Source organism: Aquarana catesbeiana, linkage group LG04, assembly GCF_042186555.1.
Source record: "Aquarana catesbeiana isolate 2022-GZ linkage group LG04, ASM4218655v1, whole genome shotgun sequence".
Classification (NCBI taxonomy): domain Eukaryota; kingdom Metazoa; phylum Chordata; class Amphibia; order Anura; family Ranidae; genus Aquarana; species Aquarana catesbeiana.
This window is the reverse complement of record NC_133327.1, coordinates 583,552,830-583,841,187: the sequence shown is the minus strand read 5'-3', so window position 1 is coordinate 583,841,187 and position 288,358 is coordinate 583,552,830. Positions and strand designations below refer to the sequence as shown.

Sequence of the window (288,358 nt, the reverse complement as noted above, 5' to 3'; positions counted from 1 at the left end):
CCCTCAGAGAGCAGTCCAGCCGGAGAGAGCGTCGTGTCAACATCTGGAGAAGAGAAGAGGGAAGAAGACAAGAAGACAAGAAGCCCAGAAGTCCGGACCTCCGCTGGCAAGAGAGCGGCCTGAAGACAGCGGAGGAGCCGGCCGAAGAACTGGAACACCGGGAGAAGAGGAACCGGAGGGACCCCCGAAGCTGGAAGAGGACCCCCCCGGAGCTGTTTAATAAATTATTTTAAAAACCTGTGTAGTGTGTTTTATTGACACTTTTTCCCTAGGTGAATGGGTTGGGATACCATGTACCCCATACTCATTCACATAGGGTGGGGAGCCGGGATCTGGGGGCCCTCTTATAGGGGGCTCCCGGATTCCGAAAAGCCCCCGCCTGCAGACCCCAACAACCAACGGCCAGGGTTGTCGGGAAGAGGCCCTTGTCCTCATCAACATGGGGACAAGCTGCTTTGGGGTGGGGGGGCCCCGCAGGGCCCCCCTCCCCCAAGGCACCCCCCCATGTTGAGGGTATGTGGCCTGGTACGGTTCAGGAGGGGGGGCGCTCGCTCATCCCCACCCCCCTTCCTGACCGGCCGGGCTGCATGCTCGGATCGGGGTCTGATATGGATTTTAGGGGGGACCCCACGCCGTTTTTTCGGCGTAGGGGCTTCCCTTTATAATCCATACCAGACCTAAGGGCCTGGTATGCCCCGCGCTTGCCGAAATAGGAAAATTTGTTTTTCCTATTGCAGCGAGCGCGAAATGCAATACCCTGCCCTCGCATCGTATCTGGTCCGCTGGACCAGCATACACACGAGCGGGCTTTCCGTCGAACCAGCACACAGACGAGCGGACTTTCCACCAGAAACTGAGTCCGACGGAAAGAATTGAAACTTATTTCAAATCTAGGTCCGCCTGAGCCTACACACGGTCGGATTGTTCGGCGGACTCTGATCCGCCGGACCAAGTCTGCTGTAAAGTCCGCTCGTGTGTACGCGGCATAAGTCTGTTTGTTTGTTAAAGGAATTGAAAAATTAAGTTTTCCAGCAATAATGGTGGTTATAGGGTTGAGACAAACCATTTAGCACTAACAGGTTTTATTCCTTTAGTTAAAGCCTTTAACCCAAAAGGAAAAAAATATATATTTCTGTAACTGCTTAAAAAATGCTATTCAGAATTAGGTTTTTAATTTTTTTAGTTACATACAGTATCTCACAAAAGTGAGTACACCCCTCACATTTTTGTAAACATTTTATTATATCTTTTCATGTGACAACACTGAAGAAATTACACTTTGCTACAATGTAAAGTAGGGAGTGTACAGCTTGTATAGCAGTGTACATTTGCTGTCCCCTCAAAATAACTCAACACACAGCCATTAATGTCTAAACCGCTGGCAACAAAAGTGAGTACACCCCTAAATAAAAATATCCAAATTGGGCCCAATTAGCCATTTTCCCTCCCCAGTGTCATGTGACTCGTTAGTGTTACAAGTTCTCAGGTGTGAATGGGGAGCAGGTGTGTTAAATTTGGTGTTATCACTCTCACTCTCTCATACTGGTCTCTGGAAGTTCAACATGGCACCTCATTGCAAAGAACTCTCTGAGGATCTGAAAAAAAATATTGTTGCTCTACATAAAGATGGCCTAGGCTATAAGAAGATTGCCAAGACCCTGAAACTGAGCTGCAGCACGGTGGCCAAGACCATACAGCGGTTTACCAGGATAGGTTCTACTCAGAACAGGCCTCGCCATGGTCGATCAATAAAGTTGAGTGCACGTGCTCAGCATCATAAACAGAGGTTGTCTTTGGGAAGTAGACATATGAGTGCTGCCAGCATTGCTGCAGAGGTTGAAGGGGTGGGGGGTCAGCCTTTCAGTGCTCAGACCATATGCGGTACACTGCATGAAATTGGTCTGCATCCATCCCAGAAGGAAGCTTCTTCTAAAGATGATGCACAAGAAAGCCCGCAAACAGTTTGCTGAAGACAAGCAGACTAAGGACATGGATTACTGGAACCATGTCCTGTGGTCTGATGAGACCAAGATAAACGTATTTGGCTCAGATGGTGTCAAGAGTGTGTGGCGGCAACCAGTTGAGGAGTACAAAGACAAGTGTGTCTTGCCTACAGTCAAGCATGGTGGTGGGACTGTCATGGTCTGGGGCTGCATGAGTGCTGCCGGCACTGGAGCAGCTACAGTTCATTCAGGGAACCATGAATACCAACATGTACTGTGACATACTGAAGCAGAGCATGATCCCCTCCCTTCGGAGACTGGGCCGCAGGGAAATATTCCAACATGATAACCACCCCAAACATACCTCCAAGACGACCACTGCTTTGCTAAAGAAGCTGAGGTTAAAGGCGATGGACTGACCAAGCATGTCTCCAGACCTAAGCTCTATTGAGCATCTGTGGGGCATCCTCAAACAGAAGGTGGAGTAGCGTAAGGTATCTAACATCCACCGGCACCATGATGTCGTCACGGAGGAGTGGAAGAGCACTCCAGTGGCAACCTGTGAAGCTCTGGTAAACTCCATGCTCAAGAGGGTTAAGGCAGTGCTGGAAAATAATGATGGTCACAGAAAATATTGACACTTTGGGCCCAATTTGGACATTTTCACTTAGGGGTGTACTCACTTTTCTTGCCAGCAATTTAGACATTAATGGGTGTGTGTTGAGTTATTTTGAGGGGACAGCAAATCTACACTGTTACAACAGCTGTACACTCACTACTTTACATTGTAGCAAAGTATAATTTCTTCAGTGTTGTCACATGAAAAGATATAATAAAATATTTACAAAAATGTGAGGGGTGTACTCAATTTTGTGAGATACTGTATATAAAGTCCATCTAAATCTACAAGTCTATCTAACGCTAACCTCTCCACAGGTTTACAATGCGTCTGTCTAAGGGTGGCTACGTTGCTCCTTCATAGAAAGGGTGGAGGAATGAGTGTAGCCACTTAAATACAGGAAATGTGTTACTGACTGGATCACCAGGTGAAATTAAAGGAAAAAGCTTAAAATAAGAAAACAAATACAACCGCCCCATCTAAGGATTGTTTAGCTACAATATATTAAATTTTAGTTTTTTGGGTTTAGATACATTTTGAGGTCAGTTGTAATAACGAAATTGCATATTCAGTGACACAGGATATAAAACAACTTAAATTAGTTATGCTACAGTGTGTCTTTACTTTCCTCTTATAGTGGTTGAACACTGAGTATAAATATAACTATACAGTCTGGTAGGCACCTGAGTGTGACTGCAATGCCCTATATGTTTTACAACTGCTCTCCCTCTTCCTCCACACCACAATTCTGTGTGAGGATGCTTGGGTGGAGATGTGTCGCCATTAGACATTTATTTCAGCATAGAGCACTGAAGTGAAAAATTCTGAGAGAGAGAAATGCCGCGTACACACGATTGGACTTTATGGCATACTTGGTCCGGAGTACCGGATTTCGTCGGACAATTCGATCGTGTGTGGGCTCCAGTGGGCCTTGTTTTTTCAAAAGTTTGACGGATGTTTCAAATCTATCCGATGGACTCGAGTCCGGTCGAAAAGTCCGCTCGTCTGTATGCTAGTCCAACAGACAAAAACCGATGCTAGGGCAGCTATTGGCTACTGGCTATGAACTTCCTTGTTTTTGTCTGGTCGTACGTCATCACGTACGAATCCGTCGGACTTTGGTTGATTGCGTGTAGGCAAGTCCGTTCATTCGGAAAGTCCGTCGTAAAGTCCGTCGAAAAGTCCGCTGGGCAAAGTATGCCGTAAAGTTCGGTCGTGTGTACGCGGCAAAAAAGGTATTTGAAGGAATTCGCAAATGCAACGTACAGTAGTTAACAATCATAACATACGAAAGTACAGGATTTTAAATGTAAGGTAAGGTGGACTATGAAAGAAAAAGAAGGCATGAGACTTTAGTTAAAAAACAATGACAGCACACCAACAGGTAGTTTTCAAGAAACAAATAGTTTTACATGATAGGCAGAGCACAAATGATAGTTTTACATGATAGGCAGAGCACAAATGATATGTTAATACATCACACAAGTTACTTGTACCCTAACTATTGATGTTTGCATTTATTCTTACTTGGATCTGTGGCGCATCCGTTGCCATGGACCACCCTCAACAACTAGACCTGTAGTGTATTATATTGTGTGAGATGGGTCTTTCTTACGCAGACTTCAGTTGAGGTCCTCATTCCAACTATCTACTGTTTAAAAATCCGAGCCTAAGCCACATATAGGCAGGTGCCAAAAGGGGAAAATGTTTTTCTGCTGTGATCTTGGTCGCAAGCACCCCTCCTTTTCAATACTGACCAAAGAGGAAAAGGAGGGTTCAACCACACAGCAGGCAGGAGACATCAGGCAGGCAGCAGCAGCAAAAGGCAATGATGCTCCAGCAGCTGGCGATTACTATAAAGTGGTCTCCAGCGATGAGGAAGGGGTGGATGATGAGGTGGATGATGAGGTGGCAGATCATCCATGGGTACTCCTGATTGGACAGGTGGAAAGTTCTAAGGGAAAGACAGAACAGCAGCGACAGAGAATCTTCTACAGGATCATGCATCTTAGTGAATAGGGATGAGCTTCGAGTTCGAGTCGAACTCATGTTCGACTCGAACATTGGCTGTTCGCAAGTTCACCGAACAGCGAACAATTTGGGGTGTTCGCGGCAAATTCGAATGCCGCGGAACACCCTTTAAAAGTCTATGGGAGAAATCAAAAGTGCTAATTTTAAAGGCTAATATGCAAGTTATTGTCATAAAAAGTGTTTGGGGACCTGGGTCCTGCCCCAGGGGACATGGATCAATGCAAAAAAAAGTTTTAAAAAAGGCCGTTTTTTCAGGAGCAGTGATTTTAATAATGCTTAAAGTCAATCAATAAAAGTGTAATATCCCTTTAAATTTCGTACCTGGGGGGTGTCTATAGTGTGTCTGTAAAGGGGCGCATGTTTCCTGTGTTTAGAACAGTCTGACAGCAAAATGACATTTTGAAGGAAAAAACTCATTTAAAACTACCCGCGGCTATTGCATTGCCGACAATACACATAGAAGTTCATTGATAAAAACGGCATGGGAATTCCCCAAAGGGGAACCCCGAACCAAAATTAAAAAAAAAAAATGACGTGGGAGTCCCCCTAAATTCCATACCAGGCCCTTCAGGTCTGGTATGGATATTAAGGGGAACCCCGGCCAAAATTTAAAAAAAAAAATGACGTGGGGTTCCCCCTAAATTCCATACCAGACCCTTCAGGTCTGGTATGGATTTTAAGGGGAACCCCGCGCCAAAAAAAAAAAAAAAAACGGCGTGGGGTCCCCCCAAAAATCCATACCAGACCCTTATCCGAGCACGCAACCTGGCAGGCCGCAGGAAAAGAGGGGGGGACGAGAGTGCGGCCCCCCCTCCCTCCTGAACCGTACCAGGCCACATGCCCTCAACATTGGGAGGGTGCTTTGGGGTAGCCCCCCAAAACACCTTGTCCCCATGTTGATGAGGACAAGGGCCTCATCCCCACAACCCTGGCCGGTGGTTGTGGGGGTCTGCGGGTGGGGGGCTTATCGGAATCTGGAAGCCCCCTTTAACAAGGTGACCCCCAGATCCCGGCCCCCCCCTGTGTGAAATGGTAAGGGGGTACATAAGTACCCCTACCATTTCACGAAAAAAGTGTCAAAAATGTTAAAAATGACAAGAGACAGTTTTTGACAATTCCTTTATTTAAATGCTTCTTCTTTCTTCTATCTTCCTTCATCTTCTGGTTCTTCTGGTTCTTCTGGCTCTTCTGGTTCTTCCTCCGGCGTTCTCGTCCAGCATCTCCTCCGCGGCGTCTTCTATCTTCTTCTCCTCGGGCCGCTCCGCACCCATGGCATAGGGGGGAGGCTCCCGCTCTTCTCTTCTTCTTTTCTTCTCTTCTGTTCTTCTTCATTTTCTTCTCCGGGCCGCTCCGCAATCCATGCTGGCATGGAGGGAGGCTCCCGCTGTGTGACGGCGCTCCTCGTCTGTCAGTTCTTAAATAACGGGGGACGGGGCCACCCGGTGACCCCGCCCCCCTCTGACGCACGGTGACTTGACGGGACTTCCCTGTGGCATTCCCCGTGACGTCACAGGGAAGTCCCGTCAAGTCACCGTGCGTCAGAGGGGGGCGGGGTTCACCGGGTGGCCCCGCCCACCCAGTTATTTAAGAACTGTCAGACGAGGAGCGCCGTCACACAGCGGGAGCCTCCCTCCATGCCAGCATGGATTGCGGAGCGGCCGGAGAAGAAAATGAAGAAGAACAGAAGAGAAGAAAAGAAGAAGAGAAGAGCGGGAGCCTCCCCCCTATGCCATGGGTGCGGAGCGGCCCGAGGAGAAGAAGATAGAAGACGCCGCGGAGGAGATGCTGGACGAGAACGCCGGAGGAAGAACCAGAAGAGCCAGAAGAACCAGAAGAACCAGAAGATGAAGGAAGATAGAAGAAAGAAGAAGCATTTAAATAAAGGAATTGTCAAAAACTGTCTCTTGTCATTTTTAACATTTTTGACACTTTTTTCGTGAAATGGTAGGGGTACTTATGTACCCCCTTACCATTTCACACAGGGGGGGGCCGGGATCTGGGGGTCACCTTGTTAAAGGGGGCTTCCAGATTCCGATAAGCCCCCCGCCCGCAGACCCCCACAACCACCGGCCAGGGTTGTGGGGATGAGGCCCTTGTCCTCATCAACATGGGGACAAGGTGTTTTGGGGGGCTACCCCAAAGCACCCTCCCAATGTTGAGGGCATGTGGCCTGGTACGGTTCAGGAGGGAGGGGGGGCCGCACTCTCGTCCCCCCCTCTTTTCCTGCGGCCTGCCAGGTTGCGTGCTCGGATAAGGGTCTGGTATGGATTTTTGGGGGGACCCCACGCCGTTTTTTTTTTTTTTTGGCGCGGGGTTCCCCTTAAAATCCATACCAGTCCTGAAGGGTCTGGTATGGAATTTAGGGGGAACCCCACGTCATTTTTTTTTTTTAATTTTGGCCGGGGTTCCCCTTAATATCCATACCAGACCTGAAGGGCCTGGTATGGAATTTAGGAGGACTCCAACGTCATATTTTTTTTTTAATTTTGGTTCGGGGTTCCCCTTTGGGGAATTCCCATGCCGTTTTTATCAATGAACTTCTATGTGTATTGTCGGCAATGCAATAGCCGCGGGTAGTTTTAAATGAGTTTTTTCCTTCAAAATGTCATTTTGCTGTCAGACTGTTCTAAACACAGGAAACATGCGCCCCTTTACAGGCACACTATAGACACCCCCCAGGTACGAAATTTAAAGGGATATTACACTTTTATTGTTTGACTTTAAGCATTATTAAAATCACTGCTCCTGAAAAAACGGCCGTTTTTAAAACTTTTTTTTGCATTGATCCATGTCCCCTGGGGCAGGACCCAGGTCCCCAAACACTTTTTATGACAATAACTTGCATATAAGCCTTTAAAATTAGCACTTTTGATTATTCATGTTCGTGTCCCATAGACTTTAACGGTGTTCGCATGTTCGAACGAACTTTTTTCCTGTTCGCATGTTCTGGTGCGAACCGAACAGGGGGGTGTTCGGCTCATCCCTATTAGTGAACACAACATACAGGGTTATGGGAAATGATTATCGACACTGACACACATGACACTGACACACGGACACCTACACAGCTTAACTGGATGGACTATTGTCTTTGTTCAACCTTACCTACTATGTAACTATGTAACCTGTCCAGGGATCCAGCACTGTCCTCACTGTCCTCACCCGGGCTGGTTCTTTGCCGGTCATTAGGTTCCTGGCGCTGTCATGTTTACTGTGGAAAGGCGGCTGTGACTCCTTGCAGCTTCACAGTCGGCTCCTCACTGCACATGTGTGAGTCATGCTGTGCTTTGTTAATGGACCTGAAGTCTCCTGGAACCTGTGACATGTCCCCTGTGAAATAATGAGAGAGGAGGAGATAAAGCAGAACAATAAAGTTCCACTTTAAAGACAAACCCTACCTCATCTCTCCTCTCCCCTATTATATTGCGGACTAACCAAGCTGCTTACATACTGTCCAGCCACTGTATAGTGTTTGAAATGCTTCTGAAATTATTCTGAGCTCATTACAGGTGCATTTAACTTGCAGTTGACTTGCTGGCCTGCAATTGACTTGTTTTAAGCTGCCTTTGCATTCCTTTAGATTTGTATTTAGAGAAGAAGCACTGAAGTGAAAATATAAAACTGTTGACACCGGTTCTACTTTGGTACAAAAGGTTCAGTTTTCCTTATTTTGGGCTAAACCCACCTTAGAGTAAAATACCACTAACCTATCATTTCTTGTCCAAAAAACTACCGTATATACTCGAGTATAGGCCGACCGAATATAAGCCGAGGCACTTAATTTTACCACAAAAAACTGGGAAAACGCATGGACTCGAGTATAAGCCGAGGATGGTGGGTAAACAATGCCCATCTGCAGCCTCACTGTGCTCATTTGCAGCTTCACTGTGCCCGATTGCAGCCTCACTGTGCCCATTTGCAGCCTCACTGTGCCCATTTGCAGCCTCACAGTGCCCATTTGCAGCCTCATTGTGCCCATTTGCAGCCTCATTGTGCCCATTTGCAGCCTCATTGTGCCCATTTGCAGCCTCACTGTGCCCATTTGCAGCCTCATTGTGCCCATCTGCAGCCATACCTTTTATTACTAAAACAGCGGGTGTCTCCCACTGTGTTATGCAGTTCGTTTGGTGGTCATCCATTGTAACAAAGCCCCGCCTCCTTCTCGTCCGTGGAGACACCCGCTGTTTTAGTAATCAAAGGTATGGCTGCAGATGGGCACCCTCACTCGAGTATAAGCCAGGGAGGGTTTTCAGCCTAAAAAATGGGCTGAAAAACTCGGCTTATACTTAAGTATACTGAGGAATTATCATTGGGCAGTGTGATGTAGACCCTAGCACTACAACAAAGTCTGTCCAAAAGACTGGAAAGTCCAGCTATAGTAAGAAAGCAAAAGCAGAACCATAGAACACCGATCAACAAATATGTGGAAGGCTTTTTTGATGTGCAGATTTTGAATTAATTTCAAAGTTATCTGAATAAGTGGATACATCTTGACTGTTACCCAGAGGGAGAAATGTAGTGAGTTCAGTTACTACATAAGTAATAAAACACATTCACTTTTTCCCAGATAGTAAAAGAAAAGTACTTCTTTGCAGATATAGAATAACAGAAGAGATATTAATTATTATATTCCTATGCAGTGCTGTCTAAAAATCCTTCCTATACATCACTATGCTGGAATCTAACTTCATTGCCTGAGGCATCCAGGAATTCCTGCACTTTAGATCTTTCCTGGCAATGTAGCAGGAAATCAAACAAAAAAAAAAATGTTTTTCTTTGAAGTTTTGTTTTATGAAAAACGATGATCATCTGTCTTTCCATCCATCAACTACAGCTTCCAGCGAACATAACTTTCCAGGGAAATAGCAGGTCAGTTATAGTTAAAGGTTACATATTCTTGGTAAATAAAAACTGATGTCTGAAATGACTGTTCCATGTTTCAAACACGGGGACTTAAAGTCAGCACAGAATTCTGCCACCCCATATCTGGTGAAGTGACAAGTTCAGGCCAAACCTGGTGATCTCATATTTAAGATATTTATCAAAAGGGTTTGTGTAGCTAAGAAAATGTGTGGGCAGGTTGGAGATCCTGTGAGCTGCTTAGTCTAAACTCTTTTAACAAAACAAAGAAAATTCCCAGGAACTTGTATACATTTTGCTCTTGGCCCAATCATCACCCAATCAATTCTCATCCCCATCATACTATTGAGTCAAAAGTAATATCAGTTTAAAAAAATACTGTTATATTGATCCTGCCACAGATTTGTTCGGCATGTTCGAAGGAATGCTTTAAACTTAAATACTGCTATCAAATTCCCAAATCACCATTGCCTTGGCTTCTTTAGGAAATGTATAGAGGTTTACATTTATTTTTTATTCAGGTAAGGATAAAATATTGCTTATATATTGTGTTTTCATTTTCAGAGAACAGGTGGAGTTCTAATTTTCTTTTCACAGGCTTTGCTGTGGTTTACAGTGATCAATAGCTCAAACTTCAATTCACTTACAGAAATCAATGAGTCAGTGGTGACTCGTTTCCCTTCCTCCTCTCCCTCCCTGCTTGCTTTTATGGCTGTCTGCTGTGCTGTCCAGTAATGCCCTGTGAATCATGGATGCACCCTGTATTAAATATTTTTTTATAACACAAGGATTTTACATGAATAGTAACAAAAAATGATACAAACAGCAATGTAAAAATCTATAACATTTAAACGTAAGGTAAATGTGACTAAAAAGTCAATATACGGTTACCCTTTAATAGTTCGTAATAAACCAATCATTTATTCTGTATGTGCCTGGCAATGAAACCTAGAGTGGTTTGAAGGCTCATGTTTTCAATCTGTTAATGAAGCAATAAAAGTAATAAAAAAGTAATAAAAGTAATACAAGTTATTTCTTTAGCAGCAACATTCTACTTTGATCTATACTTATACTTAATAGTTTAGCTATAGCCGAATAAATGATTGAAATTTACTAGCTATGGTTAAAGTGTAATTTCAGGCTTAAAGTGGTTGTAAACCCCAGTCATGACATCTGAGCAATCTGAGCAAAACACATATATCTGCAGTGTTTACATATCTCTCTCCAAAGCTCTAAGTTTCATTTCTCTCTGGTGCTTCGTTCCTCTGTTGTCAGCATATCCCTCACATTCAGCCGTCATTTCCCACCACATGAGGTCAATTTGTGTCGGGAGGGAGGGGGGGAGCTTGTCTATTCACAACACAGTTCTTCTGCTTTGTGAAGGAGGGTGTGTTCCTTTCCTCCAATCAGCTCTCACACACTGTAACTGCAGTCTTTCTGCCCTCTCCTCTGTACTGACAGACAAATGATTTTTAACACAATCTGCACTTTTAAAAGGGTGTAGAGAGGGGAAGACTGCAGATAAACAAGTAAAACCTATGTAGGAGGATTTGTTTCATCTCTGTGTATCATCTGAGGCTGTTCACTTCACTGGGTATATATGAGGGTTTACAACCACTTTAACCGTGACTACTCTTAAAACTGTCTTCTACCTCCTCCTAACAATTATTCTTACTAACCTATGTACGAAAGATCTATATACGTACCTATTTTCAGTCCGCTCTGGCCTGGCCACATGATCCCGCTCTCCTGTGTCAGTCAGGGGAGAGGAGGGAGCGCCAACAGCGGATGAGCCTTTGAAGCCTATGGGTGACATCACCACTTCAGGCTTGTTGGAGAGCATGTGACTGGAGCATGCTGAAAATAGATAAGATTATAGATTTTTCTTACACAGTTTAGTAGGCATAGGTATTAGGATGGGAAGGGGACATTTTTAGGAGTAACCAGGGTTAGGCCTGGAATTGCACTTTAAAAAACTCTAACTGGACCCTCCAAAACAATAGTATGAGAACATTATTGAACTTAAAAAGACAAAGAATGACAATTCTGCGTTAAAGGGAATTTATGCTTGTTTTGTTTAATCTCATTTTAGAAAATGTAAGTGAAGTGCTTACCCCCGATGGAGCGGCTAAATAATTGTTATATCCGTAATTCATGTTTACCACCCAACCCTCGCAGCCCATAGATTCATAAAACACAGTCCATAATGCTTTTTCTCTTGCTTTATTAATTAACATGAACTGGGATGGGAGAAGGACTTCTTTTGAGATGCTCTTTTGTTACATTATCATCTTTTCACTGTCTCTTACGAGAAAACTAGGATCATTTGCGGATAATTGGGAAATCACTTTGTGTGATTTCTTCAATCAGGAAAGATGTAAGTAGATTTGATAGAGAATAATTGATAAAGAGTCACTCTGAATAACTTCTTCATCTGCATGACTTTTCAAGAACAGACCGTATCTCTATATGTGTGCTTGCAGCTTCACCGCTACCTTTTTACCACTACTTCCCATCTTCATGGTACTTCCAAGTTGAGCCGAGAAAGAGTCACTCTGAATAACTTCTCCCGCCCGACTGATTGGAATCCCCAGGGCACTGCTGAACCCAAAGTCACAGGCCATCACCGCCTGTCTCAATGACTTGCGTACCAACATCCCTCAGCCTCTGGTAGGACCCTTCCCTTGGGCTTTCACTCACGTGATCAATAGTCCATGTGCCACTCATAAACGATCGATCGCCCAGTTTCCTTCCGCTTTGCTGCTACTTCACCCGCAATGATCCTTAGTTCCTTTTTCTCCTTTATGGCCCGCTCCCCTCCCCGCAGGGGAGGCCAACGACACCGGCGATTACATGCTGTAAGATGTCAGGTCTTCCTCCACCTCCACCGGTTCCCCACCCTTCTCGCAAAGGGGGGAGCTCCGTTGGCTCCCCAGAGGGGGAAACCTCTCCCCTCTGGGAACCAGGCTCACTTCTCCTCGCTCCTACAGGACTCGACCCGGAACTGCCATGTGACCCCGCTTTTATATGAGAGTCCCGGGCATTACCAAGCAAATTAATGATTGGCCGAGATCAGCATACAAACTACCCGCCACTCAAATGAGAAATGAACAAAAACAGGCCTGCTGTAATAGCACAAGCCTCTCTAAATTTACCTGACATAGTAAATTACCAGGAAAGGTCACCTACCTAAAAGTAGGTGCCCGCTACATAAGCATTTTATGAACAAAACAGAATAAACATTATTGTTATTGTAAGTCAGCAGCTACAAATACTGCAGCTGCTGACTTTTAATAATTGGGCCGGGCACCCACTGTGCATGCGCGAGCAGTGTGGCACACCATGACTGGCCGGTCAATTATCTGGGACTTGTGACGTGTCCCAGATGATTGCCGAGAGGGAGGGGGGAGAGGTGATCTCCCTTCCGGTGCCGCGGTACGCCGGGAGAAAGAGGGAGCTGGAACCCTCTAAAAAGAGGGTATCCGCTCCCCCCCAAAAAATTGACGTTCCAAATGTGGCATGTCAGGGGGTCACCTTCCCTGAAAGTGGAAGTTCCATTTTTGGGTGGAACTCCGCTTTAAGTATTAACATTTTAAAAGTAAATTAAATGGAAGTGAAGGCTTACAGCAGAAGAAAAAAAAGAGATAAGAATGGAGAAAGAAAGAATCTGCTTCAGTCATGCTTCTTAACAGTATAACATTGCTATATCCTGGCTGGTGCAGTCCCTATATTATAATAATTTTTCTCAAGAAAATCTCTAAGCTTGATAACTCTTTGAGCAAACATGGTACTACACTGTATGCTCCATAGAAAACCGGCATGTTGGGTTGGTTGCCTTGGCTGGTGGGCCTGTAGGAGCTACCCCTGGTCCTTATAGTAAGGTTACCAAAGCTTTTGATTCTAGAGATTTGGAATATCCACTCAATGCTGGAAACACAATAAAGGTGGCTTTGTCCATTTTGTACTTAAGTGTCTTGGACACAGCCAAGATTTTCTCCTTTCAAAGGATATGCAGCAGCAGGCAGGACTGCAGAGTAATGATCATATGGGTGGGAAGAAAAGTAATTATTTTACTGAGGGAACTGAACTAAGGGGTTGTGGGGGATTACTTAAAGGACACGTTTACTAAAAATAAAGTCCCTTAAGCAAGGGCTGGAGTACAGTTATTACAGACAAACAGGAATACTCATTGTAATCAGATGATGGTTGATAGCTCTCACTGAGGTGCAGGGACTGGAAATGCTTGATCCTCTCCTTATAACTGCTGATGGTGAGTTTTGAGTTAGGTAGTATAATAATATTCAATGTGTGGCCCACAGGGTTGCTTTGCTGTCAGGTGAAGGCATAATCAGAAGCAGTAGCATTATTTTCAGAATGTGACAGTAGAGCCAGTGGGTGTTGGAGGAAAGAAATGTAAAGTGTTACTTAACCCAGGACCCTGCATTCACTATATCTGGTCTCCCACAGTACACAGAACATGGAAATGCAATCATTTTAGTAAATATAAACTGCTAAATACCTTTTCTCATCAGCAGTATATAGCAGTCGTGTAACTTCTATGAGTATCCAGCTGAGCATTGGTTAAAGCTTGTAGGAAGAGTTTTCATTCTCCTCTGATTGTCCTATGAGGCTGCAGGACCCCTGACCCTCTATCTGGATAGTGCTGATTAGCCCTGTGTGGATCACATGTATCCTTCCCCCCAAAAAAGAACTCTACAGTAATACACACCAAACTGAGCATGTGCCCCCAAGGTCCTGTTCTATCAGGACATGGATTGGGGACTGTGGAAGAAGGGGAGGATCAGAGGAGACAGGATCAAACAGCCTTTTTACACAATGCTGATGATTAACCCCTTAGGTTCCACTGTGAGTATAACAAGCATGCTTTACTATATTTACAGACTGATTTTACTGTTGTGGGTTTAGTAACACTTTAAATCCATAAATCCTCTGCAGCACCCTCTTGTGTACATCTAGTATAGGTAAATTTATTTTGTAACTCATGTTAGTTATGCGAGTCTGTAATTGGGTCGGGTTACTCTAGGCCAGGCTAGAGGGCTCTAAAGGGCAGGTCTTTGGTACCTTCCCAAGGTTCTGGAAGCTTGGAGAAGCATCTGGAAGCTAGTGGGCAGAGACTAGGAGGTCCTGATCTGCATACTTGAGGGAATCTGGCCAATCCCCAGACAGAATGGCCTAGCAGGGTGGCTGCATCAGCCCTTAAATATTGTGGAGAGTGGCCAGCAAGGGGAGTCGGGTAGAAGATGGAGTGAGGAAGCTGTGTCATGTGGTCTAGGACGGAAACCCGGGTAGAAGGGGCCTCTGTCTCCAGGCTGACAGTAGAGAAAAGAAGACGTACTATGGTCTCGGCTGGGAGACACCTGGCTTGTGCAGAAGAACCTGTGCAGTAGGAGGCCTGACCAGTCATCTCTTCTGGGAAGCAGGATTTCCAGGGACAGTGTGAGTGCTTCTACATCCCCCAGGGATGCACTTAGTTCGGCACTCCTGTCTGCCTGCTGTCAGCTGACGTCACAGAGCCGGTCCAGGCTCTGCATGGATCCAGACAATTATGTCAATATCCATCCAGATGCTTGTTGGGCAGCTGGCTCAGCCTCTTATGCCACGTACACACGGTCAGATTTTCCGATGGAAAATATCCGATCGGAGCGTGTTGTCGGAAATTCCGACCGTGTGTGGGCTACATCGGACATTTTCCATTGGATTTTCCGACACACAAAGTTGGAGAGCAGGAGATAAAATTTTCCGACAACAAAATCCGTTGTCGGAAATTCCGATCGTGTGTACACAAATCCGACGGACAAAGTGCCACGCATGCTCAGAACAAATAAAGAGATGAAAGCTATTGGCCACTGCCCCGTTTATAGTCCCGACGTACATGTTTTACGTCACCGCGTTTAAAACGATCGGAATTTCTGACAACTTTGTGTGACCGTGTGTATGCAAGACAAGTTTGAGCCAACATCCGTCAGAAAAAATCCTAGGATTTTGTTGTCGGAATGTCCGAACAAAGTCCGACCGTGTGTACGCCCTATAAGTGTGCCGCTGAGAGCCCGAGCCAGCTGCTCCAACCCCATTCACAGCCTGGTGCTCCAGTGAGTGCTGAAGAGTCGAGAGCCGGTGACTGACAGTCAGCTCTCTCTGCTCACTGAAGACCAAGAACTGAGTGATCCACTGTTTTGATCACTAAGTTCTTGGTGTAGAGCCGACAGGGGACAGTTGCAGCATCGGATCGATGCTGCAGCCACCTAGGTGAGTATGTACAGTATCTCACAAAAGTGAGTACACCCCTCACATTTTTATAAATATTTTATTCTATCTTTTCATGTGACAACACTGCAGAAATGACACTTTGCTACAGTGTAAAGTAGTGAGTGTACAGCTTGTAATTTGCTGTCCCCTCAAAATAACTCAGCACACAACCATTAATGTCTAAACCGCTGGTAACAAAAGTAAATACACCCCTAAGTGAAAATGTCCAAATTGGGCCTAATTAGCCATTTTCCCTCCCCGGTGTCATGTGACTCGTTAGTGTTATAAGGTCTAAAGTATGAATGGGGAGCAGGTGTGTTAAATTTGGTGTTATTGCTGTCACTCTCTCATACTGGTCACTGGAAGTTCAACATCTCATGGCAAATAACTCTCTGAAAAAAATAATTGTTGCTCCACATAAAGATGGCCTAGGCTATAAGAAGATTGCCAAGACCCTGAAGCTGAGCTGCAGCACAGTGGCCAAGACCATACAGCGGTTTAACAGGACAGGTTCCACTCAGAACAGGCCTCGTCATGGTCAACCAAAGATGTTGAGTGCACGTGCTCAGCGTCATATCCAGAGGTTGTCTTTTGGAAATAGATGTATGAGTACTGCCAGCATTGCTGCAGAGGTTGAAGGGGTGGGGGGGGGGGTCAGCCTGTCAGTGCTCAGTAGGGATGGGCTTTATGTTCGGGTCCAACATGAGTTTGACTCGAACATTGGCTGTTCTCCCGTTCGCCGAATAGCGAACAAATTGGGGTGTTCGCAGCAAATTCGAAAGCCGTAGAACACCCTTTAAAAGTCTATGGGAAAAATCAAAAGCGCTAATTTTAAAGGTTAATATGCAAGTTATTGTCATAAAAAGTGTTTGGGGACCTGGGCCCTGCCCTCGGGGACATGTATCAATGCAAAAAAAAGTTTAAAAAAAACGGACGTTTTTTTAGGAGCAGTGATTTTAATAATGCTTAAAGTAAAAACAATAAAAGTGTAATATTGCTTTAAATTTCGTACCTGGGGGGTGTCTATAGTATACCTGTAAAGTGGCGCATGTTTCCCGTGTTTAGAACAGTCTGACAGCAAAATGACATTTCTAAAGGAAAAAAGTCATTTAAAACTAATACGGCTATAATGAATTGTCGGTCCGGCAATACACATAAAATTGATAAAAATGGCATGGGATTCCCCCACAGGGGAACCCTGCACCAAAATTTTTTTAAAAATGGCGTGGGGTCCCCCCAAAAAATCCGTACCAGACCCTTATCCGAGCAAGCAACCTAGCAGGCCACAGGAAAAGAGGGGGGATGAGAGAGTGCCCCCCCCCTCCTGAACCGTACCAGGCCACATGCCCTCAACATTGGGAGGGTGCTTTGGGGTAGCCCCCCCAAAGCACCTTGTCCCCATGTTGAGGGGGGGAAAGGGCCTCATCCCCACAACCCTTGTCCGGTATTTGTGGGGGTCTGCGAACAGGGGGCTTATCGGAATCTTTAACAAGGGGACCCCCAGATCTCGGACCCCCCTGTGTGAATTGGTAATGGGGTACAAATGTACACCTACCATTTCACAAAAAAAGTGTCAAAAATATTAAAAAAAAGACAATAGACGGTTTTTGACAATTCCTTTATTAATGTCTTCTTCTTTCCCCGCTTCTTCCTCCATCTTCTTCTGGTCTTCCTTCAGTGTTCTTCTTCTTCCTCCATCTTGTTCTTCCTCCGCTTCTTCCTCTATCATCCTCCGCTTTTTCCTCCGGCCTTCTTATCCGGCATCTTCCTCGGAACGATTCGCCTCAATGGGAGTCTCCCGCTGTGTGACGCTTCTGTTCAGGTGACAGCTCTTATATAACGGAGGGTTGCTGTCAGACTGTTCTAAACACGGGAAACATGCGCCACTTTACAGGCATACTATAGACACCCCCCAGATACGAAATTTAAAGGAATATTACACTTTTATTCTTTCACTTTAAGCATTATTAAAATCACTGCTCCCGAAAAAACGTCAGTTTTTAAAACTTTTTTTTGCATTGATACATGTCCCCTTGGGCAGGACCCAGGTCCCAAAACACTTTTTAAGACAATACCATGCATATAAGCCTTTAAAATTAGCACTTTTGATTTTTCATGTTCGTGTCCCATAGACTTTAACAGTGTTCACGTGTTCAAACTAATTTTTTGCCTGTTCGCAAGTTCTGGTGCGAACTGAATGGGGGGTGTTCGGCCCATCCATAGTGCTCAGACCATACGCCGCACACTACATCAAATTGGTCTGCATGGCTGTCGTCCCAGAAGGAAGCCTCTTCTAAAGATGATGCACAAGAAAGTCCGCAAACAGTTTGCTGAAGACAAGCAGACTAAGGACATGGATTACTGGAACCATGTCCTGTGGTCTAATGAGACCAAGATAAACTTATTTGGTTCAGATGGTGTCAAGCGTTTGTGGCGGCAACTACGTGAGGAGTACAAAGACAAGTGTGTCTTGCCTACAGTCAAGCATGGTGGTGATAGTGTCATGGTCTGGGGCTCCATGAGTGCTGTCAGCACTGGGGAGCTACAATTCATTAAGGGAACCATGAATGCAAACATGTACTGTGACAAACTGAAGCAGAGCATGTTCCCCCACCTTCAGAGACTGGGCCGCAGAGCAGTATTCCAACATGATAACTACCCCAAACACACCTCCAAGACAACCACTGCCTTGCTGCAGAAGCTCAGGGTAAAAATGACGGACTGGCCAAGCATGTCTCCAGACCTAAACCCTATTGAGCATCTGCGGGGCATCCTCAAATGGAAGGTAGAGGAGTGCAAGGTCTCTAACATCCACCAGCTCCATGATGTTGTTATGGATTAGTAGAAGAGGACTCCAGTGGCAACCTGTGAAACTCTGGTGAACTCCATGCCCAAGAGAGTTAAGGCAGTGCAGGAAAATAATGGTGGCCATAGTGACACTTTGGGCCCAATTTGGACTTTTTCACTCACTTTTGTTGCCAGCGGTTTAGACATTAATGGCTGTGTGTTGAGTTATTTTGAGAGGACAGCAAATTTACACTGTTATACAAGCTATACACTCACTACTTTGCATTGTAGTAAAGTGACATTTCTTCAGTGTTGTCACATGAAAAGATATAGTAAAATATTTACAAAAATGTGAGGGGTGTACTCACTTTTGTGAGATACTGTATGTCTGTTTTTTTGCAAAACCCTCACTTCTCTTTTAAAAACGTTCTCAGTGCGGTGGCTTGGTACTGGATGGTGGTAAGGGGGCATATCTAATCTCCACACCATAAAGTGATTCAGTGGACAGGGGACTTGACACTTTAAATATTAAAGTTTGCAACAAAATGTAGCTATAGCCAATCGTTTTTTTTTCTTTTTTTTAAAGAAGGACATGATTAAAATACTAGTCAGAGTTTTTCTTTTATCTATCTTTGCAATCTTTGTCTTGTTAGAGAGATTTTACTTAATTTCCTGTTTTGGAAGCACAACAGGAAATTAATTCTTTCCAAAGTGAACTATAATCCTTTCTTTGAAAGCATTCAGAGAAACAGGTGTTTTCATTAAAGATTTGTTATCCAATCCTGTTCTGGTGACAATTGTAAAGTTTTGGGTTTCTCATTACTTTATGTCCCGATTAAAGAGGTCACCAAGATAAAAAGAAACGGTTAATCTCCCCAGTAGGTATAGATACAGCAATAAAAACCTTCTCTACTGGGGGCGTGGCTGGCCACGGAGCAAGATGAAAACTTAACCCATAAGCTCCGCTCAGCCCTAGGACAATAAGCAACCCTCCGCCTGCCACAGCAGCCTTTCTCCCCTTTCTCCTATAGGGGAGCTGGAACATTGAGGATCACATCGGTACGTCAAAGAAGAAATACCGCTGCACATACAAGTCACGCTGCCTCACGGACTTCTATACACAGGGAGGCACAGACACAGGCAAAGGCATGCAGTACAGCCAAAATGGCGCCGGAGCAGCATCTCCCCCTTCTCCCGCACCATCAACAAGAGGCACCACAAGGCCCAGCACACAACTTGGAAGACATGGACAGCACTGAGCCCGACTTTTCACCTCATCAAAGCTCACCTGCATCCAGCACCCTCTCCATTCAAAGTCCCACTGTAGAAAAAACAGCACTGGGATGAACTTGAGGAAAGTGAAAGTACACAGGAATCCCTGGCTGCTCTCCCTGCCAGTGACCAACCTGCCTCAGAACACACCCTGAAACTGATGCTAATGTCCCTGCAAAAGGACTTACGCAATGAGCTCATCCTTATCCTCCCTTCACTCCAGAGTGGATCAGATAGAGGAGCCTACAGACATGCTTGAGAGACAAATTACAGAACATACCACTGCCCACCATGAAGCATATGAGGCATACCACCAGCACTCGCAAGAAATATACGATTTTTACAAGCTAAAGTGGCTGACCTCGAGGATCGCTACAGGAGGAATAATATAAAGCTCAGAGGCATCCCTGAAACTATCAAAAAATACAACAAAAATAGTCTTTGCGCTAAAAATGTCCAATCCAAAGTGATAACACATTGACCAAGGAATCCCTTAATGAGAATGTTTAATGTGAAACAATCTGGCCAACATTATGCTCCTTGCAGCTCAGTGATCAATGGGAAATTGATAGCTGTGAAAACAAAAGGGAATACGAGTGCACAGGCTCATGGTGCAATGACGTCTTTTATTGAATATAAAAGAATAAAATCAATACTCACAAGTGAAGGTAAATAAACAGCGTCAAACAGTTCCTCCAATAGAGAGCCTGAGCAAGGGACACATCCGTGCTTCAGAGTAGATGAGAAGACCGCTGGATGGATGGGCTGGCTCAACAGACACAAGCTCATCAAGCAGCTGCCGACAGGCCGCAAGTGAGCCGCTCACTGACTAAAGAGACAACCAGTCAGGAGAGGGCTGTGGGGCGCCTCCAACACTTGTCTCAGGGAGAGCTCTGGTGAAGCCAACTGACAGAGGACGGTGTAGTTGTCAGGATAACCTGTTTTGGAGGGCGTGGCCTCCTTCCCCAGATCTAGGATGATCTCCACAAATCACCCTCCCACTACATAAAGCCCCTGGACCTGATAGCTTTAGCAATGAATATTATAAACAATTCTCTACATTGCTAAAGCATCTTTATACAAAATCAATTACACCAAATCCTGTATGATTGGAGCCAATATCAATCCTAAGACGTAGCATTGATCAACACACCTCTTTTTCATGGGCCCCAGACTCTTCTCTCTCTTATTTAGGTATATACTTGACTACTCCTACTTCTCGCCTACTTTTCCTTATTTTTTCACATCAAGTAACCAAACTTCAAAAAATTGCACAAGATTTAATAAACGTTCAAGCATCATGGGCCAGACGCATTGCACTCACTAAAATGTACCTCTTGCCTCATGTACTGTACATATTCCAAACTTTAACTATCCCCTTCTTACAATTACATCTTAACAAACTACAGGCTATTCTGACCTCCTTTATATGGAATGGCAAACACCCCAAAATTAAAAGATCTACCCTCTGTTCACCAACGTCTACTGGTGGGATGGGAGCGCCTAATATTTCAGCTTACTTTAAAGCAACCATTCTAGATCAAACCAAATACTGGTGGAAAGCAGATATGCAAAACCCCTGGATACAAATAGAAGCAACAGTCATGGCAACTCACCCTAAACTGAGCACAAAAAGAGCTATCTAACCACAGTCAATGCAACTCTCAAAATATGGCAAGCAAACTTTCAACAATCAGGAGGCATACCCCACCGACTACTACAAGACATACCTCTCAAGGCTCTACAAACAATTCTACCTGATATCCCAATCTCGAACTGGATACATAAGGGCATTAATACAATTGGAGATCTCTACCACGACACCCTGGTCCTGCCCTTCCAGCAACTACAAAAGACTTACCTCAGTCCATCCAGAGACTTATTAAAATACCTCAGAATCCGCTCAGTGCTCTCACGGGTAATGTGGTCTAAAAATCCCTCCTTCTAGCTCCTCCTAAAATTCTACAATACAGACCATCCCCGACTGAAAGGCATCTCCTATATCTACAAGCTTCTCACCCGGTACCGGACATCAAAACTGCTGCTATGCTGCAATGGGAGAACCTCCTCGAGTCTACCTACACACCGCAAAAATTAAAAAGGTTAAGTACAGCGCTGCGCTAAAAGTAAACTAAGACAGCAGCCAATACACCCGTAGACTCAGGATCAAAATAACAACAAAAAATTCAAAGTGTGGCGCTATTTGCTCTGTGAATAAATAAATACGAAAATCCTAAAAATTCTAAAAATTAAGTGACCTCAAAACAAACATTTCAGTGTGAGCAAGAAAGATGCCACGTGAACATGTGTAACAGTGGCTAGTGAACAAGGTAATAATACATATATGTATTCAATTCAAATAAACATCAGAAACGATATTGTATATAAAGTCCATATCATAATGGATGAAATATAAAAAGCAAAAAAGTCTGTGATAACAGTGCATAGGCGATGATAAACAGGTGTTTCTTGAACATGCAGAAGGATTATTTAGACCCAGCAACCTGGCAGATAAATGGACCATGGGAGACCAGAGGTGCACGGAAGGTTGAAATCAGTGCCAGGACCATCACCAGAAACTGTGGAGGCTTACCAGAAGTAGTGGCCTGAAATAGCATATGCCATACAGGTCAAAAAGGCTTGATGACCAACAGGTCTAGATGTTTTATCTGGTCAGATGTCATCACCACACAGAACAGGGGGGGGGGGGGGGAATAGTCAGCACGGCTTCCTCATTAATGGATGTACCACCATAAGCCAAGCGAAAGATTCGTGTTGCATGTGAGGGATGAAAACACTCACATAGCGTGATAACGTTTAAACTTGGATTTATTAAAAATTAACAATAAAAAACAAACTCACATTTTCAGAAGATAGGAATAGCATGTAAATCGTGTAGCGGCAGTCGTGAGGGGTCCACCCAACATGTTTCAACTAAAAAAGTCGTCTTCTGGGGTGTGGAACCCTCTCACCCCACCGCTCTATTTATAGACAGATAGATAATGACCCCCACTGGAAGTGTCCGAAACCGGAAGTGATTCAGATGACCTTTATTTCCGGTTGAAGGGGCATATATTACAAGCACACTTATAAAACCATATAAATTGAAAAGAGCTAAATAATGAGGTTGTATAATTTATTGTGAGACCCAATTAATAAAAATTGTAAGGCAGATACAGCTTGGCATTGGTCCGGTTGGTTAAATCCGGAAACCAAGCCTCACTGTCAATACCTCTATCTAGTGAGTGGGAGCGCAACGGCACCGCTGCGCTCCACACTCAGTACCAAGCCTCGTTTGTAAACAGCGCGATGACGTCACGTGTTACTTAGCCACACGTGTGACGTCATCGCGCTGTTTACAAACGAGGCTTGGTACTGAGTGCACCCCTTATTGAGAAGCAGCCGTTTTCTCCAACTTCATTATATGACATGATCTCCGAGGGTCTCAACCCCATCAGGAAACGACTAGACCGTAACCTGCAGAGACCCTGTGTGCAATTGCTCTGCCAAACCTACCAGAGATATAGAGACACACAATTCCATGGATGCCCCACCAGTACAAGAGGTTCCTGATGAATGGTACCTGTTTTGTCTCCTGCTAGAGCCTCTAGGCCAGTGGTTCTCAACTCCAGTCCTCAGGACCCACCAACAGGCCAGATTTTAAGTATTACCTTGGGGGAGATGCAGACTAGAATACTGCAATCACTGAGCAGCAAATTATATCACCTGTGATGCATTTCAGTTATCTTGCAAACCTGGCCTGTTAGTGGGTCCTGAGGACTGGAGTTGAGAACCACTGCTCTAGGCCTTTACAAACTCGGAAGAAAGAGGCCCCAGCATAGCATCTACAGACAGTCCCGAAGCTCCTACAAGTCCAGTTGACTATCTCAACTCTTTCAAAGAGTCAGCCTTAAGCCTGGGTAGAGGGGGTATTGCTGACCTTGTGGACCTCTGTTTACCCCGTTCTGGAACCTGAAGCTAAAGATGAGTCCAGCGGGGACACTGAAGTCCGATGCCCATGCGGTCTAACTGCAGCCAGCTCTCTTCAATACATGTTGTTTGAACTTTTCTTGTTATGCCTTAATTATGTTTTCATGTTGTTCTTTATAGTGGTATGATGCCGAGCACAGCATCTGTCAAAGAGGGTAGGAATGTAGGCAGGTGCAGTCTATATTCTCCATTGCTGGTGGTGCAGGGGGAGAGGAGGTCAAGATGAACCTTGTGCCTCTATGGTTTCCTGGGTTCCAGGGGGCAGCTATCCAATGGGATTTTGGTGACCATCTTGGGTCAGGCAGAGTCTACTTAAGATCCTGGCTCCTGGGCTTGGCATGCATTTTCAGGTGTGACTAAAGTAGGGACAGGTCTCCCTTCTGTCAAGGACAGTGCTTAATGTCAGGGAAAGGTTCCAGAGGACTAGGGAAATTTCAGAGATATGCCATCCTACCTGGAAGCCTCCCCACTTGGGTACAGACCGGTCAGGCCACATTCCACTCCTCAAGATAGACGCTCTCGACACCTGTGATCTTCTGCTACTGACACACCTCTGTTACATTCTGTGAGTGCTTTCTGTCAGGTTGCCTTCCCATTGGGCTTGTTGTGTATTGCCGAACTTCAATTACAATATATTCCTGTTACCCTGCACTTGGACTCTGAGTGTTCTCTGCCACGCTGCACCAACAACATGAACTTTGGCCTAAAAAATGTAATTTAAATATATTCATCAAAAACCACAAAGGATATATTGCAAATTCACTATGGATCAGCAAATGGTTTTGCAAGCCCAGATACTACCTTGTAAAAATAGTAGTGGCATTATCACTGTGCTGCACATACAGTAGTTTCTACAGGGAGCAGAGTTGTGGAAGGGACCCAGCAGGCCCCTCCCACTACAGACTGCCTTCAGAAAACTACGGGAGGGGCAGAAACAAGACTAGTTATCCTGCACAAGGAGAGAGCAGCAGTAACCAGTCTTTATTAAAGGAGGCTCCTTCAAAGTGACAATATTTCACACTGGATTACTCCACAGATCTAGAAGAAACACACAAAGAGGGCTAAGATTAAATTGTACATACTCATGATTCTTGTATTTAGAGAAGATTTGCTTATTCCAGAGTTCAGTTTTAACCACTTGCCGACCGCCTAATGCATATATACGTGAACAAAATGGCACGGGCAGGCAAAATCACGTACCTGGTACGTGATTGCCTTCCCGCGGGCGGGGGTCCTATCGGACCCCCCCCCGGTGCCAGCGGCGGTCGGCTTTGGTCTGGGAGCGTTGAGAGGCGAGGGGGAGGCCATCCGATCGTGGCCCCCCCCTCGCGATCACTCCCAGCCAATGAGAAACATCCCCTGCCTCTGTATAGTACACAGAGGCAGAGGATGTGATGTCATCTCTCCTCGGCTCGGCAGTTTCCGTTCCGGCGCCGAGGAGAGAAGACATCTGAGTAAGTGTAAAACACACATACACACAGTAGAACATGCCAGGCATACATTACACCCCCGATCCCCCCCCCCCGATCGCCCCCAGATCACCCCCCAATCACCCCCCCCCCCCGTCACACTGACACCAAGCAGGTTTTTTTTTTTTCCTGATTATTGCATGGTGTCAGTTTGTGACAGTTAGAAGTGGTAGGGCAGTTAGTATTAGCCCCCTTTAGGTCTAGGGTACCCCCCTAACCCCCCCTAATAAAGTTTTAACCCCTTGATCACCCCTGTCACCAGTGTCGCTAAGCGATCATTTTTCTGATCGTTGTATTAGTGTCGCTGGTGACGTTAGTTAGGGACGTAAATATTTAGGTTCGCCGTCAGCGTTTTATAGCGACAGGGACCCCCATATACTACCTAATAAATGTTTTAACCCCTTGATTGCCCCCTAGTTAACCCTTTCACCACTGATCACCGTATAACCGTTACGGGTGATGCTGGTTAGTTCGTTTATTTTTTATAGTGTCAGGGCACCCGCCGTTTATTACCGAATAAAGGTTTAGCGCCCTGATCGCCCGGCGGTGATATGCGTCGCCCCAGGCAGCGTCAGATTAGCGCCAGTATCGCTAACACCCACGCACGCAGCATACGCCTCCCTTAGTGGTATAGTATCTGAACGCATCAATATCTGATCCGATCAGATCTATACTAGCGTCCCCAGCAGTTTAGGGCTCCCAAAAACGCAGTGTTAGCGGGATCAGCCCAGATACCTGCTAGCACCTGCATTTTGCCCCTCCGCCCGGCCCAGCCCAGCCCACCCAAGTGCAGTATCGATCGATCACTGACACTTACAAAACACTAAACGCATAACTGCAGCGTTCGCAGAGTAAGACCTGATCCCTGCGATCGCTAACAGTTTTTTTGGTAGCGTTTTGGTGAACTGGCAAGCACCAGCCCCAGGCAGCGCCAGGTTAGTGCCAGTAGCGCTAACACCCACACACGCACCGTACACCTCCCTTAGTGGTATAGTATCTGAACAGATCAATATCTGATCCGATCAGATCTATACTAGCGTCCCCAGCAGTTTAGGGTTCCCAAAAACGCAGTGTTAGCGGGATCAGCCCAGATACCTGCTAGCACCTGCGTTTTGCCCCTTCCACCCGGCCCAGCCCAGCCCACCCAAGTGCAGTATCGATCGATCACTGACACTTACAAAACACTAAACGCATAACTGCAGCGTTCGCAGAGTAAGACCTGATCCCTGCGATCGCTAACAGTTTTTTTGGTAGCGTTTTGGTGAACTGGCAAGCACCAGCCCCAGGCAGCGCCAGGTTAGTGCCAGTAGCGCTAACACCCACACACGCACCGTACACCTCCCTTAGTGGTATAGTATCTGAACAGATCAATATCTGATCCGATCAGATCTATACTAGCGTCCCCAGCAGTTTAGGGCTCCCAAAAACGCAGTGTTAGCGGGATCAGCCCAGATACCTGCTAGCACCTGCATTTTGCCCCTCCGCCCGGCCCAGCCCAGCCCACCCAAGTGCAGTATCGATCGATCACTGACACTTACAAAACACTAAACGCATAACTGCAGCGTTCGCAGAGTAAGACCTGATCCCTGCGATCGCTAACAGTTTTTTTGGTAGCGTTTTGGTGAACTGGCAAGCACCAGCCCCAGGCAGCGCCAGGTTAGTGCCAGTAGCGCTAACACCCACACACGCACCGTACACCTCCCTTAGTGGTATAGTATCTGAACAGATCAATATCTGATCCGATCAGATCTATACTAGCGTCCCCAGCAGTTTAGGGCTCCCAAAAACGCAGTGTTAGCGGGATCAGCCCAGATACCTGCTAGCACCTGCATTTTGCCCCTCCGCCCGGCCCAGCCCAGCCCACCCAAGTGCAGTATCGATCGATCACTGACACTTACAAAACACTAAACGCATAACTGCAGCGTTCGCAGAGTAAGACCTGATCCCTGCGATCGCTAACAGTTTTTTTGGTAGCGTTTTGGTGAACTGGCAAGCACCAGCCCCAGGCAGCGCCAGGTTAGTGCCAGTAGCGCTAACACCCACACACGCACCGTACACCTCCCTTAGTGGTATAGTATCTGAACAGATCAATATCTGATCCGATCAGATCTATACTAGCGTCCCCAGCAGTTTAGGGTTCCCAAAAACGCAGTGTTAGCGGGATCAGCCCAGATACCTGCTAGCACCTGCGTTTTGCCCCTTCCACCCGGCCCAGCCCAGCCCACCCAAGTGCAGTATCGATCGATCACTGACACTTACAAAACACTAAACACATAACTGCAGCATTTGCAGAGTCAGGCCTGATCCCTGCGATCGCTAACAGTTTTTTTGGTAGCGTTTTGGTGAACTGGCAAGCATCAGCGGCCTAGTACACCCCGGTCGTAGTCAAACCAGCACTGCAGTAACACTTGGTGACGTGGCGAGTCCCATAAGTGCAGTTCAAGCTGGTGAGGTAGCAAGCACAAGTAGTGTCCCGCTGGCACCAAGAAAACAAACACAGGCCGTCGTGCCCATAATACCCTTCCTGCTGCATTCGCCAATCCTAATTGGGAACCCACCACTTCTGCAGCGTACTTCCACCATTCACATCCCCAACCAAATGCAGTCGGCTACATGAGAGGCATTTTCTTTATGTCCTCCCGAGTACCCCTACCCAACTAACCCCACCAAAAAAGATGTTGTGTCTGCAGCAAGCGCGGATATAGGCGTGACACCCACTATTATTGTCCCTCCTGTCCTGACAATCCTGGTCTTTGCATTGGTGAATGTTTTGAACGCTACCATACACTAGTTGAGTATTAGCGTAGGGTACAGCATTGCACAAACTAGGCACACTTTCACAGGGTCTCCCAAGATGCCATCGCATTTTGAGAGACCCCAACCTGGAACCGGTTACAGTTATAAAAGTTACAGTTACAAAAAAAAAGTGTAAAAAAAAAAAAAAAAAAAACCACAAACAAAAATATAAAATAAAAAAAAATAGTTGTCGTTTTATTGTTTTCTCTCTCTCTATTCTCTCTATTATTCTGCTCTTTTTTACTGTATTCTATTCTGCAATGTTTTATTGTTATTATGTTTTATCATGTTTGCTTTTCAGGTATGCAATTTTTTATACTTTACCGTTTACTGTGCTTTATTGTTAACCATTTTTTTGTCTTCAGGTACGCCATTCACGACTTTGAGTGGTTATACCAGAATGATGCCTGCAGGTTTAGGTATCATCTTGGTATCATTATTTTCAGCCAGCGGTCGGCTTTCATGTAAAAGCAATCCTAGCAGTTAATTAGCCTCTAGACTGCTTTTACAAGCAGTGGGAGGGAATGCCCCCCCACCGTCTTCCGTGTTTTTCTCTGGCTCTCTTGTCTCAACAGGGAACCTGAGAATGCAGCCGGTGATTCAGCCAGCTGATCATAGAGCTGATCAGAGACCAGAGTGGCTCCAAACATCTCTATGGCCTAAGAAACCGGAAGCTTCGAGCATTTTATGACTTAGATTTCGCCGAATGTAAACAATGCCATTGGGAAATTGGGGAAGCATTTTATCACACCGATCTTGGTGTGGTCAGATGCTTTGAGGGCAGAGGAGAAATCTAGGGTCTAATAGACCCCAATTTTTTCAAAAAGAGTACCTGTCACTACCTATTGCTATCATAGGGGATATTTACATTCCCTGAGATAACAATAAAAATGATTTAAAAAAAAAAAATGAAAGGAACAGTTTAAAAATAAGATAAAAAAAGCAAAAAAATAATAAAGAAAAAAAAAAAAAAGCACCCCTGTCCCCCCTGCTCTCGCGCTAAGGCAAACGCAAGCGTCGGTCTGATGTCAAATGTAAACAGCAATTGCACCATGCATGTGAGGTATCACCGCGAAGGTCAGATAGAGGGCAGTAATTTTAGCAGTAGACCTCCTCTGTAAATCTAAAGTGGTAACCTGTAAAGGCTTTTAAAGGCTGTTAAAAATGTATTAATTTTGTTGCCACTGCACGTTTGTGCGCAATTTTAAAGCATGTCATGTTTGGTATCCATGTACTCGGCCTAAGATCATCTTTTTTATTTCATCAAACATTTGTGTAATATAGTGTGTATTAGTGCATTAAAATTTAAAAAAGTGTGTTTTTTCCCCCAAAAATGCGTTTGAAAAATCGCTGCGCAAATACTGTGTGAAAAAAAAAATGAAACACCCACCATTTTAATCTGTAGGGCATTTGCTTTAAAAAAATATATAATGTTTGGGGGTTCAAAGTAATTTTCTTGCAAAAAAAAATAATTTTTTCATGTAATCAAAAAGTGTCAGAAAGGGCTTTGTCTTCAAGTGGTTAGAAGAGTGGGTGATGTGTGACATAAGCTTCTAAATGTTGTGCATAAAATGCCAGGACAGTTCAAACCCCCCCCCCAAATGACCCCATTTTGGAAAGTAGACACCCCAAGCTATTTGCTGAGAGGCATGTCGAGTCCATGGAATATTTTATATTGTGACACAAGTTGCGGGAAAGAGACAAAATTTTTTATTTTTTTTTGCACAAAGTTGTCACTAAATGATATATTGCTCAAACATGCCATGGGAATATGTGAAATTACACCCCAAAATACATTCTGTTGCTTCTCCTGAGTATGGGAATACCACATGTGTGGGACTTTTTGGGAGCCTAGCCGCGTACGGGACCCCGAAAACCAAGCACCGCCTTCAGGCTTTCTAAGGCCGTAAATTTTTTATTTCACTCTTCACTGCCTATCACAGTTTCGGAGGCCATGGAATGCCCAGGTGGCAAAAAAACCCCCAAAATGACCCCATTTTGGAAAGTAGACACCCCAAGCTATTTGCTGAGAGGTATAGTGAGTATTTTGGAGACCTCACTTTTTGTCACAAAGTTTTGAAAATTGAAAAAAGAAAAAAAAATTGCATAACAAAGGAAGGTGGGACTTCGGTGATTGGCGCAGAGACGCCCCCACATGCACCACGCAGTTGGTGCTCTCAGCGGCAGCGTAATGACGTCGTACCGACGCCAAACGCTGGACGTGAGGACCGTGGCGCCGATGAGCGAAGGGGCGTCCACCCGATCCTCCGGACACAGACTGTGCAGGGAGAAAGGGGAGGACCCACGAGGCGCATCGCAGCTCCCGCGAATGTGGAAAGGAGCCCCCCAAACACCACGAACAAGCCCAAGAACCCCAAACCCACATGCACCGCCAGTGCGGCAAGAACACATGGGTATTAAAATCAGAAGTTGTAAATGTAAACAAAGTAGAAAAAGGTGTTGTTAACCAATTAAATTTGTGCCGGGAATGCCATAATGTTGCTGTCACTGGTAAGGCAAGTGAATACGTACACCAATGTAATTCTTGGCTGACCCAAATGTGCAAATCCCTATACGGGGAATACAACCATCTAAAAATACACCTCACGCGTGGATAGCAGGGGAACACTGCTAATCCAACTTTTCAACCGCTTCCATCCCTGTATATACTGGAGATAAAGAGGGGGAGTGTGGGACTTTGTATGAGGCACAAATGCGTGCCTCCATCCCTATATTTGGATGCATAACAAAGGAAGGTGGGACTTTAAATTGAAGCGGTTGAAATGCTGGGGTGATGGTATATATATGAAGTTTTATTAGTATCAAATTATTACATTTCATTTATTTACATATATGCACAAGATATGGACACAATAATACAGAGGTATAAAACACATAACTAAATAAGATAAATTCAAGACGATCAAGTAGGTAGTATGCGACAGCAAAACGGCCTAAACACGCCAACACAGCATGCCCGGCATCTAAGTAGATGATCACATGATAAAGATCTAAAATAGCTGGGTTCATATAGGTAACATCATGGGCCATAATAATGTGTCTGTAGCATCATGTAGCTCTACGCATTTCGTGGATTCGTTTCCACTCGTCAGGAGCGGATTCGACAGATCCCTGTAAATATAATAATTAAGGTAAACCACACTCTGTTTTGGAGGTGAAAAGTATTAATTAAAAAGGTTTTACCCAGTACACTCACCAACCCCGGTAGTAAGTGCAGCATGGGGCGAGCGAGACATGGCGAATCGGGAGCATGGACCACATCACGGGAGCTGAGGCGGCGCAATAGTACACAACTGGCTTGGGGAGATGTAGAAGTGCCTGTGAGGGTTCCCATGTGCAAGAGTGCTGGCATGTGATTTTACAGTTGAAGATGTCTGGAGGAAAAAAAAAAGAAAATGTGCTGTGAAATGAAAAGTGTATGGAATCAGGTAATAAAAGTGTGAATAAACAATTGGAGTGTGTGTGAAGTGAAGTGGTGAATTGGGTGATATGTGTATACACCCAATATGTCCACATGTGTTAGTAGTGACAAAAAAGGTGATGAGTAAGTGAAAAGAGGTTATGTGTGTAAGAGGTGAGCTGGCCTGAATATAAGTGTAACTGTGAGAAAATGACTCAATGATGCAAACAAAAACCTGGGAGTAAATATAAGTGAAGACAAAGGTGCAATGACATTCAGGGCAAACAAGAGTGGACCTGACTCAAAGGACACTTACCCAAGTTACCGTGCCATGCAACACCAAGCGGTAGAGTAGCTGGTGTGCAGGAGCCCCAGGCGGAAACCAACCAAAGGAATAGCTGGCTCCGACTGAAGGTGCGGGGTATATACGCCGCCAATGCCACGTGCGTGAACATGGGAGGGGCGAGAAACAGCGTCCGCACCCGAGCAGCGTCGGTATGACGTCATTACGCTCCCGCTGAGAGCACCAACTGCGTGGTGCATGTGGGGGCGTCTCTGCGCCAATCACAGAGCGTTCCGGCTTGGGTGCGGACGCTGTTTCTCGCCCCTCCCATGTTCACGCACGTGGCGTTGGCGGCGTATATACCCCGCACCTTCAGTCGGAGCCGGCTATTCCTTTGGTTGGTTTCCGCCTGGGGCTCCTGCACACCAGCTACTCTACCGCTTGGTGTTGCATGGCACGGTAACTTGGGTAAGTGTCCTTTGAGTCAGGTCCACTCTTGTTTGCCCTGAATGTCATTGCACGTTTGTCTTCACTTATATTTACTCCCAGGTTTTTGTTTGCATCATTGAGTCATTTTCTCACAGTTACACTTATATTCAGGCCAGCTCACCTCTTACACACATAACCTCTTTTCACTTACTCATCACATTTTTTGTCACTACTAACACATGTGGACATATTGGGTGTATACACATATCACCCAATTCACCACTTCACTTCACACACACTCCAATTGTTTATTCACACTTTTATTACCTGATTCCATACACTTTTCATTTCACAGCACATTTTTTTTTTTTTTTCCTCCAGACATCTTCAACTGTAAAATCACATGCCAGCACTCTTGCACATGGGAACCCTCACAGGCACTTCTACATCTCCCCAAGCCAGTTGTGTACTACTGCGCCGCCTCAGCTCCCGTGATGTGGTCCATGCTCCCGATTCGCCATGTCTCGCTCGCCCCATGCTGCACTTACTACCGGGGTTGGTGAGTGTACTGGGTAAAACCTTTTTAATTAATACTTTTCACCTCCAAAACAGAGTGTGGTTTACCTTAATTATTATATTTACAGGGATCTGTCGCATCCGCTCCTGACGAGTGGAAACGAATCCACGAAACGCGTAGAGCTACATGATGTTACAGACACATTATTATGGCCCATGATGTTACCTATATGAACCCAGCTATTTTAGATCTCTATCATGTGATCATCTACTTAGATGCCGGGCATGCTGTGTTGGCGTGTTTAGGCCATTTTGCTGTCGCATACTACCTACTTGATTGTCTTGAATTTATCTTATTTAGTTATGTGTTTTATACCTCTGTATTATTGTGCCCATATCTTGTGCATATATGTAAATAAATGAAATGTAATAATTTGATACTAATAAAACATCATATATATACCATCACCCCAGCATTTCAACCGCTGCAATTTAAAGTCCCACCTTCCTTTGTTATGCATCCAAATATAGGGATGGAGGCACGCATTTGTGCCTCATACAAAGTCCCACACTCCCCCTCTTTATCTCCAGTATATACAGGGATGGAAGCGGTTGAAAAGTTGGATTAGCAGTGTTCCCCTGCTATCCACGCGTGAGGTGTATTTTTAGATGGTTGTATTCCCCGTATAGGGATTTGCACATTTGGGTCAGCCAAGAATTACATTGGTGTACGTATTCACTTGCCTTACCAGTGACAGCAACATTATGGCATTCCCGGCACAAATTAAATTGGTTAACAACACCTTTTTCTACTTTGTTTACATTTACAACTTCTGATTTTAATACCCATGTGTTCTTGCCGCACTGGCGGTTTGGGGTTCTTGGGCTTGTTCGTGGTGTTTGGGGGGGCTCCTTTCCACATTCGCGGGAGCTGCGATGCGCCTCGTGGGTCCTCCCCTTTCTCCCTGCACAGTCTGTGTCCGGAGGATCGGGTGGACGCCCCTTCGCGCATCGGCGCCACGGTCCTCACGACCAGCGTTTGGCGTCGGTATGACGTCATTATGCTGCCGCTGAGAGCACCAACTGCGTGGTGCATGTGGGGGCGTCTCTGCGCCAATCACCGAGCGTTCCGGCTCGGGTGCGGACGCTGTTTCTCGCCCCTCCCATGTTCACGCACGTGGCGTTGGCGGCGTATATACCCCGCACCTTCAGTCGGAGCCGGCTATTCCTTTGGTTGGTTTCCGCCTGGGGCTCCTGCACACCAGCTACTCTACCGCTTGGTGTTGCATGGCACGGTAACTTGGGTAAGTGTCCTTTGAGTCAGGTCCACTCTTGTTTGCCCTGAATGTCATTGCACGTTTGTCTTCACTTATATTTACTCCCAGGTTTTTGTTTGCATCATTGAGTCATTTTCTCACAGTTACACTTATATTCAGGCCAGCTCACCTCTTACACACATAACCTCTTTTCACTTACTCATCACATTTTTTGTCACTACTAACACATGTGGACATATTGGGTGTATACACATATCACCCAATTCACCACTTCACTTCACACACACTCCAATTGTTTATTCACACTTTTATTACCTGATTCCATACACTTTTCATTTCACAGCACATTTTTTTTTTTTTCCTCCAGACATCTTCAACTGTAAAATCACATGCCAGCACTCTTGCACATGGGAACCCTCACAGGCACTTCTACATCTCCCCAAGCCAGTTGTGTACTATTGCGCCGCCTCAGCTCCCGTGATGTGGTCCATGCTCCCGATTCGCCATGTCTCGCTCGCCCCATGCTGCACTTACTACCGGGGTTGGTGAGTGTACTGGGTAAAACCTTTTTAATCAATACTTTTCACCTCCAAAACAGAGTGTGGTTTACCTTAATTATTATATTTACAGGGATCTGTCGCATCCGCTCCTGACGAGTGGAAACGAATCCACGAAACGCGTAGAGCTACATGATGCTACAGACACATTATTATGACCCATGATGTTACCTATATGAACCCAGCTATTTTAGATCTCTATCATGTGATCATCTACTTAGATGCCGGGCATGCTGTGTTGGCGTGTTTAGGCCGTTTTGCTGTCGCATACTACCTACTTGATCGTCTTGAATTTATCTTATTTAGTTATGTGTTTTATACCTCTGTATTGTTGTGTCCATATCTTGTGCATATATGTAAATAAATGAAATGTAATAATTTGATACTAATAAAACTTCATATATATACCATCACCCCAGCATTTCAACCGCTGCAATTTAAAGTCCCACCTTCCTTTGTTATGCATCCAAATATAGGGATGGAGGCACGCATTTGTGCCTCATACAAAGTCCCACACTCCCCCTCTTTATCTCCAGAAAAAAAAAAAAATTCTGGTCTTTTTTCATTTTCAAAAACAAATGAGAGCTGCAAAATACTCACCATGCCTCTCAGCAAATAGCTTGGGGTGTCTACTTTACAAAATGGGGTCATTTGGGGGGGGTTTGTGCCACCTGGGCATTCCATGGCCTCCGAAACTGTGATAGGCAGTGAAGAGTGAAATCAAAAATTTACACCCTTAGAAATCCTGAAGGCGGTGATTGGTTTTCGGGCCCCGTACGCGGCTAGGCTCCCAAAAAGTCCCACACATGTGGTATCCCCATACTCAGGAGAAGAAGCTAAATGTATTTTGGGGTGCAATTCCACATATGCCCATGGCCTGTGTGAGCAATATATCATTTAGTTAAAACTTTGTGCAAAAAAAAAAAAAAAATTGTCACATTCCCGCAACTTGTGTCAAAAAATAAAATATTCCATGGACTCAACATGCCTCTCAGCAAATAGCTTGGGGTGTCTACTTTCCAAAATGGGGTCATTTGGGGGGTTTTGTGCCATCTGGGCATTTTATGGCCTTCAAAACTGTGATAGGTAGTGAGGAGTGAAATCAAAAATTTATGCCCTTAGAAATCCTGAAGGCGGTACTTGGTTTTCGGGGCTCCGTACGCGGCTAGGCTCCCAAAAAGTCCCACACATGTGGTATCCTCGTACTCAGGAGAAGCAGCTAAATGTATTTTGGGGTGCAATTCCACATATGCCCATGGCCTGTGTGAGCAATATATCATTTAGTGACAACTTTGTGCAAAAAAAAAAAATGGTCACATTCCCGCAACTTGTGTCAAAAAATAAAATATTCCATGGACTCAACATGCCTCTCAGCAAATAGCTTGGGGTGTCTACTTTCCAAAATGGAGTCATTTGGGGGGTTTTGTGCCATCTGGGCATTTTATGGCCTTCAAAACTGTGATAGGTAGTGAGGAGTGAAATCAAAAATTTATGCCCTTAGAAATCCTGAAGGCGGTGCTTGGTTTTCGGGGCCCCGTACGCGGCTAGGCTCCCAAAAAGTCCCACACATGTGGTATCCCCGTACTCAGGAGAAGCAGCTGAATGTATTTTGGGGTGCAATTCCACATATGCCCATGGCCTGTGTGAGCAATATATCATTTAGTGACAACTTTTTGTAAATTTTTTTTTTTTTGTCATTATTCAATCACTTGGGACGAAAAAAAAAAATTAAATGGACTCAACATGCCTCTCAGCAATTTCCTTGGGGTGTCTACTTTCCAAAATGGGGTCATTTGGGGGGGGGGGTTGTACTGCCCTGCCATTTTAGCACCTCAAGAAATGACATAGGCAGTCATAAACTGAAAGCTGTGTAAATTCCAGAAAATGTACCCTAGTTTGTAGACGCTATAACTTTTGCACAAACCAATAAATATACGCTTATTGACATTTTTTTTACCAAAGACATGTGGCCGAATACATTTTGGCCTACATGTATGACTAAAATTGAGTTTGTTGGATTTTTTTATAACAAAAAGTAGAAAATATCATTTTTTTTCAAAATTTTCGGTCTTTTTCCGTTTATAGCGCAAAAAATAAAAACGGCAGAGGTGATCAAATACCATCAAAAGAAAGCTCTATTTGTGGGAAGAAAAGGACGCAAATTTCGTTTGGGTACAGCATTGCATGACTGTGCAATTAGCAGTTAAAGCGATGCAGTGCCGAATTGTAAAAAGTGCTCTGTTCAGGAAGGGGGTAAATCCTTCCGGGGCTGAAGTGGTTAAGTAACCTACCATGATTTTTTGGTTTGTATACTATCATTATTGTCGTTTTACATTTTAAGTTTATGTATACATTTACATTATTATTTGGCTGAACAGTGAATGGGTCTGCCACAGTTCTCTGATGTTGGTAATGAGAAACACAGATTAGTGACTAGGAACAGTCAGTTGTTCTCACAATTTTGTTTGCATTTGGTTGACTTTTTATGGCAAAAAAACCCCAAGATATTAATAGAAACTGAATCCTTCTGATCTCCTCAAATGCTGAGTCAATTCTCTTGCAATGCTGGACAGAAAACTGAGGAATAAAAATGAAAGTTTGGTTCAGAATGAAAATAGCCAGAAGATACACGGACAGTTTTGTGGCATCTGTCCAAGGTAGTAGATTTGAAAAGCCTGTGCATCTGAGAGCAATCTCTTGGTCGTTCTTGGCACGTTTCAACTTAGTGACTATCTGTATAATTTAGAAACCTTAGAACATAAAGCAGAACATTGGTCTTCTCATTTCTGATATGAACATTAATGTAATAAGTCATAATCAGCCTGGATGATAACATGCTAAATGAGGATTATCATAATAATTGGACATTTGCTTACATTGGTCTCTTGGTTAAAACTCTCCAGAGTGGTGCCTATTGTAAAAATCTTTCCTGGGAGGTCTTGGCATTCAAAGGATTGTTTCATTGTTTTGTAAGTTGAACATCCGTAGTGTGTGACTCTTTAACCTTTTCATGACTGTCTGCAACAGATCTTGAATGAAACACCTATTCCTCTTAAAGGACATATATCTACCTTATGTAGGGGGGGGGGGTTCCAGTTCCAGGTATGTACCTAAAAATTATGATGATAGTGTCACTGCCAAGTACTCTACTCCCCCCACCCCCATGTTTGTTTTCCCACTTAACCCACTTAACTGTACTGCTGTAGTGCTCTTCAAAGCACAGCCACACCCAGGCAGTGAATCCAACACTGTCCCGCTGTGATCCACTGTTCAGGTGACACACATAGCGGGTCCCATGCCGCCATCTTGGTCCTCTTCAGTTGGCTGCCTCTTCCGCGTGTACCAGGTACAAGTCATTCTAGCCTAGCCCAGAATGGAGGTAGGGCTAAAATGAAAGATTTAAAAAACAATAGAATTTCTTTTTTGCCACAATTCTGCTTGCAGAAGGTGTTAAAGCAGAACTAACTCTCTTTTGGGAGTTGTGTTCCACTTTAAAGTGGAAACAGTGAAGAAACTGTTAGAATGGCTGTAAATAGGTAGATATCCCCCTGACAGCAATGGAAAGAAATATATTGGTTTGTGTACAAACTAACTGCTTTACTGCTGGAACCCTTTACTATTGTTATTTGAAGTTTCCAATGATTCACATATGGTACTTGGAGCCCTACTTCTGCTCCATAGCCTAGGAAAGAATCCAACCAGTTAGTGGAAAGATTTTATTAAAAATCACAAAATCTTTTTCTTTTGCTAATGCACAGTTCTATCTGTCTGTGGTGCTTTTTATCACCATCTATTACACCAAAAATAGGCTAACAAACATGTGAAGAGCAGTGCTTGCTTCTATTAGGGTGTTATGTCCACCGTTAAAGGAAAAGTTTGGGGTAGATAGAAAAACAAATATTCATACTCAACTTCATGCTGCAGCATTGGTTTGATACTGCAGCTGTCCCTCACTGGCTCTAAGCCAGAGAACTGAGCTATCACGTGACCGGTGATCAGTTCTTGGTCCGCTTCGAGTAGAGTAGCTGATAGGCTGAGCGAGCTGGATCCCAACATTATGTTGATGCTGATTCTAGGTCACAGTAGAGCAAAAGTAAGTGCATGTCCATGACCCAGAAGAGAACTATGTCCACAAAAACTTTGGCCATACTTCTCTTTTAAAGCGGAACTACACTGCATCCGAGCACCACAAACCACAAACCAAAAACACTATTGAATTCATTTTTACTATTCAAAGCAAACAAACCCATCCATCTATGTCTCCATGCTTTACTCACAGAGTAAAGTGATGAGAGGTCTCAGTCAGGGCAGCCATCAGAAATTGTGGGGCCCCTTACACAGCTTTATGCCTGGGCCCCCCAAGCCTGACAGCCAACATTCCCCAGGGCCACCCACTGGCCGTCCCACCGAATCCACCCACTAGTCACCCCACCACATCCTTCAGTGCCTCAGCCCCCTCACACCTGTACGATCTCAGCCCCCCTCACACATGTATGCTCTCTGCCCCCTCACACCTGTACACTTTCAGCCCCCCTCACACCTGTACGCTCTCAGCCCCCCTCACACCTTTACTCTTTCAGTCCCCCTCACACCTGTACACTCTCAGTCCCCCTCACACCTGTATGCTCTCAACCCCCCTCACACCTTTACTCTCTCAGTCCCCCTCACACCTGTACACTCTCAGTCCCCCTCATACCTGTACGCTCTCAGCCCCCCACACATCTGTATATATGGCACACACAGGCATGTACACACACACAAACAGGCATGTACACACACACACAGGCAGGTACACACGCACAGGCATGTACACACACACAGGCATGTACACACACACACACACACACACAGGCATGTACACACACATACAGGCATGCACACACACACAGGCATGTACACACACACACATACACACAGGCATGTACACATACAGGCCTGTACACACACACAGGCATGTACACACACACACAGGCATGTACACCCACATAGGCATGTACACACACACATACATGTACACACACACAGCCACCCCCCTCACTTGTAAATGGAGAAAACCCTCAAGGGGTGGGACTAAAGTGGTACTGGTAGATTAAAGTCAAAGAGGTAGTAAGAATTAAAAAAATATCAAATTTTATTACAAACTGTACATATACAAAACATCAAGTGAAAATGGTGTACAGCAACCATACATGAATATTGGAAAGATTAGATACAGATACTATCGCGTTTCGGGACTGCTTCTTCAGAGGTGTCCTCAATATACAGTACATATGATTTTCCAAATTTTTGAGTGATAAATCATATTGTGAAGCTTAAAAAAATGCTTCAGTGGGCCATGCGTTGTTATTCCCTGACACCCAGCCCAATGTGAACACTCGGAACAGGCCCACAGAGATTCCCCCAGGATGAGGTCTGGACGGGCGGAGACTGTGTGATAATAGAAGATGGATGTGACCCCAAATGGGAACTTGGATTAGTGGGACCACTGTATAGTGCAGAAAATCACTGCACCGACATAGTCCAGACTGAAGATAGTCTTGAGTCAGTTGTTTGTCACACAGGGTTCTCTGATCGACTGGACGTGTGTCTATCTCTCTGAAGCTCATACAGAGGTTGACTTGCTTTTTGAGCTTGAAAATACTGACCACCTGGCTTCATTACCGAACAACTGACTCAGGACTATCTTCAGTTTGGACCATGTTGGTGCAGTGATTTTCTGCATTATACGGTGGTCCCACTGATCAAAGTTCCCATTTGGGAGTATACCCATCTTCCTACATAACACAGTCCCCGTTTCTTTAGATCGTATCCTGGGGGAATTGCTGCAGGCCTGTCCAGAGTGGACCTATGGTCACATCGGGTTGGGCTGTCGGCTCTCCCTTCCCCTTAAGCATCCAGGTAGTAGCTGTCTGCACACAGGGTTCTTTGATCTGCTGGATGTGTTTCTATCTCTCTGAAGCTCATACAGGTGTGGACTCACTTTTTGAGCTTGGAAAAAATGACGGTGCAGTGATTTTCTGCACTATACAGTGGTCCCACTGAATCAAGTTCCCATTTGGGGTTATATCCATCATCTATCGTTACACAGTCCCCATCTGTTCAGACCGCATCCTGGGGGAATCTCTGCGGGCCTGCTCCGAGTGTTCACATTGGGCTGTGTGTCAGGGAATAAACACGCATGGCCCGCTGATGCATTTTTTTAAGCTTCACAATATGATTTATCACTCAAAATTTTGGAAAGCTGTATGTACTGTATGAGAAGGTGATAATAATAAAAATTGCACGAGTCCAAAACAGGTGCCTATAATTATTATAGCAGCACTACTGTCATAAAGTTTTTGATGAGCTTTGATGTGTAGTAGTAGTTGACAGATGATGTGAAAAAAGTCCCAGAAACCTCAGATGGAAATCTTGCTATGTTATAACTTTAAACATTCCACACCGAAGTCTGTGCATCACACTCCCCTTTCGGGGTTCACACTCACCAGAGGATTGTATATATCAGACATGGATTCAGGGCTTTTTTTCAGCGGGAACGTGGGGGAACGCAGTTCCGGCACCTCCAGGACTGAATGTATGTAATGGCAAGGGGTATTGGGGTGTGCTGCAGGGTCTGTTGATGCTGACTGCTGGGGGATCCATTGTGAGAGGACCTATTTTTGCAGTGGGTCTTTTGTTGCTGGTGAGGTCTATTGTTGCTGGTGTGGTATCTATTGTTGTTGGGAGGTCAGTTGTTTCTAGGAGGGATCTACTGTTGAGGGAGGGGCCTATTGTTGCTGGCTGCTGGAGGGTCTATTGATGCTGGTTGCGGGAAGATTTGTTGTTGCTGGGGGGGGGGTGGGTATATTGTTGCACGCAATCTATTGTTGCTGGGGGGATTTTTTTTGTTAATGAGGGGGTCTATTGTTGCTGCCTGCAGGGGATCTGTTTTACTGCTTTTCTTGTTATCGTTGACAAATTCCATACATAATAGCACCACAAATGTTACTTAGTTCTGTACTCTCTAAAAGGGGTGGTGCTGGGAGGTGGGTAGGAGGCTGGAACCAAGGGACAGTACCTGGGGGGTGGGTAGGGGGCGGAGACAAGGGGTGACTTTGAAAGGGGAGTTCCTGCACCTATTCTCTGAGAAAAAAAAGCCCTGCATGGATTGATAAACCACAGATCTCCTCAGCAACAAGGAAGGTATCACAGTATATCCATCAGTTCATAAGAAGCACACCAGGCGGAGGCAGCCTATCAGAACCAGTCGCTTCGTCATCTTTCCCCGGCAACTCCTGGTATTCTCGCCGGCATCTCCGGGGCTGTGAAGAAAGACGAGCTCAGGCTGCCATACGGCCCTCCAGCATACAAACACTCCTCCACCGCAGTCGTTATCCAGCGAGCGCCTCCAACTACAAGTCCAGCTGAGGTGGAAGGAGACGCGTCATTCGGCTGAGCATTGGCCAACCAGGAACCAATGTGCATGTCCTCCTCTCAGCCTATTGTTTTTTTGTCTCCAATGTGGGCGGCGCCAATGAGCCCTTCACGACAACAGAGCTTGTGTGGTGCTGGCAGGAGGAGGATGCAGAAAGAGGGCCGTCAGGCTGTGACCGTATAGAGGAGTGACTGTTCAGGAACAAACCTCCGGGACCATGGTATTTTGTATTTTGTTTTTTTGTATATTGAAGACACCTCTGAAGAAGGAGTCCGAAACGAAAATGTCTGTATCTAATCTTTCCAAAATTCATGTTTGGTTGCCGTACACCATTTTCACTTGATGTTTTGTATACTGTATGTACAGTTTGTAATAACATTTTATATTTTTATAATTCTTACTACCTCTTTGACTTTAATCTACCAGTGCCTCTATAGTCCCACCCCTTGAGGGATTTCTCCATTTCCATTTATTAGGGATGATGGCACTCATCCACTGCAGCCAAATTCCACATTCCCCTCACTTGTACAACAGCCCTCACTTGTAAGGTGGTCCTCCTAGTCTGAGCTCTTGTTTGCACATGTGTCTGAGACACAAATAGAAGCTGCAGTCCAGCATACAGTACACTGAGTACAGGCAGCTTACACAAGGGGTGCACATGCAGGGTGGCAGCAAAGAGCCCAATGTGAGCTCAATGACACAGAGCAGCAGTTGCCCTCTCGCACACATACAGCAGCATTCACGGAGCTCCTCTGCATCCGCCCCTGCCTTCTCACATCCATCCACATGGATAAGTTTACCTGTGAAAAAAGGACAGGTCCCAGATGCTGTGAAAAGGAATTAAGTAGGGTGTCTGAGGAGTTGCACAGAGAGGTAAGAGTTTCAAGGGGCTAAGCATAAAAAAGAGAGGTGAGCAGCCTCAGCAGCTGCATACTGAGGAGATCACAGAGAGGTCTGAGGAGATGCTCATAAGAGACAGAAGAGCAGAGGTCTAAGTTGCTGTTGCCTGACAAGAAGAGTGAGAGATAGGAACTGAATGGTCAGATCAGGAGCTGCACACGGAAGATGAATGATCTGTGGAGCTGAACACAGATAACGGAGGTAAGAGGTCCGAGAAGCTGCCTATAGAGTAGCATGAGAGTTATCAAGAGCTGTACACACAGAGTGAATCCTTTGTGGAACTGCACACATATAAGATGGACAAAAAATCTAAGGAAAGGGTGGGGTTTGGCCGGTAGAACGTGTTTCTTGAGAAATGTATATTGCATGTGTGCAAGAAGTTTCCACAAACTCCTACAGGAAGTATTCATCTCTTTTTATACTATCCATCCTCAACCAGGGTTCTGTGGAAACTATAGGTTCCTCCATAGGTCGCCATTCCTTGACCTGTGGCTAACTTACCATCCACTTGGTAAAGCCAAAATATGACACCAATGATCTTTTTAGCTGACTGCAAGGATGGCCATACATTATACAATTCTCTTGTACAATTTTCCTTTAGAGTTACCAAATTTATATAATATAAGGTCAAACCTAAACACTTTCAAATTGTATGCAATCAGGCAGGCCCTTGCACTACATAGTTGAAGGAAATTGAATAAGACAATTGTATAATGCATTGCCAGCCTAAGGGTGGTATTCTAACCACCACTGAAGGGGGGAAGTCTACCTGGGGGTGACTGCGGGGAGTATTGATAGTTTTAAGAGACTCTTGGATGTGCATCTTAACCACTTGCCGACCGGCTCACGGCGACATACGTCGGCAAAGTGGCACGGGTGCGCAAAACAACGTACCCGTACATCGCTGCGTCATTCGTGGCTAGCGGATCCGCGGACTCGATGTCCGCCAGTGGCCCGCGATCATGGCACGGAGAGGCAGAATGGGGAGATGCCTATGTAAACAAGGCATTTCCCTGTTCTGCCTAGCAACATGACAGGGATCTACTGCTCCCAGTGATCTCTGTCATGTTCTAGTAAGCCCATCCCCCCTACAGTTAAAAAAAGCTGAGGAAGCACAGTTAACCCCTTGATCGCCCCCTAGTGTTTAACCACTTACCTGCCAGTGACATTTACACAGTAATCAGTGCATTTTTATAGCACTGATCACTGTATAAATGCCAATGGTCCCAAAATAGTGTCAAAAGTGTCCGATCTGTCTGCCGCAATGTCGCAGTCACGATAAAAATCGCAGATCGCCGCCATTACTGATTAAAAAAAAAAAGATGAATAAAAATGCCATAAATCTATCCCCTATTTTGTAGACGCGATAACTTTTGCGCAAACCAATCAATATACGCTTATTGCAATTTTTTTTAATAAAAATATGTTTCAGAATACATATTGGCTTAAACTGTGGAAGAAATTCGTTTTTTTATATATTTTTGGGGAATATTTATTATAGCAAAAAAGTAAAAAATATTGCTTTTTTTTCAAAATTGTTCCTCTTTTTTTGTTTATAGCACAAAAACTAAAAACCGCAGAGGTGATCAAATACCACCAAAAGAAAGCTCTATTTGTGGGGAAAAAAGGACGTCAATTTTGTTTGGGTATAACATCGCAAAACCAAGCAATTGTCAGTTAAACTGACGCAGTGCTGTATCCCAAAAAAGGGTTTGGTCAGGAAGTGGGTAAATCCTTCTGGGGCTGAAGTAGTTAAGGAACAAGACATACAGGGATATGGGAAATAATTAAAGACACTGACACCTACACACGTTGAACTGGATGGACTATTGTCTTTATTCGACCTTACCTACTATGATACCATGATACCTATTGAGTATTGACCACCAGTATAAGGGGCATTTTCTTAATGACCACTAATGGGAAAATCTTAGCAGGAGTTGTGTGAGACCGGAAAACTATTTCAAAGATTCCACTTTGGTAAAAGGGTAGTATAAAGGCTGCTTTGTGCTATGATAAAAAAAGGATATACTGTAGTCCATTTTATTGTGCATCTCTGTATTTAAGTTTTTTTAACATGACATTTATACATTATTACTACTAGCAAAATATGCTGAGTCTTTGAAAAGTTGATGTCCAATGCCGCGTACACACGATTGGACTTTCTGGCATACTTGGTCCGGCACACTTTCCGACGGACTTTGTGCACCGGACTTAAAAATGGACGGACTTGCCCACTAAGTCCGCCCGTCTTTCCGACGGACTTTCGCCGGAGTTACGGCGGACTTTCAGAATGAACGGACTTGCCCACACATGGACAAGTCCATTCATTTTGAACGTGACTCAGGTGCGACGGGACTAGAAAAGGCAGTCAATCTTGCCGCTTTTATCGGCGAGATTGACACCTTGCGAGCCCCGTCGTGGGTCATACCAGGCCCTTAGGTCTAGTATGGATTTTAAAGGGAAGCCCCTACGCCGAAAAAACGGCGTGGGGTCCCCACTAAAATCCATACCAGCCCCGATCCGAGCACGCAGCCCGGCCGGTCAGGAAAGGGGGTGGGGACAAGCGAGCGCCCCCCCTCCTGAACCGTACCAGGCCGCATGCCCTCAACATGGGGGGGTGGGTGCTTTGGGGGAGGGGGGGCCCTGTGGGGCCCCCCTCCCCCAAAGCACCTTGTCCCCATGTTGATGAGGACAAGGGCCTCTTCCAGACAACCCTGGCCGTTGGTTGTCGGGGTCTGCGGGCGGGGGGCTTATCGGAATCCGGGAGCCCCCTATAATAAGAGGGCCTCCAGATCCCGGCCCCCCACCCTATGTGAATGAGTATGGGGTACATGGTACCCCTACCCATTCACCTAGGGAAAAAGTGTCAATAATAAAACACACTACACAGGTTTTTAAAATAATTTCTGGGCTTCTTGGCTTCTTGTCTTCTTCCCTCTTCTCTTCTCCAGATGTTGACACGACGCTCTCTCTGGGTGGACTGCTCTCTGAGGGCTCCGTTGTGACTTATATAGGTGGCGTGGTCACCGGGTGATGTTGACCACGCCCCCTAAAACATCACAGTCCCAGCATGCCCAGGGACTGTGACATCATAAGGGGGCGGGGTCTCCGCCTATATAAGTCACAATGGAGCCCTAAGAGAGCAGTCCAGCCGGAGAGAGCATCGTGTCAACATCTGGAGAAGAGAAGAGACAATTAGCCAAGAAGCCCAGAAGTCCGGACCTCCGCTGGCAAAAGAGCGGCCTGAAGACAGTGGAGGAGCCGGCCGAAGAACTGGAACACCGGGAGAAGAGGCTGGAGAGAGCGGAGAAGAACCAACCGGATGCCGGGAGAAGAGGAACTGGAGGGACTCCCGAAGCCGGAAGAAGACCCCCGATGCCAGAGGAAGACCCCCGAAGCCGGAGGAAGACCCCCCCCGAGCTGTTTAATAAATTATTTTAAAAACCTGTGTAGTGTGTTTTATTATTGACACTTTTTCTCTAGGTAAATGGGTAGGGGTACCATGTACCCCATACTCATTCACATAGGGTGGGGGGCCGGGATCTGGGGGCCCTCTTATTATAGAGGGCTCCCGGATTCCGATAAGCCCCCTGCCCACAGACCCCGACAACCAACGGCCAGGGTTGTCGGAAAGAGGCCCTTGTCCTCATCAACATGGGGACAAGGTGCTTTGGGGGGGGGGCCCCACAGGGCGCCCCTCCCCCAAAGCACCCACCCCCCATGTTGAGGGCATGCGGCCTGGTACGGTTCAGGAGGGGGGGTGCTCACTTGTCCCCACCCCCTTTCCTGACCGGTCGGGCTGTGTGCTCGGATTGGGGAATGGTATGGATTTAAGGGAGGATCCCACGCCGTTTTTTCGGCGTAGGGGCTTCCCTTTAAAATCCATACTAGACCTAAGGGCTTGGTATGCCCCGTGCTCGCCGAAATAGGAAAATTTGTTTTTCCTATTGCAGCGAGTACGAAATGCAATACCCTGCCCTTGCGTCGTATCTGGTCCGTTGGACCAGCATACAGACGAGCGGGCTTTCCGTCGGACCAGCACACAGACGAGTGGATTTTCCGCCAGAGTCCGACGGAAAGATTTAAAACATGTTTCAAATCTAGGTCCAGGGGGCTTTTGGGAAAAAGTCCGCTGGAAAAGTCCGCCGGAGCCTACACACGGTCGGATTGTCCGGCAGACTCTGGTCCGCCGGATCAAGTATGCCGGAAAGTCCGCTCGTGTGTACGCGGCATAATGGTATGTGTCTAATAAAGAGAATGAAGATGCAGTTTTTTTTAATTATGCAGTTGACATGGGCACTATAAAATGTATGAGGAACTTAACCTAGGTTGACAGATAAAAAACAAAAATGTGAAAATCAAAGCAAGGACCTAATTGTTCTAGGGTAGAAATTCTACTGTATTGACCACCATTGGTTTGAAGAGAAGACCACCTAAAATCATGATTGTTTTTCAATGTCCATACTCTAACAAACTGCTTTCTTCACAGTTTATTAATAATTAATATTACGCAATATGATGATAGAAAAGTATTACTGAGGCTTTGTATTACAGTAAAATACTAGTTTTTTGTATTAACCATTTGCCTTTACAAATCACAATAACTAGTAAAAGATAGAGGACTCTCTATAATCTATATTACCGGTATATTACAATCAAATGTTTAGGCACATATATAATCCTGATACTATAGAATAATCCATCATAGCCTAACTCTCTTACCACAAATGATGACATTGTTCCATTGTCCAGAACAGTTTTCATAGGCTCTAGAGAACAGCACTAAACATGCAAGAAATCTGTAAGGAACTGTAGTTTGTGTAAATGTATTTGCTATCCTGAGGCTACCTCTGGTTTCTTGGATATTACTATTCATTTACAAATCAGAATGCCCTTGAGCGGTTTTATACGTTTTTCAGTTATTACTACGCTTCAGCACCCCAAAGGGGAATACAGCACTTGATGGATTGGGATCAGGATCAGAAGGTAACACTGCAGGAGTTCTGCTGAAAGCACATATAGATTTATATTTATATTATAGTGACTAGGAAGTAATCATACTTACATAACACTTGGGCAATTGAACAAATGCTTATAGCTTTATTTGGTCATGCCACGTAAACTCATACTTCACTGCCACAGGTGTGAATGACACCAACATGGTGCTTGTGGTGCTTGTTATTGCTGTTATAAAGCAACTGCAATATATATTATGTATATATATATATATATATATATATATATACACAGTATCTCACAAAAGTGAGTGCACCCCTCACATTTTTGTAAATGTTTTATTATATCTTTTCATGTGACAACACTGAAGAAATGACACTTTGCTACAATGTAAAGTAGAGTGAGGCCCGGAATGGAGAGCTCAAGGGGGCCAGAGGGATATGATTCAAGACAGAGGCAGACAGGCTCGGCCTACCAGGGGCCCCACGCGAGCAGGCCTGCGCAGCAGGGAGATGGTGGGCAGATCCACTGAGAAGGGGGAAGCTGCAGTGAGGCCGGCTTCACCTGGGGGGCTCCTAATGCCAATGCTTCCAGCTAAGGAAGTGTGGTCAGAGGGGGAAATCTCGGGCTCGGAAGAGGAGGATCGTCGGGAGCTTGTGCCACCAGGAGACACAGGAGCAGCGGCTATTGGGAACATGCCCAGTCAGCCCGCTAATTCTACTACTATATCTCCTGTTGATGTGAATGTGGCATTGTGCAGGTTGTTAGGTATGGGGAGTGGGGGCCTACAAGCATAGGCGGGGTTACCCTGGATACCACTGCCGTGGTGGAGTCTGGCCCGTGGGCGGCAGGAAGTCCGCCTGTTACCCCTGGGACAGGGGGGCCAATGCAGGAGTTATTGGGGGGCTGAAGGACTTGATCCAGCACTTTGTGGTCAGACAAGGGGTACCTTCACAGGTAGCACCATGGGTTGGGGGCAATCAGAGAAGACGGGGAGTGGGGGGATCACCACGGCCCTTGCGGAGCCCCCTGCCACGCCAGCGGGAAGAGTGACGGTGAGTACGGCGGTCGGGGAAAAGGGGGAACCGGCAGCTACAGCCAGGGCGGTTGTAGTTAGGATAGCGGATGCGGCAAAATGTGAAGTTTATGTTTGCTATGAGGGGCCGTTGGGAGCTAACTTGAAGCAAGAGGTCAGGGACAAGATCGGCAAGGGTGAGTATGTGGAAATCTTCTCAATTTGGATAGGGTCAAACTGGACGAAAACATAAAAAACAAAGAAATACTGCGCTACCTATAAAAACTAACCCCCCAAGAAGCAGCAGTTAAACAGTGAGATGTGCACCAAAATAACTATTAAAAAAGAAATAACCGCGCTAAATACAAAATGAAACACGTGAAACAATCACAAAAGCTTCTGTTAGGAAGTACATATAAAAATGCAAAAACGTTGAGGAATATGAAAATTATGAAAAATACATGGGTCTACGCATGTGCGCATGAATCAAACATAAGTAACAATATATAATATCTGCGAATCAAAATAAGTGTCCATATATAGTAACAGAAAATAAAATGTGAGGTATTGATCTGAAATCAGTCCAAAAGAGACCCCTTGGGTGAATCCAACTAGAGTCAATGGTGTAAAAATGTGAGTAACACCCCATACAGTATCCGCAAATATCCAATAATTGCGCTTACCGCAAGGCAAGCAAACACCAGCCTGTATCACGTCTTGGTATAGAGAATCCAAATGGTGCTCCTAAACTGTGTTCATCATGGCTGAAGGAATGTAATGAGGACACCAGACTTCCATCTCATAGACATGTAAATAAAAAGAAACTGCTATTTTTTTGCTCACCATCGATCTGACCTCTGTCTGCCACAACCAACGGGGAATGATTCAAGTCCCAGATGCTGCGGTCTCCTCCTGACCGCAGCATCTGGGACTTGAATCATTCCCCGTTGGTTGTGGCAGACAGAGGTCAGATCGATGGTGAGCAAAAAAATAGCAGTTTCTTTTTATTTACATGTCTATGAGATGGAAGTCTGGTGTCCTCATTACATTCCTTCAGCCATGATGAACACAGTTTAGGAGCACCATTTGGATTCTCTATACCAAGACGTGATACAAACTGGACGATTCCAAAAAAGAGGACGAGGAGAAGAAGAGGTTTCGTTTGATCCCTAGAACATTCCTGAATCGGCTGCAGGCATTCGCTACCATGGCCAGTGTAATAGGTGAGAAAAACCCAGAACATTGCTCGGCATTGTTCTGCTATATGGACTCCATAGGTGAGGCTCATAGAGGGTATGGGGGGGAACGCGTGGCTGCGGTATGACGAGCAGTTTAGGCAGCATAGGGCAGTTCATCCGGCTCTCCGGTGGGATCATAAGGATATCAGCCTCTGGATATTAGCCTCTGAATGTGCTTGATGTCTTCGACCCGGGCCCCGAATCAGTTAGTTCAGGGGGGAGGCCAGGGGAACACTGCCTCTGGACTACCGGCTGGAAAGAAATGGGGGGTATGCTGGCAATTTAACGAGGGCTCCTGTAAGTTCGGGGGTTCCTGTCATTTTAAGCACGAGTGCTCCAGATGCGGGGGGAGTTACCCCTTGTCCCATTGCTTCAAAAAAGGGAAGCATGCCCGGGGACTTTGCTCACAAGGGGGACGACTGGAAGGAGGAAAGGATGCAGCCTTTCCTAAATAGGTACCTGGATAGGGAGACGGCCAGGTTGTTGACTGAGGGGTTTTCTGAGGGTTTTAAGATACCTCGGTCCCTTGAGGTAGTAACGCCTATGGCGCAGAATTTGCGGTCCGCACCGGGGGGATGGTTTCGGATAAATTGGCGAAGGAGGTGTCATTGGGACGCATGGGGGGGCCATTTACGGCTAATCCACTGAGGGATTTGTAGTTACACCACTGGGGGTGGTGCCTAAGAAGGAACCGAATAAGTTTTGCCTTATACACTACCTCTCGTTTCCAGGGGGTTCTGTTAATGATTCCATAGACCCCGAGGCTTGTACAGTGTCCTATACGTCGTTCGACGCTGCTGTCAGGTGGGTGAGGCGTTATGGTCAGGGGGCACTCATGGCAAAATCGGACATTGAATCGGCGTTTCGCTTGCTCTCAGTACACCCAGACAGTTTTTGGCTGTTGGGGCTCTGTTGGCAGGAGGAGTTTTATGTGGATCAATGTTTGCCCATGAAAAAAACAGAGATAGAAGAGCGCCTCTCAGTTAAAGTGTTTTATTCAATAATAAAAGAAAGTAGTAAACACTTACATGTAAAAATGTAAAGGAGCTCTACACGGGTTAATCAAAGGCAGGGAGATGTGGCCGTAGTCAAAGGCATGTTTCCAGGAGTTCACAATTCCATGTAGCAGTAGCCGCAAGGAGCCAGGGGGGGAACCCGGCTGTATCCTGCAGAGGAAAGTGGCAATCCGCTCGTGGAGACAGTGTGTGACGTCAGCAAATGGGGAGAAACACAACACGTTTCAGAGCATGCGCGTAGTCCGTGAGGCGCATTTGAGCACCTTTTTCAAGTGTAGGAACAGGGAAGGGGAGGACGGCACTTAAATACTCCATCTACTAGCGGTACACAGCTGAATGCATAATTCATTCTCTACAGCACAAGCAGTACAAGGAAATAAGTGATTAAATGATTGTACTGCATGTAAAATAAAATTAAATAAAAAATAATAAAAAAAGAAATACGATCTAAAAGGAAAAGATAATAATGAAAAAAACTATAGCATGTAACAAATAGATCATGGTCGGCGTGCCTGTGTGCCCAAACGACAGGACGGCAACTGAACCAGAGTGCGCATCCACATCAGCAGGCGCACACGCGGACGCGCCAACCAAAGTAAAATAAACATTAGGCTTTAATGGCTTTAAGAGAATATAGAGATATATATACATACACATACACAATAGTGATTCAAAAATCACTTAAAAATCGCACGAAAGAAATCTTTTTAAATATTTAGTGAAGACATTTAAAAATATTTAAAAACCATGTCTGGACTATGGGACCCATAACTGGATTATATAGATATATATATATGGGAAAAATGTACAAAAAACAATTATAAATAATAAGAAAAAAATATATATGATTAAAATCTGTATTATTGCAGGGAATATATATTAATAATAACTGGGATATATATGTGTATTCCTAGACATGTGGGCACACGCATGCAAAAGCAACTACATGTGTACATATAGATGCACATGCACGTACCAACAACTATTTGTAATAACGTTTGCCCATGGGTTGCTCCATTTCCTGCGCCATGTTTGAATTGTTCAGTTCGTTCTTGGAATGGGTGGTATGGGACGTGTCAGGCCTGGATTCCGTGATCCATTATCTAGACGATTTCCTGGTCGTGGGGCCTCCTTCCTCCAATGTGTGTGCAATTCTCCTGTCTACGTTGCAGTACATTGCGAGTAAGTTTGGTGTCTCGTTAGTGGAGGATAAAACTGAAGGCCCGACGACCGAACTTAGCTTTTTGGGCATCCTGATCGACACAAGAGCCATGGAGTGTCGGTTGCCGAGGGACAAGGTGGAAGCGCTCAAGGGGAAGATTAGTGAGATAATGGGACAGCTCCGGAGGCTACAGTCTTTCCTAGGTAAGTTGAATTTTGTGTGCCGCATTATTCCAATGGGTAGGGTTTTTTGCCGACTATTGACGGCGGCTACTGCCATTTCATTAGACTTACCAAGGAACATAAGGAGGATTTTAAAGTTTGGCATACGTTCCAGGAGATGTACAACGGGCGATCGGTTTGGATGCCGGACTTGGAGTTGGTTACGGACGCGGCGGGGTCTACGGGATATGGGGCCTTCTTCCAAGGGTAATGAAGCTCAGAGGCTTGGCCTGGGTCTTGGGGGAGGTGGGTTTTACTTGTAACCTGGTACTGTTGGAATTGTTTCCGGTGGTCCTGGCTATGAAGTTGTGGGGTACGGCCTTTCAGAACTTGAAGATTAGGTTGAACTGTGACAACATGGGGGTGGTTCAAGTCATCAATTGGATCTCAGCGTCGTTTCAGCCGGTGATATGATTGCTGCGCCACCTGGTGTTGCATTGCTTACAGTTAAACGTTTTTCTTTATGCTGTACATATCCCGGGCATTGACAACACTCCCTGTCTCGGTTTCAGTGGGACAGGTTCCGGGAGCTGGCACCAGCTGCGGAGAAGGAAGAGATTCCTTGCCCAGGTTGGCTTTGGGAGGTTGCCTTGGAGTCGCCGCGGGATGGATCAGGAGGTCGGTAAGTGGGTCAACATGGGCGGCCTACACCAAGATATGGAAGGAGTGGTTGGCTTTGGTAAGGCTGGCGGGAGCTGAGCTGGGGGGGTCCGAGATGAGGTTACTAGTGGTGTAATTTGTTTCTAGGCATATGGAGGGGGGGAGGTCAGTGTCTGCCATTGAGTGGAAGCTGGCGGGTTTGGTGTTTTTGTGTAAGCTTCAGGGCCTGACGGATTTCACAAAAGATTTCTGGGTGAGACAAGGGTATCGTAAGAGTCACTCTAAGAAAGGTGCTAGGAGGCTGGTCTCTTTTTTAGTTTTGCAGGTCATTTGCGAGAAATTAGGTGGTGTGTGTTCCTCAGGTTATGAGGTACTTTTGTTTAACGCAGCGTTTTCTATCGTGTTTTTTGGAGCATTTCGAGTGGAGGAATTGGTGAGCCCGGCAAGGCGAGTAGAAGGGGGTGTAATGATGCAGGATGTGGGTGTCAGGGAAGACAGGGTGGTGTTAAAGTTGCGCTAGTCAAAAACGGATCAGAGGGGGAGAGGGGTGAATGTGCAGCTGTTTACACTACCTGGTTCCTGGGTTTGCCCAGTGAGGGTGGTGAGGGAATTACTAGGGGTTCGTCCTGTAGGTGGTGGGCCATTCTTGTTGCATGAGGATGGGTCTTTTTTATCCAGGTTTCAGTTTGTTTCAGTTTTTGGAAAATTCCTTCGATTGGCGGGGCTGGACTGCACGCAATTCGCCTCACACTCCTTTGGCATCGGGGCAGCAACAGAGGCGGAGGTAAAAAGGATTGGGAGATGGGAATCCAGGAGGTTCCGTTCTTAGGTGTGTCAATTGTTAGTTGATGGGGTTTAAAAGGGGGGGTTGAGAGTTGAGGGGTGTGTTTTTTACTTGTCAGTTTTCATGCTTTGTGGGAGGTTTGATGTGGTTGTATTTATGCTACCTCTCGTTGTTGTTATGTCATTTCAGATGGAGGTCACATACGCCTTGTTTGGATCCCAGGGCAGTCTTATGTCTTTTGGGGGGCCAGGATAGCAGACGTTAGGCCAGACGGCAGGCAATTGGGGATCTTGCAAAGGGTAGCGTAGCATTCGGTGGTTAGGAATCCCTGGCATGGGATGGAGCAGGGTTGTGCCGAAAGTGCAACGGTTGGCTAGAGAGGCCGCCGGATGTGTTGGTTTTACATGTGGGAGGGAACGATTTGGGGGTCAGATCCACCAGGGAACTGATCTCAGCCAAGAAGTCGGATTTTTTGACACTCCACTCGGCTTTCCTGGGGATGGTGCTGGTGTGGTCCGACATAGCTGTGCGGACCACATGGCGTATGGCGAGATCGGTGGCCAGGTTTAATAAGGCACGAATCAAAGTGAACAAGGTGGTGGGGAGATTTGTTTCCCGTAATGGAGGACTGGTAATTAGGCACATGGAGTTGGAGATTAATGTGGGTATGTACCTGCGTGGAGACGGAGTGCACCTTTCAGCTGTTGCCATTGATTTGTGGGCCCTGGGTCTTCAAGACGGGATTCAACGGGCCCTGCGGGTGTGGAGGGGCCCTTAAGGTTAAAGGGTCATCCTTGCGGGCTGTAGCGGTGTCTTTAGTCTTTGATGGTGGCAAAAAACAGATGTGAAGGAACTGGTGGGGGGGGGTTCATCGGTGGTATGTGCCCCTCTGGTATATTCCAGTGGAACGGTATGCTGGAAATAGGGTAATGGTTGCACTGCAGGAAGGGGGTTGTCTCCGAGCTGTTGATGTGGCTGGAGGCCTGGTATGGTCAAATAAGGTCCCGTGGTGTATTGGTGGAAAGTGTTAAGTTTGGGGTGCCGTCAAAGACCAACAGACTGAGAGTTAAAATTGTGGTTACAAAATGTATATATGTTAATTGGAAAGTTATATAATATTGGATTTAATATTTGTTTAATAAAAGGCTGCTATGGCCAGTTATACGCCAAACTCCTGTGTGGTCTATTATTGGTAAAAGGGGGGGTAAGAAAAGGGGATGTGTGGAAGGGGGTTTAGAGGGGTATAGGGGGTGGTCTGAAGAGTTGGGGATATCTTGAATACACTGGTCATGAGTGTACAGTATGTATAACAGTGTAAATGTGCCGATCACAGTGTGTATATATATATATATATATATATATATATATATATATATATATATAGATATATATTTCTTTGCATGAAAATGATGTTTTGATATATATGAGTATCACCGAGCACTGTCACTTTAGTAGTTTTTTTTTTTATTACAACACTCTCATTTACTTTTGCATATGTGCATTGATAGCACTTGCACACACTAGGATTTGCACTAAGCATTTGACACTTTAAACTTTGACTTTATTATTTTTAGTGGGAGTATAATATAGGGATACACAGAGTGTCACACAGAGGCATGCAATTATTGTACCCTAGAACAGCGCCACACCTACCTTTCCTTATTTAACAGTTTTATATATATTGTATGTTGAAGCCTATAGGAATTGCAAGAGCATGATGTGTAGTAGGTAGTAGAAAACAGAAGAAAACAGATCCCTTCCATTATTAGACCCCTTTCACAGTGGGGCGGTTTTCAGGCGCTTTAGCGCTGAAAATAGACTCTGCTAAGTGCCTGAAAACCTTCTCCCATTCATTCAAGTTTGACTTTTCACACGTGGGCGGTGCGCTCACGGGACATTCCGAAAAGCCCTGCAAGCAGCATCTTGGGGGGTTGGGAGCTCTGTATATAGTGCTCCCAAAACACGCGCCACAACACCAAGGCTTTTAACCCCTTATTTGGGGTTAAAAGCACCCTGTTAGTGGCCGAAAAGCGCTGCTTAAACAGCGGTAAAGCGGATCTTTATCGTGATAATGGCTGCGGCCCCAGTGTGAAAGGGGTCTTAATTATATCTTAAACCAAAATCTTTTTTAAAAAACATTTTGGAATGAGAAGTAAAACCCCTGTCAGTTTGCTTCTGGGTCCTGTTGGGGAGATTTCCCTTTTCATCCTGTTCCAGACAGTCAGATAAGAATAAATAAATAAATTATATGGGTGCTATCTCTTTAACCACTTTAAGACTGGGCCTCTTTTTTAGATGTGGTATTTACAAGTTAAAAACTGTTTTTTTTTTTGCTAGAAAATTACTTAGAACCCCCAAACATTATACATTTTTTTCTAACACCCTAGAGAATAAAATGGCGATCGTTGCAATACTTTCTGTCACACTGTATTTGCGCAGCAGTCTTACGAGCGCACTTTTTTTGGAAAAAATACACTTTTTTGAATTAAAAAATAAGACAACAGTAAAGTTAGCCCTTTTTTTTATATTATGAAAGATAATGTTACACCAAGTAAATTGATACCCAACATGTCACGCTTCAAAATTGCGCCTGCTCGTGGAATGGCGACAAACTTTTACCCTTAAAAATCTCCATAGGCGATGTTTAAAAAATTCTACAGGTTGCATGTTTTAAGTTACAGAGGAGGTCTAGGGCTAGAATTATTGTTCTCGCTCTACTGATTACGGTGATACCTCACATGTGTGGTTTGAACACTGTTTTCATATGCGGGCGCTACTCACGTATGCGTTCGCTTCTGCACGCGAGCTCGTCGGGACGGGGTGCATTTAACATTTTTTTTATTATTATTATTATTATTATTATTATTAATTATTTTACTTTTTATTTTTTATTTTTACACTGTTTTTAAAAAATAAAAATTGTCACTTTTATTCCTATTACAAGGAATGTAAACAGAAAAAAAGCATGACAGGACCTCTTAAATATGAGATCTGTGGTCAAAAAGACCTCAGATCTCATAGTTGGACTTAAATGCAATAAAAAATTTTTTTTGTCATTTAGAAAAAATGACAACAAAAAAATGTGCCTTTAAGACGTAGGGGCGGAAGTGATGTTTTGACGTCGCTTCTGCCCAGCAATTGTATGGAGACGGGTGGGGGCCATCTTACCCTCACTCGTCTCCATACACAGTAAGTGAGAGAACGCGATCGCCTCCGCCGCTGCCAACGACTCTGGTAAGCGGCAGAAGGCACCGGATCATGGCGGGGGGGGGGGAACCCTCTCCTGCCACTGATAAAAGTGATCTTGCGGCGAATCCGCTGCAGAGACCACTTCTATCTTGTAGCGGACCACCCGCTGAAAATGAAGATACCAGGGTTATGGCAGCTAGCTGCTGCCATAACAACGATATCCTCGTTCAAACAGCCGCCGTATAACGACGGCGGGCGGTCCGTAAGTGGTTAATTAAAATAAGTCATTACAAACACCCAAGGTGAAAAAAATCATAAGATACAGTACAGGCAGTTCCCGAGTTACGAACATCTGAGTTACGAACGACTCCTACTTACGAATGGAGGTGGCGTGATGTCACTGCCGGCCACTTGCGTTCCACACTGCTCCTGGATACCGCTGAGCAGCCATCTTGCAGCGTCGGACACATCCCACACTGCAGTACTGCATGGCCACAAGAGCCCCAAATAACATGACTGGATGCGCAGAAGCACCCGGAACATCCCACATCACTTACGAACTATTACAAACCATTGGGAGGGTGTGAGGCCGGCCGCCCCGCCTTTCCTGGCCCTGGGACAGCGCTGCCACACTTTAAAAACTTTAGAAACTATTACTGCCAGCCCTTTCTCATAAAACGCTCCTCCTGTGTCACTCTCAATATAAATGGAAGCCTGAAATACCTCAAGTAACACCGCTCGTTCTGGCCGCTCTCCTCCTCCCGCTCCATCTCCTCCTCGAGTGTAGCTTTGATTGGAGGAGGAGAGCGGTCATGTGACCATCAATGAAACAGCAGAGGAGAGTCACATGTCCACGAGGGAACGTGTCCACAAGAGAACGGCGTTAATTGAGGTATATAATAGCTTTGATGTACAATGAGAGTCACAAAGGAGGAGCGGTGTATGAGAAGGGGCTGCCAGTGATGTTTTCTCAACTTTAGAGTATGCTGGCAATGCTGTCCCAGGAGACTGGGGGTCTCCTGGGAGTGCAGGGGGGGACTTTATAATGAAAGGAGGCTGTGTACTGTGCAGGAGTGGGTGTGCGTGCGGGAGGGTCCGTGTGCAGGGGGTCGGTTTTCTGTGCAGGGGGTCCGTATGCTGTGCAGGGGTCTGTGTGCTGTGCAGAGGGTCCGTGTGCTGTGCGGGGGTCTTTGTGCTGTGCGGGGGGGGGTTCGTGTGCTGTGCAGGGGTCTTTGTGCTGTGTGGGGGGTCCGTGTGCTGTGCAGGGGTCCGTGTGCTGTGTGGGGTGTCCGTGTGCTGTGTGGGGGGGTCCGTGTGCTGTGCAGGGGTCTGTGTACTGTACGGGGGGTCCGTGTGCTGTGCGGGGGGGTCCATGTGCTGTGCAGGGGTCTGTGTGCTGTACGGGGGGTCCGTGTGCTGTGCGGGGGGTCCGTGTGCTGTGCAGGGGTCTGTGTGCTGCAGGGGTCTGTGTGCTGTGTGGGGGGTCTGTGTGCTGTGTGGGGGGTCCGTGTGCTGTGCAGGGGTCCGTGTGCTGTGTGGGGTGTCCGTGTGCTGTGCGGGGAGTCCGTGTGCTGTGCAGGGTTCTGTGTGCTGTGTGGGGGGTCCGTGTGCTGTGCAGGGGTCTGTGTGCTGTGCAGGGGTCTGTGTACTGTGTGGGGGGTCCGTGTGCTGTGCGGGGGGTCAGTGTGCTGTGCGGGTGGGTCTGTGTGCTGTGCGGGGTGTCCGTGTGCTGTGCAGGGGTCTGTGTGCTGTGTGGGGGGTCCGTGTGCTGTGCAGGGGTCTGTGTGCTGTGCAGGGGTCTGTGTACTGTGTGGGGGGTCCGTGTGCTGTGCGGGGGGTCAGTGTGCTGTGCGGGTGGGTCTGTGTGCTGTGCGGGGGGTCCGTGTGCTGTGCAGGGGGGTCCGTGTGCTGTGCAGGGGGGTCCGTGTGCTGTGCAGGGGTCTGTGTGCTGTGCAGGGGGTCCGTGCGCTGTGCAGGGGGGTCAGTGTGCTGTGCAGGGGGGTCCGTGTGCTGTGCGGGTGGGTCTGTGTGCTGTGCGGGGGGTCCGTGTGCTGTGCGGGGGGTCCGTGTGCTGTGCAGGGGGGTCCGTGTGCTGTGCAGGGGTCCGTGTGCTGTGCAGGGGGGTCCGTGTGCTGTGCAGGGGTCTGTGTACTGTACGGGGGGTCCGTGTGCTGTGCGGGGGGGTCCATGTGCTGTGCAGGGGTCTGTGTGCTGTACGGGGGGTCCGTGTGCTGTGCGGGGGGTCCGTGTGCTGTGCAGGGGTCTGTGTGCTGCAGGGGTCTGTGTGCTGTGTGGGGGGTCTGTGTGCTGTGTGGGGGGTCCGTGTGCTGTGCAGGGGTCCGTGTGCTGTGTGGGGTGTCCGTGTGCTGTGCGGGGGGTCCGTGTGCTGTGCAGGGGTCTGTGTGCTGTGTGGGGGGTCCGTGTGCTGTGCAGGGGTCTGTGTGCTGTGCAGGGGTCTGTGTACTGTGTGGGGGGTCCGTGTGCTGTGCGGGGGGTCAGTGTGCTGTGCGGGTGGGTCTGTGTGCTGTGCAGGGTGTCCGTGTGCTGTGCAGGGGTCTGTGTGCTGTGTGGGGGGTCCGTGTGCTGTGCAGGGGTCTGTGTGCTGTGCAGGGGTCTGTGTACTGTGTGGGGGGTCCGTGTGCTGTGCGGGGGGTCAGTGTGCTGTGCGGGTGGGTCTGTGTGCTGTGCGGGGGGTCCGTGTGCTGTGCAGGGGGGTCCGTGTGCTGTGCAGGGGGGTCCGTGTGCTGTGCAGGGGTCTGTGTGCTGTGCGGGGGGTCCGTGCGCTGTGCAGGGGGGTCAGTGTGCTGTGCAGGGGGGTCCGTGTGCTGTGCGGGTGGGTCTGTGTGCTGTGCGGGGGGTCCGTGTGCTGTGCGGGGGGTCCGTGTGCTGTGCAGGGGGGTCCGTGTGCTGTGCAGGGGTCTGTGTGCTGTGCAGGGGGGTCCGTGTGCTGTGCGGGTGGGTCTGTGTGCTGTGCGGGGGGTCCGTGTGCTGTGCAGGGGGGTCCGTGTGCTGTGCAGGGGGGTCCGTGTGCTGTGCAGGGGTCTGTGGGCTGTGCGGGGGGTCCGTGTGCTGTGGAAAGATTTTTTTCCTGAAACTTCTCCCTTAAAATTTGGCGGAGTGTTATTTCACCTGTCGTGTTATACGCCAATACATACAGTATTTATCTGATTGTATTTTAATATTAGTCCTCAACGGGTTCAATACTTTCATTCTAAATAATGATTTGTCTTTATACAGTACCTTGAAAAAGTATTCACACCCCTTGAAATTTTCCACATGTTGTCATGTTACAAAAAAAAAACAAAAACGTAAAATATTTTATTGGAATTTTATGTGATATACCAACACAAAGTGGCACATAATAGTGAAGTGGAAGGAAAATGATAAATGGTTTTCAAATGTATTTACAAATAAATATGTGAAAAGTGTGGCGTGTACTTGTATTCAGCCCCCCTGAGTCAATACTTTGCAGAACCACCTTTCGCAGCAATTACAGCTGAAAGTCTTTTTGGGGATGTCTCTACCAGCTTTGCACATCTAGAGAGTGCCATTTTTGCCTATTCTTCTTTGCAAAATAGCCCAAGCTCTGTCAGATTGGATAGAAAGTGTCTGTGAACAGCAATTTTCAAGTCTTGCTACAGATTCTCATTTAGGATTTAGGTCTGCACTTTGACTGGGCCATTCTAACACATGAATATGCTTTGATCTAAATCATTCCATTGTAGCTCTGGCTGTATGTTTAGGGTCGTTGTCCTGCTGGAAGGTGAACCTCCGTCCGTTTCATGTCTTTTGCAGACTCTAATGCCCCGTACACACGGTCGGACTTTGTTCGGACATTCTGACAACAAAATCCTAGGATTTTTTCCGACTGATGTTGGCTCAAACTTGTCTTGCTTACACACGGTCACACAAAGTTGTCGGAAAATCCGATCGTTCTAAACGCGGTGACGTAAAACATGTACGTCGGGACTATGGGGGCAGTGGCCAATAGCTTTCATCTCTTTATTTATTCTGAGCATGCGTGGCACTTTGTCCGTCGGATTTGTGTACACAAGATCGGAATTTCCGACAACCGATTTTGTTGTCGGAAAATTTTATAGCCTGCTCTCAAACTTTGTGTGTCGGAAAATCCGATGGAAAATGTGTGATGGAGCCTACAAACAAGGTCCTATCACACATTTTCCGTCGGAAAATCCGACCGTGTGTATGGGGCATAACAGGTTTTCTTCTAAGATTGCACTGTATTTGGCTCCATCCATCTTCCCATCAACTTTGACCAGCTTCTCTGCCCCTACTGAAGAAAAGCATCCCCACAACATGATTCTGCCATCACCATGTTTCAAGGTGGGGATGGTCTGTTCAGGGTGATGTGCAGTGTTAGTTTTCCGCCATACATAGCTTTTTGCTTTTAGGTCAAAAAGTTCAATTTTGGTCTCATCTGACCAGAGCACCTTCTTCCACATGTTTGCTGTGTCCCCCACATGGCTTCTCGCACACTGCAAACGGGACTTCTTATGGCTTTCTTTCAAAAATGGCTTTCTTCTTGCCAGTCTTCCATAAAGGCCAGATTTGTGGAGTGTATGACTAATAGTTGTCCTGTGGACAGATTCTCCCACCTGAGATGTGGATCACTGTAGCTCCTCCTGAGTTACCATGGTCCTCTTGGCTGCGTCTCTGATTAATGCTCTCCTTGCCGGGACTGTCAGTTTAGGTGGACGGCCATGTCTTGGTAGGTTTGTAGTTGTGCCATACTCTTTCCATTTTCAGATGATGGATTGAACAGTGCTCTGTGAGATGTTCTCCACAACTTTATCCCTGACCTGTCTGGTGCTTTCCTTGGCCTTCATGATGCTGTTTGTTCACTAAGGGGGTTATTTACTAAAGGCAAATCCACTTTGCACTACAAGTGCAAACTAAAAGTAAAAAGTGCACTTGAAATTGCACTGAAAGTGCATTTAGAAGTGCAGTCGCTGTAGATCTGAGGGGGACATGCAAGGAAAATAAAAAAACAGCATTTTAGCTTGCACAATTTGGATAATAAAATCAGCAGAGCTTCCCCTCATTTCAGATCTACCCCTCAGATTTACAGCGACTGCACTTCCAAGTGCACTTTGTAGTGCAAAGTGGATTTGCCTTTCGTAAATAACCTCTGAGGGCTTCACAGAACAGCTGTATTTATACTGAGATTAAATTACACACAGGTGGACTCTATTTACTAATTAGGTGACTTCTGAAGGCAATTGGTTCCACTAGATTTTAGTTAGGGGTATCAGAGTAAAGGGGGCTGAATACAAATGCACACCACACTTTTCAGATATTTGTTTGTAAAATATTTTGAAAAACATTTATCATTTTCCTTCCACTTTACAATTATGTGTCACTTTGTGTTGGTCTATCACATAAAATCTTAATAAAATAAATTTATGTTTTTAGTTGTAACATGACAAAATGTGGTAAATTTCAAGGGGTATGAATAATTTTTCAAGGCACTGTATATACATATTTTTTTGTTTCCCTGTGATATTTGGCGATATTAAAAAAGTATTCAAAAAAATATTTTATCTGATAGGATGGTTTCGGTCTCAGTTCCACTGGTGGAGTGGACGGAGTTTTCTAGTCTTTCTAGTGGTGGATTTGGATTTAACCCCCTATACTAAGCACAAGTGTTATGTATACTGTGCACTACGGATGGCTTTTCTGTGATGCCAACTAACGCCTGGTACACACACTAATGCCCCGTACACACGGTCGGACATTGATCGAACATTCCGACATCAAAATCCTAGGATTTTTTCTGACGGATGTTGGCTCAAACTTGTCTTGCATACACACGGTCACACAAAGTTGTCGTAAAATCCGATCATTCTGAACGCGGTGACGTAAAACACGTACGTCGGGACTATAAACGGGGCAGTGGCCAATAGCTTTCATCTCTTTATTTATTCTGAGCATGCGTGGCACTTTGTCTGTCGGATTTGTGTACACACGATCGGAATTGTCGGAAAATTTTATATCCTGCTCTCAAACTTTGTGTGTCGGAAAATCCAATGGAAAATGTGTGATGGAGCCCACACACGGTCGGAATTTCCGACAACAAGGTCCTATCACATATTTTCCGTCGGAAAATCCGACCGTGTGTACAGGGCATAACTGTCAGCTCCGGTTGGAGTCGCTTTACTAACCATCTGACCTTAGTACTGCGATCTCCCCCACTAAGCTGTCGTGTTCTGATAGGAGGACGGCCCCCCAGCCAGAACCCTCCAATCAGCGTTCTCTGCCATTGAGAGTTGGTCGACTGCTGGTTTTTCCAGGATGCTTATCCGACAGAAGCTGGTCAAACTTCCGGCTTCTGTTGGACAGACTGACATACACACGGGCCAAATGTCGGACTTTTTTTTTTGAACCCGCAAACGTCTCCTGACATTCGGCCCATGTGTACCCATCTTGAGTGCTTCTTTAAATGGCTAACTCACTTGTAGTTTAATTTCAGCTCTTATTTACTTACTTTTGGTCTGTTAAAAATATATACCATTTCAAGCATCAGTTATATCTGACAGATAATGACTAAGAGCTAATTTTAGCGTGAAACGCGTCTACCTGTGTGTCCCCTGCTCCATCTGTGAACCCCTTGTCATTTGGTCTTAAAGAGGATTTTTTGAAAGTGCAGCCATCCGGAATCTTTTTTCCTGTCATTTATTGGTTTTAAACATAAAATATGAAAACAGGCGACAGCCAGCAGGTATATAAGTACAAAGGAGGATAAGGATGCATCCAGTGATAACAATTTGGAAGCTGCAAGCAACAATCAAGGGTGGATGCCTGTGAGTACAAATCAGCTTATTAGTACTTCAGGTCTGGCTCTTCAGACATACACTGAAGAAGCTGGCGTGTGTTATCGCATATGAAACAGACAAAAATCTGGATAGAGAGGAGAGAAAAGGGGAAAAGAAAGAGAGACTAGGGGGAAGTGGAGGCGGGTGTAGAGTGGAAGGGTCATTTGCAGAAAAACTCGAAGATTACCCTGCCTGAAAAAAATAAGTGAAAGAGGGTAAGAAATCAGGTAAGTGTGGGAGAGAAGTCACAAGGAGTCCAGAATCTTTTTATCTCACTCCTTACCACATACTTTTGATCTCACAATACCGAGATCCACTGCACCTGGCTGTCACACACCTATAACATCCTCCAGTTTCCTGGCTGTTCAGCGCTCCACATTAAACTGGTAAATGGTGTAAAAAGGGCATAAGGACAAATCCCTCGTTGCTTTAAACAATTACATTTATTGAAAAATGCCACTCACATAGAGGAATGAAAGACCAGCACATTCATAAAACACAGCACCCCTATGAGTCCCCCCTGGCATGCGTGATGACGTCACGATGGTTTGCATTTACTGCTTTCACTTATGAATATGATATAGATGTTATGACATAACATGATCTTTGTCACGTTGGGTATTTGTAATGATTTGTTCTGTGTAAACAGACATTTTTTATTTACAGGCATACCCCACTTTAAAGTACACAATGGGGTTTATTTACTAAAGCTAGAAAGTGCAAAATCAGGCTCACTTCTGCATAGAAACAAATGAGCTTCCAGGTTTTATTACCAAAGCCTAATTGAACAAGCTGGGGTTAGAAGCTCATAGGTTTCTATGCAGAAGTGAGCCTGATTTTGCACTTTCCAGCTTTAGTAAATAAACCCCATTGTGTACTTAAAAGTGGGGTATGCCTGTATGTGTTTAAAGTCCAGTGTTTGGATGATTAATGTGCTGATGTTTTGATGTAGTTTTGGCACACTGAGCACAAGGATTGTTTCAGTTTTTTACAAATAAGAAGAAATAACTTTAAAATCCTAATAAGCAGTTGTCACTAGAATAAGTGCCCCCATGGTGCCAATTAGGATATCTCCGCACTCCTCTCTCGCACAAACTGCCTGCTATGAATACTTTGGCATTCTATGTCATATGTTAAGCTGCTAACGTATGCCATGTCTTACACCTGACACCAAGAATTAGACAGTAGTTACACAAATAAAAGTGAGGCTCCATATGGCAAAGTGTAATTTTTTCACTGCCTAGGTTCATTTTTGTAAAATGCCAAAATGCAAATGGATATTTATTTCAATTTTCTACTGAGACTTTATGTAGCTTCTTGGCATTATACGGTCACAGGGATTTCACTATAAAATAAATGCTTCTGACTAAATGAGGAAATTGTGTTTCTCAGTTACTCAAGTGACATTTGTTTTTTGGTTTACTGTCCACTGTGCAGTAGTTTTTCATTTCCTTTTTTGCAGCTATCACATATTTTGGCACTCACATATAATATGTAATGCAGATCCTTGTATTAAAAAAACAGCTTATGCTCATATTATATTAAGAGTCAAAACATTGCCAAAAATGTATGAAGAGGTCACAGAATCTTAACTCCAGGTGTCAAGTGAAAGTATGGTAAAATCAAAAAAATATGGAATTGGTCCGGTTGATGGTACAACACCCCTAGGTTAGACACCTCATCCTAACATAGGTAGATACAACAGGAGAGAGTAAGGGGATTTTTACGGTGCCAAGTACAAGGAGACAAGATTAACTTTTATCAGTTAAAATAAACACAGTTTTATTACATAACATAGTTAAAAGAACATGCCGTTTTAAAGCTATGTAAAATTACAGATATTTGGTGGTCATAAATAAAGAAATAAATTGTAGATTGCGAATAGAGATATTGCACACTAGCCCGACATGTTTCGCTATTAGCTTCCTCAGGGGATGTGCAAGACTTTATTGAAACCACCTAATAACTGATAGCACCCGCAAACCACCAGGCTGGACCCCAGACAACACCCCAAAAGACCAGATCCAAGAGAATCAGTCAGGCGCGGCCATAGAGGGCTAATAGGGGGACAAAAAATTATTTGTTAGTCTAATCGTCCATGAAGAAAATACACTTTATTGAGTCTGAAAAGGGGCTCTGTAGACTCGGCTGCAAGAGGCAGACAGTCAAAAGATCGCCACAGTGTAGATGTAACTCCCTCCTGCAGCTGAGTCTACAGAGCCCCTTTTCAGACTCAATAAAGTGTATTTTCTTCATGGATGATTAGACTAACAAATAATTTTTTTCTCTTAGCACAGCATATGTATACCTGTATAGTGCAATGCCGCGTACACACGATTGGACATTCCGACAACGAAATCCTGGATTTATTTCCGACGGATGTTGGTCTTGCATACACACGGTCGCATAAATGTTGTTCGGAAATTCCAAACGTCAAGAATGCGGTGATGTACAAGACGTACGACGAGCCGAGAAAAATGAAGTTCAATAGCCAGTTTGGCTTTTCTGCTTGATTCCGAGCATGCGTGGAATTTTGTGCATCAGAATTATCTACACAGACTCGGAATTTACAACAACTAATTTTGTTGTCGGAAAATTTGAGAACCAGCTCTCAAATGTCCGATGGAGTCTACACACGGTCGGAATTTCCGACAACTAGCTCCTATCGAACATTTGTTGTCGGAATGTCCGATCGCGTGTACACGGCATAAGGGGAGCAGGCCCAACGGGTATTGGCAGTGGCAAACCATGCATGACATATGGATACAAAGGAATAGTCCAAGCAGGTCTTGTGGTTTAATTCAGCAAGCCAGTAAACAAACACAGTTTATCTAACCAGTCATGAATAACAGGGTGCTCCCTAATGGGTTCAACAAAACAAAAAGGCAACACATGTACTAGGGTTCTGCCAGCAGATATCCTTTTCACACAGCTGTAGGCTACTACAGCAGAGAGAGCTATTGAACCCCCCAGCTCATATAAAAAGACCTGCACAGAGATGAGAGTAATAATGAGGTCTGGCTAACAGGTAAGATGTTGACCAAGGAATGGAGGCTTTATCCCTACCAAAGCTCTACAATGTCACTGAGCTTCTGGACCCAGACCAGAAGTTATGAAAATCTGAGAAAACAAATATTGGTTTACTATTTAGCAGACACAAATCCTGGAGGCCATCACATTATGCAAGTAAAGAACCTAGCTGACATGTGTACACAATCCACAATCAGCTAGTGTAGGAGCCACATTAACACCATAGGAAGAACTACAGAACACCTACCCCTTCTTCTCTTCTTCATAGAGGGATGTGTTCTGTAGTCCTCAGGGAACAATGTCAATTTATATGGGCAGCACAGGCAGACAGCATAGGAAATTATCAGCTCACAAGAGTTATGACACAATTAACAAGTATTTTTTGCACTTACAGATCTAATTGATGCTTGAAATGGTATATTTTTAACAAAAGGAAGTAAATAAGAGAAGTATTTTAGGGTATTCTTTGGGTATAAATAAACGTTAACTAAAGGTGGCTTATAATAGTGGTAAGCAGAAACCACTGGCACATGCTAACCACACATTATCACAGGTACTTGTGTAAGTAATGTGGTATATGCTTCCTCCACTTGTACCTTCCACGTACAGACAGTACATCTTTTCACATTATCATCTCTACATGATATACCAGTAGAACAAACCCTTATAAATTGAGTCTATGGATCCATGACTATCCATGAGATTAGTTATTTTTGGAATGATTGGTGAATTTCTATATTTAACCATAACTTGCCAACATGTAGCTATAGCTCTATGGCAGTGCTGCTGCCTTTTATTGTGTTTTGCAACTTCTTTTAATGAGTAAACTCCAGAATACCTGAGATTGAAATAGGCAGGTTGTATACTTCCCAGGCGAATCATTTCATTCTGGTGTTGGGATCTTGGAGCTGAGAGGACTCTGCTCGGGACAATGTGAGCTTCGATAAGGCAAGCCTTAAAAGCTAGGTTGTTTATAATACCGTTTATAATATACTCCATGTGGTTATACCCTGCAGCTGATTTTTATTTTATTTTTTTTAAACAAGGGCACTGAGCATGCTTTTTGGTGTAAACAGAGCCAGCAGAAAGTTTCTCTACAATATATCACAAATTTACAACAGAAAAAAAGGTAAAAACATAAGAGCCCATTTGCTGAAATTATTCTCAGAGAAATAGTTTGCACGTTCTCCCTGTGCCTGCGTAGGTTTCGGCCTCGGGTACTCCGGTTTCCTCCCACAACTCAAAGACATGTTGGTAGGTTTTTTGGACCTAGTACAGTGCCTTGAAAAAGTATTCATACCCCTTGGAATTTTCCACATTTTGTCATGTTACAACCAAAAATGTACATGTATTTTATTGGGATTTTATGTGATAGACCAACACAAAGTGGCACATAATTGTGAAGTGGAAGTAAATGATAAATGGTTTTCAAATTTTTTTTTTACAAATAAATATGTGAAAAGTGTGGCATACATTTGTATTCAGCCCAAGTCAATACTTTGCAGAACCACCTTTCTCTGCAATTAGAGCTGCAAGTCTTTTTTGGGGATGTCTCTACCAGCTTTGCCCATCTAGAGAGTGACATTTTTACCCATTCTTCTTTGCAAAATAGCTCAAGCTCTGTCAAGGATGGAGAGCGTCTGTGAACAGCAATTTTCAAGTCTTGCCACAGATTTTCAATTGGATTTAGGTCTGGACTTTCTAACAAATGAATATGCCTTTATCTAAACCATTCCATTGTAGCTCTGGCTGTATGTTTAGGGTCGTTGTCCTGCTGGAAGGTGAACCTCCACCCCAGTTTTAAGTCTTTTTCAGACTCTAACAGGTTTTCTTGTAAGCTTGTCCTGTATTTGGCTCCATCCATCTTCCCATCAACTCTGACCAGCTTCCCTGTCCCTGCTGAAAAAAAGCATCCCCACAACATAATGCTGCCACCACCATGTTTCACAGTGGGGATGGTGTGTTCAGGGTGATGTGCAGTGTTAATTTTCCGCCACACATAGAATTTTGCTTTTAGGCCAAAAAGTTCAATTTTGGTCTCATCTGACCTGAGCACCTTCTTCCACATGTTTGTTGTGTCCCCCACATGGCTTCTCGCAAACTGAAAATGGGACTTCTTATGGCTTTCTTTCAACAATGACTTTCTTCTTGCCACTCTTTCATAAAGGCCAGATTTGTGGAGTGCACGACTCATAGTTGTCCTGTGGACAGATTCTCCCACCTGTGCTGTGGATCTTTGCAGCTCCTCCAGAGTTACCATGGGCCTCTTGGTTACTTCTTGGATTAATGCTCTCCTTTCCCAACCTGTCAGTCTAGGTGGACGGCCATGTCTTGGTAGGTTTGCAGTTGTGCCATACTCTTTCCATTTTCGGATGATGGATTGAACAGTGCTCCATGAGATGTTCAAAGCTTGGAATGTTTTTTTATAATCTAACTCTGCTTTAAACTTCTCCACAACTGTATCCCTGACCTGTCTGGTGTGTTCCTTGGCCTTCATGATGCTGTTTGTTCACTAAGGTTCTCTAACAAACCTCTGAGGGCTTCACAGAACAGCTGTATTTATACTGAGATTAAATTACACACAGGTGGACTCTATTTACTAATTAGGTGACCTCGGAAGGCAATTGGTTCCACTAGATTTTAGTTAGGGGTATCAGAGTAAAGGGGGCTGAATACAAATGCACGCCACACTTTTCAGATATTTATTTGTAAAAAAAAATTGAAAACCATTTATCATTTTCCTTCCACTTCACAATTATGTGCCACTTTGTGTTGGTCTATCACATAAGATCCCAATAAAATACATTTATATTTTTGGTTGTAACATGACAAAATGTGGACAATTTCAAGGGTTATGAATACTTTTACAAGGCACTGTGTGTATGAATGTGAGTTAGGGACCTTAGATTGTAAGCTCCGTGAGGGCAGGGACTGATGTGAAGGTACAATTTACAGTATATGTAAAGCCCTGCCTGCTGGCTCTATATAAGTAACTGAAATAAATAAAGATAAATACTGTACGAAACGTAAGTTATAAATTAACTCAGCAATCATTTTGTTAGTTTATCATTTATTTCAATAAAAACTTTGGACATTAAAGTAAAAACAGTATCAGATATATCAAAGCTCCTAAAATACATGAATATAAAAAAATGCAATGTAGAATCTTACAAATCTTAATAAAAATATATATCTTTAAAAACATACTAAACAGGTACTTAGATATTAGAATATTTGAGATGAAATAAAATATGTACCTTAAAGCTGATCTCTAGGCAAACAGCTAAATACACAATGAAAGTATATGTAAATACTTAAAGTTATGTAGATTCTGTTTTACCTGTGAAATAATTCCTAATTCTGTCCAGGCAATGCTGAGATCTGCACAGCCTTGTCAGACACCACCGTCAGGTTATTGATCTGACTCTTTTCTGCTCCAGGTAAGCAGTACAGCTAGGTCACCTTCCTGCTCAAGCTTGGTATTGGACAATGAAGAACCGGCAGCAGATTGTTGAGCTCATCCTACTGCTTCCTTCCTCTGTCAGCATATTCCTTGTCATCACATGTACATTACAGTTCACCTAGATATCTTCTAGTGCAACTCATCCCTCTCCCAGTGTGAGTGCTGCTGTACAGGAGATTGCAAGACATTTATATCAAGCCAAGTTCAAGGGCTTACACTATTGGTATTCAAATAGACATTCCATTATTTCTAAGAAATACATAACTGCATTACATGGCGTTTTCTTGTTATCTGCCCAGAGTTTAGCTGTAAGTGTTCTAGACAAGCTTATTCAACTTGTTTGTGTAGTGCAATGCTTTGTTACTCTGTTAATATTGGTAAAAATCTTTGTGATAAGAAGAATCAGTTTATATAATGTAAAGCTTTGGGTTATTTTCAACCATGCACCCCTATGGGTGCGTTATATGTGTCCCACCTCTGACCACTTGTGTAAAGGTGGTGTAAATAGCAGTTCATCATAGCGTACCTGCCACTGATGGGAACTTCATAAAAACTTACAGTTTGTCACTGGCTTAATAATTATACCTGGGATTGGGGTTCCCAGAGGAGTTCAGGAAACAAAGACACACTATATGAATTGCCTGCAGTATAGTCTGGGGACCAGTTATCCATATTTTAAAGTGGTTGTAAACCCCCCTAAACTATTCTTACATATAGGTAAGCCTATAATAAGGCTTACCTATATGTACTGAAAATATCTCCTAAACGTGCGCTGTCGGTGATGTCAATTGGGCAAGCGCAGTGTCTGAAATGGCCCTCCCTGCCGTTTCTTCCCCAGTGTGTGCCGTAACTGCCGGCTCCCACACACATGCACGGGAGTGATGTCTCGCGGCTCCGGCCAGTCACAGAGCCGGTGTCCGCAGCCCCAGAAGGAAGATGGGCGAAGATGGATGCGGCCACCAGCGGGGTCATCGCAGGCTTCCTTTGCAGGTAAGTGCCACCATTATGTCACCATTATGCTTTTACTTTGCAGGTGAATAAAGAGGAAGTAAAACCCATCAGGGTTTACTTCCTCTTTAAGTCATTAGTATACTTTAAAGAATGCCTCTGTCTTCTTGGCAGTAGAAGAAATTTTAAAGTGTACCATAAGAAGGATACAATTACTTTGGTGGAAGACCCAGTTTTAATTTTCCGTACTGAATGAGAGAAATATATTTCAATAAAATGGCTGCAATACATATCTGGTGGTTTGTTTTTTGATCACTTTTGTATTGATTATGATTTTTAGCTTCACTCCAAACTGTTGTTGAAGTTCTAAGTACTAGGGTTTTTAGAAATTAAATTTAAATGGTCAGTCCATCCAATATTGAAATTTTGGTTAGAGGCATTATAAACCTTCCTACCTACACCTTGGGGTTTATTTACAAAAACAGGAGAGTGCAAAATCTGGTGCAGTTTTGCATGGTAGCAATCGTCTTCAAACGCTATCTTGTACAATTAAGCTTTGACAAAAAATACCTGGAAGCTGATTGGTTTCTATGCAGAGCTGCACCAGATTTTGCACTCTCCAGTTTAAAGGATAGCTAAGGGCAACTCTAGTTTTAGCTAGAGTGGGAAGGGATTAGAATGCTTGTCAGTTTTTATTGCTGCCTTCCCCTCATTCAGGAGATTTACTGTGTCTATTTGTCCTGTTTGTCATTATCATTGAAAGTCCCCAGAAAAGTAATAGAAGGGAAATCTTCAAATGAGAAGACTAATTCTAAGGGCCTGGGAGTCCCCAAGGAATCCCCTAATTTTCAGGGATTTACTTTCCCTTCCTGTTTGGCTATTGGACAGGAAGTGAAGGGAAATCTCAGCAATGGGACACAGGTGGCGAAAAAAAAATCTGGCAAGGGTTATAACCCGCCCTTACTCTATCCAATATGAAAAAAAAGTCTTGCCTATAGTTCTACTTTAAGTAAATCAACACCGCGTGTGTATTTCACCTGCATAGGATGTGCATTGATCATATAGTTTCATGGTGTCATGTGTTGCCTTGTGTGCATAGCCTATAGTAGAGTAAATCACCTCATTCAAAAGTGAATGCACGACCAACGTTTGTAGCCTGACACTTCCTGTGAAGAAACTACATATGCCACAGCTTTGCAGGTGAGAGCAATCAACTAAACTGAAAGAAATGTGTTGGTTTTATCATATTAGCATTCACACATTTGTGATATAACACAGAAGAAATGGCAAGGCATGCACTGGATGCTAAGCCACCCAGAACAAGAAGTTCCGTCTGGTGAGTAGGGACAAGCAGGTGAATGAATATATGGACATAGGCGACATAGGGAAATCCATCAGTCATGATAATACTAACTGCAGTCACAAAATGTGAACCTATCATCACAAGATAAGGCAAACAAACAACACAGGGAATATAACTACATTATTACCTAGTTAAAACAATGCCTTAAAGTGCAAGTCCAGGCAAAACTTAACTAATGCTAAACCTGCTCTCTGCTACATTCTAAACCTAATTTATCTAACCTCATAAATCAAAAATCTCTGTACTTACCTATTCTGCAGCTGATCCAGTCTAATTTCCAGCGGCAGAAGCTGTGTGCAGGAGAGAACTGACAATCAGTGTTGCCAACCATCAGTATTTTTACTGGCAGCCAGTAAAAAATGGGCACTTTTCTCCTGCCAGTAAACGCCCGTAAGAGGAGAAGGCTGCCAGTAGGTGCTGGCGGGGGGAGCAGGTCAGGTGGAGGCAGTGTCTGAGCGTGTCGCGTGATTTCATGCTGGAATGGAGCCGAGCAGAGCGGTCGGAGCCTTGTGTGTGGGTCTGCAGGATGGGATTAAGGCAAGCCAGGAGCGGGACTGTCAGTGCTTTGTGGACTGGAGTGGACTGAAGGGACAGCCTGGCATGGAGCGAGAATGTCACTGTGACTCAGAAGGGGGGAATGTCCATGATCTGTGCTGCTGCACACTGCTGTCAGTATCACTGTGAGAGTCAATTTCATGTGTGCATCACCCATTATAATGTATTGACCACCTGAATCCTGTCCCTGAGCTACTTACTATATTAAAAATAAAATAAGAAATATGCATTTTGCCTTAATATCTACCCTAAATCACATTGCTAATTGCATATTGTACTTATTTGTAGCCCAAATACTGTAATTTGCACTTAAAACTGTAATTTTGTAGCTTTTGGAAATGCCAGTAAAAATGTGGCTGTGCCAGTAAATTTGGGGTGTCATGTCAGTAAATTTCAATCTGGTAGGTTGGCAACACTGCTGACAATGGCTGTGAAATAGCTGAGAAGTGACGTCACCCATAGACTTACTATGGAGCTTCCGTTGTCGGCTGCCTCTCCTGCACTCGCTTCCACATTCGCTTCCACACTGAAGCCACTGCTGACAGCTGATGCTGAGACCTGACAGGATTGGCTGCAGAATAGGTAAGTAAAGCGATTTTTGCTTTAGATAGATTAGGTCTACAATGTGACAGAGAGCAGGTTTAGTGTTAGTTAGATTTTACCTGAACTTCCACTTAAATGCCCCGTACACGCGACAGAAAATGTTTGATATGAGCTTGTTGTCGGAAATTCTGACCGTGTGTAGGCTCCATCGGACATTTTCCATTGGAATTTCCATCACACAAAATTTGAGAGCTGGTTTCAAATTTTCCAACAACAAAATCCGTTGTCGGAAATTCTGATCGTGTGTACACAATTCTGACACACAAAGTTACACGCATGCTTGGAATTAAGCAAAAGAGCAGCACTGGCTATTGAACTTCATTTTTCTCGGCTCATTGTACGTGTTGTACGTCACCGCCTTCTTGCCGTTCGGATTTTCCGACCAACTTTGTGTGACCGTGTGTATGCAAGACAAGTTTGAAACAACATCCGTTGGAAAGAAAACATGGATTTTGTTGTTGGAAAATCCTATCGTGTGTACAGGACATAAAGGCTGCAAAGTGTCCCTGTCTCTAATCATTTTTTTTAAGCACCCTGCGTAAGAAAATCAGTGATACTTACTTGCCCCATGGGAAATGAATAAAATAAAAGTCACTTCTTTTGAAAAATGCTTTTTTGAAAAAGAACTTTGGTGGCGACAAATTTGCTTTAATTGCACACAAAGTTCATATACTGTATTTTATATTCTGATGCAGTAACGGGAGCCCCCCTGCTGAAATATCTCTAATTTAACATTTAAAAAAGTCCAGTGTACCTGGGACCACAGGTTAACACATCCCCTCTTGAGAAATATTTGAAGATAGTGGTGCTTTAGTCTGTAGGCATCTGTCCAAAACTGAGCTAACATATTGGGGTAGTCTGATCCTTTTATGTTATAAATGTTGGCACAGGAATGTCAGTAAGTTAATTGCAGTGCCTTTTTTCAAGACAAAACATAGTTCCTGGATAATTGCATATTCTAAAGAAAACTAGTCTCCTAATTGCAAGTAGCACAAGCTCAGTATATTGTGTGTTGTTATAATAATATGTCTATATGAGGCATATAAAAATAGTAACAATATCAGACACATTACATTTACATTTACCTACTGACAATGTATTTACATGATATGAACACAAGAAGAATTGCAATATTTAAATCATATTGCAAAAAAAAGATATTACACATTACCAATCATCTACACATGGAAGGCCACCATTTTGTGTTAGCCTATCACCTTACTAGAAACTAGTGACATAGCTCAGGAGTCTGTTTAAAATGTTCAGCTCATTTCTAAAGCACAGCGGTTTGTGTATTACAAATGTGCATTGCACTCTGCTAGCTTTGGAAACCCATAAAAATGAATGAGGCCATAAACAAACAAAAAAAAAAGGCATTTGGAAAGCTTGGTCAGTTGACATGTAAATGTCACATATCAATTCTCTTTGCTGTGAAAAAACTCTGTGAACTCCTGCAGGCTCAATACTGCTGCCTGCCTTTGCAAGCAGCAGTATTGAGCAATATTGTGATTACTATAGAAAGCAGATATGGTTATCCACTTTCTGTTATAAATTGACCCCTCAGACATTATAGATGTGAAGTAATGTCACTAGATCTTAGTCAACTGCTAAGCTGTATTCCTGGAAAAATCGGTTGAATACATTTTGCTGTCTCCACTAAGGGTAGAAATTCAGTAAGCATAAGCAAAGAGATAACAAAGCTATAGAGTGTGTTTGAAATGTAGTTACAATGGTCCTAAGGTGTGCAAAGGCTACATATAAAATGCAATTCAGACAAAACACCTATAAATAATGAGTGATGTACTGTATATTATATCATTTTATTGCTTCCAGTGTGAAAAGGTGTGACCAAGGCACTAAAATGAGTACGGCCCAACTATTAGTGTTAACCGTAAGATGGAACTTGAACGATAATTCATTAGGCTGTTAACTGTCACCATTTCCAGGTCAACGATGTATTCTCTTGGCCCAGTTAATTGCTTTATCATGATAAGCATTGCACTGACTCCACTTGTTTGCTGGAAAACAAAAAATAAAACGGGATCGTGAAAATGTGCTTGTACTGGGCCTTTGCATCCCCCTTTGGAATGTGGATTTGATCATTGTGTAGGTAAGGAAGGAAGGAAAATGTTTCTGTGCTTCATTGAAATAGGAAAATGATTAAAAAAAGTAATAAAAAACAACCTTAACTGCTCTGTGTTATGGTTTTCCACAGAGCAGCCCTGACCCTTTTTTTGGGTCCCTTGCCGGCAGTCCTGACTTGTCCTCCCTGCTGAGTGCCCCCAAAAGCAAGTCTCTTGCTATGGGGGCACTAGAGCAGGCTTGCTCCTGTGCAGTGCTCCTATGAATGGGCACACAGAGCGTGGCTTGTCCCCACACCTCTGAATTCTCCTCATTGGCTCACTGGCTGTGTGTGTGTGTGTGTGTGTGTGTGTGTGGGGGGGGGGGGGGGGGGCAGACTGCAACCGGAAGGTTTTTTTTACTTTAATGCATAGAATACAATAAGGTAAAATACATTCTGCCTTTAAGACCACTTTAAGAAAGGAAGGAAGGAAGGAAGAAAAAAGAGACCATAAAAGGTGCATAATGTAAGAAGGGCCATTTTATGTGTCTAATGGAAGAGCCATTTTATGTGCCTTATGGGAGGAAAGAACACACTGCATTAATGTAGCTCATGGCAGGAAAGAAGGAAGAAAGGATGACATTTTTTGTTTAATACATATGTCATCGCTTTTACAACCTTGACACGTATTGTTCAACTAACTAGTGGCTTAACTTTTGAGGTGCCATTAGACTAATGATGTCATTTTATACAGGGACGTCTTACTGTTTTTTCATTTTAGAGTATAAAGCTAAAGTTACAATTTATCTCCCCATCAAAAAATGGCAATTAATGACATTGTAATTGTACTGTATTATGTCTGATAAAATCATTTAAAGTGAACTACAGAAAATTGAGTTCTGTAAACAGGGCTTTAATTTCTGCCCTAGTTTGTGCTGGCAATTTAATGGAGAGGTGGGGCTTAGCTCTTGGAGGGACAGGCTTTAAATAAACTTAGCTAAGTTTCTATGTGCAATTGCAAGAAGTATCCAGAAAATAATAGGAAATGTTTAGGTGGGAGATCTTGTACAAAAAAAGTGCAATTAGGTAAAAAATGAAGTCTCCCTGGATCTCCCAAGGAGAGAGATATGGGAAAAAGGGTATTTTAGTGTGCCAAAAACATACAGTCATAAACAAAAGCAATATAGAGTAAAACCAACAATATTTATTGGACACCATTAAATCTCTAGAAATGCATTCTAAAAACACATAGTAGACGCTACCAAGCTTATTATACAGCCAACAAAGCATTTGGAAGTAACGAGGAGTGGTAGGATCGACATGTTTTGCCCAAAATGGGCTTCTTCAGGATCCAACTTTTTAACTGGTAAGTAATACAAACGATACATTATTCTAACAGAGTATTAACAGCAGTAAAAAAGGGACACCCGCAAGAAAGAAGAAAAAAAAACAAAAAACAACCCTACTCTAAAAAGAATCATGCAGGAACAACAGACTTGGGGGGCAGTGGCAAAAGACAACAGAGCGCATGACCTGATAGGATAATCACCTAAAAGTTTAAAGAAAAAAGAGAAGCTGATAGAGAGATACTCGGCAGGTATAAAAATCGAATCAAATATAAAAGACAACAGCATTCATATAGTCAGTGAACTCCTCAGAAAGACATATATATATATATATATATATATATATATATATATATATATATATATATAGGCACCAAAAAGGCAACTCACTCTAAAGATAGTAGTCCTCCTTGTAGGGAAAAGTAGCCCAATTTAAAAGGTGTAAAAAAAAAATACTGTTGGTTTTACTCTTTATTGCTTTTGTTTATGAGTGTACTTTTTTGGCACGCTAAAATCCGCTATTTCCCCGTATCTCTCTCCTTGGAAGATCTGGGGAGACTACTACCACTATAACGCGAAAAGCAGTAAAATACTTGTAACTCACCCGTAAGAAAAAATCGCCATTTTCATTTCCAGTTTTAATCCTGAAAGTATTAATTGTATTAGCGTAGATCAATGTGGCTTGAATTTGAAAGACATCAGACGGCACAGGTCTGTTGGAACGGATGCTCATGTATTTGTAGACGATGCTGTATGGTTGGTCCCGACAAAGAGGATTCGTTACATGGCACACACAGCGACTGTAAAAGAGCAAAATGTGTCATGTTAACTTCAGTTTGTATAAATACAATTACAACTGCCTTTTACTGCAAGAATAAAAATGCTCACTGATACATCACGCATCTGTGTTTTGCTGATGAACTAAAGATTGCAGATAATCGTTAACACATGAGCAAATGTATTTTCTAGTAACAGCACACAAACAACATGTATTGGCAGGATTCCAAAATGATGTATTATTTTAAGACAAGTAATAAAAACTAAGGCAGACCTTAACTTGATATAGTGAATTTAAAATAACTGTATATTATGCCGCATACACACGACCGGTTTTACCGTCTGAATTATTATTATTATTATACAGGATTTATATAGCGCCAACAGTTTACGCAGCGCTTTAGGGCAGACAGTACAAGTACAATACAATTCAATACAGGAGGAATCAGAGAGCCCTTCTCGTTAGAGGTTACAATCTAGGAGGGAGGGTCAAGTTATACAAAAGGGTTATAGCTGTGGGGGATGAGCTAATGGAGAAAATGGTGCAGTTGTTAGATGGAGGCAGGATAGGCTTCTCTGAAGAGGAAAGTTTTCAGGGATCACCTAAAAGTGGATACATTTGGAGACAGTCTGACAGATTGGGGTAGGGAATTCCAGAGGATGGGCGAGGCTCAGGAGAAGTCCTGGAGGCAGATATGGGAGGAGGTGATGAGGGAGCTAGAGAGCAGGAGGTCTTGGGAGGAACGGGGAATAAACTCCGAAGATTTCTCTGACGGAACTCTAATGGAATTCCATTCAAGCGGTCTTGCCTACACACGGTCAAACCAAAGTCCGACCAAAGTCCGACCATCCAGAGCGCGGTGACGTACAGCACGTATGACGGGACTAGAAAAAGGAGGTTCAATAGCTAGTAGCCAATAGCTTCTGCCTTGTACTTGCTTCAGATCATGCGTCATTTTTGGTCTGTCGGAACAGCATACAGATGAGCGGTTTTCCTGATAGTAATTGGTTCCGTCGGAAATATTTAGAACATGTTCCTTTTCTTGGTCCGTCAGAATTTTCGAAAAAAAAAGTCAGATGAGGCATACACACGATCGGAATAGGCGATGAAAAGATTCTGTCTGACTTTTTCTGTTGGACATTCCGCTCATGTGTACTCGGCTTTAGAGTCGCCAGTGCCACACACACTTATCTTTTTCTATGATAGCCTTTATTCTGAAGTATTTCAACAAAACACCCACCAAAAGATGCAAGACACCATTGACATTGGTTGCTTTGTATGTACTTCCTCATGATAGCTAGATATCCTCTTTTGTCCCTCTTAATGACAAGAAGGCCTGAAATATATAGCCCCACTTGTGACATAACTGCCACATGGCATACTGGTGAGCGGGCATACAAAAAGGGTCAGGCTGACACAAAGGCAGTATAGGCTGCCCTGCTCTGCAGAATACACTGGAAAAGGGGCTCCCAGTTGGCTCTGCATTCACTTTGAGGTGTGGTCATCACTAGCGCCGGGCACCTGAGGGATGTGCCCCATAACTCCAGTTACAAGTGCCCTGGGTCCCAGGGCTGTGGCTTCCTGACATCTGCCTTTTGCAGTTGCCATGCCCCCCCCAGCTTGTCATGTTGCTTGACAGGAATTTCTAAACAAGGACACCTTCTTATTGGTCCTACTCTACATTTCATTATGCCCTTCTATAGAATACATCAGCTCTGGACTGTAAGTTACTGTGAGGTAGGGGGCAGGGTGGCTGCATTGTGTGCAAGGAGAGGCAGTATTGTATGTAAGAAGAGGGGGCAAGGAGGCTACATTGTGTGTGAGAAGAGGGACAGTAACGTCATATTGTATGTAATGAGAGGGACAGTGAATACTAGATTGTTTGTGAGCAGAGGGGCAGTGAGGCCCTATTGCGTGTGAGGAGAGAGAGCAGGGAGGTTGTCTTGTGTGTGTGAAGAGTAACAGTGAGGCCATATTGTATATGAAGAGAGGGACAGTGAGGCCATATTGTATGAGGAGAGGGACAGTGAGGCCATATTGTATGAGGAGAGGGACAGTGAGGCCATATTGTATGAGGAGAGGGACAGTGAGGCCATATTGTATGTGAGGAGAGGGACAGTGCGATCGTATTGTATGTAAGGAAAGGGGGCAGGGACGCTGCATTGTGTGTGAGAGGAGGGACAGTGAGGCCATATTGTATGTGAGGAGAGGGACAGTGAGGCCGTATTGTATGTGAGGAGAGGGGGCAATAATGTCATATTGTATGTGAGGAGAGGGACAGTGAGGCCGTATTGTAAAAGGGACAGTGAGTCCATATTGTATGAGGAGAGGGAGAGTGAGATCGTATTGTATGTAAGGAAAGGGGGCAGGGACGCTGCATTGTGTGTGAGAGGAGGGACAGTGAGGCCATATTGTATGTGAGGAGAGGGACAGTGAGGCTGTATTGTATGTGAGGAGAGGGGGCAATAATGTCATATTGTATGTGAGAAGAGGGACAGCGAGGCCGTATTGTATGTGAGGAGAGGGACAGTGAGGCGGTATTATATGTGAGAAGAGGGACAGTGAGGCCGTATTGTATGTGAGGGGAGGGACAGTGAGGCCGTATTGTATGTGAGAAGAGGGACAGTGAGGCCGTATTGTATGTGAGAAGAGGGACAGTGAGGCCGTATTGTATGTGAGAAGAGGGACAGTGAGGCCATATGGTATGTGAGAAGAGGGACAGTGAGGCCGTATTGTATGTGAGGAGAGGGACAGTGAGGCGGTATTATATGTGAGAAGAGGGACAGTGAGGCCGTATTGTATGTGAGGGGAGGGACAGTGAGGCCGTATTGTATGTGAGGAGAGGGACAGTGAGGCCGTATTGTATGTGAGAAGAGGAACAGTGAGGCCGTATTGTATGTGAGAAGAGGGACAGTGAGGCCGTATTGTATGTGAGAAGAGGGACAGTGAGGCCGTATTGTATGTGAGGAGAGGGACAGTGAGGCCATATTGTATGTGAGGGGAGGGACAGTGAGGCCGTATTGTATGTGAGAAGAGGGACAGTGAGGCCGTATTGTATGTGTGGAGAGGGACAGTGAGGCCATATTGTATGAGGAGAGGGAGAGTGAGGTGGTATTGTATGTTGGGAGAGGGACAGTGAGGCGGTATTATATGTGAGAAGAGGGACAGTGAGACCGTATTGTGTGTGGAGAGGGACAGTGAGGCGGAATTGTATGTGAGGGGAGGGACAGTGAGGCCGTATTGTATGTGAGAAGAGGGACAGTGAGGCCGTATTGTATGTGTGGAGAGGGACAGTGAGGCCGTATTGTATGTGAGGGGAGGGACAGTGAGGCCGTATTGTATGTGAGGAGAGGGGGCAGGGAGGCTGCATTGTGTGTGAGGAGAGGGGGTAGGAGACTGCATTGTTTGTGATCGGTTGACAAGAGTTTTTGGGAGGAGCAGTGGATTAGTAAAGGGTAAGGAGGGTCGCGAGGTGAGCAGTGGGAAAGTGGTGGTGAGCCCTGAATGAGGATGAGTGGAGGTGAGCTGTGAACGAGGGGGGTGGAGAGGCAAGCTGTAGATAAGGGGATGCAGCGGGGAGCAGCGGACAAAGGAGTGCAGAGACAGATATTGGATGATGAGGGTAAAAAGGTGAATGGTGGATGAGGGGGTGCAAAGGCAAGTGGTGAAAGATGGGGAGTAAAGGTGAGAATTGGACAAGGTGGGGAAGAGAGGATTAAAAGATGAGGGAGTGCAAGGGCAAGTGGTGGACAAGGGAATGTGAAGGTGAGTTGTGTCAGGGGAGCAGAGGTGGACAAGAGGTGCAGTGGGGGCAGAAGTGATTAGTGAAATTGGAGGGGGGGAAGGTTTTCGTTGTTGGGTTTTCTTAAGGTAGGGAGTGTTGTCGTTTTGGGAGGGGATTTACTGGGAGAGAGTTTGCTTGTTTTTTTTTTTTCTGAATGCTGTGTAAGTACTTCTAAGGTGTCGAGGTGCCATTGAGAATGAATGGCACTGCATTGAACAACACATGTAATGTTCATTGCCGTACATTACTGCAACGCAATAGTGTATATGAGCCCTTAAAAACCTTTATACATTTACACTATCAACAAATGCCTCAAGCGCTGACAGCATGAGCCATTATAGCCATGGGTAGAGCTGGGATACAATAGCAATCAACATTCCTTGAAGTGTCTCCTTGTTTCCTAATCATTTTGCAAAACTTACAAATAATGGTAAAAGTAACCAATTAAAAAAAAACAATAGCGCAACAAATCTTTAATGCTTGTTTTATAATTACTCTGTCACAAATGAAAGTCTTACAGACACATTAACAATCATTTTTTAAAACGTAAACTCTTTTTTTACGTATGCTTTTTTGCACACAGAATATAGACTAATAGGGCGTACACACGGTCGGACTTTGTTCGGACATTCCGACAACAAAATCCTAGGATTTTTTCCGACGGATGTTGGCTCAAACTTGTCTTGCATACACACGGTCACACAAAGTTGTCGGAAAAAACGATCGTTCTAAACGCAGTGACGTAAAACACATACGTCGGGACTATAAACGGGGCAGTGGCAATAGCTTTCATCTCTTTATTTATTCTGAGCATGCGTGGCACTTTGTCAGTCGGATTTGTGTACACACGATCGGAATTTCCGACAACGGATTTTGTTGTCGGAAAATTTTATCTTCTGCTCTCCAACTTTGTGTGTCAGAAAATCCGATGGAAAATGTCCGATGGAGCCCACACACGGTCGGAATTTCTGACAACACGCTCCGATCGGACATTTTCCATCGGAAAATTCGACCGTGTGTACGGGCCATAAGAGCTAATAGTTTATCCAAACCTACCTTACAGAAGAACTGCGTTTTCTTATAATGCCTTATACACACGAGCGGACTTTGCAGCAGACTTGGTCCGACGGTCTTTCCGCCGGACTTTCTGGCGGACTACCTGAACGGACGGACTTGCCTACACATGACCGGACATGACTTTCCTGCAGGCTAGGTCCGCCTGTCTTTCCGACGGACTTTCACCGGAGTTACGGCGGACTTTCAGAATGAACGGACTTGCCCACACACGTCCGTTCATTTTGAATGTGACTCGGGGACTAGAAAAGGAAGTTAATCTTGCCTCTTTAATCGGCGAGATTGACACCTTGCGAGCCCCGTCGCGGGTCATACCAGGCCCTTAGGTCTGGTATGGATTATAAAGGGAAGCCCCTACGCTGAAAAAACGGCGTGGGGTCCCCCCTGAAATCCATACCAGACCCCGATCCGAGCACGCAGCCCCGTCGGCAGGAAAGGGGGTGGGGACGAGCGAGCGCCCCCCCCTCTTGAACCGTACCAGGCCGCATGCCCTCAACATGAGGAGTAGGTGCCCTGGGCATGCTGGGACTGTGATGGCATAAGGGGGCGTGGTCAACATCACCCGGTGACCACGCCCCCTAAAATGTCACAGTCCCAGCATGCCCAGGGATTGTGACGGCATAAGGGGGCGGGGTCTCCGCCTATATAAGTCACAACGGAGCGCTCAGAGACCAGTCTAGCTGGAGAGAGCATCGTGTCAACATCTGGAGAAGAGAAGAGGAAAGAAGACAAGAAGCCCAGAAGTCCGGACCTCCGCTGGCAAAAGAGCGGCATGAAGACAGCGGAGGATCCGGCAGAAGAACTGGAACACCGGGAGAAGAGGCCAGAGAGAGCGGAGAAGAACCAACTGGACGCCGGGAGAAGAGAAACCGGAGGGACCCCCGAAGCTGGAAGAAGACCACCGAAGCCGGAGGAAGACCCCCAAAGCCGGAGGAAGACCCCCCCCGGAGCTGTTTAATAAATTATTTAAAAAACCTGTGTAGTGTGTTTTATTATTGACACTTTTTCCCTAGGTAAATGGGTAGGGGTACAATGTACCCCATACTCATTCACATAGGGTGGGGGGCCGGGATCTGGGGGCCCTCTTATTATAGGGGGCTCCCGGATTCTGATAAGCCCCCCGCCCGCAGACCCCGACAACCAACGGCCAGGGATGTCGGGAAGAGTCCCTTGTCCTCATCAACATGGGGACAAGGTGCTTTGGGGGAGGGGGGCCCCCCTCCCCCAAAGCACCCACCCCCCCATGTTGAGGGCATGCGGCCTGGTACGGTTCAGGAGGGGGGGGCGCTCGCTCGTCCCCACTCCCTTTCATGACCGGCTGGGCCGCGTGCTCGGATTGGGGTCTGGTATGGATTTTAGGGGGGACCCCACGCTGTTTTTTCAGCGTAGGGGCTTCACTTTATAATCCATACCAGACCTAAGGTCCTGATATGCCCCGCACTCGCCGCAATAGGAAAATTTGTTTTTTTTTTTTTTTTTGATGCAATACCCTGCCCTTGCGTCGTATCTGGTCCGCCGGACCAGCATACAGACAAGCGGGCTTTCCGTCGGACCAGCATACAGACGAACGGACTTTCCGTCAGGAACTGAGTCCGACGGAAAGATTTAAAACATGTTTCAAATCTAGGTCCAGCGGACTTTTGGGGAAAAAAAGTCTGCCGAAGCCTACACACGGTCGGATTGTCTGGCGGACTCTGGTCCGCCGGACCAAGTATGCCGGAAAGTCCGCTTGTGTGTACGCGGCATAACAGTTCCTTCCTATAGTCTCTTCATTTGCAGCAAGCTCAGTGTTTGGTCTGATTTAGGGCATTTGGCATGGAGGAATGTGACAGCTTCTAGCTGTCAATGGTTGCTAAGGAAGCAGAAGGTACTTGCAACTGCCACGTCCTTTCCAACCCCTGATGCTACCTGGCCCGTTCACTTACATGGCTGGGAATCCCCAGTCATTAAGCAAATTGATGAGAATAGGAGAAGCAGGGCTTTTTTTCTCAAACAATTCAGTCAAATTTCACGAAAACAGTAGGAGGGTCTTAAAGGGGCATTAAATACCAGGATTGCATTACATACAGAGTGCAGAGCTGTCACTTACAAACACAGAAACCAGACTTCTGTGTTTACAAGTGATTGTGGTGAGCAGGCACCAAAGGGTCTGAGCCAGAGGTGGTGGAACTGAGTTCCACCAAGTTCCCCCTGAAAAAAGCCCTGAGAAGAAGTCACACCATTACCTAAATATAGCCACTTGGCTACATATGTGCAGTGATGTCACCACTACCCCCACCCCTCTCCTTATAGCTAATGACAGCTTGAGGAACCGTCATTCGGTTTGTGGTACTGTTGCGATTGGTTTGTGTGCTTGTTTTTTTTTTGGCAGGCATCATGGTTGACAGCAGATTTATAACAATGACTTTTTGTAGGGATTTAATTTTTTTAATTTTATTTTTTTTAATTTAATTTTAATTTTAAAGGTCTTGTCAAACATTTGGGTGTCTTTATTTCCAAGTGACATTTTGTTTTCTTTGTAAATGTGTAGGGGTGCTAAATACCACTTACTCATTTGTGTAGTGGGGAGGCTGGTATCTCTGGGACCCCCTTATTATTAAAGGGGACTTCCAGATTCCGATAAGTACCCACCCTCACACCCCCACAACCACCAGCCAGGGTCCTTGTCCTCATCAACACGGGGTCCCTGAGGAAGTCAATGTGGAAGTCACATGTCAAGTGATGCAATGCATCAGGTGGAACTGGGTGACGTCATGTCTGCTCTTTGATCGAAATCGGAAGTTTTTTTGCCTCTTGAAGGCCCAGGATGTATATAATGTGAAATAATGTTGCTTGTAGCTATTATTTATTTTTAATAAAAACTATTACACTATTGGTGAACTCTTTTCTGGAACCAGGAGTATGTTTCTGTGGAGGAGCGATCACACTGATGGTTTTAAGTGCATACGGTCAACATACTTTATGGGTCTATTTGGGAAGCAAGTGTATATTTTGGATGGTGGTGGAGTATGGTTTCATTGAAGTGTGTTTGAACACTGAAAGATACAACGTGGAATTTATTATTAAGCACTATTGGACTTTGTTTCCTAACGGGGCTCATCAGTTTTCTATGTGTGCTTACTACTCACGTTTTTAATTACTTTTAATATTATTTATTTGTGGTACACTGTATTGGGGAATATTATTAAGGTTTTTGCTTTGCATACACATATGTTATATTGATGCATTTTTTACAGTAATGAATGTTTATTTTTTTTCTACTAAATTTTATAGATATATTCTTATGAGTGCTAGTGAGGAGATTATTACATGATCAGTGTTGGTTTACCTGGTGATTAGGAGTAGCGCAACACTTATTTATTTTTATAATTTGATTTGATGTGGGAAAACATTAGGGTGTATGCAGAGGCTCTTGGTGATTCGGTCTAAAAATTATTTATATTAGTGGTGGTGCATAAGTTATTTTTGTTTTCTATAAACTCTTTCATTGCTTTCATCATCTAGCTAATTTTTCATTGAGTGTTTAGATTAAAGTTGAATTGTAAGATTATAGTTTTTATTGCATAGTCACATTAGTCCAGCCTGGACCAATGTAAGTACGGTATGTATATTGCATACCTGTGGGATCCCTGTGGAAACTGGTAATCACTGCAGTGCTGAGCGACTGCCCTGCTGCATAGTAACCACAGGAGATGACTCACTTGGTGTGGGCGCCATTCACAGAATGCCTTGTAGTTTTCTTCAGTGAAGGTTCTCTGATTGGAAAAGGTGGAGATTGTGACGCCACTGCTGCCTCTCCACCTTGTTTAATCAGAGATCACCTTATATTAATTGAGAAAAATGCAGGACATTCTGTGAATGGGAAACAAAGGACAGCGGCGATCACATTGATAGAAATCACTAGTACAGTGATTTCCAGCTCAAATAGGGGTCCCACAGGTATGGTATATGCATATTCCCAAGCTGGACTTGTAACTATCCAATAACATCCTTATCTGGAATTCAGCTTAATAGTTACTAGACTGTCAAAATAAAATATGGTGATACCCTAATTGCAACACTCACTTATAACCACACCCTGTGTTCTGCAGAATTCAATCATTAAGTGATATTAAGCTCTCAGTTCTTTAAAGCGTCATTAAATCCAAATAATCAAAAACTGTTAATATATGCTATATTACATTGTGTTCAAACCCACTCATCAGCTAGAGCATTTGATTTCTGTAGACTGCAAAAATCCTGGTTGATCCTGTTGTTCACTATCCCTCTTTGTCTGTGTCCCCACTGCAGCCTGAGAATGTGTAGACTAGCTGTTGACATATACTAAGCATAGTTCCTTTCTAATCTGGTCATTTACTTCTGTGCAGCCCATTTAACTATAGAGCAAAATATTTGGGCATATACACAGTGCTAAATGACCTTCATGTCCTCATATTGCTAAACACTATGGGGGCAGGATATAAGACGGTGATTGATGGAGGTTTCACCTCCCTGTTAGTCCTAGCACATATACACCAAAGACACAGGCTGGAGGGACGTGACCCAACCTGTGATTGGCAGAACCTCCTCCAGTTATCTGTACAGTGGGAACAAACTGAAAGTTATTGTCAATCAATTTAAACTCCATCTATGCAATTTTATTGTGAAAAAATGATTAAAAAACGACTGCTTTGAAATACAGATTTGTATGAAGCTTTTAAACACTTTTGGGTTGATTTACTAAAACTGGAGAGTGCAAAATCTGGTGCAACTCTGCATAGAAAGCATTCAGCTTCCAGGTTTTTTTGTCAAAGCTTAAAGTAGTCGTAATGCCTGAAGGTTTTTTACCTTCATGCATTCAATGCATGACGATTAAAAACCTTTACTATGTAGCTCCCCCTGCAGCCCCCCAAATACTTACCTGAGTCTGATCCTGATCAAATGATTTGCACGAGAGCGGCTGCTCTCCCAGCGTTCTGCCTCCTCTTTGGCTCAGAGACAACAGTGGGAGCCACTGGTTCCTGCTGCTGTCAATCACAGTCGGTAGGGATTGAGTGGGGGTGGGGCTGAGCCCCGTTCTGTGTGTTTGCTAGTGGCTATAGCAGCTGCTAATGACAATCGCAAGTAAATCCAGCATGCTCGTTTTACCCAAGTTGATTGATCGATAAACTTGGGTACTTTAAGCCTGCCCATTCACAATTTGAACCATCTATGGCCGGCCTAAGTGTGAAATTGGAGTAACCGGAGTACTGGAGTAATTCAAGTGGATGCAGACAATAAGAAATATATATCAAGGCTAGGGTTGCCACCTTTTCTTCGAACTTCAGTGTTGCACGGCAATTTTTTTTTTTGTAGCATACACTATAGGATTGTAAAAGACCTGGGGCACTGAGGAGAGGCCAAGGAGAGTAGTAGTGCGGCGTACTATGCCCACCATGGCAAACAGTGGGTGTGTCCAAATTGTGTTAACAGTGGGAGGGGCCTAAAGTGGCATGGTTAAATAAAACAAAAGCATTCCTGTATCCATAAAATATTCTTAGATAAAAAAAACAAATGTCATTGTAAATATATGAACCTAGCCTACCTTAAAAATGGACAGTGTCAGTAGGGCATTGGATGGTATAAGTAGAGTAGTGCATGTATCAGTATGGGAGTGGACACATGATTCAAAATCCAGACTGTCCGGGTGAATCTAGGACAGGTGACAACCCTAACTACTGCTTGCTTAACCCAATCTATTTAATCAAATGTCATGAGGAAGTGATAGAACACCTCGTCCTTGCCTGTCAAACGCCTTCTGAAGAGAAATCCAAATGTGGATCACCACAGGTAATCAATGGCCATTCAGAGAGGCACGAATAGCTGTGGCTCCTGGTGAAATGTCATTATAGTGAAGGAGGCCTGCAGCCGCACCTACCCGCTAACAGCCGCAACAGGAATTTCTGATACCTGCTGCTACTATTCACACCAGCCCTAATCGCCAATGTGAATGTGGTCTCAATGTTTAAGGGGCACCAGCTGTTAGTGCTTTGCCTTCCTTGAACAGTTTTATTGCTAATTTACAGCACATTACTAGAGGTGGACTTTAAATTGAACCTGACAGTCTCTAAAAGTTTCTAAGGGAACAAAAGATGCCTAATGGCCGTACACACGACCGGTTTTCCCGTCGAAATAAACTCTGAAGGTTTTTAGGACGGAGTTCCGATGGATATCCACTCAAGCTGTCTTGCATTCACACGGTCACACCAAATTCCAACCATCCAGAATGCGGTGACATACAACACGTAGGACGGGACTAGAAAACGGAAGTTCAATAGCCAGTAGCCAATAGCTTCCATCTCGTACTTTCTTCAGAGTATGCGTCGTTTTTGGTACATTGGAACAGCATACAGACGAGCGTTTTTCCTGGTAGGAATTGGTTCCATTGGAAAAATTTAGAACATGTTCTCTTTCTAGGTCCGTCAGAATTTTCGACGTAAAAGTCCGATGGGGCATACACATGATCCAAATACACGATGAAAAGCTCCCGTCTGACTTTTTCTGTTGGACATTCCGCTTGTGTGTACGTGGCATTAGTTGTTCAGGCACCTTAGCAGGACTAGTTAAAGCTTATCGGGCAGCAGTGGAGTAATCCTTATGCAGCGGTTTTGTAAAATAAATCAGCGTCCCGACCTCCGCTTCTATATTAATCTGCTGGGGCATGTAATTGCCAGGAACCACAGCACACCTGTGCCCAAAAATCATTAAATAGCCTCGGGGGAGTAATCCTTGTGCTGCGGTTGCTGGCAATTACATGCCCCGGCTGATTGATATAGACAAGGGGACCAGGACTTTAGATTAATGGTCGGAAGCCGTTGCACAAGTTTTACTGCACCGCTGCCTGTTAAGAATGAACTAGTTCTGTTCCTTCCTCAGCCCCAAGCTGCTGCCCGATAAGCACTAGTTATTCTGTTCCTTCCCCCGACCCCCAGCTGCCACAGTCCAATATGAATGAATCATCTGTCCGGGTTCCAGGCAAACTGAAAACCGGACACATGGTTCAAAATTATTCAAAACCCGTACTGTCTGGGTGAATCCCGGACAGGTGGCAACCCTAGTCAAGGCAAATAACAAATAAATATATGCAGTACATCACTGCAATACATGCACATTTCCCCCATGTGTTATCCCTGGCCACTTAGAGATATGTAGAGAAAACTACTTAAAATAGGGTCACTGTAAAGCGTATTTACTGTAAAATGTAATATATATTGCAGTCTTTTACCAGTCCTTAAATTCTGTGGCTGCATGACACATGTTGATTCTGCCAGTAACATATTTCCTGTCCTTAGATGGCAACGTTTACTCATTGTATCTATGGAGAAGCAGCAGTGTCACCCTAGAACTGGACTACAAAACACTTCTTCATTAAATGGGGTGTTTTGAAGTCCACAGATAGAACTGGGAATAGCAGTCACTGATAACAATCAGAAATAGCAGAGAGCACAGGAAGTTATTGCTGGGTCTCTGGCAGGTTCACCAGGTATTTTCTAAGCTTATTGAACTGATATAACAAAACACTTTCAATTGCATATTTAACAGACCAAAAGCAAGTAAATTGGAAAGGTTCATAGGTTGGGTTTCCATATATTTCTAAGTCACATAACAGGTACATTTAATATGCAATTCTACTTACTTATCTGACATGCGTACATAAGGCTCTTGGCAAGGGTTTGCTGGGTAACACCGGAATCCACCAAAGTAGTTCCAACACATGCCTTCTTCACCGCAATCATGAGTGTTGCTTTCACATTCATTTATGTCTGAAAATATTTTAAACATTCTCTCATTACATAGTATTCTCCTTCAGTATTATTTATGGGAATTTAAAATGAAATGTATGATTGCTATTAATATGATAGTAATCTATAACTGCTTGCCGCTCAACACTGGACCATGTCTCTGGTACATGATCAGCGTTTCCGGGATGGGGGGGCACCCATGCTGCCCTAGCTGTGCTGTGATTTGTTAAAGCACAAGCCGATCAGCGGGTCCCAGCCAACGATTGATCGCTGGGACCCACTGATTGGCTCTGTCATTCAGGGAAGGAAGCTTTGTGTTGTAAATAACACAGAGCTCCGAACACTGACATGAGATTTTGCTGTTTATTTATTCCCTGAAGAAACCCCCAGCAAGATCACTTAGTAAAAAGCAGCACATAATACACACATTACACATTGTTAGGCACAAATTTAACCCCATGATTGCCCTAGATGCTAACCCCTTCCCAGCCAGTGTCATTAGTACAGTGACAGTGTATAGTCTTAGCACTGATCACTGTATTAGTGTCACTATTGATATCAATGTCAGTTAGTCAGTTAGTGTACCCCCAGCCAGCATCAGCTAGTGTCAGATTGCCCAGCACACAGTCCCACCATAAATTGCTGATCACCGCCATTACTAGTATAAAATAAATAAAAATTCCAGTATCTATACCAGATGCTATACTGTAACATTCACGCAAACCAAATAATATACACATATTGGGATTTTTTTTTTTACGAAAGACATGTAGCAAAGTACATTGTGGCCTAAGTTAATGAAGACATGGATATGTTTTATAGCAGAAATTAAGAAATATTTTTTTTTTTCAACATTTTTAGTCTTTTTTTTGTTTAAATTGCAGAAATAAAAAGAAACAGTGGTGATCAAATACCATCAAAAGAAAGTTCGATTTGTGTGAAAAAAATGATAAAAATTTAATTTGCATACAGTGTTGCATTACCAGTAAAAGTAGCGCAGCGCCGAATAGCAAATAATGCCCTGGTCATGAAGGTGGTAAAATCTTCCAGAGGTCGAGTAGCTTTACAAACAGAATCACTTAATTTTTAATTTTTTTATTTATATCTTTCATTTTTCCACACCATCACATACAATACCACTACCGAACGATTTCCAACAAGTAAACTCTTAAACAACAAATGCAGCATTTTTTTAATGCTGGAAACTGACCTCTTCTCTATGTTGTCAAAGCATGGCTGTATTCAATTAATTTTGTATATTCAACATGTTTATTAAATTAAAACTTTATTATAAGACAACTCATATTCATGTATTAATTAACACATATGGTGATAAGCTAACTCCATGACTTTGCATCAGAGTACAAACAATAGTATGGAAGAAGTACTTAAACCCAATTGAAATTTCAGTTTAAAATATATTCCACGTGTATCAAAACAAAATGTGTGCATTTTTTTCTTTAATCAGCCACAGCTTGAGTGGGGAAGCTGAAAAGTGGGACCCTTGCTCTCTGTGTGGTGGCTGTGGTCTCTTTGCAGAAGTTTGACACCCCCCCATGCTTAGTCAGAGAGCCAGAGCTCTCCAATCATATTGCTATTTGTGGAGCTATAGGTTTGAGCCTGAACTGAGATCACTGCTTCCACACAGAGCGCAAGGATCACACTCTGTAGTTGCTGCAGGATTTTCTACTCAAGTTGTGGTTGCTTTAGAAAGAAAACAAACTGTAGGGCATTGAACATTGAACACTTTTTGTTTTGATGTACCTGGAGTGTATTTGGTTGATTTAAACTGACCATTAAATTGGGTTTTAAAAAAATATTCAGCAAAGCACCATAGGCACATGATGTGTTTGGGAGTAATGCATAGCATTTGGAACCCATTATGTATTGTCATGTCATTCCCTATCGGGAATCAGGATGTATCAAACTTGGAAGACTGGAAACCAATATCTTCATAAAGATTTTTAAATCCACATTGAGTAGTGAAATAGGACAGTAGCTAGGACAGAGGATAGGGTCCTTCCCGTCCTTGGGGAGGACCGTGATGTGGGCCTGCAAAGTTACCTCTCGGAAGGCCTGGAAATCTCTAAGAGAATTAAAGGTCGCAGGAAATCTGTGGGCCAGTTTGTCTGAGAAAGTTTTATAATACCGAAGAGTAAACCTTACCAGGCTGCATGGCTGACAGGGCCGCGAGAAATTAGTCAGTGTTTAATGGGGCTTCTAAGATGGACACTGCTTCAGAGGATAACATAGGCATCCTTGAGGTCTGTATATATTGCTTGGAAGCCTCCCATTTATCTTTCTCAGCAGGAGTAGAAGCCGGTCCTCCTAGATTGTACAAGGAGGTTTAATAAACCCTGAAAGCCCTGGCAATTGCTGGGGACGAGGATACCGCAGTGTTCTCCTAAGTCTTCACCTGTGTAATATAGTTTCTCACTTTAGTCACTCTTAAGGCATTCACCAACATTCTACTGGGTATGTTTCCAAATTCATAGAACGCTCTCCTTCCCCAAACCAGTTTCACCTTAGCCTTATCAATGAGAAGAGAGTTTAATTGAAATCTCAAGGTTTATAGCTGTTTACCGTCTGACTTGTTGGGCTTGAGACTGTTTGTGGACTCATTCCAGGAATTGAATGTCCCGAAGATCGGGCAGGGTGAAGAAGCCAATAGTGGATGAAGAAAGAACAGGAAGAGCACTCTGTGTAAAAAACAGGTAGTCAATTCTCGTGTACGTCTTATGAGTAGGTGAGTATACTCTGTCATGAGTATAAAGAGCCCTCCAGCTATCTATAAATTGATGATGATGAAGTAGTGTTCTAACCCTCGGTAGTCTGGAAAAGGATAAATAAAAGGCTCCTCTGAGACATCCAGCAGGGGATCCAGGGCTAGATTACAGTCTCCAGCCACTATGAGGATGCTTCTGTATGCTGGTCAAGCTTGGAAAGACAGGCCTCTAGGTAAGGAACCTGTTCCTCATTTGGTAGATACAGGTTTACCAAAGTTACTTTTTGCCCACACCATAGGCCTTTAACTATGAGGAGATGGCCCTCGTCATCTGAAATGACCTGATGTTCCACCCAAGGAACCTGCTTCTTAAATTTTGTCTTTATGGAAGTGTGTCTCCTGGAGGAAAATGCCTTGAGATTTAAGACATCATAGCTCACCCAAAACTCTGCACATCTCTGGACTGTTTAAGCCCTTCACATTGTAGGAAGTGAAGGTGATAGTAGGCATGATGTCCTGGTAGGGAATATCCCGGAGAGTGGTTGGAAAAACAAAATAGACGGGAGGGGTAGAGTTGGGGCACAGAAAGAGATATGTAAAAAGGCCTTCTACGAGGCAAGGATCAGAATGGATATATCATCAACAAAGAGTTCTCTCTGTGCTTGTGTGGGTTTCCCATGGTTACTCCAGCTTCCTCATACACTCCAAAAATATGCTGCCAGATTTGTTTGGTTCTTTCTAAATTGGCTTTGCTGTAAATGTACCATATGTACTGTAAATCACTGTAGAAAGAATTAAAAATAAATACTCCAAGTGGTGAGAGATAATAAAAAAATACCTCTTAAATTTCAGAATCAATCTGAAGTCCTTCAAGGTATGCATCACAATAGGATTTCTATAACAGCTTACCTGTAAAATCCTTTTCTTGGAGTACATCACGGGACACAGAGCACCATAGTAATAACTACAGGCAGTCCCCGAGTTATGAACACCGGAGTTACGAACGACTCCTGCTTACAAACGGCCTCAAATGCCTGGATAACTCCGGGCACATCCCATACTGCAGTACTACATGTACAACATGGCCAGAAGAGCCCCAGATAACATAACAAGCTCCCGGAACATCCCACATCCATGCACAGGTGGACGTTACACTTATGAATGCAGTGTTCCGACCGGAAGTTACACTTACAAATGCAGTGATGCGACTTACGAACAACTTCGACTTACGAACAAACCTACAGTTCCTATTGTGTTCATAACTCAGGGACTTCCTGTATGTGGATTATATGCCACTTATAGGTGAATGGACACTGGTACATTAAAAAAAAAAACAGAAAGTCCCCCTCCCTATATAACCCCTCCCATACAGGGAGTACCTCAGTTTTTGTAGCAAAGCAATATATACTTATCCCACTAAGAGGGGCGGGATCTCTGTGTCCCGTGATGTACGCCAAGAAAAGGATTTTACAGGTAAGCTGTTAGAAAAAAACTATTTTCTTTATCGTACATCACGGGACACAGAGCACCATAGTAATAACTATGTGGGATGTCCCAAAGCAATGCCACCTGAGGGGAGGGAGACACAAAGCAAAATAGCCACTGCCAGGCGTGAGGACCTATACTGCTGCCCGCAGCACACTGCGCCCGAAGGCGGTGTCCTCCTGCCATCTTACATCCATTTGATAGAATCTTGTGAATGTATGTACTGACGACCAAGTAGCGGCCTTGCAAATCTGAGCGGCAGAGGCTTGGTGATGCACTGCCCATGAAGCACTGACTGCCCAAGTAGAGTGCATTTTAATCTGAAAGGGGGGAACCTTTCTTTTCAGACCATAAGCCTGACTAGTCACCTGACGAATCCACTTAGCAATAGTAGATTTCGATGCTGTCTGGCCCTTTCTAGGGCCTCCTGGCAACACAAACAAAACATCACGTATCCGTATCTAATCCGTATCTAAGCTGTCATTTTCAGATAGGCCTTAATTGCTCTTACTACATCGAGAGAATGCAATAATTTTTCTACTGTAGAACTAGGTTCTGGAAAAAAAGGAAGGTAAGGAAACATCTTAATTCAGATGAAAACCAGACACTACCTTTGGTAAAAAAGTTGGGTGAGGACGCAGCACCACCTTATCCTTATGAATGATTAAGTATGGCTCTTTACAGGAGAAAACAGCCAACTCTGAAACTCTTCTTGTGGAGGTTACCGCAACTAGGAATACCAATTTCCTTGTCAAAAGGAGCAAAGGAATATTACGTATAGGTTCAGAGGGTTGTCTTTGTCTTTGTCCGTGCAACACAGACAAAACCAGATTCAAATACCATGGGCACAAGGGTGCTCTAACAGGTGGAGTTATCCGAGTTACCTCTTGTATGAATGCCCGGACTGAAGAATGTGAATCAAGCAGCCTTTGGGAAAACACTGCCAAGGCCAAAATCTGACCCTTGATTGTACTCAAGGACAGCTTCATTTCTACTCCTAACTGTAGAAAGGCCAGAATTCTTCCTATGACATACTATCGAGGATGCCAACCCTTGGTTTCACACCAGGCGACATAGGCCTTTCAGACCCTGTATTAAATGGTCCTGGAGGCTGGCTTTCTGGCCTTAATCAGGGTGGTTACTACTGAACCTGAAAGCCCCCAATTTTTTTAGAATGTGGGCTTCAATAACCACACCGTTAACTTTAGCGACTGTAAGGCAGGATGGAATACCGGTCCCTGCGACGGCAGGTCCGGACGAGATGGAAGAGTCCATGACTCTCCTACTGCCATTCTCACGATCCCTGCATACCAGGGTCTTCTGGGCCATGCCGGGGCTACTAGGATTACTGGCTTCCCTTCTTCCCTGATCCTGTGAAGCAGCCGTGGTAATAGCTGAACTGGAGGGAATGCATAAATCAGTGAAAACGGATCCCATGGGGTCACTAACGCATGTATTCCTTGTTCTCGACAAAAATATGTCCAACTTCTTGTTGAACCTGGACGCCAATAGATCTATGTCTGGCTTACCCCATCTTTGGCATATGGCCTAAACAGACATCGGGATGTAGAGGCCATTCTCCCGGCAACAATTGTTGATGGCTCAAGAAATCTGCCTGCCAATTTTCCACTCCTGTAATGTAGACTGCAGATAGGCAAGGAACTTGTTTCTCTGCCCAAGACAGAATATGGTTCACCTCCCTTTGGGCTGCGTGGCTTCTGGTGCCCCCTTGGTGATTGATATAGGCCACTGCTGTGGCATTGTCGGATTGTATCCTGACAAGAGAATTCTGCAACCTGAACGTCCAGGCTATTAGAGCCAAACGTACTGCACGAAACTCTAGTGCCGCGTACACACGGTCGGACTTTTCGTCTACAAAAGTCCGACAGCCTGTCCGACAGACTTCCGGCGGACTTTCGGCGGACTTGCAGCAGACTTTCTAACGAACGGACTTGCCTACACACGACCACACAAAAGTCCGACGGATTCGTACGTGATGACGTACACCAGACTAAAATAAGGAAGTTCATAGCCAGTAGCCAATAGCTGCCCTAGCATGGGTTTTTGTCCGTCGGACTAGCACACAGACGAGCGGATTTCGGGGTCCGTCGTAGTTACGACGTAAAGATTTGAAGCATGTTTCAAATCTAAAGTCCGTTGGATTTGAGGCTGAAAAAGTCTGCTGAAAGTCCGGAGAAGCCCACACACGATCGGATTACCAGCCAGCTTTAGTCCGTCGGCGTCCGTTGGACTTTTGTAGACGAAAAGTCCGACCGTGTGTACGCGGCATTGGACATTGATGGGCAAGGTCTTCTCGGACTCTGACCACTTTCCTTGAACTGTGGTCTCTTCTAAAACTGCTCCCCAGCCCCATAGGCTGGTATCCGTTGTTACTACTCTCCAGGAAACTGGAATTGAAGGATTTTTCTTTCTGTAAATTCCTGGTTATCAACCAATTGAGACTCTGGCGTACTTTTGGAGCCAGATTCATTGGACAATCCAAGGCTTGGATCTATTTGTTCCAAGCAGACAGAATACTGTGTTGCAACAGTCTTGAATGAAACTGGGCATAGGGAACCGCTTCAAAGGAAGCTACCATCTTCCCTAGCAATCTCATGCAAGGGCAAATGGAAGGACCCTTCCTTGCCTGGACCAGCTCTCTTAGAGCTTTGACTTTTGCCTGAGGCAAAAACACCCTTTCCTGTGTTGTGTCTATGACCAGGCCCAAATACACCAGCCTCCTTACTGGCCGTAAGGATGATTTCTCTAGATTGAGAATACAACCCAGGTAACCCAGATAACTGACTGTTCTGGACACCCCATGGTTTAATCGTGCTATTGACTGATTTACCAGTAGCAGGTTGTCTAGGTATGCCATTACTGGTATACTCTGGCCCCTTAGTCTTGCTAGTACTTGGGCTAGAACTTTTGTAAATACTCGGGGAGCAGTAGCTAACCTGAAGGGCAAGGCTAGGAACTGAAAGTGGCGCTGCTCTACCGCAAACCGCAGAAATCTTCTGGCGAGCGTAAAAAATTGGCGCATGTAGATACGCATCTTTGATATCTATGGATGCTAGAACTTCTCCTCCCCATAGGGTGGATACAACTGACAGGGTTGACTCTATTCAAAAGGAGTGGATGTTTAGGAAGTGATTCAGATCTTTGAGATCTAGAATGGGTCTGACATCTCCATTTGGTTTTGGTACCGTAAAGAGATTTGAATAAAACTCCATGTCCCTCTCTTCTGAGGGGACCTCTATTATTACTCCCTGAGACCTTAACCGTTCCAGTGCCAGAAATAAGGACTTTTTCTTTACTGGGTCCTTGGGAACGTTTGATATCAGAAAATGAGATGGTGGAAACTCTTGGAACTCTAGTTTGTAGCCCAGGGCTTCCACAGAGAGAACCCATTTGTCTTGGATTTCCTTTTGCCAATTTTCTGAACCCACCGAAGTCTTCCCCTCACTCAATCAGGCCGCCCCTTCACAGAGAAGCCTTGGGACTCTGTTTTGTGGACTTTTAACCTCAGGGCTTTTTCTGGCTCTGTGTTTGGTTATGAGGCTTACTCTTTGTCCCTGACGGTGGAGGCCATCGAGACTGTCTGGAGGCTGTTGCCCCAGGCATGGGGGGGGGGCATGTTCAAAAGAAGGATGTTTATTCCGGCAGAAGGGTACTCTTACCCCCAGAAATCTTTTGGATATATTTATCCAAATCTTCCCCAAACAACCTTTCTCCATAAAAGGGAAACCCAGCCAAGTGCTTCTTGCTTGGTAACTAAGCTAAACAGTTCTTTAGCTACAGAATCCTACGCATATGTATCAACATGAGTACAAGGCGAGATGCCTGATGGATAGAATCCTTGATAGTGTCCACTGCAAAACATAAGGCCCAAGGTAGCTCAGCTAAACTTTGGGCCTCTTCAGTTTGAGCAGGAACTCTTTTAATAACCTGCTTGAATTTGTCCCTAAGGGATTGGCATATGCCTATTGCTGCTACTGAAGGTTGTGCTACCGCACCAGCTACAGCAAATGAGGCTTTAAGCAGAGATTCCAACTTCTTATCAGCTGGATCTTTAAACATTTGTACATTGTCCACTGGACAAGTTAAACTCCTGTTCAAGAGGAGATAGCAGCATTTACCGCTGGCAAATCCCACCTCTTTGTAAACTTTTTCTCCATGGGATAAAGAAGAGAGAACTTTTTAGGAGGAGAAAACTGCTTATCTGGGTGGTCCCAGTCAGCATAAATCAGTTGCTCCAGTAACAGGTGCATAGGGAAAGCATGTGAACCCTGTGGGGGTCTTTGCGAACCCAAGGAGGAGAAGGAAACCTCATCCATCTCTGCAGGGGGCAACTTATATCCAGAATGGACCAACTCCGTAAGGGATTGGATTAGCAATTTCTAGCGAAGTTGAGACAGGTTTTTCAGATGCTGAGGAGTCATCCGAACTTCTTTCTGCCTGATCCCCTAAAGGTACCCCAATACCTCCTGCCCCTTCTGGTTCCAATACTGGAAGGTCAAGGGCAGCAGAGGGGGATCTGCCACATTTTCTCCCCTCCTGGTAGGAAGCTGTGAGCATATCAGCTATTTTTCCTTCCAAACCAGCCAGAGCTAAAGCCAAATCGTCCTTAGTGACGTATGCAGAGGCTGAAATGTTGGAGGTAGCTACAATGCCTGAGAGTCTAGATGGCTCAGACTGGCCAGATGCTCCAGATCATTCAGCGGAGAATTAAACTGCGGACGTGCGACTAGGAGCCTCAGGCTCTGACTGCAGAGACCTTGCGCTCCCCCCTGTTTTATTCGCCTTTTTATGGGAAGACATAGTCCTAAGCACAAAAAGCAGCGGTACTTACACATTGCCTCTACTGCTGAGCCTTAATCTAGCAAATTAATAATATGCCGCTATAAATGCTCAGTCTAAATGCTGAGTAAAACGTGCCTTCTTAAAAAAAAGCCAAACACCCATACAGCTTACATGCCCTTGTATGCTCTGTGTTCCTCCGTCAGTCAACCAGACACTTTCAAAGTGAAAAGCTTTTAAAGCTAGTAAGCCTTGCGCCTGTGCCATGTATCATGCACACGCCATTCCCACGTCTAAGCCACGCCCCTGCGTCAAAAAAAAAGGAAAACCTTTCTCACGCATGTGCGGAGGACAGGCCGGTCCCATGTCGGAGACGGATCGAGGGGGGGAGCGAGGGGTCTCAGCAAGGGGGAACCTGACTACTGTGCTGAAGGTGGATGGTCCCCCCAAAGCCCCTACTGATGGCTGACAGAGCGTAGAGGGAGCAATGCTGTCCGCATAAGCCTTTGCTGGCACTGAGCCTAACACAGGGGAAACATGGAATGTTGGAAGCCAGGTATTTGCTTTTACACCCTCTAGTGGCAAAACACAGGCAAGGCAACGCATACTCACAGAAGAAAGTCCAAAAGTGAATCATATATATATATATATATATATATATATATATATATATATATATATATATATATATATATGCCTTAGGATCTTTCTGACTTACACGTCCCGCTGCAGGACTGCTGGTGATTATCACAGACAGATCCAGCCTTCACCCATCCTGGCGGGCCGTGTTATGACAGACCTTCAAGGACCGGGTCACCCTTTACGGAGTCCACTCCCTTGGACCTGTACAGCACCCTGCTGGAGAACGCTTTGGTTGTATAAACATGACCAGGGTGCCGGATCCCAGGGTCCAGCTCTCAAAAGAGAATGCATTATAGGCAGAAACCTCGTTTCTTCTTCCACGAGGCCCGGGAACCATCCATTTTGGCTTTCAGGTACTTTGGATGGATTCGTTTGCACAGCTCCTGATCCCGTCAGGGATTACTTAGCAGAGCCCTCTTAGCACTTCATCAACCATGACCAACACCTTAGACACTGGCGAGAAAACTGAGGTACTCCCTGTATGGGAGGGGTTATATAGGAAGGGGGACTTCCTGTTTTTTTTTTAGTGTACCAGTGTCCATTCAACTATAGGTGGCGTTTAACCCACATAGTTATTACTATGATGCTCTGTGTCCCATGATGTACGATAAAGAAAAGTGACACATCTGAGTTAAAGGCCATGGAGGTGTGCTCTCAAAGCAACAGGCATACTAAGACTGGATTGTTTCTGAGGTGAAGAAGACCCATAACTGGTGAACTACCTGTAAATACTTTGGGGCCAATCCAAGACTGAAGGGAAGGGTCATAGACCCACAGTGGTTTTTGCTAATGGCAAACCAATCACTGACGACCTGGAAAGATGGGAATGTATAAATATGCATCCTTTATGTCAATGGATGCTAAGAAGTCTTCACAATGAAGGGAGGCAATAACTGATCGAATAGATTCCATTCAAAAATTCTGAGGCCGAACAAAGGCATCGAAAAACTTTCAATCAAAGACTGGACTAATGCCTTCTTTGGGTTTTGGAACTGTAAATGGGTTTAAATAGAAATCTTGAAATCTTTTGGTTGAATGAAGAAGACTGATAACCCCTTGGTTCAACAATTCCTGAATGAAAACAACCTCACTTACACTTAATGAACTGGGAAAACCTGCACTCTTTGGCTAACCAGAGAGACTTTCATGATTTCTGAATCTCCCAGTAGCTAAAGCAAAACATACAGCAAGAGGGGAAGAACATCCATTCTCCTAAGGGCACTAAGCAAAGCTAAACAGTTGTGAGCTGAGGTTTAGTAGCTTCAAGGGGCTAGCCTTCTGTTTTCTATGTGCCTAGTGTAATTTTTTTTTTTTGCAGGCAGCAGTGTTATCCAAGGTTTCATAATTGTTATCAAGCTTTGCCCCTCAATGAATGATAGAGAAAATATTTTAAGTCTAAGTCAGTTTGGTAATGCAGCGAATAGTCTTAATAGGTTAGACCATATGTGTGATTCCCCCCCGGAATGGATATTAAGGCCTTTCAATGGTGGCTGGATAAAAGCCTATATCGAATCGGGCACTTTTTTAACTCCAATGGCCCCCTAAAACTTGGATACTGCACCGCTAAACTAGAAATGCCCCCCTCCGAAAAATTCCACTTTCACCAAATATCACATTTCTTACACTCACTGTCACCCAAAGACAATATCCCCCTCGCGGTTACCCCTTATGAGCAGTGGAGCTCCGTGGCCATGGATGTGCGGGGAGGAATTTCCCTAATATACTCAGCACTTGATTAAATTATCGGAGAAAGCGCCTTACATGCTTAGCTGGGAGCGCGACCTTGAGTTCGAGTGGGATTTGGACAATTGGAACTCTTATGTTGCTAAAGCCTTCAAAGGGATCCTTAATGTATCCCTAGTTGAAGCAAACCTCAAGGTCGTCACCCGCTGGTGCCTGGTTCCGACTCGACTAATTCAATTTTTCCCACAGTCATCGCCCCCCTGTTTCAGAGGATGCGACCACCTGGGCTCCCTTTTTCATATCCTTTGGCAGTGCCCCAGGATCAGGAGCTTTTGGAACAAAATCTTTGGCTTAATTCGTAAAGTTACCGGGACAGTGCTCAACCAAGATCCAACAATAGCCCTCCTGAACCAGAGGATTCCTAATATCACGAAATGTACGCAAAGGCTGATACATTTGATGTTTCTGGGAGCTAAAATAAAGATAGCGCGGGCCTGGAAGTCCCCCTCAGTTTCTTTTTACTTAGCCAAGCAAAAAATTACTTGGATTATGTTCCAAGAGAAAACCTCCAGCACTATATTGGATAGAATCAAATCTTTTAAATGCATTTGGGATCCCTGGGCCCGTCACATCGGCACCTCTCTATAATCTATTGCTACTCAACCCCCATTGCAACCCTCTTGTGTTACATTACCCCCTCATTGCCTAGCTATTAGTGTAGCTGCACCTGGATCCCTTCTTCAGCCTTCCTGTCTGCTTCTTCCTTTCATTCTAAACTTGTCTTTCCTTTCCCCTCTAATCTTTCTCCTTCCCCATGCTTCCCATTAGCCCTAACTAATGGGGGTTTTTTGGAATAAGATCGTAACATTCCTCCAATTTCCACTTCCTTATGCTACCTTTTATTCACAGAGCGACTTTTATGTCAACGCTCTACAGGGTGGGCGCCCTGCCCTTTTGTTAATTACTGAAAGTGTTTCTAAATTTTACTTATATTAAGTTTTATTATGTTGATTGCTCATATTTCGCTCGCTTTGTACAAAAATCTGTCTTTTGTCATCTATATTTTTGATACCCTCTTTCACCCCTACGTGGGTGATACTTTGCACTAATGTTACTTTCTTTGTTAACAATAAAGCTCTTTTGAAAATGAAAAAAAATAAATAAAAGACTGAGTTAAAACAAACTTCTCCAGCTGAAGATCTGGTAACTGAACAGAGGGTCCAAGACCTCTGTCCCACACTTTTACCAATTCCAGAGACTGGGGATTTAATAGACGTTTCTGTAGAGGAGGAACCACCTGGCAAACCCCCAGCAGAAGTGCTGGCAACCGGACAGAGGGTCCAAGACCTCTGCCCCACACCTGCAGCAATTGTGGAGGCCCAAGGTGAGGAGGTGGCAGTCTATCGCGAGCTGCAGAAAGGATTCCAGGGAGAAGGGCCAGTCCGGGCCTCTCCCCAGCGGCAGATATGTTCTCTGAGAGAGGCAGAGGATGGCTGGGTGAGTAATACACTGTTTGGAATAATTTGTTTGGGGTACTGTGTGGGTACAGGCAGTAGAGGACTGGAACTATGGACTAACTTCGGAGTCAACCCGTCTGGGGTCTCCTCCTGTGTTAGTCTCCTGCCGAAAGGGGAGAAATGTCACGGACCTGGCTGGAGCAGAGGCTGTTGGAGAGGACTGTATGCAAGCCTGTTGCCCACCGATTATGGGCCCTAGCATTTGAGGTGAATGAGAAATCCAGTCTGAACTGTATTAATCGGACTCAGTCATGTATATATTGTATGGGGACTCCTTACTGTAGATTTGTGTCCCTGAAGAGGGAGGGGGGATTCCTCCAGCAGCCCCCTGCTGATAAGACTGATTCATTCTGTTGGGACACATCCTGTGAGGAGATGCTGGTGTTATCAACATGTGTTTATGTTAATTGAGAGAGCTGATCACATTAGCCACCAGCACTGGCTAATAGACGAATGGTCTAGGCTGAGGAGGGGGGAGATTGTTGTTTGTATTGTTAATTGTATTAATGTGTGAAGCTCGGTGCCCACAAGACTGTCATCTGGTCTGGGTACATTTTGTAGTAAATTAGGTCATGTTAATTAGGTTAGCTTTGAGTCATCCCTGCTGTATAAAGGTCTGTGAGATCTCAAAATAAAGGTAGTTCTGATGTACTCCAAGACTGGTGTTGTCTAGTTCTTGGGGTTCCTATGGCCAGATCCATTGGACTTGTGTTCCAGAACTTAGGAAGCGGTATATGACGGAAGCACTCAAGCGGAGTGTCGGGCGTTCCGTGACATTGGTGGCAAGCAGCGGGAAAGCTTCCTGAAGTCTGGGACATCCAAACTTCCATCTGGATCCAAGATCCAGATAGCAGAAGAGGAGAGGTACAGATACCAGCCGCCATGGATGAGGAATTCAGAAGGAGGTTGCGAGAGATGCAGATACAGCACAGAGGACCAGTATCGGAGCAGGTCCTGCTGGGATGGTGTGATTCTATTCGCTGCAAACTCTGGAAGGAAGCACTAGCCCGTGAGCAGCGACACCAGGGAAAAGTTCTCCCCTCCATCGAGGAAAGGTACTGGTCGCAGTACGGACTGCGGGTGCGGTTTTTGGGAGAAAAACCACACAAGAAGCAGACAGCTGAATTAAGCAGGCTGGTCTGGGCAGAGATGAAGCTGGATGAGAGCTACAGAGCCCTTCGGTGGCATGTATCTCAAGCATGTCCCTGGATAGCGGATGACAGCCCAACGGAAGGCTTAAGCTACGGCGGCTTGGGACTGTTGTTTGTGAAGCTGACAGGGGACCCTAACTTTGGGAGTGATTTGGAGCGGCGGGTGGACGAAATCATGGATTTCAGAGAAGGGCTACTGAACATTTCGGAAGTGCACTGGGCACAGGAAGATTTGGAGTTTCTGGCCGTTCAGGAATGGGAGCTAGAGATCGCCTACAGATGGCTGCTAGACATTGCTCAGTGCCAGGGCTGGGCTCCCTTTGCCTGGGACTATCAGGAAATACCAGCTGACAACCCTGAAATCCTGGCTGAAGAGTCGGCAATGTGGCAGAGCGATAGTGTGCTTTGCCAACCTGCCCCCACAGCTATGGAGGCGGAGGTCTTATGGCGGATGCAGCAAGTGCTGACTGACCTTGATGATCCTGTTTCTGCATGGGATGATCTTGGATGGAGGAATGTGCCTGTCCAGCAGCATGCCAGAGAATCTGCAGTGGAAAATCTGGAGATTGCCATCCCCAAAACTGAAGTGCTGACAACAGGGCAGAGCTCTGCTAACCTCTGCTCCAGCCAGGTCCGTGACAAAGACCATATGTTTGCTCTAGTTTAATGAAATACCCATTTGCTAGGGATATTTCTGTGTAGTAAAATATAGTTCAACCTGTAATGGTTGTGTGTACTGGGCAAACGACAGGCTGTGTGGCAGCCATGTTGTTCAAAATACAGCCATTACATTTTATTTGTAATTATCTTTTCTGTGTTGAACCAGTGACACAGCTGCAGCGACCTTCCCCTTCCCTTCACCTCCAGTTCATGCAATACACAACTGTTAGCCATACCAGAACTTTCTTATCAGGTCCTTGAGTGGAAAGATCCAGACTCTCTCATGCCTATCACCCGAATCAAAATTTCCATCTGAAAACCCTAAAAAAAATGTAGCCCAGCTTGATTGACTGGAGTTTTAACAGATATCTGCATAATTTCCCCATATCATAAATTCCATAGCAATCCACATCCCTGATAGACTGGTTGGCAGCCAAGACTAAAACTTCAGTATATGTCATAACTCATGAAATAATAATAGCACAGCTAGATTAAAGGCATATTCACCTTCACCAGTTATTGGGTAGCATTTTGAACTCAAACACCCCTACCAGAGAGGTACCAGAGTGGATTAGGCCTCCACACCCCTCCTATGAGAAATAAATATCCAAGACTTATCATATCTATTTCCATTGTGAAGCTAATTTCATCTGGACAATAATATGCAGGATAGCCAACTATACTCTGCAGGTATTCAAAAATATTAATACTGATGGAAAACTGTATCTGGGACTTGGTCATAAACATAGTGACATCCCAGCAACCACCCTTAGACCAGATGATTGATCAGATGATCTCTGTCAACATCCCTTTGATGTGAAGAAAAGTGGAATGCATCCACATTTTGGCAGCTCTCGTGTACCATCAAGCAAAAGAAGACCTGTCAAGCTATGAGAGCCAATAGATCACTTTGCTCAAGGACTGAAATCTGCTGAAACAGGACTTGAGAGTATTCTTCATTTCTCCCCCTATATCTTCTGTGCTTGTTATCTCTTTGTTTCTTTGTAATATCTTTTTTTGTACATCTTTTTATTTGCACCATTTTTTACCTTTTTATTATTGAGCTATATTTTGAAAAGTGTACTAATGCAAACTAAATGAATCCCTGTTTCTTCAAGAGCGCTACTGTAGTATAACTTTCTGAATATATAGTACCTTGCAAAAGTATTCACCCCCCTTGACTTTTTTACCTATTTTTTTACATTAAAGCCTTTAGTTCAATGTTTTTTTAATCTGAATTATGTGTGATGGATCAGAACACAATAGTCTAAGTTAGTAAAGTAAAATTAGAAAAATATATACATAAAAATATTTTTCTGAAATAAAAAACTGATAAATGGCATGTGCGTATGTATTCACCCCCTTTGTTATGAGGCCCATAAAAATCTCTGGTGCAACCAATTACCTTCAGAAGTCACATAATTAATGAAATGATGTCTACCTGTGTGTAATCTAAGTGTCACATGATCTGTCATTACATATACACACCTTTTTGAAAGGCTCCAGAGGCTGCAACACCTAAGCAAGAGGCACCATTAACCAAACACTGCCACGAAGACCAGGGAACTCTCCAAACAAGTAATGTTGTTGAGAAGTACAAGTCAGGGTTAGGTTATAAAAAAATATCCAAATCTTTGATGATCCCTAGGAGCACCATCAAATCTATCATAACCAAATGGAAAGAACATGGCACAACAGCAAACCTGCCAAGAGATGGCCGCACACCAAAACTCACAGACCGGGCAAGGAGGGCATTAATCAGAGAGGCAGTACAGAGACCTAAGGTAACCCTGGAGGAGCTGCAGAGTTTCACAGCAGAGACTGGAGTATCTGTACATAGGACGACAATAAGCCGTACACTCCATAGAGTTGGATTTTATGGCAGAGTGACCAGAAGAAAGCCATTACTTTTAGCAAAAAACAAAATGGCACGTTTTGAATTTGTTAAAAGGTATGTGGGAGACTCCCAAAATGTATGGAGGAAGGTGCTCTGGTCTGATGAGACTAAAATTGAACTTTTTGGCCATCAAAGAAAACGCTATGTCTGGTACAAACCCAACACATCACATCACGCAAAGAACACCATCCCCACAGTGAAACATGGTGGTGGCAGCATCATGCTGTGGGGATGTTTTTCAGCAGTCAGGATTGGGAAACTGGTCAGAGTTGAGGAAAAGATGGATGGTGCTAAATACAGGGATATTCTTGAGCAAAAACCTATACCACTCTGTGTGTGATTTGAGGCTAGGACGGAGGTTCACCTTCCAGCAGGACAATGACCCCAAACACACTGCTAAAGCAACATTTGAGTGGTTTAAGGGGAAACATGTAAATGTGTTGGAATGGCCGAGTCAAAGCCCAGACCTCAATCCAACAGGAAATCTGTGGTCAGACTTAAAGATTGCTGTTCACAAGCGCAAACCATCCAACTTAAAGGGGCTGGAGCAGTTTTGCAAGGAGGAATGGGCAAAAATCCCAGTAGTAAGATGTGGCAAGCTCATAAAGACTTATCCAAAGGGACTGTGATAGCCACAAAAGGTGGCTCTACAAAGTATTGACTTAAGGGGAGTGAATAGTTATGCACATCAACTTTTTCTGTTATTTTGTCCTGTTTGTGGTTTGCTTCACAATAAAATAAAAACACATCTTCAAAGTCGCGGCCATGTTCTGTAAATTAAATGATGCAAATACTCAAACAATCCATGTTAATTGTGAGGCAACAAAACATGAAAAATGCCAAGGGGGTGAATACTTTTGCAAGGCACTGTACCTGTCTGTGGTGACAGCTTGTGTACAGATGTTTATTTTTCATAATTGTTATTGCTAAGCTGTAGGGATGAGCCGAACACCCCCTCAGTTTGGTTTGCAGCAGAACATGTGAGCAGGCAAAAATTTGGGCTAACACGTGGACACCGTTAAAGTCTATGGGACGCGAACGTGGAAAATCAAAAGTGCTCATTTTAAAGGCTTATATGCAAGTTATTGCCATAAAAAGTGTTTGGGGACCCGGGTCCTGCCCAGGGGACATGTATCAATGCAAAAAAAAGTTTTAAAAACGTCTGTTTTTTCAGGAGCAGTGATTTTAATTATGCTTAAAGTGAAACAATAAAAATGAAATATTCCTTTAAATATCATGCCTGGGGGTGTCCTTAGTATGCCTGTAAAGTAGCGCATCTTTCCCATGTTTATAACAGTACCACAGCAAAATGACATTTCTAAAGGAAAAAGTGTAATTTAAAACTGCTTGCGGCTATAATGTATTGTCAGATCCCACCAATATAGATACAGTATCTCACAAAAGTGAGTACACCCCCCCACATTTTTGCAAATATTTTTTATTATATCTTTTTATGTGACAACACTGAAGAAATTACACTTTGCTGCAATGTAAAGTAGTGAGTGTACAGCTTGTATAACAGTGTAAATTTGCTGTCCCCTCAAAATGACTCAACACACAGCCATTAATGTCTAAACCGCTGGCAACAAAAGTGAGTACACCCCTAAGTAAAATTGTACCAGCTGATTGGAGAAAAGCCAATGTAGCACCAATATTTAAAAAGGGCCCAAAATACATCCCTGGGAATTACAGACCAGTTAGCCTAACATCAATAGTATGTAAAATCTTGGAGGGGGTGATAAGGGACTATATACAAGAGCAGTAATCAGCATGGATTCATGAAGAATCGTTCTTGCCAAACCAATCTACTAACCTTCTATAAGAAGGTGAGTTGCCAGCTAGATAAAGGAAGGCCCGTAGACGTGGTATATCTGGATTTTGCAAAAGCATTTGACACAGTTCCCCACAAACGTTTACTGTACAAAATAAGGTCCGTTGGCATGGACCATAGGGTGAGTACATGGATTGAAAACTGGCTACAAAAAAATTACTTTCATTAATTAATTAAAAAAAAAAAAACTAACTAGTAAAGTTAGCTCAATTTTTTTTTGTATAATGTGAAAGATTTTACGTTGTGAGAATCGTGATCTTTTTATTCTAAGCAAAAAAATTGTGATTCTCATTTTGGCCAGAATCATGCAGCTCTACTGTATTACATACTGTATACACTGCCTGCACTGTATTAGAAACAGTACACCACCGAATGCACTGTAGATATAGGCTACACTGGATGCAGAGTATATATATATATATATATATATATATATATATATATATATATATATATATATATATATATATATATTTATATATAAAATTACACTGCCTGCACTGACTAAATATCGAGTAAACACTGAATATATAGTCTATGCTAAATGCAGAATATATATATATATATATATATATATATATATATATATATATATATATATATATATATATATATATATATATATATATATACATATATACACTAGACTGACTGTATATATATATATATATATATATATATCAAAAACACTGCCACTAACTGAATAACCTGCCTGCTTAATTGAACTGCCTTTGGCCAATTATGACTTTCTCAGCAGAGCGCGGTGTGATTGGCCAAAGCATGCAGGTCAGGTGCATGCTTTGGGCAATCATCATACAACAATGCACTGCTATCTCACAGTGCATTATGGGGCATTCCACGGCGCTCGAATTTCCCGTGAGCGCCCCATAATGTTCGCTGTTCTGTGAACGGTGAACACTCGATGTTTGAGTCGAACTTATATTCGACCTGAACATCGAGCTCATGCCTACTAAGCTTGCAGTTTAAAGGGTTAATTGCTTAATTAACTCAACCCAGTGAAAATCACTCTTATGCCCTGTACACACGGTCGGACATTGATCGGACATTCCGACAACAAAACCATGGATTTTTTCCGACGGACGTTGGCTCAAACTTGTTTTGCGTAAACACAGTCGCACAAAGTTGTCGGAATTTCCGATCGCCAAGAACGCGGAGACGTACACCACGTACGACGAGACTAGAAAAGGCCAGTTCAGAACCAAGCGCGGCAGCCTTTGGGCTCCTTTTGCTAATCTCGTGTTAGTAAAAGTTTGGTGAGAGACGATTCGCGCTTTTTCAGACTCGTGGTTTTCAATCGTTTTCTGCTGTTCAGTTTGTGCTTGTGGGTTTGTATCTGCTCTTCAGTGCGTGCAGCGAGTTACGGGTGACTCTTGTCATTGTGTTCTTGTTCGTTCGTTACTATTTTTCAGGTCGCTCTTCACAGGCCTTGCTGTTCTTCAGAGCGTTCTGTTACCTTGTTCTGAGCAGCTGACCGTTTTCTAGCCATGTTGCGTATACATACTCCTCGTAGAGTTCGTGCTGTGCAGGGGCTTGGTGTTGGGGTCCTTACCTTGACACAAATCCAGTCCATGAACAGGGTGGGGAGGAGTTCATGGACCAAGAATTGGTTGCTCCAGCGTGACCAGTTCTGTCATATGCCTTTGCTCCGTGAGATCCGTGAGAATAATCCTGATGGTTTCAGAAACTTTCTCCAGATGACGGACCCCGTATTTCACCATTTGTTGGCTTTGCTGACCCCTTATATTAGCAGGCAGGATACCTGCATGAGGCAAGCCATCACTCCGGAGCAGAGGCTCGTCGCTACCCTGCTGTACTTGGCGATGGGGAGAAGCCTGAAGGACCTCAAGTTCTCGACAGGCATCTCCCCCCAGGCTCTGGGGATCATTATCCCAGAGACCTGTTCTGCCATCATCCAGGCCCTGCAGTAGGAGTATATTAAGGTAAGATTTTTATCCTTTAATATCACATTTTATTGTATTTAATGTTTGATAATATATTGCATTTCTTTCCTCATTCCCTAATTACCATGATTGTAATATGCTGTGAATGCCCCCTTTGTCCTCATGCATGCTGGATTTTTATGTACTTAGTTTTTTTGTCCTTCATACATATTTGCCTTCACTTACCTCCCCAGCATGGTCTACTGGCCCTATATTCACCGTCTGTAGTCACTTAACAATGTATTTTATCAGGTCCATAGTAGTGTTTTACCCCAAACACTCCCTAAAATGTTTTAAAATGTGATTTGTGTTTTAAATTCAGGCAGAGTGCCAGAGGCTTTTTTTGGGGGGTCCCCAAATCATTTTGAAACCTCCCTCCCCCCCAACTGCTAAGTCAGCTGATACCTATTCTCTATCTATCCTCAATCATCTATCTGCTGACTTTGCCAAACCTATACACACTATAACCATCTCTTTTGTGCTCAGATGTATGGATGAATTCCCCAGAGCATGTAGTGCAAGGACCTGCCTGTATACTTTCAAATGGTACTGTTTCAAGTTTTTGTATCCTATTATTATCTTGATAGGTATCAGCAGAATTTCAAAATGTGCTCAAATGTGTACAATGTGTATTTATATCTTTGTATTATGACACTTCTTACCTGTCCAGTGGGCTGCCAATAGTGTAACTAAGGAGGGGCTGGCCAAAGTAATACCCATTATTTAGGCATTCATCTCTCAATGAAGTGGAGAGGGTTACCTGTCCAAGAGCTCCCCCCCTAAAATGTTAGAAATGGCCCATGAGAGGGGGGGGGGATCTGATAGGTGTACCTTATACTTTGGTCTTTAAAAACTCCCTCAAACAAATGTTATCTTGATGTTGTCCAAGAATGTTTGTGTCTAATCTGCTTTCCCTGTTTATGTGCAAAATGACTAATTTTTTGTTGTTGTTTGACTCCACAGTTTCCTTCTACGCCACAGGAATGGCAGACTGTGGCCTCCCACTTTGCCCAGCGGTGGGACTTTCCTAACTGCAGAGGGGCGATTGATGGGAAACACGTCCACATCGTCCCACCACCCAACTCGGGGTCATACTATTTCAACTATAAGGGGTTCAATAGTATTGTGATGTTAGCGGTGGTGTCAGCTACCTACAAGTTCCTGTATGTGGACGTGGGGAAGAATGGCCGGATGTCTGATGGTGGAGTCATCGTCCAGACGGAGTTCTATAGGCATCTCCAGAATGGCAGCTTGGACTTGCCACCTCCAGAAGACAATGTGGAAGGACTCCCATTCATCTTCGTTGCGTATGAAGCATTTGCGCTGGGGGACCATCTTATGCGGCCATTCCCGATGAGGACCCTCACCCCGGACCAGAGGATTTTTAATTACCGGCTGGCCAGAGCCAGAAGAGTGGTGGAGAACACGTTTGGAATCATGGCCAGCCGGTTCCGCCTATTTCTTACACCCATACACATGGCGGAGTACAAACTGAATCATATCATCCTGGCGTGCTGTGTTCTACACAAGTTTGTACGGCAACATTCTGCCAACTACCAACCCTGACGGCGCTTGAAAGTGGCCGTCCTGGCTTGCCCCCCCCTGAGTGCCCGTGATGTCCGGCTAAGATACCTTGAATTCTTTGCAGGTAGGGAGGCTATCAATATGCCAGACAATGTCTGAAACCTTTTTCAAATAAAAAAAAAATTAACTACTAAAATCTTTGGTGACATTTACTGCTTGTGTTTCTTTTAGCTGACCCTGACAGAAATGTGGTGAGTCCCAAAAATGGCGTGATTGTGTAACATTACAAAGCATTGTTGGGTGTTATTTACTAAAGGCAAAGACACTTTGCACTACAAGTGCACTTGAAACTGCACTTGTAGTGCAAAGTGGATTTTCCCTTAGGAAATAACTCCCATTGTCACAGAAAACACCAATTAGAGCACAACAAAAGTTTTGGAGCGTTGAAACAATAATCCACACATTCTTGATTAACAATCTTTTTAATACCAGCACAATCACATGTGCGTTTAGAAAAGGTTTTTAAAACAAACCAACATGTTTGTTGTATAACAATTTTTGTGGTCACATTAGAAAAAGTAGAAATGTCCATTTAAGATAAAACAGGCATGTTTAAAACCAACAAGAAAGACACAAATCTTGAACTTACAAAGTTCACATTTGGTAGAACTTGAAGGCAATATCAGACATGAGTATTTACAAACTGTGTTTGATATTGTGTTCAGATGGGGTGAAGTCACCCCTAGAAAAGCCAAATTTTGAAGATGCACACCAATTGCCGAATGTCAACATGTGCTAGCTGCCATCACGGGGGATCAAGGGACGTGTTTTGGGGGTGCAACCCCTTCCTCACAGCTACTTTATTATTGAGGAAGGGGTTGCACCCCCAAAACACATACATTGATCTCCCGTGATGGCAGATAGCACATGTTGACACACTGTGTGCATCTTCAAAATTTGGCTTTTCACAAATATGTCAAAAAATGGTAAAAATTTTTAGCTCACAAAAAGCCCCCCCCCCCCAAAAAAAGGGATTTTGAGTGGTTTTAAACTCTCCCTAAAACATCGATGATGTTCTTCATTTTTTTTTTGAACATCATTGATGCTTTTCTGGATGTTTTCCAAGTCCCTATTACACCCCATGATCTCCCCGATCAGGATCTGTGCACTTTCTGAGGTGAAATGATCTGGAGCCACAACATCACGATCACCTAAAAAGATAGAAACAAAAACACACCATGTATTATAAATATGCCGGCATCCATCTCTTACCTGAGCCTGTGGTCGCAGACACTCACCTGTTGTGGTGACTATTTCCACCACATCTCCTTCCTCCTCCTCCTCCTGTTGGCTTTGGTGGGTCTCCACTTCTTCATGAGGTGAGGGTCTCTGGTCTACTCGGATGATGGGTGTCCTCTGAGTCATTTATCCCCTATGTTAAAAAAAATAGATATACTTAGCACACAGATATTTGATGGCAGAAAAAGTAATATGAAACATTGCTTAGAAGTGGGGTACAATTGTCTGTTTTGGCAGAGTTCCAAGATGTGGAATTTGTATTGGCCTTTGTCAAGCTTCAAGACTTTACCTGTTTAGTACAAGCTTCACAGATGGAGACACCCCTATAGTATACACTGGAGCACCTGTGTCGGCCCCTAAAAAAATGTGTTTTCTTGTGTCCCACACTAGTGCTCCAGCATCCAGATGTGAAAACTGCTGAGTGTCCTCTCCTTACACAGAATCTAGTTTGCATTACATTCTAGTTACAAACCCATCTACACAACCAAATTATTTTCTAAAAAGTAGGCCATAACAAATGTTGGCAAATGCATATGGCCAAAACAATGGTGTTTTCTAGCCCGACCGAACAATGTTTTATACGAACGAATAATGTGCCCATGAACATGAAAGTTGCCATTTTAAACTGGACAACAGTTAAAAAAAGCACATGGAGCAGCACGAAAGTAATAAACATAAAGAATAGGAACACAGCACAACTACTTACTTTTTTGCAGCACTCTCCGGATCCTTCTGTACTGATCATGCTCTCTTATTTTCAGGTCCGACCACCGCTTCCTGAGCTGATCTTTCAATCGTCGTACCCCGAAATTCCGGTGCAGACTCTTGACCACTTTCGCCATGATCTTGGCCTTTCGGACATTGGGGTTGGGGTAAGGTCCATACTTCCCGTCATAGTCGGCCCTCTTCAGGATGTCGACCATCTCCAACATCTCCCCAAAGGACATATTTGATGCCTTAAATCGTCTCCTCTGGGATCGGGACGTTTCAGGCTCCGGGCTTTCCTCCTCCTCCTCCTCATTGCTGTAATTAACAGACACCTGCTCTGTCTCCGCCATGTGTTCTTCCCCCACTGCGCCGAACGAGAAGGGGCGGGGAATAGACTAGAAAGAACGTCAGGGGCGGGCGGAGTTTCACATATGCGCAGTGTCTATAAAGCGTAACACGCGTGCGTAGTACGTACGATCTGTGAGCGGAGGAAGTAGTATCAGAGGCGCCGATTGTGATAACGAAGGTAAGATCTAAACTTGGGCCTATACTGCTTCTAGATTGAGGCCTGTATTTGCACAAGTTTAGAAGACTTTAGGCTGACCTTTGTTTTGTGTCTTGCAGTTAAAATGGATATCTTGAAGGATCAGGACTTTATGCCAATCTTCATAGATATGTTCAGGGAGCTGCCTTGTCTATGGCAGATAAACCACCCTGAATATAAGAACCAAAAAAAGAGGAAGGCAGCGCTGGATAATTTGCTGGAATTTGTGAAGACGGTGATCCCCACGGCAGACATCACCTATTTGAAGATCCTAATTGGTGGCCTGAGGAGCACTTATCTAAGGGAGCACAAGAAGGTCATGGATTCCCAGAGATCAGCAGCAGCAGATGACATTTATGTCCCCAGGCTGTGGTACTATGAGAGACTGCATTTTCTGGCAGGTCAGACTGAACCCAGGCCAGCACTCTCCACTCTTCCTTCTCCACTCTTCCTTCCATGCTTCATTCCCCCTCAGCTGAGGCTTCTGATGCCCAACCTGGGCCTTCCAGGCAGCAACATGTGGAGGAGCCCAGCTTGAGCCAGGTATAGCATTCTTCTAAATATTTCTGGCTGTCCAATCAATGATGTTAAATAGATGTGAGTTTGGAGTACTAATTTATGATTGTGATTGAGGAAGCAACAACTAAAACCATGTCCCTTTTTCATACACAGGGAAGTCTCAGCCAGGAGGTGGCCGGGCCAAGCAGGCTGCCTGATACCCAGGTCCCTCCCCTACACCTTCAAAGACAAAGTGGCAGGAAGAGGAGTAACCTGGAGGAGGCAGCAATAGGCCTTTTTTGGAAGGCTGCAGAGGCCCTCAGAACACCCCACAGTATGGAGGAGGACTTTGCTGGCCTAACTGCATGCAAAATGATGCAGATGGAGGAGGGCCAATGACTCCTGTGTGAGTTCTTAATTTTGGAAGCTCTAAATAAGGGGTTGAGGGGCCAAATCACATGTGCAACCCACATTTGTGACCTCACACATAGTCCTCCTCCTCCTCCAGGTCCTACTCCTCTTCCTCCTCCTCCTCCTCCAGGTCCTACTCCTCCTCCTGCCACATCTCCAACACGAGAGCCACAGCATGGAAGGAAGTGTGGAAGGAAGACCAGAGAGTGATGGCCCTGGGCTCAGTCTGGTCTGGAAAAATATGCAGCCTCTTGTAGTACCACAGCCTGGGGACACAGATGTCATCTGCTGCTTTCTGGATCTCTGGGACTTCTGGACCAGACTGCACTCCCTTATATATGGACTCCTCAGGCCACCAATTTTGCTGTCAAAGAATTGATGTCTGCCCTGGGGGCCAAAGGCTTCGCCAATTTCTGCTGTTTCTCCAGCGTTGCCTCCCTCTTTGTTTGGTTCTGAGCCCTTAATAAAGGAATCTTTGCTTCAATTATACTCGTCTATGTGTGTTTTCCTTCAAAAAGGACAGTTTGTTTGTGAGGAGGCAGGTACATTTCAAAAATACAATGTGAAATTAACAAGAGACACCAACACCAAACAACCTCCTTGAGATTAAATAATACAAGATAATAATGGTGTTGTGGTAACTTGACACACAAAACACACACAAAAATATTCTGGAGTAAAAAAAAACAAAAAAAAAAAAATCAGCCTTGAAACAAACAAAACCAAAAAAAATCAGCCTTGAAAAAAAATACAAAACAAAAATAAAAAAAAAACAAAAAAAATTTTGTCAGATGTGACAAATCATAATATATTGAGGGAATCACGATAAATAATAAATAGATACGTTTGTAAGAACTGTGTGTGAATATGAGCAGCAAAACTACTTCGTTCTTCTAGCATTATAAAGAAGAAGAGAGTGCGCTGTATTAAACAATTTTCAACATTGCAGCCTGACGAAAGTGCTCTATCCATTCCGAACGCTAATTTTACCAGACCGAGCAGTTCCGTCTCGGAATTTCTTCTGAGCATGCGTGGCACTTTGTGCATCGGAATTGTCCACACACGGTCGGAATTGACGCGATCGGATTTTGTTGTCGGATAATTTTATAGCCTGCTCTCAAACTTTGTGTGTCGGAAAATCAGATGGAAAAAGTCAGATGGAGCCCACACACGGTCGGATTTTCCAACAACACGCTCTGATCGCACATTTTCCATCGGAAAATCCTACCGTGTGTACAGGGCATTAGTCTGTTGGCACTTAGATTGTGGTCCCCCAAGCTGGAAAATCGTTGTGCAGCTGAGAGTGTCATTGTTGACCGCGCGGGGTGAGGTTGACCAGTCTTTTGCCATGAGTTAGTGAGAAGGGCAGGGGTCTGAAATCCATGTTCGTCACACAGCCTATTTGTAAATATCAGTGAGACACTCTGTCCGGCTATTGCCAACAATAATGAATCCCGCTGAAGAAGTCACGAGGTGTGACGAAACGTGTAGGGGCAGGACCTGAAGGGCTGACACTGATGCTGTGAATACAAGGAATACATTGACGAGTGTAGAGCTGTTGGGACTGCAGAACTGGCGGCCAGTGGATCTGTGTGATACATGGTAACAGAGGATAAAAAAGACGCTTTGTTTTTTGTTCATATGTGAGTGTAAAAGTTCACAAATATGTTATTAAAGTGTTTATAAAAGGATAAAGCACGATTGTTCGTCCTTATATCTTTTGCATGCTATTCAATGCTAGAGACTGAAGGCTGCTATATAACAGGAGGATTGAAATTAAAGAGAAATATAAAGTGAAGATATATTGTTATATGAGATTGATAAAATATCAAGGCTGTTTTTTCATGTGATTAAGGTGAGGGTACACCTGGTGAAGGAGGCACGAAAAACCTAAGAGAGGAGAGCATGGTGTAACTGTTTAAAAATATTACTGTTATATATTGTTCACATCTTGAGAAGGATTGCTATTATTATTGATGAGAAATGGACTCTTCCTGATAAGGAAAGCTGAAAAGCAAGCCCTAAAGTGACAAGTACTAAGACTTTTTCAGTTTATTTTTATTCTTATTTTTACTTTTTTGTATTTTTTATTTTTATTCAGCACTATATATATATAATTTGGATATCAGAAATAATTCTTTTGCACATAGTACACAGTTGTGTGAACATGTATTACTTTTTTGTATGCACAAGGCATCACTAATTAAGGAAGCGCTGCAAAAATGTATTTAATAACAATGATGAGTTGACCAATTTGACCATTCTGTTACAATAATTCCCAGAGATCCACTGTATCGGTATATTCACAGTGAAACACTAGATTTTACTACAGGTAAAATATGTGTTTCCAGCCTCTGATCCTTGTAAAAGAGATGTGCATATGTTAAATGAGCCTCATAAAGGAGATGTGCATATGTTATATGGAATATCACATTTAACAGGTACCTTAAAAATATGCATTCCATCCATTAAAATGCAATTGAACTTTAAGTTTAAATTAGCTAATTAAAAGAGAAGTATGGGTTTGGGGGTTATTGCAGTTTTATACTTACCTAGATCTGATGCTGCATCTGTCCCCCCGGTGTCTCTGCACTGAGAACCGAGCCAACGAACACCGCCAATGGCTCGGTTCTCTCAGGTCCCCGAGAGGAGAGCTGCTGCCTGTCAATCAGCAGCTCTCCTGCTCCGCTCCTCCACATTCACTGGAGCGCTGAGCTGTGGAGGGGCGGGGAGTGGCCGTCTCAGACTCTCAGCGACTCGCTGAGAGGCTGAGATGGCTATCAGTCCAGGCACCTAGCGGATCCAGACTCCCAGAGTCGGGAATGACACAGTGCCTGGACTGATATTGGTGACGTCAGCAGAGAGCGGACTTCAGTCCGCTCTCTGCTGAAAATGGGTCACAGGAGTGTAAAACTAATTGCACTTCTGTGACCCATAGAAGAAGCCCAGCCAAACGAGCTCAGGCTGGACTTCTCCTTTAAGTTCTAAGTGCATCAGATCAAAAGTTTTGCAAAGTTTAAAGGCTCATTCACACTATGCTTGGTAACCTGCGAGTTTCCACACTGGATGAATGCAGGCCACCGCTAGGGCACATGGAAAACAATTGTTTTCTATGTTCATCATTCACACCACAACGCTGGTGTGATGTGTGGTGCAGTGCAGAAGAATGCAGCATGTTTACAGTTTTCTGCAGCACACTGTATAACACCATATGTCATCATACTACAGAGCAAAGTACGGCACTGCTGTGAGAAAACATGAATGAATGGGTGTAAATATGTGACAATTCAAATAAAATTTTAAAGTAAACAGTTCAGTGCTTGCTGGAGCTCACACTGACAGAGCTCTATCATGTGGGTTAGGGTGAACTAAGCCTAATGCTGTGTACACACGAGCGGAATGTCCGACAGGAAAAAGTCCGACGGGAGCTTTTCATAGTATATTTCGATCGTGTGTATGCCCCATCCGACTTTTTATGTCAAAAATTCTGACGGACCTAGAAAGAGAACATTTTCTAAACAGAATCAATTCCTATGGGGAAAACCGCTCGTCTGTATGCTGTTCCGACGTACCAAAAACGACGCATGCTCTGAAGCAAGTACGAGATGGAAGCTATTGGCTACTGAACTTCCGTTTTCTAGTCCCGTCGTACGTGTTGTACATCACGACGTTCTGGACGGTCGGAATTTGGTGTGACCGTGTGTATGCAAGACAACTTGAGCGGAATTCCACCAGAACTCCATCGGAAAAACCTTCAGAGTTTATTCCGACGGAAAAAACGGTCGTGTGTACACGTCATAATAGTTACTTTGAGTAGAAATCTCCATCCCCTGCCAGCATGCCGCAGAGAACAATTCTTGCTCTCTTTGTGAGACTGTGGTCACTCTGTAGAAGTCTGGCATGCCCTCTGCTGAGGCAGAGCTAAAGCTCTCCGATCAGAAGTGAATAGGAGCTTTGCTAATTGCAGAGCTATGGGTCTAACTTAGCAGGGTGTGTGCCTCCCCTCTGCAGAGAGACCACTGTTTTCACACAAGGAGCAGGGGTCCTTCCCTACCTCATTCTGGCACAGCACATGCTTTTTTGTTCAGGTTGTGTCTGTTTCCTAAAGAATTCAAACTGTACAGTAAGACTTTTTGAACGTTCAGTTGGGTATTAAACCTTAGTTGAATTATAATCATCATTATGCTATAGAAAAAACAATTATAGTGATAGGGATATAGGGATATAGTGATGTTTTATCTCATTTTCTTCCATGAAGAATAATCTAGGCTGTATAAAGTAATTAAAGACATTAAACATTTAATGATCATACAAACCTTGACAGGATCGAGTCCCAACAAGCTGATATCCCTCTGGGCATACACAGGAGAACCTTCCTGGCTCGTTCACACACTGGTACTGGCACAGATAACTGTTTGTTCTGCATTCATCAATATCTGTTAGACAATATGAAAACAGTGAAAACACAGATGACAAATTAATCACAGCATATTCATAGGCAATTATCAAACTAAAGAAAATAATGAAGCTGATGGAAAATAATTAAGCATATTTACAAAATCCATTGTGTGTTTTTAAGAGTCAACATCATTAGTAGAATGCTTTTTTTAATTTCCCATTCTTAATATTTGAAATTATAGTCATTCATTATTGTTAATGTTGACCTATTTTTTAGGTTTAATCAGCACCATCTATTCTATGTTGTAAAGGATCTTTTCTTTTAAACAATTATTCTATTTGCATACTAAAACGAATGGCAGTAATAGTTATAAATAGGATTTTACAGAGATTCTTAGCTAAGACATTAAAAGCAAACTTTAAAAATATCTGAAAAAGGCCCCATAATTAAAGGCAAAGTACAGCCAAAACTTTTTAGTTTGGAGAAGGGATATAACTACTGAGATGTTTTAAAATTGCTGCCTGCATCCCTATTTTTTCCCTTTACTTCCTGTCCCGATTTTTTTTACAGCTTTCCAGGTCTCCATTAGAGCACTTTACAATCACTTCTTGTCCTGCCCATATTTATTTATTTTTCAAGCATAATATTTAGTAATATTTTATCAAACAGTACAAGGTAGATTGAATATTGCATAAATGGAAGTCCTGCCCATATTTTAAATGAGAGGAAGTTAGGATAACTCTGCAACAGCAACACAAACTGAAATACAAAAACGTGTTTGAGTAGAGTAGGAAAAGACTAGAGCCCTTGTCGGATTTTTGTTTCTGTGTCCCTGTTGCAGATTTTCACTTCCTGTCTGGTGAAACAGTTTGAAACTTTTCGTTTTGGCTGAGTGACAGTGGGTAGGGTACTCAGCCAGCCTTAAAGTCATGAATATCAGGCCCATCTGTGCCAATGGATGGAAATAAATAGCAAATTACTGGGCATGTTTTATTCTGCTGGGTCGCCTGTGATGCTTGCCTTGTGCTAATTTATTGTTCCATTATTGGTTTTTGGGCAATTTAATTTAATTTTTTTTTTTTTTAGTTCAAGTTTAGAAACTGATATTGTAAAAAAATCTGCAATAATAATAAAAATAGGATAATGGTGCATAACATTTAAATTGGCCTTGTCCCAGGAGGGATTTACTACTTTAGTCTGCCATGCTGACATGCATAGTAGAGTTTGGGGATCTTCTGCCTCCTTCTATGGCCATCTTTTTGTTTGATCCCACATTGCTGTACATCAAAGATAGTTTGGTTTTAATGAGCTTACTCTATTTGTGAAGGCTCCTACTTCAATTTGAATGGCAGGTAATTGTGTGGTCCATGTTCCCCTCTGTGGCTAACTGATATCTCCTTGACTATCCTGTTGGTGCTTTACCTATAGCGTGGATTTAGATGAACTACAGTGCTATAACACAGTGATTTTTGTATGCAGATTTTTCAAAGTCTCCTGAAGAAGCCATAGCCTGGCGAAACATGTAGAGATGAAGTTACTGTATCATCACTGTAAAGCCGTATGGATATAGCTTGTTGGTTTTTTAGAAAATTTTCATTATTTTAAATGTTTATAATAAAATATATAATTTTATACACTTACATGTGTTGGCACCTTTAAAATCCCATCTTTGCTCTTTCTATATATTTCACACTGAAGGCAGGTTTGAAATCGTGCGAGTTCAGCTGAACTCTCATGATTTCAAACCCGCATTTCAGTCCGACTTTGGGAGAGATTGGAGACATCTATGCGGGTTCCTGCACAGATGTCTATTGAAATCGCCCCCGAAGTAGCCAAAAGTAGTGCAGGAACTACTTTGGGGGATCGGTGCGCCGCTGAAAAGTCGGCGTCACACCGATTCGGATGGTGCCGTTGCCGGCAATAGGCGAAAGAACGGCCCAATGTGAACGGGGGCTCAAAGTGTGAAGTTTCTGTTGTTCAGGTCTGCACAACTAACAAATAAACCAGCTACATGAAACCCTGAAGAACTAGACTTGTCCCTGCCTGGCTGCTGGCTACAATATTTTTTGTTATATGTTGTCTTTACATATATTATATGTTGGATAAAGAGTCATTTTTAAAATTTCCAACATTGTATGTTTTTAATCCCCCTGAACATAATGCATAAAGAAAATATATGGAAAAAAAAAACACATTACATTCCTTTTAAGCCACAGAAAGCTAAATTCTAACTGATTGTAGATGTTTTTGCACATCATTAGTCTTTGTATCGTGTTATTACATATGCACCCTTAATATCCCACTTCTATTTCTCTTGTCACTTAACATGCTTTTCCCCAAATTGAACACCAGCTACATAATGGAAATAATTATCAAGTATCCAGCCTGCTCTCATTACACATGCTTTTTAAATGTCACATGTGTTACTTGTTGATACAATATAAATTGGAAACACCAGTTTGTTGGTCTCCAGATCACTTTTGTTTATTCTCTAAACAGATGCAACATTACATGCATAGCCTCAGCATTTGACAAGTTTGAATTAGCGAACATTGTTTAAAATGTGGAAATATTTTTACATCAAGAAAATAATTTTTACGTTTGTTTTTTTCTGGTAATGCTGGCAGTTCTTCATAACCTAACAAGGTCATAGATGCAATACATACATTTTTTGTATGTGCTGCTGGTCCAAAGTTCAGAAAACTGAGCTCTGAGGATCCAGTAGGGGGGTCTCCATGCTTGAACTCTTGACTTTGTCATGACTGATTGGTGGAGAAGGTACAAAAATGCTTTTTTTTAGTTCTAAAGATATGTACGGTAGCACCTTCCTTAACATCCAGCCCATCTAAGAATGGTTAAAGTGATTCTAATGGCTCCTGCTGCTGCCTCCATGTTCAGTGAAGAGAGGGAGAACAGAAAGAGCTGCTGCTGTTGGACACAGTTCTGGATTGAGATCGGGATCAGGTGATTATAAGGGGGGCTTGGGTGGGAGCTCATCACAGAGGGTTTTTTCCTTAACCACTTAAGGACCGGGCCTATTTTTCAGACTTGGTTTTTACAAGTTAAAATATTTTTTTTTTTTGCTAGAAAATTACTTAGAACCCCCAAACATCATATATTTTTTTCAGACACCCTAGAGGATAAAATGGCGGTAGTTGCAATACTTTATGTCACATTGTATTTGCGCAGTGGTCTTACAAGCGCAATTTTTTAAAAAAAACTTTTTTTGAATTAAAAAATAAGACAACAGTAAAGTTAGCCCAATTTTTTTTTATATTGTTAAAAAGATAATGTTACACCGAGTAAATTGATACCCAACATGTCATGCTTCAAAATTGTGCTCGCTCGTGGAATGACCCTTAAAAATCTCCATAGGCGACGTTTAAAAATTTTTACAGGTTACAAGTTTTGAGTTACAGAGGAGGTCTAGCGCTAGAATTATTGTTCTCACTCTAAAGATTGTGGCTATACCTCACATGTGTGGTTTGAACACCATTTTCATATGCGGGCGCGACTTACGTATGCGTTCACTTCTGCGCGTGAGCTTGGCCGGACCGGGCACTTTAATAAATCTTATTTATCTTACTTTATTTTACTAGCTGCTGCCATAACCCCGGTATTCCACTTCAAACAGCAGCCGTATAATTATATGGCGGGGGGTCCACAAGTTGTTATAGTGTTACTAAACCCACAACAGTAAAATCAGTCTGAATATGCAGCAAAGCATGCTTGTTATACTCACTGTGGAACCTAAGGGGTTAATCCTCCGTATCGCATAAAAAAGGCTGTTTTATTCTGTCTTTTCGGATCCTCCCCTTCTATTACTGTCCCATTGCATCTGCTGAGAGAACAGAGCCCTAGGAGGCACTCTGCACATGCTCAGTTTGGTGTGTATTGCTAGAGAGTTTTTTTTTTTGGGGGGGAGGGTGCATGTGATCAACACAGGGCCAATCAGCACTGCCCAAACAGAAAGGCAGGGGTCATGCAGCCTCATAGGACAGTCAGAGGAGAATGAAAACTCTTCCTACAAGCTTTGGTTGGCCAGACACTGATAGAAGTCACAAGACTGCTATATACTACTGATGAGAAAAGGCATTTAGAAGTTTATATTTACTAAAATAATTGCATTTCTAAAATATTTTCCTGGACTAAATTAATACTATTTTAGTCTACTAAAATACGACTAAAGCTAAAACAATTGAGATGACTTTTAGTCATAAGACTAAAATATGACTAAAACTAAAATTGCATTTTAGTCAAAAGACTATGACTAAAACTAAATTGAAATTTGACATCAAAATGAACAGTGCACTACCACATAAGAATATGTAGAGGGCAGGCCCGGATTGGCCATAGGGCAAACCGGGCACTTTCCTGGTGGGCCGGGGCCACCAGGGCCTCCAGGCTGCAAGTCCTTGCGGGGCCCAAGGCAGCTGGGCTGCTTTTTGAGCCCGCACCGTTTATCCAGCCTCTCCGCAGCCACCCAGCTGCCAGTTAAGCTCAGCCATCGGCGCCGGGTGGAGGAGCTAGATACGCCTACATCCTCTCTGCGGCCGCACGGTCGTGCGGGGGTGACTGTGAAGGGGGAGGAGCCAGAGCAGACACCTGCTGCAAACACCTTAGGGCCGGATAACAGAAAACGTGAGTGCAGCCCTCCCTGTAACCTGAATAGGAGGAGGGCATCTGCATATAGAACAATCATTCTCTCCATCTTCCTCCTGCAGTATCGGAATGCCTGCTAGAGGTAGAGGAAAAGCAGGCATTCCGAGACTGCAGGAGGAAGATGGAGATATTAAATGTTCTATATGCAGCCGCCCTGACTGCTCCTTCTACCGTTTCTTTCTGCTGCTCTCCACCTAACCCATACTCTTTGCCTCCTCGTGCTCTCCACCTCCCCCCATGCTCTCTGCCACCCCCCAGTGCTCTCCACCTCCCCCCATGCTCTATGCCACCCCCCCAGTGCTCTCCACCTCCCCCCATGCTCTCTGCTGCCCCCCCAGTGCTGTCCACCTCCCCCCATGCTCTCTGCCGCCCCTCTGTGCTCTCCACCCCCCATGCTCTCTGCCGCCCCCCCAGTGCTCTCCACCTCCCCCCATGCTCTCTGCCACCCCTCTGTGCTCTCCACCTCCCCCCATGCTCTATGCCACCCCCCTGTGCTCTCCACCTCCCCCCATGCTCTCCACCTCCCCCCATGCTCTCTGCCACCCCCCGTGCTCCCCACGTCACCCCCATGCTCTCCGCTGCCCCCACTGTGTTCTCCACCTCCCCCCATGCTCTCTGTTGCCCTCCCTGTGCTCTCCACCTCCCCCCATGCTCTCCGCCACCCTCCCTGTGATCTCCATCTCCTTCCATGCTCTCCGCCACCCTTCCTGTGATTTCTGCCCCCCCATGCTCTCCACTGCCCCTCATGCTCTCCGCTGCCCCTGTGCTCTCCACCTCCCCGTGTTCTCCACCTCCCCCCATGCTCTCCGCCGCCCTCCCTGTGCTCTCCACCTCCCCTCATGCTCTCCGCCGCCCTCCCTGTGTTCTCCACCTCCCTCATGCTCTCCACTGCCCTCCCTGTGCTCTCCACCTCCCCCCAAGGTCTCCGCTGCCCTCCCTGTGCTCTCCACCTCCCCCCATGCTCTCCGCTGCACTCCCTGTGCTCTCCACTTCCCACCAAGTTCTCCACCACCCTCCCTGTGCTCTCGACCTCCCCCCAATGCTCTCCACTTCCCCCTGTGCTCTCCACCTCCCCCCAATGCTCTCCGCTTCCCCCTGTGCTCTCCACCTCCCCCCAATGCTCTCCGCTGGTCCCTGTGCTCTCCTCTTCCTCCCTGTGTTCTCTGCCTCTCCCCTGTGCTTATGCCCCACCCCAAGTTCTCAAGGTTCTTCCCGTGTTCTTTCCTGGTCCACCTCACCCCCCCCCACCTCTGCTGGGTTCCCCCCTCCCCACTCTCAGGGGATCTGTCAGTGTGGAGAGTGGGGAAGGGACCAGTTAACATGTCATGGGCTGCTCAATCCAAAATGCCCGGGCCTATTTTTTGTCCTGGCCTGGTAGAGGGCATCTACTAAGCTGCTAAAAGAAAAACAAAATAAGGAAAAGGCCTTTCTTATTTTTTTTTCTTGATATTTAATATTGGTAATATATTTAGGTAAATACTGTATGTGCAATGGCATTACAGCCAATAGAGTTTACAGTTTTTTAGTTTTTTTTTAATTTTAAAGTTGTACTTCCGCTTGTCAAAAAGCAATATTTTTGTTTGTTCATGGAACTTGGTTTTATTTGTAAAGACGTTCTATATCACAATGGCTAAATCTGTGTCTGTAGTGCACGTTTAAACCTTAATACCATAAATAATAACATATTCGATTTTTACTCCAGGAGTATATAATGAGTTTGTTAATTCTAAAGAAATGCTTAAATAATGCATTACAATTTAATTAAACCCATTCGATTTTAGTCGACTAAAATGACCTGGAGATTTTAGTAGACTAAAATACGACTAAAGCTAAAACAATTCAGATGACTAAAATACGACTAAAACCGAAATAGCATGTTAGTCAAAAGACTATAACTACATTGAAGTTTGACGTCAAAATTAACACTGTTTTCCATGTTCTGTGTACTGTAGGAGACTAAATATAGTGAATGCGGGGTCCTGCAGACCATCCATTGCTCTCTATGGAACATATGACACCTGCTGACATCGAAACTGATCCTGTCTGCTAAAAACAGGCGGATTGGGGTCCGATTCCGTCCGACTGTCATCCAATCCAATCCACCAGATGGATGGAAACGGACAGGCGGTCCTTTCCCATCCGACAGCCTATAGAGGACAGTGTTCCCTCTGCATAAGTGATAGGGATAAGGGATACAGACCTGGCATCTGCCTGCTCAGAAGGGATCAGCTGAGAGATCCCCTGCTGATCTGCAAACCAGTGCAACGTGTCAGTGTCCACCAGTGCAGCTTATCAGGGACCACCAGTGCCAAATGTCAGGGACCACCAGTGCTGAATGTCAGGGGCCACCATGTCAGGGACCACCAGTGCCGAATGTCAGGGACCACCAGTGCCGATTGTCAGGGACCACCAGTGCCGATTGTCAGGGACCACCATGTCAGGGACCACCAGTGCCGAATGTCAGGGACCACCAGTGCCGCATGTCAGGGACCACCATGTCAAGGACCACCAGTCAGGGACCACCATGTCAGGGACCATCAGTGCAGCATGTTAAGGAACACCAGTGCAGCATGGCAGGGACCACCAGTGCCAAATGTCAGGGACCACCAGTGCAGCATGTCAGGGACCACCAGTGCAGCATGTCAGAGACCACCATGTCAGGGACCACCAGTGCCGCATGTCAGTGACCACCATGTCAGGGACCACCAGTGCCGAATGTCAGGGACCACCAGTGCCACATGTCAGGGACCACCATGTCAGGGACCACCAGTGGCGAATATCAGGGACCATCAGGGCAGCATGTCAGGGACCACCAGTGCAGCATGTCAGCAACCACCAGTGTCGAATGTCAGGGACCACCAGTGCCAAATATCAGGGACCATAAGTGCAGCATGTCAGGGACCACCAATGCAGCATGTCAGGGACCACCAGTGCAGCATGTCAGGGACCACCAGTGCCGAATGTCAGGGACCAACAGTGCCGAATGTCAGGGACCACCAGTGCCACATGTCAGCGACCACCAGTGCCGAATGTCAGGGACCACCATGTCCACCATGGGACCACCATGTCAGGGACCACTATGGGACCACCATGTCCACCATGGGACCACCATGTAAGGGACCATCATGTCCACCATGGGACCGCCATGTCAGGGACCACCATGTCCACTATAGGACCATCTTGTCAGGGACCACCATGTCAGGGACCACCAGTGCCGCATGTCAGGCACCACCATGTCCACCATGGGACCACCATGTCAGGGACCACTATGGGACCACCATGTCCACCATGGGACCACCATGTCAGGGACCACCATGTCCACCATGGGACCACCATGTCAGGGACCACCATGTCCACCAAGGGACCACCTTGTCAGGGAACACCATGTCAGGGACCACCATATCCACCATGGAACCACCATGTCCACCATTGGACCACCATGTCAGGGACCAACAGTGTAGAGCGGGGATTATTATCAGAAATCACTTTTATGGTACAGCGGGGATCTCCCGCTGTGTCAGGTATTGTATATGAGAACACTGATCGCTGATGTCCTGCCTCCTGCCTGTATTGTGATTGACAGCGCACTTTTCCTATATCGGCGGGAGGCGGGACATCAGCGATCGGTGTTCTCATATACAATACCTGACACAGCAGGAGATGCCTGCTGTGTCATACAAGTGATTTCTGATAATAATCCCTGTTCTGCACGGAGATAGCAGGCAGGCAAGCAGGCAGGCAGGCGGTGGGGGTGGGGCGGTGTGGCGGGGAGGGACTGGAGGGGCGGTGACTGGCAGGAGCAGAGGAGGAGGAGGGAGGAGAGGACTGTGCTGCTCATGGAGGAGAGGCGGTCTGAGGGCGGCACAGACCGAGGGCCCACTACATGTCTGCTTCCTCCCTGCTCACTTTACAAAGGCGTGTCAGACCGCTGGCTGAGGTTACTGGAGGAATAGCAGCCAGTGGTCTTACAAACATGAAGTCAGCGGCAATAACGGTTTTTCAGCAAGTTCAACAGCTTATTACAGAGGAACTACAGAGCTCCGAAGAACATGGATGCCATAGTTGGTGAAGGTAGGAGATCAGCAACAAGCACATGGAAAAAATGTTTTGCTGGGAGGATTTGCTCCCTTAATGACCAGGCCATTTTTTCGATACGGCACTGCGTCGCTTTAACTGACAATTGCGTGGTCGTGCGACGTTGTACCCAAACAAAATCTATGTCCGTTATTTACCCACAAATAGAGCTTTCTTTTGGTGATATTTGATCCCCTCTGCGGTTTTTATTTTTTTGTGCTATAAACAAAAAAAGAGCGACAATTTTGAAAAAAAAAAAATTTTTTTTACTCTTTGCTATAATAAATATCAAAATTAAAAAAAAAAAAAAATTCGTAATCAGTTTAGGCCAATATGTATTCTTCTACATATCTTTGGTAAAAAAAAAAACAAAAAAAACGCAGTAAGCGTATATTGATTGGTTTGCACAAAAGTGTTTGCATGTACAAAATATTGGATAGATTTATGGCATTTTTATTATTATTTTTTTTTACTAGTAATGGTGGCGGTCTGCGATTGTCAGCGCGACTGCAACATTGTGGCGGACAGATCGGACACTTTTGACACTTTTTTGGGACCATTGACATTTCTACAGAAATCAGTGCTATAAAAATGCATTGAATACTGTGTAAATGTCACTGGCAGGGAAGGGGTTAACACTAGGGGGCGATCAAGGGGTTAAATGTATTCCCTGGGAGGTGTCTAACTGTGGGGGGATGGGACTGACTGGAGAAGGAGAGAGATCGCTGTTCCTAATCACTAGGGACAGAAGATCTCTCTCTACTCCCCTGTCAGAATGGGGATCTGTCTGTTTACATTGACAGATCCCTGTTCTGGCTCTCTGTGGAGTGATCGCGGTGTCCAGCGGACATCGCAGCCCCTGGCCGCACGCATCGGGTCTGGAGTTGCACCGCAGGCGCTTTCGCCTCCTATCGTTCTTAAAGCGGTTGACAAACACCTACGGCGATTCGCGTAGGAGAGCCAACCTGCTGCAGTATGATGACGGCGGCTGGTCCTTAAGCGGTTAAAGTGTTTCTAAACCCCAAAATCAAAAATGTAACATATTGCAGCTTACTAGTCCTTGGTGTTGTGGCTGCATTCTTTTTTTTTTTTTTTTTTTTTGCAGGTTTCTTTTTTTTTTCCACCTGGTAATATTGCGAATAATGCACTTCCTGGGTCGCCATCTCACTCCTTCACTGTATCTAGGCTGCTTTCCTAGATATGGACTAGAGACATGTTCGTTTCTTTTCTTCCCTATCACATGGGGGGTTGGCCAGTTTACAAGAGAGAGACAAGAACACTGCATTTCTGGCAATATCAACAGGTATTTCCTGTATTTGCTGACATTTCTTAGCTTAGAAGAGATTGAATGCAGTCACCTTGTATAAGGATTTTAAGTTGCAATATATTACATTTTTATTCTTGAGTTTAATTATCCTTTAATCTAAGATAATGTTCTTTAGAAACCTGTGGTAGCTAATAAGTTGAAACCCATTGAAAATGGTTAAACTCTTACCCAGAGAACCTCTTTCATTTCTACAGAGAGTCACGGAGCTAAGGGGAACACTAGGCGTAGGGACGGCATGACAGTGCTGGACAGCACAGTTGCCGTTTTAAGTAGGAGACAGATTGCCCCTTTTAGAGAAGGGGAGGGGTTAGGCCAGGAAGAGAAGGAGATGTAGTGGTAGGAGGAAGTGACGTCATTCGGAGAGCGGTGAAGGACGAGAGTAGCTGTGCGCCTCACCTCTCTCCATTTTCCCGGGCTTTACTTCTATCATGGCGGCGATGGAGGGCTTCATGGAACAGCTGAGAGCGGCGGTGGCCGCGAACGGCGCGGACTGGTTGATACAGCAGCTAGGTGCGATAGCTGGCGGCGGAACGGCGGTGAGCGGGGGGGGGGCGGCTACACCTCGTGCGCGGCGGTCACGGCCGCCGGAGAGATATAGCCCTGAGTCAGGGCTAGGAGCGGCTCGAGCAGAACAGCGGAGGGCACCTGAGGGAGAGACACTGGGACCCGCTGGGCAGGGTCAGCAAACTGAGGGCAGAAGAGAGGTGAATCGGCGCAAGGGAGGTGTGACTGGGGGAAGGGGGCCCAGCAATACACGCGGCTCTTCCCCCCCGGCACGGAGGAGATGCATGGAACAGCCAGAGGGGTCTACAGGAGAAAGACAGAGGGGTCGGGACACTCCGGTAGCTACCGCAATCAGTGAAGCAGCTGCGCAGACATCTGCAACGGCCAGCAACCTTCTGAGAGGTGGGAGAGGAGCAGCTAGAGTCATCAGAGCCAGTGGGGGAGGGGGTACTGGACGGTCAACGCGCACCACAACAGACAGCAGGCGTAGGAGTCCATCTCCAGGGACGTCCAACGGGTCTGGCGGCACTCCGGTGAGAGGTGGACGGGCACAACACCGCAGGCCCTCGGCAACCACTGCGACTGCAGTTGGGGTGCAGCAAGAGGTCAACAGAATGGACCATAGCGACGATCGGTCGGAAGGTGAACTGTCCGGGTCTGACGGAGGCGACGATCAAGGACGGCAGGCTACGGTGGTTCCAGGAGTGGCGGCTGTTGGGCCCAGTCCAGGGCAGCCCGGTGAGTGCATTTCTTCCAATCCGGTTACTATGTTACTGCATAACTTGTTGGGGCAAAAGGAGCAGCGTAGTATTTCTAGGCCGGGGGGTTGTGATAGGTCAGGGGGGGTTGAGACTGGCCCTGCCATACCGCCTGCAGTAGTGCCGCAGTTGAGAAATGAAGGTTTACATGAGTTGTTAACAGGTCTTAAGGAGCTAGTGGCTAGGATAGAATCGGGGTCAGGTAACGGTCCAGCAAATGCGTGGACATCAGAAAAGACTCCTCCGCTGAGGGAGTTCCCCCCACCAATTGCGAGTGGGGTACAGGTTGAGGTTACAGCGGTGGGGGTGTCCCCCAGCACGTCAGGAGTGGTTGCGACTTCGGGGGATACGGTGAAGACAACGGAAAAAACAGCGGATTCAGTTAGACTGGCAGATGCGGCTAGGAGCGAAGTTTATGTCTGTTTTGAAGGCCCATTGGGGGCTCACTTGAAAGCGGAAATAAAGGAGAAAATATGGAAAGGCGATTACGTGGAAATTTTCACGTTGCTGCCTTTAGAGAAATTTAATCTGGATAGATTAAAACCGGTAGAAGGAAAAAAGGAGGACGAGGAAAAGCGAAGGTATCGCTTAATTCCGCGCACATTTTCCAACTGGTTACAAGCGTTTGCCATTCTGGCGAGTGTGGTTGGTGAGAAGGCGCCTGAGAATTGTTCAGCGCTGTTCGTATACCTGGAGGCTATTAGTGAAGCCCACAGGACATACGGGGGCTTGGCGTGGCTACGCTATGATGAACAATTTCGTCAGAGGATGGCAGTTAGACCGAATCTACGCTGGGATCATAAGGACATCAGCTTGTGGATGAGGTTGATGACGGCGGCGAGGGCCCCTAGTCAGTTTTTTCAGGCAGGGGTCGGAGGTTCAGCAACTCCGGGACAACCGACCGAGAAGAGATGGGGTTACTGCTGGCAATTTAATGAAGGAACATGTAGATTTGGATCCAACTGTCGCTTCAAGCACTTGTGCTCCGGCTGCGCGGGATCTCACGCATGGGCAAAATGTTTCAAGAAAGGAAAAGGTCGTGCCGGAGATACTGCGGGTAAGAGGGAGGACTCCGGTCCGAGTGGAAAGGATGCTGCCTTTCCTCAATAGATACCCAGATCGGGCAGCGGCCGCAATTTTAGAGGCAGGGTTTAAGAATGGTTTTGTTATTCCTTGTTCTATGGCGGTGGTTCCGCCAGAGGCCAAAAATCTTCGGTCGGCCTTGATGCAATCCCGGGTGGTTACTGATAAATTGAAAAAAGAGGTTTCATTAGGACGCATGGCGGGCCCTTTTGAAGAGGTACCATTATCGGGGTTGGTGGTCTCTCCTTTGGGGGTGGTACCCAAAAGGGAGCCGAACAAGTTTAGACTCATACACCACCTCTCTTTTCCAAAGGGAGGGTCGGTGAATGATGCGATTGCGCCGGAAGATTGTGCGGTCACGTACACATCTTTTGACGCCGCTGTAGCATGGGTTAAAAAATATGGGCAGGGGTCATTAATGGCGAAGTCGGATATCGAATCGGCTTTTCGGCTCTTGCCAGTGCATCCCGACAGTTTTAGATGGTTAGGATGTAAATGGGAAGGGGCCTACTATGTAGACCGTTGTCTCCCAATGGGCTGTTCTATATCCTGTGCTCTTTTTGAGTCGTTCAGCTCATTTTTAGAATGGGCCGTTCGGGATGTAGCAGGTATCAATTCAGTTATCCATTACTTGGACGACTTCTTATGCGTTGGTCCTGCGGGTTCTAACCTTTGTGCAGTGCTGTTGGGGACATTGCAATACCTGGCGGAAAGATTCGGGGTGCCGTTAGCCCCGGAAAAGACGGAGGGTCCAACAGCGATTATCACATTTCTCGGAATTGAAATAGATTCGTTGAGGATGGAATGCAGGATTCCGATGGACAAACTGTTGAAGTTAAAAGAGGAAGTTCGCGGGACTATTGGAGTTAGGAAATTGCAGCTTCGCCAACTCCAATCACTGCTAGGTAAGTTAAATTTTGCCTGCAGAATTATTCCTATGGGCCGTATATTTTGCAGGCGGCTTGCTGCCGCCACTGCAGGTGTCCGAGCACCTACACATTTTGTGAGTCTTACGAGGGAACATAGGGAGGACTTGCAGGTGTGGCAGGTATTCTTGGAGTCCTTTAATGGAAGGGCTCTTTGGATGGCCGGGCCCATCAGCAACTGTGATCTAGAACTCTTCACGGATGCGGCGGGTTCGACGGGGTTTGGTGCCTTTTTTAAGGGGCAATGGTGCGCAGCCAGGTGGCCTGTGGCATGGCAGGAGGCGGGGTTCTTAAAGAACCTGGTACTTTTGGAGTTGTTCCCCATTGTTGTTGCCATGGAATTGTGGGGTGAGGCATTCAGGAACTTGAAGGTCCGATTCAATTGTGACAATCTGGGGGTGGTGCAAGTGGTTAATCGGCTGACCGCGGCATCTTTGCCGGTGGTCAGGCTTTTGCGCCATCTCGTACTTCGCTGCTTACAAGTAAATGCTTTCATATATGCTGTGCATCTCCCGGGGACCGAGAACACTTTGGCTGATGCTTTGTCTCGTTTTCAGTGGGACAGGTTCCGGAAGTTGGCACCGGAGGCGGATCAGCAAGGGCTTGCTTGTCCCGGCTGGATATGGAACATTGCCTTGGAACAGCAGCAAAATGGATTCAACAATCTGTGAGTACGGCTACATGGAATGCCTACTCGAAGGTATGGAAAGATTGGTTTGCCTTTCTGTCTGACTTGGGTATGGGATCGGATGATCCGGACTTGGACAAGGCGGTGCTGTATTTTATAGTTAGGGATCTTGAAAAAGGTTTCTCAGCGGCGGCCATCAATCGGGAATTGGCAGGTTTGGCATTCCTGTTTAAATGGCAGGGGCATCGTGACCATACCAAGGAATTTCAGTTACGACAGGCAGTCAAGGGATATAAGAAGGCGCACAAGCAGAGGGATGGGAGGCGCCCTGTCTCATTCGAAATGCTGAAGCAATTGATGCTGAGCTTAGAAAAGGTCTGTAGTTCACATTACGAATGTGTGCTATTCAAAGCATCGTTCGCGCTTGCCTTCTTTGGGGCGCTTAGGGTAAGTGAGCTAGTCAGCCCTTCTAAGGCAGCTCCAGGGGGGCTCATGCAGAGCGAAGTTGACCTATGTGTGGATAAGGTTCGTATAAGGATTAGTAGATCGAAGACGGATCAAACAGGGAGGGGTAGGTATTTGGACCTCGGGAAGATTGCTGAGTGTAACATTTGCCCGGTTAGGGCGGTGGGAGCCTTTATGGAGGTTAGACCAGCTCACATAGGCCCTTTTTTGATGCACGAGGACGGTTCATGTCTGTCCAAATACCAATTTACAGCGGTTTTTAAAAAATGCGTAGTTATGGTGGGGTGTGATCCTTTACGGTTTTCTTCACATTCATTTCGGATTGGGGCGGCCACAGAGGCTGCTAGGGCAGGTCTGAGTCAGGAGGTAATTAGACGTCTGGGCAGATGGGAATCGGATAGATTCAAGTTATATATCCGTCCGCACATGGTTCAAATGTAATGTATGGTATTTGGAGGATATTTCTGTATATGAGTTTATTATTGTGTGTTTATGTGGTTTTGCATTGTTCCTTTCGTTAACAGGTCAAACTGTGGGTCTTGTATGGATACTCGGACACTCTTACGTGTTCTGGGGTGCCAAGAGAGCTGACGTTCGGCCGAATGGCAGACAGCTAAGGATTCCTAGACAAGAGGCGCTTATCCGGTGGATTGGGGTACCGGGGATGCAATGGAACAGGGTGTTGGGGGAAGTGTATAGATTCTCTCGCTTAGACAGGCCCCCTGATGTTTTGTTATTGCATGTGGGGGGTAACGATATGGGAGCCAGATCAATGAGGGACCTCATTAGAGATATCAAATGTGATTTCTTAAGGTTACGAGCAGCTTATCCCAAGATGGTTTTGGTGTGGTCCGATATGGTGGGGAGGTTGTCCTGGCGTTGGGCTTGGTCTGATAAAAAAGTGGACAGGGCCAGGATTAAAGTTAATAAGGAGGTGAGCAGGTTCTTTGTTAAAAATGGCGGGTTAGCCGTTCGTCATAGGGAGTTAGAGGTGGACACCTGGCGGTATCTCCGCAGCGATGGGGTGCATCTCAATGAGGTAGGGACCGACTTATGGTCTTTAGGCTTACAAGAAGGGATACAGAGAGGTCTGAGTGTGTGGAGGTGCGCGCAAGGGTAAGGGGTTACCCCTTTCGCGCGGTGGCAGTTTTTGGTTTCCTTTAATAGGAAAAAGTTGTGTTACAAGTGATAACATGTGTTACCCATCCAGGGGATGGGGGGTTGTTTGATGGTACCCATCCATATGATGGGGGGTTTTTGCTGTTACCCATACATGGAAGGATGGGGATTGAAGTGGTACCTTCAGGCCTTAAGGGTTAACCTGGAGGAGTTTATAAGGTTAGGTCACTGGGGTAGGTCGTGATCATGCCTCCGAGTCAGGGGTTCCCGACTGGTAGGTTTAAAACTAAGTATGCCCCCAGTGACCATGGTTATAGTTGTTGTCCTTACAGGTAATTTACCCTCAGAAGTTATTTAAGAAAGTTATAGTTATTTATATATTTATGTTATTTTATAAGTTTTTAATAAAGAGGCCGTAAGGCCAATTTTACTCCAAGAACTAGTCCGAGTCATCTATGATGTTTTTGGAGGGAGGGTATGTATAAAAATGGTGAGTAGTTTAAGTAGCTGGGCTTAAGTCCTACAATGTCAAGAGAGTCACGGAGCTAAGGGGAACACTAGGCGTAGGGACGGCATGACAGTGCTGGACAGCACAGTTGCCGTTTTAAGTAGGAGACAGATTGCCCCTTTTAGAGAAGGGGAGGGGTTAGGCCAGGAAGAGAAGGAGATGTAGTGGTAGGAGGAAGTGACGTCATTCGGAGAGCGGTGAAGGACGAGAGTCCCACCCACCCTCCCGACTATGGGCAGTTTTTGGTTTCCTTTAATAGGAAAAAGTTGTGTTACAAGTGATAACATGTGTTACCCATCCAGGGGATGGGGGGTTGTTTGATGGTACCCATCCATATGATGGGGGGTTTTTGCTGTTACCCATACATGGAAGGATGGGGATTGAAGTGGTACCTTCAGGCCTTAAGGGTTAACCTGGAGGAGTTTATAAGGTTAGGTCACTGGGGTAGGTCGTGATCATGCCTCCGAGTCAGGGGTTCCCGACTGGTAGGTTTAAAACTAAGTATGCCCCCAGTGACCATGGTTATAGTTGTTGTCCTTACAGGTAATTTACCCTCAGAAGTTATTTAAGAAAGTTATAGTTATTTATATATTTATGTTATTTTATAAGTTTTTAATAAAGAGGCCGTAAGGCCAATTTTACTCCAAGAACTAGTCCGAGTCATCTATGATGTTTTTGGAGGGAGGGTATGTATAAAAATGGTGAGTAGTTTAAGTAGCTGGGCTTAAGTCCTACAATGTCATGACAATGTAAGGGGAGAATCCTCTCTACTGAAGTTCAAAACAGTTCTAATTAGCCGATGGCTGTTTTAACGCAACCAAATCCATCAAAATAGAAAAATACATTTTGACTAAACATTCTTAAGGATATCCAGCAATTTTAATGCTTTGGACATAATATCTGAAACATGAAAAGTATTGTTTCCAAAATGTTCTGTCATGTGCCATCTTTGGCAGAGATGTTAATAGGAAGATGTGCAGGCCCATGACCATTTTTAAGGGTAAATGTTCAGTATCTGAGACTGTCTCTGCAAATGAGGGGCAGTTAGGCTTGATTCACATCTATGCATGTTGCTTTTGAGCGTTTCTGCAGTGTAAGGGCAATTCTGCACTTACCACCAATGTAAAGGGAAATGTACACTGATCACAAATGTTATGAAGAATTTACACTGACAACCAATGTAATGGGGGATTTTACATCAACAGCCAATAAAGGTGGATTTCTACATTGGCCACCAATGTAAGGGGGGATTTACACTTACCACCAATGTAAAGGGGGCTTCTACATGGACCACCAATGTAAGGGAGGATTCGAAACTGACCACAAATGGATTTTTTAAACTTTTACCAATATAAAGAGGAATTTCTACACTGGCCACCAAAGTAATGGGGATTTACACTGACCACCAATGTAATAGGAGCATTTACAGTAACCACCAATGTAAGGAGGGGTTTACACTGACCACCAATGCAACTGAGACATTTAGCCTGCGTTCACATTTGTGTGTGTCGGGAATACATGCAAAATCGCTTTCCTGACACCACAGAAACATGCTGCCCTTTAGTAGATACACAGCAATGCCATTAATTGTTAATGACACCCTCACGCATCGGCTGAGATGTGCGTATTCACATGCACTAAAATTCAGGGTGCTGTGGCACCATGTTTATTTGAAGAAGGGTTCCACCTCCAATTTGCTTACCTTTGCAGAACAGGCTGATGTTAGGCTTAATGAATATAGTTGTAGGCAGGTCTTTCAAGCATGCTTCATTACCTCCCCAGTGGGCAGTATTCAGCAAAAGTGATGGTGGATATTACCTCAGGGGGGGCATGATTTACATATGAATTCCGCCTCTATTTACATATCAATGCAGGTTATTTACATGTAAACAGAGGCTCTGCAGGTGAGTCATCTGTACACAACAATAAGGCAGAGCTGGGCAGCAGCAACAGACCTTTACAATGAGATATCAGGACACAGCACGGGACTAAAACTTCAAGAGACAAGGGGATTTAAACTGGGATAGTTGGCAAGTATGAGGCAGCTGCTTTGGGCCCCACAACAATGATGGGGCCCAGGGCAGCTGTCCCTTTTGTCCTGCCTTAAAAACGGTCCTGGGTAGTAAGGGAAAATATCGCTGACAGTAACACAGACTGTTTTCCTGGTGCCAACATGGCAGCATACGTGTGGTAGTATCCCCGCCTACTTCTGCCCACAGGACCAATGAAAAGCTCAAGTGTTCATGTGCACACAACAGCCCATTGTCTTTTTTGTCCTCACAGATTTGAATCCAGAATTTTGTGGGCGCAAAGAGATAGATTGGGTCCTATCTTGACTCCTTGAGATCAGTACCTCCTGACCTATTCCTTTCCTTGTTTGCCTCACAGGTTTGTGATGGAGGGGATTACTCTGTTCCTCATTGTTCCAGGCTGGCCTAGTCAGATGTGTTACTCCAACCCAAAATGACTCTAAACAGTTGCTCAAAGGAATCTACTGGATCAGGATGTTGTGTTCCCAAGCAAAGTTTTGGCATTCAGTTTCATGGTTGCTGCCGTTAACAGGCTGATGATTGAAGCTCAAGTTCGGAAAGACGGGGCATCGCAGAGTCTAGGAATCCCTTGATACTAAGTAGGGAGGTCTACTTCTTGTTAAATCTATCGCTGGACATGCGATGCATGCTTATCTTGGTGTAGACCTCAGGACTTCTTCCTCAGGAGTTTTACTGAGGGAAAAGCATCTTCTACAGCTGGGTCTGGGTCAGTGTTTGGCTCCTAGCCCTATTGGGGCTCTCAATGTTAATGCCCTTGTGACTCCATGGGATATGAAGTAGTTCACTATTAGGCATTGCTTGGTGAGGCAAGTGTTTGGACTAGCAACTCTATCTGCCATTAAATCCTCACACAGATTTTGCATGGAACACAGTTGTGTTCTCTGTCTTGCTTGGGGTAGTTTCTATCTGTTTCTCCAAACAGGACATCCTTATCCAGTCCTGCGGTCTGCCTCCAGTTCACCCAAATGAGGTCTCCTTCTATTGATTGGTTGTGATCAGGATAGAGAGTCTATATCTCAGCCCCTGCTTCTTTCAAACATACTCTTTCCTCTTGTTTGTCAAGATAGACCCTTTACTGATGTTTTGCTTTCTAGTTCCACCATGTCGAGATGACTCAACAGACCATCATCCAATCCTATGGCCTAAGGTTCAGGTTCCATCCCTCCTGACAAGATGCATGCTATTAAATCTGTGAGTGCTTCCTGAGCTTTTGGTTTCAGGTGAAGGGTTTCTCAGATCTGCAAGACTGCCAACTGGGCTTCTATCCTCACTTTCTCTATATTCTACCAGCTGGACATTCAGCCTCACCTGAAGCCAGCTTCCTGTGGAGAACCCTTGGGCAGAATCTTTGAACTGCAGGAAGTTCACAGCTTTGAGCTGTTGTTGTTTTTTAATGGACCTGTGGGCGTTTGATTGCTGCTTGCCTAACTCATAGGGTGACTGCTTTTGACCATCCTTAGGTTAAATACTACCTCTATACATCTAGATCTAAGATAGCACACTTTCTAACAAAAGCTATACTTACTGTATTTCCTTAGAAGTCAACAAGGGTAATAGGCATCAGTGCACATTTGTTTTGTGGTTACTAATGATAATTCAAGGGCTCACTATACAACTGGGCCTAAGTCACTGATAGGCAGGACAGCCAAACAGGTCCTCTTTTGGTGTGTTTCTTAGGCATTACTAATGGGCTCAGTAGTCCTCGCTACAGCTAGTTTTGGCTGGAAGACAGTCATTTCCTCACTTTCTTATAAGATGGGATTTGCTTAAGTTGGTTGCTAGGCATTAGTCTACCACATGTATGTTGCCATGTTGGCACCAAGAAAAAAGAAAAAATTGTATCAAAAACTTACCATTATTTTCCATTGATGGCACCAATCCATGGCAGCATACTAAACCAAATCAGTTTGTTCCTAGTGTTGTACAGGGAATGGGCTGTTGTGTGGGTGTCAACACTGTGTAGCTTTGAACTGATCCTGTGGGTAGAAGTAGGGTAGAAGTAGGGATACTACCACATGTATGCTGCCATGAACTGGCACCAGGAAAATAAATATTACAGTATTAAAGTGGAAGTAAACACATTAATTTACCAGTTTCAAAAAACAATTACATTTCTGGCACGTGTCAGGAATGTAACTGTCAAAAGTTGTGCTCTCAAGCAAACTGTCAAACCATTCCAAAGGTTGGTGCCATAACTAATCACATGTGCAGCATCATGGCAGTTGAAGATCAAACAGAGGCCAAGATGGCAGCTTCCTTGGCTGAAAACGATAGGAAGGTTTACTTCTACTTTAAGTGTTACATAATATAATTTTTTTATTTTTTTTTAATGAGAGGAATGCCAAAACTTCTGTCAACTTTTTATTGTTTGTTTCCCTTTTGCACATTTTTCCTTACTTTCTGTCTGATAAAATGTTGTCCTCAGAACAGAAAGTCTAATGGAGCCCCTGATATCAGTAAAAGCTGACAGAGGTCCTAACCTTTCCACATTCAATCTAAAATGAAAAACATTATCTTAGGTATAGATTAATTTTAACTACATTATTGATGTAAATACTATCAGTAAAAAGGTGCCAAAAACCAAAGTAGTGTACAGCAGTATATGCAGATTTTATTACCTTCACAATTAACTCTGTCCCTGCTGAGCTCATAACCTGGATTACACTGGCAGACATATGAACCAATCATGTTGTAGCATTCTTGTGCACAAGGACTGGTACTACATTCATCAACATCTGTAAAAAGACAAACATCATTTTTACAAGTCTCAGTTTAAATAATTGTTATATGCATCAACAAAACATACAGAAAACTACAAGTGACCCAAATACCAAAGAAATCTGTTCTTATTGATTTTAGAAACAGTTTGGATAGTGTTCAAACTTTCTTCCTGTTCCTCTGCTGTCAGCGCAGGAAGTGAAAGGAAATCTCTCCTTTGGAGATGCAGACCACAGTAAAAGCAAATCATTTTTGTAGCATAGACAGGGGTCAGAATATGTCTTGGGTTGCGAGCAGGCAGATACACACTGACAAGAAGAGACAATGAACTACCTAGAGCACTCAACAAGTATTTAATTCCTATTCACAGAACTCTGTGAATGAATGAATGACGCGGCCAGGTGGGAGTTTTAATTTAAAAATAGTGACAGCGAGCGGAGGAAGGAAAAACCCCTGGTGCTGTCACTAGATGCAGCGGGGGAGACGCTGCAGGAGTGGGAACATGTTACATGTTCCACTCTAAAAACAGGTGGAACATGTAACATGTTCCCAAAGGCAAACTTATCCCGTAATAAAGACCATTCTGGGCACTTTTTAGTGGTCTGGCACTTTTGTCATTTCTTATCTCTGAAGGTTTCTACAAGGGACACTTGTAAGACCATTGTGTGGATGAGGACCTGCCAGCTAAACCTACTAACACTAAGACCCATCCTCACTAAACCCTTTACCCAAGAGCCCAGTGCTCCTTATTTTACTATTACACAAGCAAAAAAAAAACTTGATGTACTGTATATTCAAAATGTTGCCAACTCTATCCAAAACTAAAAGTTTCATGCTGCAGCTGGTCTTTAAAGCCCAAATAACCTCTCCTTTCAAATTAGATAACTATGGAGCATGAGCCAACTGCCATGGAGCATGTACTTTGATGATTACAGAGCTCTAGCTGTTGCTCATAGATGGGCCACATAGATTTTGTTAAAGCAAAAGTTTAGCTAAAAAAAAAAAAAAAAACACACACAATCTATACAGCTTTAGTCATATCACTTACCTGTAATTAAGTATGTCCCACATTACGCAGACAGCTGAAACCTGGAGAAATCTTCACCGCAGGGATGCCCCTCCTCTTCCTATCTCTGAAGTTCTGGAACCTGCAATGGTAAACAGCATTGTGTCTTCAGACAGTACAGCAGTACAGATGGTCCATTGGGGACACGCCCCTATCCTTCCTCCTACTACATTTAGAAAAGTAATTTAATCGATTACACTGGTTGTATCATAATCTGTTAATGGGGGACAGAATTCTGTGACTCATCAGGTTCTCCCCTATTTACAGATCGTGACGCAAGCAGTGTAATCAATGAAAGAATGTTTCTAAATGGAGTAAGGGGAAGGGGCATGTACCCGTCGGACCATCTGTACTGCCGTTCTGCCTGAAGACCCAAAGCTGTTAACCATTGCAGCACCAGAAGTTTAGGAAAAGGAAGAGCACAGGCATCCCTGCAGTGAAGATTTATCCTGGATTCAGTTATCTGCAAAACATAGAACATACATACTGTAAATGAAGATAGGTGACGTGACAAGCTGTAGGGATTTTGTTTTAGCTAAATTTCAGGTAAAGTTGATCTGACACATACATAATACAGGGACATTCAGTCCCAAGTAAAAGAGAATCTAAATCAGAGAGAAGCATAGAAAAGCCTTTTTTGCTGCAGGTGTAATAGAAGTTGTCCTGTGGTGTCAGCTCCTCGGTAGCCCTTTTTGAAGTTTAAAATGTATGGTAACTAAACTCTAATGCCGCATACACATGATCGGAATTTCCGTCAGAAAAACCTTGGATGGTTTTTCCGACGGAATTTCCACTCAAGCTTGCCTTGCATACACACGGTCACACAAAAGTTCTCTGAACTTTCGACCGTCAAGAACGCGGTGACGTACAAAACACTACGACGTGCCGAAAAAATGAAGTTCAATGCTTCCGAGCATGCGTCAAATTGTTTCCGAGCATGCGTGATTTTTTGCGCGTACGAATTGCATACAGACAAATGCATTTTCGGATAGGAACTTTTCTCGACCGAAAAATAAAGAACATGCACTCAATCTTTTGCTGGCTGGAATTCCGCCAGCAACAGACTAATGGAGCATACACACGGTTGCGTTTTCAAACAAAAAGCTCTCATCTGAGTTTTTGTTGACGGCATTTCCGATCGTGTGTACACGGCATTAGAAAAAAAAGGTGGCTGGAATTCTTGGCAGAAGAGACATGCAGAGAATAGACCAGGTGTTGAGGATGATGTAATATTGATAAATGTAAAGTTATGCACTTGGGGGCTAAGAATATGTATTCATCATACATACTAGGGGGAGTACAACTTGGACAATCCATAGCAGAGAACGATCTGGGAGTTTTGGTAGATCATAAACCTAATAATAGCATCCAATGCCAAGCTGCGGTTTGCAAAGCGAGTAAAGTCCTTTCTTGTCTTAAGAGAGGTATAGACTCCAGAGAGAGAGAGATGTAATTTTGCCCCTGTACAAATCATTAGTAAGACCTCATCTGGAATATGCAGTTCAGTTTTGGGCACCAGTTCTTAAAAAGGATATCGGGGAACTGGAGAAAGTGCACAGAAGGGCAATCAAACTGATAAGAGGCATGAAGGAGCTCAGCTATGAGGAAAGATTAGAGGAACTGAATGTATTCTCTCTTAAGAAGAGGAGATTAACCACTTCAGCCCCGGAAGAATTTACCCTCTTCCTGACCAGGCCATTTTTTGTGATACGGCACTGCGTCGCTTTAACTGACAATTGTGCGGGCGTGCAATGCTGTACCCAAACAAAATTTATGTCCTTTTTTCCCACAAATAGAGTTTTCTTTTGATGGCATTTGATCACCTCTGCGGTTTTTATTTTTTGCGCTATAAAAAAATAAGGCAACAATTTTGAAAAAAAAACACAATATTTTTTACTTTTTGCTATAATAAATATCCCAAATTTAAAAAAAACAAAACAAAGTTTTTCATCAGTTTAAGCCGATATGTATTCTTCTACATATTGTTGGTAAAAACAACCGCAATAAGCGTATATTGAGTGGTTTGCGCAAAAGTTATAGCGTCTACAAAATAGGGGATAGATTTTAGGCATTTTTATTCTTTTTTTTTTTAAAATAGTAATGGCAGTGATCAGCGACTTTTATCAGGAATGCGACATTGCGGTGGACAAATCGGACACTTGACACTTTTTTGGGACTATTGACATTTATACAGCAATCAGAGCTATAAATAGCCACTGATTACTGTGTAAATGTCACTGGCAGGGAAGGGGTTAACACTAGGGGGCGATCAAGGGGTTAAGTGTGTGCTCCCTCAGTGTGTTCTAACTGTGAGGGAATTGGACTGACTGGGAGACAAGACAGATCGTTGTTCCTACTTAGTAGGAACACATGATCTGTTTCTTCTCCCCTGACAAGACAGGGATTTGTGTGTTTACACACACAAATCCCCATTCCTGCTCTTGTTCCCACAATCTCAGGTGGCCGATGGCGTCCTTAGCGTATCGGATCCCCTGCTGTGCTACGGCTCTTAAAGCAGCTGGTGTATATATACGGTGATTCGCGCAGCAGAGCCATTCTGCCGCCGTATATATACAGGAGCCGGTCGGGAAGCGGTTAAGGGGGATATGATCAACATGTACAAATACATAAGTGGTCCATATAGTGAACTCGATGTTGAGTAATTCACTTTAGGGTCATCGCAGAGGACAAGGGGGCACTCTTTACGTCTAGAGAAAAAAAGATTTCCTCTCCAAAATACGGAAAGATTCTTCACAGTAAGAGCTGTAAAAATGTGGAATAGACTCCCTCCAGAGGTGGTTCTGGCCAGCTCAGTAGATTGCTTTAAAAAAGGCCTGGATTCTTTCCTTAATGTACATAATATAACTGGGTACTAACATTTATAGGTAAAGTTAATCCAGGGAAAATCCGATTGCCTCTTGGGGGATTAGGAAGGAATTATTTCCACTGCTGTAGCAAATTGGACCATGCTTTGCTGGGGTTTTTCACCTTCCTCTGGATCAACTGTGGGTGAAGGATTGTGTATATGGGATTGTATGATTTTTTTTTTTATTGGTTGAACTAGGTGGACTTTTTTCAACCTAACTATGTAACGCCTGTGTGTATGAGCTAAATAATTATTGGGAATTTACTGGTGGAAGAAGATGCCTGGGAACCCAGAAGTAGTGCGAGTGGAGCTGGTGACTGCAGGGGACAGAGCAGAGGGCAAGGCCAGCACTGCAAAGTGCTGGAGAAGGGTACATTTGTAAGGTATACTAAGTGTGCCATGTTGTGCAAGTATGCTGTACATACTTGCAGAGCATGGCAAAAGCCCACCTAGCACACAGGGTTGTAAGGGATAACTGGGTATGAGGGTAAGACTTAGTATGCAGTACTGTGCTAATTTGGTATGGAAAGCAGGGCTTAAAGCTAAAGTTTAGCATCACTTCCCTGTAATGAAGTACCACATATGTTCCATGTGCAGACTGCTGGATTCTGTAGAAATCCTTACTGCTAGGATACTTGCCCTCTTCCTGTGCTGTGAGACTTAACAGCTTTGCATCTTCAGGAGGAACAGCAGCACAAATAGTCTAACAAGGACTTGCCCCCTCTTCCCTCCTCCTTCATCGAGAAAAATTATTTCATTAATTACAATGCCTATACCACAATCTGTGAATGGGGAGAGTCTGACCAGTCCCAGAATTATCTCCCTCTTTCACAGATCAATCTGCTGTGCTCCCTGAAGATGCAAAGCTATTAAACAACATGGCAGCTGCAGAAGTTCATTGACAGGAAGAGGACAGACATCCCTGCAGTGAAGATTTCTCCAAGATCCAGCTGCCTGCGTTCTTTTCCAGGTAAGGGTTGTGACTTTCAGTGGATTATTTGCTTCAAGGCTACGTGTGTACTTTTAATGTAATGTATATAACATTGTATACTATATTTTACTTTTATAAAATATTTGATCATACACCTAACTACAATCATAACTTACCCACACAGCTGTAGTTGTTCGCTGCAAGCTGGAAGCCAGGATTACATTGACAGTAGTAAGATCCCAGTGAATTGACACACTGATGATGGCAAAATGAAGATAATGAACATTCATCAATGTCTGCATTGTGGAGAAAAGGAAAATACATAAAACGTTACATTTTTTAACAAGCAAAGCATATCACATTCTATCTATCTATCTATCTATCTATCTATCTATCTATCTATCTATCTATCTATCTATCTATCTATCTATCTATCTATCTAGTTTAAAGACCAAATGCCTCATTGCCCTTTTTTTACACAGGATCTCAAGGGCAGCTTGTTTAACTGCGGTGCAGGAAATGCTTACGGTACGCACCTTTCCTGTACTGTGCTCTAGTGTAAACCCGACCTCAAAAAACACTAACATTAATGCCATCATTTTTATCAAGCTGATCTATTAGCATACAGTGGGGACAGAAAGTATTCAGATCCCCTTAAATTTTTCACTCTTTGTTATATTGCAGCCATTTGCTAAAATCATTTAAGTTCATTTTTTTTCCCTCATTAATGTACACACAGCACCCCATATTGACAGAAAAACACAGAATTGTTGACATTTTTGAAGATTTATTAAAAAAGAAAAACTAAAATATCACATGGTCCTAAGTATTCAGACTCTTTGCTGTGACATTCATATATTTAACTCAGGTGCTGTCTATTTCTTCTGATCATCCTTGAGATGGTTCTACACATTCATTTGAGTCCAGCTGTGTTTGATTATACTGATTGGACTTGATTAGGAAAGCCACACACCTGTCTATAAAAGACCTTACAGCTCACAGTGCATGTCAGAGCAAATGAGAATCATGAGGTCAAAGGAACTGCCTGAAGAGCTCAGAGACAGAATTGTGGCAAGGCACAGATCCGGCCAAGGTTACAAAATTTCTGCTGCACTTAAGGTTCCTAAGAGCACAGTGGCCTCCATAATCCTTAAATGGAAGATGTTTGGGATGACCAGAACCGTTCCTAGAGCTGGCCGTCCGGCCAAACTGAGCTATCGGGGGAGAAGAGCCTTGGTGAGAGAGGTAAAGAAGAACCCAAAGATCACTGTGGCTGAGCTCCAGAGATGCAGTCGGGAGATGGGAAAAAGTTGTAGAAAGTCAACCATCACTGCAGCCCTCCACCAGTCAGGGCTTTATGGCAGAGTGGCCCGATGGAAGCCTCTCCTCAGTGCAAGACACATGAAAGCCTGCATGGAGTTTGCTAAACAACACCTGAAGGACTCCAAGATGGTGAGAAATAAGATTCTCTGGTCTGATGAGACCAAGATAGAACTTTTTGGCCTTAATTCTAAGCGGTATGTGTGGAGAAAACCAGGCACTGCTCATCACCTGTCCAATACAGTCCCAACAGTGAAGCATGGTGGTGGCAGCATCATGCTGTGGGGGTGTTTTTCAGCTGCAGGGACAGGAAGACTGGTTGCAATTGAGGGAAAGATGAATGCGGCCAAGTACAGGGATATCCTGGGCAAAAACGTTCTCCAGAGTGCTCAGGACCTCAGACTGGACCGAAGGAAAAGGGAATGTTCCCCTCGAAACGCGTTAGCCAGCAGTGACTCTTGTGAGCTCCTCCGGCACCTCCGGTGGGCTCTGCTGCTCCTTCACTACATGCTGTGATTGAAGATTGTTTTATATACTTTTGGGATCTTTTACTACTGGTTGTAAGTAGTTCCTTTTTATCATTATTATAATAAGTTTTATCTTAAGGATAATGCACAAGGCTGATGCGCCCTTTTTTTCTTTTATCTCGTGGACTGAAGGTTTACCTTCCAACAAGACAATGACCCTAAGCACACAGCTAAAATAACAAAGGAGTGGCTTCACAACAACTCCGTGACTGTTCTTGAATGGCCCAGCCATAGCCCTGACTTAAACCCAATAAACCCATCTCTGGAGAGACCCAAAAATGGCTGTCCCCCAACGTTTACCATCCAACCTGACAGAACTGGAGAGGATCTGCAAGGAGGAATGGCAGAGGTTCCCCAAATCCAGGTGTGAAAAACTTGTTGCATCTTTCCCCAAAAGACTCATGGCTGTATTAGATCAAAAGGGTGCTTCTACTAAATACTGAGCAAAGGGTCTGAATACTTAGGACCATGTGATATTTCAGTTTTTCTTTTTTAATAAATCTGCAAAAATTTCAACAATTCTGTGTTTTTCTGTCAATATGGGGTGCTGTGTGTACATTAATGAGTAAAAAAATGAACTTAAATGATTTTAGCAAATGGCTGCAATATAACAAAGATTGAAAAATGTAAGGGGGTCTGAATACTTTCCGTCCCCACTGTATGTACAGTATATATACAGCGGGGGGAAAAATTACTTGATCCCCTGCAGAATTTGTAAGTTTGCCCACTTACAAAGAAATGGTCTATAATTTTTATCATAGGTGTATTTTAACTGATAGAGACAATATCCACCAAAAATCTTGAAAAAACACATGATACAAAGGTTATAAACTGAGTTGCAGTTCAGTGAGTAAAATAAGTATTTGACCCTAACAACCAACAATAATTCTTGTTCCCACAGACTGGCTACAGTATGTGCTCATGTGGTACACAGATTAGTCCTGTCAATTTAAGAAGGTGCTCCTAACGACAATTCGTTATGTGTATAAAAGACACCTGTCCATAGAATCTCTTTCAAACCTGACCATCAAGGGCAAGACCAAAGAGCTGTCAAAGGATGTCTGGGACAAGATTGTAGACCTGCACAAGGCTGGAATGGGCTACAAGACCATCAGCAAGAAACTTGGTGAGAAGAACACAACTATTGGAGCAATTATTTGCAAACGGAGCAAATACAAAATAACCATCAATCGCCTTCGGTCTGGAGCTCCACGCAAGATTTCACCTCATGGGGTAAGGATGATAATGAGAAAAGTGAGGGATCAGCCCAGAAGTACATGGGAGGAGCTTGTGAATGATCTCAAAGCAGTTGGGACCACAGTCACCAAACAAACTATTGGTAACGCAGCACGCCGCCATGGATTGAAATCCTGCAGCATCCCCAAGGTCCCCCTTCTCAGGAAGGCATTGGTACAGGTCCGTCTGAAGTTTGCCAATGACATCTAACAACATCTAAATGATTCAGAGAAGGATTGGGGGAAAGTGCTGTGGTCAGATGAGACCAAAATTGAGCTCTTTGGGATTAACTCTACTCGCTGTGTTTGGAGGAAGAAAAATGCTGACTATGACCCTAAGAACACCATCTCTACAGTCAAGCACAGAGGTGGAAACATGCTTTGTGGCTATTTCTCTGCTAAAGGTACAGGCCGACTTTGTCGCTTTGATGGACCAATGGACCGGTCCACGTATTGTAAAATCTTCAATGGGAACCTTCTTTCTTCAGCCAGAACACTGAAGATGGGTAATGGATGGGCCTTCCAGCATGACAATGACTCAAAACATACTGCCAAGGCAACAAAGCAGTTGCCCAAGAAGAAGCACATTAAGGTCATGGAGTGGCCCAGCCAGTCTTCAGACCTTTATCCTATAGACAATTTATAGAGGGAGCTAAAACTTCAAGTTGCCAAGTGACAGCCAAGAAACCTTAAAAAATTTAGAGAAGATCTGTAAAGAATGAGCCAAAATCTCCCCTGAGATGTGTGCAAACCTGGTAACCAACTACAAGAAATGTCTTACCTCTGTGCTTAACAACAAGGGTTTCTCCACCAAGTACCAAGTCATGTTTTGCTTGGGGATCAAATACTTATTTTACTCACTGAACTGCAATTCAATTCATAACATTTGTATCACATGTTTTTTCTGGATTTTTGGTTGATATTCTGTCTCTATCAGTTAAATACACTTATGATAAAAATGGTAGACCCTTCATTTCCTTGTAAGTGGGCAAACATAAAAAATCTGTAGGGGATCAAATAATTATTTTCCCCACTGTAAACAAAGTAACTGAAGTGCTCGTTAAGCAATTATTGTGTTTGGCTTTTACATTATCGCGCGTATTGAAAGAGCTCACTCTTACAAGTGACTACAGGAATTGTGAGCATGTCTATTTGGTGTTGTCTGAAGTGGGAGATAATAGGTTCACATATGTGCCAGGGATGACTTTATTGCAGTATTTTGTCATGTTGTGTTTATGCTGGCTGAGGTTAATGCCTAAACCAGATGCCATTGTCAATTCCTGCCACCTGCAGCAAACTGTACGTATAAATAGGGGATTGTTTTTGAACTAAGACACAATTATGGCGTTCTGGGGATGAAAATAGAATTGAAAATTGAAGTTGAAAATTATGGTAGAAGACAGGTCAAACTTAAAAAAAAATGGAGGTAAGACATTAAAAAATACCTAAAGGCAAAACCTCTTTTTTAAGATTTAGTAATTAGGGGATTTAGAACCCCTGTCGGGTCTTTATTGCTGTCTGTTTGAGATTCAATCACTGTAAGGCTGGGTTCACACTATTGTAAATTGGATGCAGGGTTCACCGCATCCAATTCACATGTCAGGAGCCTGTGAACGGCTCACAATGGAACCAGTTCATACAGCTCTAGGTCCACTGCGGAGTGAATTGTACAGGAGTCCTGTGCGTCTTCTGGTCCATCACAGGTCTGAATTCAGCCAAAAATTCAGACCGAAATTGGATGTGAAATGATGAACAGGGACGCACCGGACCCCTGCTGTGAGCCGCTCCGCACAGAGATGTTAACCCAGCCTCAATGTCCTGATCACCAATGTCATCTGGAGGAAAAGTATAGGTAAATCTCAAATTTTGAATAGCCACCAGAAGAGCATTAGAGGAGAAGTCTTTTGATTCACTTGTACCTGGGACAACTGTCTAAGGGCCCTTCACACTGGCATTTTAAACAGTCCTGGGTGCTGTTCACCCTCTTGGGCCAGCTTGTTTGTGTAGTGTGAGTGCTCCGAACTGTGCCCGGTATCTGTTAACCCTCAGCCCCGGAAGATTTGGCTGCTCAATGACCAGGCCATTTTTTGCAATATGGCACTGCATCGCTTTAACTGACAATTGCGCGGTCGTGCGACGCTGTACCGAAACAAAATTGACGTCCTTTTTTTCCCACAAATAGAGATTTCTTTTGCTGGTATTTGGTCACCTCTGCGGTTTTTATTTTTTGCGCTATAAACAAAAGAAGAGCGACAATTTTGAAAAAAAACCCTATCTTTTACTTTTTGCTATAATAAATATCCCACATTTTTTATCTAAAAAACTATTTTTTTCCTCAGTTTAGGCTGATATGTATTCTTCTACATATTTTTGGTAAAAAAAACGCAATAAGTGTATACTGAATGGTTTGCACAAAAGTTATAGCGTCTACAAGATAGGGGATAGATCTATGGCATTTTTATTATAATTATTTTTTTTACTAGTAATGGTGGCGATCTGTGATTTTTATCGGGACTGCGATATTTTTGCAGACAAATTGGACACTTTTGACACATTTTTGGGACCACTGACAATTATACAGCGATCAGTGCTATAAAAATGCACTGATTACTGTATAAATGTCACTGGCAGGGAAGGGGTAACACTAGGGTGCGATCAAGGGGTTAACTGTGTACCCTAGGTGTGTTCTAACTGTAGGGGGAGTGGGACTGTCTAGGAGGAGAGAAAGATTGGTGTTCATACTTAGTATGAACAGACGATCTGTCTCTACTCCCCTGAAAGAAACGGGATTTGTGTGTTTTTACTGTCATGAGCGATCGTGGTTGCCTGGTGGTCACCGCGCCTGCCGGGCACTCGCATCGGCTCCAGGCACACGCTGCGGGCGCGCCTCTGGCGGCGTGCACACACCCCTAGTGGCCAAAAGGCGAAGGTAGACGTAAGGTAACGTCGTTTCGCTCAGCTGTACTATTCTGCCGCAGTAAAACTGTGGCAGCTGGTCGGCAAGCAGTTAAGTTTATCGTGCCTGGGACCACTTGGAAGAGGTGCGGTTCACTTGTGGTCTGTTACTAGGGTTGCCACCTGTCCAGGATTCACCCGTACAGTCCGGGTTTTGAATCATGTGTCCGGGTTTCAGGTGAACTGAAACCCGGACACATTATTCAGACTGGGCGGTGGCTCCCCAAGTAACCAAGCTAGTCGCACACAAATCTGTTGCCGTCCAGTAGCTGTGTGCAGCTGTCTGGGGGCAGGTTCCGCATTACTGGGGGGGTAGGGTGATGATGTCCGCAAATTCAATTTGGTCACACCCACATTTTGCTATGCGCGCTGCATTACTACTCTCCTTGGGGCACCCAAAGGTGTCACAGGCCGCCAAAGTGTTCGGGTTTGGCTTGAAGAAAAGGTAGAAACCCTATCCTGTACGGTTTGCTTCAGTGTGAGTGCCAATTGTGGCAGAGCACAGAACTCTCCATAGAAGACTATGCACTGAAGCAGGGATCACTGTGGGCTGATTAACAAAAGTGTGGCTGAGAACACTTCCTTATGGCCCAGTATGAGTGCAGCCCAGCGGGGGAGTGGGGAAGTTAAAGTGGTCATATTGTGGGTGCAGCCTAAGAGGGAATATATCTCCTCACTTTCTGCTGATTCTACAGAACAGGAAGTGAGAGGAAATCTCCCTAATGAGACAAAGATGGCATATACCCTCTATTCAAAATAAAAAAAGGTTTGCTTTAGATATACTTTAACCACTTTACTACCGTCATATTGCAAAACAATGATTGAGTGGTGGCCATCTATTTCTGTAGCACCATCTATACTTACTACATTCAAGATATAGCCCTTGGCCGGCATGCTTTCTTGGCTATACTTCTCTTCTGGGTCACCGGAGTGCATTTATTTCTGTACTCCTGTGACCCAAATTCTGCCAACAACAGGCTAAAAGCCTGCTGTCATCAAAGAGCTGCTCTAGTCTCTGAATGTATCCCGACAATAATGTCAGGATCCACCCAGATACCGCCAGCTGGCTTAGTCACTATGGAGGGGCAGAGCAGAGAGCCGGTGGAGTCACCATTCTCTGCTCAGTGAAAACGGCAAATTAAGTGTTCAGTGGTCATGTGATCGCTCAGTTCTTGGTCTTAGAACCAGCGAGGACCAATGAAGCATCAAATCGATGCTGCAGCCATATAGGTGAGTATGAAGGTTTGTTTTTTTGACATCCCCACTTCTCCTTTAAAGCAGAACTAACATTTTTTTTTCATTTCTGCATAAAATAAGGGAGGGTTATAACCCCTGTCAGGTTTTTGTGCCATCTGTGTTCCATTGGGGAGATTTGCCTTCATTTCCTGCCCCATAGCCAAAACAAGAAGTGAAGCGCAATCCCTCCAAAGTTAGGGGATCCCTGGCTATCACCAAAAACTAGTGTCCTCTTTGGAAAATGTCCCATTTATTATTGTTCTGGAGACCACCCAAAATGTTTGTTTTTCTTTTACTTTCATTTTCTATGATAACATTAAACAGGACAAATAGAGAGGGTGACTCCCCCTAATGGGGGCACAGAAAGCAATAAAAACCTTATAGGTGTCCTAATCCCTCTCCACTCTAATATATCTAAAATAAATATACAAGAAAAAAAAATGTCTCTAACTCTAATGTCTGTAAACGGAACTGACAGCTCCATTTACAGAGACTGTGTACAGGGTTCATTTAACCACTTGCCGTCCGCGCTATAGCCGAAAGACGGCTACAGTGTGGACTTAATTTGCCGGGAGGGCGTCCCTGGACGTCCTCCCGTGCTTGAGTGGCGTGCTCTGTGATCAGTGAGTCTATGAGACTCGCCTGATCACAGATCAGAGTAGGTGGTCGATCCCGGCCCCTTACCCCGTGATCAGCTGTCAGCCAAAGACAGCTGATCATGTGATGTAAACTGAGCCGGTAATCGGCAATTTTTCCTCCTCAGGCTGATAGCGTGAGGAGGAAAAAGAAAGCCGATCACCAGCGGCTGCGAGAGGGACATCAGTCCCGTGGAGGTGTCACCAGCGTCACCTACCAGTGCCCACCAATGTCACCTACCAGTGCCCACCAGTGCCACCTACCAGTGCCCACATTACCACCCATCAGTGCCCTCAGTGCCACCTATCAGTGCCCACAGTGCCGCCTATCAGTGCCCACAGTGCCGCCTATCGATGCCCACAGTGCCGCCTATAAATCACCAATCAGTGCGTTATTACCACCTACCTGTCCCACCTACCAGTGCCCACAGTACCACCCATCAGTGCCCTCAGTGCCACCTATCAGTGCCCACAGTGCCGCCTATCAGTGCCCACAGTGCCGCCTATCAGTGCCCACAGGGCCGCCTATAAATCACCAATCAGTGCGTCATTACCACCTACCAGTCCCACCTACCAGTAACCATCAGTGCCATCTACCAGTGCCCATCAGTGCCACCTATCAGTGCCCATCAGTGACATCCATCTGTGCCACCCATCAGTGCCACTCATCAGTGCCACCCATCAGGGCCCATCAGTGCCGTCTTATCGGTGCCCATCAGTGTCATCTTATCTGTGCCTATCAGTGTCGCCTTATCTGTGCCTATCAGTGTCGCCTTAACTGTGCCTATCAGTGTCGTCGTATCTGTGCCTATCAGTGTCGCCTTATATGTGCCTATCAGTGTTGCCTTATATGTGCCCATCAGTGCCCATCAGTGCAGCCCATCATTGCCCATCAGTGCAGCCTCATCAGCAAATATCAATGAAGGATAAAAATTACCCATTTGTAAAATTTTATAACAAACTATGAAAGTTTTTTTTTTTTTTTTAAATTTCTGTCTTTTTTTGTTTGTTTAGCAAAAAATAAAAACCCAAATGGTGAATAAATATCACCAAAAGAAAGCTCCATTTGTGTGAAAAAAATGATAAAAATGTAATTTGAGTACAGTGTAGCATGACCGCGCAATTGTCATTCAAAGTGTGACAGCGCTAAAAGCTGAAAATTTGTCTGGGCAGAAGGGGGGTTTAAGTGCCCAGTAAGCAAGAGGTTAAGAAGCTCTGTACCACACAATCACTGTGATGACCAATCAGAGTGACCACTTGATGTAAACAGTTTAGTGTTTACATCTGTGGGTCCTCCCCTTCCTCTTACAACAGAGGAAGGGTAGAAAGCAGGAAGTAATGAATGAGTGATTCATTCAGTTCCAGATCAGTGGCTGCTGCCAGTAAACAGATTTTTAGTCCTTTCACCTCCCCTTTTCTTCTATACATTTCATCTCCTGTGTCTCTGCTGTGACTGTATATTAACCCCTTCACCCCCTTTATCCTGCATATCTGATCATTAACCCCTTTATTTTCATCCTTTTATCCTCTACATTGTGATGTGACATGTTCTTTCATTGTATATGACCCCCACCTCCTCCTCCATCTGTGCATGACCTGTACCATCATTATAGCTAGAGCACCATTACCAAGCTGCATGTTTTAACCTCCTAAAAATCAGCATTTTTCTTCATTTCTAAAAAATTGTACTTGGGGTATTTACTTTACAAAAAGGGTCATTTGGGGGGTGTTCATAAATTTTTTTGGTTTTATAACAGAAATGAAAGAACACTTTTTTTTTCTACAGTAAAAAAAATAAATAAATGCCACCAAAAACAATTATATAAAATTCAAATTAATTTGGGTACAGTATTTTCAGTCAAATTGTCACAGCAAAAAAAAAAAAAAAAAGTTAAAATGGACTGGAATAAAAGGAATATTACGGGCTAGTAGTGAAGTGGTGAAATAAGCTAAGAAATTGGCAACATGCAAGAGAAAAAAGGATGAGTAAAATTCAATTTAAAGTGTATTTGAAGGAAATATTGAAGGAGAAATTTTAGGTTTGGATAGGGTAGAGGATCTCCTGTCAACTTTTTTTGTGTCCCCTTGTCCCTCTCTATTTACCCTGGTGACCATTGTCCCCTGGACAGAAAATTATGAAAACTCAAAATCAGTTTTCACCAAAGCAAGAAATAAGGGAAACCACTCCTGTTGGGACACCTGTTTCTATGAAATAATAATTGCTCTTATTTCCTGTTGTGTCTTCAGGACAGGAAGTGATGGGAAATCTCCCTAACAGGACATAACTAGCAAAAAACAACCTGACAGGGGTTTTAACCCTTCTCTGCACTTTGCTTGCTAATATTACTAAAGAATATATTGATTTTCTAGGAGGAAACTCAGTCAGTAATTGCAATAATACCCACCAATGCATTGTTCCCCTCGTTTCTGATATCCTCTTGGACACAGGCAAGTGAATGTTCCCCTCACATTAGTGCACACTTGATCTGATCGGCAATTGTGTGTTCCGGTGAGACACTCGTCTATGTCTGACACAAAAAAAAAGAAAAAGGAAATTTTCATTGTCCTATTTAAGCAGCATTGTAAGTTTTATATTGTTTTTACTCAACAATAATCTTATTATGCAGTTGACAGCACTATGACAACATAAGGCATATCATTAGGGAAATAATTATGTAGTCACTCAGTCATTAAAGAAAATTATGGAGGAGCCATGAGACCTTATAGGCTAAAAAAGTCAGACTTTTGACATTTTGATGGTGGGAATTTGCAATTTCAGCTGACAATGTGTGAATTTTTAAGTTTACAATGTCAAAATCTCAAATTTTTAGGGTAGAAATTTGACTTTTAAAATAGAAATATCTGGTTTGTAAGTTAGACAGCTTTTTCCTTATGCATGTCTAAGAATTACAAAGAAGTAAGTATATTGGACAGGAAGGTATGGTACCTGGGATGCCAAGTATCACTGGTGAGGCCTCTGGAGATATAGTGGTCGTCAATGCCCACCTGATGACCCCAATGACATACTTATTCTCCTTTTTTTCACCACATCAAGCCCAACATCGAGAGTGCCAATTTACTATAGGGATTAAAACATCAAGTCCTATTAGCTCTACTGTCTCTTTTGTGTCACAAGGGAGAGTGCATGCCACAAACTCCATCTTCACTATCAGGAGTTCTGGCAGGACTAGGCACCTTCAGGTGTTACCTCTCAATGTACATTTTTGCCACCTACCTACTTTCTGTTTGTCTCCTCTGGCATTCAACCCTTAACAGTGCTTTTGACTTCATTTTTTGCTGTATTTTTCTTTGAACCAAATATGGGAATACCCAAGTCTTTAACCATGACCATCTGTTCTGCTGGTCCTGTGAGCTCATCAATGAAATGCAAAAGAATGATGACCTTGATGATGTACCTACCCTTGCCTTTGTTGTCAAACCCAGTCACAACATTAAGGGTGCCGACTTACCATAGGGATTGAAACACCAAGTTCTATTAGCTCTACTAAGAATTACTAAGAAGTGCATTTACAAACTCATACTCCTTTTTTTAAAAGGGATACAAGGGCAAAATAATAATAACAAATTATGCAGTAGATTTCTTCATTACATGCACATTTTCCCAAGTTTTATGCCCTTAAAGACCATTTAAAGTGTTACTAAACCCAGGACCCTGCATTCACTACCTATATCTGGTCTCCCACAGTACACAGAAGATGGAAATGCAATTATTTTAGTAAATATAAACTGCTTTTCTTATCAGAATTATATAGCTGTTTTGTGACTTCTATCAGTGTCTGGTTAAAGCTTGTTGGAGGAGTTGTCACTCTACTTTGACTGTCCTATGAGGCTGCAGTACCCCTGATCCTCTGTCTGGACAGTGCTGATTGGCCCTGTGCTGATCACATGCACCCTCCCAGGAAAAAAAAAAGCTCTCTAGCAATACACACCAAACTGAGCATGTGCAGATTGACTCCAAAGTCTCTGTTTTATCAGGAAATGGACTGGGGACTGTGGAAGAAGGGGAGGATCAGAGAAGACAGCATCAAACAACCTTTTTACACAATGCGGACAATTAACCACTTAGGTTTCACAGTGAGTATAACAAGCATGCTTTACTGCATATACAGACTGATTTTACTGATTTTGGTTTAGTAACACTTTAAATACAGAATAATCAGCACTCAGCTCATATGCCCTGCTGTGGGCTGAGCTTTTTTTGTGGACTAAGTGGTGTCAGTCCCACCCAATTGTCTTTTTCTTAACTATGTAAATACACCCACTTTACCTTCTCTACAACATAGACACTAATCATTCTGTAGTCCCAAAATGAGAACTAGGAGGGATAATCAGACTCCCCGAGATAACACATAAACATGCACATGCCACAGTACAGCTCTGAATTTCTGAAATGATCAACAAACATTTTTTTCATTAATCACAAAGAACAAAAAACACTTTTAAATATCTATTTGACAGACAAAAAGGTAGCAAATAAAATAGTTTTTTTGTTAAGGGTTACATACACTGTGATCGGACATTCCGACAACAAAATCCTAGGATTTTTTCCGACGGATGTTGGCTCAAACTTGTTTTTTGTACACATGGTCGCACAAAGTTGTCGGAATTTCCGAACGCCAAGAACGGGGTCACGTACACCACTTACGACGAGACTATAAAAGGCCAGTTCAGAACCAAGCGCGACACCCTTTGGGCTCCTTTTGCTAATCTCGTGTTAGTAAAAGTTTTCAGACTCGTGGTTTTCAGATCGTTTTCTGCTGTTCAGTTTGTGCTTGTGGGTTTGTATCTGCTCTTCAGTGCGTGCAGTAAGTTCGTATTTGATTATTCATTGCGTTCTTGTCCGCTCGTTGCTGTTTTTTAGGTCGCTCTTCACAGGCCTTGCTGTTCTTCAGTGCGTTCTGTTATTTCGTTCTGAGTAGCTGACCGTTTTCTAGCCATGTTGCGTATACGTACTCCTTGTAGAGTTCGTGCTGTGCGGGGGCTTGGTGTTGGGGTCCTGACCTTGACACAAGTCCAGTCCATAATTACCATGGAGATTTGGGACTTTGAATGAGGCCATAGACAGTGTGGAGGTAGGTAAAATTGAAAAACATATACTTTATTCATGAAATAGCGTACAAACATGATCAATACCAGAAACCACGTAAATGAAGAGCATTGTAATAAATAACAATTCATCAATATTTACACTCACATATGTATGTGCATGTGCAATACAAGCATCTAGGGTACATAATGTATAGTAGCCACGTGCCCCGTGGAGATCTGATTAGATAGGTGAGCACATATTCCAAGTAAATTCATATATGTACATGTAACATAAAACACCACTAACCGGGATACATGTCACAAAGAACAATGAAATCATAATAAGTTGAAAGATAGTATTCAAAGTAGATGGTAGAAGCAAGGTGTATGACAATTCCCAAAGACCCAAGATAGATGGTTAGATGGGGGCATGTGTCAACATCCCCAAAAATGCCCGACGCGTTTCGTGTGATGACACACTCATCAGGGGCGGAAGCTTTGGGACATCTGCAAGGGGTAACGAGATGTAATTAATGGGAATGTAATAGAATATGACAGGGAAGGACATAATAAGCCTGCCCTGAATACTTACAATAGGTCATTTATGCTGGAATGTGATGAGTGTGGAGCCAGGGCCACATGGTCTCTGCCGGGAGCTGAGGTACAAGTAAGCAGCGCACTAACAGGGTGCAGGGTGGAAAGACCTCCCCAGGACTTGGCAAACAAGTAGTTGGTAAACGTGATGAGACTAGATGGTATATCAATGGTGGCTGCCAAAGTGAATCTAGGACGATATATAAAATCGTATGTCACATTCATTGTTCACCCAGGAGTAACAGGTGAGCAGTGGTACATAACCAATAAAGTTAACAAACTTAATAATGGCTTACTTGTATAGCTATGCTGAGGATGAGCTGTGCGATGGTGAACTAGACATCTCAGGTAAGTGATAGCAAGAGAGTTGCGTCATGGGGGGTTAGATATAGCCGCCTCATGCACGTGCACGCTGACTCATACCAGCGTCACGCCAGCACGGCATAAGCGGGGAGGAGGTCCGACGTCGACGGTAAACACCGCCCACGTGTGACACTCGTAATCCCCAACTACGCCGGCCGAGATGGATGAAGCAAATATTACCGCATCATGACGTCAGGACGTGACGTCACGTGTGGAGAGGGGTGCGTGGCGCCGATGCGCTATGACCAGCCATCCCCCCCACATGCACCTCCCAGCCTCAAGGGGGGCAAAAGGAGGGGCAATAGGAGGGGATTTTGGCCACGCAGAGCACATCGCAGCTCCCGGACAGCAGACATAATGGAACAGCCCTGGACATGTGACACTCCATATTGAAAATTGGAACACATAGCCAGTGTGCTAGAGTGGTGTGTCCAGGAAGCAATGCCCTACATGGTGCATTACCATCTGGATCTGGAAAACCTCACAACATGGGAGGCAGGGGAACACTGTCACCCCTGTCTGATGGCCTCCATCCCTATGTATACGAAAAAGGAAGGGGTTTGGGACTTTAAATGAGGCACCCATATGTATATATAGTGTGCCTCCATCCCTAATGCGAAAATTACCATGGAGATTTGGGACTTTGAATGAGGCCATAGACAGTGTGGAGGTAGGTAAAATTGAAAAACATATACTTTATTCATGAAATAGCGTACAAACATGATCAATACCAGAAACCACGTAAATGAAGAGCATTGTAATAAATAACAATTCATCAATATTTACACTCACATATGTATGTGCATGTGCAATACAAGCATCTAGGGTACATAATGTATAGTAGCCACGTGCCCCGTGGAGATCTGATTAGATAGGTGAGCACATATTCCAAGTAAATTCATATATGTACATGTAACATAAAACACCACTAACCGGGATACATGTCACAAAGAACAATGAAATCATAATAAGTTGAAAGATAGTATTCAAAGTAGATGGTAGAAGCAAGGTGTATGACAATTCCCAAAGACCCAAGATAGATGGTTAGATGGGGGCATGTGTCAACATTCCCAAAAATGTCCGACGCGTTTCGTGTGATGACACACTCATCAGGGGCGGAAGCTTTGGGACATCTGCAAGGGGTAACGAGATGTAATTAATGGGAATGTAATAGAATATGACAGGGAAGGACATAATAAGCCTGCCCTGAATACTTACAATAGGTCATTTATGCTGGAATGTGATGAGTGTGGAGCCAGGGCCACATGGTCTCTGCCGGGAGCTGAGGTACAAGTAAGCAGCGCACTAACAGGGTGCAGGGTGGAAAGACCTCCCCAGGACTTGGCAAACAAGTAGTTGGTAAACGTGATGAGACTAGATGGTATATCAATGGTGGCTGCCAAAGTGAATCTAGGACGATATATAAAATCGTATGTCACATTCATTGTTCACCCAGGAGTAACAGGTGAGCAGTGGTACATAACCAATAAAGTTAACAAACTTAATAATGGCTTACTTGTATAGCTATGCTGAGGATGAGCTGTGCGATGGTGAACTAGACATCTCAGGTAAGTGATAGCAAGAGAGTTGCGTCATGGGGGGTTAGATATAGCCGCCTCATGCACGTGCACGCTGACTCATACCAGCGTCACGCCGGCACGGCATAAGCGGGGAGGAGGTCCGACGTCGACGGTAAACACCGCCCACGTGTGACACTCGTAATCCCCAACTACGCCGGCCGAGATGGATGAAGCAAATATTACCGCATCATGACGTCAGGACGTGACGTCACGTGTGGAGAGGGGTGCGTGGCGCCGATGCGCTATGACCAGCCATCCCCCCCACATGCACCTCCCAGCCTCAAGGGGGGCAAAAGGAGGGGCAATAGGAGGGGATTTTGGCCACGCAGAGCACATCGCAGCTCCCGGACAGCAGACATAATGGAACAGCCCTGGACATGTGACACTCCATATTGAAAATTGGAACACATAGCCAGTGTGCTAGAGTGGTGTGTCCAGGAAGCAATGCCCTACATGGTGCATTACCATCTGGATCTGGAAAACCTCACAACATGGGAGGCAGGGGAACACTGTCACCCCTGTCTGATGGCCTCCATCCCTATGTATACGAAAAAGGAAGGGGTTTGGGACTTTAAATGAGGCACCCATATGTATATATAGTGTGCCTCCATCCCTAATGCGAAAATTACCATGGAGATTTGGGACTTTGAATGAGGCCATAGACAGTGTGGAGGTAGGTAAAATTGAAAAACATATACTTTATTCATGAAATAGCGTACAAACATGATCAATACCAGAAACCACGTAAATGAAGAGCATTGTAATAAATAACAATTCATCAATATTTACACTCACATATGTATGTGCATGTGCAATACAAGCATCTAGGGTACATAATGTATAGTAGCCACGTGCCCCGTGGAGATCTGATTAGATAGGTGAGCACATATTCCAAGTAAATTCATATATGTACATGTAACATAAAACACCACTAACCGGGATACATGTCACAAAGAACAATGAAATCATAATAAGTTGAAAGATAGTATTCAAAGTAGATGGTAGAAGCAAGGTGTATGACAATTCCCAAAGACCCAAGATAGATGGTTAGATGGGGGCATGTGTCAACATCCCCAAAAATGCCCGACGCGTTTCGTGTGATGACACACTCATCAGGGGCGGAAGCTTTGGGACATCTGCAAGGGGTAACGAGATGTAATTAATGGGAATGTAATAGAATATGACAGGGAAGGACATAATAAGCCTGCCCTGAATACTTACAATAGGTCATTTATGCTGGAATGTGATGAGTGTGGAGCCAGGGCCACATGGTCTCTGCCGGGAGCTGAGGTACAAGTAAGCAGCGCACTAACAGGGTGCAGGGTGGAAAGACCTCCCCAGGACTTGGCAAACAAGTAGTTGGTAAACGTGATGAGACTAGATGGTATATCAATGGTGGCTGCCAAAGTGAATCTAGGACGATATATAAAATCGTATGTCACATTCATTGTTCACCCAGGAGTAACAGGTGAGCAGTGGTACATAACCAATAAAGTTAACAAACTTAATAATGGCTTACTTGTATAGCTATGCTGAGGATGAGCTGTGCGATGGTGAACTAGACATCTCAGGTAAGTGATAGCAAGAGAGTTGCGTCATGGGGGGTTAGATATAGCCGCCTCATGCACGTGCACGCTGACTCATACCAGCGTCACGCCGGCACGGCATAAGCGGGGAGGAGGTCCGACGTCGACGGTAAACACCGCCCACGTGTGACACTCGTAATCCCCAACTACGCCGGCCGAGATGGATGAAGCAAATATTACCGCATCATGACGTCAGGACGTGACGTCACGTGTGGAGAGGGGTGCGTGGCGCCGATGCGCTATGACCAGCCATCCCCCCCACATGCACCTCCCAGCCTCAAGGGGGGCAAAAGGAGGGGCAATAGGAGGGGATTTTGGCCACGCAGAGCACATCGCAGCTCCCGGACAGCAGACATAATGGAACAGCCCTGGACATGTGACACTCCATATTGAAAATTGGAACACATAGCCAGTGTGCTAGAGTGGTGTGTCCAGGAAGCAATGCCCTACATGGTGCATTACCATCTGGATCTGGAAAACCTCACAACATGGGAGGCAGGGGAACACTGTCACCCCTGTCTGATGGCCTCCATCCCTATGTATACGAAAAAGGAAGGGGTTTGGGACTTTAAATGAGGCACCCATATGTATATATAGTGTGCCTCCATCCCTAATGCGAAAATTACCATGGAGATTTGGGACTTTGAATGAGGCCATAGACAGTGTGGAGGTAGGTAAAATTGAAAAACATATACTTTATTCATGAAATAGCGTACAAACATGATCAATACCAGAAACCACGTAAATGAAGAGCATTGTAATAAATAACAATTCATCAATATTTACACTCACATATGTATGTGCATGTGCAATACAAGCATCTAGGGTACATAATGTATAGTAGCCACGTGCCCCGTGGAGATCTGATTAGATAGGTGAGCACATATTCCAAGTAAATTCATATATGTACATGTAACATAAAACACCACTAACCGGGATACATGTCACAAAGAACAATGAAATCATAATAAGTTGAAAGATAGTATTCAAAGTAGATGGTAGAAGCAAGGTGTATGACAATTCCCAAAGACCCAAGATAGATGGTTAGATGGGGGCATGTGTCAACATCCCCAAAAATGCCCGACGCGTTTCGTGTGATGACACACTCATCAGGGGCGGAAGCTTTGGGACATCTGCAAGGGGTAACGAGATGTAATTAATGGGAATGTAATAGAATATGACAGGGAAGGACATAATAAGCCTGCCCTGAATACTTACAATAGGTCATTTATGCTGGAATGTGATGAGTGTGGAGCCAGGGCCACATGGTCTCTGCCGGGAGCTGAGGTACAAGTAAGCAGCGCACTAACAGGGTGCAGGGTGGAAAGACCTCCCCAGGACTTGGCAAACAAGTAGTTGGTAAACGTGATGAGACTAGATGGTATATCAATGGTGGCTGCCAAAGTGAATCTAGGACGATATATAAAATCGTATGTCACATTCATTGTTCACCCAGGAGTAACAGGTGAGCAGTGGTACATAACCAATAAAGTTAACAAACTTAATAATGGCTTACTTGTATAGCTATGCTGAGGATGAGCTGTGCGATGGTGAACTAGACATCTCAGGTAAGTGATAGCAAGAGAGTTGCGTCATGGGGGGTTAGATATAGCCGCCTCATGCACGTGCACGCTGACTCATACCAGCGTCACGCCGGCACGGCATAAGCGGGGAGGAGGTCCGACGTCGACGGTAAACACCGCCCACGTGTGACACTCGTAATCCCCAACTACGCCGGCCGAGATGGATGAAGCAAATATTACCGCATCATGACGTCAGGACGTGACGTCACGTGTGGAGAGGGGTGCGTGGCGCCGATGCGCTATGACCAGCCATCCCCCCCACATGCACCTCCCAGCCTCAAGGGGGGCAAAAGGAGGGGCAATAGGAGGGGATTTTGGCCACGCAGAGCACATCGCAGCTCCCGGACAGCAGACATAATGGAACAGCCCTGGACATGTGACACTCCATATTGAAAATTGGAACACATAGCCAGTGTGCTAGAGTGGTGTGTCCAGGAAGCAATGCCCTACATGGTGCATTACCATCTGGATCTGGAAAACCTCACAACATGGGAGGCAGGGGAACACTGTCACCCCTGTCTGATGGCCTCCATCCCTATGTATACGAAAAAGGAAGGGGTTTGGGACTTTAAATGAGGCACCCATATGTATATATAGTGTGCCTCCATCCCTAATGCGAAAATTACCATGGAGATTTGGGACTTTGAATGAGGCCATAGACAGTGTGGAGGTAGGTAAAATTGAAAAACATATACTTTATTCATGAAATAGCGTACAAACATGATCAATACCAGAAACCACGTAAATGAAGAGCATTGTAATAAATAACAATTCATCAATATTTACACTCACATATGTATGTGCATGTGCAATACAAGCATCTAGGGTACATAATGTATAGTAGCCACGTGCCCCGTGGAGATCTGATTAGATAGGTGAGCACATATTCCAAGTAAATTCATATATGTACATGTAACATAAAACACCACTAACCGGGATACATGTCACAAAGAACAATGAAATCATAATAAGTTGAAAGATAGTATTCAAAGTAGATGGTAGAAGCAAGGTGTATGACAATTCCCAAAGACCCAAGATAGATGGTTAGATGGGGGCATGTGTCAACATCCCCAAAAATGCCCGACGCGTTTCGTGTGATGACACACTCATCAGGGGCGGAAGCTTTGGGACATCTGCAAGGGGTAACGAGATGTAATTAATGGGAATGTAATAGAATATGACAGGGAAGGACATAATAAGCCTGCCCTGAATACTTACAATAGGTCATTTATGCTGGAATGTGATGAGTGTGGAGCCAGGGCCACATGGTCTCTGCCGGGAGCTGAGGTACAAGTAAGCAGCGCACTAACAGGGTGCAGGGTGGAAAGACCTCCCCAGGACTTGGCAAACAAGTAGTTGGTAAACGTGATGAGACTAGATGGTATATCAATGGTGGCTGCCAAAGTGAATCTAGGACGATATATAAAATCGTATGTCACATTCATTGTTCACCCAGGAGTAACAGGTGAGCAGTGGTACATAACCAATAAAGTTAACAAACTTAATAATGGCTTACTTGTATAGCTATGCTGAGGATGAGCTGTGCGATGGTGAACTAGACATCTCAGGTAAGTGATAGCAAGAGAGTTGCGTCATGGGGGGTTAGATATAGCCGCCTCATGCACGTGCACGCTGACTCATACCAGCGTCACGCCGGCACGGCATAAGCGGGGAGGAGGTCCGACGTCGACGGTAAACACCGCCCACGTGTGACACTCGTAATCCCCAACTACGCCGGCCGAGATGGATGAAGCAAATATTACCGCATCATGACGTCAGGACGTGACGTCACGTGTGGAGAGGGGTGCGTGGCGCCGATGCGCTATGACCAGCCATCCCCCCCACATGCACCTCCCAGCCTCAAGGGGGGCAAAAGGAGGGGCAATAGGAGGGGATTTTGGCCACGCAGAGCACATCGCAGCTCCCGGACAGCAGACATAATGGAACAGCCCTCATGCATGCTGGATTTTTATCTATTTTTTTTTTTTGTCCTTCATGCATATTTGCCTTCACTTACCTCCCCAGCATGCTCTCCTGCCCTATATTCACCTCATGTAGTCACTTAACAATGTATTTTAGCAGCTCCATAGTAGTGCTTTACCCCAAACACCCCCTAAAATGTTTAGAAATGTGACTTGTGCTTTAAATTCAGGCAGAGTGCCAGAGGCTTTTTTTGGGTGTCCCCAAATCATTTGGAACCCTCCCTCCCCCCAACTGCTAAGTCAGCTGATACCAATTCTCTATCTATCCTCTATCATCTATCTGCTGACTTTGTCAAACCCATACACACTATACCCGCCTCTTTTGTGCTCAGATTTATGGATGAATTCCCCAAAGCATGTAGTGCAAGGGCCTGCCTGTATACTTTCAAATGGTACTGTTTCAAGTTTCTGTATACTATTATTATCTTGATAGGTATTAGCAGAATGTCCAAATGTGCTAAAATGTGTACAGTGTGTATTTATATCTTTGTATTATGACACTTCTTACCTGTCCAGTGGGCTGCCAATAGTGTAACTAAGGAGGGGCTGTTCAAAGTAATACCCATTATTTAGGCATTTATTTAGGCATTCATATCTCAATGAAGTGGAGAGGGTTACCTGTCCCAGAGTTCCCCCCCCTATAATGTTAGAAATGGCCCAGGAGGGGGGGGGGAATCTGATAGGTGTACCTTATACTTTGGTCTTAAAAAATTCTCTCATAAAAATGTTAGCTTGATGTTGGGCAAGAATGTTTGTGTCTAATCTGCTTTCAATGTTTATGTGCAAAATGACTAATTTTTTATTTTGTTTTGACTCCACAGTTTCCTTCCACGCCACAGGAATGGCAGACTGTGGCCTTCCACTTTGCCCAACGGTGGGACTTTCCTAACTGCGGAGGGGCAATTGATGGGAAACACGTCCACATCGTTCCACCACCCAACTTGGGGTCATACTATTACAACTACAAGGGGTTCAATAGTATTGTGATGTTGGTGGTGGTGTCGACTAATTATGAGTTCCTGTATGTGGACATGGGGAAGAATAGCCGGATGTCCGATGGTGGAGTCATCGCCCAGACAGAGTTTTACAGGCGTCTCCAGAATGGCAGCTTGGACTTGCCACCTCCAGAAGACAATGTGGAAGGGCTCCCATTCGTCTTCGTTTTTCGCTGGGGGACCATCTTATGCGGCCATTCCCGATGAGGACCCTCACCCCGGACCAGAGGGTTTTTAATTACTGGCTGGCCAGAGCCAGAAGAGTGGTGGAGAACACGTTTGGAATCATGGCCAGCCGGTTCCGCCTATTTCTTACACCCATACATATGGCGGAGTACAAATTGAATCACATTATCCTGGCATGCTGTGTTCTACACAACTTTTTATGGCAACATTCTGCCAACTATGCTGGCTCAGTTGGGCCTGAGGCTGGAATTCCTAATGAACCAACCCTGACGGCGCTTGAAAGTGGCCGTCCTGGCTTGCCCTCCCTGAGTGCCCGTGATGTCCGGCTAAGATACCTTGAATTCTTTGCGGGTAAGGGGGCCATCAATATGCCGGACAATGTCTAAAACATTTTTTAAATAAAAAAAAAAATAAAACCAAGGTTTGGTGACATTTCCTGCTTGTGTTTGTTTTAGCTGACCCTGACAGAAATGTGGTGAGTCCTGAAATTGGCGTGATTGTGTAACCTTACAAAGCACTGTTGGGTGTTATTTCCTAAAGGCAAAGACACTTTGCACTACAAGTGCACTTGAAACTGCACTGAAACTGCACTTGTAGTGCAAAGTGTATTTGCCCTTAGGAAATAACACCCATTGTCACAGAAAACACCCATTACAGCACAACAAAAGTTTAGTAGCGTTGAGACAATAATCCACACAATCTTGATTAACAATCTTTTTAATACCTGCACAATCACATGTGCATTTATAAAAGGTTTTTAAAACAAACCAACATGTTTGTTGTATAACAATTTTTGGGGTCACATTAGAAAAAGTAGAAATGTCCATTTAAGATAAAACAGGCATGTTTAAAAACAACCAGAAAGACACAAATCTTGAACTTACAAAGTTCACATTTGGTAGAACTTGAAGGCAATATCAGACATGAGTATTTACAAACTGAGTTTGATATTGCGTTCAGATGGGGTGAAGTCACCCCAGGAAAAGCCAAATTTTAAAGATGCACACAAATTTAAGAATGTCAACATGTGCTAGCTGCCATCACGGGGGATCAAGGGGCATGTTTCGGGGGTGCAACCCCTTCCTCACAGCTACTTTATTATTGAGGAAGGGGTTGCACCCCCAAAACGCGTCCATTGATCTCACGTGATGGCAGATAGCACATGTTGACACACTGTGTGCATCTTCAAAATTTGGCTTTTCTAATATTTCTTAAAAAAATTTCAAAAAGTGTAGCACACCCATAAACAAAGGGATTTGGAGGGCTTTTAAACTCGCCCTAAAACATCAATGATGTTCTTATTTTTTTGAAGAACATCATTGATGTTTTTCTTGATGTTTTCCAATGCAACATTACACCACATGATCTCCCCAATCAGGATCTGGGCACTTTCAGAGGTGAAAGGATCAGAATCCACAACATCACGATCACCTAAAAAGAGAGAAACCAAAAAAAAAACAGGTATTATAAATATGCCGGCATCCATCTCTTACCTGACCCTGTGGTCGCAGACACTCACCTGTTGTGGTGACTATTCCCACCACGTCTTCCTCCTCCTGCTCTGCTGGTCTTCGGTGGATTTCCCCTTCTTTCAGAGGTGGGGGGTCTCTGGTCTCCTCGGATGAGGGGTGTAAAAAAAAATAGGTATACTTAGCACACAGATATTTATTGTCAGAACTATAAAAATGAAGCATTGTTTGGAAGTGGGGTACAATTGTCTATTTTGGCAGAGTTCCAAGATGTAGCATTTTTATTGTCCTTTGTCAAGCTTCAATACTTTACCTGTCTTGTACAAGCTTCACAGATGGAGACCCCCCTATAGTATACACTGGAGCACCTGTGTGGGCCCCCTAATAAAAAGGGTGTTCTTGTGTCCTCTCCTTACACAGAATCTAGTTTGCATTTTATTCTAGTAACAAACACATCTACACCACCCAATTCTTTGCACACAAGTAGGCCCCAAAAAATGATGGCAATTGCATATGGCCAAACGAACTATGTTTGATACGAACGAATAATGTGCCCATGAACATGAAAGTTGCTGGATAACAGTTATTAAGAAAAGCACATGGAGCAGCACAAATGTAATAAACAGAAAGAATAGGAACACAACACAACTTCTTACTTTTTTGCAGCACTCTCCGGATCTTTCTGTACTGCTCGTGCTCTCTTAATTTGAGGTCCGATCACCGCTTCCTGAGCTGATGTTTCGATCGTCAAACCCCCGAAATTCCGGTGCAGACTCTTGACCACTTTCGCCATGATCTTGGCCTTTCGGACATTGGGGATGGGGTAAGGTCCATACTTTCCATCATAGTCGGCCTTCTTCAGGATGTCGACCATCTCCAACATCTCCCCAAAGAACATATTTGATGCCTTATATCGTCTCCTTCTGGATCGGGAGGTTTCTGGCTCCGGGCTTACCTCCTCCTCCTCCTCCTCGTTGCTGAAATGATCAGACACCTGCTGTGTTTCCGCCATGTGCTCTTCCCCCACTGCGCTGAACAAGAAGGGGCGGGGAATAGACTAGAAAGAACGTCAGGGGCGGGCGGAGTTTCACGCATGTGCAGTGTCTATAAAGTGTAACACGCGTGCGTAGTACGTACGATTTGTGAGCAGAGGAAGGAGTAACGGAGGCGCCGATTGTGATTGCGAAAGTAAGATTTAACATTGGGCCTATACTGCTTCTAGATTGAGGCATGTATTTGCACAAGTTTAGTAGACTTTAGGCTGACATTAGGGTTTATCTTGTTTTGTGTCTTGCAGATAAAATGGATGGCTTCAATGACCACAACTTCCTCCCCCTGTTCATAGATAAGTACAGGGAGCTGCCCTGTCTGTGGCAGGTTAAACATCCACATTACAATCATAAACAAAAGAGGCAGGCAGCGCTGGAGAAACTGCTGGAGTTGGTGAAGCCGGTGGTCCCCACAGCAACCATCCCCTATTTAAAAACCAAAATTGGTGGCCTGAGGAGCACTTATCTAAGGGAGCGCAAGAAGGTCACGGATTCCCAGAGTTCCGGAGCTGCAGCAGATGACATTTATGTCCCCAGGCTGTGGTACTATGAGAGACTGCAATTTCTGTCAGACCAGACTGAAGTCAGGGAATCCCTCTCAACCCTTCCTTCCACTCTTCCTTCCACCCTATCTTCCACCCCAGCTGAGGCTTCCGATGTCCAACCTGGGACTTCCAGCCAGGAAGAAGTGGAGGAGCCCAGCTGGAGCCAGGTATAGCATTGTTAAACAGATTTCTGGTCAATAAATAAATGATGTTTACTAGATGTTATTATTGATCACTAATTGCTGATTGAAAAAAGTGTGGGCTCAGAAGGATAGTCTGTTATATTTGTTAACATTCAATTTGCAACAGTCATGAGATGAAAATTGTGTGTGATTGATGAATCAAAAACTAAAACTATGTCCCTTTTTCATACACAGGAAGATCTCAGCCAGGAGGAGTCTGTGATATGTGGCACACAGGAGAAGCCTGGGACCAGTAGGAGCCTGACAGAATCGCAGGTTCCTCCCCTCCACCTTCCATACAAAAGAGCGAGGAAGGCGACTCACATGCAGGATTCTGCGCTGAAAAGGCCTTTGCCTGCATGGCTGCCACCAAACTGCAGACCATGCAGGAGGGTCAACGCAAGCTGTGTGAGGACCTTCTGTATAAAGTCCTAATTAAGGGGGTGAGTGGGGAACTAACACCCAATACTCACCTGAGTGAGTTGGCCCCTCCTCCTCCTGCTGCCACAACTCCACCACCACAGCCACAGCATGGAAGGAAGCGTGGAAGGAAGACCAGAGAGTGATTGCCTTGGGTTTAGTCTGGTCTGACCAAAGATGCAGGCTCTTGTATGACCACAGCCTGGGGACACAGATGTCATCTGCTGCTTTCTGGATCTCTGGGACTTCTGGACCAGACTGCACTCCCTTAGATATGGACTCCTCAGGCCACCAATTTTGCTAGAAAATAGTTGATGTGTGCCCTGGGGGCCAAAGGCTTCACCCATTTCAGCTGTTTCTCCAGCGTTGCCTCCCTCTGTGTTTGGTTCTGAGCCATTAATAAAGGAAATTATTTTACAATTATACTCGCCTATGTGTGTTTTCCTTTTAAAAGGACGGTTTGTTTGTGAGGAGGCAGGTACATTTCTAATATACAATGTGAAATTAACAAGAGACACCAACACCAAGCAACCTCCTTGAGATTTAATAATACAAGATATCAATGGTGTTGTGGTAACTTGACACACAAAACACACACAAAAATATTATGGAGTAAAACACACAAAAAAAATAAAAACATCAGACTTTTTAAAAATACAAACCACAAAAAAAAAACAGCCTTGAAAAAAAGACAAACCACCAAATAAATACAAAAACAGCCTTGAAATAAAGAAAGAATATTTAAAAACAACCCAAAAAATATTTGGTCAGATGTGACAAATGTAAATATATTGAGGGAATCCCAATAAATAATAAAGAAATAAGTTTGTGAGAAGTCTGTGTGAATATGAGCAGCAAAACTACTTCATTCTTCTCACATTATAAAGAAGAAGAGAGTGCGCTGTATTAAACTATTTTTGACATTGCAGCGTGACGAAAGTGCTGTATCCATTCCGAACGCTAATTTTACCAGACCAAGCTGTTCCGTCTCGGAATTTCTTCTGAGCATGCGTGGCACTTAGGAATTGGTCGGAATTGACGCGATCGGATTTTGTTGTCGGAAAATTTTATAGCCTGCTTTCAAACTTTGTGTGTCAGAAAATCTGATGGAAAATGTCCGATGGAGCCCACACACGGTCGGAATGTCTGACAACACGCTCCGATCGGACATTTTCCATCGGAAAATCTGACCGTGTGTACGAGGCAAAACAAGCAACCACAGTGTAAAAAAAAACAAACAAAAACACCCTGATTACACCACCAGAGTAATACGGTGTTACTATGGTGACACTGAACTACTCTGATGACAGTATGTAAAAAATAAATAAATAAAATGGTGAAAATAAAATTAATTTTATTTTCCAAAAAAGTGACAAAAAATAACAACTTCAAAAAAACTTTCCATGCCTCTTACTTAATATTTTGGACTGTCTACTTTACAAAAATGGGTAATTTGGGGGGTATGTGTACTGTCCTGGCATTTTAGGGCCTCAAGAAATGAGATAGGCCTTCGGTACATCAGGGCTGATCAATTTTCAAATATATGTACTAGAGTTTGTAGACTCTTTCACACAGACTAAATAATATACAATGATTTTGAGTTATTTTTACCAAAAACAAAAAGAACAGACTCCATTTTGGCCTAAATTTATGAAGAAAGATTACTTGTTTGCAAAATTAAGAAAATGCTTTTTTTTTTTTTTTAAATTGTCAGTATTTTTTCATTTAGATAAAAAAAACCCAGTGGTGATTAAATACCACCAAAAAAGAAAGCTATATTTGTGTGAAAAAACTATATAAAATAAATTTGCATACTGTGCAGTGTTGCATGATCAAGCAATTGCCAGGTAAAGTAGTACAGTGCTAAACAGCAAAAAATGCCCTGTCATCAAGGGGGTAAAACCTTCAGGGGGTTAAGTGGTTAAATCATTTGTGCAAAAGGTGTTGTTTACAAACATTTATCTAGCGGCACGCTTCCAAACAAAGCAACATAACTTTCAGATTAAGTTGATGTCAAATTTTCCTCCAGTGTAAGGGTAGATTCCCTTTCCTCTGCAGCCCGATCTGCTTCAGAAGCTACTAACAGGTGGTGAGGAAGCGATGTGACACATCCTCACCACCTGTTTTAATCCCATTTTTCTAGACAAACGCTCCGCAATCACGTTACATTGCAATACACCATTGTGGAGCATTTGTGGTGCTTCCCCATTTGCTTGAATGTGTAGCGATCGGTGGACTTGCCGCCAGCCAATCCTTACATGCTGAGTAAACTTTGCCGGGGGTGCAAAGCGAAGCATTTGTAAACACCTCCATCTGCTGCCTATTGTAACGTAAAGGGGGTAGGTTTAGGGGTGGCAAAAAGGCTGCTAAACCGCGCATTTTTGCATCCCCCAACTGCATGTCTAAATAAAGCCTAAGCCAGAAATTTGTGCTTTTGTCCTAATAAGTATTTTTAAGCGAGGGGAGATGTGGAGTGTATGTGTTTCTATATTGTACAGCACAGGCTTGTGTACAAGGACATTTTTATAAGCTTGAGGTTGGACTCAAACCACTTGCGTGGTTTTTAACACATTTTTGTTTTTTGTTTCTTTACATAATCATATCATAATTCGCTGAAATTGACCATTAGACCTCCAAAAACGCGCAATAGTGCCCTTTGGAGACTGCAACCGCATTGGATTAATCATGAATCGGTTCAGGACCGAATCCCCCCCAGTTGAAGCAATACTGGGCAATTAATGAGGTGTCGGCCTCCCCAGAGGTAATCTGGGATGCGTTCAAGGCTCACAGCAGGGGGCGGTATATCTCTGCTGTAGCAGCTGTAAAGGCAGAGCACAGAGATGCGGTCTGTTCACTGCAGCAAAAGGTTAATAAGGCCTTGGGTCAATACTCCGCATCACCCACTGTCCCAAATTTTGATCACCTCTCCTCACTTAGGAGGGAATTGAACATTCACGTCTTTGAGGTCACAAGACTTGGCATACAGTCTTGTAGGCAGGTGTACTTTGAACATAGGAACAAAAACAGCAGGTTACTGGCGCTATTAGCATAACAAGATAGACCCCTTGCAGTTGTCTCCGAAATCCTTACAGCAGATGGCACAACGGCCGTCTCACAGGAGGACATCCTGACAGAATTCACTCGATTCTACACTACACTGTACACATCCTCCTTGGCAGAGGCCTTTGACCTTACCCCCATGACCTCTGCTTTAGATACACTGGCGTCGGGATGGCTCTCCGACTCTGAGAGGAAATTTTTGGTTGTGGACATCACCCTGGAAGAAATCACACTTGCCATATAGTCTTTCCCGGCGGGTAAGGTCCCGGGCCCTGGTGGCTTACCAATCAAATTCTATAGAACCCACACTGAACTGCTTGCCCCAAGACTGGCTGAGTTGTTCACATCCTGTTTACAAACAGGCTCTTTACACCCTCCATGAAAGAAGCCCACATTATCCTAATACCTAAGCCCAATAAGGATCCCAAGCTGTGTGCCTCATACCGACCAATTGCACTTCTCAATTGTGATCTGAAGATCCTTACCAAGCCACCAGGCTGTACAATGTTATAAAATCCCTTGTAGACCCGGATCAAACGGCTTTATGCCAGGAAGGTCCACAGATATCAACATACGCAGACTATTCTCCAATATCCATGCTCCCCACACAAACCAGGGCACTAGAACGATCGCCACCCTAGACATAGAAAAAGCATTTGATACTGTGGAATGGGCGTATTTATGGGAGGTGATGAGGAGGATGGGATTCCCACTAAAATGCATTGACTGGGTATGCACGCTCTACAAGGGCCCCCTGGCAAATATAAGGCTTAACGGATTGCTATCTGCCCCCTTTCCCCTGCAGAGGGGTACCAGACAGGGATGCCCTCTCTCCTCGGCTCCTTCGCACTGGCCATGGAACCCATCACAGAAGCCCTCAGAATTTCACCTGAGATTCGGGGCCTTTGGGTGGGATGGCTGGAGGAGAGAGTGGCTCTCTATGCCAATGACTTACTATACTTCTTGAATGATGCTGGGGCCTCTCTGCAGGGTGCCCTCAGTATAGGGGCCCAGTTGTAGACGAGGGGGCTAGATCCTCAGCATTCCCATCTCTCACGCTGCAGTGGGTGGACCACTTTACTTATTTGGGAATTGTGATATCTAGACATAGTAAGGACTTTGTAAGACTCATCCTGGATCCTGTATTAGCTGGGGTTAAAACCAAACTAAAAGCATGGAGCAACCTCCCTCTCTCACTAATTGGATGCATTAACCTCCTGAAAATGAAGGTCCTCCCCAAATTCACATATATTCTTAGGAACTCTCCTCAGTGGCTCTCAAAAAAACTCTTTAATTCCATCAAACCACTTTTCACGTCCTTTATCTGGGAATCAAATACAAATACACTACTTTGACCAGACCTGTGGATGGGGGGGATTGGCCCTTCCTGACTGATACAAGTATTTCCTGGCTACCCAGCTAGTGACTGCCCATTGGTGGCCTAAACCTGACCTAACCAATTCCGCTATAGTTCTGGAGGCAGCTGTAGTCAAATCCCTGGATGCCTTCAAGTGATTAACAAGGTAACCAAACTTAACATACCATGCAACCCGAGATACTGCTTGCTGGGTCTGGTGAAGCAACTGTCAGTCACCATGGCCAGGAGAATACTTATCAGTATATTATTATTTTATGCTTGCAAAGCCATCACAATGCATTGGAAGCAATCATCCCTTCCTTCTGTCCAGTTCTGGAAGGGACTGATAAATGCCAGTCTTCCCATGTACAAGGCTACTTATGCAAACAGGGGTTGCCCTAATAAATTCAATAAGGTTTGGATATGTTGGCTCAACGACACCACTACGGCAAGTGGAAATGGAACCTACTCTAGCCGAACTATAGTCTCTGACTACTCACTTAGTCACGACAAATTTTAATTTGTATCTTAGTATTCCAGGTTTGAGCATGGTTTATCCTAAATGGAACCCTCTCCCCACATTGGGGTAGTAGTTTAGCAGGTTTGGTTTGGTTTGGTTTTTATGTTCTATGTGCTGTATGAGAATGTGAACCGTTGGTTTTGCCTCAGCGTGGGCTACAGCTGTATGTGAAATTGAAAACTCAAGAAAAAAAGATTTATGTAGTTCTTGCATTGGGTCTGCAGACCAACACTGCCCAAGCATAAGGGATGTGAAAGGGCAATAAAGCAGCCTAAGGCTCCATTCACACTTGTACAACTCTAAAGTTATGCCAACTTTGGAGTGCAACTTTGGTGCAACTTTGATGCAACTTTGACGCAACTTTGGATAGGTGAAACCTGAATACGACTTTGGCTTTGACCAGTGATAATGGACAACTGTTGCACACAAGTTGCATTGTATAACATTCAGGTACGGCTTTCATGCAACTTCTGAGGGTTCACATTGAAGTCTATGACCCTCAAATTGCTTGAAAGTCGGACCAAAGTAGTGCATGAACTATTTTGAAGTTGCTGCAACTTTAAGTCATGCATATATGAATGGGTATCATTAGAGAACATGGGGAATGACTTGTCACGCAACTTTGATATCCAAAGTTGCTTGACAAGTCACACAAGTGTGAATGGAGCCTAAAAGCAGGTGAAAAAATGTCATATAAAACAGCTGTGAAGAACTAAGAAGCATCTCAAAGTGATCTCCATAACACCGGAAAATATGCTGCAGCTACACAAGCCATGTGAAAATCCCCCACTGGTGTCACAGAAGCCCCATATGCATGTGAACAGCCTTGGTTTGACAGTTATTTCATAGCATGCAGAGCATAATGCAAACTAAAGAATGTTTGTGCAACTTCGAGCTAGCTTTCCACAGGATAGAGTGTATTGTGTAGAGCAATATGGAAGGAATTTCTCATTCCCACATACCAGTCATAGTTATGCTCTGATCTATCATCCACACCGTGGTTCTTTATTCTCTCCCCACACATCTCCAGTACTGTTCCAAATAACAACATAAAGGGGTGAACCTCAAATAGGGAAAGTGTGAAAGATGATCCCTAATGTCATTGTCTTGCTTAGGACTTATAGGCAGACCAATATCAGCCTTCACTGAGGAGTGTAGCTATCCCGCTCTGAAAACATGGCACATATCCAACGAGACATATTAGCAAAAGTAGGTCTTATCTTAATCTAATTCTAGGATTGACAGTATAAAGTCATAATTCAGATTTTTGCTATAAGTAAAATAAAGCCACAATACAAAGCTTATCAAAGTAACATCATTCCTTCTTTCAGAATAAAATAATATAATGGCATGCACAGTCTTGTAAGCCTGGAATGTAAATAGATGGTGTTATGCAATTTTGCAAAACAAGCCTGGGAAAGTAGAACTTCTGTCAAGAGTGAACATTTCTGGCTTCTTTTAGGTGCTCTGAATACCGAGAATGCTTAGTCAAGGATCTTCTGAGTCACTGCTAGGTGAGATTTTGGCCTTTAGTCAATAAAAGTGCTAAGCGAGTCATTATGAGTGCTGAGGTTATCACATCACATCTTGTACTGGCGAATTAAAAGAAAATGATTTGCTGCTATAGGTGAGAACATCAGTTTTCATAAATGAGCCCTAGAATACCTTTAGGGCTAAGTCACCTTTTTTTTTTCTAAATTCCAACTTCCCTATGCACCATTATACTAATAATGTTCCTCTTTTGCGGAAAAGAAAAAGCTTTCTTTATGTTCTAGGATATTTCAGGAAAGAAGAAATATGCCCAGGCGAATTTCTGTTAGCCAAATCCACGGACGGAGAATTCCTCTTAGCCAAACCCATAGACGGAGAAACCCTGTTAGCCTGATTTGCGCGCATGCCAAGTGGTGCCAAGTGGGCTATTTAAACACATCTGCTGCACTAGGACTTTGTCTTATGGTCTACAGTTTTCTGCAACATGCTACCTACTCTTGTGTTTGATCTCTTGTTGCTGTTCTGATCTGTTTGACCACGCTTGTACTCTACCTGAACCAACCCCTGGCTTGCTCTTCGACCACGTCTCTGCTTTATCCTTCTGGCCAATTTGCCGTTGTCAACTTCAGCCTGAACCTGACTACTCTGCTGCCTACTGTTCTGTTCCTAAAGTGTCTGCTAGTGACTGACCTGGTTTTCCTGACTGCTCTGCGTCCAGGATGCCAAGTACCCGCTGCCTGTGACCTGTCATCCTGCCAAGTACCTGCTGTCTGCCACCTGCCAAGTACCTGCTGCCTGTGACCTGCCAGCCTGTTAGTACCTGCTTTTCTGTGTCATGATTCAGCCTGCATCCAAGTACGCACAGACCTCTCATCTGTAGCCATCACCATCTGAACTTCTAGGCACTCGTGCCACTTCAGGCTTCTGTGCCTCCTGTTTACTTTACCAGGGGTACCAGGCCAGAGATCACCTTCCTCTCTTTGTCAGGCTCCATCTCCAGGTATGTGACAGGACAGGCCTTACTTCAGCCTCCAGTCTCCTATAGAAAACTCCTCCATTACTTCCTGCTCTGTTCTGGTATTTGGTATTTAAGACAGGAAAGGAAATCTGTTGGTGAACTAAGGAAGTAGTTTAGCAGTGGACCTCATTAACACACACCCTGCACATTCCCTCCCCTCCAGGAGATTGCTCCCGTCCACCTCTGCAGTTTCATGATTTTCCATTGCAGACATTGTCAGTGAGCACAGTTCTCCCTCAATACACAGCCAGCAATTGTTTTGTACCTTCTTCATGCATAGATGGTTCATTTGGCAAAGTGTGCAGGAAAAGAGCTGTAGTATTAAAAAAAGAAGTGCATCCCCTGGAAATCAATGGGCTGCCCTATGCGCGGGAAAAATGCACCAAAAGTGTGTGCTCCCACTACACTGTGAGAATAGGGCCTGAAAGTGAAATTTAGGTTTACACCCTCCCCCTCCCTGAACCAGACCTGAATTACAAGAACATGACAGCTGAATGTCTCCATCCTACGTACTTATGTAGTGCTGTCCATTTAATTTGTATCAAATCAGGCAGGCCCTTTCACTATAAAAATACAAAAATAAAAATGACTATGCTTCCTTGTTGGAAAGAATATTAGGAGACAGCGCAGCATAGTAATTTTTAATTTATCTTGTCATCACACGGCTTTATGAGACATGATTAGTGCTAGCAGCTGTCGATTATCATTACGCACCAAATAATTTTATTGATATATTTGTAATAGGTAGCTCGCAAGATCCTCATAGTTTGTTTTAATTATATAGGCCCTTTCACTACATAGTTGATAATAGATCTAAGGGAGATTGTACAATCAGATTGTACTGTGTATAGCCACCTTAAAGGAAGATGTAGGAAAGTGGGTGGAAATAAAAAAGAGGTGGTATAGTGAAGAGGGAGGTGTGGTCCAGAGTGGTAAAACACACCCTATTCTGTAATGCATAAGAAAGTGCATTATGGTATTGAAGTTTCCTGGAAGGTCATATGATGCTACAGGAAGTGAGCTCTCAGAAAGCATTTTTAAAAGTTTTGAACAGAGAGGTGAAAACTGAAAGCTTCCATGGACAAGGCAAGTGAGGGATAGGCACCTTGGGATGGCTTGGGTAGAAAAGATATTAGAAAAGGCTTCTAATAATTATGAAAAGTGACATTCTGCCTGACAAGGTGAACTTAGCCCCTAATTACTGCCTAATTCTCTGACAGTAGTTAAAATATATGTATCACCATATTTCGTTTTTTTATAGCGTAGGAAAGAGTGACAACTATTGCCAGTTTTTTTTTTTTTTTCTTCTGTCTGTGTACCACTGCGGAAATATCCCTTTATTTCCTGTCCTAGAGATGCAACAGAAAGTTAAAGGAAATCACCCAAAGGTAGAGGAAATCGTCTCTTATACAGCTGTCCTCAGCAAAGGTGTTACCATTGGAAGATTTCCCCACACCTCTTATTCTGTTGACCACTCTAAAATGAATTCCCTTCATTTTCTTCATAGTCACCAGCGCAAATAGAGGGTTGAATCTCCCTAAAAGGGACACAGACAAAGGGTCAATCTTCCCCACTAAATTTGTAGCACCCTCATCCTAGAATAGGGCTACATGTAAATTTAGTTATGCTGGGTGGTAGCCATTCTGGCTAATTTATAGTGTTTGGTGGTCAAATGGCTTCTGCCCTAATCCTGTTTAGCTGTGGTTTCTCCCTTTTGTCAGTAGGTGGTGCTGTTGCCTTTGACAATAGTGTGATGAGCTACAGTGAGTTCAGGTTATGGATAAATATATTTTTCTTAGCCAATCATATTTGCTGCTATGCATGCTGGGAAATGTATTTGGAAGGACTCAGGTGATCAAAGTCTGCCCAGGGCTGTGGCTTGGGTGGATGTGTGTGTGGAACAGCACCTGGTTGCTAGGTCTGAAGCATGAGGCCTATCCAGGTAGTCTCCTGGCTGCTAGGCCTGTCTGAGGCCTATCCGCATGTTCAAGTTTCTGTTAAGGAAAGCCTACTAAAGATCCAGAAAAAATTCTGAGAGGGATGGAATTCTAGGGAAGCACTGGAGGGGACTCTTCATGAGCTAGAGGCTATGAAGTGACTGGGAGGACTTCAAGAGAGAACTCCTCCAAGGGAATCTGTGTATGACACTGTGAGTAAAGTTCAGTTACTAGAGGAGACAGCCTATCCTACAAAGCACAGATGTACTGGTTCAGCTTGAAGGCTATTTTTTTCCTGTACTGCTGTCTACCTTATCTCACCTATTTTTGTCTAAGGAATCTGACAATCTACCTGTTGCTGATTGTTACTAAGGGTATCCTGTGCCCTATCCCCTCTCTCCCACATTTTTTCCTGTTTGCGAAATTAACTTCTCTGTTGTTTAAGCATAAAAGTGTATAAAAACGTGGATGAGCGAGTTTGGGGTGGAGGAACTTGACTGGCCTACACAGAGTCCTGACCTCAACACGACAGAACACCTTTGGGATGTATTAAAGCAGAAACTGCAAGCCAGGCCTACCCATCCACATCAGTGCCTGACTTCACAAGTGCGCTTCTGGAAGAATGGTCAAACATTCCCAAAGACACACTCCTAAACCTTGTGGACAGCCTTCCCAGAAGAGTTGACGCTGTTATAGCTGCAAAGGGTGGGCCAACTCAATATTGAACCCTACAGACTAAGACTGGGATGCCATTAAAGTTCATGTAAAGGCAGGCGTTCCAATACTTTTGGTAATTTAGTGCATACAGTGTTCGTTAACGTGTGATCTGCTTGACTTTTTCTGCTCATCAGCTATCCTTATTATTAATGTATTTTATGTGTGGTCCAGGACTATTCCTCTTCTTCCAATGTGGCCCAGAAAGGTCAAAAGGTTGGTCACCCCTACTTTAGAGAGGTGATAAGGGCGCTCTGGTGGAGGTGGGTAGCTGGTCAGAGGGATGATAGTGATGAGATGGCACTTCTGGCAGCACTTTGGTTAGAGGAGAAGCAACTCTGAAGATATAAAAAAGGAAAAGAAAGGCGCCTCTAAGTGCAGTATGTAAAATTTAATAGAGTGCACAAAGGGTTAAAAGCACTTACAAGATTGTTGAGTGTTAAAAGACATGATAAAATCAGGAGTCCTCATCTGTGGCATGTGTCCATCCTCAGCACGGTGGTAGAGAGCCGTGTAGAGCCGTCCAGCAGCTGTAAAGCGTTCTCATGCGTGTTGAAAAGAGGAGGCAGCAGGGAAGCCTGTATTCACTGCGGGACACACAAGGCTGATGGTGTCAGCCTTGTGTGTCCCGCAGTGAATACAGGCTTCCCTGCTGCCTCCTCTTTTCAACACGCATGAGAACGCTTTACAGCTGCTGGACGGCTCTACACGGCTCTCTACCACCGTGCTGAGGATGGACACATGCCACAGATGAGGACTCCTGATTTTATCATGTCTTTTAACACTCAACAATCTTGTAAGTGCTTTTAACCCTTTGTGCACTCTATTAAATTTTACATACTGCACTTAGAGGCGCCTTTCTTTTCCTTTTTTATATGGTCACCCCTACTTTAGCCCTTGCATGGAAAGGTTATTTTTGTCACATTCCTGCAGTTGGGAATTAAAGTAAAAAATATATATATTTATTGATTTAAAATAAAAAGTACTTCCTCTATGCAGTGATATTACACACAGCGGTCCCTTACCTCCTCTTCTGGAGTCCCCTACTGGCCTTTGGCTCCCCCTGCTGCCTGTGTCTCCTGCAATACCAGGCAGTGGAGAAGCAGTGCTGCAGCAGGATTGTGCTGGATCAGTGAGGAGAGCTAGGTAAGTGTTTAGCGACAGGGGATGGGGAGAAGCTATGATAGGTAGTGAAACATTATTTTTATGCATAGAATGCATTAAGGTAAAAACCTATTTGACTTAAAAACCACTTTAAATGTGTTTTAAATGCAACTGATATACAAACCTGATATTGACCTGATGTCACCTTTCTATAATGTGTACAGCATTATTCAGTCTAGGAAAAACAGACTGGAAGCCAATCAGAATCTGCTGGTAGTTAGTGTTTTGCTACTCTTCCATTGTCCAGTTAGTTAGAGTGTTCTTCACCATGTTGTGCTACTGTAACAGTGGAGGTCAAGGGCATTGCTGTGCTGTCTGGTAGGGATGAGCTTCAAGTTCGAGTCGAAAAACTGTCTCTTGTCATTTTTAACATTTTTGACACTTTTTTTGTGAAATGGTAGGGGTACTTTTGTACGGGGGGCCAGGATCTGGGGGTCCCCTTGTTAAAGGGGGCTTCCAGATTCCAATAAGCCCCCCGCCCGCAGACCCCCACAACCACCGGCCAAGGGTTGTGGGAATGAGGCCCTTGTCCTCATCAACATGGGGACAAGCTGCTTTGGGGGGCCGCTAACCCAAAGCACCCTCCCAATGTTGAGGGCATGTGGCCTGGTACGGTTCGGGGGGGGGCGCTCTCTCGTCCCCCCTCTTTTCCTGCGGCCTGCCAGGTTGCGTGCTCAGATAAGGGTCTGGTATGGATTTTTTGGGGGACCCCACACCATTTTTTTTAAATTTTGGCGCGGGGTTCCCCTTAATATCCATACCAGACCTGAAGGGCCTGGTATGGAATTTAGGGAGACCCCCACGCCATTTTTTTTTTAAATTTTGGTTGGGGTTCCCCTGTGGGAAAATCCCATGCTGTTTTTATCAATGAACTTGCATGTGCATTGCCGAACCGACAATTCATTAATAGCCGCGGGTAGTTTTAAATTAGTTTTTTTCCTTTGAAATGTCATTTTGTCAGACTGTTCTAAACACGGGAAACATGCGCCCCTTTACAGGCATACTATAGACACCCCAACAGGTAGGAAATTTAAAGAAATATTACACTTTTATTGTTTCACTTTAGGCATCATTAAAATCACTGCTCCCGAAAAAACGGCCGTTTTTAAAACTTTTTTTTGCATTGATACATGTCCCCTGGGGCAGGACCCAGGTCCCCAAACACTTTTTATGACAATAACTTGCATATAAGCCTTTAAAATTAGCACTTTTGATTATTCATGTTCGAGTCCCATAGACTTTAATGGTGTTCGCGTGTTCAAACAAATTTTTTGCCTGTTCGCATGTTCTGGTGCGAACCGAACAGGGGGGTATTCGGCTCATCCCTACTGTCTGGCAGGAATACCTGATTCACGAGACTAGCTGAACAAAACCACATATCTTTTGGCAGGTACAACAGCTCCCATATGTATCGTTCAGCTCTGTATATGGCAGAAAAATGTAACACAAATGTAAATCTCCATTTACTGAGTTTCATCAGCTAAGTCTTTAGTTGGACGTGATGTCTCTTGCCATATGTTCTTGTTTGTGTTGAGTTAATAAAGCTTGGGGGGATATGCTGCACTTTGTATTAGTTTCCATTTACAGTTAGGTCCATATATATTTGGACACAGGCACAATTTTCATCTTTTTGGCTCTGTATGCCACCAGAATAAAAATACAATGAAACAATCCAAATTATTTTGAAGTGCAGACTTTCAACTTTAGTTCAGGGAGTTGAACATAAATATCAAGTACAAATTTTAGGAACTGCAACTATTTTTATACACAGTCCCCCCATTTTCAGGCGCTCAAATGTAATTGGACAAATGAATATAATCATAAATAAAATGTTCATTTCTAATATTTTGTTGAGAATCCTTTACTGGCAATGACTACCTGAAACCTGGAACCCATGGACATTGCCAAAGACTGGGTTTCCTCCTTTCTGATGCTTTGCCAGGCTCTAACTGCAGCTGTCTTCAGTTGTTCTTTGTTTGTGGGTCTTTCTGCCTTTAGTTTTGCCTTCAGCAAGTGAAATGCATGCTCAATTGGGCTGAGATCAGGTGAATAACTTGGCCATTGCAGAATATTCCACTTCTTTTCCTTCAAAAGCTCCTGGGTTGCTTTTGCACTGTGTTTTGGATCATTGTCCATCTGTACTGTGAAGCGCCATCCAATCAACTTTGCTGCATTTGGCTGAATCTGGGCTGACAGTATATCTGGAAACACTGCAGAAATAATCTGGGTGCTTCTGTCTTCTTTCACATCATCAGTAAACACAGATGACCCAGTACCACTGTAAGTATCAGGGACCATGAATCAGACCGAGACAGAAGTATAGTAAAATCACACTGGTTTAATAATAATAATAATAATAAGGTAAACAGAGTAAGCGTAGTCAAAACAAGCCAGAGCTCAGTAACCGGATTGGGTAGTCAGCCAAACAAATGTCAGAGAGCCAGAGATAAACGTAGTAGTACAGCAAACAGGATCAGGAGCCAGAAGGAACGTCAGCTGAGCAAGTCTGCAACAGGAACACAGGAGAAAGTCTCTGTGATGTTGACAAAGGCGAAGGCACAGATCAAGAGAACTGGATGACTTTAAGTAGGCAGGACTGACAAGCAGAATCAACAACAGCTGGGTAACTGTGGCGAGAGATGAGAGCTGGCAATTAGCCGACAGCTGAGCGGCAAGCTCAGAGAAGGAAGGGCTGAGCCCAGCCCTGACAGTAAGCCATGCATGCCCATGCCATCACACTGCCTCCACAATGTTTTGCAGAGGATGTGTGCTTTGGATCATGAATTGTTCCAAGCCTCCTCTAAACTTTTTTCTTCCCATCATTCTGGTACACATGAATCTTAGTTTCATCCATCCAAAGAGTTCTTTTGCCAAACTGGTCTGACTTTTTTAGATTTTTTTTGGCAAAGTCTAATCTGTTTTTTCTATTCTTCAGGCTTATGAATGGTTTGCACCTTGTGGTGAACCCTCTGTATTTGCTCTTGTGAAGTCTTCACTTGATTTTAGACTTTGACAATGATACGCCCATCTCACTGATAGTTGTGGATGGGTTTTTCCTTACCAGAGAGATTATCCACCACAGTTGTCTTCTGTGGACATCCAGGCCTTTTTATGTTGCTGAGCTTACCAGTGTGTTCTTCTTTCCTCAGAATGTACCAAATTGTTGATTTTGGCCACTCCTAATGTTGCTGCTCTCTCTCTGATGGATTTGTTTCATTTTTGAAGCCTTACAATGGCCTGCTTCACTTGCATGGATAGCTCCTTTGAACGCATGATGTAGGTTCACAGCAATAGATTCCAAATGCAAATACCACACATAGAATCAACTCCAGACTTTTTACCTGCTTAATTGATGAAGAAATAATGAAGGAGTACCCCACACATGGCCATGAAACAGCTTTTGATTCAATTACCTAATTACTTTTGGTCCCTTAAAAAAATTGGGATGGCTATTCTTAAAAGCTGTAATTCCTAAACCCTTCTTCAAATTTGGATGTACATACCCTTAAATTAAATCTGAGAGCGTGCACTTCCAGCCACTATCCATTATAAAACTATAGCTTGAATAGGTTTTGGTAAATACCTGAAAACATCTAAAATTGTGCCCATTTCCAGATATATATGAACCAAACTGTAGATCTTGGAGTTGCAAAAATATGCCGTAAAGCTTGTGTTGTAGCACAACAAGTGGTAACATGCCAAAGGTGGTACGTTATACCTGCACTGCAGCATACTATGTCACACTGTGGTGTGCAGGTAAAAGTGTAACTAAAGGCAAAACATCTTTTTAAGTATTTTTAGAATAGAGAGGGATTAGAACACCTGTCAGGTTTTTATTGTCACCTCAGCTACCATTAGGGAGATTTACCCTCTTTACCATTATCAATGAAAATAAAAAAATTTAAGGAAAATCACAAAATTTGGGTTGCCCCCAGAAAAGTAATAGAGGGGAAATCTTTCAATGGGGACATTAGTTCTGGTTACCTGGGAGCCCAAGGGATTTACTTTATTTGCAGGGAATTCCTCTCACTTCCTGTTTTGACTATGGGACAGAAAGTGAAGGGAAATCTCCCCAATGGGATAAAGATGGCAAAAACGAAACTGACAGGGGTTATAGCCCTCCTTTACTCTATCCAAAATGAAAAACAGTTTTGCCTATAGTTCTAATTTAAGAAAAAGGAGTAAATTTTTTTAAAGAGTCCATTTTTCAAAATGAATGGGCTACCTTAATGCTGCCTTAATGCAGTATGCCAAAATGTTCCATAACACACTGCATTACCACACTGGCATCAGCAAAATGCATTGTGTTGAACCTTCTTGGCCTGAGTTACTTAAACTTGTTGTGATGTACAGTATAGTGCAGGAAAGTTGAATAAACCTGCGTTTATTTTAAACATCCATTACGTTACATGTAAGTAGATCAGACTTTCAGCGGCAGATTCTTACAATCCTAATGAACGTCTTTTTTAGAAATGAATAAAAACATTACCTATTTTTCTCTGGTAGTAAGAATGATGATTATCATCATTACCACTCAAAAATGCTTTTTCCAGTTTAAATCAAAATCATCCATTTTTAATGTCTAACTCTCTATCTCTGACAAATGGGCTATCACAAAGCCGCCTTGCACTTACTAGAATGTCAGATTTAACTGGCAGTGGGAATATACATAAAACACTGGTTCATATTGATTGGGCAGAATGATTGCCCATTCAGGCACAGATTGTTAAAACATTGCTAAGCTGTTACCACATATTTTTCCAATAGGCTTTTCAGGGTCAGTAAAGTAAGATGAATCTGTTACTTTACCTGTAGCTACCATGCGTTAAGCAGGAGTGTCTCTAAATTTAGTTCTGATTGCTGCCAATTTGTAGTCTGTGGTTTGTTCAGCTTTCCCATCCAGTCTGGCTGTCATTTCTCCCTTCTGTTCGTAGGTGGCACTGTCACCTCTGGTATTAGTGTGAGATCACACAGTAGGTCTAGATTACAAAAATGTATATCTTTTCCTAGTCCACCAATAGAAGTTTCCTGTGACAGTGGTTCATTAGGGGAACGGGAATAGATATTTGGGGCTGACTGATGACAGCTCTTTACACCCCCCAAGGCTCTGGCCTGGGGAGGGTGCATGTGATGGAGCTGCCGCTTCTTTAGGCCTGCCATGCCTGATGAGGCCTGGTGCTGCTGATCTTCACTGGAGGCAGGATGGATTCCCATAGAGGTTGGTTACCTCTCCTGTAGAAGATTGGGAACAGGATGGAGACCCAGAGGAGAATCCCACTGGAGGTGTCTGCAGGGCTTTTATTCCCGGAACCTCATGTGTTGGAGCTGGGTGTCTCACGTGAAGAAAAAGGATGCTGTTGCTACTGATGATGAATGCTAAAGAGTTCTAGAACAGGAGTGTTGGTTTCGACTTAAAAGAGAAGTAAGGATTTAAAAAAAATAAACATTTACTCACCTAGGTGGATACAGCATCAAACAGATGCTGCATCTGTCCCCCGCCGCCTCTGCAGTGAGAACTGAACATTCACACACTGCTGATCGCTCAGTTCTCCCCCTCTGCTCTGAGCAGAGAGCCATGACTATCAGTCAGCGGCTCTCTGCTCTCCACTCCAACACTTACTGGAGCACTGGGCTGTGGAGGGGGCGGGAGGGGCTGGCTCAGCCTCTCAGCAGATCGCTGAGAGGCTAAGCCAGGTGTCTGTCCAGGCTTCTGGGTGGATACAGAGCATATGGTTGGGATTGTTCTCGAGCCAGGAGCAGCTGACAGAACTGTACTCCTGTGATCCATAAAAGAAGTATGGGCAAAAAAGCTTTGGTCATATTTCTCCTTTAACCACTTGACCTCCGTAAGATTTACCCCCCTTCATGACCAGGCCATTTTTTGCTATACGGCACTACATTACTTTAACTGACAACTGCGCGGCCATGCAACTCTGTATATAAATAAAATTTATGTCCTTTTTTTCCCCACAAATAGAGCTTTCTTTTCGTGGTATTTGATAACCTCTGTGTTTTTTATTTTTTGTGCTATAAACAAGAAAAGACCAACAATTTAAAAAATATATATATTTTTAACTTTTTTCTATAAAACATATCCAATAAAACATTCTTTTTATAAATCACATTTCATAAATTTTGGCCAAATATGTATTCTGCTACCTATTTTTGGTAAAAAAAACCCAAAAAACACAGGAGTAAAAAAAAAAACAATAAGCCTATATATATATTGATTGGTTTGTGCAAAAGTTATAGCGTCTATAAACTATGGGGAATATACTGGAATTTTTACTGGAATTTTTAATTATTTTTATACTAGTAATGGCGGCGATCAGCGATCTATAGTGGGACTGCGATATTGCGGCGGACATTCTAACACTAAGTTAAACTTTTGACACCTTGTGGGAACCAATGGCATTAGTACAGTGATCAGTGCTAAAAATACGCACTGTCACTGTACTAATGACACTGGCTGGGAAGGGGCTAAACAGCTAGGGTGAGCAAAGGGTTAAGTGTGTGCCTAGCCAGTGTTTGTGTACATTATGGGGTTGATTTACTTAAGGCAAAAAACTGTGCACTCTGCAAGTGCAGTTGCTCCAGAGCTTAGTAAATGAGCAGAGGTTCTGCTGACTTCCATCATCCAATCATGTGCAAGCAAAAATGCTGTTTTTTTGTTTTACTTGCACATGATTGGGTATTGTTTGCAAAGTGAAGCCTTACCTAATTTACTAAGCTCTGGAGCAACTGCACTTTCTAAGAGCAACTGCACTTTGCAAAGTGCACAGTCTATTTGCCTTTAGTAAATCAACCCCCTATGTGTGGTGCATTTACTAAGCACTTCCCCCCTGACAGGACAGAGGTCTGCCTTGTTTGCAAAGCTCCGTTCTGTTGATGATGGGCAGGTGCCGGCAACATCTATTAGCTGGCACCCGCAGATCCAATTCTGCTGTGACTAATCACAGCAGAAGCGTGATCTACCTCTGAGTAAATGTCAGCCCACACTGTCTCTGGGGGTACCACCATGCTTCCAGGGGTCAGGAAGGTGCTACATACCCATTATAGGCAAAGTACAAGCTACAGGTTCACTTTAAGGGGTACTCTAACTTACTCCTACCTCTCTCTCTTGAACATTTAATTAATGTTGTCTAGTTTATTCAACAGTCCCAATTTACTAAAGTTTGAAAATAGGGAAGTGCAGTGCAAAGAAATCCACCCGTTATTAGTTCACTCAGTAATGTGAAAGCGAATCTCTATTTTGTTTGCATGATTCAATTTTTGAAATGAACCCAGGTTACCTTTACTGAACTTCACCTAGTTTCACGCTTTACTAAATCAAAGCCAATAAGCTCAATACCAGCAGGAAAAAAAATGTTTTATTTTTATTTAGCCCGTGTTTTCAGGCCAGTGATAAAAGGCATGTGTTCAAAAACACAGAAGAGAGAAGCTGCGGAAATCAGGCATTCCCATATGCCTTTGTCTTTGGGAGAATATTCCACATGGCCTTGGCCAGCCAGTCTTTGAAAATCTTGCATATTACAAGGGACGCTTACCTGTTTTTTTTTTTTTTTTTATACATGCAGTTCATTGGGGTTGATTTATTAAAGGCGAATAGACTGTTCTCTTTGCAATGGAAGTTGCGCTTTGCAAGATCATTTTTCCTTGGTTTAGTGAATGAGGTAAAGCTCTGTTAACTTCCATCATCCAATCACGTGCAAGCAAAAATGCTGTTTTTTTTTTTTTTTTCTTGCACGTGATTGAGCATTCTTTGCAAACTGAAATTTCACCATGTTCAACAAGCTCTGGGGAAAATGACCTTGCAAGGTGGACAGCCTATGTGCCTTTAGTAAATCAACCGCGTTAAGCCATATTTGTCCTTATGTTTGGAAGACATTTTAAAGTACACAAAAGATGGTTTGAACTGTTGGGACCCTTGATGACAACCTGTTAATTTTGTCGATTAAAAAGACTAAAACATTTTAGTTGACTAAATGAATACTATTTTAGTCTACTAAAATTACGACTAAAACAACTGAGATGACTAAAATACGATTAAAACTAAAATGGAATATTAGTCAAAAGACTAAAATGGGACTAAAACTAAAATGCCATTTTAGTCAAAAGACTAAGACTAAAACTAAATTGAAATTTGACTTCAAAATTACCACTGGTCTGTAGTGAATGTTTATACCACAATACCATAAATAATAACATATTCGATTTTTCACTCCAGCAGTATATGAGTTTGGAAATTGTAGAGAAATGTTAAATAATGCAATACAATTTAATTACACCCATTAGATTTTAGATGACTAAAACGTACTGGAGATTTTAGTCGACGAAAATGTAGGACATTTTAGTTGACTAAAATGTACTGGACATTTAGTCGACTAAATATGACTATTACTAAAACAATTGCAGAAGACTAACATGGGACTAAAACTAAAATGCCAGCTTAGTCCTAAGACTAAGACTAAAACTAAAACTAAATCAAAATTCGTGCCAAAATTAACACTGATGACAACTCACAATTGAAATAATAAAAAAGGGAACATGGAAAAGCTGCACACCTGCTTTATACTGATTGAATATATTAGTAAAGCCAATAGGAGGAATTAAAGAGTGGTGCAAGCACTTTTCTAAATATAACAAATGGTGCAGCTGCTGCTCTTAATTAACAAAAGGGGCGCAATACCCTTTGTTAGTTAGTAGCAATCAGTTCTCTATTCTGCTGTGTCTGTGGCAGGCAACACAGAGAACAGGAGAGCTGGAGTTGTATGCTTTGATCTCTCCTCCGGCTCTGCCCCTCACTCAACTTGGAGCAGGAGGGGGAGGAGGGTTAACTCTGCAGACTCTGCTTGTGTAGTGTAATCATTGCTGGAGCAGAGAGAGAAATGTGAGCTGTCAGCTGACAGCTCACATCCTGTGCAACCAGGGATCTGTGGCAGTATTCTATATGGTAAACTGCTGTATTCCCTCTGTTAATTAGGGACAGACCTGCTCTAGTTTCTATTTCAGTCTGAAATAGATACTTGCATGGATGGTGCAGATAGACCTGAAACAGGTGGTGTATGATCATTATAGTGGCACAACAAGCTCCGGAATTCCACAGAATGTTTTTAAAAAAGTTCACTTAACCACTTATATAATTATTTAATAACTATTTCTTATAGTAACTTATTCACTCATATACAGTAATAGTTATCAGTGTTTAGAGATCTATTTTTCTTGTCAAATCCCATGTCCACTGGCTATAACAACACTCTATGTCTCAAACATTCTATGTAAATAAGCAGATTCTTGAGCTACTTCCAGAAGGGAACATTCTTTCAGCATTATCCTGCTGGTCCTGTTTACTTATTGCATGTCCATGCTTATTTCCATTACAATTTCAAGTAAATGGGTGCTTCACACCTGTATTTCTTTAAAGAGGTTCTAAAGGCAGAAGGTTTTTTTCTATCCTAATGCATTCTATGCATTAAGGTAAAAAAAAAAAACCTTCTGGGTGCAGCCCATCCCCCCCAACCCCCCCCCATACTTACCCAACCCCTCTCAATCCAGCGATGTGCATGAGAGCAGCCACTCTCCTGGGTCTCTTTCTCCTCATTGGCCCACACAGCAGCGAGAGACATTGGCTCCTGCTGCTGTCAGTCATAGCCAGTGAGCCAATGAGGAGAGTGCGGGGGCGGGGCCAAGCCACGCTCTGTGTGTGAAAGGACAATGTCCATTCACAGGAGCGTGGCTCGGGAGGAGTTACTTAACCACTTACGGACCGCCCACTGTCATTATACGTCGGTACTTTGAAGAGGAGTATCGTTGTTATGGCAGCAGCTAGCTCCGGAGCCTTCTGCTGCTTACCGGTTTTTGACCCCAGATCTCATATTTAAGAGGTCCTGTCATGCTTTTTTTTCTTTTACAAGGGATGTTTACATTCCTTGTAATAGGAATAAAAGTGACAATTTTTTTTTTATTAAAAGAACAGTGTAAAAAACAGTGTAAAAAATAAAAAAGTAAAATAAATAAGAAAATTTTTTTTTTTAAACGTGTCCCCTTTCCGCCGAGCTCGCGTGCAGAATCGAACGCATACACGATTAGGGCCCGCATATGAAAGCAGTGTTCAAACCACACATGTGAGGTATCACCACGATCGTTAGAGCGAGAGCAATAATTCTAGCCCTAGACCTCCTCTGTAACTTAAAACATGCAACCTATAGAATTTTTTAAACGTTGCATATGGAGATTTTTAAGGGTAAAAGTTTGTTGTCATTTCACAAGCGGGCACAACTTTGAAGCATGACATGTTGGGTATCAATTTACTCGACGTAACATCACCTTTCTCTTATTTTTTTATTTGAAAAAGTGTATTTTTGGCAAAAAAGTGCGCTTGTAAGACCTCTGCGCAAATACAGTGTGACAGAAAGTATTGCAACGGCCGCCATTTTATTCTCTAGGGTGTTAGAAAAAAATATATATAATGTTTGGGGGTTCTGAGTAATTTTCTAGCAAAAAAAAAATGATTTTAACTTGTTAACAACAAGTTTGAAAAATAGGCTCGGGGCTGAAGTGGTTAACAATGTGCAAGCAGCTATATGGGGCTAGCAAATGTCATGCGCTGGGGACTCTCTGTACCCTATGGAGAAGCAGCATCGTTGCTCTAAGACAGAAAGAGTATTAGGATTATGAAATACCTCCCCTTCTCTTTTTTATAAAACAGGAGGAGGTGTTCTGTAGTCTGCAGAAGAGAATTGAACAGGGCTAATAACACTGCTTGAGATTTCAGTGTAATGAAGAGAATACACAGGAAGTTGAGATTACTTACTTTCTAGCAGAATCATCAGATATTTTTTGAACTCATCAAGCAAGTATATTAAAATGCTTTCAATTTGTTAGTGTTTACATACACTCTTATATTGCCAACTTTGAATTTGATTCTTTTTAAAAGAGAAGTATGGCCAAAAGTTTTCTCTTCTGGGTCACAGGAGTCCACTTACTTTTGCACTCCTGTGACCCAGAGCCAGCTAAAATCTGCGGTTGGCTAATGTCATAGAACCACTTTAGGCTCTGGAAGGGTTCCGACCATATTGTTGGGATCCACCCAACTGCCTGATTGACAGCTGGCTGCGGCTCCCAGCAAGCGACCTGACCCTCTCTTCTGCCTGACACTTCAGTGCACGATGGAGGGGTAGAGTGGAGAGCGGAGAGCAGTGACTGATGGCCATGTGATCGCTCAGTTCTTGGTCTTAGAGCTGGCGGGGTACAGCTGCTGACTGATGCTGCTGCATGGAGGTAAATGTAGCTGTTTAGTTTTTTGGAACCACAGACTTCTCATTAATTTAAATCTTCTTGTTCTTTTTAAATTATTTTGCAAAGACATATTTTGAGGCATGCAGCACGCACAGTAACACAGGTAGGTGTGAATGAGTCCTCAGGGTTTCCCTTTGTCTTTCACATTAAACTACAGAACATACACTCAACAGCTACTGTATTGTGTACACCTGTTCAATTGCTTGGTAACAATCACATGGCAGCAACTCAATGCAGCAATTTAATGCATTTAGTTATCTAGACGTGGCGAAAATGACTTGCTGAACTTCAAACCAAGCATCGGAATGGGGAAAAAAGGGGATTTAAGTGACTTTGAACTTGGCATGGTTGTTGGTGCCAGACAGGCTGGTCTGAGTATTTCAAAAATGATTGATCTCCTGGGATTTTCATGCACAATCATCTCTAGGGTTTACAAAATGGAAAATTGTATACTCACCTTTCCATAATTTTCCTTTCCTGGTGCATCTTCATGGCAGCATACAATATGTTGTGGCTCCGCCCCCACAACCTGATAGGACTGGTTAACTAAAAATCAAAGACAGACCAGGCTCACAGCATTCTCTGTAACTCTCACCATTTGGGTGGGAATCTGCATGCTGCCATGAAGATGCACCAGGAAAGGAAAATTATGGAAAGGTGAATATACAATTTTCCTTTTATTAGCGCATCATGGCAGCATACAATGGGAACTAACTCACCATACGATGGGGTGCAAGAAAACTTTTATAATAATCAGTAGCGCAAGTATGCAAGTTTTCCAAATTTTACTGCCATGAGGCAGGTTCACCTATTAAAGTGTAATGAAGGTGTCCTGGGAGGACCATATTGCTGGCTTGCAAATAGCCTCAGGAAGCACTCAGCACTGAGCTGTCCACAGAGCTGGCCCTGCCCTAGTTGAATGTGCTCTTAAGGCCTCCAAAACAGGAAGGCATTGTTAAGAGTAGGCTCTTTTAATTGTCTTAACAATCTAGAAGGTGACTGTACATGTTGATGCTGACTGACCCTGCCTTAAGCCACGCTGGAACCAAGTACAGATTTCAGCTTTCCTGAATGAAAAGGTAGTTACTAAGCAGGTCACCAGAGTTAGATCAACATCCAGGTAATGTGGTTCTCTCACTCAACCTAGAAAGATGGTAAATTGACTTCCTGTTTAAAGTGGAAGGAGAAAGACACCCCATGAATAAAAGCAGTCTGGAGTTTTAGGACTATTCTGTCCGAGTTGAACGTTAGGTGAGGCTCCTTGAGTACAAAGCCTGCAGCTTTGACACCCTTTTCACAGACATTGTAGCAACCAGAAATACGGTCTTCAGGGTTAGATTGCAGAGTGTAGCCAATTCTGTAGGATAGAAATGAGGCCTTGATAGAGATGAGGACCATAAACAAGTTCCACATAGGAAACAATGGTTTCCTGACAGGTCCATAACTTAAGGACTCCTTAAACCCTTGTAAGTGCAGACAAGGCTGAACTTTGAACTTTAAACATATTTGAACCTAGGTCCCTGTTCAGCCCCAGTTGTAAAAACTGTAGAACCTTGGCTTCTTTAGGTGATAAAGGACTCCAGGCTTTTGCTGTGTGAGATCTGCATACATTTTCCCCATATTCTTTGGTAAGTATTATTCATGAAGACCTCTCTGGCTTGACACAAGGTAGACACTACCTGCATGTAGCACCCTTGACTTGGTAGCCTCCGCCTCTCAACTTCCATGCCATCAAAGGTAGTCTCTTGGAGCTGGATGGCAAAACTGTCCATGAGAGAGCAAATCACTGGAAGAGGCAGTGGTAACTCAATGCTTAAGTGTAGGAGAGACAGACAATAGAGTCTCCTAAGCCAAAATGGTATAGTTGCAATTATTAACACAGGAAGTTCCACTGGCAGCCGAAGAATTCTACCCTTCCACTGCTGTCTAGGCACAGTACAAACCTTGCTTAGCTTCTTAAAAGGAGTGAATGGGAGAAGGGCCTTGAACGCTACTCTCAGTTCAAGAGCATTCAATACTATGCCTCATAAGCTGAACATCCCATGACCTTGAGCAGACTGCTCTTTGAAATGCGTCCCCCAACCTTTCTAGCTGGGATCTGATGTGTTAATGTTTCATTCAAAAACAATTGGTCAGTTACGAAGAACCAAGTATACTCCGGCACTGTTCTGCTGAAAGAGACTTCACTCCCAAAGCACCTTTGACTTTCTCTATCAGAGGACGGATATTCCCTTGTGGAAGTTCTACTGAATTTTTCCCGTCACTATTGTAGACAGTAAAATATTTTGAATGCCCTAGGGGAGATGTACAGACCGAAGGGGAGGCACTAAAACTGGTAGAGAAATCCTACAGAGCATCCAGTCTCCCAGATTTATCAATGATTTAATTGATTAGAGGTTTTCGATCTTGCATGACTCCAACTTTCCCCCCAGTGAACCAAATCCTCATCTTCTCTGGGCAACTGGAACCTACACGATTGCTCGTTTTTTATTTAATCCAGCTACAAATTGGACCAGAATATTTCATTTTTTCATCAACTCTGGTAGCCTGACTGACTGGAAGAGATTGAAAGGTGGACATCCCACCTATCAATGTTATATGATCTTTATGCACACTGAATTACACCCCTGTGTGAGTGAACATTTGTCAGGATGTTATACTTTTTCAATAAAAATTATTGTGTCAGAAAGGTGGACATCCCTTAAACTTCCACCAATGTCACACCAATATAGCTGATATGGCCCACTGATCCTGAATATTTCCCACCCAGGTGTGTGCGCAAAGCTTCACACAGGCGCCCCCTGGATGAGTGCACCCTTAAAAGGACTTCTGCTGTTCTCCCAAGACAGGTGCCTTAGATTCTTAAGGCTTCAATAATGAAGATTGGCTACTTCTCCAGTTCCTTTACTAACCTTTTTCCCGCTCCGTAGGATTTTGCCTCCTTGTATCTACTTGGGAGTTGCCACCTGTATGCTGGACCTTTCTGAATTTTCAGGTTTTTGTCAGATGATATTCGCCCTGACCTGTTAGTGGTCACCTTGAGATGGCTGTATCCTGCCTACTCCCAAATAGATTGGATCCGTTGTCTGGTATCTTGCACTAATTTTTTTTTTTTAAGGCAGGATCCGCCAACCATGGCTTCAGCCATAATGCCCCCCTTGCCATGACCACGGGGAACACCGTTCTTGAAAAACATCAGTTGACATCTACTGACACATCTGCCTCAGAGTCTGCCCCCAAAGCTGTTACCACCTTGTCTTTTCACTTCTTCCAGGAGGGCTTCTTTAAAGGGTTACTCCACTTTGCTTTTCAATCTGCAGGGCTGTCATTTTCTGTAAAATGCAATGCAATATGATTATCTGGAGGTGTTCTGTACACAGAATGTGTACAGAACACTCCTCTGAAACATCATTTCCTGCTTGTGTGACTGGCTCACTGATTTTCCCAGCAGTATGCACCAAGATACGAGTCAGATTTTTGGCATTCACTGCAACAAAAAATGTAATTTTTGGTAAGATGCTCCCAATAAGAAATCACATCTAAAGGGATGTAGACCCTGCCACTTTCCTCAGAGTCCTGCAGGTGCAGCAGCTGGTTGATAATTATGAAACCACTCCCATTAGACTCACTCAGCACATTGGCTGGATATTGCTGGTCTGCCAGCACCTGCAGATGTTACAGTATGTAGGAGCACTAGACCTAATTTTCAGACTAGAGCCTCCTTGAATGTAACAGCAAGGTGACATGTCTTGCCAGCTACATTAATGATGCATCCAACATCGGTAGAGGCTGCAGCAGGTTGACCTTTAGCTTTTTCAGGGTATACAGTTTTGACAGCCTGTTTATACGGGCATTTTTCTCTGACCCCTTCGATTCTTAATGGATTAACTCCTCCAGTTGTTCAGTGAAGGGAATGAGTGCTTTCTAACCTTGTGGAGACTTCACCCCAGGCAACTGCATCCTTAACTGCCCTCGCAAAAAGGCTTTATTGGGCAATCTTCAAAGCTTGTGGCCCCTTTAGCACTTTCTTCTCATGGCAAGCTTTCTAATTTGGACACGACCTACTGGCTCTGGTTGGAAGTGCTAGGCAATTCAGCCACCGACTGGGGAGTACAGGCTTCATGTATCAACTCCTTGGCCAATTCTTTAATCAAGGTGGCTACTTTCCAGACACCCCCTTCATTGTCAGTTGTTGCTTCCTATGAGCAGACTTGATATACTAGCTTGTCAGGCAATGGCTTTCCAGCACAAATGCAGCAACCATTAGGGCTGGTAACCTGTGGCGTTTGTAAACGGGGAGCAATAATAATGAGAGGTGAGATGATGACATTGATCAATGTTGCCTGGATGTCTGTGCCTAAATGGTGACTGTTCTGGCTTTTAGAAGCCTCCCTCCATCTTGAGGTCCTTGCAGGGCTGTGTCCTGCTTGCTCCAGGCAGATTTGACATACTAGCTTGGCAGGCAATGACTTTCCACCACAAATGCAGTGACTACTAGGGCTGGTAGCCTTTGATGTTTGTAAATGGGGAGAAATGACAATGAGGGGAGAGATGATGACCTTAAATCAACATTGCATGGATGTCAGTTCTTAGATGGTGATTTGTCTTAACCTTTAGAAGGCACCCTCCATCTTGTGGTCCTCACAGGACTATAGATATTGGCTCTCTTTTTCTCAGTGTTCACTACTTACCTAGTCCCTATACCTTAAAAGCAATGGGTGGTCTGACTGGGCAGCATTCCCCATAGAAACAGAGCAAAGCAGCAGACTGAAATGAAAAACAGCATAACACAGTGATCCGAAAGCAGCAATTGAGAAGGAGATAGGAAGAGCCCAGGTGAATGCAACAAAGAGCACAATGCTCCAGAGCAACACTGAGAAAGAGATAGGAAAAAGCCAGGTGAATGCCATAAAAAAAGAAACAATACCTACAAACAATAACCACATAAGCATCCAGCATGCATGAGTTGAGAGTTCCACTATGTGTTGCCCAATTTGCCATTAGTGGTGATTTCAGTGCCTGAGCATGCTCAGATCTAGCCAGGAAACTGGTCACAGAGGCCGCATCACTTCCTACCTCTCATGCTCAGAGTGTACTTGCACTGCTGCAGCCATCTTGGAAATGGCAAATGCCCATAGAACAGAAAAAAGTAAGAAGTAAAAAGCATATGGAAAGCAAAGGGAGAAGCTGTCACTTACGTCAAAGCTTGTTTAAAACTTTCTTTGACAGGGCTGCACCACCAGAATGGGGCTCCAACCATATAGCTCATTTAGAGACTGTACAGGAAGGACTTCCACCCAGAAGAGGCTTAACCTGGCTGGGGCGACAAACGGTAAGGGATACTTCGCGACTCCAGTCCTGATCAGGCGAGGAAAAAAAGGAGAATGCTGTGAGCCAAGTCTGTCTTTGATCTATAGTTAACCAGAAATATCAGGTTGTGGGGGCGGAGCCACAACCCATTGTATGCTGCCATGATGCACCAGGAAAAGATTTTCCAAAAAAGAGAAAATATCTAGTGAGCCGCAGTTGTGTGGAGGAAAATGCCTGGTTGATGTCAGAGATCAGAGTAGAATGGCAGACTGATTCAAGATGATAGAAAAAGGCAACAGTAACTCAAATAACCACTTGTTACAACCAAGGTATGCAGAATACCATCTCTGAATGCACAACACATCAAATCTTGAAGCAGATGGGCTACAGCAGCTGGAGACCACACCATGTGCCATTCTTGTCAGCTAAGAACAGAAACTGAGGCTACAATTCGCACAGGCTCATCAAAATTGGACAATAGTAGATAGATTGACATTGCCTGGTTTGATGAGTCTCGATTTCAGCTGCAACATTCTGTTGGTAGGGTCAGAATTAGGTGTAAACAACATGAAAACATGGATCCATCCTGCCTTGTATCAACGGTTTAGGCTGGTGGTATTGTAATGGTGTGGGGGATATTTTCTTGGCACACTTTGGGCCCCTTGGTACCAACTGAGCATTGTTTAACGTCCACAGCCTACCTGAGTATTGTTGCTGACCATGTCCATCCCTTTATGACTACCGTGTACCCATCTTCTGATGGCTCCTTCCAGCAGGATAATGCATCATGTCACAAAGCTAAAATCATCTCAAACCGGTTTCTTGAACATGACAATGAGTTCACCGTACTCCAATGGCCTCCACAGTCACCAGATCTCAATCTAAAAGAGCACCTTTTGGATGTGGTGAAATGGGAGAATCACATCATGGATGTGCAGCCAACAAATCTGCAGCAACTGTGTGATGCTATCATGTCAATATGGACCAAAATCTCTGTGGAATGTTTCCAACACCTTGTTGAATCTATGCCACGAAGAATTAAGGCAGTTCTGAAGGCAAAAGGGGATCCAACCTGGTACTAGCCAGGTGTACCTACTAACGTGGCCAGTGAGTGTAGATAGAAGGGGATTTCTCCTTGACATGGATTTTCATGCAGCAAATTACAAGAGTTTTTCTGCATCAAAACAGACAAATGTGAATAGGCTCCAAAGCTTTTTCAAACGACATTTAATAAGGACCCATTTATTCCATTACTTTTTAATGCACATGTTGCAACCTGCAAAAACATGTGTCCAAACTCCTCATAATAAAAATAGTATCTGTTCCCATCTCAGTGCTGGATGTGCAGTGTATTGAAAAATATGTAAATTTTCTGCATTTTAGTGCTTTGGGAGGCCTATAGGAGTCAGTGGTAGAGCATGAAAATGCATTGACAAGTACAGTAAAACTTCGGATTGCGAGTAACACAGTTTACGAGCGTTTCGCAATACAAGCTGTTTTTTTTTTTTATAAATCCTGACTCGGTTTGTAAGCATTGTCTCGCAAGAGGAGCAGGATTCAAGCCTCTGGGGTGTGCAGTACCGCATTTGGCCCGAGGTGCGGGGGCACAGGACATCATTCCAGAGTGTCTCTGAGCATCTCCGAGTGTCTTTGAGCATCTCTGAGTGGTCTCTGAGCTTCTCCTAGTGTTTCTGAGTGTCTCCGGCACCCCCCCACACCTCTGGCCACATGTGGTACTGCATAGACAAGCAGTGGCTGTGGAACGAATTATCTGAGTTGCCATTGATTTCTATGGGCTAACTTGCTTTGATATATGAGTGCTTTGGATTACAAGCATTCTTCTGGAACGGATTATGCACGTAATCCAAGATACTACTGTATTGGTCAATGGCTTAAACATATCAGCTCAAAATTCTAAATTCAAAAATACAGTGGAATGCTTGAAAAACTGAATATCAATGCACTAAGGAAATGCACGTTGACGCATGACAATGTACTGGCTAACGCTGCAGAAAAACGCCCCACTAAACACATATGATGTAGGGCTGTTCTAATGCATAGGCACCCCTGGGCACTGCCCAGGGGCCCCAGGTGCATGGGGGGCCCCATGATTATCTTGCATTACATCATACTTGCCAACTGTCCCGGATTTGCTGGGCCAGTCAAGCTTTTTACTAAGCTGTTCCAGGATGGCCATGTCCTGAGCAGCGTCCTGGAACCTGTACTGTGCCCTCTTAACCTCCCCGTACTGTGCCCTCCTGACCTCCCTGTACTGTGCCCTCCTAACCTCCCTGTACTGTGCCCTCCTGACCTCCCTGCACTGTGCCCTTCTGCCTTCAACCCTGTACTTTGTCCTTTGTGTTGATTAGTCTTTGATTTATGGAATTTTTTTTATTGTTTAAAATAGATGTTATTGAAAGTACTTATAAATATATGTCTAATTCTATCAACTATTTATACTTTAATTCTTGAGAGTAGGTGCGTAATTGGGGCAGGCTTGTAGGGGCCCAGTGCATTGATTTTCCCAGGGGCCCATGATGCTATTAAGATGGCCCTGATATGATGGGTACTTACTTAAAACTTTGTATATAGGCCCATATCACAACATAAACATCTTAATCTTATAATTCTGTAAAAAGAACATTTTAAAAGTACCAAATACAACGTTTAAATAGGAAAGTTGAACGTCCGCTGATGTATGATTCATGTGCGAGTATCCATTTATTGTGAGCCAGAAATCAGGGGAAAGCTGAATTGCTTTCACATTATCAGATTTAAACCCTGCAATGCTCAGAAGGGAGTGGACAACTGTATCTAAACAGAAGGTCCTTCAGTGTTTAGCATGATGTCAGCAAGAGCATTATAGCTCCCTTGGGTCAACTATTATTTTTAAAATAGGTCCCACAACATCACGTTGCTCGTAAAACATAATTTAGTGCCGCTGGAGTGGAAGAAAAATGTCATGCATCTGTGGGTAATTACAACAGGGTGCACATCGTGTTTTCATTAACTCCATAATAAAATCAACTTAAAGTGTGACTCTTGCCGCATGCAGGCATGCTGTTTGTGTTCCCTGATGTATCAAACACACTAATGAAATATAAAACTCACACTTCGGTCCTGGGCTGTGATTTCTACTTAAAGGGAAATGGTTGAATGTTTTTAGCGAGTAATAATGTTAAGGTGCTATGGTGCAATTAAAAGTATATATTCACATATGTTGACTTGTTTGGTTTGCCATTTTACTTACTTGTATTAATATACAGATGTGCAGATGGTTGAACACTGCTTCGAACTATTCCTATCCTTATGCTTATTTTATGCACTGAGAGTGCCATTGAGGTTAGTTCTCAGATTTCAGTTTTTGGCAAACATCAGAGCTTTTTAATGCTAGCCATACACAACTACATTTCTCTCAACCGAATGAGAGCAAATCAACAGATTCCTTCATCAACACTAAACAGCAGGAATGGAGGAACCTCCATGGCCGACTATTATATTCAGGCAGCCACAGCACCAATGGCTGCATGAATACCCAAACGTTAAAGGGAGATTTACTGAAAATGGTGCATACAGAATTAGTTGGCGCTGTGCATATATAACCAATCAGCTTCTAACTTCAGCTTGTTCAATTAAACTTTGACAATAAAACGTAGAAGCTGATTGGTTACTATGCACAGCAGCACCTGATTCTTTGTGTACCAGCTTTAGTAAATCTCCCCCAATGACTGCATCCAATAGAATGCAGTCCTGGATCAGCTGATCATTTTACACCCAACTAAGATGATTTTCAAACCGGCTTTTGCTAAACTAGTTGGTGCTGACAGAGGGACCCACGGCTCAAATTTGGTCCAATTTAGCAGGAACTGGATAAAATTTGAGGCGTCAGTTATTAACCTGAGTGTTCCTTATGAAAGTGGAGTTCCAGCATTTTTTTTCTTTTTTTTTAAAAAAACTCCCCCATGTTGTTTCCACCTAATCCCATATCCAACTGGATTAGTAGTGTATGTAGATTTTGTAAATGCTTTAAAAAAAAAAAAATGACCTTGCTGTCCCCACCGAGCGTGCTCCTATCTCCAGTGTGGGCATTTGAAGCCCACTGGTATCTCCTTCTGGGATACAGCGCTGCTGGCTATCTTGCGCATGAGCATATCATACAAAGCATGGCGTGGCGAGACGATGCTACAAGCGGCGGATGCCCATTGACTCCTGGGTTTGATGACACTCATATCCCAGGAGCCAATGGGTAGGCAGACATGATGTACCTCGCTGCGGCGAGGTACTGCAGAAGCAGTTGATAAAATGCCTGGGACTCAAGCTTTACAACATGAGGGCAGACAGTACAGTTACAATACAATTCAATACAGGAGGAATCAGGGTGCCCTGCTCATTAGAGCTTACTTTAAAAAGGTATCCTTAAAGAAAATCTGGCATTCTTCTGAAACCTTTACTGCACTCCCACGTTGCTCCATTGGAGCTCTTCAGAATTAATTTGGAGTACAGGGGAGCAAATGACCTCTCTACTTTCATCCTAGGATGCATTGCTTTGGTCTGAGAGGTTAATTTGCACCAAACATGTGAATGAAGCTAAGAAGTAATTAACCTGCTGTAAGCTCCAACACGATTCAATATGAGCTTACACAGGGTTTTGAACTTCTACCCTGCTGGAAGAAGAAAGCCACAGGGGAACAAAAGGGAAGGTAAATTTCACGGTGGGGGAGAGGTTGTTCTTTCAAAAGGACCTGTTACTTTTACCCAGTGACTCTCTTTAACCACCTCAATACAGTGCACTTTCACCCCCTTCCTGCCCAAGCCATTTTCCAACTTTCAGCACTGTCACACTTTGAATGACAATTGCGCGGTCATGCAACACTGTACCCAAATGAAATTTTTATTATTTTTTTCCCACAAATAGAGCTTTCTTTTGGTGGTATTTGATCACCTCTGCGGTTTTTATTTTTTACACTATAAACAAAAGAAGAGTGCCAAGTTTGAAAAAAACACAATATTTTTAACTTTTTGCTATAATAAATATCCAATTTTTTTTAAAAAAAACAAATTTTTTCCTCAGTTTAGTCTGATTATAGCATCTACAAAATAGGGGATAGATTTATAGCATTTTTATTATTTTATTTTTTTTGCTAGTAATGGCGGCAATCTGCGATTTTTATCATGACTGCAATATTGTGGCGGACATATTGGACACTTTTGACACATTTTTGGGACCATTCACATTTATACAGCGATCCGTGCTATAAAAATGCACTGATTACTGTATAGATGTCACTGGCAGGGAAGGGGTTAACACTAGGGGGTGATCGAGGGGTTAATTATGTTCCTAGGGAGTTTTTCTAACTGTAGCGAGTGGGGACTCACAATGGGAGAAGACCGATCGGTGTTGCTCTATATTGAGAACACACATCGGTCTCCTCTCCTCTGACAGGACGTGGATCTGTGTGTTTACATACACAGATCCACGGTCCTGCCGTTTTACCAGGCAATCGCGTGTGCCCGGCGGACATTGCGGTGGTGGGCCGGGAAGGCGAGGGCGTCATATGATGCCCTCCCAGAACGAGAGCCGTGCGGCCTGGCCGTCATATGACAGCCGGCGGGCTGCAAGCGGTTAACTCTGAATAACCTCCCAACATTTAATTCTTCTCCTACCTCTATCTTCATATTTTAACATAAGCTCTTAACCTCTACTTTCCTTTTGCAGAACATTAACTACCTGAAGAAACTGTGGAAGGTATAAACTGGAGGCACCTACCATTTAGTCTCCCCCCTCCATTCATTTCTATTTTCCATCACTATGATAAGCTGCGTTACAGTCCAGCAGGCTTTTGTGGGAAGAAAATACCGTAATATACATATAAAGGCTGCAGCTGAAGGAGGACGATGATGTAGTCACAGTCCCAAAGACATGTAAAAAGCAACTCCTTTAACCATTAAACATTTAGATAAGACATTTGTTATATGATTTTTTTTTTTTTTTTTTTAGCTTCTCAGTGCTATGCTTTGTCAAAACCTCTGTGAACAAAAAAGTAGACCATTTTTATTTTCCTATTTTTCCCATCACTTTGAAGGGCTGCCTTACAGACCAGCAGGCATTTGTGGGAAAAAAATAATATATACAGTATCTCACAAAAGAGAGTACACCCCTCACATTTTTGTAAATATTTTAGTCTATCTTTTCATGTGACAACACTGAAGAAATTACACTTTGCTACAATGTAAAGTAGTGAGTGTACCGCTTGTATAACAGTGTCAAATTTCTGTCCCCTCAAAATAACTCAACACACAGCCATTAATGTCTAAACCGCTGGAAACAAAAGTGAGTACACTCCTAAGTGAAAATATCCAAATTGGGCCCAATTAGCCATTTTCTCTCCCCGGTGGCATGTGACTCGTTAGTGTTACAAGGTCTCAGGTGTGAATGGGGAGCAGGGGTGTTAAATTTGGTGTTATCACTCTCGATCTCTCATACTGGTCACTGGAAGTTCAACATGGCACCTCATGGCAAAGAACTCTCTGAGGATCTGAAAAAAGAATTGTTGCTCTACATAAAGATGGCCTAGGCTATAAGAAGATTGCCAAGACCCTAAAACTGAGCTGCAGCACGACGGCCAAGACCATACAGTGGTTTAACAGGACAGGTTCCACTCAGAGCAGGCCTCGCCATGCTTGACCAAAGAAGTTTAGTGCACGTGCTCAGCGTCATATCCAGAGGTTGTCTTTGGGAACTAGACATATGAGTGCTGCCAGCATTGCTGCAGAGGTTGAAGGGTTGGGGGGTCAGCCTGTCAGTGCTCAGACCACACACCACACACTGCATCAAATTGGTCTGCATGGCTGTCGTCCCAGAAGCAAGCCTCTTCTAAAGATGATGCACAAGAAAGCCCGCAAACAGTTTGCTGAAGACAAGCAGACTAAGGACATGGATTACTGGAACCATGTTCTGTGGTCTGATGAGACCAAGATAAACTTATTTGGTTCAGATGGTGTCAAGCGTGTGTGACGGCTACCAGGTGAGGAGTACAAAGACAAGTGCCTACAGTCAAGCATGGTGGTGGGAGTGTCATGGTCTGGGGCTGCATGAGTGCTGCCAGCACTGGGAGCTACAGTTCATTGAGGGAACCATGAATGCCAACATGTACTGTGACATACTGAAGCAGAGCATGATCCCCTCCCTGGAGACTGGGCCACAGGGCAGTATTCCAACATGATAACGACCCCATATATATCCCCAAGATGACCACTGCCTTGCTAAAGAAGCTGAGGGTAAAGGTGATGGACTGACCAAGCATGTTTCCAAGCCTAAACCCTATTGAGCATCTGTGGGGCATCCTCAAACGGAAGGTGGAGGGGCGAAAGGTCTCTAACATCCACCAGCTCCGTGATGTCATCATGGAGGAGTGGAAGAGTACATCAAGGGCCACCTGTGAAGCTCTGGTGAACTCCATACCCATGAGGGTTAAGGCAGTGCTGGAAAATAAAGGTAGCCACGCAAAATATTGACACTTTGGGCCCAGTTTGGACATTTTCACTTAGGGGTGTATTCACTTTTGTTGCCAGCCGTTTAGACATTTATGGCTCTGTGTTGAGTTATTTTGAGGGGACAGCAAATTTACACTGTTATACAAGCTGTACACTTACTACTTTACACTGTAGCAAAGTGCCATTTCTTTAGTGTTGTCACATGAAAAGATATAATACAGACATCTCAAGTCTCCCGCGAGTCACGGGAATCTCCCACATTTGGCTGCTGTCTTCTGGACACCTGCGAGCGCCAGGTAATCTCCCGACTCTGTCCCGCTCCCTCCCCTGGCCACAGACAGAAGACAGAGCAGCCAGAGCGGCCGAGCTCGCTGGTGGACATTGAGGCTGCGCTGGTGAACACTGATGAGGTGGCACTGAAGGACACTGATGGGCTGCACTGGTAGGCACTGATGGGCTGCACTGGTGGGCACTGATGAGGTGGCACTGATGGACACTGATTGGCTGCACTGATGGATACTGATGGGCTGAACTGGTGGGCACTGATGAGGTGGCACTGATGGACATTGATGGGCTGCACTGATGGGCACAATGGGCTGCACTGGTAGGCAATGATGAGGTGGCACTGATAAACACTGATGGGCTGGACTGATGGACACTGATAGGCTGCACTGGTGAGCACCGAGGGGCTGCACTGGTGGGCACTGATGAGGTGGCACTGATGGACACTGATAGGCTGCACTGGTCGGCACTGATGAGGTGGCACTGATGGACACTGATAGGCTGTACTGATGGACACTGATAGGCTGCACTGGTGGGCACTGTTGGACACTGATTGACACTGATAGGCTGCACTGATGGACACTGATAGGCTGCACTGGTGGGCAATGATGAGGTGGCACTGATGAGGTGGCACTGATGGACACTGATAGGCTGCACGGATGAACACTAATAGGCTGCACTGGTGGGCACTGATGGACACTAATTGACACTGATAGACTGCACTGATGGACACTGGTGGGCACTGATGAGGTGGCACTGATGAGCTACACTGGTGGGCACCGAGGAGGTGGCACTGATGGACACTGATAGGCTGCACTGATGGACACTGATAGGCTGCACTGATGGGCACTGAAGAGGTGGCACTGATGAGTTGGCACTGATGGACACTGATAGGCTGCAGGGATGGACACTAATAGGCTGCACTGGTGGGCATTGATGAGCTGGTACTGATGGGCTGCACTGGTGGGCAGGCACTGATGAGGTGGCACTGATGGACACCGATAGGCTGCACTGGTGGGCACTGATGAGGTGGCACTGAAGGACACTGATTGACACTGATAGGCTGCACTGATGGACAATGATGGGCTGCACTGGTAGGCAATGGGGGGGAGGGGGGGTTCAGCGCCGGCGCGAATCGTTACCTCCCTGAAATTAGTTTTTGCAGGTTGGGATGTCTTAAAATAAAATATTTACAAAAATGTGAGGGGTGTACTCACTTTTGTGAGATACTGTATATAATGGCTGCAGCTGATGGAGGACAATGACGTAGTCACAGTCCCAAGGACATGTAAGAAGTTACCCATTTAACCATTAACCATTTAGACATTTGTTATATGATTTTTTCTCTCAGCTACTGTGTGCTGTGCTTTGGCAAAACCTCTGTGAACAAAAAAGTGGACTGTGAAATCACAGCACACAAAAAATGCACAAAGAGTACAGTATGACCAATCCTCTGAAGAGAAAGGGTCTCTAACCTTGAACCTCCTTGGGCACAAGGCTCCTGGCAGAGGCAAGGTACATAATAGTCCATCTAGGCCGAAGCCAGGTGAATCCCACTTCTTAGGGAGGCTGGTCCACCAAGTGCTTGGAGTTCTCCCGAAGAGAAACCCTTCCGGGTGGGGAAAGGCAAAGAACCCAAAGGCCACAGAACCTCCCCCTGACATCAAGACAAGCCCCCCAATGACCTGCACTCTCCATCTCTGTACAAAAGACACAAATAACAACACATATGCAGTGTAAGTACTTGTGAATAAATACGTGACACTCTCTATAAAAAAAGGTGCCATGTGTAATATACAGCAGACCTTTATATATATATATATATATATATACAGTTGGAGACTGCTCCACCCAACAGACAGGAGGTCTGTGAATGGGAGTCAGAAGGACTCCAATCCTCTCCAGTAGTCAGAGAGGCTGCATGTGGCAGCCATAGCGGGTGTGTCTGCAAGAGACATTAAATGGCCTGAGGTCTAAGGCCTGACGAGCTGTGTGCATTAGAGTTTACCCATCAGCACTGAAGAAACTGTGGTCTGAGTTTAGGGTTGCCACCTGTCCGGGATTCACCCGGACAGTCCGGGTTTTGGATCATGTCCTGGTTTTAGTCCGACTGAAACCCAGACACAATCTTCAGACAGGAATGTGGTTCAGAACAGGGTCTGACAGGAGGATGAGGGGGCACTATGCACGCCGCATTACTATTCTCTTTGGAGCACCCAAAGGTGTCCCAGGTTTAGTACAATCCTATAGTGTATTCTCCAAAAAAATTTTTGGTGTGCGCCCCTGTAGTGTTCAGTGCAGGGTGTTCAGTGTGACATTTTAGCTTAACGAGAGGAAAAAAGGGTATAATAACATATATTTTATTTTACCAACTTTATTTTCCTCCAGCCAAATACATTTTCAGGACATTCTTCTTTAGGCTAGGTTCACATATATGCATCCAAAGGTATGAGTAGGTTTTAAAGGCAGTTCTTATACATGGTTTTAAGTGGACACAATTGCTTAATGAACTGCTTGGCAGACAGCCAAATCAACCCTCTCTTACAGTATATCACCACTCATAAGTCTTATCAGTGGCTGCCCGTCCATTAGGGGCGCATGGGTAATGCCTTGCATACACACGGTCACACAAAGTTGACGGAAAATCCGATCGTTCTAAACGCGGTGACGTAAAACACGTACGTCGGGACTATAAACGGGGCAGTGGCCAATAGCTTTCATCTCTTTATTTATTCTGAGCATGCGTGGCACTTTGTCCGTTGGATTTGTGTACACACGATCGGAATTTCCGACAACGGATTTTGTTGTCGGAAAATTTTATAGCCTGCTCTCAAACTTTGTGTGTCGGAAAATCCGATGAAAAATGTGTGATGGAGCCTACACACGGTCGGAATTTCCGACAACAAGGTCCTATCACACATTTTCCGTCGGAAAATCCGACCGTGTGTACAGGGCATTCAAATTTTCACCTAGCTGGCAAAATAACAGAACAGGCTTTAACACAAAAAGTGTTTCAATGATTCTAAAATTAAACAGAAGTATCTAATTTATATTAAAATTTAGAATACCAAAATAACAGGAGATGCCGTCTGAAAGAGAAGAAGCCATAACACCTACTGAGCCACCTCCATGTATTGTCCATGTGTCCAGAGGTTGAACAACTAATACAATGACTTCCCCAGCTGCACATCCAAGTGTTATGCTTTTTTACTCCCTCACTGCTATAATTACTCTACTAGTTTCTGTGTATTTTAGGGTCCATTCTTGTAAATACCTAATTCTTATAAACTGAAATAATTTCTCTTACCTTGGCACAAATTTTGCGCATTTAGTTCATAGCCAGAGGGACATTGCATCAGTTGGGGTGCGTTGGGTAATGGTCGTGCTACTTCTGGAGGACTATTGGGTCTTTCCACATATGTGTTCTGACTGCCACTTTGCTGTGGTCCTGCGGACTGGGAGGATCCAGAATCTTCTTGTCCATTATTTACCAATATTTGGGCTGTTCTTGGTAGACAAAGGTATCCTCCATAATGGTTGACACATTTCATTCCTCCCTTACAAGGTTCTTGCATTATTCCACATTCATCAATATCTGCAATTCAGTGGAAAAGGGGACAACAAGATCACATTCTGGAAGGCATGATGCTATAGAAGTTAGCATTATCCTAGCTTTAAAGTGCAGGGTCACCTTAGCTTGTATAGCTAAGCCTTAACTTTTACAACTCAATATCAAAAAGGCAGGTGTCTCTATATGCCTGATTCTTCTTCAGAGCATTCAGGATACTCAAAATCCAGACACTCCTCTGCTCCCCAACAATCGATTGGGTGGCTTAGTGTCCAATAGGAAGACAATGTTCCAGGTCACATGGAAGATGTAGCAGATACTTAAATAACAGAGTGCCTGGGTTTTGGGGCGCTAAAGGTGTCTGCTCTTTTAACTACGGGAAAAAAAAACAGTTGTAATATATTAGGAAAGTTAAACATTTTTTACCCCTGTATCTGCATTTTATTTATGTATGTGTTGTACAGAAGAAAAAATGATATCCTATAAATGCATGGACTGGTGGCAGGAAATTAAGCTTAGTGCAGACAATAAAATCTCTATAGTAAGCTATCACCAATCAACAACTGGAAACATTCCATCTGCAAAAAGAGTTTATTTATACATCATTGCCATCAATGAGGTACTTTTATGGTTCACAATAAGCAAAAGAAAAAAGCAAGTGCATTTATCCTAACATTACAGTATATACATTTAATGGTAAGTTTCCTCCTGTTATTCCTGGACAAATTATTAATCTTCATATAAGAACAAGCTAGTGCATACTGAATTAAAAGAAGTGTCATAGTAGATCTTGTAATGCATCTCTTAAAGCCTAACCTTAGCCAAAAATAAAATAAAAATCTCTGGCAGGTTGCTATTATATGGGGGAAATCTCATTGGGGGGATTTTTCCTCACTTCCTGTCCATGTCAGCGCCCATAAAAAAAGTTAGGTTGTATAATTTGCACAGGAAGGCATGGACAGCAAAAAAAAAATTATATCACATTCTGTCTGGAAATCTGCCAGATAGGAGCTGAGACAGCAATAAAAATCTGAGATTTATACCCTTCCTTACTCTATTCAAATTGATAGAAAGGTTAGAGTAGGGCTTTAGACTTAATTTTATAATAGCTTAGCATCATAAATTTTACTAGAAATGTGTAAAATATGAGCAGAAAAACAAAGATGACATGGGGACTAATGTACAAAAGACAACATGTTTGTAAAATACTGATCTTTTTGTAGAAATGGATCACATTGACTCTGCTAGCTTTCTGTAATAAAGTTTAATATGAATGTGACAGCTGATTGGTACTTAGTGTAAAACAGTTAATCCTTATAAGAATGTTTTCCCCTGCCAATAATATACCTTATACACAGTGTATTATTGTACAACATTTGACTTTTTTGACACCTGATGTCAGGGTATTTGACTTAGTATGTATGGTCAGTAATGTAAGAACAGTGGTTGCAGAGGTTGCATCAGCAACCTGGATTCCACTGTTTCTATATCATTGAAAGACTTTGTGCTGCAGCCACCCCCTCACCTATATCTACTTTTTTCCATTCAACAGTCTTTACCATAAAGCATTACCCTAAAGAAATGATGCTAAATCAGTTTCATACTATGTGAATTACTGCTGTAGAGAAAAAATAATCCTCAGTGCTGAATGGGTACTTGAGGCTAGCAAACAATACTGAACAATACATGGAAGAGGTATAGGGGATGCTAGGGAAGACCCAATCACAACATTAGCTTCAGGTACCTGTAGGCAGAAGTTTAATCTCTCTATATGGTTACAATTTTAAATATCCAAGAAATTAAGATCAGTTTGAGTGATTAAATCCTCTGGTGATGGTTTTCCCAAAGTTTGCATATTACTATGATTTATGGAATGTGCAACTGACAGTTTAAGCCCCTGGTTCAAAATTGGTGCTGCTCGTTTGCAGGATATTTGTACCACATTTACTTACGCTGTGGCAGTTCTACAGTTACCTGTATGTGTTTTTAAAAAAATGGTTCTTGTGTAGAATCTCGTTTCTTTTCGACTATTACACCAAAGAGTCCAATATGTAATAAACGCACTATTCAAGCCAACCAGAAACTACAGTACAATTTGAGTACTTCCAGGCCAGAGAACCATATTCTATCTATAGTATACTGGTTTCACTACAATGAACATTTTCTTACATAGGGAAATATTTCACTCATTGAGGTCTATGAGGTTTTGATTTTCAGGCACAGTTCCTGGTTTTAAAACTCTAATTCTGAAATGTTTTGTTGGTAGAAATGTCACATTTAAAATTTGCATACTTAAATGCTTATTTTTCAGTATTTGTTGTGCTGATTTATTTTTCTTACACTCTTTTCCTTCTTGTTTTGATTTTATAATAAGGTATACACCTGTCCACAGCCTGATCCCGACTGGAGTGGCAGGTAGGGACCCTGGCTGGGGGACTCTAACCTTTGTGACAAACGCATTCAGTTTATTATTGTTCAAAGTACCTGTATTTGCTGCCTAATGCATATGTTGGTATATGTTTTTTTTTTTTTTTTATACAGGATGTTGCACTTTCCTCAGTGTTTGTACTTGGCCTTAAAAATTATAATATCAATTTATGGTAAAAAAAATAAATAAAAATAAATGGGCGGCACAGTGGTGCAGTGGGTAGCACTTTCACCTAGCAGTAAGAAGGGTCGCTGGTTCGAATCCCAACCACGACACTACCTGCTTGGAGTTTGCATGTTCTCCCTGTGCCTGCATGGGTTTCCTCCGGTACTCCGGTTTCCTCCCACACTCTAAAGACATGCTGGTAGGTTAATTGGATCCTGTGTAAATTGTCCCTAGTATGTATGAATGTGAGTTAGGGACCTTAGATTGTAAGCTCCTTGAGGGTAGGGACTGATGTGAATGTACAATGTATATGTAAAGCGCTGCGTAAATTGACGGCGCTATATAAGTACAATAAATAAATAAAATAAATGCTTATTTTTTACCTATTTAATTTTGTTATTTTGATGTTAATATTTATGGAAGAACAAAATGTATTCTAAGAACAACTTAACCCATGTAATATATTTAGCAATGCAGTAGGCAATGGTTGGTGAGATTCACCAGCTTAGTATTCATCTTCATGGAAATTGTTTTGAAATATTGAAATGTGTGATGAGGTACAACAGGGATTTAGGAGTGTAGATCAGATGTATCCCTTTATATAGACTATATTTATTCCTCCTTTCAAGTTTTCCATGTAGAAAATGTTTGCCATGTACCATAAAGAAAATGTAGGTGTACACATATGGCACATATCAAACACACTTTTTGAAACAATAATCTACCAGGAAATATCACAAACTCTCTTACTGTAGCAGCAAAAATCTTACCTTTACATTGCTGTCGCAGTGGGTCCCACTCATACCCATCGGTGCATTGCTAGAAGGGAAGATAAGTGATATACTTATTTATTTATTTTTTATAGATCTCAGTTTCTGACAAACCAATTGGTTTAGAGTTCCAGGAAAAAAGCTAAATGCCTACAGTAGCTAAAATATATTCACTAAATCACCTTCCAAATTATTTTTAGTTTTGTTTATCTGGTTTTTGGATTCACCAAGCTGGGCTTCACTGTATAGCAAGGAAGTTGACTCTTCCATGTCTTTGTTCAGCATAACCGCTTCCTGTGTCATCCATCTGCTCATAAAGCAATAAATCATTAGCAAGATATTGCTAATTCATTGGCCACAGAGCATGTTGGTGACAAAGAGATGGCATCTCTTTGCCTCCAACAGAATCAAAGAAGAAAGATAATCATCACCTTCCTGGATATGACAGAAGTGTGCAAATCACAAGAGTAGCTGAACAGAATGGCAAATCCTTTTGCATTCAATAATTAATTTACATAAATTTAAGGTGTTCATTTAGCTGTTCACCTGGATCTCAAAAAACATAACTGTCAAAGCAATATCTTAAGATATAAGCCTTGTAAATGAAATGCATAATTTATTATGGTACATTATCCAGCTGCATTGTCAACAATGCTCTCTTGTACAAAGATTTACTCTTTAAAGTTTGTAGGATTATTTTCTTAGCTTCCATCTTAAAGCCATAATGAACCCTCTTGGAATCCATTGGAAACTTGTGCTGTTTCTTGTAAAATAATATCCATGGTATCTGACACACAGATGTTCAACACCGCTCCATTTTAAGGTTCATTGCACTTAAGGGAGTAAAATAAAGTTTACTAGATCAGCAGTTTGTTTGCTCTACATTAAATTGTATTTTTCTTTATGGTGATCCACATGCAGTTTCCCCACTGATACCTGATGTATAAAAATCAGTGCTGAGTGGAGTTCTTTGATTGCAGATTGTTGAGATTAAAAGAAGGACTAACAAAGTGCACTGAAGTCTACATACAATAACAAATATGCAGTATGAATTGCTATTAACCTGTGTGTACTCCGAATTAAGATTAGAGATATTGATGTAAGTTCATTGAGCATTATTTTATACTCAGTGGAGTCCTCCTCAATGCATTTCTAATTTATTTGTGCATGTATCTATTCTCCTCTTTTTCAGTTTTCTTCACTACCTACTGTGACATCACACAATTCAGAAAACTGCTATTCATTACCCTGATCCACTTTTGCAAGTTCCTTGAAAATCCCAAACTTCTGTATATGGGACACATGTGCAATATGTATGCACTCCACTTTTTCCTGCTCTAAAGGAATATAAATTCCTATGGGACTGAATAAAGAGCACACAAAGTATGTGCTAAATATTGTAAAAGATTTTTACAGGAAGATGCGCAGCCTCATTGCTGATATTTCACTGAATCAAGGGCAGGGGACAGGCTCTTCATACTGAGCTGGCACCCATAGCGGAGTCTACTGAATTTTGAATATAGGAGCCTGAACCGTAACCCAATGCTTTCCCCAGGGTACGGGAGGCAGGGGAAGCTTCAAGATAGGAGTAACTGCACCCATACTTTAAAGAGACCCTGTTGCGACCCTTTGTTTAAAAAAAATCATTGCATAAGATGACATGTGCCTTTATTGTATTTTATGCATGTTATTTATCCTCAAAAGTCTCCCTTTTGTGCACATTCAAAAGTCCTGAGGCTGTTGCTGGGCACCACTATTTTGGATGCAATGTCAGCCACCCCAGCAAACTCAGAGCTGTGACTTAAGTGACACTCTATTTGCTTCTCCCCTGGAAGCTACAGTACATACAAGTTTATGTAGGGAGCAAAGGGGAGGGCGACACAGACAGTATAGCACAGAGAGTAATTAGATGCTCTCAGAAGGGAAGTAGGCTTTTCCAAGGTTAGTGGAAAGGGGCTGTAAAAAGGAACTGGCTAGTCAATTGGTGGATAAAAAATTATTTATGAAAAGGAAAACACTGCATTTAATATACTCTGGTTTTCTGCATTTATTTCTGCATTTTTTTTTTACATTAGTGGCAAGGTGTCTTTAGGAAAAGCAAGTCGTCTCCTTAAATCTTTGTAGTGCATAGTCTATTTTTGTGCCCATGTTTGCCCAGAATAGGGACGCGGCACAGTGGTGTAGTGGATAGCACTTTCGCCTAGCAGTAAGAAGGGTCGCTGGTTCGAATCCTAACCACGACACTACCTGCTTGGAGTTTGCATGTTCTCCCTGTGCCTGCGTGGGTTTCCTCCGGGTACTCCGGTTTCCTCCCACACTCCAAAGACATGCTGGTAGGTTAATTGGATCCTGTCTAAATTGTCCCTAGTATGTATGAATGTGAGTTAGGGACCTTAGATTGTAAGCTCCTCGAGGGTAGGGACTGATGTGAATGTACAATGTATATGTAAAGCGCTGCGTAAATTGATGGCGCTATATAAGTACCTGAAATAAATAAATAAAATAAATAAATAACTCAAGACTCATGTCTGGTGCAGACAAGCAAGAGAACCAATAAAAAATGTTTCTTGGTTTCTCATCTTCACTATCAGTTTTCATGGGTTACTTCTGTATTGTAAATAACTAGATCAACCTAATGATGATATTTCATAATAACAATAATAATTTGTATTTGCTCACTTTTGATGAATAACTATGGTAAAAGTAATATGTTTTGAACATTAAAATTCCATCTCTATTAACCTGTAGTTATCTGTCCTATTTGCACTCCATATGATTTCTGATTTTAGAGATTATATGGGGTCATTGTAATTCGACAGATGGTACAATCTTTTAGCAATCACAGAATGTATGTGGCCAACACATCATCATGGAGAAAATAAAAATGGTTTCTATAATGAGCATTAGCTTTAAGTGAATGACTTAAGTAACCCCTTTTACCATATATAATATATGTTTAAGTCTAACTCATTTTTCTGATATGGTTTCATGGAATGTTAAAAACTCTGTAAACTAGCTGAGTCAGCCTGTTTGTCATTACTCAAGAGTTCTTCCTGCTTTTCATTACTCATCTCTCTTTAGGGATACAAGGGTGAGGTCTGATGAGAGACCAATATAACAAAGATTTATAAGATGCACACTTCAATATGCAACAGAAAAATGAATAACTTAGTGACAAAATTCCACCACACCCCATTTCCAAAAACTTTTTGTCAATTGCATATATAAATATCAAATGTATTCCATATTATTACATACAGTTTTTAACTTTATGTTCCTAGCAGGCCAAAATAGCCATTGCAACCACTTGGAAAAAGCCACTGATTGATCTGGCTTAAATGAAGCGCAAACTCACTTCTCACGTCTGGAATCCTTGTATACAATATTTTCAATGTCCATAGTGATGGCTTCTGTGGTGTTGATTGAGATTGGTGGCTGGACAGGTCATGGCTTTTTCTCCCCCGTCTTTTTTTCTCCCTACCTTTTCCTTCTAATTTTTTTCTTTCTCGTGCTTTTCTCCTTCCTCCTGTTGATGTCTCCATAAACTTTTTATGTGATGCCAATTACGGTATTCACTATAGGAGAGTTCTTTCTTTTTGGTTGGTTGTGCTGTTTGCGCCTTATAAGGCAATTGGTACCTTATGCTTGGTATTCATGCCCCCTATTGCAGAGCCTGCAATTTTTTTTACCAGTTCCCTCTTCTATATCCATTGCTATTGATATTCTTTCACTATGTTCTGACACATGTAAAATTGCAATTACATGTTACTATTGCTGCTTCTACTTATTTGTTGGCAACATACTCTGCCTGCGTTGTGGACTCTCACTTGCTTTTCCCTCTGACAAATGATGATATGCCTGTTTTGGCTTTGTACCCTTTTTTTTTGTAAAAAAAACTTTCAATAAAACTTATTGAAACAGAATTTAAATATCACATAATTGACTTACAAAATGACCAAACTATTGGCCCTAAACCCCCCCACCATCTAAAACTAAATCCTAAAAAAAAACAAAACAATTGGTAGAAAGAGCAAAATATACTTACACCAGACTCAGCTTCTGATTTTCTTACCTAGGCAAGGTGTTTTTTCATGACATCCTGGTAAATACTATGTAGGGTTCCACCTGGCTAGATTTGAAGTATTCCAATAAGCCTGTGGTGAGTGATGCCACCTTTGCCTAGGCAAGAGCTCAGGCAGCATGGTCTGTAGTAAGTACTCTCCTTGTGTGGATTTCTTTTTTCTTTTTTAGGATTTAAAACTGAAGTTTAGTGATTTAATTTTTTTAAAATCAGCACTAGGAACAGTACGTATGTGAATGGCAACAGCATGTGCTGATGGTCTCACTGTTCAAATCTTCGTTCTTCTGCCCCCAGATATACCTGCAGCTGTGACCTTCCAGTTCTGTGGGGGTCAATATGAGCAGATCCACCTGTCATAGACATACATCAAAAGTACAGACTATGCGCACCTCTTCTGCCCCCCTGCTCCATTCTCAGAAACTGTACCATCAGTACCTGCAATGAAAAGCACTCTATAAAAGAAAGATGGGTGGATGACTGAAAGGTCCAACTCCTTCATTCACAGAGCACTTTTCATTTGTGGGAACTGATAGTTTGGCTTCTTTGAAAGAAGCAGGGGGGTGGGCATAGTCTGCACTTTGTCTAGTGCTTGTGACAGGAGCCTTTCATATTGACTATCAAAGTACCAGAAGATCACAGCTGCTGAGGTATCCGGGAGGGTCTCAAAGGAATGAAGATTTCAAGGTATAGAGCAGCCACCAGCACACAAGACACTCATTATTTACATTCATATATTCATGAGTACCTTGTGCTGATTTAAAAAAAAATGAAACCACTAAACTAACAGATTTAACTAGCATTTAACTAGTGTTTTTTTATGGTGGTGGGGGATAATAAATGGTACATATATTATCTAACTATGTGTACCTAAATATATACCACTTTCTTATTTTTATGGCATTAAAGGCTGCTAACTATCCTCTGTAGACTTTAAAGCATAATGGTAAAAGGGTTATTTTTAAAATACTTTTCGTTTATCTAATAGCTTTTTAATAAACTGAAGCCCCTTTATAATATACTGTCTATTGCTATATAATGGCACTGTTAGATAAAAAGCAATTTTGATTTTCCTACAGTTAAAATGATTGAATAATGCTTTTAATAGCACCCCTAAATCTTCTGTGTATATTGTATATCAAAGTATTATCTGTACTAGCCACTAATGAATTCAGTGAGAGATGCATTGACTGGTCCATATGGTGAATGTCAACCTTAATGACACAATCTCTGTTTCATGGAGGTCTTCAATCACCTACAGTCTGTTGGTCACTAAGTAATGGATAATACTTTCTCATTATGTGTCACAATACATCTAAGCCTTATAAGTATGATAATGTCATGTACAATTTCAATTTGGGGAATCTATCATCATAAAAAAGCATTATTCATCAGAGTAAAGTGAGTGAAAATTGATGAATAAGTAGAAGCAAGAAGTGATAACTGACAAAAGGATGAATACAAGACGATGAACAGGAGAAGTAACAAACTTTGAGAGGTGATTTACCAAGGATGATAGATGAGAGACAGTGTATGAATAATGCATGAATGATAAGTGGCAAGCAAACAGATGTGGACAATGATAAACTGTATGCTACATAATAATTTAAATTTCATATGTTTAACTGAAGTGCAGCACAGTGGCTAAGTGGTCAGCGCTTATGCCTAGTTGCACTATATCCATTGGTTCGAATCCCAACCATGGCACTACCTGCCTGGAGTTTACATGTTCTCTCTGTGCCTGTGTGGGTTTCCTCCAGATACTCTTGTTTCCTGCCACACTCCAAAAGACATGCTGGTAGGTTAATTGGCTCTTGTCTAAATTTGTATGTATGAATGTGAGTGCTATATAATTACCTGTAATAAATAATAATAATGCCTTACATAAATGGCATATTATGGGGAAGGATCTTCCAGAAGTGATATTTTATTTTATAGGTGGTGTCTAAATTACAGACCTACCCTCTTGGTCCTTGGGCACTCCCCTGCAGTTGTAGTCTATTCAGCTGCCTGCACATTACACGGCTGGTTTTATGGGTTGAGAGTAAAAGAATTTTTATATGGGGCCAGAAACAGCTGGCAATGCCCTTTCTGGTGAGCCCTGTCTCTTTACCCTTTAAAAATAATTATTTATGACATAGGAATGTGATATAGGATATAGTGCTACCTAACTAGGTGAGAGTCAACCCAAACACTATTCAATACATTGGTTGCCTTTTACAGTCATTTCCTTTACTGGGCCTAAAGCTCTTCAGTAGGACACTTATGAGCGTTCAATTGTTACTCCATAGAACTGCATCACAAAGATCTGTGTTCAACCTTAAAATTTAGTAATGCATTCTCTTATGAACAAAATATCCACATGTATAAGAGTTTTGATATACCAAAAATTTGTGTTGCTCCAAAATATCTTAATTCCAGACCAATTTATTTTCTAAACATTACAGGTCAGTTTAGTTTGGATCAAGACAGGTTAAAAAAAACAACACATCAGTACATTCAATCAATTTCTCACCGTATAGGTGATAGTCTCATCTGTGTCCTGTGTTGATATTGATTGGATCAAGGTAGCAAAAAACAGAATGCCCAGCATGCTGAAATTAAAAAAGGAACAACTTATTTTTTTTTCTCCTTACAAATAATTACATTACAGGGTTAGGCAGCAAACTTCAGCTAAACACATCTATAACCAGCTACTAAATGTATTCATCCCTACCTTACGTCGCTTTCATAATTCAAGTAAGAAATGTCAATAAATATTAAAGATGAACTCCAGGCAGATAAAATTGCTAGTTATAATGCAGTTATGTATTCCTTTAAGAATAATAAATTAAAGTAATACTAAAAGGTAAAGTTTTTTGTTTGTTTTTTAAATAACAAGCATGTCATATTTACCTGCTCTGTGCAGTTGTTTTACACAGAGCAGACCTGAGCATACTCTTCTCGGGTCCCCCCACTGGCACTTCTGTCTCCTTCCTCCTTCTGATTGCCCCCATAGCAAGCCGCTTGCTATAAGGGCACTCTTGCATGCTCCTTCCCGAGCCTAGCTCTGTGTAACCTTAAAACACAAAGAGCATGGCTCAGCCCCGCCCCCTGCTTCTTCCTCACTGGATGTGATTGAAAACAGTGGGAGCCAATAAGGAGGGAGAGAGTTGCTACTCTTGTGCACATCGCTGGATCGAGATTGAGCTCTGGTAAGTATTATGGGGGGGGGGGGGAGACTGTACGAGAATGCATGCAAGTAAAAACCATCAGTCTTTAGAACTACTTTAATTTGTAAATATAACTAGTGTAAGTAACTGAAGTTTCATGTAATCCCCTGGAAAGGATTATCATTAGGAGCATGCTGGAAGGAAGAGAATGCAGAGGAATGACCCATCACTGTCCTGTGCTCCTTGAATCTCTAATAAGAAGCTGTTGGAATGCAAGTGACTTACCTGTATTGCTTAACTGCAGCAAAAAAGTTGGGTCACCAGGCTGACTGTGCTGTTTGGAAGGGCTGGATACATCTCAGAGCTGGATGTAAAGAAATATTACTCCCTGTGGCAGGTAAAAGAAGTTCCATATATGCATTTAAACTGGGCATTTTACTGCATCTGGGGTTCAGCTTTAAAAAAAAAATGACCATAATCTTTAAAGCTTAAAGTTTTACTGAACCCAGGCCAGGACCCTACATTCACTATATCTGGTCTCTGACAGTACACAGAACATGGAAATGCAATCGTTTTAGTAAATAAAAACTGCTAAATACCTTCTCTCATCAGCGGTGTATATCAGTGTTATTATTTCTATGAGTTATTATTTCTATGAGGCTACAAGACCCCTGACCCTCTGTCCGGACAGTGCTGATTGGCCCTGTGCTGATCCCATGCACTTTCCCAAGAAAAAAAAACCCTCTCTAGCAATACACACCCTAATGAGCATGTGCAGCTTGCCCCCAAGGCTCTGTTCTATCAGGAGATGGTTTATGGTCAATAGAAGAAGGAGAGGATCAGAGAAGACAGGATCAAATAGCCTTTTTACACAAAGCGGAGGATTAACCCCTTAGGTTCCACAGTGAGTATAACAAGAATGCTTTACTGCATATACAGACTGATTTTACTGTTGTGGGTTTAGTAACACTTTAAGTGACAAAATGAATTGGGATATTTAGGTTGTGCCACATTACCTTTCATGACAAAAAACGTTGCCTGTGTATGAAATGACATGACAAATAGAAATTACAGGAAAGGAGATTTGGGCTTATGCCATGTTGTTTTCAAATAACACGTACCGTAATACATAACACCTAAATAAGGTTATAATTAAATAAGAAATCCAAAACCAACCAAAGCCTCATTTGTATTTGTTACTTTCTTCTTCCTAAGGTCTGTCCCTTGCTGCACGGTAACAGTATACCCCATGTCTCCTGTCTACCATCACAAAATGTCCTGCTACAATTGATAAATTACTAATATGTGAGAGTTTCACAGACCAGTTAATCAATACTGGAAATCCCACAGACACTGGCTTGATTGTGTGATGCACCTGCAGATACCATCTGCTGAGGCTCTACTAGGGAACAGCAATTAGACAGGATAAATAACCTCATCACAGTGCTATTCATTTTCCATTGGAAAGCCAAAGGTGCCTGCAGAAGACCTCTCCTACCCTTCTTCATAAGCATAAACATTAATGTTTATCCAATGCGACTGTTTGTAGTTAGAGAAGCACTAGCCAGTACATACGCCCAAAGCAGTTGGATTGTGCCTGCAGGTCTGTCCATTCTCTAGAGACCAACTTAAAGCAAACCTGTAATATGTCCATGTAGGGAAAAAGAAACAAGTTCGCTTTAATGCTCTCCTTATCAGGAAAATACAATATACTCACCTTTCTTTACTCCTCAATCACTCTGTTCAGCTGGACATGAAAAAAACTTTTTATTTTAAGCTTTGGAAAGAGTTGGTGTAGCTTCAGACCCTCTGCAATGTGTTTGATGCTCTCTGTGACACCATTGTGGAGATTCATCCCTCTAGTTGTATTGGTGACTATTGTCTCCATGAAACAAAATAAGATGAAATCCTACATTTTGGACTTGCTCCAGAACAAAAGGTGAGGGGGAATCTTTGGATGGGGATACCTGTTCCAAGGAGAGGATTTCCCTCCCTTCTTTTAACTTCATATTGTATCTCTGGGACTGTACCTAAAATGAAATTTTACCAGTGGTATGAAGACAGCAAACAAATATTCTGGAAGGGGTTTTATCCTTTTCCTAGTCAACCCTCAGATAAAAAAATGTCTATCCATGCATTTCCACAGCTAAAAATGGCTTCAGCTAACATATGGATATCAATAGTGAAATGAAAAAAAAACAAGCGTTGAAATGGAGAGTGAATTAATAAATATAAACAAGTGATTGAAAAAATAAATTAAGCTGCTATCAATCATAAAGTGTTCAGACACTGTACTAATAAATAAAAAAATATATATATAAATATTGATGCGCTCTAATTAATTGTCAATCAGTGCACAGCTCACTCCATATAAAGTACAAATAAGTGCAGATAAATATTACAATCGAAGGACGTGCATGGAGTGCATTGCAAATTCCCTGTGATAGGTCCACACAAAATGGTGCTTGCAAATGTGCATTAAATGGTTCCAATAAAGCAAAAAAACAAATAATCATAAAATGTGTATAGTGCAACTGTCAGCAAAAAAATATTCATGAAGTGTATGTGGTGCCACTGTCAGCATTAAACATTTGAATGAGCAATATACTTTGGAGAATAAGGAAAAAATGCAATTAGTCACAATTCCTCTGAATAAGACTGATAGTATTATCAACCCGGCAGTCCATCCATCATTAAAAATGCGGGGTTAGCTTATATAGTAATTGGCAATCGTGTTGATAACTCCAGTCATCAAGATAAATTCCAAGCTCTTTCCCCAGATGAAACAGTGATGAGTTGCGCTTTGAATCACTATATAATGGTCTCAGCATAAGGTGGATTATGCAAAACAAACAGAGAACATATCATTGCGCAATGAACTAAATCAATAAGAGCAGAGCAAGGTAAACAACACAGTGATACACTCACAAGGGCCCGGTTATGTTAGACATAAAATTTGCAGTCAGCCGCTATGAACGAGACTCCTTCAGAGAGCCGCTGCTGTCGTGCTAATGAATCGTAACAGCAGTGATTGTCATTAGCTCCTCCCACGCGTTATGTCACAGGCCACGTGACTTTTTCAAGGATATCCCTGAGATGCCAGAGTCTCCGTATTTATGTCAAAAGGCATCCAGGTCACTATGGTTGTACCCAAGCCCATGGATGGATTAGCAATTACCGTGTGTTAACAATTCTTTGGGTCTTTGGATCCGCAACACTTTGAGTCACTGTTCTGAAACAAGTATTCAGATTAGGGATGAACAGAGTAAACTGAATTTACACCGGAGCAGAAACTCTGAGATTGAGATGATTGGGTGAAACATTGAGATGATTTGGTACATTTTTCTTAAAAAGATCTACTCCTATTTTTATTTATTTATAAGGTTTAGATTATTTGATTTACTGTTCTTTGTATTTGTTTTCCTCCTTGTGTTTATCACTTCAAATTTTTATTTTTACCTTTTTTGTTCTGTGAAAAAACGAAAATAATGAGGCTGATAACAGGCTGTTTTTGGCATAAAATTGGGTCTAGAATAGCTGAAAATAGCTTTCATAACCAGTTAGGAACCTTTTAGGCCTTTAGTTCTAAAAAACAAAATTAAAATAATAACGCTGATTGGATCCAAAATAGATGAAAGAGCTTATATAACCAATTCAGATTTAAAGCCTGATTCATCTCTAAAACCCCCCTTCTTCCCCATTGATCAAAATACATGTCACCAAAATGTTGACATTTTGCCAAGATCTCACAAATTTTGATCTGTTTAAACATTTTTTAAAGGAGGTCAGCAATAACAGCTCTGTGGGGGAGATTTTCTAAAACTGGATTACTCAGAATTTGGTGCAGCTGTGCATGGTAGCCAATCAGCTTCTAACGTCAGCTTGTTCAATTAAAGTGGTTCTAAAGGCAGGTTTTTTTTTTTATCTTAATGCATTCTATGCATCAAGATAGAAAACCTTCTGTGTGCAACAGCCCCCCTCATCCCCATTAATACTTACCTGAGCTCCATCTCAATCCAGCGATGTTGCACGAGAGACTCGGCTGTCCAGGACTCTCCCTCCTGATTGGCTGAGACACAGTGGGTGCCATTGACTCCCACTGCTGTCAATGAAAATCAGTGAGCCAATGAGGAGAGAGAGGGGGCCAAGCCATGGCTTTGTGTCTGAATGGACACACAGAGCAGCGGCTTGGCCCAGGTGCCCCAATAGCAAGCTGTTTGCTGTGGGGGCACTCGGCAGGAGGGAGAGGCCAGGACCGCCAAAGAGGGACCTGAGAAAAAGGAGGATCTGGGCTGCTCTGTGCAAAACTATTGCACAGAGCAGGTAAGTATGACATGTTTGTCTTTTTTTAAACAAACAAAAAAAAAAAAGACTTTAGTATCACTTTAAGCTTTGACAATAAAACCTGGAAGCTGATTGGTTTCTGTGCACAGCTGCACCAGATTTTGCACACCGGTTTTAGTAAATCCCCCCTGTGTGTCTTACATTCCAGATTTCCTTCAATGTTTAAAAACAGTGAGGCTCAATATTCTGCTTTATTGAACCATTATACTATAGAGCTAAGTTCATATAATAAACCTAACATCAAATAATTTATTGTATATACTGAAAATATCCTGAATGATACAAGCTAGCTCTGTGCCACTTCTTAGATCCTCTGCAAAGCACAATCATATGGTAACTATACATTTTATAATGTCCTCAAGAAGTAATCATGCAATATAAGGTGCTATTTGAATGATTTTGAAAGTTAGGAAATACCATTGTCATATAACACATTTTAAAACCTGATACTGTGCATTTTTATATAAACTGCTTGCTTGAAAGATATACATTACCTAAATCTAGAAAAATTAAAGACAGGTGCTTCAAGTCTTTAATAATGTAAGAATAGCAGGAAAACTTTGGAAAGATATTTATGGATTCCGTCTAAATGGCTCCAGGTCTACCATTCTTCACTAATTTTCTGACATGCTCATTTTAAGGCAATTTGGAATATATATTATATTAAAAACCTTATGGTATAGACTCCATCAGATTATTCTTGTTGTCCAATAGCTGAAATGGAGCTGGGCGATATTTGGAATTGTGTTATGAGCAGATATCACACTGGTGATTCTATATCTGGCAATATTTAACCACTTTGGTGAACTTGCCACTTTACCTAAAGGAGGTGGTTTCTGTTCCTTTATAGGGAATTTTTCTCCAGTGGGAGAATCACAATTGTGAGAATGGGCCTTAGGGTGGTCACAAATGGCTTTATACTATGCCTGATCTGATCATTCCAATGCTAGGATAGGAAATAGACTTGAGGACTCAAGATTGAAGGGTAAAAAAAAATCACATCTGACATCTACAAGCGATGGGGCTGACCTTTCTATCTTTCTCATGAGGGGGAAGGTGTTAAAGCCCAATTAGAGATTGGGCAAAAAAATAACCCCCCTCCCCAAAAAAAAAACAGCACTCGGCAGCTGTTAAAAATAAAAAAGCAGATCCAGCTTCGATACTCACCTTCTCTTCGTTGCCTCGCAGACTTACCTACTCACTGATCCAGCACCGGTCCTCAGCATCATTACCTGCTAACTTAGAACATCAAGGTCTCACCCACAGACTCTTCCCCCCACTGTACCATACCCATCCATTACTGATGGATGGTGTACAGAGGGCGAAGAGCACATTTAGAAGGGAGAGGGTGCCCGAATGAGTTCTGAGTAAAGCTCCAGGGTTGGTACTATCTATCTATCTATCTATCTATCTATCTATCTATCTATCTATCTATCTATCTATCTATCTATCTATCTATCTATCTAATCTTTCACAGTGAATACGCACTTGTATTGTTCTAGTAGTTGAATTGTGACCCAAAAATTGTTTCTTCTGTTTGCCACAGAAGGCTGTAATGCTGTGGAGTTTGTTAGCTTTACATAAGTGAATGTTTCCTTCTTGTTTTTGAGAAAAATGGGAAAGACCTAGAAACTCTAAGCCTAGCAGAGGTCCAAACCCTTCCCCATAGTACTAAAAATGAGTTTATGTTACCATCTTTGTCTGGTCCCTACTGGAGAAATTTCTCAGTACTGCCTATCCCTCCATCTGGGAAAATCCCCCCCCCCCCACAGTTGGGACCTACAGCAGTAAATACGTGACAGAGATTCCTATATTAGCCCAAGTGTTGTATGTTGTAGGTTCTATTTGGAGTTGGGCTTTATTATATTTATTCATAAAGCATCACAACATTATATCATTGCATTTCACAGTTCTAGCTTACTTGTTCTTTTTCCATTTAAAGCGAATGATAAATCAACAGCTTTATAGCCTGTACATTTCATGAGCAAAAAAGTAAAAAAAAAAAAAATCGTAAAAGGGAGAGGAAGCCATCCTGATTTGAACTATTTTTTTTAGACAGAACACTAGTAAGGAATACTTTATCATTATTATATGCCTTGTTGATAGAGACAGGACTTCCGCAGAAACTCCCTTTCATTACAGAGCTGGGGGAACCTTTTTGCAACCTCAAAAAGAGAAAATTCTTATTTTTGCACATAAAGCTTCCATAGCATGCAATCATTAGAAAGGAGGCTATAAGCTCCTGATTAGGTGGTGTAGCGCCCTGCTCCTGTTGATCGGGCGCTTATATGTAAATTTAGTGAGTTATCTGTTCTGTACATAGTTCAGATTTAATCTATGGCTAAATTAGCTTCTGTTCCAGCATTGGCTGTGTTGTGTGCAGTTTCACACTGTCGCCTGTAGGTGTCGTTGTCACTACAGGCCAGTGCTGAAAAGCAACAGGCTGAAGTGGATTGAGTGCTCTTCTTTCTCAGAGGTAACTCGACAGAGGTGATCCACTGCTGTGAATTCTGGGAGAGAGTACTTAAGGGGCAGACGCCATTTTTGGTTCTCTTTTACCTGCTGGCTCTCCTGGCCTAAAGGTATGTGATGGCTTCCTTTCAGTCTCAGGACCATGCTGGCCCGGGGCTGCGTTGCTATAAGTGGGCCCAGAGGTCGTCTGGGGCTTGCTGGTTTAGAGGTGCTCCTGTGCTGTCTGTCCTGCGGGAAGAAGCCAAGCAATTGAGAAGATCCAGGGGAGGACTCATCTTGGAGAGGACCGTGCGGAAGGCTGGTGTCTCAAGAGGGGCCTGGTGACTCAATTGGAGGATGCATTCTAACCTAACTTACCGCACAGTACTGCAGGGTCAGCTTAAAGGTTCTGGTACTGTGTCGCTGTTCATCTAAAACCATTACATCCTGTGGCAGAGGATCGTATAGCTATTTTGTTTCTCTAAAGTCTGTGGCAGAGACTTTTTGTTCGTGCTCCATTCCGGCTGCTAGGTCAGTGAGAGAGACCTATCCGGGTGGGCAAAGATCTTTGGACTGAAGGTATAATGGCCTATAAGATCTTCAATCGCTAAATGATCTGAAAAAGGTATTTGAATTTTCCTGCAACTCCCTTTCTACCTCTTCACTGCTACTTCTTTTAAGTTCTTCATTAAAGCATTGGAAAATTACTAAAGTGACTGGTGCATACATTTTTGGATACAAAGCTCAACATGGACTCTAGGTTCCTGATGTGGTGAAACTACAGGTAAATGGGTGACGGTAACAAGACCAATTTATTTCAGCAGCTCCTTCGGGGGTTCGTGCTACAGTGGTATAGCACCCATGTGACCCTCCACCACATGTACTCACAGACTTTTAATAAATGCTGGCGTTGCTTTGAGTTGGAGGACATTTTGTTGCATATTTTTTGGGATTGCCCAAAACTTACGATCTTTTTGGACATAGTTGAACTATGAAAACTCTGACAGGTGTATCTCTTGGATGAAATCCTTTGGCTTATTTATTCCATGATATGCCCCTATCTCCCAAAAAATATAAAAATTCCCTGTTAAAACATTTCTTTATTGCAGCCAAAGCCTGACATTCTCCGAGCTTGCTCTGGGGGCTTTCAGCAGGAGGGAGGGGCCAGGAGCATCCAAGCAGGCTAGCTCTGGAGCCACTGCTGCTGTGTGTCACTGCTTTCTCAGCCAATGAGGAGGGAGAGTCCCCAAAGAGCCAAAGCTCTCATGCAGATCACTGGATCGAGATGGGTCTCAGATAAGTATAGGGGGGCTTCTGCACACAGCAGTTTTTTTTACCTTAATGCATACAATGCATTAAGGTAAAAAAACCTTATGCCTTTAGAACTACTTTAAGTATCAAACTAATGACTTGCTGAAGCCCACCTCTATTTCTCCACATCTTGCCTGCACCCTCCCTGTTTTCTTTTTTTTTTAACCTTCCTTCCTTCTCTCTTTTATCTGGTTCAATGAGGTTAACTACAAAAATTTAAAAACATAGCTTTAAAAACATAAATGAAAATCGATTTCCTGCTGACGATGATCAAAGTCACCTTGATCAGGCCATGAGATTCATGTTATTGACATGTATACCTTAGGCAATACCAGCCCCCAGTGATTTCTGTAGTCTCCCTACTATTTATTTGTTACAACTGTACTGTACTTCTATTCTGTACTCCTACTCCTGGACCTCTCTGCTGCCTTTTGATACGGTTGACCACCCCCTCCTCCTCAAAAAACTACACACCTTTGGTCTCCGTGACTGTACACTTCGCTGGTTCTCTTCCTACTTATCCAACCGCACCTTTAGCGTTTCTTATAACTCTACTTTCTCCTCTCCTCTTCCTTTCTCTGTTGGGGTCCCTCAGGGTTCTGTTCTTGGACATCTACTATTTTCAATCTACACTGCCTCCCTGGGTCAACTGATAGCCTCCCATGGATTCCAATACCACCTCTACGCTGATGACACCCAAATCTATTTCTCTACCCCTCAGCTCACTCCCTCTGTCTCCTCACGTATCAGTAATTTACTCTCAGATATATCAGTCTGGATGTCTCACCACTTCCTTAAACTCAATCTAGCCAAAACCGAACTTATAATTTTTCCTCCCCCGTATGCCTCTTCCCCTGATCTCTCTGTCAAAATCGATGGCACAACTATAAGCCCATCCCCACATGCCAAGGTTCTAGGTGTAGTCCTAGACTCAGAACTCTCCTTCAAGCAACACATCCAATCACTGTCCAAATCCTGCCGCCTCAACCTCCGCAACATCTCCAAAATACGCCCCTTTCTAACCATTGACACAACAAAGCTCTTAATTCACTTGCTGGTCATCTCTCGCCTCGACTACTGCAACTCCCTTCTCATTGGCTTACCTCTACATAGTCTATCACCTCTTCAATCCATTATGAATGCAGCTGCCAGACTCATCCACCTTACCAATCGCTCTGTGTCTGCCACTCCTCTCTGTCAATCCCTCCACTGACTTCCGCTCGGCCAAAGAATTAAATTCAAAATTCTAACAACTACGTACAAAGCCATCCACAATTTCGCCCCCAGCTACATCACTAGCTTAGTCTCTAAATACCAACCTACTCGCTCTCTTCATTCCTCTCAAGACCTCCTGCTCTCTAGCTCCCTTGTCACCTCCTCCCATGCTCGCCTCCAGGCCTTTTCCAAAGCCTCTCCAACCCTATGGAACTCCTTACCCCAATCTGTCGGCTTATCTCCTACTTTATTAGCTTTCAAAAGATCCCTGAAAACCCTTCTCTTCAGAGAAGCCTATCCTACCCACACCTAACAACTGTATTTTCATTTTTTCCATCAGCTCATCCCCCACAGTTATTACCTTTTGTTTCCACTTGACCCTCCCTTCTAGATTGTAAGCTCTAATGAGCAGGGCCCTCTGATCCCTCCTGTATTGATTTGTATTGTAAATGTACTGTCTGCCCTATGTTGTAAAGCGCTGCGCAAACTGTTGCCGCTATATAAATCCTGTATAATAATAATAATAATAATACTTCCAGATGGCCTGTACTTATATTACTGTATCTTTGTATCTGTTGCTCCTAAATAATAATTTCTAAAAAAATAAAAAATAAAGAAAGAAAGAAAACGCAACTGTTTTATAATAGTAAAAAAAAAATCTCTTATAATATTTGGAATACATATTTCCATTGATATATTGTTGTCAAGGTGTAATATCTGTCAGTAAATCGAAGAAAGAGGAGTCCCAAGTGATAATCATATTTTTGACATTTAAATATCAAAGATCAGTCATCCTGACAGCAGGTTGATTTAATTTCCCCTGCTATGTGATGTTTCGGTTTGTTGGCAATATCAATTGCATAGCTCAAGAGTCTGTTACAAAAAAAGAATGCAGGAGAGACTTGTAATCAAAGCCACATGGTTAGTATTCCTGATATGAGAGAGCTGTATTGCAAGTTGTATGTTGCAGTGATTCCCAGTCCAAACATAATTCAGTGCAAAATAACACACACATTGGCACACTGATAGAGTCATAGTTACTAAACATACATAAAGCATTACTTTGGGTATTAGATTCAAGAATGAAAATGCCAGGCAATGTTCCATAGGAAACAAATAAAGCTCTCTATAAAAAGAAAAATCTTTTGGGTAATCACCAAATTTTCATGGCAGACCTTTAATGTGAAAATGTGGTCCCGCTATGGACAATCAGATATTTAGACATTTTTATCAAGAAGTAAATGAACTTTTAAAAGCCCAGAGAGTAGTGACATTATTTAAAGTAAACCTTCCCAGGCTTTGGCCATTTGGGTATTTACAGTACATATTCTTAACAGGTAATAAATAAGCTTCAAAACAAGTCCTCACTGACATCTGTGGCTACAATGTAGAAGGAATGAGGAGAAAGGAGCGCCCAGTGATCAAAGAGGTAAGTAATTTGTATTTTATTTGAAGTTTCAGCAATAAAAAGAGGCCAGCGCACTAAAGACTCCCCCTTCATCAGGGCTGCTAGCAAAAGTAGTTGTGGGATGATCCTGTTGGAGGGTGCCTTTGGCACATGGATCTGGACTGTTAGGGATCTGGACTGGTGGGAGGGACTTAGTTCCTCCCACTAGTCAAGCTGCAAATCCCTGGGGCAAAAACTACTTCTCATTGCTGCCTCCGAACACACAGCCAGAGCTGAGGACTTCTAACAGTCCAGATCCATGTGCCAAAGGCACCCTCCAATAGGATCATCCCACAACTATTTTTGATAGTGCCCTGATGAAGGGGGAGTCTGTCAGTGGCAGGAATTATGCCCCATTGTTGGTGTCAGTGGCAGGAATTATGCCCCATTGTTGGTGTCAGTGGCAGGAATGATGCCTCAAGGGCTGGATAAAGGCAAGCAAAGGGCCGCAGTTTGGAGACCACTGTTATAGATAATCCTTATTATCTAAGATTGGCTTGTACCTTGACCCATGATTCATAGGCCTAATGGACTGCCCTATCTTCTGTGGAAACTGACAACAACTGGTCGTAATCTGTGGAGTGTCTTCTTTTGTATGGTATTTTGTGTTTTAAGTTCATATGATAGGTATGTAGAGCATACATCCTAATATTGGTTTAAAAAGCTCTATTGAACATTTGTGTATTTGTAGTGACAAACTTGTATTCTTCATTATTATAGTTTGAAAATGGTGCTAGTTGTCACAAAAAGACTGCACTGATCCACATCCCTAAATTAAATAGTTTATAGACAATTTTCCTCTAGGTGGGACTTTAAAAGGGGCAGAGAACAGCTACAGGGTCACACGAGTTTACAAAAATATATAAATCTTTTAATTGTTTAAAGTTAAAAGAATAATCATATAAGTATACAATACATATTTTGGGCTCAGATGCGCCTTGGACAGTGTTCTTTTCTCGCTGAACTGGAACTGATTGGGTTTATAACCACAGCATGCTTCTAGTGTCTCCTTTTTTAATCGGATGCAAGACACCTTGAATAGTTATACAGTTGGCATGGTTAGTGCATTTGCAATTGTGATATATAACAAGGAATGTTGTGATATTATGCATGTCCATTATGATTTTGTACCACATGTACTTTTTATTCGTATATACTCTTTCTATCAATTGTAGATGTATATATGTCTTGTTGTAACCGCACACCCCTAAAGAAGAGAAAGTATATTGCAGACTTGAAACGCGTCGGGTATTACTGTTGTCATCATTGTATTTCAACAGATTAACTGTGGTTGTCAATTGTGATATCAACTGTATTTACTTTGTATCAGCATCCAACTAATTTTCATGTATTGTATACTTTTATGATTATTTTTTAACTTTAAACAATTAAAAGATTTATATATTTTTGTAAACTTGTGTGACCCTGTAGCTGTTCTCTGCCCCTTTTAAAGTCCTACCTAGAGGAAAATTGTCTTTAAACTTTTCATTATTATAGAGCTTGGTTATAGTTTTTCTTCCTGATGAAGCGAGCAGTGTCCCGTGAAACATGTCAAAGTCACAGCAAGCAACCCATCACCCAACTACTGCATGGATGATGAGGAAACAACCAAACTGCATCATATTTTGTGTAATTTATGTGTATATTAATTATTGTGTATGAGCTCTACTAGTGGTTACATGTTTTTTAACCTTTGTACAATGAATATTTGATATTTTTAACTTATTTTGGAGTGGTACTGTTAAAGTCCTCTATTTAGTTGTCAGGGTTTTTTTGTGTAGAATCTTTCATAGGATATGGTACCTGACACAATGGTCCCTCTGGGTATTTCTTCCTCCAATCCATTACTTTGTAAATTTTGTTTTACCTGAAGCTCCGCTCTCCATGCTTCCCCTTCCAAGAGCTACTGTTTTGTGTACACATTAGAGATTAGAAGGCTGGAAGGCTGCATGTAATTGCTCATGTAACCCTCATGGTGCACCATTAAAGCCTTGTACATGCCACTAGTTTTTTCGCTGATTTGAACAAAAAATAACCTGACAGCTGCAGCTAGAGCCACTGTACTAACAATCTGATTCTACAGCTATCACCCGTGCTGTTCTATTGTGTTCTGACACGGGGATGGCCCCCCGCCAGAACACTCCAGTCAGTGCTCCCAGCCATTGGCTGAGAGCGCTGATCGGGAGCATGTAGGCTGCTGGTTTTCCAGAATTCTTTTGTCGGCTGTCTTACACATAGGCAGAATGTCACCCAACATTCAGCCCGTGTGAACTAGGCATAAGGGTCAGTGGGGGTGTACATCCTGGAGCTTGTGCTATGTGCCTAACTTTGCAGGTTTATATTTGATTGGTGGCTTTGAGAAAGCTATTAATACTGTCCTTTTTTATACCAAAATTTCTCTTTGTGAAAGGTAGCAAGGAGGTGGTTCCAGCATCACAAGCAGGCAGGATCCAGGATATCCAGATTACCAAAAAAAGGGATTTTGCTGACCTGATGAAATAAAGCAATGCCTGGATGAAAAACTGAAGTACCAAGCAGGTAGGCTGTGTCCCCTGTGCAAATCTTGGGATTTTCATTTTTAAAGTGAACCATAAACTCTTGCTGTCCACTTAACACATATGTGCGGTGGCAAAGAGGATGAGTGTTAATGGCATAGACAGTCAAGGTTTCTGATCATGATCATCACCACTGTGACAGCCAATCACAGTATTCACATGGTCAGAAAGTCCATTCCACCCCTTGGGCATAAATGTCCACTTAAAGGGTCTCAGGGACTGGGTGGGAAGGGGTTAAAAAAGACTGTAATTTTTTTTTCTATTTTGGTTTCTACTATAATATTTTTCAAACACATAAGTTATCTCTTCTAGAAGTGTAGGGAAAAGACACAAATTTGAAAGATGCCTTTAACTTTTACATTTTATTAACCACTTCAGCGCCGGAGGATTTGGCTGCCCAATGACCGGGCCATTTTTTGTGATTCGGCACTGCATCGTTTTAACTGACAATTGCGCGGTCATACAACGTAGCTCCCAAACAAAATTGGCCTTCTTTTTTTTTCCACAAATAGAGCTTTCTTTTGGTGGTATTTGATCACCTCTGCGGTTTTTATTTTTTGCGTTATAAACAAAAATATAGTGACAATTTAAAAGAAAAAAGCAATATTTTTTACTTTTTGCTATAAGTATCCCCCAAAAAATATAAAAAAAAATATTTTTTTCCTCAGTTTAGGCCGATATGTATTCTTCTACATATTTTTGGTAAAAAAAATCGAATAAGCGTTTATTGATTGGTTTGCGCAAAAGTTATAGCGTCTACAAAATAGGGGATAGTTTAATGGCATTTTTATTAATAATTTTTTATTACTAGTAATGGCGGCGATCAGGTATTAACGGCATTAATGTGATTTCACGCAGGGAAGCCAACCTGCCGCAGTAAAACTGCGGCGGCTGGTCCGGAAGCAGTTAAAACTGAATCCCAGATAAAGCAAATGTCTAAAGAGGCATGGTGGTATTTCTTGAATATTGATGTGCTTTGTGCACTTCTTACAGATGTGTGTAGTAATCCAGTATGAACATTTTTCTGTGTGCAGAAGATTTCTGTAATCAAGACCAATCAATGTTGCTCTCTTTCCATGTGCAGGGTGGCTGGTCTTGTCAACACCCCCCTGCTGTAGTTTTTTTTTCTTTTTTTGCAGACATTCTGTAGTGGGTGTTGAAGCTGGGCCTCTTCCACAGGTCTTCTTTACGCACAGGCTATGTGCACAAAGAGTGGATTTATATTTCTTGTCACTATTAAGGAATATATTGATATAATTTTTTGTGCCTGGAATTCACTTTAATATCTAATTTTTTAACATGTTGTGCCAAAGCAAGGGATCTGAAGGAAAAAGATTTTTATGTACTGTATTTAGTATATACATTCAGTACATGTATAATATTTATGGGGGTTGGCAACTTTTCGACCGCGGGTAGGTGACAAGTAGACCGGAAACAGGTCTGTGCCGCCGATCCCCGCCTCCTACTGCTAGATGCCAGTCCTCTCTTCACCCCCAGCCTTCCTCTACCACACCTTCGGTCCTTCTCTCTCCCTCCCCTCCAGCCTCCTCTGCCACTGCCATCAGTGAACAGCAGAGAGTGAGAAGCAGCACAGCTCAGGATGGAGGGTGGGGGGGAGGAGGAGCTGGTCAAATTAACTTTTCTAGTTAACCCGCAGGTGGCTGGTTGCTAGGTCCTAAGCAACCAATCACCAGCTTGTTAATATGAAAAGTCACTCAGCTAGATCCTGCTCCTGCCCCTGTACAGAACTGTGCTGCCTCTCGGTCACATGTGTGCACAGGTAGGATGCTATGGAACACTGCAATGGGAGGGAAGGGGAGAAGAGGACACTACTGTGTGTGTGGGGGGGAGGGGTGATGTGAAGGGGACAGTGGACACTGTTATGGGCAGGGCCACTCCCATAGCAGTGTCCTCTACCATCCTTCACATTCCCCCCCAATCCCTGCATTCTGAGTGTAACGCACTCCTGATCCCTGCATTCTGAACATAACACACTCTTGATCCCTGCATTATGAGCGTAACACATGCCTGATCCCTACAAGTGTATCAAACTCCTGATACCTGCTTTCTGAGTGTAACCCAATCCTTAACACTGCATTCTGAGGGTAACACACTCCTGAACCCTGCATTCTGAGCACAACACACACCTGAAACCTGCATTCTGAGCACAACACACTCCTGAACCCTGTATTCTGAGTGTAACGCACTCCTGAACCCTGCATTCTGAGCATAACACACTCTTGAATCCTGCATTCTGAGTGTAACGCACTCCCAAACCCTGCACTCTCTTGTAATACTTTTTTGAGGTCCACTGCATTTGTGATCTACATTTGGGGTTAACAATGTATCATCACCCGCAGTAGATCACAAAGGCAATGGGTTTTAAACATGGCGCAGGAAATACACATGGAACGTGCCTTTCTGGCATTGCCTTGTGGTGTGAACTGGCCCTAAATCCAGCACGCTATGCCTAGTGATCTTTGACTTCATCAGTGTTTTTCAAGCAGATCTCCATCTCTCTAAGGTTGCCTACCCCTGATTTATTATATGTATTCTGTTTAAAATGTAAGCTGTAAATAAAGTGAAAATCATGGTGGAACCCCCTGACCTCATGGGTCCAATAGCGGTTGCACCTTGTGCAGTTACAACCTAGCATACAGACCCATTTAGTGGTGGAATACAAAGTGCAATGATGTGATATTTTTTTTTTATAATCAAAAGGATTTTTATCAGTTTGGAGCAATCAGTATAGGTAAAGATCACTGTCAAAGTGGAACTCCAGCTGCTCCTTTCTCTGTAGGTGTAATTAATAAAAAATTAGCAAAATCTACTTTCATTTCTACCTTACATACTATATTGTGCTTTATTTGTTATGGTATTCTTGCTCATTGATGCAAATTATTATCTATGTTGGGAGTCCTTTCAGCCTTGTACCAGTTCTCAGGTTCATGTATATACTTGTTTAACCTAACACTTCCTCTAGTAAATTGTCATAATCTGTATTCCTTTGATCAGTCACATTTTTCTGTAGCAAAATATTATATTACAAGTTCTTTAAAAGGGGCAAGGTGTAGTAATGACAAAGTGCAGTAACCCATACCAACCATTGCCAGTGTACTATAGTTAAATGCAGAAAAAAAAACATAAAATCTGATTGGTTAGTTCTTAACACAAAAAATTGCATTCTATTGTGCGCAGCCTCCCCCAAATGTCCAAATTCTCTCTTTTTTTTGCTGTGATCTGCCTTCCTGTTAGAGGGTGCCTATGCTGATTCTCTATGGTCCCCACTATGTATGTATGTCTGTATGTATGTATGTATGAATGTAGTCAACCTCTTTTGCTCACTCCCAAGATGGACTAGGGACTATGGCAGTGTTTCTCAACCTTTTTTCAGCCAAGGCGCCCTTTACCATTATACACAACCACGAGGCACCCTATTTTAAAATGAAAAAACAAAACTAATAGTTTTACATGCAGTGGCATCAACAAAAGTAGGACACCCAACATTAGGGGTGATTTATTTTCACAAAGCAAATATACCCTTTCACACTGGTACTGACTAGTATTCCAGTGTGTTTCTTCTCCCTGAGTTTTTCTCCCTCATTCAGCTAATGTGACCCCAGTGCTGACGAAGAGGGGAAGACAAGGACATTTTCAGGTGCCCAATGTCCTCCTTATCATCCTATGACATCATTGGTTGTTAGAGTGACAGCAGCTGGCCCGCACAATGCCCAAGGTTGTAATGCTTAAAACCCGTGGCTTTGAGTAACAAAACAAAAAGGGAGGCTTGATTCACCTGCTGGCTTGTTGAAATTTTTGATCAATTTGGAGCAATTTTTAGGCATTTTGCCAAGGCACCCCTGAATATCTCAGAAGGCATCCCAGGATATCATGGCACCCTCGTTGAAAAAGGCTGGACTATGGGATTTTTAGTGTACATACAGTAGTGCACATGACTGCAACTAACATGAAATGCTTGTTCCAAAAAAACAGAAGTGAGGGGTAAAAAGAGAAGTTTGGGTGTTAGCGGAGGACATTACAAGGAGGCAGAAACACACAGTAATGCCCCGTACACACGGTCGGATTTTCCGACGGAAAATGTGTGATAGGACCTTGTTGTCGGAAATTCCGACCGTGTGTAGGCTCCATCACACATTTTCCATCGGATTTTCCGACACACAAAGTTTGAGAGCAGGATATAAAATTTTCCGACAACAAAATCCGTTGTCGGAAATTCCGATCGTGTGTACACAAATCCGATGGACAAAGTGCCACGCATGCTCAGAATAAATAAAGAGATGAAAGCTATTGGCCACTGCCCCGTTTATAGTCCCGACGTACGTGTTTTACGTCACCGCGTTTAGAACGATCGGATTTTCCGACAACTTTGTGTGACCGTGTGTATGCAAGACAAGTTTGAGCCAACATTCGTCGGAAAAAATCCTAGGATTTTGTTGTCAGAATGTCTGAACAAAGTCTGACCGTGTGTACGGGGCATAAGAAGCAATTTCATGAAAAATAGATTACAGTCCCATTAAGTAGAGGATGTACACAAATTATTGTTGGAGAATAAAGATATTGTTTCATGTCACTTTAAGTGATAAGGTCAGGTTAAATGTTAGGACTAAGTGTTAGAAAGTTAAATGCTAAAGCACCATTTTATGGGTTATGTTAAGTATTAGGGTTAGGGTGAGGGTTAAAGTATATCTTTAAAATAGGAAAACATTGGAATTGTCTATTGTCTTTACTGCCCGCAGTGTCCGAACTGGAGAAATTTTCCTTCTCTAGTTGTCCTGGTGATCAATGTCACTGGACAGAAAGTATCGGGGAAATCCAAAAGTTTACAGCTGTCACCAGAACAATAATAGAAGTAAAATATTTCAGTGAAGACACCTGTTTCAGCATTTAGGAGATGATTTTTGACACATTGGAGAGAATTTACCTTTATGTTGTGTCTTCAGGACATGATATAATAGAAAATTTCCCAAATTGGACAAAATAGAACAAAAACGAACTAACTAACTAAAAACATGACAGGAGTATGATTCTATCTTAAAAAAACACTTTTGACTAATGTACTTTGAAAAAGGTAATAAAAAATGGACAAATTTACAGTCATCTCAGACAATCATGCAGTCGTACAGCTTCACAACAAAATATCACACTATTGAAATGAGCGTTAATGCAGGCCACACACAAAGCAATTGTTAAGCACTTTCAATGAAAAAGTGAAAAATAAATAAATAAATAAAGCAACCTACACGTTTCATCCATTTTTATAGGTATTGCTATAAAAGCTGATTAAAATAGTCTTAAAAATTGTTATATGTATGACCAGAATGATAGTAGTATCTGCTGGCCGGTATTTAAAATTTTAAAAGTTGTGATAATTTTTTACAGCTTATACTATACTCCACTTCATTAATATGATAGTCATCAATTCTTATTCAAATTATATATTAATATGTAACAGGCAATCCTATTAAGGTCCCTATATGTGTCATCTCTAGTATGCCTATATTATATGCATATAAGATTTAAACATTAATGAACATCTAATTCAGAATATACATGAAATCTGTCTCACATGTTAGATTGTCAGCTTCTTGGCTCACCCCTTCATGACCTTCGTGAGTCAGTAATACAACCTGGAGATGCTCAGGTTTTCTGTCTTGGCACAAAAATGAAGAATCCCTGTATGTTCTTTTACAACATTTCTATTAATACAGTTTAATTCTGACAGCATAAATAACAGATAAACAACATGCAATGCAATAGCGAACAGCTGAGCTTGCATTGCGCAGTAGAAAAAAAAAAAAAAAAAAAACTTCAAACTATATTACACAGCTAACAAATAATAAGAGGTAACTTTGCTCATTTGGCCAACTGCGTAAGTTTCCAAAGTAACAAATTGTCATATTGTAAAAATGAAGCTGGCAGAGAACAATAATAAACAGCTCATTCTCTTACTTTCAAACAGGTCAGCTAACGTTCCAGTTGGAAATCATAAACGGGGTTTCCGGTGCAGGTGAGACAATGCAGGCAGGCGTACAATCAAGGCATGCAGTGCTCAGGGACTAAGAGCAAAGACTGAGGCAATGTGGGAGCTGAGGGAGCAGATCAACGCTCGGCTGCTTCAGGCATGTGGATACTGTGTTGAAAGGAGGTATTCATTTCAGCTGCACTGCTGGGACACTCCTCTTTCTCTCTCTCTCTCATACATATCCTCCCATTATTGAAGCATATGTGATGTGTTAACTGACCTTGCCAGCTCACATGCGAACCACATCTTCCAATGAAAACAGTATGACCCACGTTTATGTGAAAATGTGTATATTTTTATTATTTGGCGTTAAATGTGCCGCAGAATGTAGCCCCCTTTTTTATTGCCCTTAGTCATAAGCCACATATCGAGCATTTTATTGGCCTTTATTTCCAAAGTTGTGCTCGAATTTGGCTGCCAAACATACAGAAGTTAGGCTCTGTTAGTTGTGATTATGACTAATAAGTTTTCTGAACTGTGAGGTTATGTACACATGGCAGATCACACTGTTTGTGGTATAGGGTGCAATGGGATTAACAAGTAGTGTCAAAGAAACGTGTGCTGAGAGGTGTATGGAGGCTACTATTGCCAGACCTCTTCTAAATATACTAGAAAACTTGCATTGGGGAGGGTGTGGAGCTGTCCTTGCTGACCTAGCCGACTAGTTGCATGGCTGTCACTTTAAAGCGTAACTCTGATCAGTTTTAAAATCATTAAAATTGCCCCTAACTGAAGGATCTATTATTCTTTTTTTTTTCTAGGGGATGAGATAAGTTGAAAACGTAAATAATATACCCCCATGTCTCTTTAAATGGTGAACAGCAGCCAGCACAGCAAAAGAACAATTGCAAACAATGAAAGATGAAATAAAAGTGCAGCGCTAATGTACAATATTAGAATAAACTAAAATTGAATATTGTGTGATAATCAATATATGTGAAAAAAAAACGTATAGAATAATAAAAACAATGTGTGTGAAAAACCCCTAAAGGGACATAACACTTAACATAAATCAACAATGCAGATATATTGTGTGCAAAAAAGTTAACGTGATAGCCACAGAAAGGCAGATCAAACATGTGAATGAGTCCAGGTGTCAGAAACCATGAATCAGACTGAGACAGAAGTACAGTTAAATCACACTTGTTTAATAATAATAAAAAAAGGTAAACAGAGTAAACACAGTCAAAACACAGAGACAGGAACCAGAACAGATAGTCAGACAAACCAAAATGTCAGGGAGCCAGAGATGAGCGTAGTAGAACAGCAAGCAGGATCTGGAGCCAGAGACGTCTACATTTCTTGGTGTGTCTCATTAGACGATAAGTTGCCCTAATTTGATACTAAAGTGTCTTTTTTTTGTTAAAAATAACAAACATGTTATAGTTGCCTGCCCTGTGTAGTGGTTTTGCAAAGAGCAGCCCAGATCCTCCTCTTCTCGGGTCCCTCTTTGGTGCACCTGGCTCCTCCCTCCTGTTGAGTGCCCCCACAGCAATCAGCTTGCTAGAGGGTCACCCGAGCCGTGCCGCAGCTCCCTGTGTCCATTCAGACATGGAATCATGGCCTGGCCAGGCCCGGCATCACCCCCTTTCTCTCCTCAATGGCTCAGTGACTTTGATTGACAGCAGTGGGAGCCAATGGCGCTGTGGTGCTGTCTCAGTCAATGGGGAGGGAAGTCCCGGACAGCCAAGTCTCTTGTGCAAAATCACTGGAGCTAGATGGGCTCGGGTATTAGGGGTCCTGAGGGGGGCTGCTGTACACTGAAGACTTTTTTATCCTAATGCATAGAATGCAGTGTTTTCTTATCACTCTTCAAAGCACTAAGTCCTATCAATCTCCAGTACTCCGTTCTTCGGTTATCAGCATGATAACTTCTGACAAGTTCTCTGTCAACTGAGATAAAACCAGCCTGAATTTTGTGTTAGGGCGGGCGCTAGAAATAGATTAGCACAGAGCTGGTCAATTCACAGCACAGCTCTGAAAGTCTCTACCTATGAGGAGAGGGGGTGTGTGCTTTTCCTCCAATCAGCTGTCTCACAGTGTATGGCAAGACTACCCTCCCCCTGTTGGAACAGGAAGACAAAATTCTAATAGGACGAGCACTTTCTAAACAGTGTATAAAGATGAAGACTGCAGATATACATATAAAACATATGTAGGGTGATTTATTTCATCTCTGTGTATCATCTGAGGCTGTTCACTTCACTGCGTATATGTGAGAGTTTACATTTACTTTGAAGTGATACTAAACACACACTGTTTAATGTACATCATTACTTTTCTTTCTGTATGTGGATGATGACACTGTAACTATTTTAATGAAAAAAATGTCTAAGTACCTAATCGATATACAGCTGTCACAGGAAAAAAAAATCCTTTGTAATATAGACTAAACGTAAAGTAAATAATTAATGTCAATAAGCTGTTTTAAATGGTCATGCAAATATATATTTGAAATCAAATCTTTATTATTTTTGTCAATAACATGGTGTGGACAGATTTATGCCAGTCACAGGCTGTGTCACACCCCTTCAGCCTGTGTTTTAGAATAACAGGGAGGTGAAGCCTCCATCAATCAAGATGTAATACCCCCCCTATTGTGTTTAGTTGTTTAGTGGACATGGAGGAGGAGAGATGCGGTGGGCTGACATTTACCACTATGTATTCTCCCACATGTGTGACTCCATAGTCACATGGGCTACACAGATGCAATAGGTAGGAAATGCTCAGGGTAGAAATACACTGAAAACTGAACATATGCACTAGCTGCCAACACCACTCTGCAAAATTCCCAACTGCAACGGAGACATGGATGGGAGGGGGAGACAGAGAACAACAGAATCAACCTGTTTTTTTTTACAGAATACAGAAAACAAATCCCATAGTGACTGAGTAAGTATGGACAGCATGTAATACAGCATTTATTGATTGTTTTTAATGATGTGGGTTTAATGACACTTTAAATTTAACCCATGTCCCTTGACAGCCAAGGGTCTGTTTCTCTTCTCCTAAGCTTTTGAATGTGGGCAGGTGGTCCTGTGGTTCATGTCTTGATAATGTGGCCACTGGTCCTGGAATGTGTGAGAAGACATCAGGGGAGACAGACAAGAAGTGGGTTAGGGGAACAACACCATTGTAAGTCAGTATCTATATCCATGCAACTGTTATGAAGCACAAAAGCAGAGGGGCCCAGAGCTGTGTGAATATAAAGTGATTAGGGATGGGTGAACGGTCCGGCCCGAGTATAAAAAGTACAAACACTTTTTATGACAATAACTTGCATATAAGCCTGTAAAATTAGCACTTTTGATTATTCATGTTCGTGTCCCATAGACTTTAACGGTGTTCACGTGTTCTGCCAAATTCTTTGCCTGTTTGGTATGTTCTGGTGCGAACCGAACCGGGGGGGTGTTCGGCCCATCCCTAAAAGTGATGTTTGCAGGCAGCATTAGCAATTGACAAATACATTTGGCTAAAATTAATGTATATAGAGGTAGCAAGGTCCCAGGCCTCCTTTAGTCTAATGAGAACCTCCAGAGCCAGGAACAGCTGACATCCTTCTGTATAGAGTGGGTTTCAAGGCATAGTGGGTGTGATGTAAGCTAGAATTATGGGCGCCAGACACTTCTTGAATGCAAAGAGATTTTAGGGTTTAGGGTCAGGTTGCAATGTCAATTGGCAGACTCCGACACTTCTACAGGTAGACAGCCATGCAGGGAAAAGGACCCAGCAAGGCATCACATCTGCATGTGTAATAGCGCTGTCTCCTATGGCAACAGTCTTAGAACAGTTCCTAACACAAGTTGTAACAAACTCCTATACTTTTATTCAATCACTTCTTGTAGATCCTTAGCCCACTGAGTTCCCAGTCTCTCTCACTAGACTTGCTGATTCACTGCCACTGAATCCCGCAAGCTCTTCTAATATTCTTACTTTAGTATCTTCCTCAAGCATCACCCCACTGGCTGGATGCCTGGCTTGACTCTCCAGATACTCCTCAAGCGTCACCCCACTGGCTGGGTCCCTGGCTTGGCACCTGCTGAAGTTTCTCGATTCTTCACCATCCCCGGTTGGTGAGAATACTTCTCTGGTACTTGCTTCCGCTACTCACTGTGGTTCCTGGTAACAAGGTGGATGGTCCCTTAGTGGGGACAGCTTCCCCTCTACCTCTGACCACGACAGGTTCTCCGGCCAGCAGAACCTTCACTTCTGGTTGGACTGCAAGCTGCAAATCCCAACCCTACACTGCTCTCCTGCTTCTGGATAGGCCCTTAGATAGCATAGCAGCCAGAAGTGCCTGAGATAGGCCCATACTCAGCCTGGGCAGCACAACACACGTTCACCCAGACAGCCATCCAGGTGGCACAGAAAACTAATCACCTGACTCCACCCAAATATATAGGTTCTCCCAGCAGGCTAAGGGGCCAAGAAAACCCCTGCCCATTGGCTGAGACACCCCATATAACCACCGTGGAGAGAATGTATCTCCATTATGCATTGCCAACATCCCCAAATTGTATGTATAGGACAAAAAGTACCCCCCGGTACTATGGGACTTTATGGGCAAACCATAATAAATATTTGTCTTGATTAAAATATTTGATAAAGTTTATTAAATTCTTAAAATTATATTGATGCAAACGTCACCATGAAAATACATGATATACGATACAAACTGTAATATACCATGCTTATAAAGAGCTAATGAAAGGCATGAATGTTGCTTCTCATATTGAGCCCGACAAGTTTTGGGAATGTAGAAATGCATCCTTTCTTCAGGGGCATAGAGAAGATCATGAATTGAAGATATTCTATAACAGAACCAAGCATGAGTTAAGAAAATGCATCAGGACATAAGATGTGCACAGCTATGCACCGTGACAGCCACAAAGGCCCATACATACAGTACCAATGCCGTATCATATGAGAAGTAAAATTTGAAAGAGTAAATGATGGAGCTGCATCAGTTGGAAATTTTCTAAAGGTATGTCACCCAGATAAATGGGGAACCCCTGAGGCCCGAGATGTCTCTCACAAAGATCCACAGAAAGTAACAGCCAATCAAGACAGTGATAAATGTAAATATGGAAGTTACAAGAAAAGCCGCCTAAGTTAACAAGGTTATTTCAAAGGGTATAGGTACCATCATCCCAAAGTGTCAAGATCAAGAAAAGGAAAACCCTTGAGGAGTGGACCCAACGGCACATTTAAATGCGGGGATTGTCCCCGGTGCCCTTGGGCCCACGAAGGCAGACACGTGGTTTTACCTAATGGGGAGACCCTGGCCTCACGGACCTTCGCCAATTGCGGCACAAAAGGGGAGATCTATTTAATGAATTGTCTGTATAAAGCTTTTTATGTGGGCAAAACAATCCAGGAATTCAGACAGAGAATCGGCGACCATCTGTACGATTCGGAAAATGGAAAATTGACCACCATTAGCCGACATATTGGCCTGCACCACAGATTTGACAACTCCGTTGTCAAGTTTCTGGTGCTGGAGGTAGTTCAACCCAATCCCAGGGGTGGGGATTGGGATCGCTCGATACTCCAAAGGGAATCCCTTTGGATCGAGCGACTCAATGCTACTATCCCCCCCGGCCTTAACGAGTCAGTGTCTTATAAGGCCTTTCTGTGAGGCCCTGTGCCTTCTTTTTTTCCCCTCCCCCTCCTTTGTCCCCCCTTCCCCTTCCCTTCCTTTTTTCCCCCCCTTATCCCTTTTTCCCCCTCCCCCCCCCTTTCCCCATCCCCTTCCTTTCCTTTTCCCCCTTTTTCCCCCTCCCTCCCCCCCTTTTCCCCTCCCCCCCCTTCCTCCCCCCCCCTTTTCCATTCCTGTTCCTCCCTACCCTTTCCTGTCCTTTTTTCCCCCCTCTCTTGTCTGGTTTTCCCATTCCCCCCCCTCCCCCATGGGTTGCTACCGTCCCCCTTCTCCCTTTTGCTGTTGGGATGTATTAACATGTATGATGCCTTTTCTGCTAATGTCCACCCCTGATGTTGTTATTGTATGACATCTGCAATGTTTATGCACTTTAACAACATACTGTTTTCCCTTCATGTACTATTAGATGTTATCATGACGTTTACACAATCTTGCTGTTAAAGGACAACCTCTCCCTTGATCATCAGGTTCTGTTGGTTACGGCCGGGCCTTGGCACTTCTCTCTGCGGCGGACGCATGTTTGCCCTGGCAGCCTCTGGGCTGCTTGTGTCTCTGTGTCTGGGAACTTGTTTCCCTTTGACAGGAGCGCGTGCTTGCGCAGTAGCACATGGCTGTGCACCTGCGCAGTGCGGGCGAACAGACCCGGCCACGTCAGGGACCGCCCCCCTTGCTGTCCCTGACTTCCGGGTTGGGGAGCTCTTATAGCGGCTAGCAATGGCTGCTATGTGAGCCTCATAGCCTCTTGACGCTGCGCTGGCTGAGGATCGCCCCTTACAGGTGAGTTCCCTTTTTTTCCCCCGCTGTCTGTTAGCTTTCCCGTTCACTCTCTACCCGAGGTCCTGCATGATCGCAACCCTGCTTGGCGCCCACTCCACAGTCCTGTATGCAGTGTTATCAGACACTCTGTTCACTGCCATATCCTCACTGTGTATCCTTATCTCTGATACTAGCGCCTCCTAGCCTGGAGAAGACTGCCTTATACTAACTGTTATAATCTTCACTACTTTTTCTTCCCCCATGTAATCAAAACCTTTGTTTAAATGCAATTGATCTCCATTGTCTGTACTTGCACCATTATGCTATCTGTGGAATAACCCTTTTATATCAATGTGTATGGTAATCTTTACACATTAATTTTGATTTCAGCTGCTGTGACTCTTTTGTTACGCACTGATGGCTCCAGCTCTAGGGGGCTTGTATTGCTAACGTTTCCATGGCCCCTTTTGATCTTTCTGCCCTACGGTCCTTCTAATGGGAAGCTTTCATCCATCCCAGCTTATGCGTCATATAGTCGTTTAATCTTTAGGTGGTGAGTGCCAGTTTTAATACTATCAGTGTGCAGCCTTTTTAGCCCTTTTACTTTTTTTCTTGCATGGATGGGATTACTGGGTTCCTTTTTCTTTCCTGGTCCCCCGCTTTCTCCCCTCCCCCATTCCCCCCCTCCCTCCTTTCCTCGTCCCCTCCCTCTCCCTCCCTTTTTTTTTTCCCCTGTCCTCCTCCCCTCTCCCTTCCCCCCTCCCCTTCCTTCCTTCCCTCCCCCTTTCTTTCCCACTTTTCTTCTCCCTTCTTCCCTTTCTTCTCCCCCTCCGCTCCCCCCCTTCCCTCCTCCTTTTGCTCCCCCCCTCCCCCTTCCTCCTCTCCCTTCTCCTGTTTCACCTTTCTCCCCCCCCCCTTTCCTCCTTCCCTTCCTCCTCCCTTTTCTCTCTCCTGTCTCCCCAGTACTTTACGTCTATAAGTAACACCACATAAATCCCCTCCACTGCACCACTTTTTCGGATTTTCTGACAGACATGTTACTGGCACTCACACACCCCACCTTTCTTCTGGATATCATAATCTGGTGACCTGTACAATTCATTAATTCAATATTTATTCATCAGAGGCTGTTTGTCATCCCCTGTGTCCGCCGCAGGGGGAATCATATGGGGTCTTGCATACCCACAGAGAATCCCTGAATGGGTGAGCTTGTCCTTATTGTTTATATTTTGTATGGAATGGCTTGATGTATCACTAATAACTCTGCTGCATTAATATTTTTTTTTTATGTACTTGTTGATATGTCTGTATATGTTACAACTACTCTATGTCACATTGTAGATATGGCTCTCCTGAAGAAGCGGTGATAACCGCGAAACCGGTCGAGAAATTAAGCTGTATACATATCTACCATCAAAATTGTGTGGAATCCACTGGTCCAACTCTGTGGTATTCCTCCCCCCCCCCCTTTTTTTATGGTTATATGTAATGTTGTTGTTTTTTCCAATTGCAATTGTATGCGGTATTGTAACTTTTTAAATACTGTTTCTATTAAAAATGAACTTTTATAAAACCTGTTATTTCCCTTTTTACCCCTTATTTCTACTGCATACCAACACTGAGTACCGTAATAGTCCCTTTCTTTTCCCCGTCGGGGGGTGGAGACATTGGCTGACAGGAGCAGCAACTGCGGCTGTCACCCTTCCCCTTCCTTTTCTTAAATATGGAAGTTACTGCGCTAACTTTGGGTGAAAAGGGGAAAAGCTGCTACATAAACAATGTGACAAACATATAAAACGTGCATGGTAGATATTGTAGCGCTAATAAGTGAACACATATATCGATATATAGGTGAAATAGTGCAAAAATTAAATGTCTAAAATTAGCATAAATGGAAATGTGAAAAAGTCCAATAGATGTGGAAGTCTTTAAGAAAGCCGTATGCGTCAACCACCAAATGATGATGAATCAAAGATGGAATAAGCTGGCACTGCCCGACATGGGAAGCATCAAGGATGGTACATCTTCAACCAAAAAGAGAAGTATATATACTCTTACCAGAACAGGTGGACTCGAGTGTCAGCGACAACGAGTCATAAAGGCAGGGGTGCCGAAATCGGCAGATAAACGGAACTCCAAGAGATCCAGGATCTCCAAGCACGACTCCAGGGGTGTTGTGGGTAACCACTCAACCGAACCTCTGATAGAAGGAACACCTGGGCTGGGCCTTAGGTGTGGAAAGACCGGCTGGACTACAAGGGGGCTCTCATCCAGATGGTTATGTAAAGAAAAAATGCTTCCATTCGGTGTAGTTCAAAAAATTGGGTTTTTTATTTAAGAGGCTTATCGACATCCACATTGCCCTGAATTTTATCTTGTGATCACAGTTTTTACGCCTATTGCTGTATGCCAGTTTTTAGAAATAAAAAACCCCATATGAAAGCATTTTTTCTTTACATAACCATCTGGATGAGAGTCCCCTTGTGGTCCAGCCGGTCTTTTCACACCTAAGGTCCAGCCCAGGTGTTCCTTCCATCGGAGGTTCAGTTGGGTGGTTACCCACAACACCCCTGGAGTCGTGCTTGGAGGTCCTGGATGCCTTGGAGTTCCGTTTATCCGCCGATTTCCCTTGCCTTTATGACTCGTTGTTGCTGACACTCGAGTCCACCTGTTCCGGTATGAGTATATATACTTCTCTTTTTGGTTGAAGATCTACCATCCTTGATACTTCCCATGGCGGACAGTGCCAGCTTATTCCATCCATTTCCATCTATGTTACTTTTGGACATTTATTTTTGCACTATTTCACCTATATATCAATATATGTGTTCACTTGTTAGCACTACAATATCTACAATCTAGACAGTAAGAGATGGAAGCTTCACAGGTGGAAACGGAGGTTTCCAGAGAGAGGTTTTTAAAAGAATGAATATGCAGGTCGATGAGTTAACTCAACCTATAAAGGAAATTAATACATAGGGGTAGACTATGGAGGCAATATGTCAATCAGAGAAAGCACAAATATGGACATAATCTCCATATTTGTGCTTTCTCTGATTGACATATTGCCCCCATAATCTACCCCTATGTATTTATTTCCTATATAGGTTGAGTCCCAACCAATCATTCTTTTAAAAAACTCTCTTTGGTTTTATTTGAGCTTAGTAATCAACCTTTACTACAACAAGCAAGCTAACAGCAATGAGATATTCTGGATACTTGAAGAATTACTCCAGCCAAAACGTAAAAAAAGGTTGTAAGCATTTGTCTGTCTATCCATATATTTAGATCCAATGTAAAAGTCCATGTCTTTGTAATTTGTCTTTAGGGCTAGCGTAATGTCATTATTCCTAGAGTTTGAGAATAGGAACAGGGCCGGTACTCCCCCTTCCCGTTTCATTGCACGGTGCATTAACACATTTAGATAGATCTATAGGTGATTGTGGAAGGCAAAGTGTTGGATCCATAGGAAATAATAACCCTCATATTATATAAAATGTTATTTTTTTAGTCTAAAAACCCCTGAACCACTTGGCATGTCCTTTACAAGTATCTACGCATGCAGTATGTTGCATTAGTTTGCATTTTGAAATGTGTTTTTCAGTTATTGTAATACTTTATGTAATTGTAGACTTGCATGTGAACCTTTCAGTGACAACTGCAGGCAACAGCAATAATTCACTGCTGTATTCATCCTGCCAATTTATTGCACAGGAAATAGTGACATGTTTTATCCCACCTACACACTTCTCCATAAGGAGGAATGTTGTTTTGTTGGCATTACAAAGCTCACCATAAACTTTAGATCTTTCAGCAGCATATTTTTCATATCCCAAATAATAGTTATTTTTGGCTTGCATTGAACATTGGATTTAGTGAAGATTAGTCATTAATTTCATTATTGGACTATAACGATATGTCCAAGTTATTATGATATAAATGTGACTCTTACCTTTAGGGGGTATGAAAGTGTTTCTGAAAGCTTTTGATACAGAAATGTCACCATAAATAGTTTTGCTTTTTGCTTCCAACTAGGTTATGTTAACCTTATCTTTTCAGCATGGCATTATAATATTATATTATTATATTATTAAAAACACTTTGAAAACTTAATTTTTTTCCCCCATATACTATTCTACATAATTTGTTCTAGCAGAGTATCAATCATTCTCGAAATGTTAACTGAACTAAATGCTGCCTTAAAAACATGGCTATTAAAAATTACATTTATAATAGGCAATTATAAATTGACAACATTTTGGATATTTCACACCCTAATATTATTTACAGTATAACTGATATAAGCCTATGTTTTATAATATTTGCCATTTCAACCTGGAAAGAGACTGAAACTCACCAAATAAATTATCTTGAGGTTACAGGAAATTATCAGTTTGGACCAAAATCCAACAATTGTACCAATTTTTTCCAAAAATTTTAGTAATGAAACATCTTTGATACTAGTGATTGTGAGATACAGCTTCAACTTTTGTGTTTGCGGGCATAAAAGCTTGGTGAATTAAGCTTAGATAACATGGCCATACATGGATTGAAATTGAGCCGGTTCAGCAGGGACCGCCTGAATCTTGATCCATGCATGGGCAGGCTGGTTAGAAAGAAGTTTATCTACTGACCAACTTCTGTACGGCCAGCCTGTTGGGTTTTTCCCGAAAGATCAGTGCCATCGGCTAACAACGGGGCAAATCTCCTTGCTGCCAGAATGAAATAACTCAGCAGCAGGGATTCCCCCATCCACCTCGAATGTATGGCCTGCCTTACCCTTGGTGACTAAGGATGAATGTACAGTAAATGTTGACCCTGATTAACTAAATGAGTAGTGAATGTTCACTTTCAAAGTAAATTTTTCTCATATTAATGGAAGAGGTGAAAATATATTTTGTAAAGAATATCTGGTCATGTGCAAGATAAATTAAGGATTTTTGCTTTCACAAGATTGGATGATTGTAGAAAGCACAACTTCACCTTATTCACAGACAATTGTATAGCTAAGGGGTGTGATCCAACCGGGGTACAGCCATATTGGGGCCGCATTCCCAAGCAGGCTTACATTTTCATATTACTCATGGCTCTACAGCCCTGGCAGCCTCTTAAACCTTAGATACAAGTGGATAAAGCCATGAAGATCTCTCCTAACCTCTTTCTTGGCTCTAATATGTCACATGAAACTGCTGAGGGGACTTCCCTCTTGCTGTAGGAGAGATTTTTTTGGTGGTTTGGGAATTTTTACTAGGTGGGTGGTGGTGGGTGTCACAGTTGCCCTTTCTTGTTGTCCACATATTGTTTTGAATGCCTATTTTTTCTGCACATTGTCGCTGTTTTTTATGCATCACTTACAATCGCTGGCTGGTTGTCTGCATATAGTCGCAATTGCCAGTTTGTTGCCCCCATGTAGTCCCAATTGCCTGTTTGTTGCCAGCTTATAGTAAGAGTTGCCATTTGCTGTCTGCATATTGTTAGGTTTGTGCATATGTTACCCACATATTGTTACATTTGATTGTTTTATGCTTGTGTATTCTAATAATTGCATATGAAACAGATGTTGGTATGCTGCCTGTGTATTGTATATGGCTGCCTATTTGTTTGGAAAGCTTTTTTTGCCTTTGTATTGTAAAATCACTGCTGTTTTTTTCAACCAGGGTACCTTCAGGTTTCTTCAGGGGTGCCTTGACAAAATGCCTAAAGTTGCCCAAAAATTGTATGCAAGCCTATGGGTGGATCAAGCCTGCCTTTTGGTTACACAAAGCCACATTGTGCACAATTACAACCTTTTAGCTGCTGGCCTCCGGCAACCATTGATGTCATCGGCTGATAAGGAGGATGCCGGGACCTGCACAGCATCCTTGTTTGCCTCTCCCCTTCCCTTCTCCATCAGCACTGGGATCACATTAAATGAGTGTAGGGTTGCTCAGTAATACCCAAGACTTCATTGAGTTAAAAGTGGAAAGGCTAAGTTCAACTTTTGCCTAAAACCAACTATGCAGTCATACATATATGCATCCAGGAACTATTGCATACTTTGATCATACACTGGAAGTTTTCAGCAATGTGTGAACTGTGGAGGCCACCTACCCTTGCAACCTGGTGCTCACCCACTGGATAGCACTGGGATTCATGTAGTACCAGTCATATGTCTGATACATGGACAGAGAATTCCCATTAGATCTAGATCTAGGTTCTCACTTCCACTTTTTAAAATGTGTTTTTGAAAAACCTTCAGACATGTTTTATTATATATTTTCTAAGGTAAGTGCAAATACTACATATATTCCCATGCATAATGCACTTTACAGGTGTGTTTGTTTTAAAGTTTTGTTCAAAGGTGCATATTTTCAAAATACAGCAAAAAATGTTGCTTGCAAGACTTTTAAACCCACACTGGAGGACAATGCTTAGATGAGAACCTCACCCTTGACTTAAATTGCACAGATCTCTTCATGCATTGTATGTGCACTTTGTGCGCATTTAAAGGATATCTAAACCCAAAAACAAATGTTTTATATAGTGAAGCTTACCAGGGTTTAAATGCAGTGGCTGTGTTGTGTAGTGGGGGAGCATGGCTGCTTTTTAACCTATTACTGCCCAGACACAGGGGTAGTGACCTTGTCTTAACAATGTAGCATGGGCATGAAAAGAATGTCTTTTAACAGTTTGAATCAAGTTACATCAAAAGATGCAGAGGTATTTACATATTTTGGCCATTCCCTTCAGCTTAAAGAGGAAGTAAACCCTGGTGGGTTTTACTTCCTCTTTATTTCCCTGCAAAGATAAAGCATAATGGGCTACTATTCATTACATCATTATGTGTCACTTACCTGAAACAGAAGCCCGCGATGTCACCACTGTCCCCACTAGCAGCGAGCGTCCATCTTCACCCCTCTTCCTTTCGGGGCCATGAACTCCAGCTCTGTGACTGGCCACAGTCATGTGACATCACTCACACACTTGCGTGCGGGAGCCGCCAGTCACGGCATGACCCCCATTAGAAATGGCAAGATCTGCCCTTTCTAAAGTGTGCATGCGCCATAGATATCAGCGCATGCGCCATAGACATCAGCACATGGCTTTTTTTTATAAATATCTCCTAAACCGTGGAGGTTTAGGAGATATTTCAAGCACCTACAGGTAAGCCTTAATATATACAGGGTGTACAACCACTTTAAGTTACAAACAGTCTAGCATATTTCAGAGAAATATGGTATGAGAAGATGAAAGGTCTGCTACTCACAGGAGGGTTGTCCCAAAGCCTGGTATTCAACTAAAGGGGATAAAGGTAGTCTTTTCACTGCTTCAACCCCCCCCCCCCACAAAGGAGGCTCCTAAGCAGACTCTCACTCTCAAGATATGGGGGGATCTAGTCGGCTACTTCTGTGCCCTACCCTACAGATGCATTAATTTTATTTGTTCAGACTGAGAACATTTTCAGTAAATATAGAAAATTCCTGTTGACCTTGCGATAAATGCAGTGTCCTTGTGCGTTGAATTGAAAACATAAACAATGTTATCTTTCATCTGTCAACTATTTATTTCCCCAGCCCACTTGCCTTAGGAATAAGAAAAGGGAGACATGTTTGAAGTTCAGTCTGGGTGACGGTGACTACCTCCATAGATATAGTCTAATGGTGAGTGTAACCAGTCTAGAAAAAAATGTGTCATTTACAGGATGCGTTAAAATAAAGAAAAAAAGCCTAAAAATGAAAATAAATTCAGCCACCTCATTTAAGGATGGGTAACCTGCAATTAAATGTTTGCTTTTTTTACTTAAATATACTTTAACTGCACCAAAATTGCAAAAATGTGAATGGCACCATGGGCACAACCAGAGCAACAGCATGTTTAGCATATGTGTCTCCTATATAGTAGTAACTGAGTTATTCCTGTTTCACTGACAGATTCTCCATTGTGAACCCCAGTGTTGATAAACAGAAAATGGAAAATTTTATGAAGGTATGAGAGTATGCAAACCAATCCTAACTATCGCTCACTGAACGGCAATGAATCACCAACAGCCTGTAAATGACACCGAAGAGATGATGTAATAAGGTCATGGCATACCAGGGAGGCTAATGAACATCAAGAAAGATGGGGAAGTAATGGGGTGTGGAAAATCTGAATAGTCAGTTGCAAAGGACAAGCTAAATATTTGTAGAGTGTGATAAGAGAGGAGAAACTAACGTAGACAGAAGGCAGAAGTTTGATATGGCCGCTAACCAGTTAGTAGTTGCTATTGCTTTCTGCTTATGCTGTAGAGTTAAAGTTCTGAAATTACAGTGTGTGGATGATGCTATATACATGGACTATTTTTTCCTTTTAAAAAAACTGTAGTAAACATGTAAAGTTTTTCTAGAGGAATGAATAGTCCATGGAAAAAACTTAGCATCATGTATTTCTGTAAGCACCTCAAATTGTTTAGTTTATCTCTGTACAGTAGAAATACTGTTTTATGATTCTCTGGAACATTTCCGGCTATACCTCCTAATGGTTACCAAAATGAGAGAAGCATTATCTATGCAGCAGCTTCTTAGCAGCCAAGCAAAGTCAGGTAACTGGGTTGAGGACTATAACGTGGGTTGATCAACACTTGAAGATGTACCTGGTTGGGTAACAATTAATTGGTACTACTTTCCAGAAGGGCTCAGAACAAAAAAAGCAAAGGACAAAGGTATAGGTGTCATATGACAGGGATGAAGAGGTGCCTGTCAACTAGAGGGATCAGAGAATATAATAAAGGAAAAGTTGTTTTTACCTGATTGGTGAATGGAATCTTAGGGGAAGAATCAATCTGTGGGGAGGAGCTGAGTAGGAGTATTCTATGGTTCCAGACAAGACAAGTGGTAGGAGTGGTAGGAGTGGATATTGGCCTAGTAATAGTAATGGCGGGCACCCTCTGGAATTTTTATTTTTCTTGACTCAGAAATTACACCTAATGTACCTTTTTCCCCACTGGAGTAGATGATTGGGTGGTCTTCGGGGGAAGTGGAAGGAAATGCTGTGTATGTTGCACAGAGGATGATGGAAACTGATATTGGCTGAGCGCCTTCTAGATCATGAGAAGATAAAATGAAAGCCAGTTTTGTGCAGTATCTCTCTTTGTGGGTGGCCTTCTTATATGGGCATTCATGGAAGTGCCCTGTGAGCAGGTCCCAAACATGACTAAATTACCCACATACTGTCCACTAAGCTTGTTCAGGCCTACTGCTTGTCAATATTTACAGTCCACGGCCCTTGTAGAATGTCGCCGCTGCTGTACACGTGCACGCATTATGTTTCTGAGACATGGGGTTGGTTCACCAGCCTCCCATCTTCCAAAATTTGTTCTTCATGAGATGCACAGTCTAACTTTGCTTAATGGGGTGCTATCCCACTTAACAGCATCAGAGGTATCTAGGAACCACTCCACACATTTGAAGCAGCGCGTTCCAACTAAATCTTATTGTGTCCTTTTTCAATACAGTCCAAATAAATTACATTTCTAAAATTATCAGTAAACAATTCATCTTTCAGTGGAAGTATACCTCCAATGCCCGGTAGAAGGGATGCCCATCCCGGGGGAGCAAAGAAAGAATTTACTTTTTTAGCCAATCTATCTATTATGGCTCTGTTCTTGCCATTAGCCAGGCCAAACTCTCTCTAGCAAAGCTCCACCCCAAGTTAATATAAGATCTTGCCAGGAAGGATATGAGGTTGTTCCCATTCCTGGAAGGATTTAAAGAGAAAACAGTTTCCAAAGGATCAACCAAGTAACCACTGCATACATCCTGTGCAAAAGGTGGGCAGAGAGATCAGTGATATGCACCTGGAAGTGACAGGTTTTCTGTTTAGCAAATAGATATCAAAGAACCTGAATTGCATTTAGCTTACGGTCATTGAAAGAAAAAATCCAGCAAGTGAGTTTGAGGTTCTATGAACCCTTGGTGTTTAGTTGCAACTGCACTTAGTGCCCTTTCTGTTGCTGTGCCATTAATTTGAAATATAACCCACTGGCTCTTCCCTCCTCTACCACTCAATAAATTGGATGGACGTCTTGAATGAAAAAACTAATTACAGGCTAAATGGCTCCAAGATATTCAGAATGTCTATAGTTGACTCTTACAGGAACACTTCCGCTAAAAGTGAAAATGTTGAATGGAGTCCAGTGTGCTAGAAACTACACAGAGCATTTTTTACATTTATGACTTCCTGTACTTTCTTCCTAAATATTCTTATTTTTCTATGGCAGAACAAACTAGAAGAACCAACTTTTTTGAGCATTGCTTTTATCAAACCAGTAATGCCTCAAGAGCAATATTATTTCACCTCTCAATCATCTATATAATTTTTCTGAATGATATCTACCACAATTCTCCAAAGTTTTAACAGGTTTCTTTGATAGCTAGATTTTTGGAGAGCCAACGCACATCACAAGGGACTACAGTAAATAAGGCAAGTAGGGTAAAGAATGCTTTTTGATCATGTACCCTAACAAAATAGATTGTATTTTTATTTCATTTGTATATACTGTATTTATTTTTATTTTATAGAGGCTGTTAGGATCTGTGGTCGCAGACATTTTTTTTAGCTGATCTAGGTTTAAACAACTGGAATTTATATAAAGTTTAGGTGATCTAAGTGGTCTCCTTGGTCTTGATGCTTAAAATTAAACTTCAGATAAAGTAAAAACCTTCCCTTGCAGTGAAGCTCCCCTCCCACTACAAGGTTTAAATCCTCGTTTAGATCTAGGGGGCTGCAAAAAGCAGTTTTATCTACCCATTTCTCTGCTCCCACAGGCTTCTACATTGTAAGACCAGTTCCCACAGCCTCTTCTTCATTATGCTCTAGCGGTTGCAGATCCCCTGATATCATCAAGTTCAATGCAGAGACCATAGCCTTGCACTGAACTTGAGGGCGCTGAGGGACATTCCACTTTTGGAGCATAGGGAAGTAGAAGAAAGTTTCCCCTGCCAGGGAGCAAATGATCGAGTAAGTAAAACTGTTGCTCCCAGTCCACTAGACCTAAAACAGACAGTCCCATTGCAATGAAGCATTTTTCCTTTACCCCAGGGAGGAGCTTTAAGTAGTCCCCGTATCGTAGTCCAGATTATAAATTTAACTACAGTTACCTGAGGTGACACCTGCTCATCACCTGCTATTCATGACACCTGCTTATCTCAAGCAGTAGAAATCTCAGTTTTTCTGATCATGAAATCACCTAGGAAGTGCTTTGATTGCTAATAATTTTTTATAAATAGTAATAGGCTTCTATGTCAGTGCTTTTCACCACATCCATACCTTCTTAGTCACCTGGCCAAGTTGATCAATTGCTGAAATCTTCAAGGCACATTTGGCCTTCTGAAAGTGTCATGTGTAGTGCAGCCATGTCCTCTCTCAAAAAAAGGCACCCCTCAGCATGCTCTGCTTATGCCACTTCATTTAAAACAACAGGAGCAGGAATAGATCTCACAGCAACTGTAGTCCGCACGATTATGACAGTGATTGACAGACATATACAGTATTGTATTATATCTTTTTACGTGACAACACTGAAGAAATGACACTTTGCTACAATGTAAGATAGTGAGTGTACAGCTTGTATAACAGTGTACATTTGCTGTCCCCTCAAAATAACTCAACACACAGCCATTAATGTCTAAATCACTGGTAACAAAAGTTTAACACCCCTAAGTGAAAATGTCCAAATTGGGCCCAATTAGTCATTTTCCCTCCCCGATGTGACTCATCAGTGTTACAAGGTCTCGGTGTGAATGGGGAGCAGGTGTGTTAAATTTGGTGTTATCGTTCTCTCATATTGGTCACTGAAAGTTCAACATGGCACCTCATGGAACAGAACTCGCTGAGGATCTGAAAAAAAAGAATTGTTGCTTTACACAAAGATGGCTGGCTATAAGAAGGTTGCCAAGACCTTGAAACTGAGCTGCAGCACGGTGGCTCCATACAGCGGTTTAACAGGACAAGTTCCACTCAGAACAGGCCTTGCCATGGTCGACCAAAGAAGCTGAATGCACGTGCTCAGCATTATATGGAAAGGTTGTATTTGGAAAATAGACGTATGAGTGCTTCCAGTATTGCTGCAGAGGTTGAAGGGGTGGGGCTCAGACCATCTACCGCGCACTGCATCAAATTGGTCTGCATGGCTGTCATCCCAGAAGGAAGTGTCAAAAACCATGAATCAGACTGAGACAGAATTACAGTTAAATCACACTTGTTTAACCACTTGAGCCCTGGACCATTATGCTGCCTAAGGACCAGAGGTCTTTTTCCAATTTGGCACTGCGTCGCTTTAACTGCTAATTGCGCGGTCATGCAATGCTTTACCCAAACGAAATTTGCGTCCTTTTCTTCCCACAAATAGAGCTTTCTTTTGATGGTATTTGATCACCTCTGCAGTTTTTATTTTTTGCGCTATAAACAGAAAAAGACCAAAAATTTTGAAAAAAAATGATATTTTCTACTTTTTGTTATAAAAAAAATCCAATAAACTAAATTTTAGTCATACATTTAGGCCAAAATGTATTCGGCCACATGTCTTTGGTAAAAAAAAATGTCAATAAGCGTATATTTATTGGTTTGCGCAAAAGTTATAGCGTCTACAAACTAGGGTACATTTTCTGTAATTTACACAGCTTTTAGTTTATGACTGCCTATGTCATTTCTTGAGGTGCTAAAATGGGAGGGCAGTACAAACCCCCCCCAAATGACCCCATTTTGGAAAGTAGACACCCCAAGGAAATTGCTGAGAGGCATGTTGAACCCATTGAATATTAATTTTTTTTGTCTCAAGTGATTGAATAATGACAAAAAAAAAAAAAAATATTTACAAAAAGTTGTCACTAAATGATATATTGCTCACACAGGCCATGGGCCTATGTGGAATTGCACCCCAAAATACATTCAGCTGCTTCTCCTGAGTATGGGGATACCACATGTGTGGGACTTTTTGGGAGCTTAGCCGCGTACGGGGCCCCGAAAACCAAGCACCGCCTTCAGGATTTCTAAGGGTGTAAATTTTTGATTTAACTCTTCACTGCCTATCACAGTTTCGGAGGCCATGGAATGCCCAGGTGGCACAAAACCCCCCCAAATGACCCCATTTTGGAAAGTAGACACCCCAAGCTATTTGCTGAGAGGCATATTGAGTCCATGGAATATTTTATATTTTGACACAAGTTGCGGGAAAGTGACACTTTTTTTTTTTTTTGCACAAAGTTGTCACTAAATGATATATTGCTCACACAGGCCATGGGCATATGTGGAATTGCACCCCAAAATACATTTAGCTGCTTCTCCTGAGTATGGGGATACCACATGTGTGGGACTTTTTGGGAGCCTAGCCGCGTACGGGGCCCCGAAATCCAATCACCGCCTTCAGGATTTCTAAGGGTGAAAATTTTTGATTTCACTCTTCACTGCCTATCACAGTTTCGGAGGCCATGGAATGCCCAGGTGGCACAAACCCCCCCCAAATGACCCCATTTTGGAAAGTAGACACCCCAAGCTATTTGCTGAGAGGCATGGTGAGTATTTTGCAGCTCTCATTTGTTTTTGAAAATGAAGAAAGACAAGAAAAAACATTTTTTTTTTCTTTTTTCAATTTTCAAAACTTTATGACAAAAAGTGAGGTCTGCAAAATACTCACTATACCTCTCAGCAAATAGCTTTGGGTGTCTACTTTCCAAAATGGGGTCATTTGGGGGGGTTTTGTGCCACCTGGGCTTTCCATGGCCTCCGAAACTGTGATAGGCAGTGAAGAGTGAAATCAAAAATTCACGCCCTTAGAAAGCCTGAAGGCGGTGCTTGGTTTTCGGGGTCCCGTACGTGGCTAGGCTCCCAAAAAGTCTCACACATGTGGTATCCCCGTACTCAGGAGAAGCAGCAGAATGTATTTTGGGGTGTAATTTCACATATTCCCATGGCATGTTTGAGCAATATATCATTTAGTGACAACTTTGTGCAAAAAAAAAAAAAAAAAAATTTGTCTCTTTCCCGCAACTTGTGTCGCAATATAAAATATTCCGTGGACTCGACATGCCTCTCAGCAAATAGCTTGGGGTGTCTACTTTCCAAAATGGGGTCATTTGGGGGGGTTTTGAATGTCCTGGCATTTTATGCACAACATTTAGAAGCTTATGTCACACATCACTCACTCTTCTAACCACTTGAAGACAAAGCCCTTTCTGACACTCATTGTTTACATGAAAAAGTTATTTTTTGCAAAAAAATTACTTTGAACCCCCAAACATTATATATTTTTTTAAAGCAAATGCCCTACAGATTAAAATGGTGGGTGTTTCATTTTTTTTTCACACAGTATTTGCGCAGCGATTTTTCAAACGCATTTTTTGAAGAAAAAACACACTTTTTTCAATTTTAATGCACTAAAACACACTATATTGCCCAAATGTTTGATGTAATAAAAAAGATGATCTTAGGCCGAGTACATGGATACCAAACATGACATGCTTTAAAATTGCGCACAAACGTGCAGTGGCAACAAAATAAATACATTTTTAAAAGCCTTTACAGGTTACCACTTTAGATTTACAGAGGAGGTCTACTGCAAAAATTACTGCCCTCGATCTGACCTTCGCGGCGATACCTCACATGCATGGTGCAATTGCTGTTTACATTTGACGACAGATCGCCGCTTGCGTTCGCCTTAGCGCGAGAGCAGGGGGCAACAGGGGTGCTTTTTTTTTTTTTTTTTTTTTTTTCTTTATTTTTTTTTGCTTTTTTATCTTATTTTTAAACTGTTCCTTTCATTTTTTTTTTTTAATCATTTTTATTGTTATCTCGGGGAATGTAAATATCCCCTATGATAGCAATAGGTAGTGACAGGTACTCTTTTTTGAAAAAATTGGGGTCTATTAGACCCTAGATCTCTCCTCTGCCCTCAAAGCATCTGACCACACCAAGATCGGTGTGATAAAATGCTTCCCCAATTTCCCAATGGCGCTATTTACATCCGGCGAAATCTAAGTCATAAAATGCTCATAGCTTCCGGTTTCTTAGGCCATAGAGATGTTTGGAGCCACTCTGGTCTCTGATCAGCTCTATGGTCAGCTGGCTGAATCACCGGCTGCATTCTCAGGTTCCCTGTTGAGACAGGAGAGCCAGAGAAAAACACGGAAGACGGTGGGGGGGGCCTTCCCTCCCACAGCTTGTAAAAGCAGTCTAGAGGCTAATTAGCTGCTAGGATTGCTTTTTCATGAAAGCCGACCGCTGGCTGAAAAGAATGATACCAAGATGATACCTAAACCTGCAGGCATCATTCTGGTATAACCATTCAAATTCGTGAATGGCGTACCTGAAGACAAAAAAATGGTTAACAATAAAGCACAGTAAACGGTAAAGTATAAAAAATTGCATACCTGAAAAGCAAACATGATAAAACATAATAACAATAAAACATTGCAGAATAGAATACAGTAAAAAGAGCAGAACAATAGAGAGAGAGAATAGAGAGAGAGAGAACAATGAAACGACAACTATTTTTTTTTATTTTATATATATTTTTTTTTTTTTTACACTTTTTTGCCGCATACACTCGGACTTTCTAGAAAGCTAGGTCCGACGTACTTGCCGCCAGACTTCCGGCGGACTACCGCCGGACTTTCTGAACGGCCGGACTTGCCTACACACGGCCGGACTTTCCGGAATCCGGTCTTCCCGACGGACTTTCAGAATGAACGGACTTTCCCACACACGGACAAGTCCGTTCATTTTGAACGTGACTTGGGTACGACGGGACTAGAAAAGGAATTCAATCTCGCCGCTTTTTTTGGCGAGATTGAAACCTTGCGAGCCCCGTCGCAGGCCCTTAGGTCTGGTATGGAACTTTAAGGGGAACCCCCTACGCCGAAAAACCGGCGTGGGGGTCCCCCCAAAATCCATACCAGACCCCGATCCGAGCACGCAGCCCGGCCGGTCAGGAAAGGGGGTGGGGACGAACGAGCGCCCCCCCCTCCTGAACCGTACCAGGCCGCATGCCCTCAACATGGGGGGTGCTTTGGGGGAGGGGGCGCCTTGCGGTGCCCCCCCACCACAAAGCACCTTGTCCCCATGTTGATGAGGACAAGGGCCTCTTCCCGACAACCCTGGCCGTTGGTTGTTGGGGTCTGCGGGCGCAGCCCAGAAGTCCGGACCTCCGCTGGCAATAGAGCTACCTGAAGACAGTGGAGGGGCCGGCCGAAGACCTGGGACACCGGGAGAAGAGGCCGGAGAGCGGAGAAGAACCAACCGGACGCCGGGAGAAGATGAACCAGAGGGACCCCCGAAGACGGAAGAAGACCCCCCCCCGGAGCTGTTTAATAAATTATTTTAAAAACCTGTGTTGTGTTTTATTATTGACACTTTTTACCTAGGTGAATGGGTAGGGGTACCATGTACCCCATACTCATTCACATAGGGTGGGGGGCCGGGATCTGGGGGCCCTCTTATTATAGGGGGCTCCCGGATTCCGATAAGCCCCCCGCCCGCAGACCCCGACAACCAACGGCCAGGGTTGTCGGGAAGAGGCCCTTGTCCTCATCAACATGGGGACAAGGTGCTTTGTGGTGGGGGGGCACCGCAAGGCGCCCCCTCCCCCAAAGCACCCCCCCATGTTGAGGGCATGTGGCCTGGTACAGTTCAGAAGGGGGGGGGGCGCTCGTTCGTCCCCACCCCCTTTCCTGACCGGCCGGGCTGCGTGCTCGGATCGGGGTCTGGTATGGATTTTGGGGGGACCCCCACGCCGGTTTTTCGGCGTAGGGGGTTCTCCTTAAAGTTCCATACCAGACCTAAGGGCCTGGGATGCCCCCCGTGCTCACCGCAATGGGAAAATTAGTTTTTCCTATTGCAGCGAGCGCGAGATGCAGTAACCTGCTCCTCCGTCGTATCTGGTCCTTCGGACTAGCATACAGACGAACGGGCTTTCCGTCAGGAACTGAGTCCGGCGGAGGTACGACGTAAAGATTTGAAGCAGGCTTCAAATCTAAAGTACGTCGGATTTCCGCCCGAAACGGTCCGTTGGAAGTCCGATGGAGACCACACACGGTCGGATTGTCCGCCGGACTTGGTCCGGCGGCGTCCGTCGGACTTTTGCAGGTGAAAAGTCCGACCGTGTGTACGCGGCATTTTTGTAACTAACTTTTATAACGGTAACCGGTTCCAGGTTCGGGTCTCTCAAAATGCGATGGCATCTTGGGAGACCCTGTGAAAGTGTGCCTAGTCTGTGGAATGCTGTACCCTACGCTAATACTCAACTAATGAATGGTAGCGTTCAAAACATTCACCAATGCAAAGACCAGGATTGTCAGGACAGGAGGGACAATAATAGCGGGTGTCACGCCTATATCCGCGCTTGCTGCAGACACAACATCTTTTTTGGGGGGGTTCGTTGGTTAGGGGTACTCGGGAGGACATAAAGAAAATGCCTCTCATGCAGCCGACTGCATTTGGTTGGGGATGTGAATGGGGGAAGTACGGACGCTGCAGAAGCGGTGGGTTCCCAATTAGGATTGGCGAATGCAGCAGGAAGGGCACTATGGGCACGACGGGCCTGTGTTTGTCTTCTTGGTGGCAGCGAGACACTACTTGTGCTTGCCACCTCACCAGCTTGAACTGCACTTATGGGACTCGCCACGTCACCAAGTGTTACTGCAGTGCTGGTTTGACTACGACCGGGGTGTACTAGGCCGCTGGCGCTTGCCAGTTCAATAAAAAGCTACAAAAAAAACTGTTATGCCGCGTACACACGAGCGGACATTACGGCGGACTTTGCCCGGCGGACTTTTCGATGTACTTTCCGACGGACTTTCTGAATGAACGGACTTGCCTACACACAATCCACCAAAGTCCGTCGAATTCGTACGTGATGACGTACGACCGGACTAAAACAAGGAAGTTCATAGCCAGTAGCCAATAGCTGCCCTAGCATGGCTTTTTGTCCGTCGAACTAGCATACAGACGGCGGACTTTTCGACCGGACTCGATTTCAACGGATAAATTTTAAACAAGTTTCAAATCTAAGTCCGTCCAACTTTTGAGAAAACAAAGTCCGCTGGAGCCCACACACATCGAATTGTCCGACGAAATCCAGTCCGCCGGGCAAAGTCCGCCGTAATGTCCGCTCGTGTGTACGCGGCATAAGCGATCGCAGGGATCAGGCCTGACTCTGCGAACGCTGCAGTTATGCGTTAAGTGTTTTTTAAGTGACAGTGATCGATCGATACTGCACTTGGGTGGGCTGGGCCGGGCGGAGGGGCAAAATGCAGGTGCTAGCAGGTATCTGGGCTGATCCCGCTAACACTGCGTTTTTGGGAACCCTAAACTGCTGGGGACGCCAGTATAGATCTGATCGGATCAGATATTGATCCGTTCAGATACTATACCACTAAGGGAGGCGTATGCTGCGTGCGTGGGTGTTAGCGGTACTGGCGCTAATCTGACGCTGCTTGGGGCTGGTGCTTGCCAGTTCACCAAAATACTACCAAAAAACTGTTAGCGATCGCAGGGATCAGGCCTGACTCTTCGAACGCTGCAGTTATGCGTTTAGTGCCTTGTAAGTGACAGCGATCGATCGATACTGCACTTGGGTGGGCTGGGCGGAGGGGCAAAACGCAGGTGCTAGCAGGTATCTGGGCTGATCCCGCTAACACTGCGTTTTTGGAAACCCTAAACTGCTGGGGACGCTAGTATAGATCTGATCGGACCAGATATTGATCCGATCAGATACTATACCACTAAGGGAGGCGTATGCTGCGTGCGTGGGTGTTAGCGGTACTGGCGCTAATCTGACGCTGCCTGGGGCGACGCATATCACCGCCGGGCGATCAGGGGGCTAAACCTTTATTCGGTAATAAACAGCGGGTGCCCTGACACTATAAAAAATAAACAAACTAACCAGCGTCACCCGTAACAGTTATACGGTGATCAGTGGTGAAAGGGTTAACTAGGGGGCTATCAAGGGGTTAAAACATTTATTCGGTAGTATATGGGGGTCCCTGACGCTATAAAACGCTGACAGCGAACCTAAATATTTAGGTCCCTAACTAGCGTCACCAGCGACACTAATACAGCGATCAGAAAAATGATCGCTTAGCGACACTGGTGACAGGGGGTGATCAAGGGGTTAAAACTTTATTAGGGGGGGTTAGGGGGGTATCCTAGAACTACAGGGGGCTAATACTCACTGTCCCAACACTGTAACTGTCACAAACTGACACCAATGCAGTAATCAGAAAAAAAAAAAAACTGCTGGTGTCAGTTTGTGACAGGGGGGGTGATTGGGGGGGGATCGGGGGGCGATCGGGGGGGGTTCGGGGTGTTTTGTGTGCCTGGCATGTTCTACTGTGTGTGTGTAGTGTTGTGCACTCACATACCTGTCTTCTCTCCTCGGGCCCCCCACCCGCGGAAGGCAAATCACGTATATGTACGTGATTTTGCCTGTCCGTGCCACCTTGCCGACGTACATCGGCGTGAGGCGGTCGTCAAGTGGTTAATAATAATAATAAAAAGGTAAACCAAGTAAAGGTAGTCAAAACATATCCAGAGTTCAGGAACCGGAACGGATAGTCAGACGATACAAAATGTCAGGGAGCCAGAGATAAGCATAGTAGAACAGCAAGCAGGATCTGGAGTCAGAAGGAATTTCAGCCATGCAAGTCTTTAAAGTGATACTAAAGGATCATTTTTTATTTTTTTTAAATAACAAACATGTCATACTTACCTCCACTGTGCAGCTCGTTTTGCACAGAGTGGCCCTGAACATCCATTTATGGGGTCCCTCGGCGGCTCTTGCGGCTCCTCCCCGCATTAGATAACCCCCTTGGAGAAGCGCTCTCCCAAGGGGGTCACCTTGCTGGCTCGCTCTCGAGTCCGGCATTCGGATCCATAGGACATAGGACTGGGCCCTGCCCCCCGGAGCCAGTGTCATTGAATTTGATTGACAGCAGTTGGAGCCAATGGCTGCGCTGCTATCAATCTATCCAATCAAGAGCCAGGAACCCGTGGACAGAGGGACGGTGGGGACGCACCAACGGAAATTCGGGGCTCAGGTAAGTAAAACGGGGGGCTAGGGGGCCGGTGACTGCAAGGTGTTTTTTTGCCTTAATGCATCCAAAAAACACAAGCCTTTACAACCCCTTTAACAGGAACACAGAAGAGCATCTCTAGAGATGTGACCAAGGCAAAGGCAGAGGTCATCTGGGCTGGACAGCTTAAGTGTCAGGAAAGGGTCCATTCGCTGGTAAGTTATATTATTTGGCATGCAGTACTGGGGTCCACCAGCAGGTGTCTCCTGGCAGTGTTGAACTGTCAGGAGAATATTTCCCTGCTGGTGTCCTGTCATCTTTTGGCTGCAGTACTGATGTCCACCAGCGGATGGATCCTGGCAGTAGGGGGCAGACAACACTCCCTGCGCTCAGGTGTAACTTGAAGCCAATTAGTCAGCCCTATAAATACCCGGCGAGCCCTCACTTGCTCGCCTTGGTATCTTTCTCTCTCCCTGCGTTCTGACCTTGCTGCCTGTTTAACCTTGAGCCTGCTATCTGCCTTGTCCTGATCTGACCCAATCCCTATCCTGAGGCCTTCCCAGTCCTGTCCCTTCTGTTCCTGGCTCCCTTGGATCCCTGCCCTGAACCCCATCCATCCATCCTCTCCTTGTCCTGTTCAGGTTCCCGTCCTTACCCTTCTGCTGACTTCCCTGTGTATGACCTTGGCTTGGCTTGTTTACGATTACGGTATCTCCCTTTACTTATATATATATATATATTGTTGTTTGTAGTGGGTTGTTGTGTGGGTTTTTGCACTGTTTGTTCCTGTCACTTATCACTTGTTAATAAACACCATTTCACTTACATGTGTTTCTGGTCTCCTCTGTGCAGTCCACACAGTCTGGTCTACTAGTCTCCTGACAGTATACCAAGGCCATCCCTGACCAGACGTGGCTGCACTGAGAAACCGTCCTGTTACGGTGGGCGCGCAAAATGGACTTTGATGAAATTGTCTATTATTCTCTGCTGGCGGCAGAGGATAATGAATATTGTTGTCAGACTCTTAAAGATTGGACCCGTGACCAACTGCTGGAAACGATACAAACAGCCCATTTATTTGTAGATCAAGGTCATGCGTTATTTGAGGATGTTCAGCCTTTGATTCAATTATGTATAAAGTCAGCCTTGTCATGCATTCCCGAAGGTAGTGACGATTACTCCCCTCCTTTCAGTTGTGACCAGGTGGAATCCCTGGTATGGTTGTTAGAGGATGATCCGGCTTACTTTGATGAACATTATTCCGCTTGTTCCCAGCAGGTGTTGTCCGATTGCATTTATTCAGTACAATCTCTGGTTAGTCAGGCTGTATGTAAATCAGCGTTTGTTCAACCTTTGCTGCAGGCATGGTCAGATCTCCTGTCTTTAGCTAAGCCACAACATTCCAGCCCTGCCATTAATCATCTGCCTTCCAAAAGATCTATCTCCCCGTCACCTATGGCAACCTCAGCTACAACCCAGTTTAATCAGTTCCCTACCAAATACTACCACCCAGTCTCCAAGTGTCACACCTATCCTGCTTTCAATTCACCTGTCTCTCCTCCTCCACCTGTAACAGTCCCACAAAACCCCTCTCTAGCTACAGTTCCTTGGTCTTCCTTCGATCCAGCTACTTTCTTTGCTTACAGCCCTGCACCTACATACAAAACTGCACGGGCGAAACCAAAGAAGAAGCAAAAATTCTTCCCGACCCACACCATCTTGCCAGTAACCCAACCTATTCCAGCTTTGCAGTCTGACGTTCCAGCTCGCCAGTCTGACGTTCCAGCTCGCCAGTCTGATGTTCCAGCCTTCCAGTCTGATGTTCCAGCTTTGCAGTCTGATGTTCCAGCTTTGCAGTCTGATGTTCCAGCTTTGCAGTCTGACGTTCCAGCTTGCCAGTCTGACGTTCCAGCCTTCCAGTCTGATGTTCCAGCTTTGCAGTCTGATGTTCCAGCTTTGCAGTCTGATGTTCCAGCTTTGCAGTCTGATGTTCCGGCTTTGCAGTCTGATGTTCCGGCTTTGCAGTCTGATGTTCCGGCTTTGCAGTCTGATGTTCCGGCTTTGCAGTCTGATGTTCCGGCTTTGCAGTCTGAAGTTCAAGCTTTGCAGTCTGAAGTTCAGGCTTTGCAGTCTGAAGTTCAAGCTTTGCAGTCTGCTGTTCCAGCTTTGCAGTCTGCTGTTCCAGCCTTGCAGTCTGCTGTTCCAGCCTTGCAGTCTGCTGTTCCAGCCTTGCAGTCTGCTGTTCCAGCCTTGCAGTCTGCTGTTCCAGCCTTCCAGTCTGCTGTTCCAGCTTTGCAGTCTGCTGTTCCAGCTTTGCAGTCTGCTGTTCCAGCCTTCCAGTCTGCTGTTCCAGCCTTCCAGTCTGATGTTCCAGCCTTGCAGTCTGAAGTTCAAGCTTTGCAGTCTAAAGTTCAAGCTTTGCAGTCTGAAGTTCAAGCTTTGCAGTCTGATGTTCCAGCTTTGCAGTCTGATGTTCCAGCTTTGCAGTCTGATGTTCTAGCCTTGCAGTCTGATGTTCTAGCCTTGCAGTCTGATGTTCTAGCCTTGCAGTCTGATGTTCCAGCTTTGCAGTCTGATGTTCCAGCCGTCCAGTCTGATGTTCCAGCCGTCCAGTCTGATGTCCCAGCCTTCCAGTCTGCTGTTCCAGCCTTCCAGCCTGATGTTCAAGCTTTGCAGTCTGATGTTCCAGCCTTCCAGCCTGATGTTCCAGCCTTGCAGTCTGATGTTCCAGCCTTGCAGTCTGATGTTCCAGCCTTGCAGTCTGATGTTCCAGCCTTGCAGTCTGAAGTTCAAGCTTTGCAGTCTAAAGTTCAAGCTTTGCAGTCTGAAGTTCAAGCTTTGCAGTCTGATGTTCCAGCTTTGCAGTCTGATGTTCCAGCTTTGCAGTCTGATGTTCCAGCCTTGCAGTCTGATGTTCTAGCCTTGCAGTCTGATGTTCCAGCTTTGCAGTCTGATGTTCCAGCCGTCCAGTCTGATGTTCCAGCCGTCCAGTCTGATGTTCCAGCCGTCCAGTCTGATGTCCCAGCCTTCCAGCCTGATGTTCAAGCTTTGCAGTCTGATGTTCAAGCTTTGCAGTCTGATGTTCAAGCTTTGCAGTCTGATGTTCCAGCCTTGCAGTCTGATGTTCCAGCCTTGCAGTCTGATGTTCCAGCCTTGCAGTCTGATGTTCAAGCTTTGCAGTCTGAAGTTCAAGCTTTGCAGTCTGATGTTCCAGCTTTGCAGTCTGATGTTCTAGCCTTGCAGTCTGATGTTCCAGCTTTGCAGTCTGATGTCCCAGCCTTCCAGTCTGATGTCCCAGCCTTCCAGTCTGGTGTTCCAGCCTTCCAGTCTGGTGTTCCAGCCTTCCAGTCTGATGTTCCAGCCTTCCAGTCTGATGTTCCAGCTTTGCAGTCTAATGTTCCAGCTTTGCAGTCTAATGTTCCAGCCTTCCAGTCTGATGTTCCAGCTTTGCAGTCTGATGTTCCAGCTTTGCAGTCTAATGTTCCAGCTTTGCAGTCTGACGTTCCAGCTTTGCAGTCTGACGTTCCAGCTTTGCAGTCTGACGTTCCAGCTTTGCAGTCTGACGTTCCAGCTTTGCAGTCTGACGTTCCAGCTTTGCAGTCTGACGTTCCAGCTTTGCAGTCTGACGTTCCAGCTTTGCAGTCTGACGTTCCAGCTTTGCAGTCTGACGTTCCAGCTTTGCAGTCTGACGTTCCAGCTTTGCAGTCTGACGTTCCAGCTTTGCAGTCTGACGTTCCAGCTTTGCAGTCTGACGTTCCAGCTTTGCAGTCTGACGTTCCAGCTTTCCAGTCTGACGTTCCAGCTTTCCAGTCTGACGTTCCAGCTTTCCAGTCTGATGTTCCAGCTTTCCAGTCTGATGTTCCAGCTTTCCAGCCTGATGTCCGGGTGTCTGCCCTCCAGCCTGATGTCCGGTTGTCTGCCCTCCAGCCTGATGTCCGGGTGTCTGCCCTCCAGCCTGATGTCCGGGTGTCTGCCCTCCAGCCTGATGTCCGGGTGTCTGCCCTCCAGCCTGATGTCCGGGTGTCTGCCCTCCAGCCTGATGTCCGGGTGTCTGCCCTCCAGCCTGATGTCCGGGTGTCTGCCCTCCAGCCTGATGTCCGGGTGTCTGCCCTCCAGCCTGATGTCCGGGTGTCTGCCCTCCAGCCTGATGTCCGGGTGTCTGCCCTCCAGCCTGATGTCCGGGTGTCTGCCCTCCAGCCTGATGTCCGGGTGTCTGCCCTCCAGCCTGATGTCCGGGTGTCTGCCCTCCAGCCTGATGTCCGGGTGTCTGCCCTCCAGCCTGATGTCCGGGTGTCTGCCCTCCAGCCTGATGTCCGGGTGTCTGCCCTCCAGCCTGATGTCCGGGTGTCGGCCCTCCAGCCTGATGTCCGGGTGTCTGCCCTCCAGCCTGATGTCCGGGTGTCTGCTGCCCAGCTCCAGTGGTTCCTGTCTGCTGCCCAGCTCCAGTGGTTCCTGTCTGCTGCCCAGCTCCAGTGGTTCCTGTCTGCTGCCCAGCTCCAGTGGTTCCCGTCTGCTGCCCAGCTCCAGTGGTTCCCGTCTGCTGCCCAGCTCCAGTGGTTCCCGTCTGCTGCCCAGCTCCAGTGGTTCCCGTCTGCTGCCCAGCTCCAGTGGTTCCCGTCTGCTGCCCAGCTCCAGTGGTTCCCGTCTGCTGCCCAGCTCCAGTGGTTCCCGTCTGCTGCCCAGCTCCAGTGGTTCCCGTCTGCTGCCCAGCTCCAGTGGTTCCCGTCTGCTGCCCAGCTCCAGTGGTTCCCGTCTGCTGCCCAGCTCCAGTGGTTCCCGTCTGCTGCCCAGCTCCAGTGGTTCCCGTCTGCTGCCCAGCTCCAGTGGTTCCCGTCTGCTGCCCAGCTCCAGTGGTTCCCGTCTGCTGCCCAGCTCCAGTGGTTCCCGTCTGCTGCCCAGCTCCAGTGGTTCCCGTCGTCTGCTGCCCAGCTCCAGTGGTTCCTGTCGTCTGCTGCCCAGCTCCAGTGGTTCCTGTCGTCTGCTGCCCAGCTCCAGTGGTTCCTGTCGTCTGCTGCCCAGCTCCAGTGGTTCCTGTCGTCTGCTGCCCAGCTCAAGTGGTTCCTGTCGTCTGCTGCCCAGCTCAAGTGGTTCCTGTCGTCTGCTGCCCAGCTCAAGTGGTTCCTGTCGTCTGCTGCCCAGCTCAAGTGGTTCCTGTCGTCTGCTGCCCAGCTCAAGTGGTTCCTGTCGTCTGCTGCCCAGCTCAAGTGGTTCCTGTCGTCTGCTGCCCAGCTCAAGTGGTTCCTGTCGTCTGCTGCCCAGCTCAAGTGGTTCCTGTCGTCTGCTGCCCAGCTCAAGTGGTTCCTGTCGTCTGCTGCCCAGCTCAAGTGGTTCCTGTCGTCTGCTGCCCAGCTTAATGACTCTGACATGCCAGCCGTCTGCCCAGATGTGCCTGATGACCAGCCTGACATACCTTCCTCCACCATTCTGCCTGATGCCATAGACCATGGACAATTAAGACCAGTTGGAGCGTCCGGAGGCCGCTCCTTTAGGGAGGGGTACTGTCAGGAAAGGGTCCATTCGCTGGTAAGTTATATTATTTGGCATGCAGTACTGGGGTCCACCAGCAGGTGTCTCCTGGCAGTGTTGAACTGTCAGGAGAATATTTCCCTGCTGGTGTCCTGTCATCTTTTGGCTGCAGTACTGATGTCCACCAGCGGATGGATCCTGGCAGTAGGGGGCAGACAACACTCCCTGCGCTCAGGTGTAACTTGAAGCCAATTAGTCAGCCCTATAAATACCCGGCGAGCCCTCACTTGCTCGCCTTGGTATCTTTCTCTCTCCCTGCGTTCTGACCTTGCTGCCTGTTTAACCTTGAGCCTGCTATCTGCCTTGTCCTGATCTGACCCAATCCCTATCCTGAGGCCTTCCCAGTCCTGTCCCTTCTGTTCCTGGCTCCCTTGGATCCCTGCCCTGAACCCCATCCATCCATCCTCTCCTTGTCCTGTTCAGGTTCCCGTCCTTACCCTTCTGCTGACTTCCCTGTGTATGACCTTGGCTTGGCTTGTTTACGATTACGGTATCTCCCTTTACTTATATATATATATATATATTGTTGTTTGTAGTGGGTTGTTGTGTGGGTTTTTGCACTGTTTGTTCCTGTCACTTATCACTTGTTAATAAACACCATTTCACTTACATGTGTTTCTGGTCTCCTCTGTGCAGTCCACACAGTCTGGTCTACTAGTCTCCTGACATTAAGTAGGCAGGATTGACGAGCAGGATATCCTCAATAGGTGAGTCATTGTGGAGAGAAAAGAGCTGGCAATTAGCTGATAGCTGAGCGGCCAACTTTAAGAAGGAAGGGCTGAGCCCAGCCCTGACAGGAAGCCTCTTCTATAGATGGTGCACAAGAAAGCCCGCAAACAGTTTGATGAAGACAAGCAGACTAAGGACATGGATTACTGGAACCATGTCCTGTGGTCTGATGAGCCCAAGATAAACTTAATTTGTTCAGATAGTGTCAAGCGTGTGTTGCGGCAACCAGGTGAGGAGTACAAAGACAAGTGTGTCTTTCCTACAGTTAAGCAGCTTGCTGTAGAAGCTGAGGGTAAAGATGATGGACTGGCCAAGCATGTCTCCAGACCTAAACCCTATTGAGCATCTGTGGGGCATCCTTAAATGGAAGGTGGAGGAGCACAAGGTCTCTAACATCCACCAGCTCTGTGATGTCATCATGGAGGAGTGGAAGAGGACTCCAGTGGCAACCTGTTAAGCTCTGGTGAACTCCATGCCCAAGAGGGTTAAGGCAGTGCTGGAAAATAATGGTGGCCACACAAAATATTGACATTTTGGGCCCAATTTTGACATTTTCACTTAGGGGTATACTCACTTTTGTTGCCAGCAGTTTAGACATTAATGGCTGTGTGTTGAGTTATTTTGAGGGGACAGCAAATTTACACTGTTATACAAGCTGTACATTCACTACTTTACATTGTAGTAAAGTGTAATTTCTTCAGTGTTGTCACATTAAAAGATATAATACAATATTTACAAAAATGTGAGGGGTGTACTCACTTTTGTGAGATACTGTAGATGCTGCTTGTTCTATGTCTGTGGGGAAGTACTTAAAACACAATGTTGGCTAAGGGGGCATCATCATTTATTTGTGGCCTAGAAGGTGTGATGCTGGCTGAGTGCATAACAATTTATTATTGCTAGAGGCATACAAATTTATTGTTGGCCGATGGTTATCATAATTTGTTGGTGGGAATAGTAGTATAGTCATTTACTTGTATTTATTGTTGGCTTGGGGGTATAATTCATTGCTCCTGAGCAATGATATATTGCAAGCTAGAGGTGTCATTTATTGCCGAGACAGTATAATAATTAACTGTTGATAAGAGAGCATATAATATTGCTGGTTAAGGTATATAATAACTTATTGTTATTAGAGTTACAGTGGTGGCTGGAGAATTGTACTGTAATTATAATGGTAACATGTCTAAATTAAAGTATATCTAAACCCAAATTAGATAACCTAGTTTTCTAATTTACTGTGTATCATATATGATTGGTATTTTCTTTTTAAAATACAGGTTTCGCCTTTTTTTCATCTATTTTTATATCTTACTACTTTTGAAATTCTCCAGGCCTTATCAGCCACTTTCTGTCTACTGTACAGGACACAGGGAATGTGTCCTAAACGGCAGATACATCTCACTTATATTTGAGTTGTGTTCCCTTTAAAGGGGACAGTTTTGGAGACATAACTGGTCCTAAGAGAGTTAAGCCTCAACTGGGGAAGTCTTGAAGGACAGCGGGAAGGTTTCAGCACCTGTGTCAAAGAAGTAGAGTGTTGAAAGAGATTTTTACAAGTTCTGAGTAAGCATGAGCTTTTGAGAAAGCTGAGACGCTGGTTGTTGACCCCCTTGTGGCCTGCCTGGCACCCCTGCCATGGAGAATCTCTGGCCTCAGTGTGGGACCAACAGATTGGCGGTGAGCCTGCTGTAGAGGTTGTTGTACCAGGACTTTGAACTATTAACTTGTTTTGGCTGAAGAAAACTGTTTTTATTTATCTGTTTCACAAATAAATGAACTGGTTGCTTTTACCAAACCGGCTGGCTGTCATTCCCGAGCTACCACAGCTACTACATATACTCATTCCAGCATGTGCTGCACACCGTTCCTGTGGCCCAGCTTCTAGATTGTGACAACAGTTGATGTGGTAATTATGATGGGTATATATAACAGTAACAATCCCAGTGCACAATTCGGAGACAGCTGTCACCCAATTATAGGAGGTTCCTGACAAGGAGCTTTCATGGCAGGATTGCCAGGTATTATTTTATTGAAAGATGAATACTTAAGAAAATTGAAAACACCTTTTGAAATTGCATTAACATGCTAAAGATGTTATCAGGCTTTAATGATAGGGTTTAGGTCATTTCAATTATTCAGTTATGATCATCATTGATGGTCACAACAAATCTAATATTGGTTGAGATTTTTTAGGCTCTTTTCAGAACATATGTAGACAACTGTAAAAAAAATATAAAAAAATGTATTCATCATAATTAAAAAAAAATCATAAATGTTGCATAAAAAACAGCTGCTAATTGATACAATATATATAAAACACAACCACCACGATCATCATTTAGAAGGCAAGTGTATCTGCCTGTGTCGTAGAAATTAAGCCCCCTCTGACCTATGCAATATATATGATCTAAAGGGTTGGTGGGGACTTCATTTTTATGATAGAGAAAGATACACTTGCCTACTGAATGTTGAGCATGGTGGTTGCGCTTTATGTATATTGTATCAATAAGCAGATTGTTTTTATGCAACATTTTTTGGTGAGTGGAACTGGATTGACTTATGTCTTTTTTCGGCCAGATTAACTATATACATCTACATTTCTGATGTTTTTAATTATAACAAATAAATGTAATTTTTAACAGTTGTCTGCATATTCCCTAAAGAATACCAACCAATATTAGATTTGTTGTTATTATACGAAAGGGGTGTGGCACTGCTTTATCAACTTGATCGTACTAATGTTTTTATCATTGATGGTCATGCATATTATATATTTAATAGATTTAATGAAATGATTCATATTTCTTTTAAGGGGTGTTTTGACACTTTGTATTGTACTGTCATTTTTTTTATTTTCTTATTTTTGCATTTCTGCACTTTCACTTGCAGCTCTTGTAAGTGGCCACTAACAGTCTCTTGCAGTATGTTGGTGGCTTTTATTAGTTTCTTGCATCATGTCTGTGGCTGCCAGCAGTCTCTTGTGGCATATTGGTGGTCTTCAAAAATCTCTTGTAGCATGTCAGTGGTCTTATTTCTTAAACCATATTGATAACCTCTTGAAACGTTTTGCAGCAAGGCAATGATCTTTAACAATCTCATGGAACATTTCAGCAGTCTTCCTCCACAACAGGAACTGATGGGAAATATCTTCAGAAGTACTCATATGGGAAGTTGGAGCTATATTAATTCATATGTGTACTATTTCACTAGCTGGCATGTACTATTCACTTCCATTTCATTCATAAGCTGACCAAAGCACACACACACAAAAATATGCTATCTCTATCTTCCAGTCAAACACAGATTTGGATTAATCTTTTTTGCCATTAAGCTGTTTGTGTTAAAAAGCCTGCTGAGATTTTATCAAGTCTGAAATCTTAACAAACAAGAATATGTGGCAGTGTGGTAATTCCCCACATAGCAAGTAATGATTCACGTTTGTCCCATGGAGACCAAGTGCATTATGCTCAAATAATTCTCTGAAAACAAAATGATTAGTTTTTTTGGATGCACATCAGCATGAGTAAGTAAGCAATGTGAATTAAGTAATATTATGCTTTAGGTCATTTAAACAATTTGACATGTGTTTGAGATTTGTGGCTTTAGGTTTACATAAGTTTTATCATATGTAACTTGAATTAAAAAAAAATGTTAATGGCTGTTTGTTTAATAGCTGCATTCATTTTTACATTGATTTAAGGATACCTGGTGATGGTAAAAATCTGCAGTGACCTACTAGTGATTAGTAACGTAATTAGTAATTAGTAATTAGTAAGTGATTAGTAATTAGTAAGTGATTAGTAATGCACAAATTGTAGTATAATACTATGGTCCACAAACATATTTCAAATACAAGATCATTTGGTTCAGTTCATTTGTGAATGGCCAAATTTTAACACTGCAACCCCATTGCTTACTGTGGTGTCAGCATAGGTGTGCGCAGCCTATTGCATTAGGGTGTGCACCCCAAAGCTCAAACACACATGCGTGTGTATAATTATATATATATATATATATATATATATATATATATATATATATATATATATATATATATATATTTATATTGTATATACAAACACTCACATATATGTACATAAAACCACCCATTTATGTGCCTGCCTGACCCAAGTGCCTTTGTTCAACTTTTTATTAAAAAATAATAAATACATAGATGTTTGCGCTTTTAACTCCCGCTGGTGGCTGAGGAAAAGGTTAAAACAGGCCGTATTGCGGCGCTGCCGAAGCGCTTTGCAGGTGCTTCGCCAGCGCTGCCAATTCATTCCAATGGGCATAGGGCGGTTTAGAAGCGGTGTATGCAGCACTACCACACCACCCCAAAGTTGCTGCTTGCGGGACCTTTCCTAACGTCCTGCAAGCGCACCAGCCCCGTGTGAAAGCACTCAGATTGCAACAGGCTGATATCAAGTCAGATTTATGTACTTACACTGAGTACATTAAAATATGTATTAATTACATACTTTAATACACTGCAATTCTTTGTGCCTTTTACTTCTGTCTGGAGTTTGACTTTAGATAAAAACTAAGCAAAGATATCAAGTGCACATGGTTGGCATAACCTAGAGCCTGGATTAGATGTCTAACTATTTTATTATTATTATGCCACCCTGCAGAAAGCAATACTATCCTTCTGACTCAGTAAAAGTTGGACAGTGTACAAAGGACCTAAACTGTAAAGGCTGTGCTCCAGAAAAGGAAGGAGTGGGCAATGGACCAGCCATAAATATTGCATGTGGGCTCCATGCAGCTGATCTGCCCAACGTCTCTATGCAGAGGGGGCCATCCTGGTGGGGACAGAGCTTTAATTCCTCATGTGAAAGCTGCACCCCTGGATGACTGGTGGGGGAGTAATAAAAGAAGCAACAGGAGAGTTGTAGAAATCACAAATCCACAGAATAAATGAAGAAGAAACAGGTAGTTCCTTGCCCTGTAATTACCCAGTAGCACAATAGTGACATCCCCCAATCTAATTCCAAGTCTTGTAAGGCTAGCAGGTAGAGTCAGAAGTGCTCTAGCAATGAAGCTCAAGACACAGGGAGTGCTCTGCTATGCTTGAGGAGGAATTCAAAACAGAAGGTAAATTACCACATTTACAATATCTAGATATTCCCTACAGCATAGCAAATCTTCACTCAAGCCAACTTTAAGGTTAGAGTAAAGCAAACTGAGATAGGCAGAATAGTTTAAAATCTAGATCTCACAAATTTGCTCTGTTTTTTTTTTTTTATTAATTCTTGAACCTTTGGTGGTTTTTGCTTTTTTTAAGCGCTGGTAATCTATGGTTTGCTCCCTTTTTATTGCTTTGCTGCAAAGCGTTGAAAGTCAAGCAGTTGTATTTAGTGGTAGTATAAATATTGTGCCAATGGCAAACCTAAAGTACTGGAAAATAAACTAACAAACAGACTCAAATTATAATGGTTATGATGTTGAGGGGAATAGGACTAATCATTTCAGGGTAGAAGAGACATCAAGGGAGGAATTTAATGTGGAAGATGAGCTACCTTAATGAATACTGCTTATGATGCTCTTTCTTCTCATTTTGCAGCTTGTCTTCAAAGATTTGGCCTTAGAAGTTCTAGCAGGTCAGGATTTTCCAGCATAAAGGGTTTTTTTTTCCACATTCCAAGAAGACACATTCATCATTGTGTGCAAAATGTGCAGACAAATGCTAAATTATCACAACCCAAATACACATTTGGTAAGGTTAAGCTCTGTTGGCAAATGATATCCCACCACAGGTCTGAATGGGACAAAACGCCAGAAGAACAAGTTTTGAAAAAGTTTGTTCATAATTGAAGTAAGAGGTAGCCCATTATCTTGTTTCTCTTAACCCCTAAGGCAACTAGCTGAATCATATTCTAATATGCTTAAAAAAACACCCAACGTAACTACATTAACAAGCAAACATTGCAATTTTGTACCTAAAACAATAACTCCTACATAGTAAATGAGGTTATCTATTACTTATGCAAACCTCAAGATTCTTGCCCCCAGAGAATGCACAAGATGCATAATACATATGAAACTGAAACTTTTTATTAACTTTGTTTTCTGTTAAAGATAGAAATATATCAAATGAATACCACTGAATGTGAGTTTAAAGTGAACTGTACTTTTCTCTTTCTTCTCTCCCTGCCTTCTGTTCTTCTTTGAGGTTGACTTGATAACATGAATCCTCCAGTGATTGTACTTATGCCTCTCAACTGCCCCAATATCAACAATATCCCTGAGAACAACTATATACTTTCAGATATGGAGGACAATGTAGAACTCTCCCCTGCCTCCCACAATTTAGCACTGATTTTTTTTTAGTGTCCTATCACCAGGCCAGAGATCTGTTATATGGCTGCAGGGTCCTTAGCACTGATGATCAATGATAACAATGATATTCTTGTGCAGTTTTTGTCAGATGCTATTGTGGCCATTGAATGCTCCCTAGTGGTTGGTTGCGTTTATGCATGTGTCCTCACATCCACTGTGCCACCCTGTCTGCACTTGGGGATGGTTCTGGTTTTAGCATCAACCGAAAAAGTGAACCTCTCTTATTATATGCATGTATTGAATATATGTTTTGTACCAGTTTTTCATTTTACTTTCTCATCCATATAGAATACTTGCACAAGCTCCTGAGGAATCCTTTTTGGACACCTACAGCCCTACAACCTATGGCTGATATACGGCTACCCTTCTAGAATTGATGTGGATCTGCTGGCCCTAACAGTAACTTATTTTTAGTACTTTAATCTATTTTATGTATTTTTAGCTATTAGATTTTTTTTAAGATTTGAAATAAAAGTTGTTATATTTTATACAAACCTTTGTATGTCTTGGTGCCTAAAAAGACCATGGTCGTTTCACTTCACAAAGCTTAGCACTGATGTGACCCTGAGCAAATCCAGAATTTACACAACTTTTTTTTTGAGGGAACCCTGGTAAGTCAAAGAAAATGTGAGTGTTAGCATACAAGGTAAGTATAACCAGCACTAGGGGGGTGTCTGCTGTCCAACAAACCCAGTGCATTGCCTGCAGAGTGCAAAGTACAGGCTTGCCTATAATTGCACCTCTGGACTTTTTTTTTTAAAGACATTATGCAAATTTATCTTCTCATGTTACACTGTAATGACACATAAAACATATGAAACACTTTTCTTTCACTGCGAATTATCTTGCCTCGGGATGACCAAAAAAGGTTATCCAGGAAAGAATTTTACTATTTCCACTTAATCACTGAGGGAAATTGTTTGGTGTTTTGGCATCCTTCCACGAGATAGGTGAATGTTGTTTGCAGTCTCCATTATCTCCAATGATCATAGATGAGACATATTAGTTGTCAAGGAAAATGCAGTGATAGAAACCTTTTCAGCTTTAAGAACATCTACAGCAGAACCTGTCCAAATAATCAGCGCATGTCACCAAAACTGACCTCAGGTAAGGGCAGAGACTTTCAGCTCTTCTGTTAAAATTATGAGCTGAAGGATATACTGTAAATCATTGCCTTTCTCTGTGGAAAGTATTTTTTTTTGTTTTATTTCTTTATTGATTTTTTCAATATACATACTGTATAACAACACATACATCCCATCCCTATTTCAACTCACACAGGAGCTTCTACATATTGTTCCCACATTTGCATTATACAAGAGTCTCATTCTCCCCCAATAAACTCATACCTTGGTGTGGTTTGTATACCCCCTCGATTTCCTATCTTGAATTTCTTCATATTTATTATTTATTTATCTAGAGTTCCCACATGCTCACTCCCATCTATCTTTCTTGCCATTTTCCTGTTCCTTTAACCTCCCTGGCGGTATGATTCTTTCGGATTTTAGGTGCTGAAAGCGGTACAATTATTTTGCATGAAAATTTGGCGTTTTATATTGTAGGTCTGTAAATCTTAACAATAACACACTTAAATCTGTCCAAACCAGAGTCTAGTAGATATCCCGGGTATGATAAAGTTTGAAACACAAAAACATAAATTATAATATAATAAATAAAAATAAATAATTTAAAAAGATAAAAATAAATAGTAATAAAATAAATTTCCCCATGATTCACTATCGCTCAATTCTGCAAGTGTTCTAATTTACTATCGCTGTTTTCTAGCTGGTCTAAAGCCACTTTTGACGTAAAGGGACACTTTTTGGTTGCTATGGACAATCTCCAGTTTCCAGGCAGAAAGAACAGTGTATATCATGTAAAACTGCATGCAGGGCATGGGCCAAAGCACTGGGGACAAAAGGGATGTGAAATCATTTCATACAGTACTGTAATCTGTAAGATTACAGTACTGTATGTGTTATGATTTTTACTTTTTTTTTTAATTTGCCGCCAGGCTCCGCCCCCGTGCGTCGCGACGCTCGCAGGGAACGGAGCCTGGCACAGAGAGGCTTCGGAGGAGGACGGAGCCCTCGGACACTGCGGGGGACATCGCAGGATCCCGGGGACAAGGTAAGTAAGGAGGCACCAGGATCCTGCAATGTAATCCCGAGTGTGGCTCGGGGTTACCGCTAATGGTGCTGAATTTTAACCCCGAGCCACACTCAGGAAAACCGCCAGGGAGGCTACGTTTAGTCTATGGACTGTCCAGATGCAGTTGTGGGATCTGCTATCTAACTAGACCAAACGTTCTCATTATTTTTTTTAATTTCCTCTATTATAATATGTATCTTTATGTAGCGATAAGTTACTATTTACTAAATGTTTCCAAAAGGCTAGTGAGGGTGGAGCTGATTTTTTCCAGTTTAATACAATTGCCTTTCTCACGTAGAAAAGTAGCAAGCTTATTTGTGTTTTTTTTGCCACTGTATAAATATATTTTTCCACTAATCCTAAAAGGCAAATTGCCACGCACTGTCCCAGAACGACAGATGTAACTGACCTAACCACGTCTATGACTCCTGCCCAGAACATGACGATAGCCTGGCAGGTCCAGAATATATGGATAAAATATGTGGAAAGAATTTAACGTTTTCCTGTAGAACAATTCAGGTACAATTGGTTATTTTATGGATTAAAAATACATTTTAATAAGTTTAGAACAGCGAACAAAGCCTTTTCTGCAAATATATTGTATAGAACCCCAATTTCCAGACTATGGGGTTGATTTTCTATAACTGTGGAGTGCAAAATCTGGTGCAGCTTTGCAAAGAAACCAATCAGCTTACAATATTATTGTCAATGTTTAACTGAATAAGCTGTAGTTAGAAGATGATTGGTTTCTATGGAACGCTGCACCAGATTTTGCACCCGCCAGTTTTAGTAAATCAACCCCTATATATAATATGTAATAAAAGGTACTTCACTTCAAACATGTTGACTGATGTCAATCAATAAACGATTATGTTTATTAATAAGTAAACGTATACCGCTATTACTGTATATAGATATATTATTATTATTATTATTATTCAGGATTTATATAGTGCCAACAGTTTATGTAGCGCTTTACAACTTGAGGGTAGACAGTACAAATACAATGCACTTTAATACAGTAGGAATCAGAGGGCCCTGCTCCTTAGAGCTTACAATCTAAGAGGGAAGGTCAAGAGATACAAGAGGTAATAACTGTGGGCAATGTGCTGATTGAGAAGATAAATGTACAGTTGTTAGGTGGGGGCCAGATAGGCTTCTCTGAAGAGATGAGTTTTCAGGGATCGCCTGAAAGTGAATAAAGTAGGAGAAAATCGGACAGATTGGGGTAGAGCATTCCAGAGGATGGGAGAGGCTCTAGAGAAGTCCTGAAGGCGAGCATGGGATGAGGAGACAAGGGAGTTTGAGAGTAGGAGGTCTTGGGAGAGCGAAGAGAACAATTAGGTTGGTATTGAGACTAGGTTAGTGATGTAGCCGGGGGCCAGGTTGTGGATGTCTATAAACTAGCAAACAGCACAAGATACCATTAGTTGACTGATCTATTAGGAAAAAGCAGTTCTGAATCTTTGTTTGGTGAATGCTAGCCAGTTCTTTAGATAAGCTCAAGTTGGAGTTATCAGGCTATGCTCCCCAGCATCACTTCAAAGGCATAATCCATTTCATTACAAAAATCTGTATAAATAGGAAATTGTAAGGGAACTACAACATGCATGCATTGTGGACTCTTTTACAATATATACAGCTAGCTTTAAGAGAAAAGTGTTTTTTTTTTTCTTTAGAGATTACTTCTTCAAACTACTTATACTCAGTGCCCCTTCTATTTCATTAATGTTTATTAGAATTTTCACAATTAACAAGAAATAGAAGTCAATTTAGCAAATTCAGAAAATTGGTATAATAAATGCATGCTACTATGGTATATATAAACTGATTAGCATATCTATGTGTATTTCATCACATTTATCAATTGCATATCTTAAGCTTTCTTCTTTTTCTTTTTTTTTTTCTTTTATTGCTGAATGGGAAAAGTGACAGAATCATACTTTTTTTATTTCCATGATATTTATTACCTTCGAAAAAATAAGCTCTTACTTTTAATCCATTGTCCAAAGCACAATGAAAGCAGTTTGTTCACCAAATGGCATGTTGCTTGATTAGATGCTGGAGGCAATGCATTAAGAACTGATGGTAATTATTAATCATCCAATCAGTTCCTGATGCAGTATCTGCGACATCAAAATCGAAATTTGTGACTGTATAGGAAATGATTCAAGACCTGCATTCACTAGCTGCCCTAAATGTGAACATTAACTAAATGATCAGTTTTTGATTGTGCAGTTTTGTGATTTTGAATGGATCAAATTAAATGTATCTGTGACCTGCACAAGTGTATCCTTGCTTTACTGCAGAGGGAATCACCGATGCAGGAAAGTCTGGTCTTGTCTGCTTGTTGTAGGTCAATGGATCACCAGTTAGTAGAGTCTGGGTCAGTACGATAGCCTTATGTCTGCATCATTTAAAGGCAAGTCAACATAAGTAGATCCTATAGCTCTATCCTCACAAGTTAAAGCAGTATCAAACCAATAAACTATATATATATATATATATATATATATATATATATATATATATCAAGATAGATAGATAGATAGATAGATAGATAGATAGATAGATAGATGGCAGAAAAAGAACGTGTAGTCCATCAAGTCTGTGCTTTGACATTTTCGTTAACTTTTTCGTCTGAGTATAGATCTATGTTTTTCCCAAGCATGTTTGAAGCCATTTACTGTTGACTGTCTCACTAACTCTGCTGGAAGTGTAGCTTAAATGTGGTGGCTTCATTACTTTGCTTTTTTTAGGCTTTTTCCCCCTTTATTTTCACCTGGTGAGCCCCGCAGTAACACACGTCCTGTCTTAGGGTTGAGAAACAATTTGGACACCTTTGGAGAGCAGCACTGTCAGTCTGGAGAGACTGTGACATTAGATGGACTAGCAGATTTAGACCAACAAATTAACCACCTAAGGACCACCCACCGCATATATACTGTCACAGGGCGTTACTATTGTGCGAAACGATGTACCCATACATCGTTTGATGCATGAGGGGGGGGACGATATGTGAGTCCTCAGAGAGGCAGAACAGGGATCTGCCTATGTAAACAAAGCAGATCTCCGTTCTGACAGGGGAGTACAGAGAGATCGTCTGTTCCTAGTGATCAGAAACAGGGTTCTCTCTGTACTCCCAGTCAGTCCACTCCCCTCACAGTTAGAAAGCACCTCCCTAGGACACACTTAACCCCTTGATCGCCACCCTAGTGTTAACCCCTTCCCTGACAGTTTTTATTTATACTGGGATCAGTGCATATTTTTAGCTCTGATTGCTGTAATAATGTCACTGGTCCCAAAAAAGTGTCAAACGTGTCTGATCTGTCCCCCACAATGTTGCAGTCCCGCTAAAAATCGCTGATCACCGCCATTACTAGTAAAAAAATAATAATAAAAATGCTGAAAATCTATCCCCTATTTTGTAGACGCTATAACTTTTGCGCAAACCAATCAATATACGCTTATTGCAAAAAATGTTTTACCAAAAATATATAGAAGAATACATATTGGCCTAAACTGATGAATAAATATGTTTTTTTACTTTTTTTATTGGATATGTATTATAACAAAAAGTAAAAAATATAGTTTTTTTTCTTCTAAATTGTCGGTCTTTTTTTGTTTATAGCGCAAAAAATAAAAAAAACGCAGAGGTGATCAAATACCACCAAAAGAAAGCTCTGTTTGTGGGAAAAAAAGAACATCAATTTTATTTAATTGTCAGTTAAAGTACCGCACTGCCGTATAGCAAAAAATGGCTTGGTCATTAAGGGTTAAATCCTTCTGGGGCTGAAGTGGTTAAAGCCAAACTCCAGCTAACACTTTTTAAGCAGTTACTGCAACAGTTTTTTTTTCTTTTTGGGATAAAGGATTCACATTAAAATAAGCTGAACATTGAATGCACTCTTGTCAGTGCGTAATGATTTGTCTCCATTTTTTAAGTGCCAGATCACTAGATGAAAACCCAAATATATGGGTTTAGTACCATTTTAGCTTCAACTCAAATTATGTATAAATTAGTCATTTAGGTTGCAGAGCTATTGGGCTAAGGCCCCTTTTACACGACCATTCCGATCAGGTCCACCTGTCAGTTTTTCAGGTGGACCTGATCAGACAGTACACTCACCCCTAGGGACTGGCGGGTGTAAACCAACTTGTGTCTGTTTCCATCTGCCTACCTCCAACCCGGTCTGCTAAAAACAAATGGAAAGGGATCCGTCCTTCATCTAGGTAGAATGGAGGTAGATGGGTGTAAATGGACAGCGGAGTCTATTTACTTTCAGCAAAAGTTCCGGCAGAGCTGGCTCTGTTCATGTCCGCTCTGCATAAATTGAGCGGACACAGACCTGTCATCCGCCCGTTCTGCTCTGATCAGTAGGGGATCAGCGGACAGATTCCCTGCTGATCCGAGCAGAGTCCACCCCATTTGAAAGGAGCCTTAGAGGGATGCCAGAACTAGATCTAGGGAACATACAGAAAGGCATTTTCACTGGCTCACATTCAGGGCTGTTCAAAGATAGGGATACTCATATGAGCAATCAGGAGCAGAAAATAAATGTCAAGGTGAAAAAATGGACCATGCCACCTGAATCATTTCAAGTGTATTAAAGAGGTATAAATCCAAAACCAAAAATGTACTATATTGCAGTTTACCAGCTATTAGATGTGGTGGCTCCATTCATTTTCTTTTCTTTGGCTTTTTCTGCTCTGTTTTCACCTGGTGATCTGACCAGTAACACACCTCCTGTATTAATGAGACACAACTATGGAGGGACGAGCACAGGAGGCACAGCAGAGAGTAGCATTGTTACTGTGTTGGGGAGTGTTAAATTGGCAGATTTGGAACCACTAATAAATTGAAGCCAAACTCCAGCTCACACTTTATAATCAGTTACAGCAATTTGTTTTTCTTTTGGGATAAAGGTTTTGCATGAGTAAATAAAAGCTGATCATTTTACCCACCCCTGCCAGTGTTAAAGCAGAGTTCCACCCAAAAGTAGAACTTATGCTTATCTGATTATCCCCCCCCCTCCAGTGCCACATTTGGCACCTTTTGGGGGGGGGGGGGGTGGAGGCTGCAGGTACTTCTTTTTTACAGAAACCCTGTCCCCACTTCCGGGAGACCGGGTGAAGTACGTCAGCAGCTCGGCCCCCCTCCTCCTCCCTCCCCTTCTGCCGGGCCAGTGTGAGAGCGCAGCGTGCTTCGCACATGTGCAGTAGGGACACTGCCGGGTTCCCTTACCAGCAATGGTGGCGGCAGCACCCAACCAGCCGATGTAAACATCAGCTGCATTGCTGACATTGTTGGGCTCCAGGACAGGTAAGTGTCCTAATGTTAAAAGTAAGCAGCTATAGTATGTGTAGCTGCTGACTTAAAATTTTTAAATGTGCAGGCAGAACTCCTCTTTAAGTGGTTTATCTCATTCATGTAAGCTCATACATTCTGCTGGAGAGTGTGTGCTGTGAAAAACAACAGGTTTGCTGGCTGGAATACCAGATGAAAATAGCAGAAAGAAAAAAAGGCTAAAAAAGGAAACAAATACACCCTTTATATCTAAGAATTGTTAAACTGCAATATAATAAATGTTTGCTTTTGCGTTTATTACTACTTTAGCCCGGGTTCACACCTATGCGAATTAGATGCGGCTTACACCGCATCTAATTCGCAGGACATTTTAAAATACATTCATATGAATGCATCTGGTTCACATATGTGCGTTGCATTCGCACTGCGCATTGCACAAAAAACGTGTGCGTTTTTTGGGCATTGCGGTGCGAACTACAAGCCTATTATCTCCTATGGGAACGCATCTGATTCGCAGATGCATTGCGTTCTGAACAAGGATTTTCTCTTTCTCCTCACTACACCTCCCCCTCTCCCCCCCCCTCCCTCCCCCTCTCCCTGCTCTCTAATCCTGAGCAAAAACGCAATGAATCCGTTGAACAGGAGATTGTTATCTCCCCAGTGAAACCTGAGCTTCAATTCGCACCGCACAAGTGTGAAACCAGGCTCAATTTCAGTCAGAAACATGTGGAAGGTTCAGTTTGCACTGTCCTGTCGGTCAAAGGTTAGTGTTGTGCTTCTCCTTCCAGAACTCCTCATGAACTTTAAAAATGGGCATTTTCCTTTGAGAAAATCACCTTCTTCGGGCACATGTGCTGAGATAAAGATGGGGAAGCCTCATCATATATTTATAATCCCCAGAGACAAGGAAGGCTGTGTTAGCAGCAGTCAAGGAACCGTAAACTTCACCATATACAAATTCTGGGGGGGCTGCTATAATGTGAGCACTATTCTTTTAATCCTGCGTAATAGATTTATTTTTGTATTCAATGGATTATGTGTGAGATCTACTCTCATTCCTATGCAGGTGTAAAATACTGCCATTTAGTCCTTGAGCAACATTCTGTGTGGCTGTGGCTTGACTAGAAGTACTATCAATTAACTGTGCAAGCACACATTTAAA

At 43.4% G+C, this 288,358-nt stretch overlaps 1 protein-coding gene across 1 annotated transcript; it reads right to left on the bottom strand.

Annotated features, from left to right (window-relative positions):
* Window positions 1-69,931: 69,931 nt before the first annotated feature.
* Window positions 69,932-240,845, bottom strand: EFEMP1 (EGF containing fibulin extracellular matrix protein 1). Its single transcript, XM_073628120.1, has 11 exons — window positions 240,626-240,845; window positions 220,696-220,774; window positions 214,103-214,151; window positions 210,479-210,766; window positions 156,349-156,471; window positions 146,212-146,331; window positions 141,073-141,189; window positions 120,267-120,386; window positions 90,509-90,635; window positions 77,823-78,018; window positions 69,932-75,828 (listed from the first exon to the last, which is right to left on the bottom strand). The coding sequence occupies exons 2-11, from the start codon at window positions 220,771-220,773 to the stop codon at window positions 75,667-75,669; spliced, it is 1,380 nt and encodes a 459-aa protein (XP_073484221.1). The 5' UTR covers window position 220,774; window positions 240,626-240,845; the 3' UTR covers window positions 69,932-75,666.
* Window positions 240,846-288,358: the final 47,513 nt, after the last annotated feature.

Excerpts from the sequence above, each read along its gene's own strand:
- EFEMP1 (XM_073628120.1), bottom strand. The coding sequence starts at position 220,773 with ATGCTGGGCATTCTGTTTTTTGCTACCTTGATCCAATCAATATCAACA. Across the intron at positions 214,152-220,695 it reads ATGAGACTATCACCTATACG|CAATGCACCGATGGGTATGA; the intron begins GTGAGAAATTGA and ends CTTCCCTTCTAG. Across the intron at positions 156,472-210,478 it reads TGCGCAAAATTTGTGCCAAG|ACATAGACGAGTGTCTCACC; the intron begins GTAAGAGAAATT and ends TTTTTGTGTCAG.